This window comes from Quercus robur, chromosome 10, assembly GCF_932294415.1.
Source record: "Quercus robur chromosome 10, dhQueRobu3.1, whole genome shotgun sequence".
Lineage (NCBI taxonomy): Eukaryota > Viridiplantae > Streptophyta > Magnoliopsida > Fagales > Fagaceae > Quercus > Quercus robur.
This window is the reverse complement of record NC_065543.1, coordinates 2,566,453-2,822,014: the sequence shown is the minus strand read 5'-3', so window position 1 is coordinate 2,822,014 and position 255,562 is coordinate 2,566,453. Positions and strand designations below refer to the sequence as shown.

The window sequence follows — 255,562 nt, the reverse complement described above, 5'->3', positions numbered from 1 at the left end:
TGTTATTCTTCAAGTGCCAAAATCGACGAACCCAAATCTCCCTAACCTAGGAACAACAGAGGCAGCGGCGGTGAAACTCTAGGCGAAGGTTTATCTTCTTTGGGTCTTTGGTTTGATAAATTTTCGTGGTTTGATGATGTTTTTCTTCTCTGGGTTTGTTGATGAATTCGTTGTTTGATGATGTTTTTTCTTCTTTGGGTTCTTTGATGATGTTTTTTCTTTGGGTTCCTTGTCTGGAATTTGCTTTAGAATCTCATCATCCGAAAGTTGTGTCAAAAATGTTTTTGCCTAAGAAAATTGAGTCTTAGAGACTTGATTTTGATTTCATAGAACTTGAGTCCTTAAAACTCGAGATCTATGTGGCATTTTTTGGCATTTCCTGTCCAAGTCATCAAGTACAAAGCGAGTCTTTGAGACTCGAGTTTTAAGTAGAACTCGAGTTTTAGAAACTCAAGATACTAGTTTGCTAAAACATTTCAAATGTGTGTTAATTTACTATATTGCCCTCCCTTACTATGCTAGAAGCCAAATATCCCCGATGAAGCCTCTTTCATCTTAAATCATTGTGATTTGTGACAATTTCAACTTACCAAAAAGTAGACGAGAAAACATGAAAATAAAATAAAAGTTTTGTATAGAAAAATTACTTGCACTAGTTGCAAACTTGTGCGTTGCGCATGATAATTTTTTTAGGGTGGTCTCATTAAATATTTTATTAATACTATAATTTTAGTTATTAACCATTTGTTTTTAATTAGTTTTTAAGTTAATAAAACCTTAAATATTCCTTTTTTTTACCTTTACACACACACACACACACACACACACACACACACACACACACACACATATATAGTGAATCTTTACGCATACTTTTAAAAAAACTCTTTATACTCCACTTTTTTGGATGCATAAAATTATAGGCTACTACTCCATAATGAAAGTGACTAATTAATTTTATACATATTTTTTAGTGATCTCATTTCTAACACTTCTTACTATTATCATATATTTACTAACTGATGATTTGCATAACAAAGACGACAAATGAGAGGTAGCATTGTTCATTAGATTTTCGAAAGTAATAGTGTATGAAAATTACATATATATATTATAAATAAGGTTAAAGGAAATGTCAAAAAATGGATTTTTAAATTTTCTAACTTTATTTCTCATGTAATTTCTACTACTATCAGAGAACATCTCTTTTTTAGTTATGATTAATACCATAATTAGAGTTTGATTAGTTTTAAATTCAAATTTAGTACTATGATTGAACTTAATTGTCGATTATTGATTTAATTTCTTCAGTGAATTTAACGATTTATGTTAATACACTGTAAAATTTTTAATGTTCTCCACATGGTAATCTCTATTTTATTTTTTACTTCTTCTTACAACCTCTTTGTTTTCCAATCATCGATTACTAATTGACATTTGGTTTTTTTCCTTTATCTACTCTTTATTACTTTGTATTGATTTCTCTCTCTCTCTCTCTCTCTCTCTCTCTCTCTCCATTGGCAACCTATCGTTTTCCAAAAAAATTGATGATGATTCTATGACATTAAATATGCATTATTACTTTTTTTATTTTTTTATTTTAAATTTAGTGTTTCTAACTTGATTTGTTTTGTATTTCATTCTTCCTTTGATGCATTGGGTGTGAGAATGTGTGTTTCCCTAGCATTACTCCACTTAATGTGGACAATTGTTTTATTTAATTTAGGCTAAATATTATATTTTAAATTTTTTTAAATAAAAAAGGAGTGGAAATATAAATAATTTAATGATTTATATGGGGGATGTGGCTGAATTTAAATGTTAAATAAAATGATATGAGAAAAAAAATAAAAAATAAAATACATAACAATAAACACTAACTTGTCCAAATAATTCTATGTAATATAATAATAGTACATTCTTATATACTATTTTTAATTATTTATAATGCAATATGATAATATTTAACAATCAAAGTCATTAAAAAAAAAAAAAAAAAACTTAAAACACAAAACTAAATCCCATCAACCAAAATAGAATTCTAAAGAATGCAAAACTCTATCAAGCTAAAATAGAGATGCAAGAAAAATAAAAATAAAAATCCACCAAAAAATTGAGGGAGAAAGAGTGGGAAATAACCACTTTTTTGTGGGAGAAAATTATGTAAAGAATGGAAGAGTGAATGGCAAATTTATACCAAGATGATGATAATAAAAAGAAACAAAATAAAGGAAGATAAAATGAAAGAGGAAGAGTGATATCAAGGTAGAATGTCTGGGGAGATGAAAAGGTAAAGAGAAGGAGAAAAGTTGAAGAAAGTGTAAATGTTAAAAAAAAAAAAGAGTACAATTTGATGAGCACAATTTTCTTTTATTTGAATTTAAGTAAAATATTACATTTTTTATTTTTTAAAACAAAAAGAGAGAGAAAATATAAATAATTTAATGATAAGGAGGATGTGGTTTAATTTCAATATTGAGTAAAATAGAAGAGAAGAAAAAAAATAAGAAAAATTAAAAGATATAACAATAAACACTAAATTATCCAAATTATGCTAAGTAATGGAATACTATTTTATTTTTATCTACTATCTTTAATATTTTATAATGTAATTGAATAAAATTTAACAATCAAAGAGCAAAATAATAATATTAATAACTTGAAACACAAAACTAAATCGTATCAACTTAAATTAGAGTTCTTAAAAACACAAAAATTTATCAACCTAAAGCGAAGATACAATAAAAAATAAAAATCCACCAAAACATTGAGAGGCAGAGAACTTTTTTGTGAGAGAAAACTATGCAAAGAATGGAAAAGAGTAACAAATTTATAGTAAAAGGAAAGGGATAAGAAGAGACAAATAAAGGAAAATGAAGGGAAATATGAATAGCAATATTAAAGTAGAGGGTAATGAGAAGATGAAAAGGTAAGAGAAGAAGAAATGTTGAAGAAAGTGTAAATATTTAAAAAATAAGTGAATGTAAAAAAATTATAGGAAAATTGGAAATAAAAAAGAAATAAATAATAATTATGTGGCGAATGACGTTGTAATAAGGTGGTGTAACAGGAGCTTAGCTGCAATAAATGCTACTCTTCAGCTTTTAGTAATATATAGATTAGTCACTTTTTATAGTCCTTCATTTGAACGATTCGACTCAAAGATATAATGATAGATTTCAAAGTATTCAGGGTATGACTCAGGTATCCACTATCAAAGTTCTTAATGTGGTTCCTTGTGTCATTGACCACTCCAATACCTACAGGACTGTTCTTATTCAATTCCCTAGTTAATTATTAATTCAATGATCAAATTTTCTCACTTCTCATCAATTATCCTGTTTATCTAAAGTGACAATTTACCAATAGTTTCCTAGGAAATTTCTCTTTCATATTCTTCTTTGTATATATTATTAATGCAATGATTATGACAACCCGATCCCATATCAAAGATTATCCTTTTAATTTAATGGTATAAACTATATATTATTTTCTCAAGATTCGTCTTTGGGAGTGATTTTCAGGGGCATCCTTTTGATAGAGCTCCAATATTACCTTGCCCTGATCACTTTCCTTTTCTCTTTGGTTTAATTGTCAAGGTATGTACTATATATAACACACGGTACACTTAGCAATATTTGAAAGGATTCTGGGATCTGGACTTAGTCCCACTGCGGCAGAATGAGGCCGTTCCATTACCACTTCTTTTGGGTGCTTTAGCCTTTTAGGTCTTGAGCCCATTCTTGGGCCTTCTGCTCCTTTATTAAGGTTTCCAGGCTGCACCCATTCTTGGGCTGTTGCCTCACTTTTTTGGGGCTTTCCCTCTTTTCTTTACTGTTGGGCCCATAGCTCCTAGTTGTGGGCCATTTTGTCCAAGGGTTTCTTCTTTTGACCTGCAGGTCTTTTGTGCTTGTTCTAGCCCAAATTCACTTAGCCTGCGAAGTCTATTTTCTTCAAATTTTGCGTGTCTACAAATATACTAATAATTATCATTATGATATGTTCACCTTTTTTAAGTTTTTTATTTAACTAATTTATTTACTCACTTTTTTTTTTGAAATGAAATAAATGGGTATATAAGATTAAGTAATATACTAATTACGATACCTTAACTTTATAAAAGCTCATTTTTAGTATTTTTTTTTTTTAGAAGAAAACCTAAAGACTTTATTGAGAAGAAACGGCTATATTAACTGAAGTATGGAAGAAAAAATGGTTGGCACATCCTCTATCTAAACAGCATAATTCGAGATATTAAGGAAATGCCTAGCTAGACCATGGGCAAGTTTATTACCTTCTCTCCTTGTATGAGAGCAAAGTAATTGATTGAATTTGATCTTTAACTAATTAAATTTGATAAATTATTTTTTTAATTATGTAATATAAGAAAAAAAATAATTCTTATGTATTAGGGCAGGGAGGACTCTACATGTTAATCAAGGTGATCATGACTTTAATTTTTTTATATACCTTAACTATACCTTAACTAATTTAGTCACTTTTTTTTAGATGAAAAAATGGGTATATAAAATAGAGTAATATATTAATTATGATACCTTAACTTTATAAAAGCTCATCTTTAGCATTTTTTTTAGAAAAAAGGCTGAAGACTTTATTAACTGAAGTATGTAATAAAAAATAGATGGAACATTCTCCATCTAAATAGCATAATCTGAGATATAAAGAAAATGCCAAGCTAGACCATGGGGAAGTTTATTACCTTCTCTCCTAGTATGAGAGCAAAGTAATTGATTGAATTTGATCTTTAACTAATTAAATTTGATAAATCATTTTTTTAATTATATAATATAAGAAAAAAAAATTCTTATGTATCAACAATACCACCCATATTTGTGTTGCCATGGATGGGTGTCACTCAGAATCTGCACTCTAAGATATAGTGCTTGTTTCCAAATGCTTTGGAAAACCATAGATAGTATCAATCTAAGATTAGGTGAAAAACATAGTTTATAAGTTCATCTATGTTACTAACTAGCAACCTAACCTTTTTACAAAGCCACTCAATCTCAGATTAACAAGGTGGGCGGCGTAGTTTAAGAGTTACCTTATTTCAACTATCCCTACGGATCCCTATTTTCTACCTTTGACAAACCTTTTTATTTTTATATTTATTTATTGAATATACCTTTGACAAGATAAATTATGTGTTTTGTGACATAAGATAATATCATGAATCTAGTAATAATTAATAATTATGATTTGCTACATTTTTCAATTATAAAAATACCTATTAAATTTCAGACAGAGACACAAGGAAGAACCAATGACCTATATGAAGACTAACTTGAATTTGCCTTGTTATCCGTGTAGTTATATAATGTGTTCAATTGGTAATAGACTAGTAATATTGCGTCATTTAGTTACTAAAGTTGTTAAATAATCTAATTCATTGTGCATTTATTAATTTGTAGGATGGTGATGATGATTCGACTACGGATGTCCATTCTCCCAATGATCAACGCTTATCATCCAATGATAGGCATTAGGCAATGATGATGTAGATTGTGGGCCTTATTTATTTATTTTGATAGGAGTGGGCCTTATTTTGGAGTAGCTAGTTTGACATTTTGATATTTTTAGGAGTGTGCGCGGTTCGGTCGGCTCGTTTTTTTTTTCAAATTTGTTACTGAATCGATAGGGATCGGTTTTCTAATAATTAAAACCGATGCATACCGATTAGGGTTGGTTTTTCGACCTATAGCGGTGTGGTTTGATCAGCTCGATTTAATCAGTTTGGTTGGTTTGATTTGAAACATTAACAATCTATTTTTTGTATTTTTTTTAAAAAAAAAAATCTGTTCAACTGAAACTGTATATAAAAAAAAAAAAAAAAAATTGTTCACCCAAACAGTAATGATTCAAAGCGTGTGCAAAAAATCTGTTCACATAAAAAAAATCTATTCAACAAATTTGTTCACATAAAAAAAATTTGTTCAACAAATCTGTTCACATAAAAAAATATGTTCAACAAATCTATTCTCATAAAAAAAATCTATTCACATAAAAAAATTATGTTCAACAAATCTATTCACATAAAAAAAAAATATATGTTCACCCAAATAGTAATGATCCAAACTATCCAAATTTTTTTCATTTCATTCACCATGCAAAATATTTTGAAATTGTCTCAATAAGTGTTCAACTCCCAAAGTACTATCATGTAGCATATAATATCATTAGTGTCACTGTATGTGTCAATGTCAATAAGCGTTAATATATCCACTTAATAACGTATTACAAAACCATTTGTCACTATCCACAAATGCCAAAAGAAAGATATACCAATTAAATTAGCATTTAGGCAAAATAATGCTAATTGCTTGTATCCCCAATGATAATCCCATCCATGAATACCTAAATAACTACCATTAGTGAAAACTCTACTACCAATAACATGTACAAATATAATTAGCATATAGGCAAAAGAATGCTAATTCTTGTAAGTCTTTTGTCTAGTAAGTCTGTGCACCATGCATCATTCTAGAACTCCTACAAAATACTAAACAAAACAAAATAAACACGTATTAATAATAATAAAACGTTTATGAACAATAAAATATTTATAATTAACACAAACGAATGATAATAGCAAGTATACTTACATAATACTAACTACTAACTAACTCCAAGCAAATAGTAGCACATCACTCATTATCATCCAACACAACGGTGCTTGGATCCTCCTCCATAGGCATTAAGTTAACCGGTGCAATTTCTACAATCCTATTCAAAATAAAATGATTCGTAACCATTGAGCAAATAAATAAACAATTGATATATACAACAAACAAAATGAATATATATATATATATATATATTTACTAGTGTCAATCTCAAAACCATCCATATCCTCCCCATTATCTATGCTCTCCCGAACCTTAATTGATCTTTTTTTCTTTGCATCCTTCAACCAATTTTGGGTACAAATAAGGGATTCAACTGTATTAGGAGATAGTGAACTACAAAATGAATCCAAAACACCCCCCCCTGTACTAAGAACAGACTCAGATGCAATTGTAGAGATAGGAATAGCCAGCACATCACGAGCAATTTGGGAAAGGACTCGTTATCTAGAAGAATTCATTTTCCACCACATTAAGATGTCAAAATCTTCCACATCAGGGTCCTCAGAAGATTCCAACAAATACCTATCCAACTCAAATTTGCTTTCCACACTGTCCTTGTCCATCAAGTATTGCCTAAACCTATTATTATAATTTTTAATGTGATCAAACAATGAAGCATTACCAACGCTTGGCTTGGAGTCCCTAGACAATGAAGCACCACTAGAACTCGAAGCTCCATTTTAACCCACTCCCTCCATATACAATTTCTTCAATGCATCCCGAACTTTAGAGCTAATCACATCCCCCTTGTCCTTTCCATACCACTCCCTAAATCAAAACTTTACATACTTCAATCTATACCTTGGGTTAAGAACAACAGCAATAAAAAGTATCAAATTGATATTATCTATACTTCCCTAATACTTATCATATATATTTTTTTTTTCATCTCTACCGCCATACTCTTCAAAAATGGATCCCCATCAACACTACACAATTGTTGCAATTGATCTTCAATGCTAATTAGCTCATGGAAGTATGTATTAGAAGTGACAAATAAGGACCTAGAAAATCTAAGTGTCGCCTCATAAAATATACCAAGAAATTTCACAAAGGTCTTGATATTTTCCCAATCAAGATAGTTAGGAGGACCAATGGGCTTTTTCCCATTCCCATCCGCTTCACAAAAATAAAGTTTGTAATGCCTATCCTCCTCTTCCAACCTATCGAATGCTCTCACAAATTTCAAAACACAATCTAACATGAGATAAGTGGAATTCCACCTTGTTGGCATATCAAGGGACAACATACATTTGATTTTGATTTTCTCATTTTTAACACATCCTTGAAACTTCTCAAACCTTGCGGGAGAGGCTCTCACATATTGCACTGCATTCCTAACTTTGGCAATTGATTCATGAATATACTTCAACCCACTTTTCACTATCAAATTCAAGATATGCGCACAACAATGCATATGCATGAATTCACCACCCAATATGCTACTATCTCTTTCTTTTGTTTTCTTCTTCACATAATCAATTGCCACATCATTAGAACTAACATTGTCTGCGGTGATTGTAAACAACTTGTCTATACCATACTTCAACAAACATGACTCAACCGCTCTACATATGGTGTCCTTTTTGTGGTTAGCTATAGGGCAAAAGTTCAAGATTTTCTTTTGGTAAGTCCAATCCCTATCAATGAAGTGTGCGGTAACTACCATGTAGTTTAAGTTTTGTATGGATGTCTAGGTATCCTTTGTCACACAAACCCATTGCCCAACAAAAGCCCTTCTCATAATATCCACCTCACTAAAATAAATCTTCATACAAGCCCTTGCAATGGTAGTGTGATGGGGAATAGGAAACCTAGGCTCAACTATTTTCATAAAATTTTGAAAGTCTTGACGCTTCACAAATTTAAAAGGCAATTCATCAATGATGATCATCCTTGTCAACGCCAACCTTATCGTCTCTTCTCTCTTGGCTTGGAAAGACAAAGTTTTTTTCTTATCATCACGGGGAAAAGACCACTTCTTACACACCTTCATGTGTTACAACATGCCCTTGAAGTACCATTTTTCTTATCATGACATTTATATTGATTTTTACAATACTTGCATTTAGACCTAGGATTATTAGGATCAGAATCAGCCAACTTAATGAAGTGTTGCCATACTATAGACGGGTCCTTACCACCTTATTAAGGTGACAGTAGGGGAAGTGATGCACCAAGTCCAATTGGTGTTGCAAGTTCAGGTAGGTTAGGGTTAGCACTACCAAGACTAGGAGGAGGTGGGTTAGGGTCCCCAGGGGCACCAAATGTAGGTGAAGCATTGACATCCATCTAACAAAAAAATTTCCAACCAACAAAAAAGTAAAGTTTTCACAACAATATAAAATTATAATTTTTCCAGCAATACAATGTCAAATAGCTCACTCCCAATCAATGAATGTCACAACCAGATCAAATAATAGCAAAAACTAATCAGTTTAGTTACAACAAGGCAACAATAACAACTAACAAATTAACAATCATTAGTCATTACTCAACAATTCATGTCACTAATTTAACAAGGAATTTATTATATTGTTCTCAATATAAATATAAAATAAAAGCTAATTATATATATAAACTTAAAGCAGTTGTTACTAAGTACTAAAAATTCAAAATCAAAATATTGAATATAGTGAGTGATTAGTGATTACCTCTTCGTGAAGGATTGAAAGCGTGAACTCTCTCAATCTCTGTCCCCCTCAAAAATTAAAAAGCTTAAGAAAAAAAAAATTTAGTACTTAATAGATTGTGACAACTAACAATGAATTACTAAGTTTACAAAGTTTATAGTTTATACTGTTACTATAAACTTACTAAAGTAACAACTAACAATGTATTGCTAAGTTTACTAAGTTTATAGTTTATACTGTTACTACTTACTATATATCACATTTAAGTTGAAATTATCTTATCTCATGTCAGCTGAGAAAACCCAAACAGTATAAACTATTTTTTTTGGGTAAGTTTATAGTAAAACAGGGTATCACATTTTAACTGTTAACCAAAACCCAAACAATATAAACTGTTACTTCTTACTATATATCACATTTTAGTGGATACTATCATTTCATTAACTAATTAACTAAAAAACATAAAAAAATAGAGCATTTATAAACCAAATACAAATAGGTAACAGTAATAGGGGGGGAATGGAACTTAGTATAAACTATAAACTTAGTAACAGTATTAGTATTAGTCTTAGTATTAGTATAAATCAAATACAAATAGGTAACCCGTAACAGTGTTAGTAACTTAGTATAAAGTATAAACCAACTTAGTATAACTATAAACCAAATACAAAACAGTTTGTCCACGTTTTGTATAAACCAAATACAAAAGACTGAAACAGTATTAGTATAACTGTATAAACTTACAAAATACAATCTAGTTGGTTAAATGGTGGAAAGGGATAAACCTTACTGATGGTTTGCCTCAGTGAGCTGGTGACTGGCGAGCACCTACTTAGGCCAATGAGAAGCGAGAGGTGAAAAATTTGGAAACCTAGCAAAATACGACACCGTTTTGTACCTTTGTTTGTTTTGTTTTTTGTTTTTTGTTTTTACAACACCCAATACAACTTCGTTTTGTTAAAAAAAATTAAAAGACATACTTGGTGAAATGGCATTGTATGAAGAACGGACCAAACCTCTGAAAGACATGCAAATCGTATTGGTTTGGTTCGGCAGGGACTCGGTTTCGGGCTCTCTAATCCGATGAATGCAACACACTGACATCGGAAGTCCATTTTGAGCTCCGATCGCCGATATCGGCTCCGTTAGTTGGTGGCAGCGGTAGTGTAGGACGATTGGTGCCAGTCGGTTGGATCGGTGACGGCATCTTTGCGCTCATATATGTGTGTGTGTGTGTCGTAGTTGGAAACTTTATTATAACATTCTAGACAATTGAAATGTATTCTTTTGTGCATAACATTCTACACAGTTGGAATGTATTGTTTTGTTCATAACATTCTAAACATTTGGGATGTATTATTTTGTGCACAACATTCTAGACATTTGGGATGTATTATTTGGTATATATTTATTGATATAGTGTAATTAAATATATTTGGTTCGTTGGTTTAAAGTGGTATTGTATTTGGTATTGTATTTTTATTACATTACAAGTGCTTGGAAAATATGTATTACAGGTTTATTATAAGTGCCTAAAAAAAAAAAAAACCTATACTAGCGTTTTTTAAACCGTTGGAATAGGGTATTGTCTATTTCGTTGGTTACCCTGTAGTGGTAGTTTTGAAACTGCTGGTATAGGCTGGACCTATTACAGCATTTTAAAAACGCTAGTATAGGGCTTATTTTTATAATATTGAAATGACCTATACCGAAGGTTTTAAGCGCTAGTATAGGCAGTAGGTATTACAGCGGTTTAAAACCGCTAGTATATGATATATTTCTATTTCTCTAATTACCATATAGTGGCGTTTTTGAAAGCACTAATATAGGCAGGGCCTATTACGGTGTTTCCAAAACGCTGGTATATGGCTTATTTCTATATCTGAAATGACCAATACTAGCAGTTTTAAAAGCGCTGACATAGGCAGTACATATTACAGCGGTTTAAAGCTGCTATATTAACTGAACTATGGAATAAAAAATAGATGGAACGTCCTCCATCTAAACGGCATAATTCGAGATATTAGGAAAATGCATAGCTAGACCATAGGCAAATTTATTACCTTCTCTCCTAGTATGAGAGCAAAGTAATTGGTTGAATTTGATCTTAACAAATTAAATTTGATCAATTATTTTTTTTAATTATGTAATATAAGAAAAAAAAAATTAATTCTTATGTATCAGGCCAGGGAGGACTCTACATGTTAATCAAAGTGGTCATGACTTTAATTGTTTTTTATATACCTTAAAAATTTGAATTTTAAATTAATATGGGGTTGTTCCCACCCTAAAAAAAAATCTTGAACATCCTAAATAAAAAACTTGAGCCCATTAAAAATAAAATTTGATCCTTTCAAAATTTTGGTCCATTGAAGGTTAAACCAAAAAATTGCAAAAAAATACTATGTTCACAACATTTTCACAAATAAATCGTAAGTGACAAGTATAGGTCAAAGCTATACTATGCTATGCTTTTTTTAGGCCTTTTTTTTCTTGTAGTGAGTTGTTGGTCATGACATTATGGCATGTGGAGTTGTGTCTCAAAATGTTCAAAAAGAAGCTCAGGAAACTCAAAAGTCTATCAAAAAGCTTGAAAGTGGATCCAACTCAAGTGGTGCTAAGAAGAGAAAAATCACCTTAGCTTCAACATCAAAAATTAAAGACAAAATTGTCAAACAGGTGTTGATTTAGTCCCAACTCTATACATAGCTGTTTATTTCTAACAAAATCATACCTTTTAACTCTTTGCAAACATTTCATACTAATTTCTCTTTTGCATAGTGAGGAAGAATATATTGTTGAAATTATCCTCGATGATGATGGGGATAGACTAGTCACCAATGTAATTTCACTTGTCACTAAGCATTCCAATTTTGGGTGGGGTTTCAAGGACAAGGAGGAAGAGGAGCTAAAAAATCTTCTTTACACCTTATGCAAGATTCATGTCATGTTACATGATGCTCAGAAAAGGCAAGTAAGTGAAAAGCTTGTGAGGATCTAGTTAACAGAGCTTGGAGTTGTAGTTTATGATTTTGATAATGTGCTAGATCAGTTCAACTATGAGATTTTTGGGCAAAAAGTACAAATTCAAAACCAAATGATGAACCAGGTACCTGGCATTTCATTCTTTAATTTTGATAAAGTTAAGACCATCAAACATATGTTGGATAAATTTGTGAATAAAGTAGATGGCTTGGGGCTTAAAATTGTGAATTCAAACCCCAAGATTAGCCTACACAATATAGACTCCTCCCTCAATGATTCAGAAGTTATAGTAAGAGAATACACTGCCGTAAAAATTTGGGACTTGTTGGGTTGTGATGTTCTCTTTTTGAAATTAACGTCAAGATTTGATAGTCTTACAATAACATCTTTAAAATGATGTTTTGCATATTGTGCAATCTTCCTCAAAGATTATGACATTACAAAGGATGAACTAATTTAGTATTGGATGGCTCAAGGGTTTCTTGAACCATCTGAAGAAAGTATGGTGATGGAAGATATTGGTAACAAGTATTTAAAAATTTTGTTAGACAAATGCTTTTTACAAAATGCAAAAAAGGATGAGTATGGTAATATTATTAGGTGCAAAATGCATGATTTCGTATATGATTTTATGCTCTCAATTTCAAAATCAAAATCTTCAATTTCAGATAATTTCAGCTAGGTACGAAGTTTATTTGTTGGATTTGATGGCCGAACAACACCAGGAATTTCATTTAAAGGTGATGATTTCACAATATTGTACACACTAATTTTAGAGATTGTTGACTTTGGCAACATGCTAGTGGATGTCCCACGCAATGTGCGTGTTTGTTATTAGTTATTTTATATTACTCATATGTGTTATAATGTTTGGAAAATTAATTTCAATTATGTATCATACGTCACTAAAATAATGAATGAAAAAAAAATTGTAACACAATATATTTATAAGTAACCATAATTAATTAGACTCAAAAATGCCACTATATGCCCTTTTCTGTTTGATCAGGTATACATATATATTCAGTTCTTACATTTGGCCGTTTCCAATATAAAATTTTTTATTATTTCATTTTCTGTTTTTTTAGAAGTATTTTTTTTTTTAAAGAAAACATGTGAACTTTTGAAGGCTAAACATCTAAGATTTAAGGTTTATAATTTCTAATTCGCAAAACTAAATATACATGCCAAGAGATTAAAAATAAAACAATAATTGAATAGGGAAATATAAACTTATACTATTTCATATCTTACGTTTAATTTTACTTACATTTGAGTACCTTAATCACTTACAAAGTTTAAACACTTTCCAAACATATAAATAAAGACAAGAAACACATACCTTTTAGAAACCCCATATGTTGTCAAAGCATTGTATCAAGTTTTGATAGCGCTGTTAAGAAGTTTGGATCATATACACCTGAAACCAAAGCCAATTTCATTCTCTTTTTACATTAATTTCTCACTCTTTGTCTCTCTATCTCTCCAGTCCTATTCTTCTTTTGGCCTTTTGATATTTTCTGAAACTAGAATATATAAAAGAACATGAAATCTAACATTGAATGGAGAAAACCTTTCATTTTTTAAATTAATGAAATTAAAAGTGGAGGAGTTCAAGAACTTGGAAAAGGGAGTAGAACCAAATCTTTTAATTTTTTTGCATTTATGGCTTAACCTAATCATTGATAAGAAGATGGGAGGTGAAAGGCTAAATAAAAAAGTACTCATACAAAGCGCCACATGGCATAACCTCATGCACTTCCACATGGGGGATTCTAGCCTTTTACCCCTTTTTTAAAAAATATTTGGCAATATGCCCTTGTTTTGAAACTATATAGGTTCATGCCCCCGTTTCGAAACCCGATTTTATTAAAATTGAGTTTCAATGAAAAACTCGCTTGACTTAAAATTGAGTTATGCCCGATCAAACTAATGAAAAAAAATAAAAAAAATTGCATGGAACTTGAGTTCCATACCTATAGCAGTGTTCAGGAAAACCTATAGTGGCGTTTTCATGCAATTTTTTTATAAGTTTGATTATATACCAGGTTTAGGGAGACCTATAGCAGCATTTTAAAGCCCTATAGTGGCGTTTTCATACAATTTTTTTTATAAGTTTGATATACCAGGTTCAGGGAGCCCTGTAACGGTGTTTTAAGGCCCTATAGTGGCGTTTTAAAGCCCTATAGTGGCGTTCATGGAACTTGAGTTCCATACCTATAGCAGTGTTCAGGAAAACCTATAGTGGCGTTTTCATGCAATTTTTTTATAAGTTTGATTATATACCAGGTTTAGGGAGACCTATAGCAGCATTTTAAAGCCCTATAGTGGCGTTTTCATGCAATTTTTTTTATAAGTTTGATATACCAGGTTCAGGGAGCCCTGTAACGGTGTTTTAAGGCCCTATAGTGGCGTTTTAAAGCCCTATAGTGGCGTTCATGGAACTTGAGTTCCATATTTTTTTTTTTTAAATTTTGATTGGGCATAACTCGATTTTAAACCAAGCGAGTTTTTCATTGAAAATTGATTTTAATAAAATCGAGTTTCGAAATAGGGGCACGAACCTATATAGTTTCAAAACAGGGGCATATTGCCAAATATTTAAAAAAATGGGGGTAAAAGGCTAGAATCTCACTTCCACATGAGGTCTCTGCTTATATATATATATATATATATATTGATTATTAGAATTTAAAAGCTTAGGTGTTTTAAAGTTATATGTGTTGGAAAAATTGGTTTTGCATCTCATACAAAACCCGCAGTGGAACAAGACTTAAGAATACCTTCAATCTTCATCCCAATTCCACATGGTGCTCAAGATGAGTAGTCTCTCAATTAGTTCTTAATTATGTTGATTCTCCATAAGGAAGGTGTATTCAAAAGATACTTCAGAGAAAAACTATTTTTTCTTTTTTTTAATCATATGTACATATTAATTGCCTTGACAGTTACTTTATTTAATAACTTTTATTAAGTAAATAACTGATTATCTAATTAGGTTAGCCTTTTGGGCTAGCCCAATTGGGTTTAAGTGTGTGGCTTGGGATGGGACCAAAGGGATAATTAAGACTCTAGCTCCAATGGGTCTTAGGCTTATTTGTCAACTCTTGACAAGCCCAAAGTCATCATTAATTATATAACAAGTACCACTATAGAAATATAATTGCACTCTAGGCCTTATTAATAAATTATATCACAAGCCTCTAATATGATATTATTTGATCCCTCCATGAAATATCCATAGTGAACAAAGTCATAATAAACTGTCACTTTGTAAACAACTATTTTAGTCTTTGAGTCACTGGTTTAATCTTTTAGTTGTTCTTATTTATGAAATCTAATTTCATTGAATATAAGTTTTAGTAACTCCTTACTAAAGTGACCAACCCTGAATAACTAGTTCCTACTAAACTTATCTCAATGGGATATTTCATGTCTCTATGAAAGACATTATGGATTCCATCTTAAGAATAAGTGTTCCCTCAACACTTACCTAACATACTGAGATTTTGACCGTTAAATTAGATCTCGCTCCTGATATATTAAAGTAACCTACATTTCATGATTGGGTTCACTATCCTCTCAGGATTGAGAATCTATGAAATTAGAAGTTGTGAGATTAATTATTCAGGTGACAATTGTTAATTGTTATAATTAATTTCACAACGGTCTAGTTCAATATGTTTTACACACTTAGGACACATCAACTAGAAGTCTCCACTTCCATGATCAAGACAAAACATCTAAGTTGATGTGTTATAGTCTTTACAGATGAAATGCCCAATTTCATCACCGATTACGAATTACATTTTGAGTTTACAAGGAATTTGTGATTTATATTTTCTGTAACTAAATCACATAAATCACATATAATGCATCTCAAAGACTATGATAATGTACAATTAGTTCATATACAAATAGTTTCATATAATTAAACAATTTAATTATCATAAAATGCCAATAAATTGGATTCTAGGGCATAAACCCTATCAATATGGACACAAGTTGATAGAGTTACCAGAAACAATTGGTGTGTTAATACATCTGAGGCTTCTTCACATCTTAGACACTGAAATTAATTATTTACCAAATTCAATCACTAAGCTTTTCAATTTGCAAACTTTAAGAATCGAATGCCTTGATCTCATCAAGCTTCCAGAAGACCTAAGTGATTTGATTAATTTGAGACATATTCGCAATATTGATTGTGAAAGTGCAGCATCACCTAAAAATGTGGGGCGGTTGACTTGCCTTCAAACATTGCTAGATTTTTGTGTGGGTTGAGATGAAGGTTATCGAATCAAAGAATTGGGATCTTTAGGGTTTGTTTGGTTGGAGGAGTGGCAAAGTAGGAGGATAGAAAATGGTGGGAGGATGAAAAAGTAGGAAAATAGAAAAGATTTTAATTTCTCTCATTTTTGTTTGATTGGGAGTGGAAAAGTGGAGGAATTGAAAAAGTGAGTTTGTATAAATTGACTCATACACCCTTGTGAAAAAATGATGGCCAATTAATACAAAAAAAGTGACAAAAAAAAAAAAGCAATCACCCCATTTATTAAAAAATAAAAATCATGTCCCAAAAAAAATCATGTCTAATTAAAAAAAAAAAAAAAAAAAAAACAAAACAGAACAACTATCACACCCATAGCCCAAAAAGGAAAAAAAGAAAAAGGAAAAGGAAAAAGAAAAAGGCAACGTCCCAACAAAAAAAAAGAAAAGAAGAGAAAAGAAATGAACTGAACATGGACATTTTTGTCAATCAAGTAGCCACATTTTCTCCTTTTAGTTTTCTCTCCATTTTAAAAAGAAAACTTTTTAATGGGCTCGAAGAGAAAACAATTTTTTTCTTTTGAGAATACAAGAAGAAAACGCCTTATTCTCATCATTTATTTTCTTTTCTTCCTGTCCAAAAAAAGAAAAAAAAAAGAAAAAAAAAGAAAAAAAAAAGGGTTCCCTTTCCATTTTCTCCCAAAGTTTCCATTCTCCTGTTTCACCCCCTCCCGTTTTCTCCCCAAAGTTTCCATTCCCCTGTTTCACCCCTAAACAAACACATCCTTCAAAGAATCTCAGAGGAAAAATAAACATATACTGTCTAGAGAAAGTGGAAGATGAGGAAGAAGCCAAAAGTGCAAAATTAAAAGAAAAGGAAATATTCAACTTGGGACAGAGGGATCATTTTATCCATTCACCCCTTTCTCCAAAAGCTCAAATTGTGTGAGTCAGCCTACTCTCTCCTGCTCCTGGACCAAATTCAATACTTCATTGCCCTTAAAATTCTGCGGATGGAGGGATTATATGAGATGTTAGCTTTGCCAGAGTGGTTAGGCAATCTTTCCTCTCTTCAAAAGCTGTATATTATGGATTGCAATCGTTTGCTGCATCTGCCCACCGAGGAAGCCACGCGATGCCTCACCCAATTGAAAACGCTGGAGATTTATGATTGCCCCAATTTGGAAGACAATGAGCAGTCCAAGATCGACCATATTCCATTTGTTGTCATACAGGATAGAGGGTAAGTGGTTAAGTTTATTCATATTTAGGTGGTTGAAATAGCTGACTCTGTTACCAATATGTCTTGCTGCTATTCAATTTCTGTTTGCTAAGCTATTTTCTTTCTTTAATTTTTCTTAAAAATTGAAATTTTCTTTACATTGGGAAATTTGGAAAATTGGACTTAGCATTATTAGAACCTGCTTTATGTCCACATACTCAATTCTTTCTCTCTGTATTTCTTGTAACCTTCACGTTATTATACAGTAAGAGTTTATATATGGATCAGTTCTTTTGCTTAGGGCTGTCAAAAACTTAACAGTAGATTTTTTTGATTTGGACTGGGTCATAATTGCTCTGTTTATAAGGGTGAACTATTGTGGAAAAATGGAGTTTAGTTGCACAATAATGAGAAATTGGGTAGGTGAAGTTCTTGCTAATTTTTCATTTCATGTTTGGGTCGAGGGTCAGTTTTACTTGGGGGGCCATGAAATTATGCGATCCCCAGTCCTACTAGTAAATTAAAATTTCAGACAGCACTGAAGGTGTTGATGGTTCTAATATATCTATATATGGTTTTTACCTTTTGAAGGCAGCCAGATTGGTCTGATTTCGAAGACGAAGACTAAATCAGGAAGCTGGCAAGAAGTTTGCATTTGGGAAAATAATTGAGTTGATGACAACTGTTGCCAAGGCACTTCAGGTTTGCTTTCTCCTACCATTTTGGATATTTATACATATTTTACTTCATGAATGGTGATTTACAAAACCAAATTTAGTTTATATAGACAGCAAGTTCTGTCAATCATATAGATAGTTTGATTTGTAATTTACTGTTTTTCTTCTTTTTAATTTATAGTGGAAACTGAGGTTAATGAATTATAAATGATCACAAATGGGCTTCTGTTAACAACTCAATGCGTTCTTTCTATAGCATAACTTTTAACATCTTTACTACAATAATCTTAAATCTAAGAGTGATAAAGTAATAAATGTAAAATTTTCATGGCAACAAAAGAAAATTGCGAGTTTATACCTTAGCTTTCCCAGCCTTTGTGCATTTGGGGTGAAAGGAATTGCTGCATTTTCAAGGACAGAGAGTCCACTGCACCAAACTTCAAGTTTTTATTTCTGAAGACTCTTCATGAATGGGGATTGAAGTCCTCCACTCTCTCCACGTTTTCTTTGATGGATTTCCTAGATACTCTACCTTTGTGCCGTTAATTATATGGCTGGTTTCGTGTATTTTATTTTCTAGTCTTGTTTTGCTTTGCTGTTTTTCTTTATTTTGTATACCATTTTGATTTTTAATATATTGCAATTACCTATCAAAAAAAAAAAAAAAACTTTCCTAGTCATTGTGCACTTAAGAACTTAGATTCAAAGTTCGAACAGATTATCAATCTGAATGTGTTTTCATAATTAGGGCCAATACTCTTAATCAGATCTTGGTGCTCAAAATTGTAACATTTATCTCTACTTTTTTTGGTGTGGTGGGTGAAGATGACACATAATTAGCAGCAGCTGAAGTGGTTGAAATTGCATGCTGGCTTTTCTATGATTTTCCTGGCCTTTTGCTATCAATTTTAGGCCCAGCCACTGTAGCTTCACTCCTTTTCTATCACCTGCAAGGTTTCTCTGTAAATTATTCAGAATCCATAAGCGAATAACTAAAGATAACAACAAACTTTAAAAATAAAAATAAATAAAAAATGAAAGAAGAGAGAAATGAGATAGTGAATACATATTTGCCACACTTTGACCCCTTGAATAAATGACTATGAAACCTCCTTAAGTCCATTAATCCTCATAAAATTTATAAAAAATAAAAGAAAAAACAAAAGTTTTGTATTACTGAGTAGAGAAGGGGAGAATAGTCTTCCAAGATTATGTACTTGCTCTACTTCAATACTTTATTCAAAATAAACCTCAATTCTTCTCAGGTTCCCATCCTTATTTAGCAGAATTAATAAAACCTGGATCCACATTACTAATAGACCTAAAAGATTATTCAATCAGTTAAGAATTTTGCCTTGATGTGCAGGCATGAGGGACAACATATCTGTTGTGTTCAGCTGGATGAAAAATTACATTATGAAGTTTTCATTCACTCCCATGCCAACAGAAGTTTTAGCTGGTTTGTGTTCTCAATTTTCTAATCCCTTCTAGTATATAATGTATTGATTCAATCCAATAAGTGTATTATTCATGCCAATTGTCCCCTCCCTCCTCCCATTGTTCCAATAGCATTTTCTGAACTGTTACTTAGAAAATGAAAAAAAAAATTTGATAATCCATTATATTTTCAGGAAATTATTTTTGCATGATTGGTTTTGGTAGTAGCTTTTCAGTAAACTGAGGAAAGCCTTCTATGAAATTATTTTTGCCTGATTTGTGTTGGTGTAGTAGCTTTTCAGTCAATTGAGGAAAGCCTTCATGAAATCTTCTGCTCATTTTCCAACATTTGAGACCATTTCATTATGAAAGTGGAAAAGCTTATTTTAGTGGTTGGTTGCCACACCAACAATCATGTCAAAAGGAATAAGGTTCCCTACACCAACCTCAAACCAAATATGCTGACTGACCAAACATCTCCCCACCCATGGATAGATTAATGCTTCTGAATTAATTAATAGAAAATGATCTCACCAACCACACTAATTACTGGAAAATTGTGAATTATCTAAAACAATTATGAAAGTCATGATTCCAAATGAATTTTTTCAAAATCAAAATTTTTATGGCAATTTGGAATCAATATTGAAATGGTTGCTATTAGAGCTTGCTTTGATGCCCATTAATAAAAACATACACATTCTTTGTTTAAACATCTCTTTTAAAGTTCACTTATAGGTTGGCCTTTTTAATTTCTTGGGCTGAAACTGCAACAGTACAAAAATCATTTCTTGTGCTTAAAAGCTCTCTGACATTTGGCAATAGATTTTGTTGATTTGGGCTGGTTAATGATTGCTACGTTTATGTGTGAATTGGGTGGGAGAAGGTCTTGTTGATTTTTGTTTTCATATTTGGGTTGGGTAGTCAGTTTAAGTGGATCATATGCAGGGGCTAGTGAGTTAAGTGATCCCCAGTTCAACTAGTGCAAGCACAATTGAACTCACGTTCTTATAAAGTTTTAGACAACACTGAAGTTGTTGATGGTTATACTTCTAATATATTAATATATGGTTTTCACCTTTTGAAGCTAACAAGAATATTGCATCACAGAAAATAGCAAACTTGATGACAACTGATGCCAAGGCAATTCAGGTTTGCTCTCTTTACCATTTGGGATATGTATATATAATTTACTTTGTAATTTGTGCATTACAAGACTTTATTCAGTTTATGTATTTGCAGAGTCACTTTTTTATAGCCAATGTACATAACTACATAAACAAAACTTTTAGTCTATGTAAAGGTGTGCATGTCAACTCCACACATATGTTCATATATTGCCAAAACAACGTATATAGTTAGATTGAGTACAGCCAAATCACTGAATTGTGTTTTGACTCTTTTTGATATGAAAGTCATTTTGTGCATATGGTGTAATTGACCTTCTCAAGGTTTACTATCATATATACATATATATATATATATATTTTTTTTTTTGATAAGTAAGAATGTTATATATACGAATGGCTACTCTGCATGAAAAAACATAGAGCAAACCCAGAAAATACAAGAAGAAGAAAACTGGAAAAAAAAAAAAAAATTCAAACAACAGATTAATTACAAAAGAGAAAGAGAGCTAAGAAAAGAGGGGAGAGAATCACTAGTCGTGAGTCCCTATGAACACCTTGATTTGGTGTTAACTTTCAATTTTTATCTAATAGTCTATGTTAGTGTAAAAATTAACAGTCTAGTGGGAAACAAAACACTCCAAAATAGCATTTAAATCCCTTTAAATTAGCAATATATGTAGTAAAAACAAGTCCCAGAAAACCCATAATAATCTATGTTGTAAACCCAAAGACCCCATATGATAAGAAAACAAGACTCTAGCCAATAATTTGTGAAATTTACAACCCCTTGACAAAGTACAGCTACCAAATATAGTTAGACGCATCCATGGTTCAAGGAGCTCTTAAAAGCACTATGCTAGTAGTTGAAAGTATGTAATATACATAAGAAGCCTAATGAGTTTGTTTATAGATAAAAACTTCAACTAAACAACTCTTAAGATTTCCTATCATTATGAACCACTTGATTTTAATGCACATCATCATCTTCCACTCTTGCAGAAAACTAAACCTTAGCACCAAGCCAAGGAAGGGTGCTTACACATCTGCTGTGAGAGGAACCTCCTTGATTCTACACTACCTCTTTGATATGCTTGTCGCATCAACTGCTTTTCTAGCTGTTCCAGCTCCTGAATTTTTTTAATCATAGCAACAACCTCTATGGGAAAGTCAGAGAGTTGAAAGGTTAGGAGTACCCACACGTTTAATTAATTCAGAAGTCAAGCAAACACTTGACACCCATTCAAAAATTGATGAAACAAGAAATAACCTATTTTCTTTCTATAAATGATAAAAAGGTGAGATTAATCTCCATTACATTTGTAAAGAGGTAGAGTGCAATGAACAGTTTTTCAATTAAGACACAATATCCACTTTTGGCCTTTTGCAATACACAAGAATCTCAACAAAGAAAGGAAAACTTTTTAAAAAAATTACAGAATCAAAATGCATGGAAAACCTCATTTCTGACCATCTCACAATTCGTCTTTAGATAGGATAAGAAACTCAAGGGAGCCATCAATCTTTTCCACCTGCAATTTCTATAAAGATGTCAGTGACTAATTATCCACACAACTAAAACTGAGAAGTATGGAAAGAGACACTCTTAACCCAACTAAATGTATCAATTAGGAGAGCTCTCTTAAATAGGGACTTGTAATAATATTGGACTATTGTCAGTAAACAACATTCCTCTAGCAGAATGCCAATATAAAATTTACATTTTCAAATGAACATTGGTTGGTGGGATCTCTAAAATGGTTTAAAGCTGCTGATTCTAGTATTTTTTTTTTCCTAATTTCTTTTGGCTGGGATGGTAAAAAAAATAAAATAAAGGCACATTCAACTTTACTTAATTTTTTAAGAAATATATAACCATTCCATAAAACCAAATAGTGAGAATATCTTGTACAGTAACTTGAGGACCTATCATTCATTAATGAGCTATACATTTGCAAGAAGTCGCAATATCTGCTTAGGGTGAAGTGGCTCATTGCGTCACTAAATTACAAATACTAGTGATCTTTGATTGTCCCAATCAGAGGTCATGTAGTTTAGCCCAAAAGGGTCTAATATTGCCCATATTCTATTTATTGAGATAAACCTGTGATACATCCTATGTAATAAATAGGTCAAAATCATTTAAAAATGGTATGTTCTCTCTATTTCCTTCTGTTTAGTGTTTTGGTTTGAAGTTGACTAACTGTTCATGATTTGTTCTCCTCTCTGCTTCTTCTTCTTTTTTTTTTTTTTTTTTTTTTTTTTTTTTTCAGCTGTATATATGTTACCATATTCTTTGGTTAATGATATCCTAAGAGTTTTGTGACAAACCATTAATTCATATTTAACATATCTTACTGCATAGCTTCTGTGTATCTTCTACTTTTAGCTCTATTTTATCGTGGTTCTTTCATGATGGTTGAATTTCAATTAGCACATCAAATATTTCTCAGAAAATTCAGAAAGTCTTTTGTTTTTTATTTTAAGGATTTCATTTGAATTATCACTTCTTATTTTTTCATATTTTCTAATAATATTCTACACTTATCTACTCTTTACAATTGTGCTATCTTCGTTGAAAAAATTGCAAAACTAAAGTTGCTGTGTATGAGAGAGAAGAAGAGTTCAGAAATTTTTTCTACAAAACCAACTACTTTCAAGCCAAAATTGGAAGGTTGTTATAGTTCCTGATTTTGATGAAGTTTCAGTATATTTTTCTTAACGAACGAAGCCTCATGCATGTTGACTGGTGTTGTTGCTTGAAGTTCCTCTACGTTTTCTCAAATGCTGGCCAGTTGGTGAGATCTTTTCTTATTGTTACTGTAAGTATCCACTTCAATGCATAGCGTTATGAATAATTTTTGCTGTGTAAAAGCCAAAGGCTCTAAATCAGTACATCCGAGGAACCCACAATAAAAGGAAGCTATAACTAGTCGTACACTACTCCTTCGCTTTAGAGCTTATAAGGCAGAAAGTGGGGGAAGATTCTTTCAATGTGAGACTCCAAAGGATGCTGTGTAAAAGCCAAAGGCTCTAAATCAGTACATCCGAGGAACCCACATCTAGCATTTGCTCTTGAGAATATTGTTGTAAACCCATTTTCTATAGTGGAAGATTGTTGTAAACCGATTTTCTGGTTTTTCCCTTTTCATTGAAGGGTTTTCCATGTAAAAATTCGGGGTCTTGATTGTGGCTTGCTACTGAGATTTTTATATTTATATATTGGTTATTGTGCTTATCTAATTTATTTGAAATACCCATTTAATTTGCACAAAGAGGGGAAAATGAAATAAATTTGTTGTTTGTTATATTAATTGACTGTTTTTCCAACAAAGCCTGACCTTTGGATTAGGCAATGTTTGGTGTCTAATGCCAAAACTTCTTTTTCTGCTTATACAAATTAGATCTCTTCATAGAGGTCATGCCATTCTTAGAACTAAATCAAGTGACAACTCTAATCTTTGTGCTAAGCTTGATTTAATAACATACTCATGTATCTATGTGTTGGATGGATGCATATCAGACTTCTTCAATGCACCACATCACAATCACATACCTCAAAATATTGTCTTTTTTAAGAAGTTAATAACTACCATTTAATTTTTTTTTTCTTTCATTACTTAGGCTTTTCTTTACCTCTATTTCAAGGTCAATTCCTGTTTCATATGTTTTATTTAAGTTTAAATTAATAGGAATAGTTTAGAAAATTTATAGCCATTTATTTTTAAAACTAATGTATTAAATAATATCCCTTAAGAAGAACTTTTTGATTCCCTAAACAATTTTTAACCATATGCAATAGAGGAAATAATTTTTTCAATATGTTTAACTGCGTTCAAAGTCACCCCTCGATACCTTCATTTGAATTTAAGTTACAAGTTTGTATGTTTTTGAAAGATAGACTTATGAAACGATTATTAAACCTTTTTTACTTCCACGATTTAGGCAACTGAATAAGGACTCCTCTGTTCATATTGTATGCTTCTAGAACTTGGTGAAAGGGTTTTGAAAGGATCTATAATTCACTCAAATGTGCAAAGGACCTTAACTAATTGCAAAGGACAATTACAATAAACAAAGCCTTAATCCCAATATTTTGGGGTCAGCTTAATTAATTGAAGAAAGAAAATGTGAACCCAAGTGGAATCATCATTTAATTCAATTTCCATCTGAATAAAATGGCATACTTTGACTTCATTTTCGTTCCCTTATTCTCTATCTTCCCTTATTCCTTATCACTAGTAGTTAAGAAATGTCGGGGCAAAACACATTATAGACTTATATAGTATAGTAGCATTTTTCATAGTAAATATAGAACAGCACAGATGGGAGAAGAGACTCTCTACCAAGTACCAATCCAACCCCTCTACATAACCGAGTTGTTTATTGCCAAGTGCTAAAAATGCTATGGAGCTATTATGTTCAATGTCACCAAGCTTATGGCAACCCCTTGAGGACCAAAATGCTTTTCATAATTATTTCTCAAAAGTAAAAGAATGTTTTATTAGAGTTATGTTGACTCTGCAGAAACGTTGATGCTTCATAATTGTTTGGGAAAAAAAAGTGGTTGTAGCACTCCATATGACCCTTGAAACAAAGGTTTATAACGCCCTTGTTAATTAATGTAAACACTTAAATTTGAGAAATAGTAACAAATAGACAAATGCCACCCTTGATGTTAGTCACTATGCATAGAAACATTCATACTATAAGCATGTGGCTCAAATCAAGACCCAATTCCGTGCCAAAACACTAATAATTATTTTAGCAGTCACAATTTTTTTTGTTTATTTGCCAATTATCTTCTTAATGTTTACACAAATGGACAAGCATTCCTTATTGAAACAGCCCATAATATATTGAACCCTGAGAATTTACTGAAAGTTCAAATATGTGTATAAACAACTTTGAACGTTTAGACCCCCAATTTACAACTTAACCAATTCAAGCATTATGTCAAACAACTAGTATGCGGAAAATGAACATAAGCTATAATATAGAATTGGATAAACTATCTAAGCCAAATTAAAATCACAACCCACAGCAGATAATAAAAAGGCAAAGATAAAAGGGAAGGAAGATGCAAACACAAAGACAACACGCGATGTGTTATCGAAGAGGAAACCAAAGCCCTCGGCGTAAAACCTCTCCGCCGCCCTCCAAGCGGTAAACAATCCACTAGAAAATGTAGTTGGGATACATGGACAACAATAGACCCTCCAAGCCTAATCAACCCAGTGCATCTAAGCCCTCCAAAGCTTCTTGCTCCAACGAGGTTGCGCCGAACCTTTTTCTTTTCTAACTTCCCGGATTCCGCTACTAGACCATAGTATCAACTAATGAAAATTGGTTCCTTCCTAACTGCTTCCCAGAACACCAAACAACCCTCTCACAGTAATGGATATGGTGAGAACAAGGTTTTGGTAAAAAGCCTCTCAAGGGTTTGGCAATGGAGAGGAAGAGAGTTGAGGAATTTGAAGAGGCACTTATGTAAAGATTGTACATGAATCAATCTTGTTTTACTCTAGGGTTTCTCTCTCAAAATTCTCTCTGGAAGCTCTCTTATATTTGTGGGTAAAAGGGGTATTTATACTGGAGTGAGAGAGGAATGTGAAACGTCAGGTTTTACAAAACAGGGGTGGCTCGCGGCTTGACCTCGCGACTTGATTAAGTCGCGAGATCCAGTCGCGAGATAACCGTATGGCCAGTTGTCCTGTTTTGTCCTGTAGTGCTCCAGCTAGCATGACTGTTCACATTCCGGCATGCTTGGCACGTGTGCTGCGTCTGGTGGCTTGCAGCCGCGAGTCACCCGCGAGGCCAAGCTGCGAGTCTCTGTTTTCTTGCACACTCTTGAGCAAACTTCACTCTATCTCACTCACTACCCTTACAACAAGCCCACCTAAATACAGGGTTACTAAATGTTGAAATACAAGCAAATTTGGCACGGAATAAAGCCAATTAGATGGTTGAATAAATTCAACCTTACATTTACTTACCTAGTTACCATGGCTGTCAAGCAGCAATGGCTTTCACCATGGTAATGGGGAGAAACATTATATATGGTGCTGTATAAGTATTACACAGAAAAAAGAAAAAAAAAGTGTAAAATACATATGCTAAAGGAGGTAAAATGATCACTCCCGAGCAACTACAACTACTTGCTTTCCTACATTTTGGCCACTAAAAATTCCTACAATAGTTGAAGGGCCATTTTCAAGGCCTTCGGCTGTGTCTTCAACATATGCTATCTTTCCTTCTCTAATGTAAGGTAGCACAAGGTCTAAGAAGTTGGGAAAGAGGTGGTAGTAATCATACACTGTAAATCCTTCTATACGAAACCTCTTATATACCAAAGATAATAAATTTCTTATGCCTTCAGGTTGATCAAGATTGTATTGTGAGATCATTCCAGCTACTGCAATGTGACCATGGAATCTCATGTTAAGGAGAACTGCATCAAGCATTTTGCCTCCGACATTATCAAAGTAAATGTCAATGCCTTCAGGAAAACACCTAACATTATTACCAAAAAAAAAGTCAGTGCCTCTCAATTTTTTATAAAAGTTGCTCTTGCAGTTGTAATTAACAATTAGGCCTTGATATTGCTGTTGAGATATAGTTTCTGCCAAAGTTTATTCTTTAATGTTATGCAATTTGCAGTCACCATGAATAAATTAGTGAACGCAGTGCAATTTTGCCTCACAGCTAATAATAAGAAATTTTGCCTCATTAATTTCTTTTAGATTATTTATAAGCAAATTTTCCACTGACCTTTTTAGAGCTGCATCCAAGTCATGCTCTTCCTTATAATTGAAAGCCTCGTTGAATCCGAACTTGCTCTTAAGTATATCAACCTTGTTCAGATAAAAGCAGGACAAGTGTTGAAATTTCATTTAAAAAAAAAGATCATGTTTCTATCTCCCCTGCTTTAAAACAGAGATTAAGCATGCATAGCAGCTTAAAATTTTGGTCCAAATAATAAAATCATACAACAGGGTGAGGACTAGGAGAATTTGAATAAGATTTCAGAATATTATGCAAATTTGTGTTAAAATACTTTAAAGGTCTAACCAGAGACAAACAAATAACAGCTCATTCAAGGAGGAAAAAAGGAGATCAAACCTGCAAAATCAGTTCGAATTAAGAACAAAATATATACTATTGTTTCAAATTCATTCAAAATGGATGTTAGTAAAAGGTGATGATATAATCAGAAGATCAACTTACGTGTATGTTATTGTTGTCACAAATATCTAATTGAATTATTGAATAAAAACAATATTGTTGGTAGCACTGTCAGAACAATGCATACCTAGTACTTTTCTCCTTCAAATATTTTAAAGAAGATTCCAATTAAGGTTGATGTACCTTTTCTTTGCTTCCAGCACTTCCAACAACATAACAACCCATCAATTTGGCCAATTCCCCAACTAGTTGGCCAACTGCACCAAATGCTAATGAGACAAAAACATATTCTCCTTTCTTTGGTGAGCAAAGTTCATAGAAACCAGCATAAGCAGTCATACCAGGCATACCTATGTGCAAAAGTAAATCCAATTAGATGGAGCATTTACTATGTCAATGTTTTTTTTTTTTTAAAAGAAAATATCTATAGTTGCTAGTATGTAGAGAAGGAGATGGTGTAGAGGACATAAAAGAGTGACATGAACAAGAAAGATTATGTAGTATAATTACACTGCAAAGTATCAAATTCATCTTTAATCCAGAGTTCCACGAGTTGTATATTCCAATCACATAAAAGATTATGAAGTAAAATCCTTTTTATTTTGTTTCTTTATTTTTCTTGAAAATCAAATCCATCTTATAAACTTTTTTCCCAATTGATGAGCAAATTACTTACCAAGAAGTCCAGTATAGTAGGAAAGGGGCACATTAGTGTGCTGGATTTTAAAGAGGCTTTCAGTCATTGTGATGAGGTTGTATTCTTCCCATTTGGTTACCCCTAAATGAGATCTCCTTTCTTGAAGTCCGGGTGCCTAGATTCCAAAACTTTAGCCACTCCATACCCAACTATTGGCTACATGTTTCACCAAAAAAATAGGTTCATTTGTGAAAACAAAAACTATAATAACAATTCTCTTTATTTCAAATTGAACCATTTCATGGTTATTAAATACAGCAAATTTAAAGGTGTATCCATTGTCACAGCAAGCAAGAGAGTTATATAGCATATATGCAAGAGAAAGAGAGTGAGTCAGTGAACTATGAGCATGAACTTATTGAATGGGGTGCAAAGGAATAAAAAAGGCGATCTGGGATTTTAGCCTTAATGCCTTGCATGTAAGGATCACAGGACAAGTAAAGGTTCCTCACCAACACTTCTTTTGAACCCTCTGGCACCTTCAAGCTTATGCTACTTGTGCCAAAGTACATGTCTGTTTCATTGGGATTTCCATCTATGTAGTCTCTAGCTAGCACTTGTTTGTTTCTCACTTCTTCACCATCACCTGCCATTGCTAAAACCTTTCCCTCTCTCTTTTTTTTTTTTTTTTTTTTATAGCCTGTTGCACTACAAATAATAAAAGAGAGAAACAATTTATTATAGGCAAGATAGTGATCGTTATCAGGTTTGTAATGAGCTACAAATTTGACTACTATTCATCAAGAAAGAAACTTGGATATAGTGACAATCAGATATAGTTTAATAAGAATATTTAATGTGAAGTTCTAGGGGCTGTTTGATACCTAATTTTAAACACATGTTTTCAGTTTTTAAACAATATTACTTGTATTTTTACATACTTTTTACCCATACGTATTTCTAAAAAAAAAACTGAAAACTATTATTTAAACACACGTACCAAACGGGCCCTAACTTCTATGCATAATGTTCTTTTTGTACGAGACTCTCCAAATAGCATTAAATTGTTCAAAATTGACGGTTTGATTGTAAAAAAAAATTTTCCAAGTGCTTTCGTGTCAAAGCGGGATGATAGAATTGTACGCAGTGTATAGATATTCTAGGAACACAATAAGAGAAGGGATGTGCCAGTTCAAGGCCTTGACCCAAAGCCCACATTTTTTAATGGTTTTTTTTTTTAATGAAAATTTTAATGGCTTTACTCCTTTATATAAAGGCACAAAATTGTAGAATAATGCTAAAAATATTACAAATTTATGCATATAAAGCTCACAAATGAATTCATTTAAATTAACCTTCATTTGATTAGTATGAATTAAATTTGTTTAATTGATATTTAAATATTAAAGACCCCATTTATATTTATTGCCTTAACCTCGAATTATATGGTGTCAACCTTGGGGGAACTAGAAATCACCTAGCGATTACAGTTATGGAGCCATTGTTGTTGCATATAAATTTTTTTTTATATAAGATTGAAATTCTACTCTAACCTAATCTAAATATATATATGTGTGAAGTTCCCTCCTAAAAACTTGAATCCCAGCCCTTACCCCCCACACCTCACAAGCACTTAAACTTGTGGAGTGACCATTATACCAAGGGTGTATGGTGATATTTTAAGAGAAGTGGGGTTGGTTCCTGGTGAGTTATTAATAAATTTTAGTGTCTTTTTTTTTTTTTTTTGTCATTTTATTTAAGAAATAGCTTAAAACTTGAATTCTTTTCATCTGCTTTTCTTATCTATTTCATTGAGTGATCCACTACTCCCTTTTTTTTTTTTTTTTTTTTTTTTTTTTTTTGGGTTAGGTTTGTGATTTGTGTCCATGCATTGAGCACTACGGTGTTAGGCTTACTAAATAGACTTTCTGTGAGTATTGAAAATTAAGTAAGGATATATATGTGTGTGTGTGTGTGTGTGTGTGTGTGTGTGTGTGTGTGTGTGTGTGTGAGGGGGGGGGGGGGGGAATTCTTAGGTATTCCTAGAGCATGGAGAAATGATGCTCCCCTCCTCTCACATTCATAGTGAACCCCACCATAAATGTGAGGTAGGAACAAACCTAGGATTTTAAGCTAGCGGGAGCCGAAGTGTAAAGAAAAAAAAAAACTCAAAATCAGTGTTCATATAGTATTAAAAAATTATAAATGCTCAAATATGTTGTTTCTAAATATAATAAGATGCGATTACCAACAAAGAAAAAAACAAAAACAAAATATATATTTTTAATTTCCGCGTGTCTTATTGTAACAGGTTTGTCTAGAAATATACGTACCCATATTTTTCTGCCGCGGCGTACTTTTTGTGTCATTGCCTGCCACCCTGCTTCTATTTTTCTAGACGTGATCCACGCGAGTTCAAGTGTTGACTAGAAATTTATTTTATTTTATTTTATTTATTACTTCATTTAAAATAATATAAACAACTCATTAAAATAATAAAGGAAGAGTTAGAATTTGAGTTTTTTAATTGAAGGAAGAGATATAATCTTAATAAAATATTGTATTTTATTTTTAATAACTTGCTACAGTCAACTGGTATTTATACCAGTTTACTGTAGTTGCAAAAAATTTAACTTTGGCTTCTCCAATAACATATGATTTTTTGATTCTTTGGTGGTAAAATAGTTTTTTTTTTTTTTTTTTGGTGTGGCTAAAATACAATCACCATTGTGAATGTTTTTATTGTTTTTGTTAAGTTTTTAGGTTTGATAGTTGCTATTTTGATGATGTTAACTAGGCTTATTGAGGAGAAGGGGAGTTTTAAGGTTTTGTAAGGGAGTCCAACTACAAAATAAAATATCTAATAACTTAAAAAAAAAAAAAAATTTAGACCGAGGGGGGACTCGGACCCCCACCTGGGTCTATCCCTGGTGAGAGGAGGGTGCACCATCCTCCATACTGAGGGAGTATCATTCTCTATACTTTAGGAGTACCTATCAAACCAATAAGGAAGATTTATTCAATGTTAAGTACTGAGGTTGCACACTAGTTAACTTTAGCTGATTATCGATAACCACTCAAATGGTCTAATGGTACCTCTGGGTTAAAGGGGAGGGGATAGTTAATAGAGGCAGTATACTAAACACCCTAAATATATATATATATATATATATATATATATTGATCATTATCTTTTTTTTGAAAATAAGCTCATTATCTTACTGATAGTCTGATAAGGATCAGATAACATTTTCAATAACAAGACATTTACGAAAACGCCATTAGAATACCAGGAAATGATACAGCCGCCATTAGCTCATTATCTCTTTGCCGACCAATACCAGGAAATGATACAGCCGCCATTAGCTCATTATCTCTTTTCCGACCAATACCAGGAAATGATACAGTCGCCATTAGACGGAAAAACGATTGGTACAGCCGCCAGTGCCGCCACCGCCAGATCTTACCTCATCATATATGTAATCTTCAGGAAATTATTGAGTATATCCAGAAGATCAAAGTCAACAATGTTTAATACTCCCTCCAATAAATGTGAGACTCGTTTTCATATGTGGGTTTTTATTTTCATGATTCCATGGTTAAGGCTTAAGAAAAAAGAATTTTGTTTCATACTTATTGGATTTTGATACCGGTAATATAATATAATTTGATATCAAATACATTTTCCTACGATATGGGGATTTAAAGCATGGATGTATTTATCAGAAATAATTAGAGGTGTGAACTAGTTAAACTCCAAAGTTATTATTAGAATGTCTCTATTTTCATCACCCTACTATTTCTCAAACTCTATACTAGTAGGAATAGCTTCCATGCCCAAATTTGAGAAGGAAAAAACACAATTAAAAATAATACTCTGATTATATAATGTATTATAAACCTGATTTAAAATACTAGTATTACTATTTTCGTGTGCATTCTAATAAGTATTACTGTTTACTAAAAAAAATGATAGTCATTTGGATAATTTTTTTTTTAATTGAGTCATAATCATGTTACAACTCATCTAACTTTAACTAATGTTATATATGTAATAACTTTTTATTAAATTAATATTTTGAATACCTGTATTGGATTGCATGTTATCTACATTATTAATGCATATGCCAAATTTTGTATTAGTTGTATAATATATATATTATATTAAAGTTGAAACACAATTAGAATTCACTATAAATTCTAATTGTTATCTAATTTTGCGCCACTTGTCCAAATCATGATTCAAAACTTTTTTAAAATAACAAATACCTTAAGAATATTGGTATTTATTATACTCCAATCCTACTAACATATTACTATTATTAGAACCCATAACATTTAATATATTATAATCATTTATTTATGGGTCATGTTAACGGATGCTCTTATGAAAATCATTAATAAACTATAATCGAAAAGTTTTGACATTACTTTCATGGAAAAATATAAAAAGCTATTTACAACATTTATTATTTTATTATTCTCTCAATAAAATATTACTAAAAATAGTTTCTAAACTAATATTCTAAAGACATTGGTTAACATTTCCCTTTATTTATTTTCCTAGTCATGTTATATAAAGAAATATGATTGGTCAACTAAGTATAGCGCCAACCATCATCAATGGTTGGCGCTATACATAGTCATGTTATTTACCTAGTCATGTTACAATGACATTTTCCGCTTCAAAAAGTATAGCGCCAACCATCATCAATGATGTTTTTCATATATATTTTTTCTTTCAAACCATCAATAAGGCAGTGACTTATGTGACACAATGACATAAACATTTAGTTTTAATTAAAAAACGCACTCATACAGAATAAAACATTAAGAATATGTGTACTACAAATAGGACTTCTGTTCACAAATTTCAGTCTTTCACCACCATTACACAACCATTTCAGAGAGAAAAAAAAAATATCGAAACACAAACACACAGAGATATAGAGGCAATGGCTGCTAGTGTTGGAAAGGAAGTGAGCAACAAGCAGTTGATATTGAGGGACTATGTCACCGGTTCTCCCAAAGAATCAGACATGTACATGAAAACTAGTACTATCAAATTGGAGATCCCAAATGGATCGAAAGCAGTTCTGTTGAAGAACCTCTACTTATCATGCGATCCTTTTATGCGGATTCGCATGAATAGAGCTGAAGATTCGATCTTCACTTCCTGTACCCCTGGCTCGGTAAGCCTCTATTTTCGTGTACACATATACAGTAATACACAACAATTTTTACAATGGTTGAATTAGTAAGTTTTAATTTGTTCTTACTTGGGCCTATCACAATTTGACTCATCGACAATTGTGAATTATTTTTTGTGAATTGTTTTGTGACTCTCTATATATACTCTCTATATATATATATTGATCAATAAAAACTATTAATGCAAATTGATTGGTAATAAGTTTTGAGTTTTGAGCTAGCGATTATGAATTGGTGCAAACATGCAGGCATTATCTGGGCATGGAGTGGCTAAGGTTTTGGATTCCAGGCATCCAGACTACAAAGAAGGTGACTTTGTTTGGGGACCAGCAGTATGGGAAGAGTACAGCCTAGTCGAGGAACCTAACCTTACCAAAATTCACCATACAGATGTACCACTTTCCTATTACACTGGAATTCTTGGTCAGTTATTTGGTTTGATGGTCATTAATTTTGCCTCTCACAATATATATTTAACTTATCCAATCAACTATGGCTACAAAATCTTCCACAATATTCCATAATTTGGTGAGATAACAAATTGTTATTTTGGCAGCTTTTATAATTGCGAGTGCTCCTTTTTCTTTAGTGAGTGGTTTTCACTTTTCAGATCTTCATATGTGCTTGTATTTTTACTGTCACTTGTACTTATCAGGAGGATACTTTTTGAATTAAGGATCCTAATGATCAAGATTTAGATTAAATATTATAAATATAAGATATATCTGAACCATATATACACCCTTAAATATAAGAAATAAAATCTTATCCATATTATATTTTTCTTTTTCTTTTTCTTTAATCTGAAGATAATATATTTTTTTTTCATATAATATAAAAACGATTGACAAATAAGATTCATGTTGATTTTTTTTTTTTTTTTTTTTTTTTTTTTGGGGTTCCCCTCCATATTTTGAATGTGTTCATATATAGGTTATCCTGGTATAACAGCATATGCTGGTTTCTACGAAATTTGTTCTCCTAAGAAAGGAGAATATGTCTTCGTTTCATCTGCTTCCGGCGCAGTTGGTCAGCTCGTTGGACAATTCGCAAAGTTGACGGGTTGCTATGTGGTTGGAAGTGCAGGAAGTCAACGAAAGGTCTACTAACTCTTTTTTTTTTTTTTTTAATTAAAAAAGATCTAGTAACTTATTATATTGTATAGATAACATAAAATAAACTATGCAATCTCATGTTTCAATTATATATATATATATATATATTTTTTTTTTCTATATTTCTTTTGTGTTTTTAGAAATTAAATATCTCATCCTTTTTGTTTTGTTTTTATTTTTTATAACAATATTGGCATATATATTTTTAGTGATTAATTAATTCTAAAATCCTAATTCCTCAAAAAAAAAAAGAAAACAAAAAAAGAAGAAGCAATATCAGGATAATTCCTTTAGTTATATAATTTCTAGGGAATTTTTTGTTTCGTAGCTTCCTGGAAATTAGTACTGATCGATTGCTTTCCCTTTGACCACTGTATGCTTTTAAATTATTCATGGCATATACATGTGTAATAAATAACAAGTGATGTCAAGGTATTAGAATTTTATTATAAGAACATTATAAATTGAGATATATTAGTTTACAAATTCAAAGCAAACTATAGTTGAAAATTGACGTGACAGTGACAATTTAACTTGAGTACTAATGTATCACCATTTTAATTTGTCTTTTTACTTTTTAATAATTGTTTTTTGAAACCATTTACACTAGTCATCAAGTATTGAAACTTGTAATACTTTTATTATTTTTCATTTATCTATTGAACTAACATTATGAGAATTTAGAACTTTTTGAATTTCTGACTATTTATCGACTTTGTGTAATCACCATCTAACTTTTCATATCTAATTCTCTCTTTGAAAGCAAGTGGTATGAAATACCATGTCATGTCTATAGTGATGTTCTGGAAATAGTGCACATATGAAATAATTACTTTCCCTTTTTGTTTCTTGGTAAAGGAGAGATGGTGCTAATTGCATACATAACCTCTGTTAAATGAATACTTATTTATTGTCTTCAATCAGGTTGATTTATTGAAGAACAAGTTTGGGTTCGATGAGGCTTTCAATTATAAAGAGGAGCATGATTTGAATGCTGCTTTGAAAAGGTCGGTATTTGCTACCGTGTGTCACACGTGGTACCAATCTAACATGTCACCATAAGCTTTTAAAGCTCACTTTTTTCTACATGATATATATATATATATATATATATTCTAATTTTTCTCTTTAATGTTACAAAATAGGGTTAAACTATATAAAATCATAGTTGTTTGATACTAAAAAAAAATTATCTTCTCAGAAGTCATTTTCACAAATTATGTTATCTAAATTTTTATTTATTAATACAATACACGTTACTATTGGTTTTTATTTTGGCATGGCAGGTATTTCCCGAATGGTATTGACATTTACTTTGACAACGTAGGAGGGAAAATGCTTGATGCAGTTCTTCTAAACATGAGAGACCACGGGCGCATAGCTGGATGTGGAATGACCTCAACCTACAATCTTGATGAGCCTGAAGGGATTAAAAATTTGATGTTTATCATATACAAGCGAATTCGTATGGAAGGATTTTCAGCTATTGAATACTATCACCTCTATCCCAAGGTCTTAGACCACATATTGCCATACATTAGAGAATCAAAGATAGTATATGTGGAAGACTTAGCTGAAGGCCTTGAGAATGGTGCAGCTGCTTTCCTAAGACTCTTTAGTGGCCGCAATGTTGGAAAACAAGTACTTGTAGTTGCTCGTGAATAAGAGCAAGTTTGGTACAGTAAATGAATTGGAATAAAATCCTATGCACGTATTTGACAATTGGTTAATTTTGTATCACAATCTCATATATATACATTTAGAGAAGATTAATAAATGAGATGTTATCTTTTAAGGATTTTTTATTTTTATAATTATATGCAAAGAGGGGTTTGTATTTATTGAGATATATTAATTCTTAATATTATTCTACATATATTAAGGAATAGTTATTGTTATTCTCTTGGAGAGATATAACTATTCATTGGTTTAATAGCATTCACACTAGCTCCAAAGGAGTTTTTTGACTGAAATAATGATAGAAGTATATTAATCAAAAGAAAATACAAAAGAAAGCCTGGCCCAGGAGTTTTACAGTACTGAAATTGGCCCAAAGAACAATGGACCTATTACTCCAGAAGCACCGAAACTTAAAAAAAAAAAAAAAAACAAAACAAAAACAAAACAAAACAGGGTATATTCGTAAACATATATTTCATCTGTGGGGGAGGGACTTGGCAAGTCTCTGATATTCTTTGAGCAAGGAGTCTGCTTGCTTAAAAATCTCATTCGGATGGGTTTGAACATGCTTAAACTGGAAGCGGCTATGAGAGTTCCACAAAGACCACAACGTTATAGCCCACAGCTCGAGTTCCTTTCTGTCAAGCCTCTATATCATATGACGTGCAAGCATGAAGAAATTCTTGGCCAAGGAACTGCTCTTTTGCAGCTTACCCCGAACCAAAGCCCAGACGTTACGGGCAAACGGGCACTCCCATAGAATATGCTTTGTTGTTTCATCCTGTTGGCTACAAAAGAAGCACTTAGGGTCAATCTGCACTTTCCGCCAAGCAAGGTTGGATTTTGTAGGTGTTAGAGATATATGGTATAAGTAGGACTGGGCTTGGGCCTATTACATTAGGCTAATATATGTCTAATATATATCTCTAACAGTAGCTACAACATTGCAGCAAGCTCTCCACATAAATGTTCGAACCTTCAGAGGGACATTTAGGGACCATAATCTCTTCAACAGGCTCAAATCTTATGCAGCGAAGGAGTGCCCCTCAGAGGGAGGATGGCTGAGCCGGTGAGCCATTTGATATGCAGTCTTCATCGTAAACTCCTGGGGCTTATTTTCCTTCCACGTCAACTTATCTCTTGTGTTCAATGTGCCCACCTTAATCCTCAAAATATCTTCCACTGTGGCTTGAGTGAAGGTGGCAGTGAGGATGCTTCAATCCCACTGATGGGTCACCTGGCTGATCAAGTTGTAGACTCTCAAATCTTTGTCTGCCCCATCACGAAAACGTGGGGGGGTGTGGTAGCCACTTATGAGAGTTGATACTAATGGATCTCCCATCGCCCACTCCCATATGGACCCTTCCATGTTAGGGCATATGTGGAACTTGTTAGAACATATGTTATGTAAATTGGCTAATCCTTTGACAAAATGAACTTTACTTGTAATTGGGTAGATTTAGGATGGGTTAAGACTTCAAGAAACATGTTGTTTAAGTTAAGTGTTAAAGCCATAAAGATTAGACCAAAAAACAAGTAAAGAAAAATTGTTTATTAAAGCTGGATAGAAGCTAAACAGAATCTGGACAGATTCTCGATAAAAGCTCGACAGAAACATAACTATTAAGATCTAGTGAACAAAGCTCGACAGAATCTCGACAGATCAAGAATCTATCGAGACTTACAAGATCAGAATTTCTAGATCTGATTTTCAACCCATGCTGAAATATTTGTGTAGGGTTTTTTTTCTCACAACCTTAGACATATATAAGGCTTCTTTTAAAGGCCGTCACAGAGGATATGCACATAGAGAACATATGAAAAAAGTGACCGAGTGCCTTATTCTCTTTGTAAGAAGTTACTGCGTCTTTTGTGCCTTAGGGTTTTGTAACCAAGTACTTCTTGATCTTCATTGTTGATGAAGTGAAGAACTTTGCAGCCAACATCTTCTTCAAGTTGGTGGAGTTAGTCACGTACTGGGATCCGTGCATCATTGGTTAGTCACGTACTAGGATTCGTGCAAAATAGTGGCGTTCATATATTGAAGAGTTCAGAGATTCTGAAACGATAGAAGGTTTCTGCTGTAAGTTCATCTACGGGGATTGTAGAGTCTAGGGACAAAAGTTTTATACTAGATCTGAAACTTCTCTTTACTATAGTGGATTGCTTTTTGGGAAGGATTCCCTCTAGGTTTTTTACTGTGAAACTAATTTGTTTCATTAGTTTTCCTAGGTCATCATATCTTGTTTTATTTACTATTCCGCCATGCATGATATTGACATGATATTGATGTTAGTTTGTTTTAACAAGGTTTATTCATAATAAATCTAATTAACAACTTGGGTTTAAAACTTGTTAATTATATCAACCAGGGTCTAAATTTCCCAACATTCCATAATCACGTCATGAGCTTGCAACAGGCTCCCCCAAACAAAAGATGGATTCGAGCCTAGCTTAGCCTCCATAAAAGAGCAATGGAGGAAGTACCTTGCCTTATACACCCAGTAGAATAGTGAAAGTGTCTGCTTAATAAGCCATCACGCTTGTTTGGTCAAAAGCGTGGATATCTCAAAAGCCCATTCCTCCTTTCTTCTTTGAGCCACACAACTTACCTCAATTAATCCAATGAATCTACTTCTCATTCCGAGTTTTACTAAATTGAAACTCTACCTTTTCTATTTTAAATAACTTATTATGCAAATGCAAGACTATTTATTTATTTCTTTAATATATACATATATATATATATAATATTATTTTTTTTTCTCTTCAAACATATATAAATAAACATTTTAATCTACTCTCCACCTTACCTTTCACAACAATAACACCTTCTTCCTCGCAATAACACCTTTAACTTGAGCTAATGGGAAAGTGGAAACCATGAAAATGTTCTAATTTAATTGTTTACAAGTTTCTTTTAAAGGAAAATATTTTTTACAAAATAAACTAGCTAATATTAATTTAAAAAAAAAAACAAAAAAAGATAATAGAAAGAAAAAGATGACTTGATTCAAAGTGTTAGTGAGCCTAGAAAGGAAAGAAAAGAGAAAAGTAAGAGACTTTTTTTTTAGATAGAGTTTCAACTTATGACATCCGCTTCTGATAATAGCTCTTTATTATCAGGCCAAGATACCAATCAGTTTTTGGTGTAAGTCGGGATTGAACCCCAGATCTCTTATTCAACCATTGGAGACTTTACCAATTAAACTAACTAGGACCCAAAGACACACATGATTTAAAGAAATTTAATTTGACATGTGGGCTCTTATTCTTGATCCCAAGAGAGGAAAAACCTAATTTAGCCCTTTTACAATGCAAATGGACGCAATCTTATTTGATCACGCAAATACTTATTTGATATGTACAAAAATCATATATATATATATGTGTGTGTGTGTGTGTGTGTGTGTGTGTGTGTGTGTGTAATAAAAATTGGGCTTAGAAGTCATGGTTGAGCCAAGTGGCTTATCAATTTTTCTTTAGATAAAATGTGTTTTTACCAAAACAAGCCACATGCATTTAAGTTTTAGCTGATAGAAACAACAACTTATTTATTATTATCTATTTCTTTAGATAAAATAGGAATAAATGTTTTAACAAAACATGCAACATATGCATTTTAGATAAGATATTAATGAGTGTTTTAACAAAACATACAACATGCATTTAAGTTTCAATTGATAGAAACAACAACTTATTTGTTTTTATCAATTTCTTTTGATAAAGCAACATTAAGTGTTTGAACAAAACATGCAACATGCATGTTTGGAGTTGTAGAATAATAGCAGTTTGGAGTCTTTGAACCCTAAATCTCTGGTACCAAAAAAAAAAAAAAAAAAAAAAGGTAAATTGCAAATTACACCCCTAAAGTTTGGGGGTGTTTGGAATATTGTATATCCTAAAGTTTTAGAATTTAGAATTTACCCTCTGAAGTTTAGCGTATTTGGATTTACACCCTGATATTTTAGAATTTGGATTTTACTCCCTAAAGTTTGAGGGTGTTTGGATTTTACACCCTAAAATTTTAGAATTTGGGAGTGTAAGATTCAAACACTTCCAAACTTAAGGAAGTAAAATCCAAATTCTAAAACGTTAGGGTATAAAATCCAAAGAGTGTAAAATCTAAACATCCCCAAACTTTAGGGAGTAAAATCCAAATACACCTAAAAGTTAGGGTGTAAAATCCAAATTATGAAATATTAGGATGTAAAATCCAAATACTCCCAAACTCTAGATGGTAAATTTCAAATTTTGAAATTTTAGAGTGTAAAAATTAAAATCCAAACATTCCCAAATTTTAGAGGTAGAATTTTTAATTTACTCAAAAAAAAAAAAAAATCAGTTGTACTATATTCATGTATATAATCTATATTTTAACGTTACAATTAGAACCCATATCTATTTGTAAATGACGTAAATTTGTTGTAGTGGAGAACTTCAAGTCCATGGTGTACAAGTGTTGATTCTGTTTACTATTCGTAGTTTAGAGCAACTAGTCGCTAACCCGTGCGATGCACAGGATAGTTAAACAAAATTTATATACATTCACTTTTATTGGTACAATCATTTGAAAATAATTCTAACTAATACCCAAATGTAAGAGACACATTGACTTACTATTTAAAGTTGCCTTCTAAAGTATTTATACATATTGTGCAATTGAGCCTTAATTTCTCATCTACGGTTAGAAATATAAACTGCAAATATATAAATAAAGACCATGACTTGAGAAGGACGCATTAAACTTCAAATTAGAGTAGTAAGGTTACTTTCTCAATCTTTGATCAATTGTAATAATAATATAGAGGAAATTCAAAACATGGAAAGAAAATAAAAATTAAAACAATTAATTCGATTATCTTTCATGCTATACTTTGTAATTGTACGGAATTAAGTCAACTCAATTTAAGTAGTTGTAATAAAATTGGCTTCTACTATTCTCTATTCTATAGAGATATAAACATATTGGATTTCTCAAACAATTACCAGTATTGCAATAAAATGATTTATTATTGAAAATAAGAAACAAATAAAATCTCTCTATAGCTTAAGAAACACAATATACTAAAATTAAAGAGAGAAAATTTTCGGAGGACAAAATATTATAGATAATTTAAAAGAATTTTGGTTTAATTCCTGAACACTGTAACTCCATAAAATTCATACTAATAATAATATTTTATGATAGCGCGGTTAGAATTTTGGTTTAATTCTTGAACACTGAATTAGAAATTGATTATATGAGTATTCAATGGTGAACAAAAATGAAGTTAAAATTTGAGCATTGTAACAACTTCTTCACACATTATTCTATGGGTAGCAACGAATTTAATTTGATTGTGTTACTATATAATCCAAACTTATTAATATATCAGGACTATGAATTAGCTCAATAAAACTATCAAAGCCTTTCCACTACAAGAATATGTGAAGAATTTGTTAATTTGAGCAAACTTAAACCCCTCCATCCACTTAAATTTTAGAAACAGATTATACACTTAAAATGGTTAGTAATTTATAGCACTTACGTACCCCCCACTATTACTATACAGACACCAAGTGCGGTCATCGTAACCCTTTGAAAGAACCTTCCCCAATTGGACCCTATCAAAAAAAAAAAAAAAAAAAAAAACACCCAATTAACAAAATTGATCCAAAAGGGTCTAAAAAGCACACAAAATCAATTCAAAAAACAAAAATATGAGACAAAGTAATTACTTTCCGCTGCCAATGAAATCGTCTTCTGTATTGCTGTTCCAAACTGCAACACTTATCTCTCTAAGGCCTTCAATTAACGAAAACACAAACTTCTCTTGGAATATCGAAGTATTATGACCATCTATACACATACACAAAAAAAACAAAATCAACATAACTCACTATAACTCTATAGAAGCCTCAAAAATATAAAGAGAAATTAAAGGGGTTGAATTTGATATTTATATTTGGAGAGAGAGAGTTTGCAGAAACCGTGGCTTTATATTTCTTAACTTGAGAGAGGGGTAAGGTTGCTAGGGTTTTGAGGAGTTATAATGTTTTTATTTTTATTTTTTAAATATTATGCTAACGTGGAAAATTGTGGTGCCAGCAGAGGCTTCGGTTATATATATATATATATATATATATAGATTAATAAACAAAGAAGCATGACACCATAAGAGAAAATATAAGATAACATATAGTGCATATACCTTACTCCATAGCTGTGATAAAATATCCACACAAAAGGAATTGAAAACTTGTACAACAAATGCAATAAGCTACTTCTGATGTGAGACAACCTAACATATGTCTCCATAAGGCAAAGCTTAAGGTTATATAATCTAAAATAATATAGAATATAGCATCTTTGAACCACACAAAAAGTTAGCAAACTTACCACAATACTTGTAGTTATACTATATATTGTAAAGTACTACTCCATCGCCAATGAAAGTCATGTAAAATCTCATGGGGTCTGGAAGAATAGACAGCCGCAAGATCACCTCCACCAAACACAAAACAAAAGCAAAAAAAACTTATTCACAAAAAAGAGAAAAAGCAATAGCAAGCGTACCAAAGAAATTGAAGCTTAGAGTTTTCTCTCTTAGTGGAGACAGACAGAGGAGATTGCTTTAGGGTTTTCAAAGATTTTGTCTCTTTTATATATATATATATATATATATATATATATAAGAGACTCCTGTTAGGACTCTTTCACTATTTAGTTTTAAAAATTAAAATATTAAAATGATAATGTGGAAAATTGTGGGAGTTTCAAAGGCTTCAGTTTTATACATAGGTCTCCATAAGGTAAAGCTTAAGGTTATATAATCTAAAATAATATAGAATATAGCATCTTTGAACCACACAAAAAGTTAGCAAACTTACCACAATACTTGTAGTTATACTATATATTGTAAAGTACTACTCTATCGCTAATGAAAGTCATGTAAAATCTCATAGGGCCTGGAAGAATAGACAGCCGCAAGATCACCTCCACCAGACACAAAACAAAAGCAAAAAAAAACTTATTCACAAAAAAAAGAAAAAGCAATAGCAAGCGTACCAAAAAAATTGAAATTTAGGGTTTTCTCTCTTAGTGGAGACGGACAGAAGAGATTGCTTTAGGGTTTTCAAAGATTTTGTCTCTTTTATATATATATATATATATATATATATATAAGAGACTCCTGTTAGGACTCTCTCACTATTTAGTTTTAAAAATTAAAATATTAAAATGATGATGTGAAAAATTGTGGGAGTCTCAAAGGCTTCGGTTTTATATATATATATATATATATATAGATTATAGCGTAAGCAATTACGTGCAGCTGTGAATACTATATATATTTGCTTTGCACCACTGACACGTCAGCCGTGAAGTATGGAACTCAATTTGGAAATTATTTCATTTCTCCCTTCCAAATGTGCTCTATAAATAGAACTTTGTGGTCCGTAGAGAAGAACCATTACACATAAGATTATTGAGACAAAAAGTTTTACATTAAATTCTTGAAGAGGATAAAGAGAGAGAGAGAGAGAGAGAGAGAGAGAGAGAGAATAGCAATGGTGAGAGTTGGAGATGAAGTGAGCAACAAACAGGTGATATTCAGAGACTATGTCATTGGTTCTCCTAAAGAATCAGACATGTCACATGTACCTGACCACTGGAACCATTAAGTTAAAGGTTCCGGAAGGTTCAAATGCAGTTTTGGTGAAGAACCTATATTTGTCCTGCGATCCTCTCATGCAATTCTTTATGAGGAAAGCTGAAGGTCCCAACGGATATATTTACTACACCCCTGGCTCCGTAAGTCAATCTCAAGAATTGTCGTTTAGTTTGGTTTTTTTAGTTACACTTGCTAGGAATATTATAACTTTTACTTTACCCTTGCTCTGTAATATGTTGTTGAAGTATGACGAATCCATTGTCATGTTTGTAAACACTTAATACTAAATTTTGTACTAATTGTAGAACTTGTTTCATACTATGCTGTATGCATGTGATAGTGAGCTTGTAATTTGTTTTCTAATTTTAATGAAAACATATATATATGCAGGCAATTTTCGGGTACGGTGTAGCAAAAGTGTTGGATTCCGGACATCCAGAATTTAAGGCAGGGGACTTGGTTTGGGGGATCACAGGATGGGAAGAGTACAGTCTAATCACTAAAACAATTGATACTCTCATTAAAATCCAGCATACTGACGTACCTCTTTCTTATTATACTGGAATTCTCGGTAAGGTCTATTGTTAATGAAGCTAAAATTGATGTAAGATTTGAAATAAATTGATTTCGGTACACTTATACTAATATGCTTGCCCATATACATCATATATTGTTAATTGCTCTAGCTTGATGGCGTGAGAGAATCTTTATTTCAGAGATGAGGCTCCTTTGTAATACTTTTCTGAGTTTCTCCAATTTTACTGTAAACTTCAGAAAATCAAGTTGAAATCTGTATAGTTATTAAAAATTTGAAGCATAAACTTAATTTAAGTAGTATAAATTAATTTTATAATGTTAAAATCTGTGGGTCAGAGGTGGTTTAGTCGCACTTGGGAAATTGCAATAGTAGAAAAAAAAAAAAAAAAATTAAACATTAACCAAATTTGGGGTGAGCCATTCCCATGTTGCTTTACTCTTTTTCATTATTTTTTCTCGGTCATGTCAATTCACTTCATAATTAAATCCAATGCTCTATCTAAATATGAGGATTTTTTTTTCTCCATTTATAGGGAAGCCTGGCATGACATGAGGTTGGAACTCCTAAGAAAGGAGAATATGTATTTGTTTCAGCAGCTTCTGGTGCAGTTGGTCAGCTTATTGGACAAATCGCAAAGTTGGAGGGTTGTTATGTGGTTGGAAGTGCTGGTAGTAAAGAAAAGGTATAGCACACTATGGTTGCTATTTGAAATGTGCCATATAACATATAGTTTCTTTTTATATACTATATGTTACAATAATTCTGTTTCTATTTTCATTTATTGATTCTTTCTTTCCTTTTTGTTACTTTGTGAATTGAAGGGGCTATCCCTTAAATGAACACTTACTTTTTCTTCTGCATCAGGTTGATCTATTGAAGAATCAGCTTGGGTTCGATGAAGCTTTTAATTACAAAGAAGAGCAGGACTTGAATGCAGCTTTGAAAAGGTAAGTAACATGCAACAAAATTTTGCAGAGGATTTTCCCAGTTGAGCTTCATTCATCAAAATGTGAAAAAAAAAATTGACCATGTCATTCAACATTCACTACTCCCAATTCCCCCAAGAGATAGCACCTCTTTAGCTAATTTCCTCATGATTAGCACTACTAATCCAAATGCAACCTAAGCAATAATATTTGAGCTTGGTAGGTTATGATTATGTTAAGAGACCAGGTGGACTCATATTTCAAGCACTGAAAACATGCATCACTTAGTTAATTTGTTTGTCACCTCCAGGTATTTCCCTGAAGGCATTGATGTTTACTTTGAGCATGTTGGGGGCAAAATGCTTGATGCTGTGCTCCTCAACATGAGACACCATGGTCGCATTGCTGTGTGTGGAATGATCTCACAATACAATCTTGATGAGCCTGAAGGTATCAAAAATTTGTTGCATATTGGATTCAAGTGGATCCAAATGAAAGGATATACACATCGCAATTATTATCACCTATACCCCAAGTTCTTAGACCTTGTTCTGCCTTACATTAGAGAAAAGAAGATGGTGTATGTGGAAGACATAATTGAAGGCCTTGAGAGTGGTCCAGCGGCCTTTGTTGGACTTTTTAGTGGTCGCAACTTTGGAAAACAGTAGTTGTAGTTGCTCATGAATGATTCAATCATACATTGTATGAATGTAGTATGTACCATTGTGTCAGATTACCATTCTAGTCTAACTTATGGAAGGCTTTTTTTGAGGCCAAGAGATCAGGTTAGTTTATTGGGTTGTGGCTAGTGCCTATGGGCTAAAAGAATAATTATGTATCTTATATGTATACGATGAAAATAAAGAGAAATTACATTGTCCTTAATAAATGCTATTATATGCACGCATGTGCATGTAATTTTACAACTTTTGAATTGGAATTCATTTACAATTGTATTAAAAAATTAATACCGATTGCTTATTGGCCAATAGCCATATGATCGATTGGTATTCTTCTCCCTTCAATCATTGAGCTTAAATCTAGGGTCGAATTCCTTTAACTTATATTTAGGGCCAGTTTGGATGAAGGGGTAATAAAGGAAAGCAGAGTAGAATGATCAGAAATTAGTCTAATTTTTTACTAACTCTATTTTAGTCTCCTCTACTACCCACTTCTCCCTCTCATCCAAAGGGCAATAATCAACACAATGTATTCTTATCATTTGCCAAGCAGAGGAGAGTGAAACAACAGGGCATAAGCCAAAGATTTGTGATGTCATGAGCAATATCCTCCCGGTTATTTTAGCATTGAATCAAACAAATTAATGGTAATACTGCTTGGTTATAGGCCATTGGCCATATGATCTAATGGCATTCTTCTCCGTTCAATCTATGAGGTTAAATCTAGGGTCGAATTCTTCAACTTACATTTAGAGTGGGAAAATGCCATAGATCTTACTTGTTTTAATCTGGTCCGTTTATTTAATTTTATTAAGATACCTGCTACCGATCATCTAGGTTTTGTATAAAACCCAAAAAACAAAATAAAGTTCTTCTTTTGACAAGGAGTTTGAGAGAGATCACGGGTTCTTCTGTGATTCTGTCTAGCCGCCTTTCTCAAACCTTCATGGCTCCTCTGTTTGGTATTCAAATCAGGATTTTGATTTTTAATCATTTTCCTCTCTATTGGTTGAAGTCACTGGGACCTAGAAAGATCAAATCCTACACCTACATGACCTTCATTGAGTCGTGAAGAATGGTTAGATATTTTTTCTTTTACTTAATCATTTTAATTTAATTTTTGGGTTTGTTTTGTACTCTTCCCTGATCTGTTATTTGTTAAGTGGCACAATATGGTTTATATTAATTGTCAAACAAACTTGGTTTTTGTGGGTCATATTACTCATAATGGAAGATTTGGATTTTTGGAAAACGTCAATCTTTTTCTTTTCTTTCTTATTTTCGGTCCAAACGTTACAATACAAACATTTTTTCTTTTTGGGTAAGAGAGTGCAAACCGGAAGTTTTAGAGACCAAAACTGTGAAAATTTCTACCGATTTCTAAGAAAAATCTGCATTGTTTTACGTGTATATATAGAAGATCTTCTTTCTTTCATATAGGCGATCACCCAAATTGTAATTAGTCCCTCAATTATTAGCAAAATGGCAACTAATTTTCAATTTAATAAAGCTTGGTGATTATGTGGCTTCTTCCACAAGACTTAATTTTAATTTTAATATTGCAGGAGGAAGTTCTTTTGGAGCAATTTAAGAAGTCCAAAACATAGGTAAACTAAATATTCTCTTTAATTTTTTTTTTCTTGTCTTTTGGTTGCTTTTATGAATGAGCATCTTGATTAGGATCAATAAAAAAAAGGGGTCTCAACAGTTAGAAAGAATTTCTTTCTACAAAATTAAAGGTTGTTTATGATTGACCCTTTGAGTTATAGAACACAAAGTTTTCACCTATTAACTTGGTAGGTCACTAACATGGTCCAACCAGCAATGGCCCAAAAAGAGGGTGCCTTTGAATGTTTCCCTTTGGTATGAAAAAGTAAAATAAATTTATAACATTTTTAGTAAGATCTGTTTTTGGGTTATGTCATATATCAATCTGGAGATTTATTTTTAAAAATCATTCTTTTGGTGTTTGAGAATTCAATTGGGATTCGGGAATAGTAATTAGTATAGCTTCTATATTGGTTCCACCTAAGCACACTTAAAGTTTGCTCCCATGTGGTGATGGTGAACATATAGGCTGAACTGAAATCACATAAAAGAAAATATGAAATTCCGGTTTGAAATAATTTGACCAAAGTTGGAAAGATGAAATTTTTTTAAAGAATTCATACGGTTTTCTTGGGGGTGGGGGGGCAATTTGGCATAGCATTTACTAGGGAATTAGTAAGTAAATGATATCTTCTACTGAAGTGCCCATGGTTGTATTATCATAGAAAGCAAGAAACAGACTCAGGCTAATGAAAATAGTAGTGTAGAACCCAATGAGCATGCTTCATTGGATTACCATTCCATTTTTAAATATATAACTTTGGTATGTCTTTTATCTTCTTTTTGGCTTTATTTACCTTCAGGAACCAAAGGCCCTACTAGAGAATGAGGCTCTAAGCAAATAGGTGAGATCAAAACCATTTCTTCTATACAATAATTTTTGCATACAACAAAATCTATTGCCTCATTTTTCATGTTCAAATCATAAAAAGCTTGATGAAATACGGTGAACTTGCAAGTCACCTTTCCTTGAATTCAACCCTTTGGAGAGGAAGTTTTTACTCTCAGGCTCAAAAGTTGTTTCTACCTTTGCATCTGAGGAAAATGAACATTCAGACACTTCTTTGCATTTGGGGTATGCATCAATTTTGCATGAGTTCAGTTATTCCTAGCATTCTTAGATGTCTCTTTTCAATTTTTTGTCCAATGTTTTCCTACTTTCTTGGATATGGAGTAAGGATTTAGGTAAGTTTTATCCTAATATAAAAACTGTCAAGAAAATGGGAAAAGTTTCATATATGCGCATTGTTCTCAACTTGTTGGTAATGACACTTCCATCTGACTCATTTTAGTGAGCTATGTAGAAAAGGTGCAATGTTACTTGATCAAGAAATGAATGTTGCTGCAAGTTACCTAGACCTTGCAGCAACAACCAAATGTAGAAGCATAGCATTTGTTTTCTTTGTCATGAGCTAGTGCTTGACAATTGGACTTGTTTAAGGATGTCAATTCTAATATATATTAACAGCTTTAATAAAATCTAGAAATATTTTTAATCAAAATTCAATGTAAAATTGGTTCTGACTCTTAATTTGATCTTTTCTTATTTTTCTTTGACATTTGTTTCTCAGATTGTCCACAGATGTTTGTCGCAAGAGAAAATCACATAAGATCGATCACACATGCAATGACTCAGGGAGTCAAATGGCTCTGGAGTGATATATTTGTTAAGAAGTTATTGTCTTGTAGTTAGAAGCTTTATCTCGTTAGTTTCAACTATAAAATAGTTAATTTTCTTCTTTTGACAAATAGGGGTAGATGTCCTAAACTAAGCTGAGGTGTTTTTGGATTTCTGTAAATGCTAAGGCTAATAAGGCATTTCAACAAAATTTTCAGTTCATTTGATTCGCTAGGGTAGTAATGCAAAACACAAATTACCTTGAAATAATGTGGAGAACTGAAAGATTAATAAAAAAGAAAAAGAAATTGCCTTGAATTTTGATATGAAAAATGACTAATTATAAAGCTCTTTCCACCTTTGTGTTGCAACAATACTTATGTAAAAGACACCCTTAGCATTAGCATTAGTGGTGCCAAAAATTTAGCAATTTAGTACCACAAAAAGCTATTTTATTTATTTTACTATCTCATTTTACAAACCACCCAACATTAGTGGTTTTATTTTAGTATTTAACACAATAAAATAATATATTAACTACAATAAACAACAACCACCACCAACACAATAAAATAATATATCTCTTAATAAAAATATTGTTTTTTTTTTCCTTAAGCATTTGAGCTACAGTGCACATGCAAAGAAAGATGTGCACCATAGCTCTAAAGCCAAAAAATTTGGCTTTGCTTCCACTAATGCATGAGCATTTTTTTTATGTTTGGTTAGTAAATTTAGCATTTTAGAAATTTGCCTCCATCAATACTAATGCTCTATTATGTAAATTTATTCAATATGTGGTCAAACAAGGAAGACTATAAGAGGTGGAAACAAAACCACCTTATTTTTGTATCTCCGATTCTCCATCTCTAAGAAAAAGATCAAAGTTCTTTTATGAATCATCTAAGCATAACTCATCACACTTGAATATTCCGGTTATTTTTTAGGTTTTAGGGTCATTTGGTATTTTTTACGTTCTAAGGGTATTTTGATAAGCTTTTAGGTTCTAAGGATATTTCGGTAATTTTTTAGATTCCAAGGGTATTTTGGTCATTTTTTAGGTTTCAAGGGTATTTTAATCATTTTTTAGGTTTCAAAGCCATTTCAATCATTTTTTAGGTTTCAAGGGTATTTTAGTAATTTTTTAGGTTTCAAGTGCGTTAAGGTCTTTTTTAGGTACCAAGGGTATTTCAATCACTTTTTAGGTTACAAGGTCATTTTAGTCATTTTTTAGGTTTCATTCGGGTCATTTTTTAGGTTCTAAGGGTATTTCGGTCAATTTTTAGGTTTTAGGGTCATTTCGGTCATTTTCAAGGTTCTATGGGTATTTTGGTAATTTTCTTAGATTTCAAGTGCATTACTGTCGTTTTTTAGGTTCTAAAGGTATTTTAGTTATTTTTTAGGTTACAAGATCATTTCGGTCATTTTTAGGTTTCAGGGTTATTTATGTTACAAAATCATAAGGTCAAAGAATTGTCACATGTGACAAAAGAATTGTCACAAGTGATGTTGAAATTGTACAATGTGAGGATGGAACAGTCAAATGTGAAAAAAAAAAAAGGAACCACCAAATGTGACAAAAGAACTGTCCCATGTGATGTTGGAACTACAAAATTTGAGAATAGAACCGTCAAATGTGAGAAAAAAGTAGGGAAACCACCAAATGTGAGAAAAGAACTGTTACATGTGATGTTGGAACATCACAATGTGAGGATGGAATCGTCAAGTGTGAGAAAAAAGTAAGGGAACCACCTAATGTGATAAAAGAACTGTCACATGTGATGTTAGAACTGCACAATGTGAGGATAGAACCGTCAAATGTGAGAAAAAAAGTAAGGGAACCACCAAATGTGAGAAAAAAACTGTCACATGTGATATTGGAACTGCACAACGTAAGGATGAAATCGTCAAATGTGAGAAAAAAAAAATAAGAGAACCACCAAATGTGAGAAAAGAACTGTCACATGTGATGCTGGAACTGCACAATGTAAGGATTAAACCATCAAGTGTGAAAAAAAAGTAATGGAATCGCCCAATGTGACAAAATAACTGTTATATGTAATGTTGGAATCGCACAATGTGAGGATGAAATCGTCAAATGTGAGAAAAAAAAAGTAAGAGAACCACCAAATGTGACAAAAGAATTGTCACATGTGATGTTGGAACTGCACAATGTGAGAATGGAATAGTCAAGTGTGAGAAAAAAGTAAGGGAATCACTCAATGTGACAAAATAACTGTCATATGTGATGTTGGAATCGCATAATGTGAGGATAAAATCATCAAATGTGAGAAAAAAAGTAAGGGAACCACCAAATGTGAGAAAAGAATTGTTACATGTGATGTTAGAACTGCATAATGTGATGATGAAACTGTCAAGTGTGAGAAAAAAGTAAGAGAATCACCTAATGTGACAAAATAACTATTATATGTGATGTTGGAACCGCACAATATGAGGATGAAATCGTCAAATGTGAGGAAAAAAAGTAAGGAACCACCAAATGTGAGAAAAAAATGTCCCATGTGATGTTAGAACTGCATAATGTGAGGATAAAATCGTTAAGTGTGAGAAAAAAGTAAGGAAACCACCCAATGTGACAAAAGAATTGTCATATGTGATGTTGGAACCACACAAAGTGAGGATGGAACTGTCAAATGTGAGAAAAAAAGTAAGGAAACCACCAAATGTGAGAAAAAAACTGTCACATGTGATGTTGGAACTGCATAATGTGAGAATGAAACTGTCAAATGTGAGAAAAAATGTAAGGGAACCACCAAATGTGAGAAAAGAACTGTCACATGTGATGTTGGAACTACATAATATGAGGATGGAACCGTCAAATGTGAGAAAAAAATAACCTGGTGTAGCAAGTTACCTACTAGTGGGTACCGTACCTTCCTTTTTTTGAGTGTACCATAGAATTTCTCTCTCTCTCTCTCTCTCTATATATATATATATATATATATATTTATATATTTATATAAAAGGAATTTAAATTAGCTTATTGTTTTTATTTTGTAAAGAAAAGAAAAAGATAATAGAAAGATAAAGATGACTTGGTTCAAAGTCTTTGTGGGCTCCCATTCTTTACTCCGAGAAAGTACAAAACTAATTTAGTTTTACAATGCAAAGAGATGCAGTCTTATTCGATCACGCAAATACTTATTTGATATGTACAAAGGCCTGCATGATTAAAAGAAATTTAATTTGATTTGTGGGCCCCCATTCTTGACTCCGAGAAAGTACAAACCTAATTTAATTTTACAATGCAAAGAGCTGCAGTCTTATTCGATCACGCAAATACTTATTTGATATGTACAAAAATATAAGACTAATTTTCAAGCGGCAATTGTACCGTATATACTAACTTGTAACAGGTGCAATTATAAAAAGCAATCAATATCTTGATATAATGATAATGAGTAATTATCAGAATAGAGAGATACGGGTTAAAAACTCTCTCCAAAAAAAAAAAAAAAAAAACTTGGATCAAGTGACGTAGACTGATCCAATAATTGATTAGAATCATAGCATTTTGAACCCAAAATCTTTGGTAAAAAAAAAAAAAAAAAAAACCTTTAACGTTTTATATATATATATATATATATGTATGTAATCTACATTTTTAAAGTTGTAATTAGAACCCATATCAATTTGTAAATGATCTAAAATTGTAGTAGTGGTGAACTTCTCAGTCTTCAAGTTCATGGTACAAAGTGCTGACTATTCGAAGTTTAGAGCATTTATAGCGTAAGCAATTACGTGCACCTAAGAATACTATGTATTTGCTTTGCATCCCGGACACGTCAGCCGTCATGCGTGGAACTCAATCTGAAACATATTTCATTTCTCTCTTCCAAATGTGCTCTATAAATAGAACTTTGTGGTCCGTAGAGAAGAACCATTACACATAAAAAAACATTGACACAAAAAGTTTTATATTAAATTCTTGAAGAGGATATATAGAGTGAGAGAGAGACAGAGAGTAGCAATGGTGAGAGTTGGAGATGAAGTGAGCAACAAACAAGTGATATTCAGAGATTATGTCATTGGTTCTCCTAAAGAATCAGACATGTACCTGACCACTGGAACCATTAAGTTAAAGGTTCCTGAAAATTCAAATGCAGTTTTGGTGAAGAACCTATATCTGTCCTGCGATCCTGTCATGCATTTCTTTATGAGGAAAACTACAGGTCTCTCTAGATCTGGATATATTTTCTACACCCCTGGCTCTGTAAGTCAATCTGAAGAATACTATAAATTTTTTTTTTTGGAATACTATAAATTTTACTACATAACTGAATGAGATGTGTCACAAATTAGTGAGACATTTATTATATGTTGAAGTTTGACAAATTCATTATCATGTACTTTTTATACTAAAATTTGTAGCTTTAGCATTTGTTATATACCATGGTGTATACATGTGATACTAAGCTTGTAATTTGTTTTCTAATTTTGGTGAAACCATATACACATGCAGCCAGTTCTCGGGTATGGTGTGGCGAAAGTATTGGATTCTGGGCATCCAGAATTTAAGGCAGGGGACTTGGTTTGGGGGATCACAGGATGGGAAGAATACACTCTAATCACTAAAACTGAAACACTCATTAAAATCCAACATACTGATGTACCTCTTTCTTATTATACTGGAATTCTCGGTAAGCTTTGTTTATAAAGTTCAAATTCATTTCAGATAACATACATATACAAATGTGCAAGCTCAAATACATCATAGATTCTTAATTGCTTTAGCTTTAGAGGTGAGATCTCCTACTGATACTTTTCTCCAAACCTACTACAAATTTCAGCAAATCAAGTTGAAATCTGTATACTCATATTATAGATACTTGACCCATAAAGTTAATTACAGTAGTATAAATCAATGCTTAATTGCTTTAGTTTATATTTTTTTCTTGGTTATGTTACTTCACTTTTGAATTAATTTCAATGTTCCATCTGAATTTGAGGATTTTTTTTTATTCCACAGGTATGGCTGGTATGACTGCATATGCTGGTTTCTATGAGGTTGGGGCCCCTAAGAAAGGAGAATATGTCTATGTTTCAGCAGCATCTGGTGCAGTTGGTCAGCTTATTGGCCAATTTGCAAAGTTGGAGGGTTGTTATGTTGTTGGAAGTGCTGGAAGTAAAGAAAAGGTATAGCACTCAATGGCTGCTATTTTAGATGTGTCGTATAATATCTAGTTTCATTTTATATACTATATATGTTGCAATAATTCTAATTCTTTTTTCATTCATTGATTCCTTCTTTCTTTTCTATTACTTTGTGAATTGAAGAGTCTATCCTTCAAATGAATTCTTTTTTCTTCCGCACAGGTTGATCTTTTGAAGAATAAGCTTGGGTTCGATGAAGCTTTCAATTACAAAGAAGAGCATGACTTGAACGCAGCTTTGAAAAGGTAACTAACATACAACATAATTTGCATTGGATTTTTCAAGTTGAGCTTGCTAATCTACAGTAATTTATTATCCAGTTGATTGGTTCAGCGAACAGACCAAAATGTGCCACATTAGTTGAAAAATTCAAAAACTCAAAATTTGACTATGCCATTCAACATTCATACACCCAATTCCTCAACAGATATTATCTCTTTAGTTAATCTCCAGTGACTGGGTGGACACATTTCAAACAGTGAAAAAATGCATCACTAACTTTGTGGTTTTGTTTGCCACCAGGTATTTCCCTGAAGGCATTGATGTTTACTTTGAACATGTTGGGGGCAAAATGCTTGAAGCTGTGCTCCTCAACATGAGACACCATGGTCGCATTGCTATGTGCGGAATGATCTCACAATACAATCTTGATGAGCCTGAAGGTATCAAAAATTTGATACAGGTCTTATACAAGTGGATCCAAATAAAAGGCTATACACATCGCAATTATTATCACCTATATCCCAAGTTCTTAGACGTTGTGCTGCCTTACATTAGAGAAAAGAAGTTGGTGTATGTGGAAGACATAGTTGAAGGCCTTGAGAGTGGTCCAGCTGCCCTTGTTGGACTATTTAGTGGTCGCAACTTTGGAAAACAAGTGGTTGTTGTTGCTCGTGAATGATTCACTCATACATTGTATGAAGGTAGCATGAGCACTGTGTCTAGTTTGTTGTGTTATGGCTAGTGCCTATGGAGAATAATTATGTCCTATATGTATATATAGGGTGAAAATAAAGAGAAATTGTCCAGTGCTTAATAAATGCTATCATATGCGAGTGCATGTATTTTTTGCATATTTTGAATTGAAAATCATTTACAATTGCACTAAAAATTAATGGAAATACTGCTTGGTTATTGGCCATTGGCCATTGGCCATGTGATATAATGGCATTCTTCTCCATTCAATCTGTGAGGTTAAATCCGGGGTTGAATTCCTTCAACTTACATTTAAAGGGAAAAAATAAGGAGGAGGTCTTGACCAATGAACTTGAAAACCATGTTCTTTACTCTTCCTTGCAGCTACACCACTGATAAAATCATAGCTTCAATTATCACCATGGTAAATCAGACATGAATAGTCATTTGAATCATCAAATGGTGGGTTGGATGAAGTTTCTTTCAAACTAATTTGGAGGTAAACTCTATCTAATGAAAGAAAAGCCTCATATCTTATACCTCAATAGTATGTCATGTTAGGTAAATCCTTAATGAATAAGAAATTTAAAAAATTACCCTTTTCTGTTTAAGGCCCATAAGAAGAACAAGCATGCTTGGTAAACATCAAGCAGAAGAAAGTGAATCTTTCAACCACTTGTCTGGAACTCAAAACAAGGGATGACTTGGAGAGACAGACAATAATGCAACTAGAATATACATTTTTTTTACTCCCAGCACTTCCAACTACATAACAACCCAACAATTTTGCAAATTGTCTAACAAGCTGGGCAACAAAACCAGATGCTTCTGAAAAGAAGACATATTCTCCTTCCTTAGGATAACAAACTTCCTAGAAACCAGCATAAGCGGTCATACCAGGGATACCTTTTTTAAAACAAAATGGCAAAGTTAGAAGATTAGTGCACAGTTACAGGGAGAATCGAACAAGATGCCCACAAAATCAAAAGGAGATCTTAAATTAATGAAACTACTCTATGAGACATGCATATGAAAATGGAATGTTTGTCTAAATCTCAAGTCAATCCAAACTTTATAGAATAAGCAAACAACATACCCAGAAGTCCTGTATAGTAGGAAAGGGGTACATCACTGCGCATGATATTTCTGAGGCCTTTGGTTTCCGTGATTAGGCTATACTCTTCCCATCTAGCAGAACCCAAACTAAGTCACCTGTCTTGAAGTCTGGATGCCCAGAATCCAAAACTTTAGCCACTCCATACTCGTTTATTGGCTGCAAGTTTCCGCAAAGAAAAGTTCACAGTTGCAAGCTCAAAATTGTACACAACATCATTTTGAACAAGCAGTCACTTATATATATATATATATATATATATATTATGCTATCTCATTAATCTCTTTTAGTCATAAAAAGAATTAGTTAATCTTTCAGTGGTCTCCAAATTTTTTAACAAGGTTATTCCTCTTCAAGCATTCTGCTTTCTTCCTTTTGTCATTTATAACTCCACAAGTTCCAAAGACATAATCTGTGCATTTCTCATCAACTATACTTTATCATTTTATCTACCAGTAAAAGATTCTTTATTGTGATTCCAACTACACATATTCTAATGTCATTAAATTTCTAAATTCGATTTCCAAATTGGACAATTTTCCATAAATCACAATGAAAAATATATATCTCTTAAGTTATCATTTCATTTGCCAAAAATAAAATATAAAGATTCTTAATTGAGATTCCACTACACATATTCTATCGTATTTTAATTTCTAAATTCAAATATCTAATTTTTAAACTAGGAATCACCACGAACAATGTATAAATTCATAAGTTGGAACCCAAGAATTCAAATTTCCAATTCGGAAGAGAAAAAGAACTCAAAAATTCATCTTGCTATGCAATCATATTATGGGCAGTCTCCAAATTTGAAAGAACCCCACTTCAAATAAGTAAAAAACAGTAACAATTATGAGAAGATTCAGAACCCATATAATAATTTCTGGGGAACCAGACAGAAAAACTCATAGAACCAGCGGGTGTAATTGGAGAATCCTTTAGGAATAACTCGTTGCATTAGGATATGCATGACAAGGTCACAGGACAAGTAGAGATTCTTCAAAAGAACACCATTATTTGGAGCCCTCTGGTACCTTCAATTTGATGGTACTTGTGGTCGCGTACATATCAATAGTCCTTGAATATCACTTGCTTGTTGCTCACTTCCTGAATTTTTTTTCCCAAATAACATTAAATATAAAAAAATTTAGTTAGTTGTCACGTTGCAAAGCAATGTTGGAAACTAGCATCACGAGTTCTAAGATAAAAATTGAGTTTTTAAGTCCCGATTTGTAAGGAGTGGTGGCTGATGTGGATAAAAATCCACGTGGAACTCGAGTTTTAAAGACTCGAGTTTCATCGTTTTCAGACCTAGCTTTCTTCATCTCTATTCTTCGTCATCAGATCGTTCTTCGTTTTGGGTTTCTTCATCTTCGTCAGATCGTTTTTCCTTCTTCTTCTTCTTCTTCGTTCTTCGACGGCAGATCTAAAGACCTTCGTTCTTCAACGGCAAATTTTAAGACCAGATCATGCCTCTTCAAATCGTCTCTTCATTCTTCCTCTTCAGATTAGATCATTCCTCTTCAGCCTCTTCAAATCATTCTTCCTTTGTTCTTCTTCAGATTTGATGTTCTTCAAGTAAAAAATCTAGTCTTTAAAACTCGAGATCTATGTGGCATCATACTGCTAACTCACCAAGTGGGAATTGAGTCTTTAACCCTCGAGTTTTAGATTGAACTCAACTCTATGAAACTCGAGATACTAGTTTGCAACTTTCTTTCAAACACATCTTAACTTACGATATGCTTCCTCTTCACTATGCTAGTTTGCACATTCCCTCCTCACTTGCCATCGCTGCTGTTACAAACTAGTCTCTCTCTCTCTCTCTCTGTCTCTCTCTCTCTCGCTCTCTCTCTCGCTCTCTCTCTCTCTCTCTCTCTGTGTTTGCTTGTGTCGCATTTGCGTGGAACATGTGAGGTTGTATTTATAGTTTGTAGTTCACAACACACCGTCCTAGGACTACATGTAATTGTTTACGTGGCAATATATTAGTGTGTGTACCATTATATCTTTTTGAGAAATGATATATCCACAATATTTTCACAATATTTTTACAACAAATCTTAAATGGCAAGTTGTTATTGGCTGTTATTGTTGGGGAAAAAAGTAATCATAGTGTTAAGTTCAAATTTGAACTAATAACAACTAACCACCTGTGATTTGTTGTAAAAATATTATGGACATAGCATCTCTCTATCTTTTTCACTTTCTTCTATTATTTTGACATTCGATAGCCCTGGTAAGAGATTTTTAGTAACGTTGTTTGAGTGTTTTAGAAATACATATTGTGGTGTTTAAATACTAAAAACTGTTGTTTAAACAACAATACTAAATGAGCCCTGAACTTTCCTAATCCTCCATGTCGATGTTGTTTATGTAGGAATCTTTTTAGAGTAGAAGTAGAATATAATTTTTTTTTTAATCTTAATCCTGTCCTTTTTAAGAAGAAACTAAACAAATGTTTTATTGATAATTATTCCACATCTAAAGTTGTAAATGAATTTTTAAGGTATTAACGGCATCAATTTGATTTCACATTTATATCAAAAAAAAAAAAATTGATTTCACATTTATTAATGGTATTAATTTAGTTTCTCAACATTTAAATCAACCTACTCTGATATGAAATTGATTTCCAAGTGAATTAGGCACGTTGAAATATTAAAGTGGTAGGTTAGGTTGGGTGGCAAGTTGAGTTTTTTATAAAACCACCAAAACCTGACTCAACCCCCCTTTATATGTATATATAATGTCTTTTAAATCTTTTCTCATATTATTATTAATTTTTTTTTTTGGGGTTAACTTTATGATTTACAAATGTTGATATGAAAAATAAATAATTTCTTCATCGTACGAGAAAAACATGTGAGCTTTGACCAGTGAGAAAATTGGTCAATTACTACGATTTCTTCAGTAGTTTACAGGATTGGAGGAAATACAACTTAAATTTATCTATAAAGTATAAAAAATAAAATAAAATTTAGTGCATAACACTTGCTAAAATTAACTTGCTTAACCCACCTAATTTTAAATGAAATTTTGAATATACTACACATCTAAAATTTTAAATGAAATTTTAAGGTTACAATATTAGTAATTTAGTTTGCCAACCTTTTCAATTAAATTAACTAGGCATTAACTGGCTCTCTGTGAGGGTGCTTTCTATTTCTTTTGTTTTTTTGGAGAGGATTTTAATATTAATTATTTGATACTATAGTTTTTTTTTTTTGGTGGGATATTTGATACTATAGTTAATTTATAAAGATAATTGAAACTGCAAAAGAATGGCTATATATTAAAATAATTTACTATAAAACATTACTATTTCCATTTGTAATTTTTTTTTTTAGATTTCATTATAAATTTCTTACCTTTTTAGAGTAATAGAAATTGTGACTAATAAAAAATAACAATGTAAATAACTGATAACTTGAGTTTTAAAGGGAGGATCAATCTAAAACTTATATGTAATTAATTTATAACTTAAAATCAAATAAACAAAATGTATATATTATTGTCTCCTTTTCAGAAGGCCTAAACAGTAATATTGTCGAAGTATAATATAACTATCAATTTTTTCTATGCATAATTGAATTGGTATAGCGAATTAGTTAATTAAATTATATATGATTATCTAGAAGTAAAATAAAGCAAATTTTACATGAAGAGACATTAAAAGCGGAAAAAGGGAGGACAATGAAATGAATTTTGTGCCATCCTACATCTACTTCCCCAAGCAAATAGTAATATTGACTAATATTGCAGGATGCCAGTGATGAATTTGTGGGGTTAGTGGAGACGAGTTTGCTATGAGATCATGTGGCTAAAGGTACAGGTTAAAGCCTAATGAAGGAAAAGGTATGCAACTTCTTTTCAGTCTCCAATCCTGTTGTATTCTACTGCAATATGGCAAACAAAATTAATCCTTTTGTTAATCACTGGATAGAATTAAAGATAATTTTATTGGCTTTGGACTTAGAATGGAGTTTGTGAATTTAATAGTTGAGATTAGTCTAGATAGGGAGATAAACTCCTTTATGATTTGAAAGTTGTATGAAAGGCAGATGATGTTTTAAAACTGTAAACTTGCTAATGAGTGTAAATAGCATGGTTTTATAAATCAGTATGATCAAAGAACTATTTTTGCTCCCGGTTCTTGATTTTGACCAATTTGGGGGGTTTTTACTAAATTGAATTCGTGCTTTGGTTCAAGGTTATACCAGTCGGTCAGTTTTGGTCCAGTTTTTAGAACTATACTAAGCCGTCAACAATTTTGGAAAGACTTAAACAAATCTAGTGTATCAATATAATCATTGACAAGCACAGATGCATTTTTATGTACTGTACTGACATGGCTACATGGCATAACGAAAAAAAAAAAAAAATTCTACAATCACTAAATATTTCGGTACTAAAAGGACTTTAATTCCCAAGCGTCATTTTCTCTTATCTTAGTGCTGTTTCTCTCCTTGTAATTATCGTGGTTCTAATGTTTGGTATAAAAAATTAAAAAAAAAAAAAATTATAGTTATGGTATTTAAACAGATTTGGATTTTTGTGGATTGTTTTTACAGCATGTGACAGATATGTGATTTAAGTGCTATATCTAATAGTTTCTAGTGTGTTGTTGGCAATGGAAGTACTTTTGTTCGTGTCCTGGTTAACATAGAGATTGCTATATCTACAAAGTTCCATGGACTGATGGACTTATGTATGTCCTTGTGTGCAGGGTGCCATTTTAGATATGCTCTTGAGATTAACACAATTTATATTAAACCTTTATTAAAACCTTAGGTGAATACAACAAAATGGCTGAAGAAAGGTTTTTATTTTTTTATTTGTTATTAAATAAGGCTATTATTAAGTCCAAAACCCAAGCCCATGAGTCCATGACACAAATTCTAACCATGGTTTACTTTTGAGAGAAAGACATGGTTTACTAAGTTAAGAGTTGGTCTTAGCTTGATTGATCAGAAAAAGGGAGTGTTTCTGTTTGGGCAAGCTTATGTGTCACTTGGGCCTTTTGATTTGGGTTTGACTCAATATGACCCTTCAAACAGAGGTGCATAAAGCCCTTGTTAATTCATGTAAATACTTGGTTTGAGAAACAGTATCAAATAGACAGATACACACTTGATGTAGTCACAATGCATAGAAACATCCACTGTAATTAGCAATGTCTCAAATCAGGCCCAATTCCTTGCCAAAACACTGTGCTGAAATTGTTTGAGTAGTCACCAATTTTTTCCCTTATTTGCCAGTTAGACCATATCCCTCATATTGTTTACATATATGGATAAGAATTCCTCATATAATGTCATTGGGAGCAGGCCTGAGAAGTGTAGTTTGATGCTAGTTGGTAACAGACTCTTGGTGGAAGAAAGAAAGTATGCAAGATTAGCATCCACCTCAAACATGTTCATTTTATGGACTTGGCTTGGCTGACTGAGTAGTACCTTTGTCTTAGCCCCTGCTGTTTAGGTTGGGTTGCCATTAAATGTTCAGTCAAGTAGGTGCTAACTGGCTTTTCAGTTTTGCTGTTTTCTAAATGAACTACAAAAATGCATTGACAATATGGGCCAGTTATGCTGGGCCTTTTCCCCATTATTTAAGTTGATCTCTTTCCTGCTTCCATGCATTATTATGGGCTGTAAACCACTTTAACTATACTTGTATTGTTCATTAAATTTTAAATATGGTCGTAACATTGGGTTTTTCTTTTTTGGATAAGGTTGTAGCATCCATTTTTACCTTTGAGATAATCTGATCTAACTTTCTTGATAAAGATTTGGTTTTTTTTAGCAGGATATTTGTTGTGATCCTTGGTACTACGTGGTATCTGTTTGGATAGAGGCCACGTCCAGTGTTTTTTGTGGGTCCCGTGCACTGTTCACGAGACCCATAAGTACTTTTTTTTTTTTTTTTTTTTTTAGAAAAACAACTTTAAAATTAGGTCTCATGGTACTATTTACATATTTAAAAATTATTTTGCTATAATATTTTCAGTTTTCAGTTTTTAGCAATAAGCAGTATCCAAACCGATCCTTGGTTCAAATTTGTTGTATATGCACTTCAAACATTTGCAACGTCATTTGACATTTGACACAATTAACCATTGTAGATAAAAGGATCATATTGAACAATTCCAAACTATAAGGTGGAAAATTTTAAATTTAAGCAATCAATGAAAATTAATAAAGAATCTAAATTTTGAGGAACCAAATTATGGGGTTTTTTTAAAAAAAAAAAAAAAACCAAATATGCGAAAATAAGAAATAAAATTTTAAAAATAAATAAAAGTAATTACAAGTTGGGAAACAAAGAATAAAACCAACGGCCCTTTTTTAATGAAAAAGAAAAAGAAGCTAAAAGTATAAAGTTGATTAGAAACTTATTCAAGTGGATGGTGAGCAGGGATAGCCATACGCATTGAATAATGGATATCCAACCCTCTTGATCCAAATATTCCAGGCACTACCAAGTTCTTCATGGTTAGAATGTAATCAGGTAGGATTTGGATACTACCCATTTACCCATTATTAGCTATACATACATGCATACATATATATATATATATGTGTGTGTGTGTGTGTGTGTGTGTGGATGTATATTAATAGGCAAAACTTAGAGAAAATTAAATTAGATTTTACAATTGAAGTTCAACTTTGCACCATGTGTCCTAAATTATTTATTATTAGAGAAAGTTCTATTTCTTAACTAGTGTTATGCCCGTGCAATTAATGCACGGTTTAACTGAAAATCATATGTAACTTAAATAAAAGATAACGACATATATACCAATTTGGTAACTTTTAATTTCATGTATGTTTTCTTCCTAAAAAAAAAAATCATGTAGGCCTACAAGGGTTACATATATACTGATTTGGTAATAATGGAAGCTTCATCTTTGAGATAAAGAACTGATGTAATGTTCAAGGAAGCTACCTGAAAAGATCAAAAGAATCAATAGAGTATAGAAGAAGTGATCAAGAAGAAAAAGAAGATATATTATGCTCATAATATGCACGACTTCTAATTTAATTGGGAAAATATAAACAAATAAAAAATTTTGACACTAAGAAAATATAAACTTAGCTATCAAAAATAATTAATTTTAAACTTGTACAATTGTACTAACATTTTTCTTAAATTTTAGACCCTTACACCTTTGAAGAGTTGTAGAAGACAACCATATATAGTTTATCTATGACATTCAAACATTAATTGTCTACCTTTAGAAGTTTATAGACATATAATGTTATTACTATAAAAAATAGAAAATAAAAAAAATAAAAAAGCATACCATATATTTCAAAAGAAAGAATTGCATACTCGTATATTATATATAACATATATTTCTAATAATGGCCTCCACAAATATATCCAAAAAAAATATATTTTCTCCCTCTCGCATAAAAATTTTTGTTGATCAATTAATTAAAATATTATCTCTTGATATAATGTGTCAAATCTAAATAATATATTAATCAATATTAGGTTTGCCCATTTTTTTCCCACCACCTCTATATTTTAGTGTATTGGCTTCAATAATTTTTGTTAGTTATGAAGATAGTAATGTATTATGTAGAATCAAATTTTTTGTGTTAGTTATGAAAATAGCAATGTATTATGTAGAATCAAAATTACCTATTAGGTCTTTTTTTTGTCAGCAAGATAGTCCAACTCGTGGACATTGAAGTACCTTTCTTATATGAAAAAAAGAAAAGAAAGAGAAATACATACCTCTAACATTGAATACGTGGACAGAGGTAGGCTATAAGACAAAAGCCTTCATGTCATATTCAGTCAGAGCTGGGCAAGTTGGAGTGATTTGGCTGCTACTCATGCTGGTAATAACATCACTTTGGGCGCCATTGCTGGAGTTATTTTTACAATTGCGTAGTGCCATAATGAGAATCAGGAGGCTAACCATTGCCACAGTGAGTTTGACCCACAAAAGCACTTGTTCTTCCCTGTACGTTACAAAAAGATCAATGACGTTATATCAAATATTCAACACTTAAAAATAAATTTTTTTTTCAAAAAAAAGTACATAATGCATGAATAATTATACGTATTGTTTTGCTCCCTGTTTAGAGGGTGAGGAGGGTTTTCAAAAGTGAAGGGGTTGAGAGGAGGAGAGGAATGTATAAAATTTTCTATTTAGGAATTATAAGAGAATGATGATTAATGGTGGAGAGAGTTGATACGAAGATACAAAGGTGAAGTTTAAAGTTTATATATATTAAAAGAAAGTTGAAGTAGCCGTGTGACTGTGAAAATAAATAAGAAGTTGATAGATTTCAGTAGATGAACCTTCTATCCATCTATCAAAAAAACCTTCTATCCTTTACTAAAAAAAAGCATAATAAATTAACCAAAATGGGAGGAAAAGTGAAGAGAAAAATGAAAAGAAAATTATTAGAAACGAAAAAATGTGAAGGAAAAAATTGTTACAGAAAAATATTAGAAACGGATTTTTTTTTTTTTAATCTTCAATATAATTGATTAGTTGTAATACACTATTAGGCATTTGTGTCTATCCAAAGTGTTATTTTCCCTTAAGAGAAGTCTATCCAAAGAAGAGATTGATATATTATTAAATTATTAACTTTTTGTGTTCATCAAATTTTATCCAAAGAGGTGATAAAGTAGTAGACAAAATTCTGATAATAACAAATAATTTGCCCAAGATGCACACTTTAAATAAAAATCATATGTAACTTAAACAAAAGATAACAATAATTAAGTTTTTGTATTTATCTAAAAAATTGATAGAGATGTATATTATATATATTTTTAAAAATCTAATAAAATTTCTACAATTTAATGAAACCACATGGTGCAACTATGGTTTCTAAGCCCAACTTTTATTATATACTAGTTAAAGACTTGTGTGTTGCATGGTTTTATCATAAACTTATAGAATATATATTTTTTCATATATAGGAAGTGTGTTTCAAAAAAAAAATTATAGCTAAATGATAATTTCTTGAGATTTGGGGGAAGGGGTAGCACATATCTTTAGGGTAGGGTGCATCCAATGGAACTTTGATCGTAAAACATTGAGTACCTGTAATATAAGTATGCAATTTGTAACAATTCTCAAAGCTTAAAAAAAGTACTATTATTAAAATTTAATGATATACAAAATAATAGAAAATTTAATGATTGATAAAAGTCATCAAATTTAATGAACAATTTATCATCAAATTTATATTAATATATGCTTAATAATAAGCTAAAAAGAAGAGTGTTCTGTAAATCAAAATTGCGAGGATGAAAGTAACATTTCACCATTGAACCCGTGTCATAACACACACACAAAAAACATGTCTAAGCATATTTAATGATTGATTCTCAAATTACAACCATATAAATTGGATAAAACTTTAAAAAAATAAGGTTAAACAAAAGACAAAAAATACACAAAACCTATTCAATTTCATGGAAAAAAAATTGGAGTAAACAAATGATTCACTCATCCAAATTTGTTCTTTTAAAAGTATTAATTAAGAAAATGTTACTATTTTAAGTCTTAAATTATACTTAAAACATCATTTTTTTTCATGAGTAATAAACTTTATTAGTAATGTAGATTATTAATAACTAAACGAAATACAAAAAATAATGGACGAAATGGAAGTGATTCAATAAAATCTATAAAGAGTGTTGCTATTTGTAAGACCCCACACAATGAGACCTATATCATGAACCATACATATATGACACAGACACAACTATACATCAATTCTTAAACACACATTTTTATCAATTAATGGCTTAAATACATGATTAGTCAGTAAAGTTTAGAGTGATTATGTTTAAGCCCTCAGATGATGTGGTCAAACTAAAAATGCTCCATAGGGACTAAAAATAAATCGTAATTAATATCAATCACTTTTTAAGTTTTTTAGGAACTGAAAACAATAGCTTTAAACTTTAGTGAAGTACTAAAATCATTTTAGACCTAAATAAAAAAGATACTTTTAAAAGTATAAAGAAAATAAATAAATAAATGAAGCCTAGGCAATCACACTCTTATTGAATGCAATATATTTGAATTTTGACAGAACAACAAATAAATAAAACATTCATCAATCACTTTCTTTTTTCCTTTTTTGGATTAAAAAAAAAAAAAAAGACTGAGAATAAAGATTAAGAAATTAAATATGAAAATAAAAATAAGAAATTTAGTGTGAAGGACGAAAATTACAATATATTGACAATTTTGTGTCTAATAGTAGGCGTAAGTTGAGCTCTCCAATCATCGTTCAATGGTGCGGTGGGTTCAGTTTTGATAGTTTGTTTGTGACCAATATTCTCCTCCATTTTTCTAAACCACCAAAAAACAACCTTAGCTATTTTAAACTTTTAAGGGAAGAGTTTTCAAAACAGAAAATGAAAAACCAAAATAGTAATAAAGACCTAATGTGTTATTGAAGAATCCAAAAGCAGCCAAGGAAAGAACAGAAGCCTTGCTTACAGCTTTCTTTAGATTTTCGCCCTGTAATTTTTCTTCTGTGCTTCTTCTTGTTGTTGTTCGGGGAAGAGAGAGAGAGAGAGGAAGTCGAAGAGTTCACGGTATTGGAATATGATTATAAAACGCTATTTGAATGTTTTGAGGTTTGGCACTTTGCTTTTGTGCCGAAACTGGAAATGTGTGCTTTTATAACCTTAGCTATTGTTGCACAAAGTTGAATTGCACACGGCCCGTGTATTGCATATCCATCCCATGCACATTGTAATTCTCACTAATCCAAACTTCAAGTACATAAGTAGCGTAAGCAAGATTGTTATTAGATTTTTTTTTTTTTTTTGGTTTATGTTAAAGTTAACGTGAAGATTTTTTTTTTTTTTTTTTTTTTTTTTGAGATAAACTACTTAATGATAAGAATGAATTAGAGTCATGGTAGTATACCCTCACTTTTATATTAGATAATTTTAAGTTGTGAAGAAGTTGATAACTTGATATGAACAAAAAGAAAATGGAGTTTACCCAATCAAGAAGTTTAGGTATATTTTATCCCAAAAAAATAGTGAATGTTATTAGCTAGATTGTTGTTAGATTATTTATTTATTTTGTTTACGTTTAAGTTAATACAAAAAAGAAGAAGTAGTTTTTTTTTCCCCTTAGATAAATGACTTAATGATAATTACGTGAAGCAGGTGATAGTTTTTTTTTTCCTTTAGATAAACTACTTAATGGTAGTTTTTTTTTTTTTTTTTTTTTTTTTGAGATAAACTACTTAATGATAAGAATGAATTAGAGTCCTGCTAGTATAGTATTCCTTCTTAGTTCTTTGAAATTCTAAAAATTTAATAAAATTTCTGCAATTTGGTGAAATCACTTGGCACAACCAGGGCGTCTAAGCCCAACTTTTATTATATATAATATGATATAATATGATATGATATAATATAATATGATTTTGAAGTCGAACGTGAAACTATCATAAATATCCATCTAAGTGAGTTATTGCATACAAAAATTAAAGAGTCTAGAATTAATAGGTAGAAGGTAATCGAGTAGGGTTTGGATATTACCCATATATATATATATATATATATATTAGGCAAAGTTTAGTGAAAATTCAATTAGATTTTACAATTGAAGTCTAATTTTGCACCATATGTCTTAAATTATTTATTTTTAGAGAAAATTTATTTCTTAATTTTAGAGTCAAATATGGGACCACATTATAAATATCCATCCAAGTGAGTTATTACCTACAAAAGTCAAAAAGTCTAGAATTAATGAATAGAAAACAAAATTTAAAAAAAAAAGAAAATTTTACATTTTGCCCCTAATAATATTCTTACAAGACTTTTTCAAGATTAAAAAAATTGTGGAGGCTATGGCCCAAAGTAATGAGTTGGGCCTTGGGCCTGTCCGAGGATGCTAGCAAATCCGAGAGGAGACAACGTGGCTTAGATGATCTACGTTATAAGCCTTATCATGGGAGACAAATAAAGAAGGTCCGAGGAGGAATTCCTCCTCGGACACTGAAAATCCAGAGCAAATGTATGTTCAAACCACTGAAGTAGACCCTCTAAACATGTGAAAAGGAAGAAAACTCAAAATATCTAAGTAAAAGTTGCCATCATCACATTAAATGCATTGAAGCTACTTTTCTGGCTGCATTAACATGGAGAAGACCCCTGAACAGTGTTACCTTGGCTGCCGCAACTCACAAAGGACTGAAAGGTGTGTCTGATGGGATGAGTGCTCAAGTGAGTGTTCAAATGATCAATAAGTGTAAAGCTCAAATGAACAAGAATAGCCTATATGATGTAGAGAAGCCCCCATGAGAGAGGGGCGAGGAAAAGAAGGAGTGGATACTGTAGCATGCAAAAAAACCCTAATGTAATCTGTATTCATAAATAAACTTCGAAGTCTCCTCGGACAGAAGGTCCTTTGATCATAATAGTTTCTATTCTTGTATGTGTGTTCCTCAATCCCATGCAAGCCACTGCTCAACTCATCTTAACCTAGTTCTTTGACCCTTACTCTACAAAATTCATTGTATTGGGCTTTTTGGACCAAGATTTCATACGGTGTGGGCTTGGGCTCCAAACTTTGTCCCTATAATTGGCGCCGTCTGTGGGGAGAACTTGAGTGTTAGTGAGTACAACGGTTAAGCATGGCAGGATCAGGTCCACACCAAGAAAATCCATGCCAAGCCGATCCTCAGCGGACAGAACCTATTGGGCCTCAGCGGCAAAATAATCCTCCTGACCCTGAGCCAAATCTGGGCAATGGAAGGAACCGAGAGGAAAGCGTACATACTACTCAGACAAGCCAAAGCCACTCCCAAGTCAGTAGTCACATATCCCAAAGGCGAAACAACTATCAAACCATGCAGCGAGAGATAGACGACCTGAAAAAGAGGTTGCACTGTGCACAGCAAAGGCGATCCCCTTCCAGCTCCGACATATCCTTTAATGAGGAAGAGGACGTCAGTTACAGGCGGAGATCAAGAACTCCCCCAAGTGAAACCTTTTCCTATGAAAAGAAGTAGCATCATGAATAGAGACATAAGAGCCCATCTAGTAAGGGTCTGGGTAATGATGACATGAACAAAGCTCTGGATCAAATCTCTAGGTCACCCTTCACGCACAGGATAGAAGGGGCTAGACTGCCACGGCATTTCCATCGACCTACATTTACCATTTACAATGGCCGAATAGACCCTGTGGAGCATGTGAGCCAATTTAACCAAAGAATGGCTATCCATTCTCGAAATAAGGCTTTGATGTGCAAAGTTTTTCCGTCCAACCTGGGACCCATAGCGATGAGATGGTTCAACAGCTTGAAGACGAACTCCATAGATTCCTATAAGCAACTCATCCAAGTTTTTTGCTCTTGTTTTATTACGAACAGCAAGGTTCCTCGGCCCCTAAGTTCGTTATTATCATTATCCATGCACGAAGGGGAAACCTTAAAGGTGTATTCGGATAGGTATTGGGAGATGTACAACGAGATGGATGAAAACCACGACGACATTGCCATCAGCACGTTTAAAAGTGGTCTCCCCACTAAGCATGGTTTAAGGAAGTCTCTAACTGGTAAACCCGTTACCAGGGTTCGTCAACTGATGGACAAGATTGACAAATACAAAAGGGTGGAAGAGGATCAGCTACAAAGAAAAGGAAAGGAAAAGATCATCCCTCACAAGGGGAATGATTACAAGTCGGAATGGTACAACAGTAACCAGCCGAGAAGAGATTTTGCGAGACAAGCTGGACAAACCAACATGCAAGCGATTAATGCCATATTCAGAGAGCCGATGCAACAAGTTTTGGAGAAAGTAAAAAACGAGCCTTTCTTCAAATGGCCGAATAAAATGGCCGGAGACTCCTCAAAGCGCAACTAGTCTATATTGGCAATACCACCAAGACCACGAACATACCACTGAGGACTGTAGGAATCTATGGAACTACCTAAATCAGTTGGTCCGAGAAGGAAAATTGCGGCACCTTTTACACCTCTCTAGTGGTCATCTAGGTCAGGCAGTCCAAGAACTCCAGAAAGACATATCTCTGAGGCCTCCCATGAGTACGATACATGTCATCCTCGCCGCTCTGGGGAGGACCACCTCTTTTCCCTCCAAGGTAATGTCTATGGCTCGGCTTTCCACCGAGGACGGTGAGAGGGAGTCCAAAAGGTCTAAGAAGGGGAACTCACCTATGCTGGGATTCTCTGATGAGGATAAGATTGGAACCATCCAACCTCATGACGATGCTTTGGTAGTTATGCTTAGGATTGGAGGGTTCGACGTGAAGAGAGTACTAGTAGACCCGGGCAGTGCTGTGGAGGTGATGTACCCTGATCTATACAAGGTGCTGAACCTAAAGCCCTAGGACCTAGTGGCATACGATTCCCCTCTTGTAAGTTTCAAAGGAAGACTATCATACTAAAAGGGTAGATCAGACTACCCATACAGACTGGATCAGAGGTGGTGGAGGTGGATTTTATTGTGGTCGACGCCTACTCACCATACACGGCCATAGTAGCTAGACCTTAGCTCTACGCCTTGGAATCCGTTTCTTCTATACTTCATCAGAAGGTAAAATACCCGTCAGAGGGCCAAGTGGAGGAGATTGGGGGAGATCAAGCCATGACTAGGCAATGCATGGTGGTTGCCATCTCACGCCTTTCCAATACAGAACCCTTGGCGTCTGTGAAAGAGGACTTATAGCAATCAGCCACCTCGGCAATACCCATTGGTGAACCAGCCGAGGAGATAAAATGTGAAAGTCTAGAAAGGGTTATTGTTGACGACGACTTGGAGAGATTCTTTTAAGTCGGCTCGGAACTACCTCTCCAAGAGAGAGGAGAATTGATTGGGTTTTTGAGAAGAAATGTTGACGAATTTGCATGGAATGCCTACGATGCCTCGGGGTTTGATCCAAATCTCATTTGTCACTACCTAAACATTAACCCATCTTCTATTCCCAAAAAGCAGCCCCCCTGGCACCCATCGAAAGAGCATACCGACGCTGCTAGGGATGAAGTGATGAAGCTGAAAAAGGCAGGGGCTATCAAAGAAGTATTTTACTCCGAGTGGTTGGCAAATATAGTGGTGGTAAAAATAAAAAAATAAAAAAATAAAAAAAAACCAAGAAGTGGTGAGTCTACGTGGACTTCACAGACTTGAACAAGGCGTGCCCGAGAGACTCGTTCTCATTGCCTCGGATAGACCGATTGGTGGATGCAATTGTAGACCACCCCCGAATGAGCTTCCTGGACGCCTTCCAGGGTTATCATCAAATACCATTGGCCCTAGAAGATCAAGAGAAAACAGCATGCATGACACCCGTAAAAAACTACCACTATAAGGTGATGCCTTTCGGTTTAAAGAATGCAGGGTCTATCTACCAAAGGATGATGACCAGAATGGTCAAATCACAACTAGGCAAGAGTATTGAAGTCCACGTAGACGATATGATAGTAAAAAGTAAAATGGTATCTAAGCATGTGAGAGATCTTGAAGTCATTTTGGCAAATTAAGAGAGCACAAGCTACACCTTAATGCTTCTAAATGCTCATTTGGTGTCGGGTCCAGCAAATTTCTGAGCTATATGGTAACTCAAAGGGGAATAGAGGTGAGCCTGGACCAAATCAAAGTAATTCATAACCTACAAGCTCCTCGGAACCCAAAAGAAGTCCAGAAGCTCACTGGAATGATCGCGGCATTAAATCGGTTTATTTCCCGATCTGCAGACCGATGTCGACCTTTCTACCTCTTGATGAACAAGTGGAAAGGATTTGAATGGTCCGAGGACTATCCCTTAGCTTTCCAGCAACTTAAAGAATACCTGTCACGACCACCCATCATTTCTAGCCCTGAGGCCTACGAAGTTCTGTTTGCCTACATAGCAGTGGCCCCTTACGCTGTGAGCTTGGTATTAATATGGGTTGATAACGGCATACAACGGCCAGTGTACTATGTAAGTAAATCGTTACATGAGGTTGAGGTGTGTTACTTACCACTAGAAAAGGCAATTCTTGCAGTAGTGCATGCCACACGGAAACTCCCCCATTACTTCTAGGCACACACGGTCATTGTCCTGACTCAACTTCCCCTCAGGTCGGTGCTCTGGAGTGCCGATTACACAGGAAGAGTCACCATGTGGAGTACGCTCCTAGGGGCTTTCAATATTAAGTACATGCTTCGGACCTCTGTCAAGGGCCAAGTCTTCACTGATTTAATTGCCGAATTTACTGAAACCCCAGTAGAAGTAGTAGCAGAGGAGGAAAACATGGATGAAAAATCAGTTGGCACAATCTCTGCACAAGGAGCCTCACGATGGAAAGTCTACATTGATGGCGTGGCAAACCAAAGGGGATCTTGGGTAGGGCTGGTTCTAATATCGCCCGAGAAGATTACCATTAAAAAATCATTAAGACTTGGGTTCTCAGCTACAAACAACGAAGCCGAGTATGAGGCTTTGCTACAAGGAATGGTCATGGTGCAAAAAATGGGCGGGAAGGCGATAGAAGCATTCTCTAACTCCAAACTGGTCGTAGGCCAGGTAAGGGGCGAGTTAGAGGCTAGGGATGTGAGAAAGCAAAAATACCTTGGTCAAGTCAAACGCTTGCAATTAGACTTTGAATTTTTCAACTCGATACATGTCTCTAGAAGCGGGAACACACATGTGGATTCATTGGCCACTCTTGCCACGTCCTCGGCGCAGGATCTACCACGAATTATCCTTGTCAAGGATTTATGCAAGACAGATGCAATCAAAAAGGATATAGCTCGAATCCATCAGGTCAGAGTGAGTCCGAGCTGGATGAATCCCATAGTGAGTTTTCTCAAAGATGATGTATTGCCTAAAGAGAAATTGGAAGCCGAGAGGGTACGAAGGAAGGCTCCTTGGTTCTGGTTGTCAGAGGACCACAAGCTATACAAGTGCTCCTATTCTGGGCCATATTTATTATGCGTACACCTAAAAGCATCAGAGATATTGCTCGAAGAACTGCATAAAGGAATTTGGGAGAGCCACACGGGAGGAAGATCGCTAGCACACAGAGCCCTCACTCAAGGGTACTGGTGGCCGGACATACAGAAAGAAGCCCAAGAATATGTAAAGAAATGCGACCAATGCCAAAGATTTGCCCCAAATATCCACCAATCGGGAGGAGTCCTTAACCCCGTTTCCAGTCCTTGGCCGTTCGCTCAATGGGGTCTAGATATTGTCGGCCCTTTCCCGAAAGCAGCAGGGAACAAGCGATACTTGATGGTCGGCACAGATTACTTCACCAAATGGGTTGAAGTTGAGCTTTAGCCAACATCAGGGACACGGATGCAAAGAAATTCATCTGGAAAAACATCATTACATGCTTCGGAACTCCTCACACCCTCATCTCAGACAACAGCCTTCAGTTTGATAGTAAAACCTTCAGGAAATACTACTGCGACTTTGGAATCACAAATCGATATTCCACTCTAGCCTATCCTCAAGGAAATGGGCAAGTCGAGATTGTAAATAAGGTCATAATCAACGGGCTGGAAAAGAGACATGATGATGCAAAGGGAAGATGGGTGGAAGAACTATCACACGTCCTATGGACCTATCGAACCACGCCATGACGGTCAACGGGAGAAACTCCTTTTTCGATGACTTACGGGGCCGAGGCTGTGCTCCCCCTGGAAACTACCTTCCCAACGTTAAAATCCAGCACTTTTACCCCAAGTAATAACGACGAGTTGCTAGGGAGAAGTCTAGACTTAGCCGAGGATAAAAGAGAAAAGGCAATGATCCAATTGGCCTATTACCACCAAAAGCTAAAGCAGAGGTACGATACTAATGTAAAACTAAGGCCACTAAGGCCAGGTGACCTCGTGATGAGAAAAATTTTGGGTAGCGCCAAGAACCCATCTTGGGGAAAGCTGGGACCCAATTGGGAAGACCCATATCACGTCACTTCAGTGGCAGGAATAGGTGCATATTATCTAAAAGACCTAGACGAGAAAGCTGTACCTCGCCCATAGAATGTAAATAACCTAAGAAGGTATTATTATTAATGAAAGCAGCTTTGCCTATATTATATCTTATGATCACTGCGTGTCTTTCGGCTCATTTCTATCTATCCAAGTTTTAAATAGAACTTAAGTCTTGCATGGCTCCTCGAACCACAGACTTAGGCTATGTTTGGTTTATGTAAAATATTTTCCGGAAATACTATTTTTGGGAAAGGAAAATATTTTCAAGTGTTTGGTTGCATTCTGAAAAAATGCTTTGGAAAATATTTTCTAATGTTTGGTTGTGTTGTTGAAAATAATATAGAAAACACATTTTCTTCTTGTTCCTCACATTTTCTCAGCTTCCAAACAAATATATAATCCCATTTCTCAATAGATAAACACATAAACAAAAAAATTCATCAAATCCAGTCAAATTCGGTCAAATTCATCAAAACCCAACCATTTCTCAATTGCGATCTCAATGAGATCGGTGCTGTCTCGGTACGATCCTAGGGTGCAATCTCGGTGAAGTCGAATGCGTGATCTAGGCTCTGTGTTTGCCGGTGAAGTCGAAGGGTGTGATCTGGGTGCGATTCGAAGTCGAAGTTGAACGGCGAAGTCGAAGGGCTCTGGGTTCGCCGGCAAAGTCGAAGGTTGCGATTTGGGTGTGATTCAAAGTCGAAGTTGAATGGCGAAGTCGAAGGGTGCGATTCGAAGTCGAAGTCGAAGGGCTCTAGGCTCTGGGTTCGATCTCTCTCTGGGTGCGATCTCTCTGGCCAGAGCTTGGCTGGTCGGAGGGGTGTGCTCTCTCCCTCTCTCTTCTTCCTCTATCTTATTCTCACTCAGCTTTCTCTCTGTTTTTCGGAAAATGGTATTTGAAGGTAAAATAAAAACGGAAATAATTTTACACCCCAACACACGGTCAACTGAAAACCATTTCCGAAAAATTTATTTTCCATGAGCAACCAAACACCCACATTTACGGAAAAGCATTTCCGGCAGTGATTTTTACCCAAAACAAACATAGCCTTAGGGGACATTAACAACTTATAACATCTATCCAAGTTTTAAACAGAACCTAAATGCATAGCTCCTCGGATCACAGACTTAGGGGAAATTAACAACTTACGACATCTATCTAAGTTTTAAACAAAACCTAAGTCCTGCATGTCTCCTCGGACCACAGGCTTAGGGGAAATTAACAATTTACGACATCTATCCAAGTTTTAAACAGAACTTAAGTCCTGCATGGCTCCTCGGACCACAGATTTAGGGGAAATTAACAACTTATAGCATCTATCCAAATTTTAAATAGAACCTAAGTCCTGCATGGCTCCTCGGGCCATAGGCTTAGGGGAAATTAACAACTTATGACATTTATCTAAGTTTTAAATAGAACCTAAGTACTGCATGGCTCCTGACATCTATCCAAGTTTTAAACAGAATTTAAGTCTTGCATGGCTCCTTGGACCACAGACTTAGGGGAAATTAACAACTTAGGGCATCTATCCAAGTTTTAAATAGAACCCAAATCCTGCATGATTCATTGGACCATAGGCTTAGAAGAAATTAACAACTTATGGCATCTATCCAAGTTTTAAAACATGTCCAGAATCTTGCATGATAGCCTTTATTGCTTAAAGTTCATTGCACAGTTGTATTCTTCTCATTTGGTCATATTGGCAGAGTGTTGTTGCAAACATCAACTAAAAAAAAATAGTCACATTGACTTGAAACAATACAATAAAATTCCATCAACATCAATCATAAAGTTAAAAAATGAGAGAAAGAACATTTGTATTAATAAACCAAGAATAATACAATGCTTTTAAATGAGAAGTCTTTGAAAAGGAACAAAAATGTAATACAACTTCCGTCCAAAAAAAAAAAAAAAAAAAAAAAAAAAGATAAGAGCCCTAGGAGCTAAGCCTTAGTAGGGGGATCTTCTTTTTGCTCTGGCTGAGGAGGTGGAATATCCTTGACTTTGGGACCGGCCCCATGACCCTTGACCTTGGTGATTGTTTCCTTAGAGAGATCCTTGTCCTTGGAGGAGGGCTTTTTCCCCTTACCCTTGCCTTTACCTTTCTCTTCCTCCGCATCCTCAACTTGGACAGTGACCTGACCAAAGCCCCCGGTAATTTCAACTAAGGGGATGGCATTAGGGATAGTCGCAAGCTGCTCGGAAGCTTCAGGGGCATTGGCAGGGACCTCCCGAATCTCTAGAGGGAAGAAAACATTCTCGGGCAACCTCATCGCAGAATCTACAGGGACCCCTGCAGCATTAAGAGCTTGAGCCCATGAAATACTTCAGTAGTCCCTGCATACTTCTGGCAACTCTTCGGTAAGCCTCACCTCTGTCTCCTTCGCTTCAAGTTGATAGGTAGCCCTCTTCTCTACCTCGGCTGCTTCCTTGGCTAGCTGGACCTCATCCTTGGCTTTCTGCAACGCGGTTTTGAGATCCAGAAAGGCTTGCTTTTTAGTAGCAAGGTTGATCTTAGTCATGTGTAGTAGCTGGTGTTGGTCTTCAGCTTGTTTCTCGGCGGTCTTCAAGCCAGCCTCAGCATTCCTACAGTCTGTCTCTGCCTCCTTTAGCTTTTCAGCTAGCTCATGATGCTCCTGCTTGAGGGCTCCTAGAGCCTTCTTTACCTCGGCATGAGAGAGGGCTTCGACGTCAACCAACTTGTGGTTGTCATGACACCACTCCTCGGCCACAAAGACCTGCTGAGTAATCTGCCCAAGAATGACAAGATGACATAAGTTAAAATATGATATGACCCAATGATCTTGCGATTGAGAGGATGAATTGTCTTACCATTGTAGGATCCTTCTTCAAGGATAGGAAGAGTTCACCCTGTGAAAATCGTTGTAAGCCTCTATGTCCTTGGGAAGGAGCATGGGCTGCTCTAGGGCTTCAGTAATGTACCCTACTCGGCCCCTGTTGTACTCTCGGACTGAAGCGTTATAAGGAATTGCCGCTCCATCCACTTCAAGTCGGGGGCTCCAAGTGCGTGGAGGCATGCACACTTCAGCCTATTCTAGCTCTTCTCGGCTCTCCATAGATGGAGCCCTTTTATCCTGATGCTCTTGGGTCACCTTTTATTGTTTGGTGCCCTGGCGAGGACTCACCTCGCCTTCCTCGAGGGACTCAACCGGCCTCTTCTTTTTTAGGTCGGGATTAACTTTCAAGCCGAGATCAGCAGGGATCTGTGGAAGAGCAGGAGGAAGGTCGGAGGGGGTTTGGGACTTGGTGGGCGCCTTCGAGAATTGCCCCTTACCTCGGGTAGCTATTAGCTCTCACAAACTTTTTCCTTTGTTAGAAGCCATATTGTCCACCTCTTCGTCGGAAGAATCATCCGAACAGGCAATAACAAGAGGAGGGGCGCTGATCACAGAGTTTCTATTCGGCTCACCCTTATTGTTTGAGAGCTCAATTAAAGGAGCTTTTGGAATATCCTCCTCAAAGTAGAACTCATCTATCTCCTCCTCTAGAGAAAGACAAGATGATTCGGTCTCCTCTTCAACAAGCGCTGCAACTCCAGGATTATCTTGTGGAGGTGGCTGTGCAGCTGGTTGAGGATTCTGAATGATAGGCAAAACAACCGACTGAAGATCCCTTTGAGCCAAAAATCTCAGCTTTAACACGTCGATCCTAGCCAACCTTAGACTACGGACTCTTATGGATTGGCCGACGTCTAGGAAAACGCGGGACAAGGGTTCATAACCCAAGATCAAATGAGCAACATGCAGTTGCCCGTCCTCGTTAATGAAGATCTCTGACCTCAAGAGATAGTTCAAGGCCTAAACGTTTGTATGGCTCAGCCGAGGAGCAACATGTGCTCTATCTGCAAAACAACCAAAAAGGAAATTGTAGTTAAATTACAAAAATTTTGAATCTTTAAGTGAAGGAAATAAAACTAAAGGGTTAAACCCCTTTCCCAAGGGATTAATCCTTGTAAGGTTGAATTTATTCAACCATCTAATTGGCTTTATTCCGTGCCAAATTTGCTTGTAAATCAGCATTTAGTAACCCTGTATTTAGGTGGGATTGTTGTAAGGGTAGTGAGTGAGATAGTGTGAAGATTGCTCAAGAGTGTGCAAGAAAACAGAGTGTCGCGGCTGGGACTCGCGGGTGGACTCGCGGCTTCAACCCGCCAGACGATGCACACGTGCCACGCATGCTGGAAGATGAACAGTCATGCTAGCTGGAGCACTACAGGACAAAACAGGACAACTGGCCATACGGTTAACTCGCGACTGGAACTCGCGACTTATTCAAGCCGCGAGGTCAAGCCGCGAGCCACCCCTGTTTTGGAAAAACCTGACGTTTCGCATTCCTCTTCACTCCAGTATAAATACCCTTTTAACCCACGATTGAAAGAGAGCTTCCAGAGAGAATTTTGAAAGAGAAACCCTAAAGAAAAAACCAGATTGTTTCACCCACAATCTCTACCTTAGAGTCTCATCAAAATCCCTCACTCTCTTCCTCTCCATTGTCAAATCCTTGAGAGGCATTATACCAAACCTGGTTCTCACCATTATCATCTCTGTGAGACAGACGTTTGGATTTCTGGGAAGCAGTTAGGAAGGAGCCAATATTCATTGGTTGATGCTACGGTGTAGTAGCGGAATCCAGAAAGCTAGAAAAGAAAAAGGTTCGGCGCAACCTCGTTGGAGCAAGAAGCTTGGAGGGCTTAGGTGCATTGGGTAGATTAGGCTTGGAGGGTCTATTGCTGTCCTTGTATCCCAACTGTATTTTCTAGTGGATTGATTACCGCTTGGAGGGCGGCGGAGAGGTTTTTCTCCGAGGTCTTCGGTTTCCTCTTCGATAACATATCTGGTGTTATCTCTATGTTTGCATCTTCCTTCCTCTCTATCTCTGCCTTTACATTATCTGCTGTGGTTTATTTTGTTATGGCTTAGATAGTTGTTTAACCAATTCCATATTATAGCATATGTTAAGTTTCCGCACACTAGTTGTTTGACATATTGCTTGTGTTGGTTAAGTTGGTTTTTGGGGGTCTAAACGTTCAAAAGTGTTTTTGTACACGTTTTTGAACTTTCAATCCTAAAGGTACCGCACCTGGATCTCCTACCCGAGTTGGACAATGAAGACCGTCGCTCCACTCCCCCAAGGCAATAAGGAAGTCATCCTTCATACTCTTATTGGACTTAGGAAGATAGGAAATTAGCCTAATGATCTCGAACTAAGATTTAAGGTAGTACCTTGCTTTGGTAAGATGGTGGCACTCGTACATGTGAACTACGTCGTGCCATGTAAGACCTAAACTCATCTGCTCGTTCAGAACATCTATGCTGCCCAAGACCCTAAATAGATTAGGAGTGCACTGATGTGGTGTCAACCTATGGTTAAGCAAATAATCTCGGGTAATCCTACGCATGGGAAGCGTCATTCCTCCCTCTATAAAAGTGATCATGGAAATGATGACTTGACCCACGTCCCTATTGGTCAGCACTTGTTCTGGAGGACAATACTCCAAAACCACCCCTTACGGGATGCGGTACTTTGCCCTAAAGGCCTCCATGGCGGCCAGAGTATCTACTAAATACTTGAATCTACCTATCTAGACGAACTAGCGGGCTGAGAACGAAGGCTGAGGTGAAAATTGGGGTTATGAAGAGGAAGGAGAACTTACGGGTATCCTTACAACAATCTCTGAAGCTTTCAGAGATCTCCTCAGAGAAAGACTTCTCATGGAAATAACTACAGAAATTCGAAGGCCTAGAACGTTTATGAAGAACTGGGTGCTGGAGTTCTCTGGAGTTCTTGTATGCTAGTAGAAAAGAAAAGCAGAAAGAGTTTCCTCAAGGTTTTATATAGCAAGAGAGGAAAGGGAAGGTTATTCCAGCTCAAAATTCTAGGAGGAATGTCAGTCGTTGGATCTGCGCTTCGCCACTGGATGTGGGGAACACAAAGCCGCCAGGAGTCATTAATAGCGCCTCGTAACTTACACCGCGTCAGAAGCAACCGTTCCTACACGTGTGAACCAAAAATTAGTTGGTCTTATCCCTTAAAAAGTCAAAACCCCGCTTTTCTCCTCGGATGGAGATAAAAACTGGAGTTTTGAGGGGCTATTGTGGGGACTATGGCCCAAAGTAACGAGTTGGGCCTTGGGCTTGTCCGAGGACGCTAGCAAGGTCGAGGAGACAACGTGGTTTAGATGATCTACATTATAAGCCTTATCATGGGAGACAAAGAAAGAAGGTCCGAAGAGGAATTCCTTTCTAGACATTGACAATCCGGAGCAAATGTATGTTCAAATTGTTGAAGCATACGCCCTAAACACGTGACAAAGAAGAAAACTCAAAATATCTAAGTAAAAGCTGCCACCACCATATTAAATACACTGCAGCTACTTTTCTGACAACATTAATGTGGAGAAGACCCCTGAATAGTGTTACCTTGGCTAACGCAACTCACAAAGGATTGAAAGGGGTGTCTGATGAGATAGGTGCTTAAGTGGGGGTTCAAATGATCAACAAGTGTAAAGCCCAGATGATCAGGAATAGCCTATATGATGTAGAAAAGCCCCCATGAGAGGGGGGTAAGGAAAAGAAGGAGAGGATACTGTAGCATGCAAAAGAACCCTAATGTAATCTATATTCATAAATAAACTTCTAAGTCACCTCGGACAGAAGGTCCTTTGATCATAATAGCTTTTGTTCTTGTCTGTGTGTTCCCCAATCCCATGCAAGCCATTGCTCAACTTATCTAAACCTAATTCTTTGACCCATACTCTACAAAATTCATTGTATTGGGCTTTTTGGACCAAGATTCCATACAGTGTGGGCTTGGGCTCCAAACATTGTCCCTACAAAAATATATAAGAATGACTATCAATAATATTTAAATTATATATGTAAAAATTATATTATGCATCTTAATGTATATCTTTTAAGTAAATTTATGCATATGCATAGGTTACAAACTAGTTTAACTAATTACTTATAACTTAACCTCAGTTCAACTCAATTATTATGGATAAACGCCAATCCACCTAATTGCCCATAAAACTTGAAAATTACCAAAGTACTCCTAAAATCCTCTAAAATTGTTGAAATACACCTTAAACTTAAAAAATGACCAAAATTTAAATAGACTTCAGGTAAGATTTTTATTTTTATTTTGGTTTTGTTATTTATTTATTTATTTGTTTACATGATTGAGTTTGGGTTTGACATGGTGAAGAGGACCAAAATTTAGACATCAAGTAAGATTTGATTTTTTTCTCTTCTTCTTACGTGATTGAATTTGTGTTTCACCTAAAATTGATTAGGGTCAAGATTGGATTGAATTAAAACTACCTCAAAAAAAAAAAAAAAAAACAAAACAAAACAAAAAAAAGAAGGAGGAAAAACTACCTCAATCAAAAGGAGTTACTATTTTAAACACGTATAACAGGAGTTTAGTTTCGATCAACATTAGCCCATAAGTTTTTTTTTTTTAACCTTAAACATTAAAGAGAAATTAATCAAAGTTTTAAAAATATTTCAAAAATCAATATTTTAAGAGAATTTTTAAATTTTTTTTCCATTTAAAAATGTTTAAAAGGTGAAATATTGCTCCACAGAGTGGCATTCAGTCTTTAGAGAAGTCCGCCAAACGAGCAATTTCCTTGTAGATGAGAAGAAATAAAGGAGAAAGTGACTCATGCACAGTGTACTATCAAAGAGACTTTGAAATGGAAGCCAATTTGTAACAATGAAGGTGAAATCGGTGAAAGCCAATCAATCAATATATATATATATATATATATATATCGGTGAAAGCCAATCAATCAATATATATATATATATATATATATATAAAAGTAGAGACCTTGTGCGGGAGTGCATGAGATCTTGCCAAGTAACGCTCTGATTTTGTATTTAATCTTTTTTTTACCTCTTTCATTAAGGTTTTTTATATCAATATGAGCTGTGATGGTCCCACACATTTTCACTTTTCAATTTTCTATTAAAAAGTGAGAATACACAATGTGATCGATTCGCCAATATTTCATACTTTTTTTTTTTTTTTTTGATGAAGTTTCATACTTTTCTCACAACTCATAATTTTGAGTCAAGTTTGTGTTTTAGAATTTTGCTTAACACAATCCTTTAGACGGTCCTATTATTTTTTCAAAGAATACCTTTCTTTCGAAGAAATTGTATTAATACAATCCTTCTATGTACAACTCTCTCTTCTTCCCTTTCCCTTCCCTTACTTTTTCCTCCCTTCCTTCCTTTTCTATCATCTCCCTTACAACTAAACAAGATATTCGTTTCCAAATTCAGCTAATTAAAAAAAAAAAAAGTGTTTAGAGGATATTAATAAAAAGAGTCCGAATTTGGTGAGAATGGGGTGTAAAATCCATGTTTTATACCATCCAATAAGAGATTATCACATCAACTTTTTACTTAAAACTCAGTACATCATACCACAATGAATAACATCTTAATAAACTCCCATTTTGGTTGAATTTTCAAATGAGTATTATAATTAATAGTGTGGTTGTGCTTATTCTTTAATATATAATAAGACGATGTAGTATGTTGGGTTTTAAACTACATCTTTATAGAATTTAATCTTTAATAAAAAAAATGTTAAAAAAAAAAATTGTTTAATTATCATTTTAGTCTTCAAAACTTGATGTGTCAAAATGGTTTTTGACATATTAAACGTGTCAATTTTATTTCTAAACTTTAGTTATTGTGTCAAAATAATCCTTATTAATAAGTGGTACATGAAAAAAATCGATGTATCTAACATTAATATCAAAATAGTATTTTTATGCCATCTAAGCTATCCTTTGAATTATCACGTGTCCTTAATTATAAAATAGAATAAAATATTTGAAAATATATTATTCGCATCTCCATAAGTAAATGAGACGTCATTTTATTAGCAGAAATTGAAAATTTCTTTCTTTTCTTTTCCTTTGCTTTCTCGGCAACCAAACATGGTTTAATTCTTGACTTTTTAGTTAAGGTGCTCATGAACATCATTTGAAAAACATACTATTTACCTAATTTTAAAATAGAAATTTTTAAAAAACAAAAATCCAAATGTCCATTTTTAACATGATCATTTTTTTAAGAACTTAAAGTTATTACCAATTATTTTATAAAAAATCTTGTAAACTAACATGGTACTGAATAGAATTAGTGTCATGTCGACAAGGTAATAAATCAATTTCCAAATTATTTTCTATTTTGTGTTTAAAAATTGATACATCCACTTAATAAAATTAGTGTGTAACTACATGTATATGTACAAGTACATTTAAAAACAATCACAATTACAATTATATATATATATATATATATATAATTGTATAATTTAACCAGTGGATTCAAATTAGAAAAATTAAATAGTTAATTCTTTTTTTCAACATTTGTTGTCCTTATGTATGGCTCAAACCTTTAATAATCATTAATTAACAAAAAAAAAAAAAATAGAAGACTTTCTTATTCTTTTTCAAATGAAGTTTGACACATAAAAGAAACAATAATCTATTAATTATGATATAAATAAGAATAATAATTACATAAATAATCCCTAAAAATGAAGGAAACAAAAATAAAATAAAATAAAACTTTATAAGATGGGTAAAGTGGGGTGTTGTGGGGGACTAATTTATTATAAACTTTACATTTGTGATAATATAAAATCTTTCAGGGTGAGTTGGTAGGGAAAAACCAAGAATCTCATGAGGCTTTTTAAAACAAAGAAGGGCCATGGTAATTAGTTGGAACTCTTCTAAAATTTCCAAGATAAGAACCAAATTAACCTTTGAACTCCTATCCCAAAAAAAAAAAAAAAAAAAAAAAAAAAAAAAAAAAAAAAAAAAACCATTGAGTCAAAAAATAAAAGGCATGTATATAAGGTTGAAAAACAATATTAAAAACAGCCAAAAAAATTTTTATTTTATTTTTAAATATGGCATGGCATTGGTGGATTGCTAATCTAGGGTGGAAGTGGAATTAATTTAAGGTGAAAATACATTTTTGATTCCCATCTTTTGGACTAATTGTCATTTTGGTCACTATTTTGATTTTGTTACTATTTCAGTGCCTAAAAATAGAAAATCAATTTTATTTTGATCTTTGTTACTAACAGAAAAATCATACATAGCAAACAGAGTGCATGGGTGGCCAACATTAAAATGACATGGTTATTAAAATAATATTTTAAAAAACTTATTTGTCATTTAAAAAATTTCACATAAACATATTAATAATTAAAAAAGCCACGTGAGAAAAATAAAAAATAGACCTACAATCTAATAAAATAAAATTATTAAATTAAAAAATTGGGATAATTACACAGAACCCACCTGTGGTTTGGGCGAAAATCACTTTGTCTACCCGTAGTTTGAAAAGTGTCACTTAACCTACCTGAGGTATGTTTCCGTCAATCTCCGTAACCCACCTCGGTCTCTGCCGTTACAAAAACACCTTTTAACCCCAAAACAGAACATAACACGAATCAAAATACCTAAAAATCAAAAACTTTTCGAGAGAGGGACCTGAGGTGAGATCAGCTTGTTCTTCGTGGTTTGGAGCATTTGGAGGAGAAGAAAACACTTATTTTGCATCATCGAAACTAGGCAAGGTATGTGTGACTGCTATTCATCGCAACCCACCCACGTAATTAGAGTTTTCTCAAAATTTTACCATCTTTGATGAAGTGGGTCTTGGGGTTGGATTCGTTATAGAGGCGCTACACCAAGGGAAGATGGTACTACTTAAAGGAGGGTGATCTGGGGAGATCAAGAAAATCAAGGGTGGGTAGAGAACGAAGAGCTTGTGCATTAGTGGCAGGCCACAAGTTGTAAAGTACAGAAGCCAAAAAGGCAGAAAGAAGAGGGGAAAGCAGAGTAGTCAGAGGAGGAGAAGCGATGGGAGAAGAGAGACCAAGTGAGGTACATGGTGGTGGCGGTGAGGGCTCCATAGCCAATGCCGAAGAGGAGAGTGACGACGACACTCAAGATGTCCTTGGTGCGGTCACAGAAGGAGCTGAAGTCATAGGAGTGACGACGACACTCAAGATGTCCTGGGTTTTATTTTGATTTATAGCTCCTGTTTTGATGTTTTTTGTTGGTATTGGCTGCTTTTTGTAAAGAGTTTGAGTTTTATTTGAACTGGGTTTCGAAAATTTTGTTCATTTTGATTCATAGAAATGGTATGGGATGTGTTTGATTTAAATCTTCTGTGCCGTGTGAGTATTGAAGAGATTTTGAGGTTTCTTGAACTGGGTTTTGATTGTTATTGTGAATGATGATGTTTATTTGGGTTTACTCAGGCACATTGGGGCTTGGTACTGTCGAAGAAAGAAGTATACTTCAGTGCAATATAGGAAACAAGAGTCCTATTTTGAAGGGAAATATTGTATAGTTTGGTTATTTGTGTAGGTTGATCTGGGTTTTATTTTTTTGGATATGTTCTTCATGTTCAAGATTTATGTGAATTAAGAGAGATCAATACCACTTTTTGATCTTGTTTCTCTTATATTTTTGTGCTATTTTTTGTTTTGGGAGGAGAGAGACATAAAATTTGAGCAAAAATATCTATTTACCCCTGATTTTAACAGAGGTGGGTTACGGAAAACAAACGGATCATACCTCAGGTGGGTTAAGTGATACTTTTCAAACCACGGGTAGGCAAAGTGATTTTCGCCCAAACCACAGGTGGGTTTAGTGTAATTATCCCTAAAAAATTTATTTTCATTCTTTTCTCTCTCGCTTTGCCGATTTTCATTCTCCCTCTCTTTGATCTCTCTCTCCCAGCGATTGAATGCTCTGTGGGGCTTGGTCTCAATCAAGTTCTCAAGCTCAACCATGAAGTTTTATGGATCCGTGGAGGCGAAGGATCAGTTTGGGGTGGTGGGTCAGTTTGGATTCGTGGGTTATGAATTTGTGGTTGTGTTGTGTTGTTGTGAAACCCCAAATCGGTGGTGGTAGTGGTTGTGAGCTATGGATTGGTGGGTTGCTATGTTGCTGTGAAGCCCAAATCGGTGGTGGTTGTATTGTTGTGAAGCCTAGATCGGCGGTTGTGCTGTGCTTTTGTGAAGCCTAGATTGGTGGTGGTGGTGGTGGTCGGTCCCCACAGCAAAGCCTCAAGTAGCGGCTCTCAAACCTGGCATAAGGGTACGATACCCCAACATTGTTGACCAAAACCCCAACAGTTAAACCTTCAATAGCTTCACTAACCCTCTTAATCCCCTCAGACAAATCACCAGAGAAATCCACAACAACATTCTTGATCTGGGTTTTGCCGTACTTGGCTTGAATAGAATCCAAGACATCTTTGAGCTTGTCTGGATTCTGACTCACCAAGACAAGTTTTAGACCCGAGAGAGAACCTAAAGTGAAAAGCACGAGAATCCAGAAAGGTTGAGTCTTGAGCTCATCTAGAACACAGGTATGCATGATTTTTGTGGATTTGGAAGTTTTTAGCTTATGATTTTTGTGGATTTGATGATAAGGCTTTGCTGGTTGCTGGGAAATTGATGAAGAAATTTGTTTGATTAAAATTCTGTGTATTTGGTTGGAAATCTATGTTATGAGAAATATTGTATTAGGATAATAATTTTGGTTGAATGTATAATTGATTTTTGTGGAACAATTTGGGCACAAATTTTGGAATATTATGGGTTTTTATTCTTATGATTAAATATTCTAGGTTTGTTGTTCTTACGTGTTCAAGATGAACACAGTCAAATAGATCTCAAGTAATGTGTTTTTTGGTTTTTAATTTTGTTTTTCTCTTTTTTATTTGATTAAAATTGATAATTAAAAAAAAAAATTAGAAACTAAGGTAGAGTTGACATGGCATTAATTTTTTAAAAATCAAATAAAATTTATTATTATTATCATTTTATTAGTCACGTCAACATCTAACATGCCACTAATACTCTCCGTTTGCTGCATATGAGTTTTTGTCAGTGAATTGACTGTAAAGACCAAATTAAATAGAATTGATTTTTTGTTTGTAGGGAGTAGAATAGTAACAAAATTAAAATATGAACCAAAATGAAAATTAGCTCAAAATATAAAGGCTAAAAATGTATTTTGGCCATTAATTTATAAATGTGTCCTGAAATTTGTGATGATGGAAATGCATTTTGTCTGGCTGATCAAGTGATGAGTTAGAGCATCTCCAACAAGCTTACTAAACCCAAAATTTAGAGAATAAACCCATAAAATGGTGCTCCAATAGTCTCTCTAAATTATTGTTTATTAGAAAAAAATTGTTTGCTAATGAACAATCACTCTCTTGGTCACTCTCATAGTTTGATAACCTACTGTTCATGAGCAAAACAATTAGATGTAATAAAAAATTCAAACCACCAAATAAAGAGAAGTTAGGGTGCACGGCTGCACCAAGAAGTGCAGCCCATATATAATGAATCCTATTTCAACATGAAATAGGTGAAGACTTCTATACTATTAGGAATAGAAGTGTAGGCGACAGAGCTTTAATATAAAGCATTGATGTATGTGGTTTCGCGTATATACATATAGAGAGAGAATCAGAGAGAAACTGAAATGCAGCCTATATATAATGACTCCTATTTCAACATGAAATAGGTGAACTTGGTGTAAAGACTTCTATTCAATTAGGAATAGGAGTGTAGGAGTGTAGGCGACAGAGCTTTAATATAAAGCATTGATGTATGTGGTTTCGCGTAGATACATATAGAGAGAATCAGAGAGAAACTGAAGTGCAGCCTATATATAATGACTCCTATTTCAACATGAAATAGGTGAACTTGGTGTAAAGACTTCTATTCAATTAGGAATAGGAATGTAGGCGGCAGAGCTTTAATATAAAACATTGATGTATGTTGTTTCACGTAGATACATATAGAGAGAGAATCAGAGAGAAACTGAAGAGTGAAACACAGTTTTGAAGCCGACTAAAGAAAGAAGATTAGTACTTTGTGTGACACTAAGGGAAAAAAGAAAAGGTGAATTTTCTTTTGCTCGAAACACACAAGGAAGATAAATTGAGATTTTTTTCTATGACGATTATTTGAGTGCTACAATCACAGAGAGTTGACGTATTTAGAGTGGAAATTCTTGCTACCAAGTTTTGTGGTGAGGTTGTATTTGTTCCTAGAGATATTATTGTATTTTCCCACTTTATTGTGAACTCAAGTTTTGGATATAACTTAAGTGTTGTAGTCTCTATTTTATTATAGTAGATTAATCGGATTTGCTCTGTAGTTTTTTTCTCTACACTGGAGGGTTTTCCACGTAATTTCTCATTTTTCTTGTTAGTTGATTTTTTTATTACTTCCATTGATTTCTATTTTCTTTATTGCTTGGCTTATATTTAATTTAATTCACACATAAACAACGATTTATCCCAACAAGAGAAAGAAAGAAAGAGCTAGAGGTATGTCCAGAGGTAGAAACAAAAAATGAAAATGAAGATAGAGATAAGAAGTATACGTGCGTGGAGGACAAAATAAGAGGGGAAAAAAATGAAAAAGAAAGAAAAGATGAGAAAATAAGAGAAAAAAAAGAAAAGAAAAAAGAAAAAAAGAAAGAAAAGTATGAATGAAAAAAAAAAGTATAGAGATAAGGGGAAAATAAAATAAAAAAAGAAGTAATTAAAATTGAGAAATGCTACTATAATATTTTTACAATAAATTTTTAAGTGGTAAGTTATTATTAGCTAATATTAGTAAGAAAAAAAATAAAATTTTTAGAAAAAGAAAAAGATAATTTTAATAGTAGGTTTTAATTAAAATCAGTATCAACTTAACTTATTACAAATAATTTTTTGTGAAGGTGTTCTAAAAATATTAAGAAGGTAGTTTTAAGAATGAATGAAGGAAAATTGATAGGAAAATATAAATTTTTTAAAACAAAGCTGTATTTAAAGGGTCTGCGATTAAGGCTTTCAATGCTTTGATGTTTGCACAAGAGATTCCCTGTTGGCCGGTAGATGATATGATTATATTTGCACAGGAATTCCATCTGCCAATAGGGATGGCAATTTTTGCCCGACTCGCAGGTATCTGGCCTGGCCCGACCCTAATGGGTTGGATTTTACCCAGTCCAATTAGGAATAGGGTCGGGTATGGGTTTTAAAAAAAAAACCCGAAGCGGGTCCGGGTTTTATCAAAAAAATCCGAGATCCGACTCGAAACCTGGCCCGGTTAAAAACCCGACACCTAAAATTACAAAAATACCCTATATATATATATTCCTATATTCTAACCCTAATCCCTCATTTCTTCACTCTTTAGCAGTCGACACTCACACTCCCTCAATCCTCACTCCTCACCTCAGTCTGACAATCGCTCATTTCAGCTCAGTCTGACACTCCCTCTCCCTCACTCATGCAGTCAGCCAGTCCAACACTCCCTCACTCCCTCAATCACGCCTCCCTCGCCTCCTCACCCTCACTCTGAATAGAGAAAGAGACACCCTCCACCGTGACGCCTCATTCCGCCACATCGGCGGCCACCACACCTATAAGTTTTACTTCTTCTTTTTATTTTAGTTTGTTTCTAAATTTTGGATTTGATTGGTTAGAAAAATGTAACCAAAAACGAAAATGAATTCTCAACTTCTGATTCCAGTTTTACTTGTAAGTTTCTTTCTTTGTACGCATTTCTCTTTTGTTGTTTCTATTTTTTTTTTTTTTTTTGGGGGGTAGAAATAGAATTGTTTGATTCCTTAAGTTCTGTTTGGTTCTCTCAATAAAAAGTTCTGTTTTTGGTTTGCTAAAAGTTGTTTTTTTAAACATCTCCAATGATTTGGTTGGTGATTTTTTGTATGATGGAATTTGCTGATTTTTATGGGTTATATTTTTTTACTATTTTTTGAATTTGAATCATGCTCTTGGCTGGTTTTTGTTTTAAAATTTTGGAATATTTTTTTCAGTGTTTCATTAAAATTTGTTTGGAGGTTTTGATAGGTTTTCAATTTTTTAGTTGTGGGTTAGTTTTAAGGTTCGAAAATGATTTTGTATGTATTTCCTTTTACTTAAATGAATGGTTCTATATTTTGATAGTTTTGAACAATTAATGGTGTTTAAACATTTCTCTTGCAAATTCCTACAACTTGTCCTCTAGGTAACAAATATTGAGCTGTTGTATTCTGTGAGAGAGAATATTTTAACTCTTTTTAAAAAAATTTAATTTTAATCATAAATTAACTCTGTTTGAAATTTATCTTCAATTAATAGGAGAACCGGGAAGACTGATTCGCGAACGTTATAGAACAACTTCTCAAGTGGTCCAGAACCAAGTTAGAAGCTTTGCACTTTCACTGTTGATATATGTATTGGACTGATTTGGCATTTGACATTTGGGCCACGTTATCTAGGCTTGAATTGGAATATGCAGGCTTGAATGTAGGCAAAAATAAATTTGAGCTTAAATTTATTTATTTATTTACTTTTTTTGGTTGGCATTGGGCCCAATCCCTAAACGGGGCCCGTGGGGCCCAGCTGGGGCGGGTCTGGGCCCCGGGAAAAAACTCGGTACCCTAAACGGGCTGAGTCCGGGCCATGGGTCTTGCCTCGCGGGTCGGGTCCGGGTATGGAAAAATCCGGCCCGAACCCAACCCGTTGCCATTCCTATTTGCCGACACATCGAATCCATTTTTTTCCTGCACAATGGTTAATTGGTGGGCCTACTTGTTCTACTAATTGAGATAAGGAAGGAAACTTTAGCAAAGGTTCAAAAACGCATTTGACCATTATGTCTTTCTCTTCTCTTCCTCTTTATTCTTCTCAAACTATTTCTATCTCTCTTTCTCTTTTTTTTTTTTTTTTTTTTTTTTTTTTTTTTTTTTTTTTTTTTTTTGAGAAACTCCTTCTCTCTCTCTTACTCTTTCCTGACGTCCATTGACTGCATTTACCTATTTGCAAGCTACTACAGTAAGTGCACCCTGACATGTCTTTCATGCTATTCAATTTTATTATTATTATAAATTGGCTGAATATATAGTTTTACTAATCATTCATCATTTTAATCCATATATTAAATAGGAAAAAAAAATCAAATCTACTTTGTTCAAGTTATTTAAACTAGAAGATAAAATCCAAATCTTTATTATTATTTTTTTGGGGTAAATTGCACATATCTGGTATATTCTTAAAATATGCAACTAATATATGATTTATTTTTGAGATTGGTTTACTTTCAGTACTTTTTTTAATTAGAAAATTTTTTTTTTTTGGCTTTATGTTAAGTTATCATTTTTCTCATAATATTAGTGTTGACTTATTCCATGACAAAAAATATTGTAATTGCTTTAATTTGTTTCCTTGTATTTTTGTGGGATTTATTTGTAATGAGTTTAGTATTAAGTGGTGGAGATTTGATCAAGACAGCTAGAAGTTACACTAGGAGCACATGATAGAAGCTGAAGAGTCATGTCAGATTGTTGTTTTCGCGAGTGTTTCACGGATAAGGTCTTCCCACAAGGTACTCGTGAAACATTTTACTTAGAGGATTTTTAAGTGTGACTTTCTTACCCTTCACTCATACTATATGTACCTTCATTACCCACAAATGTATGTGAGGCCATTCAGAGAGAAAAACCATAGATAAGTTTTTTACAACACATACATCCATCTTTTAGAGAGAGAGAGCTACTCATCCTTAGTAAGAAATCATTCTAGCTTCTTCTCTTTCCCTCTCCCATTGTCATACCTTGAGAAGAGATTTGTATCTAAACATAGCCCACACATTTTGAGAGTGTAGAGAATGTTTTGAAGGTTAGGAAGTTTTGGAAATTTGCCAAAAGAAGCTGGTCAGGCTTGGGGAATGTAATTGGCATATTGCGAGATCCAGAAAACTAGAGAACACATGACTCTGAGAAGTCCGTTGGTAGCAGGAGCTTAGAGGGCTCAAGTATATTGGGTAGACTAAGTTTGGAGGGTCTTTTGTTATTCATATACTTCAACTTTATTCTCTAGTGGATCGATTTACCACTTGGAGGGTGGCGGAGAGGTTTTTCGCTGAGTTCTTTGGTTTCCTCTTCAATAACACGTCTTGGTGTTATCTTGTGGTTGCATCTTTCTTCACTTATTCTTGTACTTTATTTTTATTGTTTGTTGCTCATGTTTATGCACTAGAGTAGTATCGGTTCATTGCACACATTTACTCTTATTTCCACACTTAGATTAAGTAAGAGTAAAAGCAATCTAGCCGTAATTTTTAATTGGGGGTCTAAACAAGCTTTTGTATTCTCACAAATCTGAGCTTTCAATTTAAATAAACAATGACAAGTGGTAGTGGGTTTAATCTCCACATTTTATTTAGTTAGTAAATAATGTGGTAATTTCTCATTAAAACAAAAAGAAGATTTCATTTAAAAAAGTATTAGAATCATTTTTTATTTCACTTTGGGACTTAATTCTTTTGTGATTTTTTTTTTGGTTAAATGCCTCTTTTACGATTTGTTTCATGAAGTATACAGACCATTTTTATCTAAGTCATGTCTATTTGTTTCTGTAGGGTCGGTTTTTGGGGCCCAGGCCCAACAAATGAGTGGTTCTGGCCCAAAGGACTCTAGACAATGAATTTATAGAGAGCGGGTTACAGAACTAGGGCTGGACGAAGTGAACGTAAGTTAAGTGTATGCCATGCAACAATTTGAACGTACAATCTGAACGTAAGAATATCTTGTTTTTGTCCACAGGATATATGGTCCGAGGAGACATATAAGTGCACCTCTTGTAATGTTTAAAGACTACCAAGTTCTTTTCTTTCTCTCTTGCTTTTTCTTCTCTAAACTCCCGATCCCTTCTTCAGGGGAGTGGGCCAAGAAGGCTCGCGAGGACCTACATAACGAGGCTAAGTCCCGCCTTGCTGCTGAGACGGTTGCCGGTGACCTTAGGCAGGAAAAGGATTGCCTAAGCACCGAGGTGAAGGAGGCGCAGAAGGCTCGTGCGAGCGCTGAGGCTGGACATAAAAACATCACCAAGCAGGCTGAGGAACTGCGCAAGCAGCTGCAACAGTCTGAGGCAAACCTCACGACAAAGAAGCAGGCGGTCTCAGATCTTAGGGCCGAGCTTGCAAAGGTCAAGGAAGTTGCTCGCGTGGCCAGAGAGGTGGCTGAGAAAGCGGTGTCGGCCTCATATGATCGTGGTGTAAGGGACACCGAGATGAGGCTGACTGAAGAGGTGGCCGCCGTATGCAGGGATTACATCACAATGTCTTGGGGTGTAGCCTTGGATAGGACGGCAGTCCTAGCGGACTCTGATCTCCGGAAAGCTGAGAATATCTTTTTCCCGGAAGATATTCGTGAGATTCCAGAGTCGGCTGCTCCTGAGGAACCTCTTCCTTTGAAGGACCTAATCTCGGATTTCCATGTGCCCGAGGCTGAAAGGACTCAGCCAGCTGCGAAGGATAAATCGCCCGAGGACAGTCTCTCCATTAGGGAGGTTGTTGCGCAAGCCAAAGAGGCTGTTCCGGGGCCTCAGGCGGGAGACGATCATCCTGAGCCTTCTTAGGGTTAGGATTTAGAAAAATAGTGTAGGGTCCTATCTGTAACTGTTTTTCTTTAATCTTTACATTTTGTACTGTTTTTTTGAATGTGAAAAGAACGCTTTTTGGATTTCAATGAATGTTGTCATTTTCCTCTAAATTTTATTGCGCTAATACTTTTCTGCTTTCATTATAAAGGAATATTTATTCTACCACTAACTGTTGAGAACCAAGCATGAATGGGTGAACTTGTAAAAGAAAATGATAGTCAATGTGTAACACTTTGTGTAAAATGAGTGAATTGTTAATTTCCCCCAAGTCTGTGGTCCGAGGAGCCAGGCAGGACTTGGGTTCTGTTTAACACTAAGCGAAAATGAGTGAATTGTTAATTTCCCCCAAGTTTGTGGTCCGAGGAGCCAGGCAGGACTTGGGTTCTGTTTAACACTTAGCGAAAATGAGTGAATTGCTGTGGGGCGCCAAGAATTACATCATTCATTAATAACAGTACCTTTTTAGGTTATTTAAATTCCAAGGGCGGGGCACTACATGTTCATCCAAATCTTCCAAAAAGTAGGCTCCTATGCCGGTTATGGAGGTAATACGGTATGGGCCTTCCCAGTTTGGTCTGAGTTTTTCCCAGGACCTTCCTCAGTACCAGATCCCCGGGTGCCAATGGCCTTGACTTCACCTTGGCGTCGTACTCCTGCTTGAGCTTTTGCTGATTGTATGCCAGGTGGACCATTGCACTTTCCCTTTTTTCTTCAATGAGATCCAAGCTTTTTTCCAGAAGTTGGTTATTAGCAATGGGGCAGAAGGCAGTAGTCCTTTGTGTTGGGAAGTTTATCTCCAGTGGAATGACAGCTTCAGCTCCGTAGTTCATTGAGAAGGGGGTTTCTCCCGTGGACCTGGGAGGTGTGGTGCGGTATGTCCATAAGACATGGGCTAATTCTTCAACCCATCTTCCTTTCGCGTCATCTAACCTCTTTTTCAGCTCATTCACTATGGTTTTATTGATGGTTTCCGCCTGTCCATTCCCCTACGGGTAAGCCGATGTGGAGTATTGGTTGATAATTCCCAACTCATTGCAGTATCTTCTGAAGGCTTTGCTATCAAACTGGAGCCCGTTGTCCGAGATCAGGGTGTGTGGGGTCCCGAACCTAGTGATGATATTTTTCCAAACAAACTTCTTGACATCGACGTCTCTAATGTTTGCCAGTGCCTCAGCTTCTACCCACTTTGTGAAGTAATCGGTGCCGACGAGAAGAAATTTCTTGTTCCCTGCCGCTTTGGGGAACGGTCCTAGTATGTCTAGGCCCCATTGTGCGAATGGCCAAGGGCTGGAGAGTGGGTTAAGTTCTCCGCCTGGCTGGTGTATGTTCGGGGCGAACCTTTGGCATTGGTCGCACTTCTTCACATATTCCAGAGCCTCTTTATGCATGCTCGGCCACCAGTAACCCAACGTTATGGCCCTATGGGACAGGGACCTACCTCCCGTATGACTTCCGCAAATTCCTTCATGTAACTCCTCCAGGATGAGTTCAGTAGCCTCTAGGTGCACACACAGCAGGTATGGCCCTGAGAACGAGTGTATGTAAAGTTTGGAGTCCTCGGACAACCAGAATTGAGAAGCTTTCCTCCTGATTTTGTCGGCCTCAACCTTATCGTCTGGCAAGGTGTCGTGCTTTAAGAACAGCATTAAAGGATCCATCCAGCTCGGTCCTGCCCTGATGTTGTGTACCCGAATTCCGTTGGCCTTCTCCGTTGTTGGACAGAAGAGATCTTCCACTAAAATAACCCGAGGAAGGGGCTGAGCTGAGGAGGTGGCCAGCGTCGCGAGAGAATCAGCATGAGTGTTCCCACTCCTGGGTACATGCGTCAAACGGAAGTGATATAAATGGGTCTGCAGGTGCTTAACCCGGACCAGATACTCTTGCATTCTTTCATCCTTTGCCTCCAAGTCTTCATTTACTTGTCCCACGATGAGTCTCGAATCCGAGAACATGTTCACGAATTTTCCACCCATTTTCTGGATCATTGACATTCCCTCCAATAGCGCCTCATACTCGACTTCGTTATTCGTGGCTGAGAATCCGAGCCTCAACGACTTTTCTATGGTTATCCCTTCGGGTGAGAACAGAACGAGTCCTACCCCTGAGCCCCTTTGGTTCGCTGCACCGTCAAAGTGTGCTTTCCACCAATTGTGTTCATGCTGAGAGATTGTGCTGATCAGTTTCTCATTAGTACTTAGTAATCCCGACACTTCCTTTCCTTCTAGTGTGGGCTTCGCAAATTCTACTACTAGATCGGCGAGGACTTGGCCTTTTACAGCGGTGCGAGGCATGTATCTAATGTGGAAGGCGCCCAGAATCGTTCCCCATTTTGCAATTCTGCCTGTGTAGTCGGTGCTGCGGAGGACGGACCTCAACGAAAGTTGAGTCAGCACAACTACAGTATGTGCTTGAAAATAGTGGGGGAGCTTTCGTGTGGCTTGTACGATGGCCAAGATAGCCTTTTCGAGGGGGAGCTTGCAGTGATTTGCTCATGTAATAGACTGGTCACTGCGTGCTGTTTTCTTCTCGGATTAGCATTAAGCTCACTGCATGAGAGGCTACCGCGATGTAGGCGAACAACACCTCGTCGGCATCGGGACTGGACATAATTGGCGGTCGAGCGAGGTATTCCTTGAGCTGTTGGAAAGCTAAAGCACACTCCTCAGTCCACTCGAAACCCTTCCACTTGTGTAACAGGAGGAAAAATGGCTTGCATTTGTCCGCTGAGCGTGAGATGAAACGGTTTAAAGCAGCTATCATGCCGGTGAGCTTCTGGACCTCTTTGGGATTCAGAGGAGACTGCAGGCTATGAATGGCTCTTATTTGGTCAGGGTTAACTTCTATGCCTCTGTGGGTCACCATATAACCCAAGAATTTTCCTGATCCCACCAACTTTCTCAGAATTTGAAAGATGTCGCCGAGGTCTCTGATGTGGTCGGCCACCAATTTGTTTTTTACCACCATGTCATCTATATACACTTCAACGCTCTTACCCATCTGCTGTTCAAACATCCTGGTCTTCATCCTTTGATAGGTCGACCCGGCATTCTTCAAGCCGAAGGGCATCACCTTATAATGATAGTTTCCGATTAGGGTGACAAAGGCAGTTTTTTCTTGGTCTTCGGCAGCCAGGGGTATCTCATGGTAGCCCTGGAAGGCGTCCAAAAAACTCATTCGGGGGTGTCCGACAGTCGAATCTACCAATCGGTCTATCCGTGGCATAGGGAAAGGATCCTTGGGGCAGGCCTTGTTTAGGTCCGTGAAGTCTACGCAGACTCGCCATTTCCCGTTCTTCTTTTTTACCACGACTGTGTTGGCTAACCATTTAGGGTAGAACACCTCCTTGATAGCCCCTGCTTTCTTCAATTTTGCGACCTCTTCTCTCACAGCGTCGGTATGTTCTTTCGACGGTCGCCGAGGAGCCTGCTTCTTAGGCGTTATAGCCGGGTTAACATTAAGGTGATGGCAGATGAAATCTGAGTCAACCCCGGGGGCCTCATAGGGATCCCAGGCGAATACGTCCACATTCTGTCGGAGAAAATCAATTAGTGTTGACTTCTCCTGGGGTGGTAATTCTGAGCCGACCTGAAAAAACCTCTCAGGGTCTGATCCGACGAGTACCTTACTAGATCCTTACAACTCACCTCCATGGTTGGTCCTCCGCCACCCGCAGTTGGGACCGGGGTCATTAATTGCTATAAGCCGTTCTCGGCTGAGGTGGAAGGTTCACTATTTGGTCGTCATGAGATTGCCGACACCATGCATTGCCTAGCCATTCCTTGGTTCCCAACGACTTCTTTCACTCGCCCTCCTGATGGATACTTCACTTTTTGGTGTAAAGTCGATGACATAGCCCCTAGTGCATGAAGCCATGGTCGGGCCACGATGGCCGTGTAGGGGGAATACGCATCGACTACAATGAAGTCTACCTCCACCACGTCTGAATCTGTTTGTACAAGCAGCCTAATCATGCCTTTGGGGATGACGGTTTTTCCTTCAAAACTGACCAAAGGGGAGTCGTATGCCGACAAGTCCTCTGGCTTCAAGTTCAATCCTTTATACAAGTCAGGATACATTACTTCCACGGCGCTGCCTTGATCAACCAACACTCTTTTTACGTCATAACCTCCAATTCTGAGCGTGACAACTAGGGCATCATCGTGGGGTTGTAGGGTTCCTTGTTTGTCCTCATCCGAGAACCCGATTAAAGGCGAGGCAGTTACTTTGGCTCTCTTAGACTCCCTATCGTCCGGCTCGGTCGGGAATCTGCCCACTGACATTACTCTGGAGGGGCTAGAATCGGTCCTTCCAGGTGCGGCGAGAATGACATTTATGGTGCCCAGGGGTGGCCTCAATGTACTTTGTCTGGTTTCAATGTTTGACTGTTTCTGCCATCCTTCAGGACGATGCAACAGATGCCTTAACTTCCCTTCCCGAACGAGCCGGTTCAAATGGTTTCTTAGATTCCTGCAATCATTGGTGGTGTGACCTGGCTCTTGGTGGTACGCGTAATATAGACTCTGATTACGTCTCGAGGGGTCACCTGCCATCCTATTCGGCCATTGAAAGAACGGTTCGCCCTTCACCATTTCTAGGATCTTGTGTAGTGGCTCTCAGAATATAGCATGGACCGCTATTGCCCCCGTGGAATCGGACTGTTCCAAGTAATCTCTTCTTGGCCTATTATTGTTGATAATGCGGTCCGACCTGAAGTCCCTCCTCTCCTGAAGGACAACTTTAGCTTTGCCCTTCCCCATCTGCTGGTCTTCCTCGACCCTTTTGTACTTATCAATTCTATCCATAAGTTGGCGTACGCTGGTGACTGGCTTCCCAGTGAGGGATTTTCTCAAGCCATGCTTTGTCGGCAGGCCCCTCTTGAATGTACTAATGGCGACGTCATCGTAATTTCCTTTTATCTCATTATACATTTCCCAGTATCTGTCAGAGTAGGCCTTCAATGTCTCCCCTTCCCGCATGGACAATGATAGGAGAGAGTCTAGAGGCCGAGGGACTCTGCTGCTGGTAATGAAACGAGAACCAAAAGCCTGTGTTAGCTGTTTAAAGGAATCTATGGAATTTGGCTTGAGAGCGTCAAACCATCTCATCGCCATGGGTCCCAAGCTAGACGGGAACACCTTGCACATTAACGCCTCGTCCCTGGAATGGACGGCCATCCTCTGATTAAACTGGTTCACATGCTCTATTGGGTCTGTCCAACCATTGTATATAGCAAAGGTTGGTTGATGGAATCGCCGAGGAAGCTCTGCCCTTTCTATTCTACGCGTGAAAGGCGATTGGGAGATGCGATCCAGGGCCTTGCTTATAGCATCGTTAGCCAGGCCTTGATATGATGTGCTTTTGCGACCGCGTTTGCGAGGTTGTTCTTTCTCATAGGAGAAAGTCTCGCTGGGAGGGGTGCTTGATCGCCGCCTATACTCATTATCCTCCTCACTGCTAGTGTCCGAGTCGGGTGAAGGACGTTTTCGCTTTGCTCGGCTCAGCTTTTTCTTTAAGTCATCAATTTCTCGCTGTAAGGCTTTGCAATCGTCTCGCTTATGGGACACATGATCTTTTCCTTTCGAGTGACTTCTACTCGTGTGGGTGGTGTTCACACTGCCCTCTCGCTGTATGTCCTGATTTTTCTCCCGTTGGAGATTCAGGAAGTTGTCTTGGCGTTGGGAATCTGCACGTCTGGTTTGACGCGGACCTGATCCTTCCATCTCTTACAGTTTCACTTGTCGAGACACAAGTTCTTCCCACAGACGGCGCCAATTGTAGGGTCGGTTTTGGGGCCCAGGCCCAACAAATGAGTGGTTCTGGCCCAAAGGACTCTAGACAATGAATTTATAGAGAGCAGGTTACAGAACTAGGGTTGGACGAAGTGAACGTAAGTTAAGTGTATGCCATGCAACAATCTGAACGTAAGAATATCTTTTTTTTGTCCACAGGATATATGGTCCGAGGAGACATATAAGTGCACCTCTTGTAATGTTTAAAGACTACCAAGTTCTTTTCTTTCTCTCTTGCTTTTTCTTCTCTAAACTCCCGATCCCTTCTTCAGGGGGATCTTCTTCTCTTATATAGCCCCCTTAAATTAATCAGAACCTTACACTTGTTTTCCATCCGGACCTTCACTTGAGTGCCTGTCCTATCGGACATTCACCTTATCTTTCTGTGAGTTGTATTGGCTAATGTAACACTGTTCGCCTGTCTTCTCTATATTAGTGCGGCTGGAAAAGTAGCTTCCTTGCACTTAATGCGGCAGTTGTGGTTGCCCCTTGGACGTCTAACATTTTCTTCCCTCTTCCTGCTTTGTGAGGCTTACCATGCCACCCACCTTCGCTTGGGATGGTTCCTCACTGTGGATAGGGCGCACATTAGACCCGCGTTTGGTGTGTTCGAGGAGACATTCCTCCTCGGATGTCCTTTAAATAAATTGGGCCCAACGGGATTGGGCTGGAAGTCTTTTGATCCCATTTTCTCTTTTTGTCATGGCTGGACTCCGTGCGGGGCTCAAGGCCCATTGTTGACTTGTGAATTTTACCCCCATAGTTTCAATGAAAAACCTTCTATAAAGATATTTTTTTTCAGTGTTTGGTAACATAAGAAAAAATAGGCCAAATGAAAACTATTTTTGGTCAACAGAAAAAGTATGACTTATTTTTTGAAATTGTTTTCCATTAAATGTTTTTAGAAAATAGTTTTATCTCATAGTAAACAAAATAAGGGAAGTTTGGAGATTGTTTTTCAACTTATTTAAGGTTGCTATCAACATTAAAAAATGAGATAGTTTTATAGAAAATACTTTTAATAAAATGACTCATTTTCTAGAAAATATTATCGTCGAAACTTGAAACAAACAGAGCAAATTGAAATTAGAAAACCTAGAATCTAAACTTGCTTTTTAACATATCAACCTGGTCAATCAAGAGCAAGACTAGGGGTGAAGCCAAAGCAACTCTCATATGCATACATAATTTAACAACTAATGTGAATATATATACTTGAAACATTATAGTCAACTTCAAAAAAATATTAAATTTTGACCACTCTTATAATTTTTATTTGTACACAAATTTATGTGAAAAAGAATAAATTATTACATGAATTTGTGATTCTTAATTTTTTTAAGTGATCGCTCTCAAAAGTTAATAATAATGTTCTTTTTCTCATTTAAAAAAAAAAAAAAAAAAACTTTTAGTTCTTTTTTTCAACTTTTTTTTGGCTTGGTTTAAACCATTAACAATCTTTGATAAAATAAAAAGAATTCTTATTCTTTTTCAAATGAAATTTGACATTTAAGGAAATAGTAATCTATTAATTATGATATAAATAAAAAAGAATTGCATATATAATCCATAAAAAATGAAGGAAAACTAATAAAAAAAAAAAAAACTGCAAGATGGGTAAAGTATATAAACTCATTCCGGGTGATGATTGATGAATTGGTTGAGGGGAAAAGCCAAGAATCTCATTCCTTTAATTAATATATATATATATATATATATATATGAAGAAGAGAATCTCATGAGGCTTTTTGAAACAAAGCTGTATATAAAAAGGGCCTGTGTTTCGACCCATAGAAGTAAACATCTGTTATATATGTTTGTGCTGTAATTCCCATTTTGGTAACAAGTCTTAATTTGCAGGCTGACATAGTAATTATTAGTTGGAACTCTTCTAAAATTTCCAACAACATAGGAACCAAATTTACCTTAGAATCCAAAACAGAAAGTCATGTACTGTAAAACATGTTAAGCTCAACGTCTATGGCATTTCTCTAAGTTGCCATGTTATGTACACATCGAATCCAAAATCATCTTCTTTCGGCAGAGTGTTAGTCCTACTACCTGTTCTAATCATTTGAGTCTTTCCGCCAGTGATATAAAACACGTTATAATAAATTGCTATACGATTACTTTTTTTTCTTCATTTGAGTCTCAAACTTTACCTCTTCTCTTTCTCTTGGCGTCCATTTGCGGCATCTACCTGTTTGTAAACTAATAGAGTAAGTTCACTCTGACATGTCTTTCATGCTATGGATTTTATATTTTCTTGGCTAAATATTATATATAGTTTATTAACACAGTAAACAAAGTAAGATGAAAAGTTTGATGGAAGTGTTTCAAGGATTAGATTTATTGATCGTGATATTGCCATTTGTAGAAAGGTTCCTAAAAATACACGAATTCCAAGCTTATCTAGCCATTAGAGGGCTTAGCAAAAAACTACTTGAAGGTGATTTTGATAGGCATAAAATAATTATATAATATTTTTAAAGAAATATAACAAGCTTATTTTTATTATTCTATAGATCTATATTATTTAAATTAATTTTATTACTCTACAGATCCATTTTTACTATCAATTTTGTTATATTCTAATATTAAACTCTTTATATATCTGTTATAAGGGAAAAGAAATATGGTTCGAAAGAAAGATCGATTTTGAGAGTGTGTTGAAAAACAAGATAATGGTCGTCATTTCAAATGTAAGTTTTGCGAATGTATTTTTGCTAGGGGTGCTACAAGGATTAAATATCACTTGGTTGGAGCTAAAGGTCACGATATTAATATTTGTAAAAAAGTGCCTAAAGAAGTCCAAGAGGAAGCTTCTCTAACAATTGGTGAACCTAACAAAAAACTTAAGGGTGCATCAACTTCAAACAAGGATAAGGAGAGGGAAATCAGCTCAACTTCAATATCAAAGGATGACAAGTTAAGCAGAGTGTTCGAAAAGGTAAGGAAAGATGTAAATATTTTATATTTAGAATATATTCCATCATAATCTTAGCAGTGAACTTGTGATAACATTTTTAGTTATTGATTTTAATTGTTTGAATCAAGTAAAATATTACAATAAATTTCTATATTATTTAGTGAATTTTTTTCATTGCAACAAGTAGGGAAGGGGAGTTTGAACTCATGTTCTCTTCCATTGGAGAAGTGTAATGTCAGCAAACTACAAAATTCTAAGCATTATTATTATTTTATTTATATATATATATATATATATAATTTGATAGTTATAACATAGGGAAGAGGGGATGAGTGTGTTTATTTCTGAAATTTAAGGGGGCGGGGTAAAAGGTGGAGAATAATGTGGAACATAAAAAATGGACAAAAGATTGTATTCAATACTAATCTATATAAAATATCTAAAAGTTGAAGTGTAGCATTTATTATTGTTATATTTTTATTGAACCACGTCGATAGCCAAGTCATCATTTTCTTTCCATCATTTCTTCAAAAAATATGTATATAAATATTAATGTATGCAATAATACATTATACCTTTACTCAATCTCAAAACTAATTATAACTTATCAATCATGATATGACCATCACTTTACACGTTCTTGAACCTAAATGTAACTTATAATAGAAAATATATGTAATACAAACATCTTGGATGGAGACACCATTTATTTATTTATGGTTTAAACTCACCTAAAAAAAATCTCATTCCACCACTATATGCATATCCATATGCTAATGTAGTATTTAAGGTTAAGTTGAAGGGTCCAATTCTGCTCCTTTTTTTTTTTTTTTTTTTTTTTTTTATGATAACCTTCAATGTTGAGTTCAATTCTGCTCCTACATAGAGAACTATATGTCATTTTCATCAACGTCAAAAGATAGAAGTAATAAAGCTCTTAACAAAGTCTCTCCCCCTCCTCCCCCCTCCCTTTTTCCTTTTTCTTTTTGTATAAAATATTTCATGTAAGTGGTTTTTTATTTTTTTATTTTTATTTTTTATTTTTTTATGGTGTACATAGTACCAAATTTAATTTGAATAAAACTTCAACAGGCACATAGAATCACAAGTGCATGCATAATAATTCAGTTAAAAATATTAATTTGATAACAAATTTGATTGATATTACTTTTAAAACAAACCATTTCCATCACATTGGTATACATCACTTATCACAGATAATGGTTTTACATCACTTTATTATTAATTTTTTGAGTTATGTTTACTAATTATGATTCAGCATTTGGTCCATTACAGTCCACTTTGATCTATTACAGTCCAGTTTGGTCCAATTCATTCCAGTTCAGTCCATAATGGTCCACTTTAATCCATTTTGGTGTACTTACCTAAAATAGGAAAAAAAAAAAAAAAAGAAAAGGTTTGGGTTGGGAGTACTATATTACTATTCAATTATTTGAGTAATATTCATTGTAACTCTATGATCAATTTTGATTATCATGAAAATCTTCTTAAGAGAATAAAAAAAATTGGATAATATATTTGAAACTTAAAAATTTTAGTTATACAAAAAGAAATTAGGAAAATATAATGTATAATAACAATAGTTAGAAAAAGATGGACAACTTAAAAAAATAATATCAATAAAAAACACAATAAATGATAAAATTATATATTTGTAAAAATAGAGAAATATAAATTACTCCTTCCGTCCCACTTTGTTTGTCCTGTTTGAAAAGTTAAACTTTTTAAGGGAACATCATTTATTATCTTGTTTACTTTTTAAAAATGTATGAGTTTCCAAAACTACTCTTAAATAAATTTATCAAAAAATTGAATTAGTAAATTAATAGGGGTATAATAGGAACATTAGTAAATTAATAACTTTTATTTTTAGAAACAGGACAATATTTTGAGACATCTCAAAATGGAATAAAAGACAAATAAAGTGGGACGGAGGTAGTACTTTTAGAGTTTGTTTAACTTTTAGGAAGAACAAATTATTTACAATAAAATTTAGATAATAAGTTATATATTATACCACATTTAAAAATAATTATATATTTCCAAATATCGCGTGTGTTTGTGACTAGTTATTATAAAACTCCAAAAGAAAAAAAAACTATTACTTATTGTATAAAAATTAAAAAGATAAAAAAACATATTATAAGTTTTTATATTTCCAATATATAAATATATCTGGACCCACCTTGTTTATTTTTAATAGAATTGTACTCTACTCTCCACAAACATTTTCATACTATTGTCTCTTATGCAGAGTAAGGCAGAATACATAGCTGAAATTTTAATTGGTGTTTTTGTGGAGGGACTTCTAGCCAAGTTGAGATCAATTGTTATAGAGCAACATACTAGTTTTGAGTTGGGTTTCAAGGAAGGGCTAATAGACCTTCTTATCTTGTTAACCCAAATTCAACTTGTGTTAAATGATGTTGAGAAAAGGCAAGCAAGTGATGATTTTGTGAGGAGTTGGTTAGCAGAGCTTAGACGTGTTGCTTATGACATTGATGATTTGCTAGACGAGTTTGGCTATAACATTCTTCAGCAAAAGGTGCTAAACTACTCTTCAGCTTCTAATGACATTATCAATATGGCAAACAAAATTAAGACCATCGACAAATCATTAAATAGACTTAAAAGGTGACATTGCTAGTTATGATCTTCGAGCAAAGTTGGAGAATTCAATCCCTGAGATTAGCTTCAACATGGAGATAGACTCCTTCCTTGATGATTCAAAAGTTAATCGAAATGTTGGAAATAACATTGTTGAAGCAACCTATTGTGATAGTGTAATAGAAATCACGAAGACTCTTCCCCAAAATGAATTAACAGAATATGATTGTTGGTCCATATTCAAGGAAAGAGCATTTGCAAATAAAAGACCTTTACCTCTAGATTTGAAGAAAATTGGAAAGGAGATTGTTAAAAAATGTAAAAGGGTTCCATGGGCTGCAAGATTTTTAGGGGGAATAATGTACCTTATACGTGATAATGGTGAATGGCTATCGATTCAAAATAATAAAATTTGGGATTTATCGGACGATGATAATAATGGAGTCTTTCACATATTAAAGTTAGGCTATGATCATCTTCAAAAACCATCTTTGAAACGATGTTTCGCATACTGTGCAGTTTTCCGTAAAGATTATGACATGGAAAAGGACGAAGTAATTCAGCATTGGATAGCTGAAGGGTTCCTTGAACCATCTAAAGAAGCTAATATGGTGATGGAGGATATTGGTAACATGTATTTCAATATTTTATTGGCCACTTTCTTTTTTCAAAATGCTACAAAGGATGCCTATGGTGATATTATTAATTGCAAAATGCATGATTTGGTGCATGATTTTGCCTTCTCAATTTCAAAACCTGAAATTCTGATTTTGGAGAGAGATTTTGTGGATAATATTAGTAAAGTACAACCTTTATTTGTCCGATCTAATGGCGAAACAACACCAAGAACTTCATTTAGTGGAGATGGTTTCATAAGAATGCGCACATTAATTTCAGAAAATCTAGACTTTGATGACATGTTATCAAATTTTAAATACTTACGTATTTTAAAATTATCCGGGCATAGTACAATAGGGTTGCCAAATTCAATTGAGCAATTGATACATTTGAGGCTTCTTCACATCTTGCACACTAAAATTGTGGAATTACCAAAATCCATTACTAAACTCTACAATTTGCAAACTTTAAGAATTGAAGAATGCCCTTTACTCAGGAAGTTTCCAGAAGACCTAAGCAATTTGATTAATTTGAGACTTATTAATATTGGTTGTTTGAAAAGGTTATGATACATATATAAACCACTCAAAAATATGGGACAGTTGACTTGCCTTCAAACATTGCCATTTTTTGTTTGTGGGTCAAGAAGAAGGTTATTGGATTAAAGAAATGGGACCTTTAAAGAATATCAGAGGAGAAATAAGCATATACAATCTAGAGGTGGTGGAAGATGAGGAAGAAGCCAAAAGTCCAAAATTAAAAGAAAAGGAAATATTCAAGTTGGGATTATACTGGAAAGATAGAGATGGTCATTGTTATAATTTTAGAGCAGCAGAGTCCAACTATGATAAAGATGAAAGGGTGTTGGAAGGCCTCCAGCCTCACTCAAATTTGAAAAGCATGGGAATCGAATTTTATGGAGGAAAGAAATTCCCATCATGGGTTGGTTTGTCGCTATATCACAATTTGATTGAGATCAAGTTGAGTTCGTCCCATAAATGTGAAGAAGTTCCCACTCTGGGGCATTTACCCTGTCTTAGAGTTCTTGAAATGAGAGGAATGAGGAAGGTAAGAAGTATAGGAAGTGAGTTTTACAGTGATGGGAGTTACAGAAATAATACTACATTATTTCCGGCATTGAGAATACTCAAATTGGGAAACAATCTTTGAAGAGTGGAAGGATGCAAAGGAGTTGACAAATGCAGGTGAGGTGTTGGTGTTTCCTTGCCTTGAGGAGTTGACCATAATTTACTGTGATAAACTGAGAGATTTGCCAGACTCACTGCACACCTGCATTTCCCTTCAGAAATTGGTAGTTGAAAGTTGTCTAGACCTGAGTTCTTTGCCAGGTGTCCTATCACCTATTCAACAATTGGAGATAAAGAACTGTAGTACTGAAGAACTACCCAGAGGGATACAATTCTGTACATCTCTTCAATATTTGGAGATTGGGCGCTGTTCGAATTTGAAATCAATTCCAGAATCACTGCAATCCTGCGTTTCCCTTCAGAAGTTTGAAGTACGATATTGTCGTCATGTGAGGTATTTGCCAGGTGTCCCATCAGTTATTCAACATTTGGAGATAATAGGGTGTGGTATTGATGAACTACCCAGTGGGCTACAATTCTGCACATCTCTTCTATTTTTGAAGATTGGGGACTGTCCGAATCTGAAATCAATTCCAGATTTAGGAGAAGTATTTCATTCTCTTATTCATTTAAAACTTAGCAACTGTCCTGATCTAAGACTGAAGCTTTCACGGCGAGAGGGCCACTTAAAAGACTTTGATAATCGGTGGGTTTATTGAAGAGTTGGATGCTTTCCCGAGTCTGCATTATCCTTTCATTCTGAAGACTTTTACGACTCTGACTTTGACGTCTCTGAAGATGACTAGTAAGTTTACTTATACCTGGACTACAAGTATATCCCATTTCCTACTAGCCCCCAACTTATTTATGTAATTTTTTATTTTTAAAAGGGCTATTCTTAAATTTCACATCTCAACATTTTAGATTAATTATTAAAAAAAAAAAAAATAGATTAATGCTTCTTGAATTAATTAATAGAAATTTAACTCACCAACCACTCTGAATAGTGGAATGTTGCAAAAAATTTGATCTCAGCCAATTCTCATAAAATTTGTTAGATTAATCCATTCATGATAACATACATACTCATTCCGTTTCTCAGCATTTCTTTTAACCTTCACTTATTGGTGTCAAATTGATTATGACCCTGCAGCCCAAATTAACAAAATCTATTTCCAACTTTTACAAAGACCTAAAAACAAGAACTGCTCCATGTATTATCAGAATTATTTGATTGAATTTATTGTGAGAATGTGGAGTTGGGTTGCACAAGGATGAGATGAGACATTGGGTGGGAGAAGGTTTTGTGGATTTTTGTTTTCATGTTTGGGCTGGAAGGTCAATTTTACTGGTCCATGAAGTTATGTGATCCCCAGTTTTACTAGTGGAAGCAAAACTTAACTTTCTTGTAAAGTTTTAGACAGCACTGAAGGAAGGTGTTGATGATTCTAATATATTTATATATCATTTTTGACTTTTGAAGGTTGCTAACACATTTAAAATTTTTCAGCTAACTCATGAAGCTTGCAAGAAGATTCCATCTTGGAAAATAACCAACTCAATGACAACTGATGCCAAGGTACTTCAGGTCTGCTTTCTCATTACCATTTTAGATATGTGTATATAACTTACTTCTTAATTGGTTCTTTGCGAGATCCAATTCAGTTTATATATATTTGTACAGCCACTGGGTTCTGTACACATTGTGTGCATAGCTACATAAAATTGTAAGTCTATGTAAAGGTGTGCATGTCAACTCCATATGTGTTCATGTCACCAAGACAATGTATAGAGTTAGATTGAGTAGTCAGATCGCAGAATTATGGTTTGACAGTCATTCTGTACTCGTTGACATGAAAGTCATTCTGTACTCGTTGACATGACTGTACTTGTTACTTAGCATCTATTCATCTTGATATTCTGATATATATGTAGTTTTCATGTGTTGATGTCATTGTATTAGTGTTGTAAGAGCCACCAGAAAATTTCTCATTTATCAGAGGATATTTTTTCCAATGTCAAGGATACTTCACATAGCACCCATTTCTGCCAGCTTTGACACCTATTTCTTTGTTGTTGTTGTGATGAAAATTATTATAATCAGTCAAACAATTTTCCAAAAATGGGTGAAGAAAGTAGCAGTGTGTACCTCAATACTTTCATGTAATGATGTAAGGACCTGAAACAAAACAAAAACAAAAAACAAAAAACAAAAAAAAGCAGCAAAGAGAAGAGAGTGTTAGTTCAATAAGCCCTAATCATAATCATAAATTTAGGTGCAAAAAGAAGAAGGGATAGATGTATGGTACCTGGAGAAATAGGCGGTGGAGATGTTGTTGCTCCTCGGTACTGAAATTTGGAAAGGCACTGCAGAATCCCTACACCAACACGAGTTTACTATCCCAGCTTTGACACCTGTTACTGCCACCAGTAATTTCTTTTTTATCAGCGGATACTTTTCCAATGTCAAGTATGCTTCACGATTGTTTGGTGCTAGGGTAATTTTTTTTTATCTCTCTTTCCATGGAAAACTAAATGAAGAACTGAAGCTTGAATTGGTTCCAAATTTCCAATCTAATTGTTTCATTGAAATTTGTGAGTTGTTGCATTCTCTTCTTCTTTTCATTTGATGTCTCTCTTCCGACGAAACCTAATATGATTCCTTTTGATTCTTTTTTCTTCTTTCAATTTCATATATTATTATTATTAAATTTTTTGTTTGTATACTATTTACAGATTTTGGCCACCCTTCTTATCCCTATTAGAAGCCATGCACTTCAGCACGGACTAGCCTTAGATTTGCCCTATTCCAAATATCTGGATAAACATCTAATTCCTATTCTAAACTCAAAATAATCTTAATTCATATTTCCTCTTAAAGGTCCTTTTTTCGAACATTTCATTTTGGAATAAACTAGTTCTTTTTATAATTAATTTACCATCTTTCTTATCCTCTTATTTTAAGGCTACTTCCCTTCAATTTTTGTGTCAAACTTGTATCTCTATGTCCTGCAACAAATTCTTCTGCATAGCATATGTAAACCTCCAAATTTCTGTTTCAAACAATTCCCTCAAATTTTTTGGATTTATTTTACATTGGAAATTCTGGTCTACTTGTTACTATTGCTTGTCTTCGCTATAATGTTTTGACTTTTCAGTTTTCTAATAATAATGGCTCTTATCGAATATTAAGCAACAGCATTTTGTGTCATAATCTGATTTCATTTCTATATGTCCACAATCTAGCTATCACATCTGCTGCGTCTGTTTATTTGAGGACTCAATATGCCAGCTAATTGCAGCCAGGAAACAGCTATGAAGTTCATATATATGATTATGTGCACAAATTCATGTATTCTAGAACCATGCAAGATCCCATAAGCCAATGCTTGAGCATCGTTCATATCTCTTAAATTTCTCTCTGTTATAGGAGATAAAAGAAGCAACAAAACCAACATAAATTTGAAGGCATAAATACACTATGACAATGGCTCTACTTGATGCAAAGATATGGTGACAACACTAAAATTCCTAGCTGCCCTCTTCGAAGCTTCTCCAAGGGAATTCCAACCATGCCATCTTGGTTTAAGCATCCTACATAAACTCGTGTCTTGGTCCTAGTGGTAGAGAGGCTTCCGGTACATACTCTAACTATCACTTTTAAACCATATATAGCATTTTCAGCTTGGTATATTTGTTAAAGGTTTCATTTAATCTTGAATGAAAATTCCATGACTTGAACACACTTTTTATAAGGTTCAAAGTGGTTGGCCTACGTCCTCATCTCCATTTGGAAAGGATCATGACCTAGAAGAAGGAATATGTTCACCATTACAAGAAAAGAGTTCCCACAAAATTGAAGGACAAGGTCAAGGATTTGAGACATACTCTCAGCATGAAGAAACATAATCAGGATGTTAGCACCACACCCATCTTGGGATGTCAGGTTGGATGATGATAAAGTTGAAGAAGATGCTGTTTTCTTTGGAGCCCCAAGTAACATCATTACAACCTTATTTTTCTTAATACATTTGTTCCCATGTTGTCTTTCATTATTCTTTTACTGCTTTTGTGAGGTAAAATGCAAACACTCCAATGTGGCTTCCTAATTCATAATGCCCTTTATCATATGATTTTCAGCATTGAATCAAAGCTGGCTCCTGAGGGGTTCAAGGAAAACCACCATACATAATCCAAGAGCAATACATAAGAATTTCGGGAAGCATGTTTTGTCAATCACTATCATTCTTAGTGTTAAAAAGAAAAACAGATGCCTACAAGTCTTAGAGGACATTAACTGTAACTGCAACTGCAACTGAAAATTTGGCATCAGCTTTTGCTGTGGTATCAGAAATTCAGAGTGCTATTCACAAACTTATTATATGCCAGACTCACTGCATACCGACGTTTTCCTTCAGAATTTGGCAGTAAAGGACTGTCCTGATCTGAGGTCTTTGCCAGGTGTCCCATCCATAATAAGGTGTGGTATTGAAGAACCACCCAATGGGATACAGTGTTATACCTCTCTTCTTCAATATATGGAGAATGGGAATTGTGTGGGTTCTACTTCCATTCAACACTACCACCCCTTCCTCCAAAAGCTCAAATTGTGTGGGTCGTCTATGCAGGCTATAGTCCACTCTCTCCTGGTCCTGGACCAAATTCAATACTTCATTGCCCTTAAAATTCTGTGGATGGAGAATTTTCATGAAATGGTAGCTTTGCCAGAGTGGTTGGGCAATCTTTCCTCTCTTCAAAAGCTGTATATTGTGGATTGCGAGAAGCTGATGTATCTGCCCACTGAGCAAGCCATGCAATGCCTCACCGAATTGGAAAAGCTGATGATTTATGATTTCCCCAAACTAAAAAATGAGCAGTCCAAGATTAACCACATTCCACTGGTTCAAATAAATACTCAGTAAGTCTACTCATACTACTATTCTCTTATATTCGTAATGGGTGAGAGTGTTCCTTGTATGAATACTTAATTGGACACAACTAAGAAAATTTATAAATGCTACAATTTGAGTCAATGATTCTTGATATAAATAGTAGAAATTAATATCACCACTACTCTGGAAATACTTGAAATATTCAATTTATGAAATTACTATTTTCAATCATTTGAAATAAGTCTATAAAAGCAGAGTATAATTAAAATTTTTGTGATTGATGCCAATTGACAGGTACTATTCAAATTTTTGTCTCTGCAAATCGTCACGAGACTTAAGAAGTTGCTAAAAGTATTGTTTACTTGTATAATTTAGGTTGACCACATTCCAGTTGTTGAAATAGCTGAATCTGTTACCAATTTGTCTTGCTTCTATTCAATTTCAGTTTGCTAAGCTATTTTCTTTCTGAAATTTTTTCAAAATTGAAATTTTCTGGACATTGGGAAATTTGGAATATTGGATTCATCATTGGTAGAGCTTGTTTTATGTCCACATGCTCATTCTTTCTCTCGGGATTTTTTACCCTAATGTGGGGAAAAAAAAGACGAGAAAATTGATATAACACCTTATTTTTTGCTTTTAATGTGTTGTGAGTTATGACAAAATTGATATAACACTTTGGTAATGGTATTATTTTCATTTCCTACCATAATCTAGGATCAAAGTATGACAGATGTATAAACACATATTTCATGAATACATGTCTTTTTTCCTTTCATTTTATTTTTTTATATTTTGGGGAGAGTTGGTGGGAAGATTCTTTACCTTTATGCTATATTGTTGTAAGACCTACAACACATTTCCTTAGTTTTTCAAACAATTTAAATAGTGTAAAAGAGATTTAAAAAAAAAAAAAAAATTCTTAACAAGTGCACTAAACTCCTACTTTTGCATGCTCTTGGGAAGGTCATGGTAAACAATTTTATGTCTAATTTATTGTTAAGCACACTAAGGGTCAGTTTGTTGTGGGTGAAATTATAGAGGGGGAGAGAAAAGGGGAAAGGAGGGTGTTAGGTTTGGGGGAGAAATATGGGTGGGGAGTTTAGAGAAAATGAGAGAGGATGGTGTTTGGTTTGGGAGGAGAGGGGGGTGAAGATAGGGGCGGAGAAGTTTTCTCCCTAGGCCCACCATTTAAGAGGAAAAAGTTTTCTCTCCAGTTTGAAGATAAAACTAGAGAGAAAAGTGAGGAGAGAGTGGTTTTGATGTGAAATTACCCATCTACCTTCCCCTTATTTATTAATGTTGTTTTTTTTTGTTTTTTTTTTTTTTTGGGGGGGGGGGGGGAATGTTACAACTAATATTGCCTCTTTCTTCTTCTTCTTCTTCCATTTTTTTTTTTTTTTTTTTTGTGGCCTTTGGTTGGCTCTTTTTCTTTCTTTTTTTTCAAATCAAAATCAAATTTTTTTTCATTATTAGTTTTTTTTTTGCTAGATGTTTTATTAATTATGTTAGTTTGTTGTAATTTAAAAAAATTAATTTTTATAAACTATTAAAAAAATATTTTTATGTACTAGGGGCATGAGAATAAATTTATACAAACTATATTTTCTATCCTCCCATTTTTTTACTCAACCAAACAATAATTTTTTCCATTTCTATACTTTTCCACTTTCTCATCCAAACAAACAGAGGATGGTGAAAGAGGAATGAAAAATAGAAGAGAAAATGGGTGAGAGGACTGTTTGGTTGGTAGTAGAACTGAGAGGGGAGTGAGAAAAATGATGGATTATGATAGTGGACGCCCAGTATTTGGTGAGCTAAAAAGAAGCAAAATCAAAAAAGTGAAGAGTAATTGCAAAAACATCATATTAAATAGGATGAAACATAAACAGAAGAATCACACACTTACTTCATTGCATGAACTAATACAATTAGTTTGCATAATATAAATCATATGAAAAAGTATGTTTCGATGAATTCCAAAGGACTCGTGAGCAGGTTCAATAATGTCTCTAAAAGGATAAGCTCTCGCAATTATAAAGGATTTGGATTGCATCTTCAACTTCAAAAAAAGAGTAGCTCAACAATGCTTTGGAAAATGGCCCTTGAGAGAGATCTGAAAGAAGCTTTGGATTTTGATGGAGTGGTTGTTGTTGTTGTTGTTGGGTTTTGATCTTCTAATAAGTGTTGGGCTTATTGTATGGGCTTTGTATGTGGGTTTTAAGATTTTGACACCAGAGTTGGGATTTCGTTTGCTTGAGTTTGAGTGATTTATTTATCATGGGCTGGGCTTCTTTAGATTGGCCCTTGTTTAGTGGTTAGCGTGTCAAATGCGAAAAATTTTAAGTGAGTCTTTTTATTTTATTTTTTATATTTAAATGTTAATTAAATAATATTTATTTAATTAAGACTTTGCACTATTTTCTTCTAAATCTTTTCAATGAATTTTTTGTTCATTTGTTATATTTTTACCGAAATTTTTTGTTGTGTCTTGTCTAATATTAATAACAAAATTAACTATAGATGCCTCTTGAGATTCAATTTTTTTTTCAAGTTTTCTCTTCTTTCATTTTTTAACTTTTTCCTATCTAGATGAATATTTTGTAGTAGATATTTATAATTAAATAAATGAAACATGATTTATAATATAAAATTATAATTTAACTAAAATAAAATTTAAAATATAGAACAAAATGCCTAATTTATCAAAAGTAAGATTGCAACTTTACTTAATGATATAGTCACTTTATACTTTAAACTTGCGCAAATAAAAATTTATTTATCATATAATTGAATAAAATAGTACTAAATTACTAATACAAAAAGTTGATTATTCTTAAAGGATAATTTATAAAAATATACTTAAACAATACAAATTAAATAAATTACTTGAAATATTAAAAAAAATTGGTACTAATAGAAATGGGGAAAATCAAACTAATTAAAGTATAAACAGCTTTATATAAGGTAAAAAATGGGTTGATGGGTAGTTGATGTGACACATCAACCCCACACGAGCTATCTATTGTTTTTTTTTTTTTTTTTTTTTTTTTTTTTTTTTTTTTTTTTTTTAAGTACAAACTAGTTGTTGATGTTTTGGATTTTTAATATACAATGCATTCTATTAGCTAATAAAAGTGGCCTTAAATTATTATTTTTTATCTAGGTAAAAGACTAAATAAGTCTTAATAAAAATATAATATAATATTAGTTAAAAGAGGAAGCTTTCTATTATTTGTAGCAGTGGAGCTAAATAGCTATATAGCTATTTTAGCTATAGCTATAGCTATTTAGCTTCACCAAAACACAAAAAAGACCCATACAGTAGTGGAGCTAAATCTATTTTTTTTTTAGCTTCATTGCTATAGTACACATTTATCTATAGATGTACATTATAGCTTGGAGCTAAAAAAAAAAAAAAAACAGTTTTTTATTCCAGCTCGGGATTAAAATAATCCTTTTATTCTCACACCATGCCTCTCTCTTCAGTCACTCTCATCTATCTGAAGCTCTCTCTCAAAACTCTCTCCTCAAGCTCACTCTCTCAACGTCACTCTCTCAAGCTCACTCTTTCACCGCCACTGGCCTGACTCATCCTCAACGTCACTGCCACTGAAACTCGATGTCATCGACCCACCAACCATCCCAAGCTGCTGATCAGACCCACTTCTCTTCCATCGATCAAACCCATCCACTGATCAGACCAAGCTGACCCAAGCCCCAAATCGCCGATCCACACCTTCGATCCACGCCTCCACCCAATCCTCCATCTCAACGCTCACCCAACACTGATAAGCCTGAGTTTCTCTGGATTTCGTGGGTTTAATCGTTGATCCAAGCTCTGGGTTTCATTGTCAAAGCCGCCACTACCTTTCTCAGCCCATTGCTTTGGTTTTTCGTTGATCCAAGCTTTGGGTTTTTTTTTTTTTTTTTTTTTTTTTTTGCATTGCGTGAATTTGATTGTCGTGGTGTGGGTGTCGGCTAGTGGGTCGAGTGGGTGTGGACTTGGTTGACTTTTTTTTTCTTTGTTATGGCCTGTGGTGGTGGTGGTGGTGGTGGTGGTGGTGGTTGTGATTGTTGTTTATTGTAAATGATATATTATTTTATTGTAGTGGATATATTATTTTATTGTGATTTTATATTATTTTATTGTGTTGAAAGCTAAAATAGATCGACTGCTGTAGCATGTGTGTAGGTAAAATAGATAAAGTAACCTTTTATGATGCCAAATAACTAAATTTTTAGGTCTACTATTGTGGATGTTCTTAGTCATCTATATGCTAGAGCTGGCTCTGGGCATGTATGTATGCACACACCATATATGATGTGAAGACTGATGGTATTCCAAATCAAGTATAATATTCCACAAAAGGCATCTATATATAAACAATCATAATGCACTAAAATGAGAAACACGGCCTCTTTAAATGCATGCAATGTCATTTTACTTTTACACTATTTTTTTCTTTTTCTTGATTTTTCTAATGGCATAGGAAAAAAAAAGGCATGCATTTCCAATTGCTCTCCAGTGTTTTTCACCTCTAAAGTGAGGTACATTTTTGCGCTTTTCCATTAAGCTTGATGCACACTTTTTGTGCTTTTTTATAAAAAAAAAAAAAAAAAAACCTAAATTAAATTGTAGGCATAGGATCTTAACATTATTGATATAAAACCATTGATTTGGCATATAAAATTCAATAAACTAATAAAATAGTTTTATTTCAAATGGATCCACTTCATGAGTCAAAATCTATCTAGTGCCACATCAAGAATTACACACGTGGGAGAGAAACAGAGCTTGAACATGAATAAAAAAAGGCTCACAGGAGTGGCATGTAAAGATTCTTCACAAACACATCATTTGAGCCCTCTGGCACCTTCAAGCTTATGGTACTTGTGTTTAAGTATATATATACATGTCTGTTTCTTTGGCATTTCCATCTACGTAGTCTCCAGCCAGCACCTGTTTGCTTCTCATTTCTTCACCATCACCTGCATTTCTATAAGCCTATAACCTCTCCCTCTCTCTTTTTCGATAACCTGTTGCGTGCAATGCAATAATAAAAGAGAGGAACTCTTTTTGTCGGCAATACAGTGATCGTTATCAGGTTTGTAAATTGTAATGAGATACAAATTCGACTATTACTCATCAAGAAAGGAACACAAATATTGTGACAATCAATCTTATTAAGTTTAGTAAGATTTGGCGCAAACTTTTGCACGAAAATGATGTTCTTTTTGTACAAGAATCTCCAAATATAGCATTAAATTGTTCAAAATTGACAGTTTGACTGCAAAACGAATTTTTCCTACTGATTTCGTGTCATGATAGACGATACTGGTATAGAGGCTTATGGGCACATCAAAACTAAATAAAATGAAAAAGAACATTTTTCACTTTCAAAAACAGATCGAGATGGTAACAAAGTCCTTGTACGTAGGATGCCATATGTATATAGTAGGAACCCTTCTAAAATTTTTAAGAAGCATTATGGATATGCTTAGTGCATCAAGATCGAGGTGTGCAAGAAATAATAGTTCTCCCTGTGAACCGCCAAGTACTTCGTGCATGTAGAACTGTGGAAGTACTATATATCCTGTCTACAATCCGAACAAACTGAACCTAGTTTAGCAGAATAATAAATTAGCATAGCTAAATACAATTTATTACATAAAGAATAGCCTATACGACTAGCAGCTTAGCTTTGTCAAATACTAAACGACAGGTAGTGCAGCTAAAGAGGTTGTAGATCTTGTGTACATGCCGTATAGCGTGATCACTATAAGGGGAAGCACGACTTCCCGTATTGATTATTGCAGTATTCACTATTCATGCATGATTTAAGTTCATCTCTTTTCTGCTTTTGTGCAATAGCAAGTAACTTCTCTCAGAAGTAACATATCACAAATTTGAGTTCAAAAATTAGCTTGTCTAGAAAAATTGGGGGTAAAGTTATCTACCATATATAACCTCTACCATGTTGGGTCACAATCTAGCCTAATGTGAATTAAGAAAATCAATTAACAATTTTCATCAATTACCAACAAATTTATCACCAAAATTACTAAGCCAAAATATCAATCACAAGTAAAAATAAAAAGAGTTATGTGGAGAACATTTTTTCTTGAAAGGAAAAAAAATAAAAAAATAAACACTGGACAAACTCCTGATCAATCAATTATTATAAAATCAATTATAATATCTCTCTCAAGTGTATGTTTTACAACTAAAGAAAATCTTTTTGTTTTCTTTGCTCTCATACATATTAGTTTTCTTCTCGCTAAGCTCACATTTTCTTTTTCTTCAGGCTGTACACTCTTGGCTACTCTCTCTTTTTCTTTTGTATGATTTTTTCCTCTCCTTATAGAGGGCCCTTGGGCCATAGCCATCAAAGTTTTTGTAACACCATTTTTAATACTCAATTTCCTATTTCTTTGTGGATAATGAATACATTACTTCTTTAATAAAGAATAGACTTTCCTTTCACTCCAAAAAAATAACATTTTCTTCCACACCAAATAAACAATAATTAATTAAATTAATTTTTTTTTCTTCTTCAACAAGGAAACTCAATTAGCTTTCTTAGTCACAATAGGAAATTTGAGGCAAATTCTCAACATCCCAAACCACACAAAAGTGGGAACTTTATGTACTGAGTACAACATTTTTTTTTTTTTAGTTTCTTCCTTCCATTTTGGGCTGAAACCACTCAACAATACTTGTATGGTTTACCAAATGTCCTAAACATTACTCTTTACAATTACAGCTCTTATCGCAAAAAATTTACAAGTAAAGCTTTGAGCAAAGGGAAAGTCGTGATCAAATCTCAACATAAGAAAGAGGATGGAAAAGATTTGAAAGAAATGGTATTTGAGAGAAAAGAGAAACCATTAGGAATCCCATAGAATGAGGCAAGCATATTTTGTCTTTAGATTTTTTTTTTTTTTTTTTTTAATTGCTCGCCAACATGCGTCAGCATGGCATAAAGCATTTGAATGAGATGTAAAATGAAAACGGTTAATTTTAGAATTTCTTTTGAATAATAAATGCTAGCTTCTGAATTTGGTCATGGCACATGAAAGCGGATACAACTTATCCACGGTATACATTGCGAACGTAAAGATGTGGAAACACTATGAATAGAAACATTTATAGTATAAGCAGTCACGAAAATTTTATTTTTTTACCAATTAGACTACTACCCTCTTAATGTTTACATATATGAAAAACCATACCTTATTAAAACAGCCCATAGTATATTAAACCCTGAGAATTTACTTACTATGGCTGTCAAGCAGCAATGACTTTCGCCATGGTAATGGGGAGAGACACTATATATGGTGGTGTATAAGTAAATTCTCAGGGTTCAATACATATGCAAAAGGAGGTAAAATGATCACTCCCGAGCAACTACAACTACTTGCTTTCCGACATTGTGGCCACTAAAAATTCCTACAAGAGCTGCAGGGCCATTTTCGAGGCCTTCAGCAATGTCTTCCACATATGCTATCTTTCCTTCTCTAATGTAAGGCAGCACAAGGTCTAAGAAGTTGGGAAAGAGGTGATAGTAATCCTTCTTTACGAATCCTTTTATACACCACAGACAATAAATTTCTTATGCCTTCAGGTTGATCAAGATTGTATTGTGAGATAATTCCAGCTACTGCAATGCAACCGTGGATTCTCATGTTAAGGAGCACTGCATCTTGCATTTTGCCTTCCTACATTTTCAAAGTATATGTCAACGCCTTCAGGAAAACACCTAACAGCATGACCCAAAAAAAAAAAAACTAATGCCTCTCAGTTTTTGATAAAACTTGCTCTGGCAATTAACAATTGGTCCTTGATATTGTTATTGTGATATTTATCAAACAGTAGTTTTACTCATTTTTATTCTTTAGTGTTATGCAATTCGCAGTCACCTTCATTATATTAGTGAAAGCAGTGCAATTACCAATGGAAACAAGTTTAACCCCTCCTTAATTATATTCTTTTAGATTATTTAATTGCACGTTGTCCACAGACCTTTTTAAAGTTGCAAGTCATGCTCTTTCTTATAACTGAAAGCGTGATTGAAACCAAACTTGCTCTTCAGCATATCAACCTTGTTCAGATAAAAGCAGGACATACATGGAGATTTCATAAAAAAATAAAATTTTAAATATATATATAAACAAGCTTGTTTCCATATTCCCTGCTTTAAAACAGAGATTCAAACATTCTTACCAGCTAAAAACGTGAGTTCAGTAATTAAAATCATACAACAGGGGTGAGGACAAGGAGAATTTGAAATTTAGTATTTCAGAATATAATGTAAATTTGTTTTTAAAATAGTTTGAATGTCTAACCAGAGGCAAGGAAATAATAGAACATTCAGGGAGAAAAAAATGATCAAACCTGCAAAATCCGTTTGAAATAAGAACAAGATATATAGTATTGCTTAGAATTCATTCAAAATGGATATTAGGAAAAGATGATCATTAAGTTATACGTGCATTATTGTTGCCACAAATATCTAATCAAAAGCACCTGACAGAACAAGGCATAGCTAGTACTCTTTTTTTTTTTTTTTTCCCATATACATTAGAGAAGATTCTAATGAAGGTTGAAATTCAACGGTGCAACAAGTGGAAAAATACAATATTGGTGAGCTAAATAGAGGCGGAAAAAAAAAAAAAAAAAACGAAGAGTGATTGCAAAAACATCATCTTACATAAGATGGAGCAGAAACAGAAGAATCACACACTTACTGCATTATATGAAATAATATAATTTTTTCGAGGTGAAGGCTGAAGGAAGCTTTGCTTTTGATGGAGTACCTGTTGTTGGGTTTAGATCTTCCTGCAAGTGTTGGGTTTATTGTATGGGTTTTAGGATTTGGACCAAAGAGTTGAGGTTCGGTTTAGTTGAGTGTAAGTGAAGGTTTATTTATTTATTATGGGCTGGGCTTTTTCACATTGGCCCTTATTTAGTGGTTAGGACTTTGCGTGTCAGGATACCTTATGGTGGGGGATGCATGTTCTAACCTTCGCACTTCATGCATTTTGAATTTTTACCAATCAAAATGGCATTCTATGAACAGCGGAACCGCCGGTTCCGCCTTGGGATGGAAGAAAACCCTGGGTTAATACATTTGCCTTTGTTTGCCTCTTGAAAGGCTATTGAGTTTTCCATCCATATATGCAACCACAAAAACAGAACAAAGAAATGCAAGACTTGAAAATTGGTTAAATGTGACATGTGGGTTTGGATTAGGCCCATTAATCAATTGAATTGAATTATGAATTTATATCAATAGAACAAGTAAATGATGACCCTTAGGTAAAAATTCTCCCATTGAATTGAATTATGAATCTATATGAATAAAACAAGTAAATGATGGTGTGCATGTGTACACACCATCTATGATGTGAAGGCTCTGGGGATTCCAAGCTTCAAACAACCCTCATGACACAAAGGTAGTGATGGGGTGTGAAGGAGTTGATCTCCTCTCAAGAATTTGGCTATGGTAAAAGAGAGAAAGTAGAGAGAAAGACAAGGTGTTTGGCTACTTAGGGTAAAGTCTAGAACAAGAGAAGAGTTTATAATAGAATTCTCTTCTATTCTTATAATTTTGGTCAACCAAGGGTTGGGCGAGTATTAGGTGAAATTGTCGCCAACTTAATTTCAAATGTCAAACATGTGTCAAACTCATGGGACCAAGATGGAAATCACTCGACCAATGTTCTTTCAGCAATTCCAATTTTTAGCACTTGAACTAGCTCAATACAAATCAACCCACTAAAACAAAATACAAAGTAATTAAATGATAATTACAAGAAAATTTTGACATGGAATATGCTAACACAAAATAAATAACAATTAAAAGGGATTGAGGGAGGTGGATCTGCTGATTAAAATTTTATCAAGTAGGTGACATTTCTGACTAATACATATATTTGTTTAGGGAATTGTAGGTTAGGTGGACTAGAAGACTAAGCCAAAGGAAAAAAAAAAAAAAAAAAATTGTTAAGCCATCAAATAGAGTGCAATTCTAATTTTTATCTTCAAATTTTCATCATATCAGATGGTACATACTAACAGAAAAATAAAATAATTTACTTTAGATAGGAAATGCTTATCTTTAGAGTTTTGTCTTTTTGATTGATTATTTTGATTATGGCTTGTGAAAGAGTGGATGATGAAAAATTATTTAGCCGTGATGGATTCGTAGTTGACATAAATTAAGATTTAGAAAAATGCTACGTTGACAACATTTTCACAACACATTCACAACAAATTATAGATGATTAGTTGTTATTGATTCCAATTTGAACTTACTATTAAAATTTGTTTTTGCCTTATCAAAATGCAAGTCATGCTCTTCCTTATAACTGAAAGCGTGATTGAATCCAAACTTGCTCTTCAGCATATCAACCTTGTTCAGATAAAAGCAGGACATACATGTAGATTTCATAAAAAAAAAAAAATTTAAATTAAAAAAAAAGGAAAATAGTGTTTCAAAATATAATGTAAATTTGTTTTTAAAAAGGAATAGTTTGAATATCTAACCAAATGCAAAGAAATAACAGAACATTAAGGGGGAAAAAATTATCAAACCTGCAAAATCAGTATGAACTTAGAACAAGATATATAGTATTGCTTAGAATTCGTTCAAAATGGATGTTAGGAAAATATGATTATATAACGAAAGGATCAAGTTATACATGCATTATTGTTGTCACAAATATCTAATCAAATTATTGAATAAAAACTGTACATTTTTAGATCCATGTAAACTAGATTGTTTAACCTAATTAATTAACCAAGTGATTACTTAGATAAATTATTCAGATATAGGTTGAAACAATAACAATCATATCATGTAAATAATGCGGAAATATAAAGAACACAACGATATGATAACCTAGGAAACCTAACCGGTAAAAAACCTGGGAAGGATTTAACTTAGCTATCCTCAAGGTAAAATAGATCCACTATGAAAGAATTGAAGTTTGTACAATAGAACTTAGACCACTAACATTCTATTACTACCTTGAGTAGAAAACTTACTACCACGACTCCATGATAGCTCCGAGCCCACAAATTACTTCTTTCTTTGATCTATAGCAACCATAAGCTTTCCTACTTGTGACTTTGAGACTCCATTCAAAGGTTTTTAGATCTTCTTGAAAGTTCTTAATGAAGCAACTAAAACCACCATCAAGTTCTTGATGCAAATCTTGATCTTGATAGCTCTATGTGCGTGTATAAAGGTAAACACCTCTCAGATCTTACAAAAGATTCAACACACAACTCAACAAAGACCTTAGAGAGCTTTTGGGTAAAAAACCCGAGATCTACAAAAGAGGCACAAGACGCACTCTAATCTCTCTCTTCAAAGCCTTTTAAAAATGTGCTTAGGGTTTTCTTTATATACTAGGAGAAGTAGATCTGAAACCCTAATCCTTAATGGGCTTGAACTGCTCTTTGGGCTTAATTCAAATTCTGCAAATATGATTCTCGATCGATTGAGCCTTACTTTTGATCAATCGTGCTTTGCAATTTTGCACAGTAAGTTTCTACATTTAGCTCAATTCAAGCTATAACAAATAAACTTTGAGCAAGCCTAAACCTAGACTCATTGTTTTGATCATGGTTTGCCAACATATACAAAGTGAAGTTCTAATACATTTAGTTCCTAAAGTCTTAGAACCTAACAAAAACATTGTTTGTAGCACCTGACAGAACAAGGCATAGCTAATACTTTTTTTCTTTTCCATATATATTAGAGAAGATTCCAATTAAGGTTGAAATTCAATGGTGCAACAAGTGGAAAGATACAATATTGGTGAGCTAAATAGAGGCAAAAAAGGAAAAGAAAAAGAAGAAGAAGAAGTGAAGAGTGATTGCAAATACTTCATCTTAAATAAGATGGAGCATAAACAGAAGAATCACACAATTATTGTGTGCTTAAAGGCTCTTCTATTTTTTTGAATAAAGGTTAATAATTTACATCTATTAGAATTTGGAATTTTTTTTTTTTTAAATTTTTCAAACAAATAAAAAGGATAAATTTAGAGATAAGTAGTAAATGTATATTTTTTTTTTGACATGTGAAGGGAAAAAAATCCTAAATTTTAAGAATTCTCTTTTTGAATTCAAAATGAAATTTGTTATTTGACATTTATGACCCTATTTCTAAATATAGTCACCCTTCATTAATGAGGGTATTTTTGAACTATATAAAAGTTTAGTTGAAAGAGGTGAATCCTCTTATATATATAGAGTAGAGATAGGGTCTATTTGGGATTTGCTTATTTTGCTGAAACTGAATTTTTTTTGCTGGAAGTACTGTAGATAAAGTTAAAAGTTAGCTGAAATAGTACAGTGAAACCTATGAATAGTATCAAAAAGTGCAGTGGAGCCCATAAATAGTAACAAAAATAAGCTGAATAGTAAAATAAGCTGGAAAAATTAAGGGTCTATTTGGATACCGCTTATTGCTAAAAACTGAAAACTTATTGTTGAAAACACTGTAGCAAAATAATTTTTAAACTATGAATAGTGCCCGCAGGACCCAGTTTTAAAGTTATTGCTGTGTTTTTCAGTACTTGCTAGTCTGTGAACAGTGCACAGGACCTAGAAAAAAAAGCAAAATGCGCATGCTTGCCGCTACGCAAACGCACACTAATCATGCCAAACAAACACATAATATAATTTTTTCGAGCTGAAGGCTGAAGCAAGCTCTGCTTTGCTTTTGATGGAGTTCTTGTTGTTGGGTTTAGATCTTCCTACAAGTGTTGGGTATATTGTATGGGTTTTCAAATTTGGACCAAAGAGTTGGGGTTCGGTTTGATTGAGTTTAAGTCAAGGTTTTATTTATTTATTATAGGCTAGGCTTTCTTAGATTAGCCCTTATTTAGTGGTTAGGACTTTTTTTTTTTTTTAGAATAATAATTTTTTTAACACACACACACAAGGGGAGAGGGAAAAAAGTTTTAAAGAAACTAACAGTGCTGTATATCCAAAAGGGCCTAACTATTGGATACACAACATAGGCTTTAGCTTGTCAGGATACTGACATTTTTTTATGACCCAAAGAAACCATATAATAATCTTAGTTCTCTCGCTACAAGCAGAAACCACTTTGCCTTCTTATATGAGTGAGCTTCAAAAATTGATTCCTCTTCAATTTCAAGTCATCATTTTAATTGTCTTTTAGGCTGGTGCAAACGTAAAATTGTGTAAATCAGTTTGTGTGTAATAAATAGGGCAAAGTCTGACGACAAACTTGGTTGTAGTCAATAGATACAACTCTATTTATTTTTTTTTTAGTGGATGGAAATTTTGATAAATTCACTATTAGATTACATTTTCTTCTTATATCCTAATTCTTACAAAATTTTCAAAAGATCCTAATACTTGCAACATTTTCTTCTTAAATTTCAAGATTTTGTAATCTAAAATTTTGCATTAAAAATAAGTTTACGTAATGAATAGTGAATAATATTTGATTGACACAAAATTTGATATGCATATTAAGAAAATAAAAAACTATGTACTCCGATGACTAGATTTTCAAAACATATAGCCATGTCAATATTTTCAGTGGGCCTAAATCCAAAGTTTATCCCAACTTAAAATTGTAAGGACACGATTTAGTAACGAACCTAAACAGTATTGGGTTCGCACGTAAAAGGCCCAGACAATATGATTTGTAGAGCGTGGGTGTAAAGAACTAGGTTAACTGTGGTCTCTCCTCAAAAGATTTACTCTCAAGAACGTTCAAGGTTTTAAAGTTGGTACAATGAATGTTTTCTCTCTAGTGACTAGCGCAACTCCTCTTCTCTTTTCTCACTTTCTTCTTTCTTGTTTACGTCTGTTTTTTCTCTTTCTTTTTCTGTTCCGATCCCCTCTTTCATGCTCTTCTTTTAGTTTATATACTCCTCTTTGCGCCCCATCCTTACCGCACAAGTGTAGGTTGGGTCCGGAGGATTTCTCTCTGTCCCATCTCGCACCTCTTGGAACTCCCTATGGGCAGCTGTAAGGCTGCTTCCTTACTGTTCAGGTATCACCTCCACATTAATGCAGCCAGAGAGTTGGTTGAGAGGTCATTAATGCGGAGGCAGCTGTAGTTACAGATATTTGTTTGCCTTATCTCTTTCATCCGTAGTCGGTTACTCTTATCCTTTATGGTGACCTAATTCTAAGATCTGATCACAGTAAGACCACGTCCCAATCGTCCTCGGACGCGATTGTCCTCGGACGCATATTGCCGAGGAGTATGGCGTCCTCGGACGGGTACACGTCCTTGAATGGGCCACGGGCCCCACAACCCTGAATCAATTCTGAACCCTATGGGCCCATTAATCAACCGGTCCCCACAAAAATGAATAGAAATAGGGTCTTTATGGTAATTTGAATACCCTCTCCCCCTTAAAATGAATTGAAAAAGGGTATTTATGGCAATTTATCAAACTTTTCTTATAGAAGTCACGTAGCACCAATAATTATCAATATATATATATATATATATATATAAAAGCAGAGACCTCATGCAGGAGTGCATGAGGTCTTGCCAAGTGGCGCTCTAATTTTGCATTTAGCATTTTTTTTTTCCTCTTTCATTAACTTTTTTTTACTACTATCCAAAAGTTCACATTAACTTATTTTATTATTATCTCATTAATGTCTCATTAATTGACTAAGCTTACGCCACACCTTTCTCTATTCTTCTTTCTTCATGTCTTTTAGCATACCCACTGTTTTAGAATTTAAAAACAAAAAAACAAAAATAATTAAGGACTAATAGTAATAACTAACTAGATAAGACCCTAAAAAGAAATAGAGAGACAACGATAACTTCATCATGTTCGACAATTTCTAAAGAAGAACTGAGAGTGATTGACCTCACGGCACACATGCTATATGTTCATGCCAAAAAAGGCGAGATTTTCGATTCTTTTCACTATATATTACCAAAATAAAAGACTTGAGACTAACAAAACATTTGAAAGTGATAAAGAGGAATCTAAGGGGTCACTACCTCTGTTATATAGGTCTCCCACTACCATTAAGATGCCAAAACTCCTACAAGTAATTTTTTTATTTTAAAATGAGGGGCTTAAATATGATTTAGGTTTGGGTAATTTGGTTGGGTAGTTTTTGTTTTGGGTATATAAGTAGAGAGAATATTTGGTGTGCAATGTAAAGTCATATTCTATCATGGTTTAATTTTAAATCATCTATAAGATATATGCACACACACTTGCCCATATCATGTTTAAATGTCACACTATTGATGAGTAAAAGACGGTGATAGAGTTAGACATACTTTCATTTCATGGTATGAAATATGTGAACACAATACAAATTAGTTGATTTTCATGGTCCCGTTACTCTTTTGCATTTATCTCTGGTTTCATGATTTAAAAAAAAATTAATCTTACCTTGAGATGGCTACAAATATGCAGTGAAACTACTAAACTAATTTTTAGTATCTCAAAATGTATATATTTCTTTACTTTAATTTAGTTTACTTTTTCTTATAATATATGTAAAACATTATCCAAAGCCCTCTTACGTAAAATATCAAGAACCTCATGTTGGAGAGTATGAGGCTATGCCATGTGGCGCATTCCTTGAACTTCTCTTTATTTAGTTTTCCACTTCAACAAAGTTTGCATTTATATTAAAGTATTAGTTCATTGAATTAACCAATGGAGTAAATGCATATCTATAAGATATATGCACACACACACTTGCCCATATCATGTTTTAATGTTACACTATCAATAAGTAAAAGACGGTGAGAGAGTTGGATATACTTTCATTTTATGGTACAAAATATGTAAAAATAACACAAATTAGTTAATTTTCATGATCCTATTACTCTTTTGCATTTATCTTTGGTTTCATGTTTTTTTGCAATAGAGTAAATGCATATATTAATTATCTATTTTTGTGCATTAATTATTTATATTAAATGAATTTATATGATTATTTTTATAAATTCTATATAGAAAATAATTTTTAGCTTTTTTTTTTTTAAGTTTCAACCTATGACGTCGAAAATAAATTTTAGTTGGAATAATAATAATAAATTTAGAATATGACATTCTTACTCATGTTTAGTTGCTTTGACAACAATTGTCACAAAAGCCATAAAAAATAAATAAATATTTGTGAATTAATCTTAATCCTTTAAATTTCCTAACTCCTGTGTGTGTGTGTAGAACTAACACTATAATATGTATTCTATGTAATTAAAAAGATTACTAGTATAATAAATATGTTTATTTTGTTATATTAATTATTTTAAACATAATGAAATTTTAATATCATTTTTCTAAGATTTATATGAGAAACAATTTTTTTTTTTTTTTTTTTTTTATGTGAGAAACAATTGATTTGAAATTTGGCATTTTTACTCAAATTTAGTTGTTTTTGCAACAATTGAAACCATGTCCAACAAAAAGGGGGAAAAAATTTTAGTAACACACATGCAATCAAGAATATAAAAAATAATAATAAAAATAATAATTGAAAGATAGATGCATTATTTAGTAGGCATGAAACTTGCCTATCTATATTAGTTACCATATCATGCAATTTTCAATTTGTAAACACATATATATAGTATGATCAAATCATTATACTACTCTTAGTGTATTTCTATTTTGTTTATATATAAAATAATTAAAGATTACAATTTTTTACAATGAAATTTATTGAAATATCTTTTTAATACATCGATAGTTGAGAGTCGGGATATGAATTCTAAATGTTTCTATTGGAAATTGAGATGTCAATCAATTAAGTTATAAGATTTTTGGTAAAACTTATTGAAATATTAGAGAAAACTAATAATAAGTTACATCGCACATCGTGCAGAAACTCAACCAGTTGTTATAAAAGAACTGGGAATTTCTCCATCATGGCCCATGAAAGAGTTTTCTGGCTGCCACGAACAAAAAGAAAATACAGTCTCCTAATCATCATTGAAAGAGAGATACTGTGCCGCCTACATTCTTGTCGGCACCGGTAAGTTTCAGTGATATCTTGTGACTAATTATTACATCCTTGTTCTTTTCCTTTGATGACTTCTTTTTCCATTTCGATTTAGGTAATGAGTTAGTGATTGTCTTTTTATTATTATTATTATTATTATTATTATTTAAAATCATTTTTAGGTTTAGAATTTTTTAGATCAACTTTGACATCCACTGCTGTTATTGTTAATCCACCAATCGTACGTGGCCTATTTCTTCTTCAATCTGTTTTTCTCTGACTCTAATTCCCAACGTCCATTGGCTGAGTCTACGTACCTTTTTGTGAGCTATTATAGTTAGTTTTCTCTCTCTGTGATAATATAGTAAGTGCTCTCTAATTATGTGTTTCACGCTATTTTTCTTTTATTTTCCCTTGAATAAATAGTTTCTTGAGAATCTGAGATGGACGGAGATAGATACTATTAATACCCAATTATACCCATTAAAAAAAAAAAAAAAAAAAAAAAAAAAAAACCCGATTATAAGCATAATAAAGCCCATTTAATTTCCTAAAAAGTGTATCAGAAAGTACTGGATCTATCACGTTTAGGCTATAATCTAATAACCATAAGAGTCGTGCTCCTTAGTTTTACTCAAAGGGGATCTCTTGCAAACTCTTTTGATTATTTATTATCCAAGCTCCGGAGTCACAATAAATATCGTGAATGTTGATACAACGAGTGGGGAAATAGGGTTATATATATAAAATAAACTTATTTTTATATTTTATAAATGTATTTTAATTATATTAATTTATAATTTGGTTATGAAATTTTATTCTTTATGTATTTATTGTCAGGGGAAAAAAAATATGGGTCAGAGGAGAGATCGATTTTGAGATTATGATGAGGAACTAACTTTGACCAAGATTAATTAAGTTTGGAAAACAAGTTAAAATCAGAGAAGAAATACATTTTGTTATCAAATAATGCCAATAAAAACATGGACTTAACAACTGTATATCTATATCATATCATTAGGTGAAGCCTCTGACTCTCTAATATTTTTAAAGAAATAGAATAGACTTACTTTTATCTCTTATAAATATATTTTATTTTATATTTGGTTTTGAAATTTTATTCTTTATGTATTTATTGTCAGCAAAAAGTGAAACATAGGTCGAAAAAAAAATCAATTTTGGGATTATGCTGAGGAACAAGGTAGTCATTTCAGATGTAAATTTTGTGAACGTGTTTTTCCTAGAGGTGCAACAAGGATTAAAGCACACTTGGCTGGATTCACTACAAGAAAAAAGAAAAACAACAAAAATAATTGGGGTGATATATATACTATTGCATTTGTGGGTTTTGTTGTTGTTGTTGTTGTTGTTGTTGTTGTTGTAATAGTAACTTAAATTTATTACATCAATTAAGATTGTTGCAAGAATTACCTTACATTTAAATGTGTTATTGTAATAACTAAACCTTATTTTATTTTGAAATATGTTGTTGCAATAAGTAACCACATATTTCACAACAATATATATTGTTGTAATAGGTGAAAAAAAAACTTGTTACATGTGTTTGATCGTAATCTCAACATGTTATGTATATATTTGTGTTTTTGGACATATTAATTTGATGAAGTACTTTGACATTTGCATTTTTTAATTTGTTATTGTAGTTCCTCAATATAATATTTATATTGTCTTATAATGTGTATATTGTAAGACACTGTAATAGACAAATTAATAATAAATAAATAAACTCAACTTATTGCAATAAGGTTGTTTGTTGTAATAAACTATGACATTTTTCACATATCACAACAAAACTTTTGAAGTAGTAAACTATTGCCACAAAGTTATTTTTTGTAATAATAAAGTTATTGCATCAACCTGTTTGTTGCAATATGTAGAATTTATTGCAACAAGATCTTTTCGTTGCTTAAACCTATTGCCTCGGAGTTTATTACAATGGCTCGCAACAAATTTTTTGACGTTGCAATAACACCTTATTGCAATGACTTTGTAGTTATTGCAATGATTTTTCCCGTTATAACAAACCTTTTTTCTTGTAGTGAGTTGTAGGCCATGACATTATGGCATGTGGAGCAGTGTCTCAAAATGTTCAAAAAGAAGCTCAGGAAACTCAAAAGTCTAACAAAAAGCTTGAAAGTGCATCCATATCAAGCGGTGCTGAGAAGAGAAAAATCACCTTAGCTTCAACATAAAAAATTAAGGTCAAAATTGTCAAACAAGTGTTGATTTAGTCCCGACTCTATACATAACTGTTTATTTCTAATAAAACCATACCTTTTAACACTTTGCAAACTTCTTATACTAATTTTTCTTTTGCAGACCGAGGAAGAATATATCATTGAAATTATCCTCGATGATGTTGTGGATAGACTAGTCACCAATGTAATTTCACTTGTCACTAAGCATACCAATTTTGGGCGGGGTTTCAAGGACAAGGAGGAGCTGAAAAATCTTCTTTACACCTTATGCAAGATTCATGTCATGTTACATGATGCTCAGAAAAGGCAAGTGATGAGTCTATGAGGATCTGGTTAACATAGCTTAGAGATGTAGTTTATAATGTTGATAATGTGCTAGATAAGTTCAACTATGAGATTTTTGGGCAAAATGTACAGATTCAAAACCAAATGATGAATTAGGTACCTAGCATTTCATTCTGTAATTTGGATAAAGTTAAGACCATCAAAGATATGTTGGATAAATTTGTGAATGAAGTAGATGGCTTGGGGCTTAAAATTGTGAATTCAAACCCCAAGATTAGCCTACACAATATAGACTCCTCCCTTAATGATTCAGAAGTTATAGGAAGAGAATACGGTGTCGTAAAAATTCAAGATTTGTTGGGTGGTGAAGATCTCTTTCTAAAATTAAGGTCAAGATTTGATAGTCTTACAATAACATCTTTAAAACGATGTTTTGCATATTGTGCAATCTTCCCCAAAGATTATGACATTACAAAGGATGAACTAATTCAGTATTGGATGGCTCAAGGGTTTCTTGATCCATCTGAAGAAAGTATGGTTATTGGTAACAAGCATTTAAAAATTTTGTTAGACAAATCCTTTTTACAAAATGCAAAAAAGGATGAGTATGGTAATATTATCGGGAGCAAAATGCATGATTTCGTACATGATTTTGTGCTCTCAATTTCAAAATCAAAATCTTCAATTTCAGATAATTTCAACCAGGAACGAAGTTTATTTGTTGGATTTGATGGCCAAACAACACAAGGAATTTCATTTAAAGGTGATGGTTTCACAAAATTGTGCACATTATTTTAGAGAATGCTGACTTTGGCAACATATTATTAGAATTTAAAAGCTTACGGGTTTTAGTGTTAATACATCTGAGGCTTCTTCACATCTTAGACATTGAAATTAATTTTTTACCAAATTCAATTACTAAGCTTTTCAATTTGCAAACTTTAAGAATCGAATGCCCTAATCTCATCAAACTTTAACATATTTGCATTATTGATTGTGAAAATGCAGCAGCACCTAAAAATATGGGGCGGTTGACTTGCCTTCAAACATTTCCAGATTTTTCTATGGGTCGAGATGAAGGTTATTGGATGAAAGAATTGGGACCTTTAAAGAATCTCAGGGGGGAGTTAAACATATATTGTCTAGAAAAGGTGGAAGATGAGGAAGAACCCAAAAGCGCAAAATTAAAAGAAAAGGAAATATTCAAGTTGGGATTACACTAGAGTTATGATAGAGAAGAGGACATGTATTATGATAAAGATGAAAAGGTGTTGGAAGGCCTCTAGCCTGACCCAAATTTGAAAAGCTTAACAATCGAATTCTACGAAGGAAAGAAATTCCCATCATGGGTTGGTTTGTCTTCACTATATCACAATTTGATTGAGATCAATTTGAAATATTGTATGGAATGTGAAGAAGTTCCCACTCTGGGGCAATTATCCAGTCTTAGGGTTCTTGAAATAGATTATATGGTGAAGGTAAGAAGTATAGGAAGTGAGTTTTACAGTTATAGTGATGGGAGTTATAGAAATACTAGTACATTATTTTTGGCATTGAGAATACTTAAATTGCAGTACATGTTTGCCTTAGAAGAGTGAAAGGATGCAAAGGAGTTGAGAAGATCAAGTAAGGTGTTGGTGTTTCCTTGCCTTGAGGAGTTGACCCTATTTTCTATTGGAAACTGAGAGATTTGCCAAACTCACTGCACACCTATGTTTCCCTTCAGAAATTGGAAGTATGGGAATGCTGTGAGTTGAGGTATCTGGCAGGTGTCCCATCCATAATAAGGAGTGGGTTACAGTGTGTTGACTATATGGAGAATGTGGATTGTCATCTACCTTCTTCTTTTACTTCCTCCATTCACCCCTCTCTCCAAAAGCTCATATTGTGTGAGTCAACCTAATCTCTCTTGGTCCTGGACCAAATTCAATACTTCATTGCCCTTAAAATTTTCTAGATAGAGGGATTTAATGAGATGGTAGCTTTGCCAGAGTGGCTCGGCAATCTTTCCTCTCCTCAAAAGCTGTATATTATGGATTACAATTGCTTGGTGCATCTGCCCACTGAGGAAGCCATGCGACACCTCACCCAGTTGAAAACGTTGGAGATTTATTATTGCGCCAATTTGGAAGACAATGAGTGGTCCAAGATTGACCATATTCCATTTGTTGACATATAGGATAGTGGGTAAGTGGTTAAGTTTATTCAAAAAAAAAAAAAAAAAATCTGCAAATCATCACAAGACTTCAAAAGTTGCTAAAAGCATAGTTTACTAGTACTATTAGAAAATAGAGAAGAATATGAAATTGATGAATTCTTTGTATATTGAATTGAATAAAAAAATGGTTACAGTGCTCTATATATACACACAGGTAAAGGGAAAAGAGGGAACTAAAAGAACTAACTAACTAACTAACTAACTAATTACCCTCCAAAACTAACTAACAGAGCTAACAACCTGTCACGCTGTCACGTGCTGATTACATGCCAAGTACTAAAACTATATACAATAATACAAAGCTACATGTTGTATAGAACTAACTCTGCTCACTATGTAGCATTTTGACACTCTGCAACTGATCTTGATTTGCTTTCTTTACACTCCCCCTCAAGAGGAAGTGGGGAATGCACATTCAACACATTCATCTTGGATAGTAGATTGTGAAACTGATGTGCACTAAGTGCCTTTGTCAGCATATCAGCAAGCTATGATTGAGTCCTAATGTGCAACAACCTTATTACTCCTTGAACCATTTTGTCTCTCACAACATGGCAGTCAATCTCTATGTGTTTTACGCGCTCATGGAACACTGGATTGGCTACAATGTGGAGAGCAAACTGACTATCATTGAATAGTAAAGCAGCCTTAGAGTGATCAACTTGTATATCTCTTAGCAAACTAAGAATCCACACAATCTCACACACTGCTACTACCATAGAATGATACTTAGCTTCTACAGATGACCTACTTACTGTGTTATGTTTTTTAGACTTCCAAGAAACTAATGAATCTCCCAAGAACATGCAGTAACCAGTTACTGACCTCCTTGTATTAGGGCAAGCAACCCAATCTGAATCAGGAAAGCCTTTAAGATGTAATTCAGATGCACTTGAGAATAATAACCCTTGTCTGGACTACCTTTGAGGTACTGCAACACCCTATTTGCTACAACTTGATGTGGTTTCCGAGGCTTTGACATAAATTGACTCAATTTATGAACAACAAAGGTTATGTCAGGTCTTGTGATAGTAAGATACAAGAGCTTGCCCACCAATCTTATATAAGAGCTTGGATTTGTCAACAATTCACCTTGGTACTTAACTTCAAATTGTGTTCTATGGGGATTTTGGCTGGTTTACAACCCAGCAGACTTGCATCATTTATCAATTCCAGAGTATATTTTCTTTGACACAAATGGATGCCTTTCTGTGATCTAGCTATCTCAAGCCTAAGGAAAAACTTCAAATCTCCAAGGTCTTTTAGTTTAAACTACTGATCTAGAAGAATCTTCAGTTCTGCCACAGAATTAGGATTATCACTTGCAATCAAAATGTCATCTACATATACCAATAAAGCAATGAAAGACCCTGGTGTTTTCTTGGTGAACAAAGAATAATCTGCCTTAGATTGTCTAAATCCCAACCTTAATAAAGTAGTAGAAACTTTGCAAACCATTGTCGTGAGGCTTGCTTAAGGCCATAGAGAGACTTTTGTAATTTGCAAACTACCTCCCCCTTGCTGTGGAAGCCAGGTGGTAAAGTCATAAACACTTCCTCATGCAAGTCACCATGCAGGAAAGCATTATTGACATCAAGTTGGGAAAGAGACCACCCTTTCACAGCAGCAACAGCCAACAAACACGTCTTAGAGACAAGCTTTGCAACAGGAGAAAAGTTTTCTATATAATCAAGGCCCTCCTTTTGAGTATAACCCTTGGCAACCAACCTAGCTTTGAATCTCTCCACAGTACCATCAGCTTTATACTTCACCTTATACACCCATTTACAGCCTATGGCCCTTTTACCAGGGGGCAAAGGCTGAAGGGACCAAGTATTATTAGCCTCTAAGGCCTTAATCTCACTAGCCATAGCCTCCCTCCATTGAGGATCAAGAACAACCTAATCATAATGTTTTGGTTCAACTATAGAAGAAATGGCATTGTAAAAATGTCTATGGTGGGAAGAAAGGTTAGCATAGGACAAATAGGAAGAAAGATGGTAGGGGGTACCTGAGGAAGAAGATGAAGCAGGTGGAGCTATAGTAGATACCTGATTGCAGTGATAAGCCTGTAAATAAGTTAGTTTGGAAGAAGTCCTAGTGGATTTCCTAATAGGATTTCTAAGAAGAGGAGCTGGCACAACTGGCTCAGCATTAGACACAGCAACAGGCACAATTGTTGGCTCAACAATAGGCTTAGGATTTGACTGAATAGCTGGCTCAACAAATACAAGAGCTGAAGGAACATCAGTAGCTGAAGCTGATGCAGGCATGACAGGAGAATGAGGGTGACCAGAACCAATAAAAGAACAAGGCTTAAAAAGGAAAGGATTAGTGGTAGGAGGAGACTGAGATGGAATAGAAGGAGAAGAAGATTTAGAAAGGAAAGGAAAAGTAAACTCATGAAAAATGATATCTCTAGAGATGAAAATGCATCTAGACTTCAAATCTAGAAGTTTATACCCTTTGATGTTATAAGGGTAACCAATAAAAACACATTCTCTAGCTCTAGGATCAAACTTGGATCTATGGGCAACAATGGTTGAAGCAAAGCACAGACAGCCAAAAGACCTAAGAAAAGAGTAAGATGGAGGTTTGTGATAGAGAAGCTCAAAGGGGGTTTTATTATGTAAAATAGAAGAGGGAAGCCTATTGATTAAGAAAACTGCAGTTAAAATGCATTCACCCCAATATGATATAGGCAAATTAGACTGAATCTTTAAAGCTCTAGCAATTGAAAGTATATGTTGATGCTTTCTCTCCACAATAGAATTTTGTTGTGGAGTATAAGCACAACTCCTTTGATGCAAAATTCCATGAGCAGAAAAGAAATCAAGCATATTAAATTCAGGGGCATTGTTTGATCTTCTGATCTTGATACAAGCATAAAACTGAGTCTTAATCATTACATGAAAAGAAAGAAGGATTGGTATGACATCAGATTTAGATTTTAGAAGAAATACCCAAGTAGAACGAGTGGCATCATCAACAATGGTTAAAAAATATCTATAACCATCATGAGTAACAACAGAATAGGGACCCCATACATCAATATGAATAAAATCAAAAGGAAACTTGGAAATTTCATTATGAGTAGGAAATGGTAATCTTTTCTGTTATGCCACAACTTTGACATATCAACAACAGAATTGACAATAGGAATAGATTTGATAGGAGACAAATACTAAGACAATGAAGGGTGCTTGGATGAAGAAGAACTCAGCTTTCTCTGCAACAAATACAAACCATGATGCATCTCACCCACTCTAATCGTCCTCCAGCAGGTAAGGTCCTGAATGAAACAGAATTGAGATAGAAAAACAAGACAAAAAGGAAGGTGTTTTGTGAGTTTGCTGACATACAGAAGGTTAAAAGTAAAACTAGGAACACAAAGAACATTGTGAAGAGTAAATTGAGCAGAAAGTTGTATTGTACCAACATGTGTGACAGTAGCAGATTCATCATTTGGAAATTTAACAACACAATGAGAGATAGAAGTGATTGAGGCCAATATGGAAACTGAACAAACTATATGGTCTGAAGCACCAGTGTCAATGACCCAAACATGACTCTCAAAAGCCGTCCTATTTATGACCTTAGCAGAAAAAATTGAATGCTTGGAATCAAACACATCATGAGGCAAACTGTCAATACCTGACAAAGGTGTAGTGGCTTGAGAATCAAAAGAAACATTGTTAGCCATAGCAATTGAATTCTGAGATTCTTGAGGTAAAGCCCCAATCATAGCAAGAATCTTTTGATATTGATTTGAAGTGAAAGGAAATTGAGTCTGTGGTTGTGCATGAAGAAGTGAATCTTGAGAATCAAAGTGAGCAGAGAATTGATTAACCAAAGAAGCTTTGCCTTTGGCTTTGTAACCAAGAGGATATTCGTGGAGTTTGTAACACTTCTCCACAGTGTGACCTTGCAAACCACAGTGACTACAGATAGGCCTTTCCTTGCCTTTACCCTTGGTGTTCTTGGAACCAATGCTAGTACCCTTAGCTGCAAGAGCAGTAGAGTCCACAAAAGGACCATTGTTGCTGCCTTGCCCAACTGATCTTTGCTTCTCATCTAGAATCAATAAAGAGAACACTTTCTCAACAGATGGAATAGGATCCATCAACAAAATCTGCCCTCAAATGTGAGAGAAAGAATCATTGAGACCTATCAAAAACTGCATAACAACTTCTCTGCGATGAATTTTAGAGATCTTCTCATTCACATTACACACACACTTCTCACAAGAATAGGTAGGAAGTGGTTCATAATTCTATAATTCATCCCACAGAATTGAAAGATTGGTGAAATAGTCAATCATAGAGAGCTCACCTTGAGAAAAACTTGCTAAATCCTTCTGCAATTGATAGACCCTAGGTCCATTACCCTGGGAAAACATGCTCTGAAGCTTATTCCAAACTTCCTTAGCAGTTTTACGATACACCATACTTATGGAAATCTTGGGAGAAACACAATTGATGATCCAAGAAACCACAATATCATTGCATCGTGCCCAGCTTTGAACCAAGATAGGAACTTTCTCCATAGCTGAAGTAAGAGAAACTGATCCATCAATCAACTAGAATTTGCTCTTGATCCTGAAAGCTCTCTCCATAGATCGTGCCCATGTAGGTTACTTCTCACCCCCAATCAATGGTTGTGAAACTAATATCACACCAGGATTCTCAGCATGATGGAGAAAGAAATGATGCGATTCATCAATGGTGATGCTTGTAGAAGCTTGACCAGAGGAAGCCATTGAGACTTTGATGAAGAAAGCCCTAACTTTTGAAGAAGAAGAAATTGAAATGAAGAAATTAGGCGGAAGCAAGAAACAATTGCTTAGAATCAAAGAAAACAAGAAAACGTCTCAAAATCAAAGAAACGAGAAATGATTTCTCAGAATCAAAGAGGAAGGGGAAAATTTTCTTGAGAAATTTTGATTTGGAAAGAAAAGAAAAGCTAGGAAATCAGTGAAACTGTGCTAGTTGCTCTGATACCATATTAGAAAACAGAGAAGAATATGAAATTGATGAATTCTTTGTATATTGAATTGAATAAAACAATGGTTACAGTGCTCTATATATACACACGGGTAAAGGGAAAAGAGTGAACTAAAAGAACTAACTAACTAACTAATTACCCTCCAAAACTAACTAACAGAGCTAACAACCTGTCACGCTGTCACGTGCTGATTACATGCCAGGTACTAAAACTATATACAAAAATACAAAGCTACATGTCATATAGAACTAACTCTGCTCACTGTGTAGCATTTTGACACTCTGCAACTGATCTTGATTTACTTTCTTTACAGTACAATTTAGGTTGACCACATTCCAATGGTTGATATAGTTGACTTTGTTACCAATATGTCAATTTCTATTTGCTAAGCTATTTTCTTTCTTTAATTTTTTTCAATATTGAAATATTCTCAACATTGGGAAATTTTTAATGTTGGATTTAGCATTATTAGAACTTGCTTTATGTCCACATAATTCTCTCTCTGTATTTCTTGTAACCTTCACATTATTATACGATAAGAGTTTATATATGGATAAGTTCTTTTGCTTAGGGCTGTCTAAAACTTAACAGTAGATTTTTATGATTTGTACTGGGTCATAATTGCTCTGTTTATGAGGGTGAACTATTGTGGAAAAATGGAGTTTAGTTGCACAATAATGAGAAATTGGGTAGGTGAAGTTCTTGTTGATTTTTCATTTCATGTTTGGGTTGGGGGTCAGTTTTACTTGGTGGGCCATGAAGTTATGCGATTCCCAGTCCTACTAGTAAATTAAATTTTCAAACAGCACTGAAGGTATTGATGGTTCTAATATATCCATATATGGTTTTTACCTTTTGAAGGCGGCCAGATTGCTCTGATTTCGAAGACGAAGACTAACTCAGGAAGCTAGCAAGAAGTTTGCATTTGGGAAAATAATTCAGTTGATGACAATGTTGCCAAGGCACTTCAAGTTTTCTTTCTACTACCATTTTGGATATTTATACATAATTTACTTCATAAATGTTGATTTAAAAAACCAAATTTAGTTTATATATATTTGTAGAGTCACAGTGTCTGTAGCCAATATGCATATCTACAATGTATAGAGATGTTGAGTGCAGTCAAATCACTGAATTGTGGTTTCACAATTACATATAAAATGATGATCTCCTAAGTCTTTTATGGCTGTTGGGTATGTGAGCCGTTGCATTGTTTTCATATGAGATGGTTATTCAGAATCGCCATTGTATTGTATAAAACTTTGTTTATTGTTGTTAAAATTTTGTTTAGCAATTAAAAGTACTTTTATATGTTACTAATGGCCCTAATGATCTGCTCTTGTAGAAGACTGGCAATTTTCTTCAAGAGCTGCATATAGTACTTATGATTGCAGAACTGATCCATCTACTCCTACACATTGCCTTACGCATTTTGGGATCTACAAATTTTTCATTTTACCTAAAAGGAAGGATGTGCTGAAGGAAATGGCCCCTAGAGGTCCAAGAGTGTCCATTACAAATTGATAGCTAGATCATTCAACTATGTTAGGGACATTTTTATGTAATTGGCTAATCTTTTGACAAATAACACTTTACTTGTAATTGGGTAGATCTAGGATGAGTTTAGTACTTCAAGAAACAAGTGTTCAAGTTTAGTATTGAAGCCATGCAAGTCTAACCAAGAAACAAGTGAAGAAGTGTTGTTCATTAAAGCTTAACAAATATCTCAACAGAATCTTTTTTATCGAGATTTAATGTTGAAGCTTGACAGAAGCTAAACCTGTCGAGAATTACGAAATTAGAATTTCCAGATCTAATTTCACGCATATCCATGAGTATTTGTGTAGGGTTTCTTTTCTCACAACCCTAGACATATATAAAGATTATTTTAAAGGCCGTCTTGAGTGATACAAAGGTTGTTGCAATTGTTGTTACATGCATATTGTGATCAGAGACAAAATTGCCCTAGTTCATCATATTCTTTCTAGAAACTATTGCATCTTTGCACCAAGGGTTTTGTGACCAAGGCGCTTCCTAATCTTCATTGTTGGATGAATAGAAGAACTTTGTAGCCAACATCTTTCTCAAGTTGGTGTGTTAGCCACGTACTGAGATTCGTGCATTATTGGTCAGTCACGTATTGGGATTCGTGCATTGAATGGAGAGATTGCCGTTACATCACAAGTCCAATTGGGTATTGGGGTAAGGGTTCAACTGTAGGTTGGTATTAGGTACTAGGATTCTTTTACTTATAACCGCTTGTTTTGATAATAGTGGATTCTCGAGAGTGGTGACCTTAAATTCACCCGGTGGGGTTTGCCTTGATGGTTTTCCCCATTCATAAACAAATCACCTAAGTCAAATTTATTTTCCGCTGCATTTAGCTTAGTTGGTGATTTTTTTGTGCTACCACGTTTATTGCATGTAATTGAATCTAATTAATTCACTTGGATAATTAATTGATTAATTTACTAAAGGGGTCAATACATTTTTTTGGCCTATCAAACTGGTAGCATCTGAAATTTATGTGATGCCATAGAAAGCCAATAGTATGTCCGTGTTTAATAGAATTACTACTTTTTTCTCTTCTCCAACTATTATTTTTATTTATTTTTAATTATTATAGCATCAAATACCATTTCTTCATAATTTTCTCATTTTCTTCAACTTATTCACAAAATTTGGGCATGATATGTCTGTAGGATTATTTGTTACTTGTTTTATTTTTTGGGAGAATTTTGAAGTACTTGAACTAATGTACCAATAAGTTCAAGTACTTCAACTCTCTTTCTTGTGAAGGCTTTTCCCCTCTTTCACCAACCTAACATAATGCTTTAGAATTGTATTGTTTTCCATTTTTAATTCTAATGCTTGCTTAAGTGTGCTGGAAAAAGTTATACTATGCAATTGCTTGATATTTTAAAATTTACAAATATTATATTATTTTAGGGCATTCACTAATAATCAGTTTTTTTTTTTTTTTTTTGAGGTGGGGGGGGGGGGGGGGGTGGGGGTGGACAACTAAATTGATAATCACTGAATTTTCTGGAAATATAACTTTTTTGTTGCATTTTAAAACCCTAGCATTATACTCACTTATCAAGAAAAATAAAATCCTAGCATTATATTTATAGTTGTTAGTTCATTCTTAGAAGTTAACAAAGCCTAAGCTAAAATGAAATCGAAAATTAAAAATCACTAACTATCAAAAACCTATGTTGCTTTCTCGATAACCACCATTACTAGCTCTTCTTGATCAATCATAAGACGGGGAAACAAAGAGTACGATATTGCTGAACATAAAGTAAGGCTAAGAAAAAATCTCTTCTTCTTTTCCTATACTAATAACAAATTCCAAGACCTGCACAATTATATGGTGAGTTTGTAATTAGTTTAGAAATCATTGTCTACATCAATTAATGCCACGTATACATTTAAAAATACCGAACTATTGTGACTTTTCATTTTTCAATAGGCACCTTTTTGGTCAATAGACACATTTTCATTCAATAAGCACATTTTCGATTAATAGACACATTTTCATTCAATAGACACTTTTTCGGTTGATAGGCACCTTAGACTTACAAACTAATTTATGTAGCCAATGATTTCATATTTTTAATTTCTTTCATTACTTAGGCTTTTCTTTACCTCTATTTCAATGTCAATACCTGTTTCATTTGTTTTATATAAGTTTAAATTAATAGGAATGGTTTAGAAAATTTATAGCCTTTTATTTTAAAACTAATGTATTAAATAATATCCCTTAACAATTTTTAACCATGTTTAATTGCGTTCAAAGTCACCCCTTGAAGGCCTCGATACCTTCATTTGAATTCAAGTTACCAGTTTGTATGTTTTTGAAAGATTATTAAACCTTTTTGACTTCCACGATTTAGGCAACTGAATAAGGACTCCTGTGTTATCATATTGTATACTTCTAGAACTTGGTGAAAGGGTTTTGAAAGGATCTATATATAATTCACTCAAATGTGCAAAGGACCTTAACAAATTGCAAAGGACAACTACAATAAGCAAAGCCTTAATCCCAATATTTTGGGGTCAACTTTGTTAGGTTTTAAGACTTTAGGAACTAATGTATTAGAACTTCACTTTGTATATGTTGGCAAACCATGATCAAAACATTTAGTTTAAGTTTAGACTTGCTCAAAGTTTGGTTTAATGTAAGTTTGGAATCGAGTAATTGCAGGAAATTACTATTCAATGTAGGTTTAGACTTGCTCAAAGTGGAGTCTCAAAGTCACAAGTAGGAGAACTTGTGGTTGCTGCAGATCAAGGAAAGAAGTAGTCCATGGACTCGGAGCTGTTATGTGGTCGTGGTAGTAAGTTTTCTACATGAGGTAGCAATAGGATGTTAGTGGTCGAAGTCTTATTGTACAAACTTCAATTCTTTCATAGTAAATCTGTTTTTTACCTTGAGGATAGCTAGTTAAATCCTTCCTAGGTTTTTTACCGGTTTGGTTTTCCTGGGTGATAAGATCTGTGTATTCTTTATTTTCTGCATTATATTTGCTTTACACATATTTGTTTAACCTAGATTTAATTAACAAACTTGTTAATCAACTTGGCTTAATATTAGGTTAAACATATTGTGTTAAGGGGTCTAAAACCTAACAAGCTTAATTAATTGCAGTAATTAGAAAATGTGAACCCAAGTGGAATCATCATTTAATTAAATTCAATTTGTTTATCAAAAAAAAAAACAAAAAAAAAATCATTTAATTCAATTTCCATCTGAATAAAATAGCATACTTTGACTTCATTTTCGTTCCCTTATTCTCTATCTTCCCTTATTCCTTATAGCTAGCAGTAAAGAAATGTTGGGGCAAAACACATGTTACAGTACAGTACCATTCTTCCTAGTAGATATAGATCAACACAGTAGGGAGAAAAGAGTCTCTACCAAGTACCAATCCAATCCCTCTACACAACCGAGTTGTTTATTATGTTCAGTCACCAAGCTTATGGCAGTCAAGGTAAAGAGGTTTAAACCCCTTGAGGATGAAAATGCTTTCCATTATTATTTCTCAAAAGCAAAAGAAAGTTTTGTTAGTGTTATGTTGACTCTGCAGAAATGTTGATGTTTCACAGTTGTTTGGGAAAAAAAAGTGGTTGTTGTACTCAATATGACCCTTGAAACACAGGTTTATAACGCCCTTGTTAATTAATGTAAACACTGAAATTTGAGAAATAGTAACAAATAGACAAATACCACCCTTGATGTTAGTCACCACGCATAGAAGCATTCATACTATAAGCATGTGGCTCAAATCAAGACCCAATTCCTTGCCAAAACACTGTAATAATTATTTTTGCAGTCACAAAATTTTTTTTTTATTTGCCAATTAGACTATTATCTTCTTAATGTTTACATATATGGACTAGCATTCCTTATTGAAACAGCCCATAATATATTGAACCCTGAGAATTTACTTTCCAAGTTACATAGCTGTCAAGCAGCAATGGCTTTCACCATGGTAATGGGGAGAAGCACTATATATGGTGCTGTATAAGTTAACACAGAAAAAAGGGGAAAAAAAAAGTGTAAAATACATATGCAAAAGGAGGTAAAATGATCACTCCCGAGCAACTACAACTACTTGCTTTCCGACATTGTGACCACTAAAAATCCCTACAAGAGCTGCTGGGCCATTTTCGAGGCCTTCAGCTATGTCTTCAACATATACCCTCTTTCCTTCCCTAATGTAAGGTAGCACAAGGTCTAAGAAGTTGGGAAAGAGGTGATAGTAATCATACACTGTAAATCCTTCTATACGAATCCTCTTATATACCAAAGATAATAAATTTCTTATGCCTTCAGGTTGATCAAGATTGTATTGTGAGATCATTCCAGCTACTGCAATACGACCGTGGAATCTCATGTTAAGGAGAACTGCATCAAGCATTTTGCCTCCGACATTATCACAGTAAATGTCAATGCCTTCAGGAAAACACCTAGTATCATTACCCAAAAAAAAAAGTCAGTGCCTCTCAGTTTTTTATAAAAGTTGCTCTTGCAGTTGTAAGTAACAATTAAGCCTTGATATTGCTGTTGAGATATTTATCAAACGTTAGTTTCTGCCAACGTTTATTCTTTAATGGTTTGCAATTTGCAGTCACTATGAATAAATTAGTGAATGCCGTGCAATTTTGCCTCACAGCTAATAATGAAAAATTTTGCTTCATTAATTTCTTTTAGTATATGCAAATTTTCCACTGACCTTTTTAGAGCTGCATCCAAGTCATGCTCTTCCTTATAATTGAAAGCCTCATCGAATCCAAACTTGCTCTTTAGTATATCAACCTTGTTCAGATAAAAGCAGGACAAGTGTTGAAATTTCATTTTAAAAAAGAGCATGTTTCTATATCCCCTGCTCTAAAATAGAGATTAAGCATGCATAGCAGCTTAAAATTTTGGTCCAAATAATAAAATCATACAACAGGGTGAGGACTAGGAGAATTTGAATAACATTTCAGAATATTATGCAATTTTGTGTTAAAATACTTTAAATGTCTAACTAGAGACAAATAAATAACAACTCATTCAAGGAGGAAAACAAAAAAGATCAAACCTACAAAATCAGTTCAAATTAAGAACAAAATATATACTATTTTTTCAAATTCATTCAAAATGGATGTTAGTAAAAGGTGATGATATAATCAGAAGATCAACTTATGTGTACTTTATTGTTGTCACAAATATCTAATTAAATTATTGAATAAAAATGATATTGTTGGTAGCACCTGTCAGAACAATGCATACCTAGTACTTTTCTTCTTCAAATATTTTAAAGAAGATTCCAATTAAGGTTGATGTACCTTTTCTTTGCTTCCAGCACTTCCAACAACATAACAACCCATCAATTTGGCCAATTGCCCAACTAGTTGGCCAACTGCACCAAATGCTGATGAGACAAAAACATATTCTCCTTTCTTTGGTGAACAAAGCTCATAGAAACCAGCATAAGCAGTCATACCAGGCATACCTATGTGCAAAAGTAAATCCAACTAGATGGAGCATTTACTATGTCAATGTTTTTTTTAAAAAAAAGAAAATATCTATAGTTGCTAGTATGTAGAGGAGGAGATGGTGTAGAGGACAGAAAAGACTGACATGAACAAGATAGATTATGTAGTATAAATGAATAACTACACTGCAAAGTATCAAATTCATCTTTAATCCAGAGTTCCATGAATTGTATATTCCAATCATATAAAAGATTATGAAGTAAAATCCTTTTTATTTTGTTTCTTTAATTTTCTTGAAAATCAAATTCATCTTATAAACTTTTTTCCCAATTGATGAGCAAATTACTTACCAAGAAGTCCAGTATAGTAGGAAAGGGGCACATCAGTGTGCTGGATTTTAAAGAGGCTTTCAGTCATTGTGATGAGGCTGTATTCTTCCCATTTGGTTACACCCCAAACGAAATCTCCTTTCTTGAAGTCCGGGTGCCCAGATTCCAAAACTTTAGCCACTCCATACCCAACTATTGGCTACATGTTTCACCAAAAAAATAGGTTCATTTGTGAAAGCAAAAACTATGATAACAATTCTCTTTATTTCAAAGTCTAGATTAAAAAATGCAAATTTAAAGGTGTATCCATTGCCATGTCAAGCAAGAGAGTTATACAGCATATATGCAAGAGAAAGAGAGTGAGTCAGTGAGCTATGAGCATGAGCTTACTGAATGGGGAGCAAAGGAATAAAAAAGGCGATCTGGGATTTTGGCCTTAATGCCTCGCATGTAAGGATCACAGGATAAGTATAGGTTCTTCACCAACACTTCTTTTGAACCCTCTGGCACCTTCAAGCTTAAGCTACTTGTGTAAAAGTACATGTCCGTTTCTTTGGGATTGCCATCTATGTAGTCTCTAGCTAGCACCTGTTTGTTTCTCACTTCTTCACCATCACCTGCCATTGCTAAAACCTTTCCCTCTCTCTTTTTCTATGGCCTGTTGCACTGCAAATAATAAAAGAGAGAAACTCTTTTTTATAGGCAAGATAGTGATCGTTATCAGGTTTGTAATGAGCTACAAATTTGACTACGATTCATCTAGAAAGAAACATAGATATAGTGACAATCATATTTAGTTTAATAAGAATGTTTGATGTGAAGTTCTAACTTCTACACATGATGTTCTTTTCGTACAAGACTCTCTAAATAGCATTGAATTGTTCAAATTATCAAAAAAAGCTTTAAATTGTTCAAAATTGACGGTTTGATAGTAAAACAAAATTTTCCAAGTGCTTTCGAGTCAAAGTGGGATGAGAATTGTATGCAGTGTATAGAGATTCTAGGAACACAATAAGAGAAGGGAGGCGCCATATGAGAAAGCGCCTTAGATATAGAATTAGATGGTGAAGCTCCATGGTGGGTGGAGCACAAATATTGGATCAAAACTCCAATGAGAAGTCAGCGAAAATATATAGCACAGAGCAAAAAATGTATAGCACAGACCCAATTTCTCAAAAAACTTCTTTTTCATTAACACGCTACACATTAAGTAATCTACCAGCAATTAAAATAAAATAAAATAAAAAAATCTACCAGCAAAATACCAAGACAAATTAAAGACGTAATCTGCCAGCAAGAAAAAAAAAACTTCAAAAACGTAATCTGCCAGCAATAAGCTGCAAATCTTCAAAAATCTTCAAAAAAAAAAACTTCAAAATAAATCAAGATTGCAGTAGAAATCTGCCAGCAATTAAAAAAAAAAAAATCTACCAGCAATTTTTGATCGGGCTGAGATGAGAGTTTTAAGTTTTTATCTCGATGGAGTGGATTGCAATCTGGAATGGGGAGTGTACATGTACAGGGAATTTATTTTTTTTATTTTTTTTTCTCTTCTTAAAGGAAAGAGTTTTGATTCAATTGCTATTGTTTTTTTTTTTTTTTTGAGTGAATTGGTGTTAGAGTAACGGCATGGGTAGTGGTGGGTAACATTTTGCTAACACATCAGAGCACGTGTAGACAAAGTGTAATTTTTTTTTTTTACTTCAAGTGTATAAAGTGATTTTTAGGCAAGCCACATGTTTACAAAGTGTAATTTCCCCTAAATTTTAAGAGTAGTGGGGCTAGTTGATGGTGAGTCAATAATAAATTTTAGTGTTTTTTTTTTTCTTTTCTTTTTTTTTTTTGTCTTTTTTATTTAAGAAATAGCTTAAAACATGAATTCTTTTCATCCACTTTTTCTTATCTATTTCATTGAGTGGTCCACTACTTTTTTTTTTGGTTAGGTTTGTGATTTGTGTGTGTGAGCACTATGGCGTTAGGCTTACTAAATAGACTTTCTCATATGGATATTATTCTATTATATTTTAGTTTTGGATTTTTTCTTATCTTGTTTTCTTTTTTACTTTGTAATAATAATTATTCTTATACTTAAAAAATATTATTGGACATATAACATTAAAAAAAAAAAAAAATCATTGGTAAAAGAGAATGCAATTTATTTGACTGTGTGGGTTAGTGGAAAATAAAGTCAATAACTTAGATTTTTGAGGCAATGTTAGCTGATGTTCTAAGGATGTTTGTTAATTAACCATATTTAGAAATATTTTATAAAAAAAGAAAAATAATTGAATTATTTGATAGTTTTTTTTTTTTTTTTATTTCTCATAAAAGTAATATTAAAATTTTCTTAAAATAATTAATTAACTAATATCTTAAGGACATTTATTAAGGAGACCTTTCCTTTAATTATTATTATTTTTTTATTTTCAATAACAAGACATTTACGAAAACGCCATTAGCTCATTTTCTTTTTGCCGACCAATACCAGGAAATGATAACATTGTATTGAATATTGATTGTTACAACCAACTTTGGCAAAAAACGATTGGCACAGGCGCACAGCCGCCAGTGCCACTAATAATTTGTTCAAACCCGTCAGATCTTACCTCATCATATATGTAATCTTCAGGCAATTATTGAGCATATCCAGAGGATCGAAGTCATCGATGTTTAATCCTCCTCCCACCAATAAACGTGAGACTCATATTCACATGTGCGTTTTTATTTTTATGATTCCATAATTAAGGCCAAAGCTTTGAGGATTTAAAGCATGAATGTAGGTAAAAATGGTCATATATCATTGTTTGGGAAAATATGTATAGATTTACCACCGTTTATAAAATATTTAGCAATTTATCATATTTTTAAAACTTGAATTTGCAAAACTTGAGTTACAAACTCAAGTTTGCTGTGTAAAACTCGAGTTCTTTGAAAAAATAGCTTTCAAATTTGCTGTGTTATTTTTTATGAAACTTGAGTTACATACCCAAACTCGAGTTCTCAATTATTGGTAGATCCTCACATATTTTAAAAACAGTGGTAGATTGTAGAATATTTTCAAAAACAGTGGTATTTGGCCATTTTGGCCCATGAATGTCTCTATTTTTTGACCAAAGAACAATAAATGTCTCTATTGGAAATACTTGGAGCTATGAACTAGTTAAACTACAAAGCTATTAGAATGTCTCTATTCTTCTCAAACTCGGCACCAGCGATGGAAAGAATAGCTTCCATGCCCAAATTTGAAAAGCAAAAAAGACAATTAAAAAAGGTAGTCATTTGGATAATTTTTATTTTTTTTTATTAATTGAGTCATCATCATGTTATATCTCATATAACTGTAACTATTGTTATAATATGCAATAATTATTAAATTAATATTTTGAATATCTATATTGGATTGCATGTTATCTACATTCTTAATATATATGTCAAAATTCGTGTTAATTGTATAATATATATTATATAAAAGTCAAAACGCAATTAGAATTCACTATAAGTTTTAATCATTAAATCTAATTTTGCACCATATGTACAAATCATGATTCAAAACTTTTTTAAAATAACAAATATCTTAAGGATATCAATATTTAATATAACTCAATTCTACTAACATATTACTATTATTGGAAGTGGAACTTGGAACACATCACATTTAACATATTATAATAATTTATTTCTTTACTTAGTCATGCTAGCAAAACAAGGTTGGCAGTTATTGCAGGATAAAAATATCTTTTGTATAGTTGTTTCAAAGCAAAATATTTTTCGAGGTGTGATTTCCTTGAGGTGAAGGATTGTCAAAATAGTTTCTATATATGGAAGAGTTTGATAACGGCTCAACCACTTTTGAAGAAAGGATGTTATTGGAGAGTGGGTAATGGGGCTTCCATTCGGGTTTTAAAGGATTACTGGTTGCCTAATCAACGAACAAAAAAAAAATTCTTTTTCAACCAAAGGAGGAGATTTGGGAGTGGAGGGTCTCAAATTTAATTGATTGGTTGAATCACCAATGGGACAAAGAACGTATCACTACCATGTTCCATCCATTTGATGCAGAAGCTATTCTCCAAGTTCCTTTTAAGTAGGCGGGTGGTGCAAGATGTGAGGGTGTGGTCTTGTTCAAAGAAGGGCAATTATATAGTGAAGTTCGGGTATTATGTGGCAAAGTAGCTATGGATGGAAGAGAGCAACTTTGGCGAGACATCGATGCAAAGAATGAATGGGGCACTCTAGTCACGTATCTGGAAGGCCAACGTTCCTAACAAGATTAAAAATTTTTCATGGCGCACGTCTTAACATTTTGTCTACATAAGAAAATCTGGCCCTCAGAAGGGTAGTGGAGGAGGCACGGTGCTGTTTCTGTCAGAATGAGGTTGAATCAATTTTGCATGTGTTGTGGGGCTATGGGGCAGCACAGGATGTTTGGGTTGGGAGTTTAAGTCGACTTCAAAATCAGGTACTGCGTAGGTTGATTTTCTGCAGCTGGTTACAGGTTTAATGCCAAAGCTTTCAGGGGAGGAATGGGATATGTTTTGGGTCACTTGTTGGCAGATATGGAATCAGTGCAATACAGCCATGCATGGGGGTGTATTCCAGCATCCTTCAAGGTCGTCTCAGCAAGCATTGGATTATTTGAGGGAGTATACAGAAGCATAAGATCAATTGAGTGTGCCAGCTCCAATTCAGTCTCCACCGCAACAGACATGGCAGCCTCCATAGGAAAATTTATTCAAATTGAATTTTGATGGCACTTGCTTTGATGAGGGAGCTGCTTCAGGCTATGGGGCTGTGATTAGGAATGAAAAAGGCGAAGTAATGGTTGCTCTTGCTGTGAAGGGTGATGCTATAAGGGATAGTGAAGAGGTGGAAGTGATGGCATGTCGTAAAGCCCTCAAGTTTGCAATAGACCCTAGCTTCATGGAGATAATTTTGGAAGGTGATAGTGCATTGGTGATGCAGACGGTTTCCCAAGCTCAACTGAATCTTTCACAGCTTGGATTAATTTATGAGAATATTTGGTGCTTGGCTATAGGCTTTAGATCCATTTCGACTAATTGTGTTAGGCGCAATTCTAATAGTGTTGCTCATGCTTTGGCTAGATTCGCTAGATTAATTGATGATGACATTGTTTGGTTGGAGGAGGATCCTCCACCTATGGTGGATGCCTTGTATTTGGATGCTAGTTCTCTAAATTAATGAAAATTGGTTGATTCGGGCTTCAAAAAAAAAAAAATGATAATAATAATAAAAGATTAAAAAATAAAAAATAAAAAATAAAAAACCTGCGAATTATAGCACTCTTTGTAGACTTGTTAAACAATGTCGTCTAAACACTAAAATATCACAAAAAGTATAGCGCCAACCATCATCAATGGCGTTTTTCATTTTTTTTTTTCTTTCAAACCACCAATGAGACAATGACTCGTAATTATGTGACATAATAACATAAACATTTATTGTTAATTAAAAAATGTACTTACAGAATAAAACATTAAGAATATGTGTACTACAAATAGGACCTCTGTTCACATATTTCAGTCTTTCACCACCATTACACAACCATTTTAGAGAGAGAGAGAGAGAGAGAGAGAGAGAGAGAGAGAGAGAGAGAGAGAGAGAGAGAGAGAGAGAGAGAGAGAGAGAGAGAGAGAAAACATATCGAAACACACACACACAGATAAAGGCAATGGCTAGTGTTGGAAAGGAAGTTGTTAGGTTTTAGATCCCTGTCAACTAGATTGTTTAACCTAATTAATTAACCAAGTTGATTATTAGGTTTATTATTTAGATCTAGTTTAACACAATAAAATCATATCATGTAAAGCAGCGAAAAAATAAATAACACAACAATATAATGACCTAGGAAAACTAAACCGGTAAAAAACCTGGGGAGGATTTAACCTAACTATCCTCAAGGTAAAAAGCAAATCCACTAAAAAGAATTGAAGTTTATAATAAGACTTAGACCACTAACATCCTATTACTACTACACATAGAACTTACTACCACGACCCCATGATAGCTCTAAATCCACGGACTACTTCTTTCTTTGGCCTTTGCAACACAAGTACCCACACTTGTGACTTTGAAACTCCACTCAAAGGTTTATCAACACAAACTCTCCTGTTTGCTACTCCAATACCACCTTTGAAGGTTTAGATCATCAGCACCTTAATTTGATGACTAGAGAAGGCAGTAACTTCTACAACACCAAATCTTGAGATTCTTCAAGGAATAACACTAGTAGAAGATATGAGAGAGCTTTTTGGGTACAAAACCCTAGATACAAAAGAGGCACACTCTTCTTTCTTTGAAAAGCCTTATAAAAACGTGCTTAGGGTTTCCTTTATATACTAGAAGAAGTAGGTCTGAAACCCTAGTCCTTTTTAGGCTTGAATTACTGTTGGTCGAACTTAAAATTCTGCAGATACATGTTTTGATCGGTCAAACCTATCTTTCAATCAATTGAATTAGGCAGATTTCAAATTCTTCTTTCTATAGCTTGTATGTTCTTGAATCTTGACTTGCATCACTTTGAGCATTGTCTAATAATACCTATAGACTCTAGGATCTATATCTAGACAAGTTTGTGTTCACGGTTTGCCAATTGTTCTAAACTTTTAAAACCTAACAAAAGTAAGCAACAAGCAGCTGATATTAAGGGACTATCTCACCGGTTCTCCCAACAAATCAACATATACGTGAAAACTAGTACTATCAAATTGGAGATCCCAAATGGATCAAAAGCAATTCTGTTGAAGAACCTCTACTTATCATGCGATCCCGTTATGCGGATTCACATGAATAGAGCTGAAGATTCGATCTTCACTTCCTATACTCCTGGCTCGGTAAGTCTCTATCTTCGTGTACACATATACAATAATACACATAACAATTTTTACAACAATTGAATTAGAAAATTTTTATTCATTCTTACTTGGGCCTATCACAATTTGACTCATCGATAGTTGTGAATTATTTTTTGTGACATGTTTTGTGACTCTCTCTCTCTCTCTCTCTCTCTCTCTCTCTCTCTCTCTCTCTCTCTCTCTCTCTCTCTCTCTCTCTCTCTCTCTCTCTCTCTCTCTATATATATATATATCCCTAGCCCGGTAAGTCTCTACTTTCGTGTACACATATACAGTAATACACAAAACAATTTTTACAACAATTGAATTAGTAAATTTTTATTCGTTCTTACTTGGGCCTATCACATTTTGACTCATCGACAATTGTGAGTTATTTTTTGTGAAATGTTTTGTGACTCTCTAGATTATATATATTGATCATTTTGTATTATGATGTAGTTATGACTATTAATGCAAATTGATTGGTAATAAGTTTTGAGTTTCAAGCTAGCGATTTTGAATCGGTGCAAACATGCAGGCATTATCTGGGCATGGAGTGGCTAGGGTTTTGGATTCCATCCAAACTAAAAAGAAGGTGACTTTGTTTGCGGACCAGCAGTATGGGAAGAGTACAACCTAGTCGAGGAACCCAACCTTACCAAAATTCACCATACAGATGTACCACTTTCCTATTACACTGGAATTCTTGGTCAGTTATTTGGTTTGGTGGTCAGTAGTTTGCTTCTCACTATATATATTTAACTTTTCCATTCAACTCTATATGGCTATAAAATCTTCACAATATTCCATAATTTGGTGAGATAACAAATTGTAATTTTGGCAGCTTTTATAATTGCGAGTGCTCCTTTTTCTTTAGTGAGTGATTTTCACTTTTCAGATCATCATATGTGCTCGTACTTTTATTGTCACTTGTATTCATCAGGAGGATACGTTTTGAATTAAGGATCCTAATGATCAAGATTTAGATTAAATATTATAAATATTAGATATATCTGAACCATATATATACCCTTAAACATAAGAAATAAAATCTTATTGTATTATATTTTTCTTTTTCTTTGATCTGAAGATAATATAAATTTTTTTTTCATATAATATAAAAACGATTGACAAATTAGATTCATGCTGATTTTTTTTTGGTTGGGTTCCCCTCCATATTTTGAATGTGTTCATATATAGGTTATCCTTGTATAACAGCATATGCTGGTTTCTACGAAATTTGTTCTCCTAAGAAAGGAGAATATGTCTTCGTTTCATCTGCTTTTGGCGCAATTGATCAGCTTGTTGGACAATTCGCAAAGTTGACAGGTTGCTATGTGGTTGGAAGTGCAGAAAGTCAACAAAAGGTCTTTTAACTCTTTTTTATTTTTTATTAAAAGATCTAGTAACTTATTATATTGTATAGATAACATATAATAAACTATGCAATCTCACGTTTCAATTATATATTTTTTTCTATATTTCTTTTGTGCTTTCAGAAATTAAATATCTCATCCAATTTGTTTTGTCTTGTTTTTATTTTTATAACAATATTGGCATATATTATTTTAGTGATTAATTAATTTTAAAATCCTAATTCTTCAGGAAAAAAAAAAAAAAAAAAAAAAACGAAAAAAGAAGAAGAAGAAGAAGAAAGTAATATCAGGATAATTCCTTTAGTTATATAATTTCTAGGGAATCTTTTTGTTGCGTAGCTTCCTGGAAATTAGTACTGATCGATTGCTTTCCCTTTGACCACTGTATGCTTTTAAATTGTTCATAGCATATACATGTGTAATAAATAACAAGTGATGTCAACGTATTAGAATTATTTTATTATAAGAACATTATAAATTGATATATTAGTTTATAAATTCAAAGCAAACTATAATTGAAAATTGACGTGACAGTGACAATTTAATTACTAAGTTACTAATGTATCACCATTTTCATTTGTCTTTTTTTTTTTTTTTTTTTTTTGATAATTTGTATTTTTTGAAACCATTTACACTAGTCATCAATTATTAAAACTTGTAATAATTTTACCATTTTTCATTTATATATTTTACCATAGTGACAGTGACAATTTAATTACTAAGTTACTAATGTATCACCATTTTCATTTGTCTTTTTTTTTTTCCTTTTTTTTTTTTAATTTGTATTTTTTGAAACCATTTACACTACTCATCAAGTATTAAAACTTGTAATACTTTTACCATTTTTCATTTATATATTTTACCATATGAGTGTTTATAACTTTTCAAATTTCTAACTATTTGTCGACTCTATGCAGTCACCATCTCATTTTTTATATATAATTCTCTTTGACAGCAAGTAGCATGAAATACGTTGCCATGTCTCTACTGATTTTCTGGAAGGGTAATTATTGAGTACTCCCAGGATACCATAAATAGGTACTCCCTCCTCTCACATAATTGTAAATCATACTAATTAAATTTATGGTAGGACCCACAATTTATGTGAGAGGAAAGAGTACACATTTATGGTACTCCCGAAATATTTAAATAATTTTCCATTCTGGAAATAGTGTACATATTAAATAATTACTTTCCTTTTTAGTTTCTTCGTAAAGGAGAAATGGTGCTAATTGCATATATAACCTCTATTAAATGAATACTTATTTTTTCTCTTTAATGTTACAAAATAGGGTTAAACTATATAAAATCATAGTTGTTTGGTATAAAGTGGTCCAATACTAAACAAATTTTATCTTCTCTAAATAAATTTTATTTAAATTAGGTAAATTATTCTTCACAGATTGAGTAATCGAACTTTTTAGTTATTGAAGGGGTAAAAATTGGCATGACGGACTTTCATTATGTTGGGCCTGACGGATCCTAGCCCATGGGCCGACAGTGGGTAAGCCCAAGGCATGGCAGAAACCCTGACTTGAAATACTTGCTACACACGCCTGAATCCTCGTAGAATCCCAAAGGAAATAAGAATCCTAGCACAAGAAGAATTCCAGAAGATACGCGCGTTAATGAAGACCTTCTCTACAAGGAAAAGTCTTGTCTATCACGTTTGGGATTATTCAAGAGGATTTCTATAAGGAAAAGACTTCTACATCAAGGAAGAGAGGTCAACCTTCTACTGCTATAAAAGCCCCAATACCCTCACAAATCAAGGTATGTGTAATTTGCCCCTCTCTAGCACTCTAGAGTTGAGAATAGTTCTAACTTGACCTTCGGAGGGTATTTGGCCGGTACCATACCGATGCTCTCTGTTAGATCACTTCTTTCTTCTTGCAGGTCGTTATTTCAAGCGTGCAAGGATCGTGTAGCTCACTAATGATTTTCACGGCATCATCAGTTGGTGCCGTATGTGGGAAAGATCGAGTTTAGCCAAACTATCACTTCCCAGACATAAGAGTTGCATGGTACTCACTCGCTTGATGGCCACCACCAACAACGTTCAAGGAGACGAGCCGCCCCAACCCACTGCGTTGGAGAGGCAGGTCCAAACTCTTATGGCAACGGTAGAACGTCTCACGAAACAGAACCACGATCTAGAGGAACAGCTACTTCAAAGGGACGCAGGACACGATGTTCAAGAGGAAAACCAAGAAGGTACCAGTGTTGAAAGAAGGGACCAAGAGAGGCCAGAGGGCAGTAATGCCCCAAGCAGACCGGAGCGGCAGAACCTGAGCCTTCCATCTCTCATGGAAACGGCCCCACCACCTATTGTCGCAGAGATGCAGGCAATGAAGGAACAGATGGAGGTCATGATGAATGTCCTCAAAGAACAAGTGTCCAATGATCTTGATGAACTAGTAAACAGAACCGACTCACCGTTCACCATCTCCGTCAACTCCTTCCCCCTGCCACAGAAATTTTGCATGCCCTAGATTGAAAGCTACAACGGGGTCAAGGATCCTCTCGAACACCTAGAGACTTTCAAGACCCTGATGCACCTTCAAGGAGTACTAGACGAGATCATGTGTAGGGCCTTTCCTACGATGCTGAAAGGTCCTGTGAGAATTTGGTTCAGTAGATTAACGCCGAACTTCATCAATACTTTCAAGGAGTTAAGCGCCCAGTTCACCTCGCACTTTATTGGGGGACATAGGTACAAGAGGTCTACCGCATACTTAATGAGTATCAAGCAGTGAGAAGACGAGATGCTGCGGTCCTACATAACTCGTTTCAACAAGAAGGCCCTTTCAATTGACGAAGCGAATGATAAGATACTTGTAGCAGCATTCACCAACGGGTTATTGAAGGGTAAGTTTTTGTTTTCTTTATACAAGAACGACCCAAAAACCATGTTGGACGTGCTCTATAGAGCCACCAAGTACATGAACGCGGAAGATTCATTGCTGGCCCGCAAAGAGAAGCCTAGAAAGAGGGAAAGGCAGGAGGACACACGACAGGATAGGGGGCGAAAGATGGCTAGAACCGGAGATCAACGAGATGAAAGGCGCTCTAGACCCTTCACTAGGAAGTTCACGAGCTTCACCCCATTAACCGCCCTGATAGATCAAGTCTTAATACATATAAAAAATGAAGGAGCACTAACGTTCCCTGGTAAGCTAAAGGGAGATCCCAACAAGAGGCCAAGGGACAAGTATTGCCGCTTCCACCGTGACCACGGGCATGACACAGCCAACTGCTACGATTTGAAACAGCAGATTGAGGCTTTTATTAGACAAGGAAAGTTACAAAGGTTCGTCAACAAGGAAAGAACCGATCCGCCCCAGGGGAAAGCCCCACAGCGGGAGAACAAGTGCCCTAGACCACTTATAGGGGATATAAGAATGATCGTAGGGGGCACAACCGCTGCTGGATCTTCCAAAAAAACCCGCAAAACCTACCTTAGAATGGTCGATAGTGTCCAACTTACAGGATCCGTACCTAAGATGCCACGAATGGATAACCCCATCATCGGATTTTCAGAAGATGATGCTCGAAGACTTCACCATCCGCATGACAACGCACTTGTGGTCAGCTTGCAAATAAGAGATTATAACATGCATCAGGTCCTTGTCAACAACGGCAGCTCAACGGATATCCTATACTACCTAGCATTCCAGCAAATGAGGATTGACAGGGAACGGTTAACCCCAACGAATGCCCCACTCGTGGGATTTGGAGGACCGAAGGTGTTCCCTTTGGGCGCAATCACACTATTTGTGACGGTAGGTGACTATCCTCAGCAGATCACTAGGGAGGTAATGTTTCTCGTAGTCGACTGCTCGTCCGCCTACAATGCCATTCTCGGATGGCCTACTCTCAATTCCTGGAAGGCGGTGACTTCAACATACCACTTGATGATTAAATTCTCGACGGATTACGGGGTAGGAGAACTGCGAGGAAATCAAGTGGCAGTGCGGGAATGCTATATTGCCATGTTAGAAATGGAGGATCAACAGCAAACGATGTGTATTGGAGAACAACGAGCACTACCAGAGCCAGTGGAGGAACTGGAAAAGGTGAACCTTGATAACTCACGGCCGAAACGGACGACTAGGATTGGCACACTAGCTAGTTGGCCGGTACGCCAAGCACTCATGACTTTCCTCAGAGATAACCAAGATGTGTTCGCCTGGAGTCATGAAGACATGCCAAGAATTGACCCATCGGTCATAGTTCACAAGTTAAATGTATCACCCTCATTCCCTCCAATCCGGCAAAAGAAACGAGTGTTCGCCCAGGAGCAGGACAAGGCCATAATGGAGGAAGTTTGAAAATTACTAGACGTAGATTTCATCTGAGAAGTATACTACCTCGACTGGTTGGCCAACGCCGTCATGGTTAAAAAGGCCAATGGAAATTGGAGGATGTGCGTAGATTTCACGGACCTCAACAAAGCTTGTCCTAAAGACAACTACCCGCTCCCACGGATAGATACCTTGGTAGATTCAACTGCAAGACACCAGCTCCTAAGTTTCATGGACGCTTTCTCGGGCTAAAACCAGATCAAGATGGAAGAATTTGATCAAGAGAAGACCTCCTTTGTTACAAGCCAGGGACTATTCTGCTACAAGGTGATGCCTCTCAGACTTAAAAATGCCGAGCAACATACCAAAGGTTAATGAACAAAATGTTTGCGCACTAGATTGGCAGGAACGTACAAGTTTATGTTGACGACATGTTAGTAAAGAATCTGCGTGAAGATGATCACCTAGACGACCTCAGGGAGACCTTTGAAACACTCCGATTGTTCAATATGAAACTGAATCCAAACAAGTGCGCGTTCGGAGTGACGGTGGGGAAATTCTTAGGCTTCATGGTGTCCCAAAGAGGTATAGAGATCAACTCGGAGAAAATACGGGCCATAATGGAGTTAGAACTACCAAGGACAGTTAAAGAGGTCCAGAGTTTGAATGGAAAAATCGCGGCCCTAAATAGGTTCGTCTCGAGAGCGACGGATAGATGCCTACCTTTCTTCCATACTCTAAGAAAATCATTTGAGTGGACGGACGAATGCCAGATGGCATTTGACAATTTAAAGGCATATCTTTCCTCTCCACCGTTGCTCAGTCCATCCAAGCCAGGAGAAGAGCTTTACCTGTATTTAGCTGTTTCACACGCCGCTGTAAGCATAGCTTTGATGAGAGAGGAAGACGGATCGTAGAGACCAATCTACTTTACTAGCCGAGCGCTCCGAGGGGCAGAAGAGAGGTACCCTTAGATGGAGAAGTTAGCTTTCGTGTTGATAATCGCAGCATGAAAACTCAAACTGTACTTCCAAGCACACACCATCGTTGTCTTGATGGACAAGCCCTTGAGAAAAGCCATGAGTAGTCCAGAGGCAGCAAGAAGAATGGCTTTGTGGGCAGCAGAGCTCAGCGAGTTTGACATACAGTACCGTTTGCAAACGGCTGTGAAAGGGCAGGTAGTGGCTGACTTTATCGTCGAATTCACCCTCGGAGACGGCCAGGGGGCAGAGGAGAAAAGACAGTGGAATATCTATACAGACGAATCTTCAAATAGAAGAGCTGGAGGAGCTAGTGTGGTGATCCAAACCCTGGAGGGAGATAAGATTCGTTGTATGATCCGACTAGATTTCCCCATAACCAACAACGAAGTAGAATATGAAGCCTTGGTGGTAGGGCTAGACCTCGCAAAAGCTGCAGGTGCGGAAAACGTAGTCGTACATTGCGACTCACAGGTAGTAACGAGTCAGATTAATGGCGGCTACGAATGTAAGAATGAAAGGATGAAGAGGTATCTAGAAGAAGTGAAGTACCGAATCGGCGACCTCGAAGTCAAATTCAATCAAATCCCAAGGGAAGAAAATGAGTGTGCTGACCATCTAGCAAAAGTTGCCTCAGCCAAATTCATGCTTGTCCCCGAACAGGTATTATCATTCATTCAAATCTCCTCACTTATTGATGATGGAACAAATGTGCAGGTAGTAGATGCTCAATACAATTAGACTACGCCCTTGGTATCATATCTGAGAACTGGCGTGTTACTGGACGGGAAGGACGCTGCTAGAAAGTTGAAGGTCCAGGCATCACGATTTGTGCTGATAAAAGATGTCTTATACAAAAGAGGGTTCTCTCGACCATACCTGAGGTGTTTAGGCCATGAGGAAGCAGATTACCTAATGAGAGAAATCCATGAAGGTATTTGCGAAAACCACTCGGGGGCACGGTTATTAGTACACAAGATGATCCAAGCAGGATACTATTGGCTTACAATGCTAAAGGACGTGCAAGCTTATGTCAAATCCTGCGATAAGTGTCAGAGGTTCAGCAATTTCATCAGGCAACCATCCGAAGAGCTGACCACAATGACGGCACCCTGGCCATTCGCTCAATGGGGACTAGATATCATGGGCCCATTCCCGACAGCAGTCAGGTAGCTAAAATTTCTGGTAGTTGGGATCGACTACTTCACTAAGTGGGTGGAAGCAGAGGCCTTAGCCACTATCACAGAGAAAAATATCCGAAGTTTTGTTTGGAGAAATATCATATGCAGGTATGGGATACCTAGAGTGTTGGTCTCTGACAACGGTAAGCAATTCAACAACAGCGCATTCAGAGGTTTCTGCTCAGAACTAGGGATCAAAAATCACTACTCATCGCTCACACACCCACAGGCAAATGGGCAAGTTGAAGTCACAAACCGGTCTTTGCTCAAGATAATCAAGACCCGGCTTGAGGAGGCAAAGGGTATTTGGCTGGACGAACTACCAAGCGTTCTGTGGGCATACTGGACTACAGCAAGAACACCAACTGGAGAAACGCCATTTCGACTAGCATACAGAAGTGAAGCTGTCATTCCCGTTGAAGTGGGGCTCACAAGCTATCGGGTGGAAAACTACGATAAGGATAAGAACGAAGAGGCCATGCGCCTCCAGTTCGACCTAGTAGACGAAGTCAGAGCAGCAGCAGAGCAAAGGTTGGCGCGTTATCAGAATCTCATGGCAAAGCACTACAACTCCAACGTCAGGCATAGAGACTTTCAGGTCGGTGATCTTGTACTACGGAAGGTAATAGGCGCCACTAGAGATCCTTCGTAAGGAAAGCTCGGCCCCAACTGGGAAGGACCCTACAGGATCGCGTCATGGCAGAGGAAGGGCACCTACCACCTCGAGACGCTAGACGGACAAAAGCTGCAACACTCATGGAACATAGACCATCTAATAAAATACTACCAGTAGAGATGATATGAAGAACAGCGACAATCCCTAATTTCCCAGTTTATTTAATTTTAGCTACAATTACTAGTTTTTCTTTGACAATATTTGCTACAATATTTTGTGCCTTTTTAAGCCCAAGGGGGCAGGTACTTTTTCCTACAAACATATTTTTATTTTTAAAGAGGAATATTCAGACACAACTGTGTTTTTCTACTTGAATTCTTACAAAAGTTCATAAGCAAACTAGAGAAAACAACGTCCAAAAAGCGGACGTATCAAGTCCACAAAATGGACGGATCACCCATAGGGTGAATTCATTATCAAGTCCACAAAGTGGACAGATCACCCATAGGGTGAATTCATTATCAAGTCATCAAAGTGGACAGACCACCCATAGGGAGAATTTATTATCAAGTCCATAAAGTGGACGGACCACCTATAGGGTGAATTCATTATCAAGTCCACAAAGTGGACGGATCACCCATAGGGTGAATTCACTAGCAAGTCCATAAAGTGGACGAATCACCTATATGGTGAATTCATTACAAAGTCCACAAAGTGGACGGACCATTCTAGATGGGTGATATTTGAAATCCACAAAAAATGAACTAATAACAGATAAAGTCCACTAGACGGACGATAAAGTTAGACGGTTAACACAGAATCCACAAGATGGACAAATCATCTCAGATTGATGAAACTCCTTAAATGGACGGATAACAAGTCCTTTAAGATTCACATAAATAGGCGAATACAAGCCCACCAATTACCTAGATAAACAGCCTAGAATGTACAAAGATGAACGGTTCTCCATAAAGTGGACAACTGGAGAAGACGGAGATTTATACATCTCATTCAAATGATAAAAATAGATAAGGCAGGCATAAAGTTGTGAAATAAAGCAAGTAACATTGACGGATAAAACCCTCAAGGGGCAATTGTTCAATACACAAAATTACTGATGGGTTGTTCTCAAATAAATAAAAAATAAAAAAAGAACTATCTACTCTTTAGGGTCGGCATCTTGAACATTTTTTGCTGGAGTTGACTCTCCGTTGCCTTGAGCTGCTTCCTTAGCGAAAAGGTCATCTGTGTTCTCTGAGGTGACGGGCATAGCAGACGTCTGGGCTTGATCGTCAACATTTATCATAGACACATCCAGGGAAGGGTAGGCTTTCTTAACTTGATGGAGCGCATCATCAAAACCTTGTAGGAATGAGTCTCCTAGCTCGGCCAATAAGGCGTCGAAGTCACGATATTCTCGGACCGCTACCTCCTTAGCTTGACGGAGCTTTTCCTTCAGGTCTTGGATCTCCTTACCTTTGACCTCTAAGGCCTTCCTCGCCTCATCCGTCTTCTGCTCAAGATCCTTCCTCACTTGCTCTGAAAGGTCAAACTTCTTCTCCATAGTGGACTTCCACTTGTTAAGTTGACCCAGCTCTTCCTCCGTCTGCTCTGCCTTTGTTCGCACATGATCCAGGGCCGTCTCACGGTTAAGGCACTGATCCATTAGGCCCTTCATCATAATCAGGGACTGAAACAAAAAAGTTAGAAAAGAGTTAGACAAAAACTAGGTGGAGTGGACAAACGTAAGTCGACGGACAAGGATTACCTATGCTATAGCAAAGAGACCCGTCTCCCTCATGGCCTCTGTCGAGTGATTGCCCAAATCCTCGTAGTCCTCCGACATGACGATAGATGAAAGTTTCTCCAAGGCATATTTGGAGTCATCACAGAGGAGGGGAGGTGGCTTCTCTTGGCTAGTAGACGGGGCCTTCATTAAGCCCTTGCCTGACCCATGCTTTGCTGGGGTGACGGTCTTCACACCCTCAGCCATCAACCCTACTATGGGTTCCAGAGGGACTTTTTGTTGCTTATGGGGACGGTCCCCTTTGGACGGTTGCTGCTTCCTTTTAATGGACGGAACCGTCCCCTTAGGAACCACATCGCTGGACTCCTTTCTTTTTGTAGCCTGTGTTTTGATCAACGCCCTCCTCTTAGCATTGTCCATCTCTATAAAAAAGGACGAATGAAGTTATAAACTAAAAGTTAGAGCCATTTATGCAAAATAAAGGTTAACGGACTTACGCCTATGAATTTTGGCATTATATCTGACGGCTTCCGGCGTGGGTTCAGGACCGTTACAATACCAGTAGATGGTATCTGGATTCACTCACTTTGCCAAGTCCTTTCTTCCAGCTTGGTCTTTGAAAAAATCTTCTCAAGAAAACTAAATTCCTCAATACTAACTCTGGATTCACTCACTTTGCCAAGTCCTTTCTTCCAGCTTGGTCTTTGAAAAAATCTTCTCAAGAAAACTAAATTCCTCAGTACTAACTTGTGGACGACGTCTAACTACAAAAGAAATGGACGGTTAAAAAGAGATGAAGAAACTGCAACTAAACGAATGTAAAAAGAATCAAAAACTAGGACGGATGCGTACTGGATGGATTTAGTACTCCCTAGGTCGTGTCGAAGGGCATATATTCCGTCTCCCCTGGATGACCCATCCACTCGTCACCCTCTAGGAAGAAGTAACGACTTTTCCAGTCTCTATTTGAGTCGGGGGTTTCAAATATGACCTTCAACAATAGACTCCTACTAGCAAAACTATACATCCACCTTGACCTGTCTATTTCATTTGGACGGTAGCAGTGAAGGAATTCCCGCACCGTTAGCCTCCTAATGCCATCTGTCATAGCTCCATAAAGAATCTCCATCACTATGCAGACCCTCCAGGCATTCGAGGATATTTAGGTGACGAACAGACCTAAATGCTTGAGAAGTTCTCGATGAAGGGTACTTAGTGGAAATCTAAGTCCCCCCTTCAGCATCTGTTCGTATACTCCGACACCTTCTACCCCCTTGTAATAACATTTCTCTATTTCATAGGGTAGATGGATTGGAATATTATCTGGGATTTGAAAATTAGCCCTAAAAGTATTGAAGTGTTTCTCCTTGATGACGAATGTGAAGTTATGGACCGTCCAGTCTGGTAGCATGATGAACTCCCTAAGTCCATCAGCACCAATGATGGATCTTACTAGTTGTTCCTCGCTGTCCTCAGAAATATCTTTTGGTTCAGCCATCTCCATATCCTCATTTGTTAAGGACGAGGAAAAGGCGAACAAACTCCTCTCTTCGCCTGGACTCTCTTGGTCTTTATGACCGGACGGGTATACTTCCTTGTAATCCGCCCTGTCACGAACGACTGACTAATTACTTGACGCACTAGACATTTCCTACACGTGACGACAAAACCTAAGACTGACGGATCTAGAAGTGATGACGGGTGTGTAAAAAAGGTCTAAGAAAATAAAATATGCATTTGCAAGACTTATGAAAAGAAAATACTCACCAAGTCGGAATAAGTGAAGGTCGACGGTTGTACAGATGATAGGTACAGCTATTTGACAGATCGCTCTCTGACAAGGTTGACGATGGCGCTCTGACAATATGTTTTAGTTGAAAAGTGGAGAAATGAAAGAGGAGAAGTGTGATATATATATATATATATATATATATATATGAAATGCACGGAAGACGAAGCGACGTTTCGATCCGGGGGAAAATCCAATCAAAAAGCGACATGTGTCGTACCTTATAAATGCTTAACATCTTGTTAACAATGATCGCAGTTCGCGTCGTCCTCTTTGAAAATCATCAACTCCAAGAACCTTAAACTGTCAACCCCAAGAATATTGAACCGTTACCCTATTGGTCCGTCCACTCAAGCATGACAGACCATAGGGTGAAGGGGGCAACTAAAGGGGTAAAAATTGGCATGACGGACCTTCGTTATGTTGGGCCTGACGAATCCTAGCCCATGGGTCGACAGTGGGTAAGCCCAGGGCACAGCAGAAACCCTGACTTGAAATACTTGCTACACACGCCTGAATCCTCGTAGAATCCCAAAGAAAATAGGAATCCTAGCACAAGAAGAATTCCGGAAGATACGCGCGTTAATGAAGACCTTCTCTACAAGGAAAAGTCTTGTCCATCACGTTTGGGATTATTCAAAAGGATTCTTATAAGGAAAAGACTTCTACATCAAGGAAGAAAGGCCAACCTTCTACTACTATAAAAACCCCAATACCCTCACAAATCAAGGTATGTGTAATTTGCCCCTCTCTAGCACTCTAGAGTTGAGAATAGTTCTAACTTGACATTCGGAGGGTATTTGGCTGGCACCACACCGATGCTCTCTGTTAGGTCACTTCTTTCTTCTTGCAGGTCGCTATTTCAAGTATGCGAGGATCGTGTAGCTCATTAGTGATTTTCATGGCATCATCAGTTATTAATACAATACGCATTACTATTGGTTTCTCTTTTGGCATGGCAGGTATTTCCCGAATCGTATTGACATTTACTTTGTGAACGTAGGAGGGAAAATGCTTGATGCAGTTCTTCTAAACATGAGAGACCATGGGTGCATAGCTGGATGTGGAATGACCTCAACCTACAATCTTGATGAACCTGAAGGGATTAAAAATTTGATGTTTATCATATACAAGCGAATTCGTATGGAAGGATTTTCAGCTATTGAATACTATCACCTCTATCCCAAGTTCTTAGACCACATATTGCCATACATCAGAGGGACAAAATTGGCCTTTGCCCCTTTCTATCAGACAATCTGGCATTTTGCCCCCTTTCCCAAACTAATTAGGAAAATGCCTCTCTTTTGAAACTCGATTTTCTCAAAATCAAGTTAAGCCCTATAGTGGCATTTTAAGGAGCCTATAGTGGCGTTTTGGAACTCGAGCTCCATAAACTCGAGTTATAGGTAAAAGGAAAAAAAAAAAAAAAAACTTGCATGCAACTTAAGTTCATGAAGCTAGAGTTCCAAAAAGCTACTATAGGTCCTTAAAACGTCATTATAGGCTTCTTAAAACGCCACTATAGGACTCTAGAATTTTTTTTTTTTAACTCGATTTTAAGAAAATCGAGTTTCAAAAGAGGGGCATTTCCCTAATTAGTTTTGGAAAGGGGGGAAAATGCTAGATTTTTTTTTTTTTTTTTTTTTTTTTTTTTTTTTTATAAAAAAAAGGACAAAAGCCCATTTTCTCCTACATCAAAGAATCAAAGATAGTTTATGTGGACGACATAGTTGAAGGCCTTAAGAATTGGGCAGCAGCTCTCCTAGGACTCTTTAGTGACCGCAATGTTGGAAAACAAGTACTCGCAGTCGCTCATGAATAAGAGCACGTTTGGTACAGTAAACGAATTGGAATTCTACACCTGTATTTGACAATTGGTTCATTTTGTATCCCAATTTCATATATATATATATATATATATATTTCTATATATACACACACATTTAGCTATAGAAGATTAATAAATGAAATTTTATTTTTTAAGGATTTTTATTTATTTTTATAATTATTATATGCAAAGAGGGGTTTGTATTTATTGAGATATATTAATTCTTAATATTATTGTACATATATTAAGGAATAGTTATTGTTATTCTCTTGGAGAGATATAATTATTCATTGGTTTAATAGCATTCATACAAGCCCAAGGGAGTTTTATTAAATTGAAACTCTACCTTTTCTATTTTAACTAACTTATTATTCAAATGCAAGACTATTTATTTATTTCTTTAATATATATATATATATATATATATATAATATTTTTTCTCTCTCTTCAAACATAAATAAATAAACATTTTAATCTACTCTCCACCTTACCTTTCACAACAATAACACCTTCTTCCTCGCAATAACACCATTAACTTGAGCTACTTGGAAAGTGGAAAACATGAAAATGTTCTAATTTAATTGTTTACAAGTTTATTTTAAAGGAAAATATTTTTTACAAAATAAACTAGCTAATTTTAATTAAAAGAAAAAAGAAAAAAAGATAATAGAAAGACAAAGATGACTTGATTCAAAATGTTAGTAAGCCTGAAAAGGAAAGAAAAGAGAAAAGAAAGAGACACATTTTTTTTAGAGAGAGTTTCAACCTATGGCATCAGCTCCTAATGATAGTTCTTTATCATCAGGTCAAGATATCAATTAATTATTGGTTTAGGCGCGGGGATTGAACCCTAGATCTCTTATCAATCATTGGAGACTTTACTAGTTGAGTTAACTAGGACCCACAGACACACAAGATTTAAAGAAATTTAATTTGACATGGGCTCTTATTCTTGACCCGAAGAGAGGAAAAACCTAATTTAGCCCTTTTACAATGCAAAGGGACACAATCTTATTTCATCACGTGAATACTTATTTGATATGTACAAAAATCTCTCTCTCTCTCTCTCTCTCTCTCTCTCTCTCACACACACACACACACATAATAAAAATTGGCTTAGAAGTTATGGTTATGTCAAGTGGTTTCACTAAATTACATTAGTATTTTGGATAAAAACAATTTTTTAGATAGAGATAACAACTTATTTGTTCTTATCAATTTCTTTAGATAAAATAACAATAAGTGATTTACCAAAACAAGCAACATGCATCTACAAAACATGTAATATATGCATTTTAGACAAAATAACAATGAGTGTTTGAACAAAACATGCAACATGCATCTAAGTTTCAGTTGATAAAGAGAACAACTTATTTGTTTTTATCAATTTTTTTAGATAAAATAACTGTAAGTGTTTGAACAAAACATCCAACATGCATGTTTGGAGTTGTAGAATAATAGCAGTTTGGAGTCTTTGGACCATAAATCTCTAGTACAAAAAAAATCAGGTAAATTGCAAATTACACCCCTAAAGTTTGGAGGTGTTGGGATTTTATATCCTAAAGTTTTAGAATTTGGAATTTACCTCTAGAAGTTTAGGGGTATTTGGATTTACACCCTGATATTTCAGAATTTATATTTTACTCCCTAAAGTTTTGGGGTGTTTGGATTTTACACCCTGACATTTCGGAATTTGGATTTTACTCTCTTAAGTTTGGGAGTGTTTGGATTTTACACTTCCAAATTCTAAAACTTTAAGGTGTAAAATCTAAACACCCCCAAACTTTAGAGTGTAAAATCCAAACACACCTAAAAGTTAGGGATTAAATCTAAGTTCGGAAATGTTAGGATATAAAATCCAAACACTCTCAAACTTCAAATGGTAAATTTCAAATTCTGAAACTTTAGGGTGTAAAAATTAAAATCCAAACATCCCAAACTTTAAAAGGGTAATTTATAATTTACGAAAAAAAAAAAAAAAACAATTGTACCATATTCATGTATATAATCTGCATTTTAACGTTGTAACTAGAACCCATATCAATTTGTAAATGATGAAAATTGTAGTAGTGGAGAACTTCAAGTCCATGGTGTACAAGTGTAGAGTCTGTTTACTATTCGTAGTTTTTTTTTTTTTTTTTTTTTTTTTTTTTTTTTTTGGAGGGGATACTATTCGTAGTTTAGAGCAATTATAGCGTAAGCAATTACGTGCAGCTGTGAATATTATGCGAATTTTTTTTTAAAATAACAATAAATATTAAACAATTTAGTTAATTGTCATATTTCAAAACAATTTTGAAAAATAACATCTCGAGTATCTAAAACTCGAGTTCCATATGGAACTCGAGTTTTTAAGTCTCGATTTGGAGAAAAAAAATTGCGCTGAAAATCGAGTTTTAGAGACTCGATTTCCATAAATTGCAAAAAACGCCGCTATATGGCTTTAAAACGTCACTATAGTGATTAAAAACGCCACTATAGGACGCCCTAAACCTGGTACTTACAAAATTTTTTTGCAGGAAAACGCCGCTATAGGAATTTAAAACGTCACTGTAAGGCTTAAAAACGCCACTATAGGTGAAATTTTTTGCATAAAACTCGAGTCTTAAAGACTCGAGATCTATGTGTCATTTTCCCACTCAGAACGCGAGTCTTTGAAAGTCGAGTTTTTTAAGTGGATCTCGATTTTTTGAAACTCGAGATGCTATTTTCCAAAATTATTTCAAACGTTGTCTAACTTACAAAATAGAAAGGCTGAAGAATGTTAGTCTGCTCAAAACCTCATATTATGCATTTGCTTTGCACCCCGGACACGTCAGCCGTGAAGTATGGAACTCAGTTTGGAAACTATTTCACTTCTCCCTTCCAAATGTGCTCTACGTATAGAGCTTTGGCCTTTGTGGTCCGTAGAGAAGAAATATTGACACACAAAAAAGACATGATTGGGACACTTCTATACACGTGTCCAAGCTGTGTCCTTTTTAAATTATTATTATTATTTTTGAAAAATTGTGTGACACGACTCAAACACGGGAGGGACACAAATCTGTCACCGAGATATATATATATATATATATATATATATAGAGAGAGAGAGAGAGAGAGAGAGAGAGCATTATATTTGGATATTTTCTATGCTTACAAAATTTCAAAGTGATCAAAGATTAATAGTCATGCCATTAATCAATTGTTTAAATTAAAATTTTTGTAGTTTAAAATAATGGATAAAAGATAAGTTTATAGATCGAATGATAAATAACATATAATTGACATGAAAATTGGCATGAGTATTAAGAACATATAGAACATGTAATTCAACAGTAAGATTTTCAAAATATAAATTTTATAACAAGTTATTGAGTGATATAACATTGTTTAAAGTTACACCATATGTAATTTAAACCTAACTCATATATATATATATATAGAGAGAGAGAGAGAGAGAGAGAGAGAGAGAGAGAGAGAGAGAGAGAGAGAGAGAGAGAGAGAGAGAGAGAGAGAGAGAGAGAGAGAGAGAGAGAGAGATTATTTTTTCTAATTTTTTGTAATTATTATATCCAAAGAGAGGTTTGAGTTTTTTTTTTTTTTTAAATATATTAATTCTTTATATTATGGCATATATTAAGGAATAACTATTATTGTTCTCTTGGAGGTATATAATTATTAATTGGTTTAGTAGCAATCACACCGGCCTCAATGGAGTTTAACTAAATTGAAACTTTACCTTTCCTATTTTAACTGACTTATTATTTAAATGCACAACCTCTCTTAAAAGTTACCATAATTTTTTAGTGGAGTTGTGGTGTGCCTTTGTGTTAAAACACATTTCTTTCTCCCTTGTGTGCGTGTGTTTGTTTCTAAAAAAATAAATAAATAAATAAATTAAATGCACAACATCAGACCCTTTATTATTATTATTATACAAACATAATTAACAAACATTGTTATCTTCTCTCAGCCTTATCTTTAACAGCAACAATATCTCTTCTTCTTCCCAATAACACCATTAACTTGAGCTAATTGAAAACCACGGAAATGTTCTAGTTTAATTGTATACAAGTTTCTCTTAAAGAAAAATATCATAAAAAAAGAAAAAGCAAGAAATTAAAGTCACTTATTGTTAAAAAAAAAAAAAAAAAAAAAAAAAAAAAAAAAAAAAAAAAAAAAGTAAGAAAGAAAGAAAAAGATAATAGAAAGACAAAGATGACTTGATTTAAAGTCTTGGCGAGCCTAAAAAGGAATGTAAGATAAATGAAATTCACACATGATTAAAAGAAGTTTAATTTGATTTGAGGGCTCCCATTCTTTACTCCAAGAGAGTAATTAAAAACCTAATTTTGTTCTTTTAGTTTTACCATGCAAAGAGACAGTCTTATTCAATCACACAAATACTTATTTGATATAAAATTAAATATAAGACTAATTTTAAAAAATTAGTCTTATATCTACAATTTAACCAATGCTAAATTGTAACAAGTGCAATTATAAAAAATAATAGATATTATGGTCTGATGATAAAGAGTAATCATTAAAAGCGGAGACTATAAATTTAAAAATTTTTTTTTAAAATAAAATAAAATAACTTGCAAAAAGTGATGTAGAATGATCCAATAATTGATTAGAATCATAACATTCTGGACCCAAAATCTGTGGTACCCCAAAAAAAAAAAAAGAAAAAAACAATTTAGCGTTAGATAATGCCATATTCATGTATATAATCTACATTTTTTTTTTTTTTTTTGAATATGATATAATCTACATTTTTAAAGTTGTAATTAGAACCCCTAAAACTGTAGTAGTGGTGAACTTCTCACTTCTCAGGCTTCAAGTCCCTGGTACATAGTGTTGACTATTCAAAGTTCAGAGCATTTATAGCGTAAGCAATTACGTGCACCTAAGAATATTATGCATTTTCTTTGCATCCCGGACACGTCAGCCGTGATGCATGGAACTCTATCTGAAACATATTTCATTTCTCTCTTCCAAATGTGCTCTATAAATAGAACTTTGTGGTCCATAGAGAAGGACCATAACACATAATGTTAATGCACGTGAGGCGCGTGACGGCGCGTGTAGGCGCGTGACGGCGCGTGGTCTGCGCGTGAAACGAAGTTGTGGCTCGTGGTGGCGCGTGTGGCGCGTGATCGGCGGGACAGCAACTTTGATCGGCGCGTGGGGGCGCGTGCAGTCTCCGATGGCAACGAGGCTTCCACGAGTGTGTAGATCGGCGCTGGACGATCTCAGTGGTGCCTTCAAAAACGTAATCGGAGCAATAATTGCAGCGGCGATGCAAAGAGCAGTGGTCTGTGCAATGTGAAACTCCTTAACGACGGCGGCTGCAGGTCCGGAACTCAAGGACGACGGCTGGATGACGTCGGAGGTTCAACGGCGAGAGGTTGCGGCGGCAATGTGATAGCTGAAGCGTTGTTAAAAAGAAAGCCACACTAATAAAGACAAGACTGCAAAATGTCAGAGCAGTTGCTCTGATACCATGTTAGAAATACAGAATGATTGTATTGTATTTCTTGAATAAAAGAATATACATCAGTGCCTTTATATAGGAGGCATATGTGTGCGGTACAAGTAAAGTGTACTATACAAGTAACCTAACTGGGCCTAAAGCCCATTAACATAATATACATTAACACATAAAAAACATTGACACAAAAAGTTCTACATTTGATTCTTGAAGAGGATAGAGTGAGAGAGTGACCGAAAGTAGCAATGATGAAGGTTGGAGATGAAGTGAGCAACAAACAAGTGATATTCAGAGACTATGTCATTGGTTCTCCTAAAGAATCAGACATGTACCTGACCACTGGGACCATTAAGTTAAAGGTTCCTGAAGGTTCAAATGCAGTTTTGGTGAAGAACCTCTATTTGTCCTGTGATCCTACCATGCAATTCGATATGAGGAAAGCTATGGGTCCCTCCAGAAATCCTTACTACACCCCTGGCTCCGTAAGTCACTCTGAAGAATACTATAATTTGTTTTTTAAGGAATACTATAAATTTTACTATATGACTGTATAAGATATGTCATGAATTAGTAAGACAATTATAATATGTTGACGTCTGAGTCTCTGACAAATTCATTGTCTCGTCTTGTTGTAAACTTTTTATACTAAAATTTGTACCAGCTTTGGTAATTGTTTCATACCATGGTGTATACATGTGATACTGAACTTGTAATTTGTTTTTTAATTTTGGTGAAACTATATACACATGCAGCAAGTTTTCGGATATGGTGTGGCGAAAGTATTGGATTCTGGGCATCCAGAATTAAAGGCATGGGACTTGGTTTGGGGGATCACAAGATGGGAAGAGTACAGTCTACTCACTAAAACAACTGATAATCTCATTAAAATCCAGCATACTGATGTACCTCTTTCTTATTATACTGGAATTCTCGGTAAGGTCTATTGTTAATGAAGCTAAAATTGATGTAAGAATTGGAATAAATTGATTGCGGTACACATATAGTAATGTGCATGCCCATATACATCATATATTGTTAATTGCTTTAGTTTTAGAGATGTAACCTCTTACTGATAATTTTCTCCAAAACTACTACAAATTTCAGCAAATCAAGTTGAAATCTGTGTGGTCAATTATAGATACTTGAACCATAAAGTTAATTAAAGGAGTATGAATCAATGTTTAATTTCTTTGGTTTAATTTTTTTTTCTTGGTCATGTTACTTCACTTTTGAATGAATTTCAATGCTCCATCTGAATTGAGGATTTTTTTTTTTCTCCACAGGTATGCCGGGTATGACTGCATATGCTGGTTTCTATGAGGTTGGGACACCTAAGAAAGGAGAATATGTATTTGTTTCAGCAGCTTCTGGTGCAGTTGGCCAGCTTATTGGACAGTTCGCAAAGTTGGAGGGTTGTTATGTGGTTGGAAGTGCTGGAAGTAAAGAAAAGGTATAGCACACAATCATTGCTATTTGAGATGTGTCGTATAGTATCTAGTTTCATTTTATATACTATATGTTACAATAATTCTGATTCTTTTCTCATTCTTTGATTCTTTCTTTCTTTTTTTGTTATTTTGTGAATTGAAGAGTCTATCCTTCAAATGAACTCTTACTTTTTCTTCTGCATCAGGTTGATCTATTGAAGAATAAGCTTGGGTTCGATGAAGCTTTCAATTACAAAGAAGAGCATGACTTGAACGCAGCTTTGAAAAGGTAACTAACATACAACATAATTTGCATAGGATTTTTCAAGTTGAGCCTGGTTCATCCACAGTAATTCATTATCCAGTTGATTGGTTCAGTGAATGAACCAAAATGTGCCACATTAGTTGAAAAATCAAAAAACTCAAAATTTGGCCATGCCATTCAACATTCATACTCCCAATTCCTCCAACAGATATTATCTCTTTAGTTAATCTCCAGTGACTGGGTGGACACATTTCAAACAGTGAAAAAATGCATCACTAACTTTATTGTTTTGTTTGCCATCTCTAGGTATTTCCCTGAAGGCATTGATGTTTACTTTGAGCATGTTGGGGGCAAAATGCTTGATGCTGTGCTCCTCAACATGAGACACCATGGTCGCATTGCTGTGTGCGGAATGATCTCACAATACAATCTTGAGGAGCCTGAAGGAATCAAAAATTTGTTGCATATCGGATTCAAGTGGATCCAAATGAAAGGATATACACATCGCAATTATTATCACCTATACCCCAAGTTCTTAGACCTTGTGCTGCCTTACATTAGAGAAAAGAAGATGGTGTATGTGGAAGACATAGTTGAAGGCCTTGAGAGTGGTCCAGCGGCCCTTGTTGGACTTTTTAGTGGTCGTAACTTTGGAAACAAGTAGTTGTAGTTGCTCATGAATGATTCTGTAAGAACCAAGTATGAGATTGTTGGGCCTTAAATTACTTGGGCTCACAACTTATTTGTAGTGGGTTTGAGGATTTCCTACTTTGGGTCGTTCTCGACAGAGAGACTCAAAGCAACACTCTTTATTCTTTCTCACTTGATTGTTTTCTCTCAATTTTTCTGAACCCCTTCTTCTCCCCAATTTCTTCTATTTATAGCCAAGGTTAGTGGGGAGATTATGATTACAGCCACCGTTAGTGCTACTAAGGGTCCAATATTATCTGGTTAAAGTGGATGTTTAGGTGAGAGGGCGGTGCAGCATTTATGACCTTGGAACTTGGTTCCTGCTTGATGGATTATGTTCGGCAACTCAGTTTCCCGTGCATATCATGAGTTTCCCGTGCATGTCATGACTTTCCCGGACACGGCCAATTCATTTGCTCGGGAAAGTTAAATTGATCGTTTGTTGGAACTCAGCCCCCAAAACTTGTTTTCACGTTAAGGCAGTTTCAAGAAGGACGTAGGGTAACTGGACCTTTCTGCTGGACCTGCATCCAAAACCGGTATGGGCTTGGGCCCAAGACCTGTATGGGCTTTGGGGTCTCGGTGCCATACATTAGCCCCCCCCTTGATTCATACTCGGTCGTCAAGAAAAATCAAGGAGTTGTCTGGGACTTTTGACCTCGGGAATCTTATAGCCTAGGACTCGTGACTACGGCTTCTCATTAATGTTCATCTCAAAAGATGCGCCGTTTCGCGGCGCCAGATGCAGTCGCCATTATTGCCTGTCGGTTCGCGAACCGAAGCGGCGTGCGAATCACTTACGTTTGGCATTCGATGGGCCGCTCGTAAATCGTGCCCATTTATTGCTTGATTAAACGTTTCTTCTCCCGACCTTCCTTTTGGCTCTATAAATAGTCCCCCTCTGAACATCATTTCATTTTTTCTTCGCCTCTGATTTCTTGCGCTTACTCTCTGCCGACCAAATCACTGTGCACTTACTTGCTTGCCCAGTGTTCCTTTCCTCCTTAGAACCCAAAGTAAGTTTTTCTTCCCCTTCCTGTTCCTTCAGCTTTATTTCTTCAAGTTCCCCTTCTGTAGTTTTAGTCACTGTAGATGGGTTACTCTTACCTTCTAGAATCCCCGGCTGCTTTAGCCACCTTTAGGAGTAAATTTAATGTTCCCGATGACGTGGATGTGGCCTACTGCCATGAGAGTGATATTGAACTCCACCGAGGGCGGGGCACAGCCTTTTTCCCTTTGATGTAAATTTTAGAAGGAGGGGTTAGGTTCCCCGTGGATCCCCTCTTGATAAACGCACTCACATACTATGGGCTGTGTCCCGACCAGCTTCTCCCCAACTTTTACCGGGTAGTTAGCTGTGTCAGTAAGTTGAACCATACCTTTAACTTACAGTTAAACCATCATGACATTAACCACATGTATAGCCTCTGTGGGAACAAATCCACCAACTATTACTTAAAGACAAGAGATAATCGGGTACGGCTGATATCATGCCTACCTGACTCGAACAGGAACTCCGTCGGGGAGTTTGTAAGGGTGCGCGACAATTAGTTTGCCGGGGATGTCCCTTGCCCCCTTTCACGGCGTGAAGTGGGTTCGTACTATTCCCTTGATTTAATTGCTTTCCTCTGCTTCTCTTTTTCTTCTTATTGTTAGATACTAATGCGATACTTGCTCTTTTGCAGACGGCAAGGTGTTCGTTCCGGACCTCAGACCCATCCACGTCAAGGATCTGAACTTCGTCCTCCGTTCCGAGATATACGTGCATTGGGACGGACAACTCTGGGCCTCGCACTTGATCCTCGGGGTAGAGCCAGTTTACTCTACTTGGCAGACCTTCAAGCAGGCACTACTAGTTGACAGCCCCCTGCTGTCATATATAGACGTCCGGTACGTAAACTTTTTGCCTCCGAAACTTACAACCGGGGAGGCAAGGGAATTTGGTCGGCGGTTCACTGCCTCGGACGAACTAGCTCCCTTGCGAGACGAGTCCGCGGAACGGGTATCTCAGCGCCTTAGAGAGATAGCCCACGAAGCCATACAGCAAGGAGACCAAGCCCAAGAGCAGCCCAATCTCGAGAATCCACCCGCCGAGCCTCAACAGCAAGTGATAGAAGCGGCTGCCTTGCTAGCTGAAGCTATCCAACCCGGTGCAAGGATGGTGGCAAGGAGAGTCATGACCATCGACCGGTTTGTGCCCGGTGCCCGGCAGCCCAATCAGCCCCCGCCTACTCAGGGTCGGGGTCAAGTGTCTCAGCCTCCCCCCCCTTCGCAGTCCGGACGGGCCCGTAAGAAGCAGAAAGTGACCGATCAACCTTCCACGGGTCCGAGGGATGCCGCAGTCCAGACTCCTCCCCAACCAACAGGAGGAATTGTTATCCGTGAGCCACCGACCCAAGCTGGCACGGGGGTTGCGTCCTCCTCTCAGGTGGCTCTAACATGGAAGCCAAAGTTTCTGTTGGACGGCAAACTACTGCCCTCAACCGCCTGTGTTCGGATGTGGGAGAAGGGAGAGGGTAGCCGTATTGCCCAAACTTTGGCCGAAGGTCTCCTTCTTCCCGAGGACGTGCATGCCTTTGAGGAGGGATCCGAGGAGTCTGTGGGGCGCCGGTTAGAGTGGCACGCCATTGCGGTAATTACTTAGCTTCTTCGTTTTCTTTCCATGCATCCTTTTCTGTCCCTTTATTAATTTTTGGGTTTGCCAGGCTGCTCAACTAGCTCACATAGTAGCCAGCCGGACACGGGATCTGGCCGAGGAAGTAGAGCGCGAGAAGGGTGCGCGGGAGTCGGCAGCCAAAACGGCGAAGGAAAAGCTTAAAGTTGCCGAGTCTGCCGAGAAGAAGGCTGCTGCTGCTGAGAAGAATCGGGCATTGGCCGAGAAGAGGTGTGCGGAGATCCTGGTGAAGCAGAATGAGACGGAGGTCAAGTTGGCCGAAGCCATCAGCCTTAATACCGCCAACGCCGATGAGATAGCCGACCTCAGGGCAGCCTTGGAGGCCACGGAGCAAAAGTGGTACAACGAGGGCTTCGCTGATGCCGAGAATTCAGCAGAGCCGGTAGTGGCTCGGGCTCGGCATATGGGTTTTGAGGCCGGGTGGTTCGCTGCTCTCTAAGCAATGGGTGCTCCTGAAGATTCGCATCTGAGGGACCCCGGCCAAATTCCGTTTCCGAGCCCTGCCCCTGCCGTCCAGGAAGCTCCGACCGCTATTGACGAGGTGGAAACGGTCAGCATGAGGGAACTAGTTGAACAAATTGATGCTCACGCCGAGCCCGAGGAAGTGGAAGTCACCAGCATCCCGACTGTGCAGGAGCTTCTTGGTGAAGACCCGCCTTTCCCCCTAACCGTCCAAGCAGAAGTGACTGATCCTGCCCGACCTTCCAACTGATTTCCTTTGTAGCCTTGTTGTATTTTTCCTTTGTTTTTATTAATTTTCTAATTTCAAAGGTTTATTTGCCTACGGCACCGGGATGTGGTGCATGAACAGTTACTTTTATCTATTTGACGAGCAACATGCTTTCTGTTTGACTTTTATTTTAATCAGTTGCATGAATTTTTGTCAATTGGTTTGTTTCACGGGGATTATGCCAGTGCTTTGGGTCATTTAGCTTAACCGAGAGTCATGTTTTTGTCCTTTGTGTTTTTAGTTATAAGGTCTAAACTCGTTCATCGGTTCTAATCGAGCCGAGTACCAGGTCTTTGTCCTTAAAGATTTTAGCTGTAAGGTTTCCACCTGCTCGGCGACTTCGACCGAGCCAAGGGTCAGGCTTCTGACCTTAGAGATTTATTTGTAAGGTTTCCACTTGCTCGGCGACTATGATCGAGCCGAGAGTCAGGCTTCTGTCCTTAAGATTTATTTGTAAGGTTTCCACCTGATCGGCGAATTTTATCGAGCCGAGGGTCAGGTTTCTGTCCTTAGAGATTTATTTGTAAGGTTTCCACCTGCTCGGTGACTATGATCGAGCCGAGGGTCAGGTTTCTGTCCTTAAGATTTATTTGTAAGGTTTCCACCTGATCGGTAAATTTTATCGAGCCGAGGGTCAGGTTTCTGTCCTTAAGATTTATTTGTAAGGTTTCCACCTGATCGACGAATTTTATCGAGCCGAGGGTCAGGTTTCTGTCCTTAGAGATTTATTTGTAAGGTTTCCACCTGCTCGGCGACTATGATCGAGCCGAGGGTCAGGTTTCTGTCCTTAGAGATTTATTTGTAAGGTTTCCACCTGCTCGGCGACTATGATCGAGCCGAGGGTCAGGTTTCTGTCCTTAGAGATTTATTTGCAATTCTCCTAGTACATAGTCGCGAAAACGGCATATACAAATAAGTTCATCATAATCTTGATTTTAACGAAATACAAGTTGTGGCTTACACGGGTAATTATGCGTAGAATTTCTTTAAGTTGTTGGCGTTCCATGGCCGGGGAAGCGGCCTCTCGTCGAGGTCTTCCAAGTAGTAGGCCCCTGCACCCGCAATGGCTATAACTCTGTATGGTCCCTCCCAGGTCTGAGCAAGCTTCCCTGCAGCTATATCTCGCATGTTTCCCACAACCTTTCTTAGTACTAGCTCCCCGGCGCTGAATTCCCTCCCCTTTACATTTCGGTTGTACCTTTGAGCCAGTTTCTGCTGATACTCGGCGAGCCGTATGGATGCGGCCTCTCTACATTCTTCTAACCAATCCAAACGCTCCATCATCAGGTCGGCGTTCTGGACGGGGTCAAACCCGGCGACCCTTGCACTGCATAAGCTCACCTCGGTCGGTATCACCGCTTCCGCTCCGTACGTCAGAGAAAATGGGGTTTCCCCCGTGGATCTCCTGGGGGTCGTGCGGTAAGCCCACAATACACTGGGTAGTTCATCTGCCCATCTTCCTTTCGCCCCGTCCAACCTCCTCTTGAGCCCATTCAGAATTTTCTTGTTTACTGCCTCAGCTTGACCGTTGCTTTGTGGGTAAGCCGGGGTTGAATATTTGTTCCTGATGCCGAGTTCGCTGCAGAAGGTCCGAAAGGCTTTGCTGTCGAACTGTAGCCCGTTGTCCGTTACTAGCGCATCTGGCACCCCAAACCTTGTAATAATGTTTTTCCATACGAACTTTTTCACGTCAGTATCCCGGATATTGGCCAGGGCCTCGGCTTCCGCCCACTTCGTGAAGTAATCTACTGCCACCAATACAAAACGGCGGTTCCCCGTTGCTCGGGGGAACGATCCGAGAATGTCAAGCCCCCACTGTGCGAACGGCCAAGGGCTGCTGACAGGATTCAGACGCCCTACAGGCTGATGGATCAAAGGGGCGTGCTTTTGACACTGTTCGCAGCTCCGAACATATTCAGCGGCATCTTTCTGCATCTGAGGCCACCAAAACCCTTGGGTCATTGCTCTATGCGCCAAAGATCGTCCCCCAACGTGTCCGCCACACACCCCCTCATGTAGCTCAGCCAGAAGCTCCCTGACTTTCTCGGGATGCAAGCACAAAAGGTAAGGGCCAGCAAAGGACCTTCGGTACAATTTGCGTTCCGAGTACAGCCAGTACCGGGGAGCAACCCGACGAATCTTCTTGGCCTCTTCCTCATCCTCCGGAACTATATCCTCTGCAAGAAAATCTATGATCGGCTTCATCCAACACGGATTAGTTACTGCTGCCTGCGCAACCTCTACTTTGGCTTGGCCGGGGACACTCTTCACACTGATACTTGGCTCCCTTATAAGTTCTATTGTGACTAACCGAGGCGTGTCCTCCGTAGCCGATGAGGCTAACGTGGCAAGGGAATCGGCGTGCTTATTTTGTGACTTTGCTACTTGGGATACTTTTACTGTTCCGAATTGGCTAATGATCTGCTTGGCCGTACTCAGATAAGCCTTCATTCGAGAGTCCCGAGCCTCGAAGTCTCCTGTGATCTGATAAACAACCAGCCTAGAGTCCGAGTAAATTTCTACATCTTTTGCACCCAGATGCAATATGGCCCTTAAGCCGGCCAGTAAGGCCTCATACTCGGTTTCATTGTTTGAGGCTTTGAATCCCAACCTGAAGGAGTGTTCCAACCGTATGCCCTCAGGGGTAATTATGACAATGCCAGCTCCGGCCCCCATAGCATTTGAGGCGCCGTCCACAAATACCCTCCACGGGCGAATTTCTGCACTACAGATTACTTTGCCATCGTTCTTAGGTGTGAATTCTATGATGAAATCTGCGAGGACTTGTCCCTTCACCGAGCTTCTAGGTCGGTATCTTATGTCAAACGATCCCAACCGAGTCCCCTATTTGGCAATTCGGCCCGTGAAATCCGATCTCTTCAACAGCAACTGTAAAGGATACTCGGTGAGAACGAACACCGTGTGAGCCTGGAAGTAATGTGGCAACTTCCTCGTGGCGTGCACCAGGGCCAAAACTAACTTCTCCAGAGGCAAGTACCTTGTCTCAGCATCTACCAAGGTTTTGCTTACGTAATACACTGGCATTTGTACTCCTTGGTCCCTTAGCAACACAGCATTTACGGCATGCTTGGTAACTGAGAGGTACATAAACAAATCCTCTCTGGGCTCTGGGGCTGTCAACCTCGGCGCCTTTGCCAAGTATTCCTTCAGCTCTCGGAAAGCCTCATCACATCCTTCGTCCCAACGAAACCCCTTCCACTTCTTCAGAAGTTGATAGAATGGCCGGCAGCGATCGGCAAACTTGGAGATGAATCAGTTCAGGGCGGCTAACATCCCAGTGAGCACTTGCACCTCCTTAGGATTGCTCGGTGGTTTGAGGCGATTGACGGCCTCTATTTGGTCGGGGTTAGCCTTTATTCCCCTAGTGGAGATCAGATAACCCAGGAACTTGCCAGCCCCCACTCCGAAAGTGCACTTTTCGACATTTAGGCGTAATTTGTGCCGTCGTAGTATCTCGAATACTCCCCGAAGGTCTTCAGTATGCTGCGACTCTTTTCTACTTTTTACCACCATGTCGTCGATATAAACTTCAACCGTGCATCCAATTTTTTCTCGGAACATCCTTGTCATCATACGCTGGTAGGTGGCCCCAGCATTCTTCAATCCAAACAGCATGACCTCGTAGTGATAGTTTGCGTTCGGGGATATAAATGCTGTCTTTTCTCGGTCCTCGGGCGCCAAGGCAATCTGGTGGTAGCCTTGGAAGGCGTCGAGGAAGCTCATCCTCGGGTGCCCGTACGTGGCATCTACTAGCTGATCAATCTTGGGCATCGGGAATGGGTCCTTGGGACACGCTCTGTTTAAATCTGTGAAGTCCACACAAACTCTCCATTTACCATTCTTTTTCTTCACTACAACAGTGTTTGCTAGCCATCTCGGGAAGAATATTTCTTTTATGACCCCGGCTTCCTTCAGCCGCTGGACCTCCAGGTTTACTGCATCGACGTGTTCTTTTGATGCTCTTCTCGGTTTCTACTTCTTCGGGGGAAATGATGGGTCCACGTTGAGTTTGTGGACAATGAACTCGAGGTCTACGCCGGGCACTTCGTACGGGTTCCACGCGAAAACATCTACATTCTGCAAAAGGAACAACAACATCTCCACCCTTTCTTGGTCATTCATGCTTGTGCCTATCTGAAAATACTTGTCAGTATCTGGAAGAATCCTAACCTTCAATACCTCTTCGGCCACGTCCGGCCCCGCTTCCCCTCGGGGCCTCTGTAATTGCTATGAAGTCTCTTTATCGGCCTACTCAACTTGTCCGGGTTGTTCACTTTTCCATGTGGCAGCGGTGATAAGGCACTGCCTCGCCACTTGTTGGTTCCCCCTCACCTCGGCAATTCCATGCTCGGTAGGAAATTTAACTTTCATGTGGAGGGTGGATGGGACAGCCTCCATGGCGTGAATCCACGGCCTCCCCAAGATTGCGGTGTACGGCGAGAATGATCGGACTACTATAAAGGTAACTATAACCCCCTTGCCTTCCATATCCACCGGGAGAGAGATTTGTCCCTCGGGAATTACGACTCTCCCATCAAATGAGACCAGCGGCGTGTCATACTTCGCCAAATCTTGGGTCCTTAATCCGAGCCCTTCGAAGAGGTCTGGGTACATGACGTCAGCCCCGTTCCCCTGATCAATCATTACCCTCTTCACCAGGAACTCGCCTATCCGGGCCGTGACCACCAAAGCGTCGTCATGTGGTTGGACCGTTCCCTCCAAATCGTCTTCCCCGAACGATATGTTAAGCTGTCCAACTTTCTTCTTCTTCTCGGCTGATCCTCCTCCCGTGCAAGCCACTGTCAATACCCTTTTTGTTGCTGCTGTTCCTTTTGGTGCAACGTGGATGACTTCGATTACCCCCAGTGGAGGCAGGAGGGGGTTCCTTTTTTGTTGGACGCCCCGTTCGGCTTTTTGGTGAGTGGCGTCTGCAATGAACTCTTTCAGGTACCCTGCCTTTACCAGCTGCCCGAGGTGATCCTTTAGTACCCGACACTGCTCGGTGGTGTGCCCCTTGTCTCTGTAGTAGGTGCAATACAGGTTTTGGTTCCTCCGAGATGGGTCGCCCCCCATTTTGTTTGGCCATCTGAAAAATGACTCGTTCTTGATCCGCTCCAAGATTTTGTGTACGGGCTCCTTAAATGCCACATTTACCCCTTCGATATGTACCTCTGGTTCTTGCATTCTGAAGTCTTTCTTTGGTTTTGTCGGCAAAACGCCTTGCCGAGATCTCCCAATTAATGGGGCTTTCCTCCTACTCTGCAGCCGGTCGTCCTCCAGGCGTTTGTACTCCTCTATGCGCCTCATCAATTGCCTCATATCCTCGAGGGGTCTTTTCGTCAACGACTCCCGTAACTTAGAGTCTTCGGGGAGCCCCATCCTGAAGGTGCTCGCCGCAATTTTCTCATTCCCTCCACCAATCTCGTTGTAGAGTTCCCAGTATCGGCTAGCATAACTCCGAAGGGTTTCCTCGACCCTCATCTTCATGGAAAGTAGCGCGTCTACCGGCTGTTGCACTCGGCTACATGTCACAAATCTACTGCCGAATTCTTGAATCAGCTCGGCAAAGCAGTGTATGGAGCCCTTCCGTAACCCATTAAACCATCTCAGGGCCGTTGAGCCGAGGCTAGAGGGGAATACTTTACACATCAGTGCATCATTGTGCGCATGCAAAGACATTATGTGGATGTAGTGACTGACATGCTCCACGGGGTCTGTCCTCCCCTCATAGGAATTGAATGGTGGTCGCGTGAATCTGCTCGGCATGGGGGCCCGTTCAATCTCATCGGAGAATGGAGACCGGGCTGCCATCCGCAAGGCTCTGCTCATGGCGTCCATTGCGGCGTTGTGGTGCCGCCGCTCCTCTGGCGACTCTGATCCTCGGTCATCATATCCATGCGATCGGGAACGGTCCCGTCGATGACGCGTCTCCCAGGAGTGTCGATGTGACTCTTGAGAGCGTGATCGGTCTCGGTATTGTTGCGTAATAGATCGGCTGGAACCCTCCTCGCCCCGGTTTCTCCTTGGTTGGGGGTTGCGGTTCCTTTCGTGGCGTCGACCCCTTGCTTCCAGCTCCAAGTCCATTACCAATCTGCGTAACCGCTCTAGCTCTCGGTCTCTATCATCATATTGCCGATGTGCTGAGACGCCTGAAATCGTCCGGTGTGTCTGGGCCGATCCTTCTCCCAATCCGGACCTTTCCTCTCCTCTTGGATGCTCCCTATCCTCCCACCGTTTCTGCCTTCTCTCCCTCCACGTCGATCCCCGAGAAGATCCTATGGAATTGCTCGGAGCATGCCCTCCTGAACGCTCCTCAGACATTTCCCTTGTTTGAGTCTCAATCGAACCACAGCTTCGTAGGAGAGCCCCACGGTGGGCGCCAATTGTAAGAACCAAGTACGAGACTGTTGGGCCTTAAATTACTTGGGCTCACAACTTATTTGTAGTGGGTTTGAGGATTTCCTACTTTGGGTCGTTCTCGGCAGAGAGACTCAAAGCAACACTCTTTATTCTTTCTCACTTGATTGTTTTCTCTCAATTTTTCTGAACCCCTTCTTCTCCCCAATTTCTTCTATTTATAGCCAAGGTTAGTGGGGAGATTATGATTACAGCCACCGTTAGTGCTACTAAGGGTCCAATATTATCTGGTTAAAGTGGATGTTTAGGTGAGAGGGCGGTGCAGCATTTATGACCTTGGAACTTGGTTCCTGCTTGATGGATTATGTTCGGCAACTCAGTTTCCCGTGCATATCATGAGTTTCCCGTGCATGTCATGACTTTCCCGGACACAGCCAATTCATTTGCCCGGGAAAGTTAAACTGATCGTTTGTTGGAACTCAGCCCCCAAAACTTGTTTTCACGTTAAGGCAGTTTCAAGAAGGACGTAGGGTAACTGGACCTTTCCGCTGGGCCTGCATCCAAAACCGGTATGGGCCTGGGCCCAAGACCTGTATGGGCTTTGGGGTCTCGGTGCCGTACAGATTCAATCATACATTGTATGAATGTAGTATGTACCATTGTGTCAGATTACCATCCTACTCTAACATATGGAAGGTTTTTTTTTAGGGTCAAGATCAGGTTAGTTTGTTGGGTTGTGGCTAGTGCTTATGGAGAATAATTATTTCCTATATATATATAGGATGAAAATAAAGAGAAATTGTCCATTGCTTAATAAATGCCAACATATGCGTGTATGTACTTTTTACATCTCTTGAATTTAAAATCATTTACAATTGTACTAAAAATTAATGGAAATACTGCTTGGTTATGGCATTCTTCTCCGTTCAATCTGTGAGGTTAAATTCGGGGTTGAATTCCTTGAATTCCTTCAACTTACATTTAAAGGGAAAAAATAAGGAGGTCTTGGCCAAGGAACTTGAGAACCATGTTCTTCATTCTTCCTTGCAGCTACAACACTGATAAAATCATAGCTTCAGCTATCACCATAGTAAAACAGACATGAATAGTCATTTGAATCATCACATGGTGGGTTGGATGAAGTTTCTTCCAAACTGATTTGGAGGTAAACTCTATCCAATGAAAGAAAAGCCTCATATCTTATATCTCAATAATATGTCATGTTAGCTAAATCCTAAATGAATAAGAAATTGCAGAAATTATCCTTTTCTGTTTAAGGCCCATAAGAAGAAGAAGCATGCTTGGTAAACTTCAAGCAGAAGAAAATGAATCTTTCAACCACTCGTCTGGAACTCAAAACAAGGGATGACTTAGAGAGAGAGAGAGAGAGAGAGAGGACCTAAATTAAGGAGATCATCAGAACTCCATATGTTTATATGAACCTGAAGATATATGACCACATATAAGGCTTAAGCAAAAGGCATAAGCATCTACTTAGAGATATGGAACAACCTGAATGATGCTAATTCTTACTCAATGACAACGGTAAGCCAAATGCGTTGTCTTCTCCTCTTTACATCAATAAACATAAAAGTTACGGGGACAAAGACACCAAAGCATTTAATGCCACACCACAAATTCTCTTCCTTTCCATCTATTCAAAGGAGTATACACTCATCACATACAGGATTTACACAACACTATTATTCTTTTGAACCCAATAAGCCATTTGAGCCAACTTCAAACACTTCTTTGCAACCTAGAAGGCACTGCACACAAGTAATACTATGCAGATAACTCAGTCCAACAACAGTAGAAGCAGATACAAAACACAAGGCAGAATTATTCACGAGCAATTACAACTACTTGTTTTCCGATGTTGCGACCACTAAAGAGTCCAACCAAGGCAGCTGGACCACTCTCAAGGCCTTCAGCTATGTCTTCTACGTATGCTATCTTCCCCTCTTTGATGTAAGGCAGCACAGTGTCTAAGAACTTGGGATAAAGGTGATAGTAATCGCGAACTGTAAATCCTGTCATATGGATGCGTTTGTATATGAGACACATCAAATTTTTTATGCCTTCTGGTTGATCAAGATTATACTGTGAGATCATCCCACATACAGCAATGCGACCATGGACTCTCATGTTTAGGAGCACTGCATCAAGTGTTTCACCCCCAACATTCTCAAAGTAAATATCAATGCCCTCTGGGAAATACCTGAGGATGGACACAAACCAATAATGTGTTTCAAAGATCAAAATACTGATGTATGTTTCAAAGAATGAAGATAATATCACCAAGGCTCTAATGGATGGGTATCAATTACAGATTGATAGTTTTTTATTAGACAGATACTAGATAATTTTTAAATGTTGGTCACTATATTTCATATTCACAAACTAAAATCAGGTTTGTGGGCAGCACAAAGAAAAACCATGTCAAATGAGCAAGATTATCTGTACCAAACATTTTAAAATATAAGTCATCTAAATCACTAGATTCACTTCATTGCCTACATCACAAAGAATTGATAGTGATTCCATCATGATGAATAGCTATTAAAAAGATTGAGGACCAACTACCACAATTAATGTTACAAAATAAAATGACGTACTTGAAACCCTTCCATCTTTCTTTATTTTCACTTGCTTGATACTTCTATATTTAAGCCTTAGACCATACACCAAGGATTAACCCAACCTTAAAGCTGCTACGGGCAAGGCCTAGAAGTTTCAATAAGCCAGTTGTTGATAATATATGTGGTGTCATATCAAGTAATGGCCCTTCCAGTTTGTTAAAATAATGCTAAAAAAGAACAACCTAATCTGCCAAGGAAACTGTATTTGCTTCAAGCTTCAGATTACAATTTTAAACTCCTATTATGCAAATGACATACTGACCTTTTCAAAGCAGCATCCAAGTCATGCTCTTCCTTATAATTGAAAGCATCATCAAATCCAAACTTATTTTTCAATAGATCAACCTAAAGTCATCACAGAAGAAAGTTGAGTTTTTCATACTTAAAAATAGTTTTTTTATTTTATTTTATTTTTTTTATGTGAATGGTACATTCATCCCACCAGCCACACTCCACAATCACAGAAGGAGAAAAGGAATGTTTTTAGGAAAGGTTTGTGGGGAAGGAAGATTCCATACTGTCCAAATTACTCACTGTGGAATTCAGATAAAGAGCAGCTTGTAGATAAAGAAGGGCCAGTGAGTACTAAAAAGTATATATCCAAATAGAATATACCTTTTCTTTACTTCCAGCACTTCCAACTACATAACAACCCAACAATTTTGCAAATTGTCCAACAAGCTGGCCAACAGCACCGGATGCGGCTGAAACGAAGACATATTCTCCTTTCTTAGGGGAACAAACTTCATGGAAACCAGCATAGGCGGTCATACCAGGCATACCTTTTTTAAAATGAAAAGGCAAAGTTAGAAGATTAGTGCACATTTACAGGGATAATTGATCAAGATGTCCACAAAATCAAAGGAGATCTTAAATTAATGAAACTACTCTTTGAGACATGCATATCAAAAGGGTATGTAGCATAATCACCTTTGTCTAAATCTCAAGTCAATCCAAACTTTATAGAATAAGCAAACAACATACCAAGAAGTCCTGTATAGTAGGAAAGGGGTACATCACTGTGAGTGATCTTTCTGAGGCCTTCGGTTGCTGTGATTAGGCTATACTCTTCCCATCTAGCAGACCCCCAAACTAAGTCACCTGCCTTGAAGTCTGGATGCCCAGAATCCAAAACTTTAGCCACTCCATACCCATTTATCGGCTGCAAGTTTTCACAAAGAAAAGTTCACAACTGCAAGCTCAAACTTGTACACAACATAATTTTTAACAAGCAGTCACTCATGCGCATGTATATATATACATATATGTATGTATGTATGTATATCATTAATCTCTTTTAGTCGTACAAGGAGTTAGTTAATCTTTTAGTAGTATCTAAAATGTTTAACAAGGTTATTCTTCTTCAAGCATTCTGCTTTCTTTCTTTTCTGTCATTCACCTCCACGAGTACCAAAAACATTCTCTGCATTCATCGTCAACTATATCTTATGATTTTATTTACCAATAAAAGATTCTTTATTGTGATTCCAACTACACATATTCTAATACCATTAATTTCTAAATTAAATTTCCAAATTGAACAATTTTCCATGAATCACGATGAACAATCTATATCTCTCATCATTTCATTTGCAAAAAAAAAAAAAGAAAAAAGATTCTTAATTGAGATTCCGCTACACACATTCTATTGTATTTTAATTTCTACACCCAATTGCGAAATTGAACAATTACCTAATTTTTCAACCATGAATCACCATGGACAATATATAAATTCTTAAGTTGGAACCCAAGATTTCCAATTCCCAAATAGGAAAAGACAAAGAACTCAAAATACCATCTTGCTATACTATCATATTATGGGCAATCTCCAAATTTGAAAGAACCCCACTTCAAATTAGTCAAAAACAGTAAAAATTATTAGAACCCCATATCCCATATAGTAATTTTATGGGGAACCAAACAGAAAAACTTACAGAACCAGGGGTGTAATTGGAGAATCCATTAGGAACAACTCGTTGCATCAGGATACGCATGACAGGGTCACAGGACAAGTAGAGATTCTTCAAAAGAACACCATTGGAACCCTCTGGAACCTTCAATTTTATGGTACTTGTGGTCAAGTACATGTCTGATTCCTTGGGAAAACCAGTGAAATAGTCCTTGAATATCACTTGCTTGTTGCTCACTTCCTCTCCAACAACACTCGCCATTGCCACTATCTCAAACTGCAATCACTCTCTCTTTTTGTTTTTGTGTGGGTGTGTGTGACATTCGTGAGGAAGATATGAATTTGGGAAAATGATTAGGTAGTCCGAAGCATCAGCCTATTTCTCCCTCTCACATGAACGTGCAACCTATTATGAATTTAATTAATAAGATTTATTATTTATGTGAGAGGTAAAAATACGTATTTATAGAATTTCGAATTACATAATAATTTTCCATTAATTTGTACTAGGACTACGTGTAATTGGTTACGTGGCAAGATGTTACTGTATTCGTACCATTGTTAATTACGTTACTGATGATTATTGGGTGAGAGTCAGCAGTGACGATTCACGTTGGGGGACTTTAGGAAAATGTCAGTGATATAAAAAATTTCATAATTATTGTCACAATTTGCTACTTGATAAATTGTGAATGGTGAAAGTCAAATAGTAGGTCTATGCATTCCCTACTCATAATTCGCGGCATGATAAATTGTGATAAAATTTGTAAAAATTTTTATGTCCGGGACTTTACTATGATGAAAACTGAACTTTCCTAGTCCTCCCAAGTCAATGTTGTTTATGTAAGAATCTTTTCAGACCAGAAGTACAATATATATATATATATATTTTAATCTTAATCCTGTCATTTTTAAAGAAACAAGAAATTAAGGCTAGTTTGTTATGATTATTTAAATAATAATTTTTAGTATTTAAATAATGTATTTTTATATATATTTTTTATTTATACATAGTTTCAAAAAATACAAATAATATTGTTAGAATAACATTACTAAATGGACCCTAAATAATTGTTTTATTGTTAATTATACCACATCTAAAATTGTAAATGACATTTTAAGGTATTAAAGTAATAAATGTATCAATTTGATACTACTTAGATATGAAACTGATCAGAGACGGACCCACTATTTGAAAATTTTAAATAGTATATAGGATGACTCATATTATAGAGTTTGAGTGTGAAATTGTTATAATCGGCCCTCTCAAATTTTTGGATTGGTCCATATAGCGTAAAAGAAACTAATCACTTGAGCCTTTCTTTGGGTCCATGGACCCTCCATAGTCCAAATACAGCACAACAAAAAATCCTCAAATCACCAATATCATAATTCAATAATTCATAATAAAAAAAAAATCTCATAGAAAAAAAAATTCCTTTACGAGGGTTACAACAATTTATATGACTTTTTAAATATATTTATAAATTATGGAAAAGTGAATTACAATATTTAATTTTTTTTTCAAAAGATAATATGCAAAATTTTTTTAGAAGCCAATATTGATGATATAGCATTGCCAACTCTTAATATTAATATCCCAATTTTTTAAAACTATTGAACAAAATTTTGAAAAACTTCATTAGTGTGATTTTCAATTGCATCCAAAAGTATGAGATTATCATATTGATGAGTTGGTCGACGTGATAAAAATCAACATATTAATTCCAATTAACCAAAATCGGAGATCCAAAGTCCTCTTCTTCTTCTAAAAAGGTTAGAATATCATGTTGTAAATTTCAACTTTTTGGTTCATATTATTTCCTTCTTGACTTAAATATTTAGGTAATAAAGTGCTTTGCCCCACCCCCCCCACCCCCGTCGAAGGTTCAAATCCTGGTTCCGTCCCTGAAACTGATATATAATTAAATTAGTTTACACTACCCTGCTTAGATATGAAACTGATATACAGTTAAATTAGGTGTGTTGAAATATTAAAATGGCAAGTTGAGTTTTTCTAAAACTGTCAAAACCTGATCCAATCCATCTATATATATGTATACGTATATACAATCTTTTTAAAATATTTTTCTCATATTAAATTTAATTATTTTTTAAAACTCTTTGATTTACAAATGTTAATATGAAAAATACACGTTTTTTTTTTTCTTTCAATTTTTCAAAATATTCGTAAATATATATCGTTACATGGATGTTGTTCTTATAGCCCCCCCCCCTTTTTTTTTTCTTTTTCTTTTTTTTGTAGAAAATGGTTAGAATTTGCTTATAGGTTGATACATATGTACTTATTTATTTATTTATTTATTTTATGCAAAATAGAATTTCTACTCTAGCCTAATCTAAGTGTATATGTGTGTGAAGCTCTCTCCTAGAGACTTGAACCCTAGTCCTTACTCCTCACAAGTATTTATACTTGTAAAATGACCACCGCACCAAGGATGCACGGTGAATTACATATGTACTTTGACCTATGAGAAAATTGGTCAATTATTATGATATTTTCAATGGTTTATAGGATTTGGAGGAAATAAAACTTTTTTAAATTTAAATGTAAGTTGTAAAATAGATTTAAAGTTTAATATACAACACATGCTAAAATTAACTTGCTTAACCCACCTAATTTGCAGAATTGAAATAATCAAATTTTTAATGACTGCTCCATTTTTGGATGTTGGTGGGACAATGGTTTAGAAAGTTTTGCCTTGTAGTTATTGCAACCATGGCATAGCAAATTAGTTGAAAATGACAACTAAGCGTGCGTTTGGATTGGGCATTTTGCCCAATTTGCACGTTTTGCATTTTTTTAGTGAGTCTTATAGGTACTGTTTACTTTTCCACCAAACTCAGCAAAACAAAGATTTATAGGAAAATTTAGGACCCACCGCATTATTCACACCTTTAAAAATTATTTTACTACAGTGTTTTCAGCAATAAGTTTTCAGTTTTCAACAAATAAGCAATATCCAAACACACCCCAAACTTTTCTTAATCCTGTCCTTTTTAAAGGAAACTGAAAAAGTAAATAAATGTTTTATTGTTAATTATAATACACATCTAAAACTGTAAATGAAATTTTAAGGTTACCTTATCAATTTGATTTCACATTTATTAATGGTATTAATTTTTCTTAGCAGAATTAAGGTTATTAATTTAGTTTGCCAAAATTTTCAAAACTAGGCATTAACTGGCACTTTGTGAGGGTGCTTTATATTTCTTTTTCTTTTTTTTGGGTAAGGATTTAAAATTTAAATATTAAAGATTTTATTCATACTATAGTTAATTTATATAGATAACTGAAACCGTAAATCATGGCTATATATTAAAATAATTTACTATAAAACATTAATTATTTCCATTTGTAAAATTTTTATAAATGGAATTTTAAATTTATTACCTCTTAGGGTAACAGAAATTTTGACTATTAAAAAAAAAACAATATAAATTACTGATAGCTTGATTTTTAAAGGGAGTATCAATGTAAAACTAATATTTAATTAAATTATAACTTATAAATAAAATAAACAAAAAATATGTATTATTCTCTTTTTCAGAAAGCTTAAATGGTAGTATTGTTGAAGTATTATACTACTATCAAATTTTTTTTCTATTATTATTATTATTATTATTTTGAGAAAGTTTTCTGTGCATAATTGAATCATAATAGCAAATTAGTCCATTAAATTATATATGATTACCATTTTTCTTAGAAGAAAATTATATATAATTACCTAGAAGGTAAAATAAAGCAAATTTACATGAAGAGACATTAAAAGTGGAAAAAGGAGGACAATGAAATGAAATTTTGTGCCACCCTACCTCTACCTTCCAAAACAAATAATAAAACCAAAATAAATGAAAGTTTGAGTAGAACTAAGTATTAGTATTGTCTGACATTTTTCTTTTATATAGATACAATAAAATTTCAATTTATAGTATTCACTCCATGATGATTCTTCATTATCATTGAGCTAAGATATCAACCAATATTTTATATAGGTGGGGTAAATTTGAACGTTGAATCTTTTATTTGATGACAATAGACTTTATCAGTTATGTTAACGGAACTCACATCTACTTAGAGATATGGGACAACCCAAATGATGCTAATAATTTTTGCTTATTGACAACAGTAAGTCAATTTCAAGTGTCTTCTCCTCTTCACAACATTAAAACAAAAGACACAAGGGCAAATACCCCAAAGCATTTTCTGCAACGCCACAAAATCTCTTTCCTTCTATCTATTCCAAGGAGATTACACTCATCACAAACAGGAATTACAATCAATCATCAATATTTATATATAAAAGCAAAAATCTCATGTGGAAAAGTATGAAGTTCTGCCAAGTGGAACCTTCCTTTGGAATAGTCTTTCTATCTTCCACATTAAAATTTATCAATAAGTGCATTCAGCCAAAACAAAAAACAAAAAACTCTATCTTTAAGTGAGACGTTATCTGTCAAGTGGCACCTTCCTTTGGAATAGTCTCTCCATCTTCCACATTAAACTCTATCAATAAGTGCATTCAGCCAAAACAAAAAACAAAAAACTCTATCATTAAGTGAAACATTACTAATCCACTTCTGTTTTCCCTTCATGTCTGTAACGCCCCAAAATCATAAATAATAAAAATCTATTCAATCAAAATAATCCATAAAAAATATTAAATAAGTGCAACCAACAACCAAAAATTTCATCACAATTATCAGAGCTCTAATCCCATCAAAGATAAAATATCCTTAAAATAATTTTCCAATACAATATTTAATACCATAAAAATAATAATGAAATCCTCAGTTTCACAATATAATTTGTAACTGTTGTCTTCCAAGAACCACTACTCCAATGATCTCTTTAATGTATCTGTAAGGGGGAATAAAAGGGGGTGAGATAACTCAATAAGTGGAATTCACTAACATTGGGGTGTGGAAACAAACCTTTTAAATGAATATTCCATACAAAAAAGTTAAAAGTTGCAAATCTAATTGTACTTTAACATCAAATATTTCATATAAAAATATCATTATATTGTGAGCCATCATAATGGACCAATGCCATCATGTAAACAATTTTCCTAGGCTTTTTTCATGGTCAACATTTATGCCCCGTTGACAGGATTGTGCTATCCCTTTTTAGGACTGGAACCTCCTTTTCATCCCTTTTCTTAAGGATGGCTCCTTTGGAACCTAAAGGTGCACTTCCTTGCTAAGGAGCTCCCTCTTCGGATTCTTAATGGTACACTCCCTTGCTAAGGAGCTATCAAATGTGCACTGTCCCATTTTCTAAGACTGTCCTTTGCTAAGGACTAGTTACAATATGATTGTCCCTTACTAAGGACTAAATACAACACTGAGCTTTTAATAATGACTTACTATAGAATTCAAAACAAATTTCAAGATGCTCACAACAAATAATCCAGTCATAATACTCAAAAATACAAAGATTTCTCCACACATACAAATTTAAATAAGTTTAGGTTGTCCCACAAGTTTTTCATATAACAAATAGTTAATGTTTCCATACAATGTGCACATCAAACATTTATAGGATATCAATATATTTATAGAATATCAACATTTCTTTGATATAAGGATAATTTGATAATCGAAATTGTTTTGGGAAAATCCCCAAAAGTTAGTAAACACCAGTTACCTCTAATTTGCAAAAATGAAATCAATCACCCTTGAGTCACAATAAATTAGTAGAATTAAAAGCTAGCAACACCAAAAATAGGTCATCAATACTAGGGATGGCAATTTTTGCCCGACCCGCGGGTATCCGGCCCGGTCCGACCCTAATGGGTCGGGTTTTACCCGGTCTGATTAGAAATAGGGTCGGGTTCGGGTTTTATTAAAAAAATTCGAGACCCGACCCGAAACCCGGCCCGGATAAAAACCCGGTACTGTATATTACAAAAATACCCCTCCTATATATATACCCCTATACTCTAACCCTAAATCTAATCTCTCATTTCTTCTGTTCTTCAGCACCAACTCAAAGTCAGAACCCACGCCTCCCTCCCTCCCTCAATCCTCACCCTCACTCCGACTATGCTTACAATAGCCAACTCTCTCACCGCCGGTCCAACTCTAGCCACCGTCCCAAGCTCTCTGTCAGTGTCACCGGTCCCAAGCGCTCTAATATATCTCAACTCCGTTTCATCCTTGCCGTCGCCGATCTCACACTATCGAACAGTCCTCTGCCCCTCTCATCTCATCTTCCTCGCCCATGGCCACAAGCGAGACACGGCCTCACTCCACCTCGTTCTCCAAATTTTTTTTTTCTGGGTTCAGTTCGCCTCAATCGTGTGAGTTTGTGTTTGTATTTGTGTTTGTGTTTATGATTTCTGAAAGGGAAAAATGAAAATCATCGTTCTCCATTTTTATTTTTTTCTGGGTTCAGTTTGCCTCAATTGTGTGAGTTTGTGTTTGTGTTTATGATTTCTGAAAGGGAAAAATGAAAATCATAGATCTGAAATTTGTGTTTGGTTTGTAATTTTGAAAGTGAAAATCATAGATCTGATTAGGCCAAAGAGGATTCTTTAAAAATGAGTTTAAAACTATATTCTATAAATTTTATTATTTACTCATCTCCATAATTTATATTTTGTGTACTAAAAAGAAAAAAATGCGCAGAGAAATGGGCAATGGCCATTCAAATTTTTCTTTTTGGTTGGGCTGCGGATTGGGCCCAAATCTAGTCGGGCTTAACGGGGCCCGCAGGGCCCGCGAGACCCGGCGGAGGCGGGTCCGGGCCCCGGGAAAAAAACCCGGTTAGTAAACGGGCCGGGTTCGGGCTTCGGGCCAAGACCCGCAGGTTGGGTCCGGGTATGAAAAAACCCGGCCCGAACCCGACCTGTTGCCATCCCTAATCAATACACAAATTTCCCACTTAAAACTCTGTTTTCACACTCAAATAGTTTTATCTATCAATATTAAAGCCTATGGAAATGTTAGATTCTTTGAGATACACTTCAGCTGTGTTAGATTTTTGGGCTTACAGATATTTCTGCATAATTAGATTTTTGGCTCTGCCTAATTAGATTTTTGGCTTAAAAATATTGCTGCCCAATAAGATTTTTTCCCATTAATTTAATCATAGATATTCATGAAACTCCAATATAGTTGAATCTTGAATGATGGATATCTGATCAATCTAATATATAGTTGAAGCTAATATTATATCTTAATTTTATCAATCCCTTAGCTAGCCCTTTATTCCCCTGATGCTGCTAGATTAATGATAAAGCTAGACAAGTTTTTGAACATTGGCAGGTGCTTGAATGACAAATTGTGAACTTAGATAGATGGTGCAATAATATAGTAAGCCATAAGCAGCTTTTTCTCATTAGCATGGTGACAAACTAATTTCCTAAGTCCAAACCTAACCACCTATGATCTGTGCAGCACAAAGACTAATATACATAAACATTCTCTATCTTAGGTGTGTGAGATATCAATAGCCCTTAAGCTATATAGACACTTGCTAGGTATCACATAAATAAAAGAACCCAAGAATTGAGGAGGGCTGACCTGATTCTCCCACACACGACCGCAGAGAAGACTGAAAACAAGAAGATTGCTTAGTGCCACTAAAAGAGGGGAGATCTCCTATTTATATATATACACACATATAACTCAGATAAAAGGCAAGGGTTCTTTTTTTTTATTATTTATTTATTTATTTTTAACTTATCAAGGCCCATATATTTACCTATGACATCTCACTTGGGCCTCTTATACCACAATAATTATTTGATTTAAATATCTTAGACCCAAATCAATTAAATCCATTTAATTGTGGGCTTCCTTTTTAATTTATGTATAAGAAAGAAATAAGTAATAAAATAATGGGGTGTTACAATGTCTTATAGCATACCTGGTGCAATTACACAATAACATAAACCCATGTCTCCTTTCACCTCTTGCTATTCTCTTACTTGTGTCTCTTCTCTTTCCCATACATTTGGTCATGTCGTGCATGTGGTTTTGTCTCAACCTTAAGAAATGAGTGCAGAAGATGAAAAGCCCTTAAATCCACCACACGGACATGCTCTCCACGCTTACAAAACTTATCTTTCACTCTCAAGCTTTGTTAATTTCTTCTCTCTTTGGATACTGTAAGTGCTTCACTCGTGCCTATTTTTTCTTTAATTTTTAATGTATTTAATCTGATGGTATGCCAAATTGTGAGAAGCATAGATGGAGTTCTAGAATTATATAAATATTATATTATTGTTGTTTAAGCGTGTGTCTTTGCCTCCTTGGCTTCATTTGTGTAGTGATGTTTGTCTCTCCAATTCTTATTGTTTTTATACTAAAGGTTTATTTTTGGTTTTATATGTTTTTGGGTGTGTCTAATAAAAAACCAAAAAAAATCACTATTTCAAATGTTTGACATGAAAACAAACTTCTTTTACAGATTAGAAGCCCCAATTTGGTCTTTAAATGCTTCTTTAGCAACTTGAGAAAAATGCTATGGCTATGGCTTAGTGAAATAGCGGATGAAAACCAACGTCAAGATCATTGAAACTAGGTAGTTTTTTTTTTTTTTTTTTTGCTCATATAATTCAAATTCTTCAATTTTTTAGACATAATTTTTTGTAGTTTTATTGTTTGATCGTAACTTCATAAGGTTAAAGTATGTTTTTATGTATAGCTTCAATTGCTATTGATTTTATGATTTGACTATAGAAGAAAAAAAATCCTTTGCTTGGCTGATGAGGAAGTTTGAGGAATAAGAATTGAAGCTTTTTCCTTTTTCTATTGTGTATTCCTTATGGTATTGATCAACCAAATTGGACATATAATTGTAAACAATTAAAATTTATTAGATTTTAAAACTATATTTTCTTTCATATTCCCCTATATTTCTCATATAGAATAATGAGAAACTTGTGAAATTTATATAAGAAGATACTAATTTTAATCATTCATTTGCCCAAATATTTACATAGAAAGTAACACCTGGGCCTTCTACCTCAATGATCTGTTAGATTCTACCAGCATATGTTCTTAAACCAAAATGAAGGGCAGTATGTATCAAAAGCGTATGGCTTGGAAGCATATAAATAATACACATGTTTGAGACACATACCTTATTTTGAAGAGTTCTTATCTCTAGTGTGGCACTTGAGGAAGTCTTAAAATTATGAACCGAACAAAATAAAGAGTTCATATCTTTTAAATTTTAATTAGTTTTTATCTCTAATATGACACTTGAGGAAGTCCGAAAACAAATGATAACAAGTCGTTCATTGCAGCATTGAGTTGTAAAGGGAGAGCAATTTGAATTTGGAGAAAGCAAAACTAACAATGATTGTCTATGCTATTAATTTTGAAATTGAGATATGCTGTAAGATATATCATCTTAGAGGGAGATTTAGGTTATGTTATTGACAAGTTTTGATCTAAGGAGGAAGATAATTCACGGTTGGGAGCAATGGTAGAGGCAACAATATTAAGAATAAATATTATGCATAGTCATAAAGATAATTTTATATAAAAAGATATAGTTTTTAATAAAATATTTTAAAGTAAATTTATACTGTACCCGTGCATCGCATGAGATATCAGCTAGTTACCTACAATGCTTTTATTCTTTTCAACCCAATAAACCATTTGGATTGTGCCAACCCTCAAAATACATGCTTTGCAAGCAACACTAGGAAGACACTGCACATTAGTAGAGACTAAAGTAGAGGATGAATTATTCTCGAGCTACTACAACTACTTGTTTCCCTATGTTGCGACCCTTAAAGAGTCCAACCAGGGCAGCTGGACCACTTTCAAGGCCTTCAGCAATGTCTTCCATATACACTATCTTCCCCTCTTTGATATAATGCATCACAGTTTCTAAGAACTTAGGATAGAGGTGATGGAAATCGTGAAATGAAAATCCTTTAACATGGATGCGCTTGAACATGATGTGCATCATATTTTTTATGCCTTTGGGTTGATCAAGATTATACTGTGAGATCATTCCACATACAGCTACACGACCATGGGTTCTCATGTTTAGGAGCACTGCATCAAGTGTTTCACCCCCAACATTATCAAAGTAGATATCGATTCCCTCTGGGAAATGCCTGATGATGGACAAAAACCAAAATCAAGGAAATATTGTGTAAGGCTTGGATATGAAAATTTAATGTATATATTAATTATTTTTATTTTTATTTTTTATTTTTTGGGTGGAGCTAGGGGAGCTCTTTTTTAGATTAAGTAAAAAATTTCACAGTCATACACAATTGAATCTGCGAGCTCCTAATTTCCTTTTCTTTATCAAATAAATTTCTTAATGTTGGTCACAATATATCATATCTCAGAGGCATTTGTATTCAAATTATGCAAATGACATACTGTACTTGTATGGAATAAACCCGAAATCCCAACCTATGAGAAACAAAAAAAATAGAGAAAAGACATGCCAAAGAAAACAATCACTCGCATAAGACAATATTTATGTGGTTCGGCAATTTGCCTACATCCATGGAGTTGCAGGGATTTCACTATTATCAGGGAAAAAATACAAAATGCGGCTACAGTGTTTTAAATCTCTTAAGAATGACAACAACCAAACCCTAATCACCAAAAACGGTTTCTATATCCTACGCATAGGATTCACAACGGTTTCTAAGCCTCAGTAAATCTCCCATTAAAAACCACGCAACATTATTCAGGTCAGGTCGTCAACCGGATCAAACACAACTAGACTCCACAAGCCCAACAAATCTTCCACTTGGAGACTAGTTCAATCACCAACATCCACCGCAATCCTCCAAAAACAATCCCTCATCCCTGTAACTCATCCTCCTATCCTCAAGCTAGAAGGTCAACTGAAGCTGTGCAGCTTCAACTTCAGCTTCTCAATAGTGACACCCTTAGTCAACATGTCTACAGGGTTCTTAGATCCACAAATCTTCTCAAGTATTACCATCTTATCTTCATTAAGGTAACGGATAAAGTGATATTTTGTCTGTATATGTTTCGACTTTGAATGAAAAGCAGAATTTTTGGCAAGAAAGATTGCACTCTGACTATCACTGTGTAGATAAGAATTGTCAAAAGACTTAACATAGCAATAGTGATCAGCTTCACATCTCTTGAACCCAATTCTATGCATAAAATTGTCAAATTCTTGTACCACTGTCGATGAGCTTGTTTTAGGCCATACAAGCTCTTTCTCAGTTTGCAAACTAGATTCTCTTGTCCCTAAACAATGAACCCTTCTGGCTAAATCATGTAAAGGTCTTCCTCCAAGTCACCATGAAGAAATGCCGTCTTCACATCTAACTGCTCAAGATGTAAATTTTCTACAGCCATCATTCCTAGTACCAGTCTAATTGTTGACATCTTCACAATTGGAGTAAATATCTCTGTGTAGTCAATGCCCTCCTTCTGTTGGAACCCTTTAACAACTAATCTGGCCTTGTAACGTTTGCTACCATCATGCTCGTTCTTTATTCTGTATACCCACTTGTTGTGCAAAGCCTTCTTTCCTACTGGCAATTCGGTCAGTTCCCATGTCTGATTCCCCAATAAGGAATCCATCTCATCCTTCATGGCTAACACCCACTTGCTTGAATTCTTATCTTGCAAGGCTTCATCATAACATTCTGGCTCACCACCATTAGTCAACAGGAGATAATTTAGAGTGGGTGAATAACGCTGTGGAGGTCTAATGTTCCTAGAAGATCTGCGGACTTTAGCTACAGGTGTACTCAAATCTACCTGTGAATTTACATTCTCCTTATCTTCTTCACCCCTTTTCTGGACAGTACTTTTCAGTCAATTCATCTAAGTTGACAAACTCAAATTTCTTTTGATCTATCTCTATAACATCTGACACTACAGTTGACTTGTCCTTGTATATAACCTGTTCATTAAATATCACATTTCTACCTCTGATGATTTTCCTGTTTTATTCATCCCAAAACCTATAGCCAAATTTCTCATCACCATAGCCAATGAAAAAATATATTTTAGACTTTGCATCAAATTTACTACAAGTATCAGAATCAATATGAACATAAGAAATACAACAAAAAACTTTTAAATGTAAAAACTTTACCTCTTTACCGTTTCAAACCTCCTCAGGACGTTTGAACTCCATAGGAACTGATGGTCCTTGGTTTATTAGGTAAGCTGCAATGCCAACAGCATCAGCCCAAAAAGTTTTTGGTAGTCCAACATGCAGCCTCATACTCTTAGCACGCTCATTGAGAGTTCTATTCATGTGCTTAGCCACACCATTCTGCTGTGGTGTCCTAGGAATGGTCTTCTCCATCCTAATTCCTTGTGTAGCACAATACTCACTGAACCCTCCATCTATGTACTCTCTTCCATTATCTGACCTCAAACATTTTATTTTCAAACATGTTCCTGTCTCAACTATGGCCTTCCACTTTTTAAAAGTTTCAAATACATTAGATTTATTTTTCAAAAAATAAACTCATACCTTTCTGCTTGAGTCATCAATAAAAGTGATGTAGTACCTTGAACTTCTAAGGGGTGCAACCGGAGAAGGCCCCACAAATCAGCGTGTACTAATTCCAAATTTTCAGCCTTCGGTGTCTTGCTAGTTTTCAAGAAGCTCACATTTTTCTGCTTTCCTAAGATGCAACTTTCATACATGTCAAAATCAATGGACTTCAATTCTGGTAGGTTTCCTTTTAACAGCAGCATATTCATCCCTTTCTCATTCATGTGACCAAGTCTGCGGTACCATAGGCTTGTATCAGTACTTGCATCAACAACTGCAATTGTGTCTTTGGAACTTGAGGTCATATATAGAGTACCAGTCTTTTTTCCACGAGCCAATACCCTAGCTCCCTTTGTAACCTTGCAAGTACCACCAATAAATAGTATTGCATGTCCTTCATCATCAAGTTGTCCAACAGAAATTAGATTCCTCCTTAGGTTAGGAATATGTCGAATCTTCTCCAGTAACCAAACAGATCCATTGGGCAACAATATCCGGACATCTCCCATACCTATAACATCCAAGGCTGACCCATCAGCCAAATACACCTTACCAAAATTACCTGCAACATAATTCTATATGATTTCTTAGTGTGGAGTGGTATGAAACGAAGCTCTTGAGTCTAAAACTCAATCATCAAGTGGATTGTCTACTAAAAAAAGTAATGCATCTTATACCTCTTCTATTACAGCATTTGCAGAATCATCTTCATTCTTTTTCTTAGGACTTTTGCATTGCCTCCTAAAGTGACCTGTTTTTCCACAGTTCTAGCATTGTACTTGTTGGCCTGATCTAGATTTACTTCTGTTCCGATTAGAATTTCTGGATTTTGATCTGCCCCAATTTGAATTTCTGTCATTACCTCTACCACTTGTCTCAAGGTTTAGGGCAGAACCAGATCTTGAGGTTTCGCATGCATCTCTTCTGTGAATCTCCTCAATCAGAATTAAATCTCGTATATCATTGTACTTGAGCTTTTCCTTTCTTGTAAAATTGGTTACTACCATCCTCATTACCTCCAAACTGTTTGGCAAAGAAGTCAAAACAATCAATGCACAGTTCTCATCATCAAAATCAATTTTTACAGGCAACAATTGATTTGTGATAGTGTTAAATTCGTTCAGATGTTGTGCTACTGATGCATTCTCTATCATCTTCAAATTAAACAGTTTCTTCATCAGATGCACCTTGTTGTTTGCTGACGGCTTTTCATACATACCGGACAAAGCCTTCATTGGATTTGTTTTGGTCTTCTCCTTTACAACATTGTGTACAACAAACCTAGACAAAGTTAACCTGATAACTCCCAGTACCTGTCTGTCAAGAAGAGCCCATTCCTCAACCTTCATAGTCTCAGGTGTTGTCCCCAAAAGAGGTAGATGCAATTTCCTCCCATAGAGATAATCTTCAATCTGCATCCTCCAATATGCGAAGTCTGTGATATCAAACTTTTCTATTCCAGACGCCTTTCTTGCTTCCTTTGCCATTGCTTCCACTCAAACCTAACCCTAGGCTCTGATACTAGTTTTGGGGAATAAACCCAAAATTTCCAACCTGTGAGAAACAAAAAAAAACAAAAAAAAAAAAAAAAAAAAAAAAAAAAGAAAGAAAGAAAGAGAAAAGACACGCCAAAGAAAACAATCACACGTACAAGACAATATTTACGTGGTTTGGCAATTTGCCTATGTCCACGGAGTTGCAGGGATTTCACTATTATCAGAGAAAAAAATACAAAGTGCGGCTACAGTGTTTTCAATATCTCAAGAACGACAACAACCAAACCCTAATCATCGAAAACGGTTTCTATATCCACAACAGAAGAAATATAAGTTTTTCATACTTAAAAAAGAAAAAAAAAAATCATGTGAATTTAAAGTCCATCCCACCAGGTGCCATTCACAAACAATGAAGCAGCATTCAAATAAAGAAATAGTGGTGAACTAAAAAGTACATATATCCTAATATAATATACCTTTTCTTTACTTCCAGCACTTCCAACAAGATAACAACCAAACAATTTTGCAAATTGTCCAACAAGTTGACCAACTGCACCAGATGCTACTGAAACGAAGACATATTCTCCTTTGTTAGGAGAACAAACTTCATGGAAACCAGCATAAGCAATCATACCAGGCATACCTATTTTTTAAACAAAAGAAAAAAGTCAGAAGATTCAAACTCATTTATAGGGAAAATTGACATGATGCGCCCCCACACACAATCACAAGAATCCTTAAATTAATTATGAAACTACTCTTGGAGACACGCATACATCAAAAGGGAATTAGTATAATATAATGATCTTCTGTTAAATGCAAATCTATTCAAAACTTATAGAATGAGTAAAGAACTTATACCAAGAAGGCCTGTATAGTAGTAAAGGGATACATTGCTATGCTTTATCTTTTTTAAGCTTTTAGTTTCCGTGATTACACTATACTCTTCCCATCTTGTAATAGGTCCCCAAACTAAGTCACCTACCTTGAAGTCTGGGTGCCTAGAATCCAAAACTTTAGCTACTCCATAACCGATTAGTGGCTGCAAGTTTTTACCAACAGAATTTTACAATTGCAAGGTCAATATAGTATACAACATCAATTTAAACATGAAAGCATTCATGCATATGTATAAAATTCTGTCTCAATAATCTCTTTTTATCCTACAAACAATTAGTTAATCTATTAGTAATCTCTAAAATGTTTAACAAGGATATTCCTCTTCAAGAATTTTGCTTTCTTTCTTTTCTGTCATTTAAGGATACTCTGCATTTCTCTTTCTCCTTCATAAACATTTTTTTGCCAGTAAAAGATTCTACCATCTTTTTGAATTTCTAAAATCCAATTGTCAAATTGAACGACTCTCTTAACTTTTCAAACATAAATCACCATGAACAACATAAAACTCTTAACTTGGAACCCAAGATTTCCAATTTCAATTATGAAGGAAAAAGAATTCAAAATGTCATCTTGCTATGCTATCATATTATGGGCACTCTCCAAATTTGAAACAACCCCACTTCAAATTAGTCTAAAACAATAATAATTATCAGAACCCCGTATCCCATATGGTAATTTTCTGGGGAACTAAACACAAAAACTCACAGAGCTAGGTGTGTAATTGGAGAGCCCATTAGGAACAACTCGCTACATTAGGATACGCATATAAGGGTCACAGGACAAGTACAAATTCTTCAAAAGAACAGCATTGGAGCCCTTTGGAACCTTCAATTTTATGGTACTTGTGGTCACATACATGTCTGATTCCTTGGGAAAACCAGTGAAATAGTCCTTGAATATCACTTGCTTCTTGCTCACTTCCTCTCCAACGACACTCGCCATTGCCACTATTACAAACAACAATCTCTCTCTCTCTCTCTCTCTTCGTTTGTGTGGTTTACATTTGTGTAGAACATGTGAGGTTGTAATTGTACTTTGCAGTACACTACACACCAATGACACCTTCCTAGTACTACGTGTAATTGCTTGCGTGGCAAGACGTTATTGTGCATGCCATTATATATGCAAAAATTCTAAGACTACGTATAAACTACAACTCTTGCCACAACTTTTTATGTGACAAATTGTAAGCCATAGAGAAAAGTAGTAAGTCCATGTGAAAGTGACATGCAATTAATTACAGTCTATTACGTAAGATAACTGTGGCTAAATTTGTTACTTTTAATATGGTATTATAATTACTCTCATATATTACTCACTCATGATAGTCAGATGTGAGAGTTAGGAGTAACGATTCATAGTATCAATTTGATTTCACATTTATTAATGGTATTAATTTAGTTTCTCAACATTTACAATTAGGTTTGTGCAACAAGCTATTCAAACCATCTAATCTGCTCTGCACCACCCTACTCATGTATGAAACTAATTTCCAAACAAATTGACCGCATTGAACTATGAAAATGGCGAGTTAAGTTGGGTGGTGGGTTGAGTTTTTCTAAAACCACCAAGACCTGATACAACCCCCTTATATATGTATCTATAATCTCTTTTATATCTTTTTCTCATATTAAATTAAAATTTTTTTGTTAACTTTATGATTTACAAATGTTAATATGAAAAATAAATGATATTTTCAACATATTCGTAAGCATATATAGTGGGTAGTGACATGGATGTTGCACTAACAACTCCCCCCCCCCCCCCCCCCCACCTTTTTTTAGGAAAATGTTAGAATGTATTGATAGTTCAAAACATGTGTACTTTGACTTATGAGAAAATTGGTCAATTACTATGATTTCTTCAATGGTTTATAGGATTTGGAGAAAATACAATCTAAATTTATCTGTAAATTGTAAAATAAATTTAAAATTTAGAATATAACACGTACTAAAACTAACTCGCATAATCCACCCATTCCCTAAATTGAAACAGCCAAATTTTCAATGACACGCCATTTTTGATGTTAGTGGGATGACAACAGTTTGGAAAGTTGCCTTGTAAATTTTTTAATCTTGACATAGCAAATTAGTTGAAAATGACAACTAAACTTTCTTAATCTCTTCTGTCTATATTATCTCAAAAAAATAAAAAAATAAAAAGAAAAGAAAGAAAGATAAGTGGTCTAAAGTACCATATCAGTCAGTTAGTAAATGAGTTTTCAGTTTATAAGTCTTGCTAGAACTTACAAAGGTTTGGTCCTTTTGTAAGTGTCAGTGTTGTAAATCTTGTCTTCACACTCACTCCTTCCCTATACCCTGTGTCTTTTGTCTATCTTATCTCAAAAAAAAAAAAAATTCTTAATCTTGTCCTTTTTAAAGGAAACAAAAAAGTAAATGGGTGTAAATGACAACTAAAATTTTTGTGTCCCTTTTAATGGAAACAAGGCGTCCAAGACATAAATTTATTTTAGGTGTCCACATGGATAAAACCCAAATCTCTTATTTAATTATTAATAATTTTATCAATTGAGTAACTAGAAGTCTGGAACTCACGTTTGCCAACCAATTCAATTAAATTAACTGGGCATTAACCGGCACTCTGTGAAGGTGCTTTCTATTTCTTTTTCTTCTTTTTTTTTTTTGGGTAAGGATTTTAATATTAATGATTTGATACTATAGTTAATTTATATAGATAACTGAAACTATAAAGCAAGGCTATATATTAAAATATTTTACTATAAAAAGTTAATTATTTCCATTTTTTTTATTTATTTATTTTTAGATTTGAATTATAAATATCTTACCATTTAGAGTAATAGAAATTGTGACTTTTAAAAAAATAACAATATAAATTACTGATAACTTGAGTTTTAAAGGGAGGATCAATTTAAAACTAATATTTAATTAATTTATAACTTAAAATCAAATAAACAAAATGTACATATTATTGTCTCCTTTTCAGAAAGCCTAAATAGTAATATTGTTGAAGTATAATATACCAATCAATTTTTTCTATGCATAAATGAATCGGTATAGCGAATTAGTCAATTAAATTATATATGATTACCTAGAAGTAAAATAGAGCAAATATATATATACACATGCACACATACACAAAACTGAGAGAAAATTCAATTAGATTTTAATGGGATTCTCAATTTTATGCCATATGTCCTATTTAATTTCTAATTTTGTGCTAAGTAAATTATTGAGTGTAAAAATCGAAGAGTCAAAATCTAATTAGTAACTAAATTTGATTTCAATTGAAATCCAATTTTTGGCCACGTGTCTATCTAAGTTTTTTATTTTTGTGGCAAGTGAATTATTGGGTGTAAAAACTGAAGAGTCTAAAACGAATTAAATTCTATATCATATATATGATATATATATATATATATATGATTTAATATAATATGAGAAGCCATTACATATTTTAGAAATGTGTGATTTAAAAAAAATATAAATTAATACCATGTATAATTTGAACTTCTTCTAAAATTTTTAATTATACCCGTGCATATGCATTGGGCTACACACTAGTTTTACATAAAGAGACATTAAGAGCGGAAAAAGGAGGACAATGAAATGAATTTTGTGCCAACTTACCTCTACTTCCCCAAACAAATAATAAAACCATAATAAATGAAAGCTCTGGACTAATTATTAGTATTGTCATCATTTGTTTTTTTTAATAAATACAATAGAACTTCAAGTTATGATGTGCTTTCTCCAAAAAAAAAAAAAAAAAAATTATGACGTGCACTCTATGATGATTAAACCTCAAATCTCAACCAACTTTTTATGTAAGTGGAGTTTGAACCTCAAATCTCTTATTCAATGACAACAAATTTTATCAGTTAAGGTAACTGCAACCCGTGTCTAGTTAGAGATATGGAGCAACCTGAATGATGCTAATAATTATTTCCTCAAGGACAACAGTAAGTAAATTGCAGTGTCTTCTCCTCTTCACAACCATAAAACAAAAGTTACAAGGAAATACATACACCAAAGCATTACTGCCACACTACAAATTCTCTTCCCTTTCATCTATTCCAGGGAGTATACACTCATAACAAACGGGAATTACAATTACCTACAATGTTTTTATTCTTTTCAACCCAACAAACCATTGAGTTTGGACCAATTAAACCTCAAAACACTTACTTTGCAACCTATACTAGGAAGACACTGCACATAAGTATATATAAAAGACTAGGCTGAATTATTCTCGAGCAACTACAACTACTTGTTTCCCTTTGTTGCGACCCTTAAAGAGTCCAACCAGGGCAGCTGGACCACTTTCAAGGCCTTCGGCAATGTCTTCCACATACACTATCTTCCCCTCTTTGATATAAGGCAGCACAGTATCTAATAACTTGGGATAGAGGTGATAGTAATCAAGAGCTGAAAATCCTGTAACATGGATGCGCTTGAATATGAGGTGCATCAAATTTTTCACGCCTTCAGTTTGATCAAGATTATACTGTGAGATCATTCCACATACAGCAACACGACCATGGTTTCTCATGTTTAGGAGCACTGCATCAAGCATCTTACCCCCAACATTCTCAAAGTAGATATCAATGCCCTCTGCGAAATACCTGATGATGGACAGAAACCAATAATACTGTATTTTAAAAATCAAGGTATTACTAAGGCTCTAATAGATGGATTTTAATAGTTGGATATGAAAATTTAATTTCTACATTAATAAATTCTTTTTTTTCCTTTTTTCTGGGGTTGGGGGGGGGGGGGGGGGGTGTGGAGGAGGGTGTTCTTTTTTGAAAGTGAGTAAAACAATTCATGCTGTCATACACGATTGAATCTGTGACCTCACAATTTCCTTTTCTTTATCAAATAAATTTCCTAATGTTGGTCACAATATATCATATCTCAGACAAATTTGTATTCATATTATGCAAATAACACTCTGTACTGACCTTTTCAAAGCTGCATCCAAGTCATGCTCTTCATTATAATTGAAAGCATCATCAAAACCAAACTTATTCTTCAGTAGATCAACCTAATTTACAACAGAAGAAACATAAGTTTTACACACTAAAAAAGGTAAGAAAAATTAAAATTAAATTAAATAAAGAGTAGAAGATTTTTTTCATGTGAATGGTAAGTTCATCCCACCAGGTGCAGTCCACAATCAATGAAGTAGCATTCAAATAAAGAAGTAATGGTGAACTAAAAAGTACACATATACCTTTTCTTTGCTTCCAGCACTTCCAACAACATAACAACCAAACAATTTTGCAAATTGTCCAACAAGCTGGCCAACTGCACCAGATGCTGCTGAAACGAAGACATATTCTCCTTTCTTAGGAGAACAAACTTCATGGAAACCAGCATAAGCAGTCACACCAGGCATACCTATTTTGTAAACAAAAGAAAAAAAGTCAAAAGATTCAAGCACATTTATAGGGAAATTTGACATGAAGCCCAATACACAATCACAAGAATCCTTAAACTACTCTTGGAGACACGCATACATCCAAAGGGAATTAGCATAATATAGTTATCTTCTGTTAAATGGAAATCAATTCAAAACTTATAGAATGAGTAAGGAACTTACCAAGAAGGCCCGTATAGTAGGAAAGGGGTACATCGGTATGCTTGATCTTTTTTAGTCTTTCGGTTGCCGTGGTTAGGCTGTACTCTTCCCATCTAGTATTAGCTCCCCAAACTAAATCACCTACCTTGAAGTCTGGGTGCCCAGAATCCAAAACTTTAGCCACCCCATACCCGTTTAACGGCTGCAAGTGTTTACCAACAGAAGTTCACAATTGCAAGGTCAATATTGTTTATACAACATCAATATAAACAAGCAAGCACTATATATATATATTATTTAAAATGTAATGGGATTTAGACTTTTCAGTTTTTGCATCTAATAATTTACTTGCCACAAAAATTAAAAAATTAGATGAGACATGTAACGCAAAATTAGACCATAATTTAGAATTCAATTAGATTTTCTCTTAGTTTTGCCTATTAATATATATATATATATATATAGAATGCTATCTCATTAATCTCTTTTTATCTTACAAAGAATTAGTTAATCTATTAGTAATCTCTAAAATGTCTAACAAGGATATTCCTCTTCAAAAATTTTGCTTTCCTTCTTCTGTCAATGAAGGATACTCTGCATTTCTCTCTCCTTCCTCATCATTTTTTTTTTTTTTTTTTGCCAGTAAAAGATTCTATCATCTTTTTGAATTTCTAAAATCCAATTGTCAAATTGAACAATTGTCTTAAGTTTTCAAAAATAAATCACCATGAACAACATAAAACTCTATAGTTGAAACCCAAAATTTCCAATTTCCAACTATAAAAGAATAAGAATTAAAAATATCATCTTGCTATGCTATCATATTATGGACACACTCCAAATTTAATTAAAACAACCCCAATTCAAATAAGTCAAAAACAGTAACAATTATCAGTATTCCATATCCCATAAAATTTTCTGGGGAATCAAACAGAGAACTCACAGAGCCCGGGGTGTAACTGGAGAAATCGCTAGGAACAACTGGTTGCATTAGGATACGCATTATGGGATCGCAGGACAAGTAAAGGTTCTTCAAAAGAACAGCATTGGAACCCTCTGGAACCTTCAATTTTATGGTACTTGTGATCACGTACATGTCTGATTCCTCTGGAAAACCAGTGACATAGTCCTTGAATATCACTTGCTTGTTACTCACTTCCTCCCCAACATTTGCCATTGCCACTAGTACAATCTTTGTTGTTTCACTTTCACTGTCTGTGTTTTGTGTTTTGCCTGAAACGGTTCTATATATATATATTTTTTTTTGAGATAAGAGATAGAGAACGGATTCTATTTATACTTATAGGTGTTGTGTGACTGCTTTTACATGACAATATTTTAATGTGTGTTCTGACTTCTGAGTACCATGATACGTCACTGATGATTTTTTTTTAATGGGTGTAATGTCAAATGTGTACCATGGTACGTCACTCATGATGATTGTTAGCTGTGACTCTGAGAATCAGCAGTGACGATTCCCGTTGGTTGAATTCTTTTTCATTTTCTCTTTATCATGGTCACTTCGAAACTACTAAGTTATTCTTGTCCTCCATTGTAGGAAACATTTCAGAACTAGGGGATTTATTTATAAATCTTATTTTGTCATTTTTAAACAAAACAAAGTTAGAAAAAAATTGTGAATAAGTATTTTATCTATCTATATATATTATTATATATCTAAAAACCGATACGTAGAATTTAATGTTAATATACTACTCTTAAGCCACTTCATCAGCCATACTTTAAAAAAAAAAAAAATTCTTTTATGATTTTTCTATTCTATTTTATATAAAATAATTAAATTTAATTCATGGACAAACCTATTATTGCACTCCATTACTATTCAATATATTACTATTCATTTGTTTTAAATGCAAATATTTGACTGTTCAGCTATCCAAATTGATTTCAACTTTTCATTTTCTTCTTTTTAATTTCAAGTAATTGTTAAAATTGAATAATTCATTATTATTATTATTTTTTGTAGATATATGCACATGTTTGACTATTTATTACAAAATATTATTGATGTTTCTTGGAAAATCAGTAGGTTGGATGACATGGATTCCAATGATTCCAATGATGTGTCGGACCTGAAAAAGAATTGATAAAAGTTAGAGGAGACCGAGGTAACCGGCCACAAATCCTCCGATGATAAAGTTAGTTTCTTTCTTCAGGAAATCTGAAATTTCAAGATTCTAGGAGTAATGTCTAGAATGAACTTACCCTTCTTCATGGGAATAAAAGTGTTTATATAGGTCAATGTAAGCGGTTATTCATCTCATAACTCCCCCTATTATTAAGGAGTTCGTAGGATTTGGAGTTAACTCCTGTAACTGCCGTGGGAGTTATGTTTCTTGACTTTATTTTCCATAATGAATCGTTGGAAACGATTTGTGACAAAGAGGCCTAATTTCCTTTGTTCAAGTGTAGAGCTCGTCTGTCCAAATGCTTCTAAGGATGGATGAGCTTTTTAAGGAAGTTCGTCCGTCCAAATTCTTCTAAGGACGGACGAGCCTTTTAAGGAAGCTTTGGACGAACGATACACTTGGTTTGCCCTTGTTGGTCTTTCCTTGGATGGCCCTTTGTTGGTCTTTCCTTGGACGGCCCTAATAGATGATTATGGAGTTAATTTTCTGACACCATCAGTTGCCCCCTAATCCATAGGCCGTCTAAGGAAATGTATGTTCTTAGATCACTTTTTGATCAAACACATTTATGTTAGTGACTGGACGTGCCACGCGTTATAATTCTGATGGCTATTGGTTGCGTCGATTTATTTTTTTAGGAGTATGCCATGTATTATCTTCTGATTGGTTTGTGTCGTTTCAAGTGCCCTATTGGGCTGTCTATAAATAGTGGAATTCCTCCCCTACCCTTTCACATTTTTTGAAATTTCATTCTTGACATTTCTTGTCTAGAGCCTCGTCTAAAAGCCCCTCTGCGTCTTGAGTCCTCTTCCGTCTAGAGCCAAGTATTCTCCTTTTTCCTGTCTTTAGGTTTTAAGTTTCAAAAAAATGTCTGAGACGATTCTATCTTCGTCTAGTAATATTATAGAGAAAGCTATAGACGAGTATCACAACACCACCAGTTATAGTGGTTCTAGTGATAGTAGTTATAGCAGTGAGGGGAGTTCTACAGATGAGGGGTACACTTCTAGTGTGCCTGGGTTCCCTATAGAAGTTATCCAGGAACAACTTAAAAAGGCTTCTGGTTCTCAAGCCGGTTCCCCATCTAGTGTCCCTCCATTTGATTCTATAGACGAGGTGGAGACTGTTTATAGTTGTGCAGTAGGTGTTCATTCTAAGACGAGTGAACAAAGGCTTAACAATCTTAAAATTTGGTACCAAATCCCGGACGAGTTTAACCCTAGGTTGCTCATCCGTGGAGAATGGTGCTGCAATCCTCGTTTTGGAATAGGCATCTATGAGGCTTATTTCTTAGGTGGTCTTAGGTTGCCATTAAATGCATTCGCTAGAGAGTTGTTAGTTAGACTAGGTTTAGGTGTGTGTCAGTTTAATCCCAATGCGTGGAAATTAGTTGTCTCTATGCAAATTTTGTGGAGGGAAGTGTTTGGTGGGGATCATCCTCTTATTGTGGACGAGTTCCTTTATTGTTATAAACTCTCTGAAATAAATCAATCCAATGGTTTTTACCAATTCACAACTAGGGGTAATGATTATAGGTTAATCAAATCCCTAGCCTCATCTGACAGAAATTGGAAGACGGAGTTTATCTTCGTCTCTGGTTTTTGGGCAGGGAACCCTGTGGACGTTGGCAGGGATCCTTTTGCTTTTTACACTGGAGACTTAGGGAACCTTTGTCCTGAAGGTACGTCCCTCCCCTTTTTACTTCTCTTTTTATTTTATTTCTTGTTTGCATTTCTAAACTTCGTTTACTTATTGTTTTACAGTTGTTAGACATCCGTCTTTAAGAAAGTTCCACCGTGACCGCATCCACAGGGCTCGTCTACACGTTGACAGGAGTTTTCACTCTCTAGTCACCCTTCGACGTCTTGCCAAGTGGGGGCTTGGTCCTGAGCCGTCAGACGAGGCTATTGCTCACAAGGTCACTGTATGCAAAAGTAAGTTTCTACTTATTGGCTATTTGAATATTCTATGTTGTATATTTCTGACCTATTTACTATTTTACTTATTGTGACAACTATTATTTGTTTTAGGAATGTCAACAATGAAGGAAAATAAAGGGAAAGAAGTTATGGGTGAAGGGAGTCGTCTTGAGGTTCAGTCTCAAATTCGTCCGTCGACTGGGGACAAAAGGAAAACCTTACCAAATAACTTTGATTTGGGAAGCCTTCCTAGTCGTCGAGGCAAAAAGTCCAAACATGGGTCATCCCAAGTAGTGAAGTCCAGCCTCCCTTCGTCCTAGCCATCCGTCCAGATTTTCAATGTGGACTGTCCACACCAATTGAGACCAATACGTCTAAAACTCCTCCATCCAAGACAACTGTGCCTGCCTCATCCCAGCCTTATGAGAAGACCCCTACAAATATCATTGAAAATGAAGATTTAGCTTGGGAGCGTTTTCAAATGGCTATTTTGGACGAGGACATAAACACTTGCAATAACATGTCCTTAAAGGAGTTTGAACATTCTGGCGTTCATGACCTCTTTAAGGTATGTTTGTATCTCTACTTTGTCTTCGCGTTTAAACAATTTTTCCTCGTCTAACCATCCTTTCTTTTTTACCATTTTATAGGCCATGTTAAAATTTATTGCGGCGTCCAGGCAGGCCACAGGACTGGATAAGACGAGGATCTTGTTAGAGACGAGGATTCAAGAGGTGAAGGTTGACTGTAAAAAATGGGCTAATGTAGCTGCTAAAGCTAAGGAGGAAGCAACTAAGCATCAAAATTTGATCGAGGAGCTGAAAGCTAATGTAGTGGAGAAAGATACTCGTCTTGATCATTTTCAAAAAAAGAATGACGAGTTGAGTACTCTTCTCTCCCAGGCCAAAGAAGATGCTATGGCTGAATTCAAGGCGTCCAAAGAATTTACGGACTTGATGGATCGTAATTATGCAGCAGGCTTTGAGGATTTTCGAGTGGACGCTATAGACAACTTCCCTAAGGTTGACTTTAGCTTTATCAAACTCAACCTGGCTGTAGCTACCAGCTCTCTTGTTCAAACTGGCTCCGAGGACATCAATATTGAGGACGATGCTTCTACTCAGCTACCCCAAGTCGATCCGAACACTAATGCCCCTTCTGTTTGAGGACGAGATTTCAATCTTTTAGTGATCCTTGTATTTTTCTTTTTCTTTTTTGGTTTTCATTAGGTCCTTAGTTTTGGGACCTTTTCATGTAACCCAAATGCATTAGCCTCATCCATGGTTTTAGGATGGGGTGTTAAACAATCATTTTAGTTTGCTTGAATTAAGAGCTTTTGGACGTAGGTTGTCTACCCTTTAGTTAATGAATGAAAGTTTATTTTCTATTATTGTGTGGACGAATGCTGTTATCTATATTAATTCCAGCTTTGGCTCATCCATAGTGAAATTTTTTTTTGTCACATGTAACTCGTCTTTGTGGATGGTAGTATTTTTCCCTTAGCTTCATTCGTCCTAAGACTTGCAAGCTGGTCTTACATTCTATCCAGTTTCTTTTGCCTAACTTTTCACTCGTCCAAAGATTGGATTGTTTCAATTGGCTTTTTTTTTATTCTCGTCCTTAATTTGGACGAAAATGCTTTATAAGGCTTTCCCTCGTTCATGACTTGGACGAGTATGCCTAACTTTTCCTTGTTTTACTCAGGAAAAATTATAGACGTTACATCTTTGCGTCTAGAGAATTTATTCGTTTTGAACTTTTAGCCCCCCTTGTGGGTTAGCTTGAACGAAAATAGTATGCAGATTTGGAATTCACACAACATTTTGTACATAACATAAATATTATTTACAGATAAGGCACATACTTACAAGCTAATGCCTTTTAGGGAATTTAATAAGTACAAACTCCATAACTTCGTCCATAACCACAACATAAATAACCATAACATAAATAATAAAGTAGCAGCATTAAACATAAGCAACATCAAACATAAGTAGAATGTAAGTAGACAAACAAGCTCCAAGCTCGTCCATTGTAATACTTGTCCAGGCTATCACTTTTACTGATAGTATTTCCTCAGGTGCTCAACATTCCAAGGATGCTCCAATTTTCTCTCGTTCAGGGCTTCTAAGTATTAGGATCCTTGCCTTTTACAGTTGATAACTCTATAGGGTCCTTTCCAATTAGGCCCCAATTTCCCATGAGCTGGGTTCTTGGTTGCCAAAGAGACCTTTTTCAGGATGAGATTTCCTATGTTGAATCGCCTTGGCTTCATCATTGCATCATACTGCCTAGCCATTAGGTTTTTGTACCTGGCCGTCCTATGTTCTGCGTCCGTCCTCACCTCGTGTATTAGATCGAGGTTTCGACGAAGTTGCTCCTCGTTATCCTTACCCTGATACATCGTCACCCTATGATTGGCCATGTGCACTTCTGCGGGTATGACTACTTCGCTTCCATAGGCTAACTTGAAAGGAGTTTCTCTTGTAGGGGTTCTCACCGTCGTTCTGTACGCCCATAGAACACCTGGTAACTCGTCTGGCCATACTCCCATTTCCCCTTCAAGCCGAGTCTTGATGATTTTCAACAAGGATTGGTTTGCAACTTTGGCTTGACCATTTGCTTGGGGATGGACGGGTGAGGAATAATGATTTTGAATTCCAAAATGTTTACAAAAGTCCCTGAAAAGTACATTATCAAAGTGTTGTCTGTTGTCAGACACTAATACTCTGGGTACCCCAAACCTGCACACAATGTTCTTCCAAATGAAGTTCTTGACATTTTGTTGTGTGATACTTGCCAAGGGTTTTGCTTCTACCCACTTGGTGAAATAATCGATACCTACTATCAGAAATTTCATTTGTCTCATCCCAAGTGGAAAAGGACCTAAGATGTCTAGTTCCCATTGTGCAAAAAGCCATGGGGCCATCATCGGGGTGAGATATTCTAATGGTTGTCTGAGGACATTACTAAATCGTTGGCATTGATCGCAGACCTTGACATATGCCTTGACATCAGCTTGAATGTTTGGCCAATAGTAGTTGGTGCGGATGACTTTGTGGACAAGTGATCTGGCTTCGGAGTGGTTGCCACATGCTCCTTCATGAACTTCTCTCAATACATAGTTGGCCTCGTCCGGAGCTAAACATCTCAAATACGGTTGTGAAAAACCTCTTTTGTATAGCACCTCGTTCATGAGGACGTATCTAGCTGATCTAACTCTGAGCTTCCTGGCCTCGTCTTTTTCTTCTGGAAGCTTTCCGTTCTTCAAGTATGATACTATTGGAGTCATCCAATTTTCTTCACCCTCTATTTGATGCACTTCTGGAAAGTCTATACTGGGCAGGTATTGAATTTCATCAATCTTGTCCATTACTTCGCTCGCTGAGGCTTCTTTCGCTAATGTATCTGCTTCAATATTTTCTTCTCTTGGAAGCTAAATGAAATCGGCTTCCTTAAACTTCTTGACAAGGCGTATTACCTTATTTAGGTACTTCTTCATTCGTTCTTCTTTGGCTTCACATGTCCCATTCACTTGGCCTATGACTAGTTGTGAGTCTCCCAGGACGAGTATCGATTCTGCTTCCACAGACTTAGCCAACTCCAACCCTTTAAGAATTGCTTCATATTTAGCTTCATTGTTGGTTGTTTGATACTGCAGACGAACCTTGTGCTTCAGTTTATCTCCCTCAGGGGATAGTAAAACAACTCCAATTCCTCCTGCATGCTGCGTTGATGACCTATCTACATGGACGATCCATTTCTTTTTATCTTCCACCTCGCTTAAGTCTTCACAACTTGGAGTGAACTCTGCAATGAAATCTGCCAGAGTTTGAGCTTTTATTGGATGCCTTGGTTGATATCTGATGTCAAATTCACTAAGTTCGATTGCCCACTGGATTAGTCGTCCTACGGCTTCCAACTTGCTCATTGCCTTCTTGAGCAGATGATTTATCATGACATTGATAACATGAGCTTGGAAGTAGTGCCTCAGTTTCCTAGAAGCTGTTATTAATGCAAAAGCCAGCTTCTCCATTTGCGGATATCGTCCTTCCGCTCCTCTTAGCGCTCTGCTTGTGTAGAATACAGGTTTTTGTACCTTTCCTTCTTCCTTCACCAATGCTGAACTTATGACATGTGGAGTCACTGCTAAGTACAAGTATAACTCCCTTGCTAGCACGGAGGGACTTAGCAAAGGAGCAGTAGTGAGGTACATCTTCAGATCTTGGAAGGCTTTTTGACAGTCGTTCGTCCATTCAAACGCCTTTTTAAGTACCTTAAAAAATGGAAAACATTTATCAGTGGCTTTAGAGACAAACCTGTCAAGGGCAACAACTCATCCGGTGAGAGATTGGAATTCTTTGATATTTCACGGGGGCTCCATATTTATGATTGCTTGGATCTTGTCTGGATTTGCTTTGATTCCCCTATGCGAAACCATGAATCCAAGGAACTTTCTTGACGACACTCCAAAAGCACACTTGTTGGGGTTCAATTTCATGTTGTATCGCCTAAGTGCATCAAAAGTCTCCTGCAGGTGGTCCAAGTGCCCTTCTTCGTCGAGTCTTTTCACCAACATGTCATCTACATAAACTTCTACATTTCATCCAATCTGAGGACAAAACATGTGGTTGACCAACCATTGGTACGTTGCCCCTACGTTCTTCAAACCAAAGGGCATCACTTTATAATAGAATAATCCCTGACTGGTGACAAATGATGTCTTCTCTTGATCTGCTTCGTCCATTCCTCCAAACTAGTTTATGTTATGATCTTCTTGCCTTGGCATCCAACAGATCTGAGCATTAGCGGCTTCGTCTTCGAACAACCTTCTTGAGTCGGCACTAAGTCCAGAGTGAGTCATCGTGCACTGCTCTTCCTCTAGCCTCCAATGGATTACCCTTGTTGCCCTCGTTCCACAACCATAGGTGTATAGCTTTGTTTGCGCATCCATCGTCTCCACCTCGCAGCTATTGGCGCAGGAGCATAGAGATAGCCACATATGGATTCAAGCAACCAATTATCATTTCTTGGAGGCGATACTGTAGTGAGGTCTCTGTTTCATCTCTGAATTACGCTCTTCTTCTTTCAACGCCTTGTAGATTGAAGTACTAGCAGCTTCAACTTAGACCTTGTTGCAGTCGCCCTCTATTGTGAGTCGATGTCTTTTGCACCGTGGTCCAGAACGAGTTATGGGATTCTAATCTTCGACTTAGCATTCAAGGGATTCAAGCATCGACGGTCCTCTCACTATCTCTGAGAGCTTCATTGGTGTAGCCATCTCACTGCCTTCATCTTGTGGCCATCGACTTGTAAGCTAGCCGTCCCATTGCTTTCATCTTGTGACTATCGGTGTAGGTTCCTTCGTGTGTTTCACTCTTCATCTCGCAGTTGTTGACTGTTGTTGCCGGAGCATAGAGGTAGCATAGTTCGGATACAAACTCTAATTGCAAGCTCTTGGAGGCACTACCATAGTGAGATCTCCGCCTCGTCTCCGAACCTCCTTCACGCATCAACGCTAAGAAGCAAGCTGAATTGTTCAGTTATTCTTCTATAATGTCGGGTTCAAGAACCAGTCGCTTTTGCCCGCATTAACATCAGACTACCTTGGTTCCCCGACTATCTGTGTGAGCTTTGTTTGCCTATCCTTATTCCTTACCCATGCCAAAGAGTAAAGGTCGTCTAAAGCTCTTTACTATTCCACATTGTGAGTTTGTAATGCACTGCATTTGATTTTGGGCGCTCCAACCTTTTCCCTGTGAGTCGCATGTTTTCATGTTGATTCTTTGCATATGTAGTGTTAAAGGAGGAGTTGTGTTGTCCTTGAAGCTCCAAAAGCAATCGACTTTTGTTGATTCAAATTCACCCAAGGTGGACACCATGTAAGAAGAAGCATTGGCTTGTTAATTGTCTCTTTTTGCTTCTACATGACTATAGCGCTCTAGCCTTCATCTTCATGTGACAACTAAGGTGCACATTAAATACATGCCTAAAGCTTCCATGCCCCACGCGAACACATGGCTTCCTTGTAGCCTTGAATTTCAACGCCAAGCCTAGTAACTAATAAGCCGTGAACATGGTTTTCAAATTTGGATAGTGTGCATGCAAACCTCCACGTGTCTTTCTTGTGGTTGCTACTTACAATGCTCCTCTTAGCGCTCTGCTTGTGTAGTATACAGGTTTTTGTACCTTTCCTTCTTTCCTCACCAATGCTGAACTTACGGCTTGTGAAGTCACCGCTAAGTACAAGTATAACTCCTCTCCTAGCACGGAAGGACTTAGCAAAGGAGCGGTAGTGAGGTACATCTTTAGATCTTGGAAGGCTTTTTGACAGTCATTCCATTCAAACGCCTTTTTAAGTACCTTAAAAAATGGCAAACATTTATCAGTGGCTTTAGAGACAAACCTGTTGAGGGCAACAACTCGTCCGGTGAGAGATTGGACTTTTTTGATATTTCGCGGGGGCTCCATATTTATGATTCCTTGGATCTTGTCTGGATTTGCTTCGATTCCCCTATGCGAAACCATGAATCCAAGGAACTTTCTTGACGACACTCCAAAAGCACACTTGCTGGGGTTTAATTTCATGTTGTATCGCCTAAGTGCATCAAAAGTCTCCTGCAGGTTGTCCAGGTGCCCTTCTTCGTTGAGGCTTTTCACCAACATGTCATCTACATAAACTTTTACATTTCGTCTAATCTAAGGACAAAACATGTGGTTGACCAACCGTTGGTATGTTGCCCCTATGTTCTTTAAACCGAAAGGCATCACTTTATAACAGAATAATCCCTGGCTGGTGACAAATGATGTCTTCTCTTGATCTGCTTCATCCATCCTTATCTGATTGTAGCCCGAAAAAGCATCCATGAAACTAAGCAACTTGTGACCCGCAGTAGAATCCACTAACTGGTCAATGCGTGGTAACGGGTAACTATCCTTGGGGCAAGTCTTGTTTAGATCCGTGAAATCTACACACATTCTTCACTTGCCATTTGCCTTCTTGACCATGACCACATTAGCTAACCAATCCGGGTAATATACTTCTCGGATGAACTTTGCTACACTCAGCTTCTGCACCTCTTCTCTAATGGCAGGGGCAAACACTTTCTTCTTCTGTCGTATATGCTTAGAAGAAGGATATACATTTAGACAATTGGTGATGACCTTATGGTCTATACCCGGCATGTCCTCATGACACCAAGCAAATACATCAATGCTTTTCTTTAGAAAGCGGATAAGGTCCTTCTTAATCTTTTCTTCTAAATCTGCCCTTACTCTTGTGCACCTTTCAGGTCTATCCTCATCTAATGAAATGTCTTCCAATGCTTCGGTGGGCTCCGCCACAAGTTTTCTTTCTTCAATGTTCATTGTTTGAACCTGTTCGTCCATGGTTAGCATGGCCAGGTAGCACTCTCTAGCTGCTAGTTGGTCTCCTTGCACTTGTCCTACTCCATGTTCTATTGGGAACTTAACCGACAAGTGGTAAGTGGACGTGACCGCCTTCCAACTATTTAGAGTTTGTCTTCCAATTATGGCATTGTAGGACGATGAACAGTCAACCACTAGGAAATTCACGTCCTTAGTTACTTGCTGCGGATATGCCCCCACCACTATAGGCAACGTGATGGTACCCACAGACTGCATTTTCATTCCTCCAAACTTTATCAATGGCGAGTACATTGGACGAAGTTGATCTCGTCCAAGCCTCATCTGTTGGAAGGCAAGGTAGTACAATATGTCTGTTGAACTTCCGTTATCCACCAACACTCTCCTGGTTGTATAATCTGCAATGAGTAAAGTGATGACAATGGCATCGTCATGTGCATGATGGATCCTTTCAGCTTCTCCGTCGGTGAATGAGATAGTTGACTCGTCGATCCCTTTCGTCTTTGGTGATCGTCCAGAGAGTTGGACATTTTGCACCACTTTGAGATACATCTTCTTTGATTTGGAAGATTGTCCTACTAAAGTCCCTCATAATATAACCCTTATCTCTCCAAGTGGGGGCCGTGATGATTCTTCCATTTTTCCCTTCAATTTCTCATCTTTATGATCTCTTCCAACGAAATGCCTCAACTTTCCTTGCCTAATAAGATTCTCAATCTGCTGCTTCAAGTCATAACACTCGACCATGTCATGGCCATGATCCCTATGGAAGCGATAGTATTTATTCTTATTGCGCTTGTAAGGATCGCCTTTCATCTTCTCTGGCCACTTCAAGGAAGGATCATATCCTTGATCTGCATGAGCACTTGGTTGAGTGGGGCATTTAAGGGTGTATAATTTTGATTCCTTGCTGGGGGGCCTGTCTTCCTATTATCTCGGTCCTTTTTATCGTTCGTCTGTCCCTTCTTTGGATGGGGACCTTGTTCAAAGTGGCAATTCACTTCCATTTTCTCAGTTCTCTTCCTCTTCTTGGCTATGATTGCATCTTCTGCATTCATAAAGTTCTGAGCAAAATGGACGAGTTTAACCATAGTCTGAGGCTCTTACTTGTAAAGCTTGTGGATGAACAAATCTGAATTAAGTCCGTTATGGAAAGCTGCCAATAGCAACTTATCGTCCATCTCGTCCACCGACAAGGCTTCCCTATTAAAACGGGTGATGAAGGACCGCAAGCTTTCATTTTCTCCCTGTTCTATAGTCAACAGGCTGGACGAAGAACGTTTTGTGTCTCTGTCCTCTGATGAAGTTATTGACAAACAACTTACTTAATTCTTCAAAAGAACTTACTGAATTCAAGGGTATTTTGCCGAACCACACTCGTGCTGGGCCTTTGAGGGTGGTAGGGAAAGTTCTACACATTATTTCATTGGGAACCCCTTGAAGATGCATAGTGGTCTTAAAGGTGGCAATGTGATCAAAAGGGTCTCATGTGCCATCATACGAATCCAGAGAAGACAATTTGAACTTTGGTGGTAGAGGGTGACCGTTGATGGAAGCCGTAAAAGGAGAATCAGTTATGTGGACCAAATCTTCTACAGGATTCGCCCTTCTCATGCTCTCTTTCATTTCTTCCATGGCTTTCTTCATTTGGTCCATCTCTTGTTTCAAGTGTGGCACCATTCGTGAAGTGGTACCTCTTAACTGACTTCCAATTTCAGCGTTTTCTCTATCATCTTGACTTTGTGTTTGTCCTCCTCCTTCGCGCTCTTCATGTATCTGTCTTCTCAGATTAATCTCCCTTCTTAATTCTTGGTTTTGGCAAGTTAACTCCGCCATTGCAGCCGCCATAGATTGCACATGTTAGACAGATGATGTCTGCATGACTGGTGCAAACTGGCGATCGCAATGAGGGTTGCTTGAAGCGTCTCTGCTTCCCTGATGGCTTGGGCTAGTAGCCCTTGATCTGGTTCGAACCATTCAACCCTTTGTCACGGAAAGAAAAAAAATTGCAAAATATATATATATATTTTTTTTGTAGATATATGCACATGTTTGACTATTTATTACAAAATATTACTGTTGTTTCTTGGAAAATCAGTAGGTTGGATGATATGGACTCCAATGATTCCAATGATGTGTCGGACCTGAAAAGGAATTGATAAAAGTTAGAGGAGACCGGGGTAACTGGCCACAAATCCTCCGATGATAAAGTTAGTTTCTTTCTTCAGGAAATCTGAAATTTCAAGATTGTAGGAGTATTGTCTAAAATGAACTTACCCTTCTTCATGGGAATAAAAGTGTTTATATAGGTCGATGTAAGCGGTTATTCATCTCATAACTCCCCCTATTATTAAGGAGCCCGTAGGATTTGGAGTTAACTCCTGTAACTACCGTGGGAGTTATGTTTCTTGACTTTATTTTCCATAATGAAGCGTTGGAAATGATTTGTGACAAAGAGGCCTAATTTCCTTTGTTCAAGTGTAGAGCTCATCTGTCTAAATGCTTCTAAGGATGGACGAGCTTTTTAACGAAGTCCGTCCGTCAAAATGCTTCTAAGGACGAACGATCCTTTTAAGGAAGCTTTGGACGAACGATACACTTGGTTCGCCCTTGTTGGTCTTTCCTTGGACGGCACTAGTGGATGATTATGGAGTTAATTTTTCTGACACCATCAATTACTATTCATTAAATGCAAATGTTTGACTATATTCAGTTACCCAAATTGATTTTAACTTCTCGTTTTCTTCTTTCTAATTTCAAGTTTTCTTCTTTCTAATTTCAAGTAATTTTTTAATTTGAATATTTAAACTTTTCATCTTCCTATTCTTAAAAATAATAATAATAATAATAATAATAAAAATTCTCTTCCTCCATCCTTTCCCCTCCCTCTTTGTCTTTTTATCTCTAGACTACTCTTTACTTTATTGTTAAACTTCCTTCATCATTTTATCTTTCTTATATTTTAACTCTTTTTCTCCCCATCTTATTTTGTATAAATTTGAAATCATTTATTCCAATTAATCCATATTTTTTCCACACAAAAACTATGAGTACTCTCTCTCTAGCATTTGATTTTTGTTCTTTCTTACAACTCTAATTTAGGTTCATTTTTTTTTTAAATTTTTTTAGTGTTGTATTTTTTTAAATTTCCCATCACAAATCTCTCTTTTAGCTTTGGTTGAATTTTGGTTTGGGTTAATATGTTGTTTTAAAAAAAAGGGACCGGCTCACCTCCGGTTAAGAATCCTCCCATTACCTCCGGTTTTTAAATAGATTTGAAACACCTGTCAAATAATAAATCTAATGGTCAAAAATAAAACCACGTCAACCCCACTTTATTTATCACACATTCTCCTCTGTTTTGTCTCAACCTTCCTCTCTCTGCAACAACAACCACGTGGACAGAAGAAAGCTTCAGTTTGCTGGCGGAGACATAGGTCCACAAGGCCATGATGCAAAGTACAAGAACCTTTCTCTCTCTCTTTTGATGGAGAATGGATTTACTAAATTTTAATGATTCAAAAAAGTCAAATCTATAAACAACATGAGCCAAATTTTATTTCAAATTCAACAAAACCCAAACATTAATAAAATTCTAGCAAACCTATGAAAGTGAAGCTAATAAAACAAGATTGGGATCAAAGATCTTTGGGTCAAGTTCCATCTGTTAGCTTCTAGGTTTTTTAAGGAGAGGTAAATGGCAATGGAAAGATCTCCACCAAATCGTGTCTCCTTAAGCTCTTTGCCGTGCAAGGGTCCCCTTTCCGGTGATGGTGCGGCAACACTGATGTTACAAAGGGAGAAAGTTTGAGACAAAAAAAAAAAAAAAATAGTAGATGTGTAATAAATAAGGTGGGGTGACGTGGTTTTGTTTTTGACCATTGGATTTATCATTTGACAGGTGTCTCAAATCTATTTAAAAGCAGGAGGTAATGGGAGGGTTCTTAAGAGGAGGTGAGCCAGTCCCTAAAAAAAAAATAGAAATTTGAGTTTATATCAAAACAAAATATATATGGCTACAAATTTGAATGTCTACAAATGGACTTCCATCGAACATAGATGTAATCACAATGTTTTTAACTTCATATACTTCTGTGGTAATGTGAATTGGAGAAAGAGAAAAGGGTAGGTAAAGGATGTATGGTCTTTTATAATCCCCTATGTCTTGAAAACAGTGGAGGGCCTATTATTCTCCTTTCTACTGAAATTTTGTTTAGAAAATCTTTTGCTATAAGTTCCTTGACTTTTTGTTATTTTATAATGAAATGGAACTGAAAGTTCTCCTCTACCTGACCAAGCAGCTAGAAACAGATATACAAATACTTTTGGAGAAGACTGATATGACTCTTAAAAAGTACAAGATGCATATGGTTATGGAAAATGAGCTTTTAACTCGCAAAGACGAGGTTGTAGTTGTTACAAGTAATGAAAAGATATCAGTTTGCCGTTACAAGACTCAAGTTGGTGATGTTGTGGAGAATCCCCTTATTAGATTTATTGCGGAGAGACATTCAGTTTATTTTGAGAAAACGAATCTATGATATTTAAACCTAAAATTTCATCAAATGTTTGATATAATAGACATTTACCAAATTGCTCTATGGTAGCAAGTCCATATGATAATAATTTGGATTTTCTAGTAGGCTAACTTGCCTTTGGGCAAAAAATATAAAAGAAATAAAAAGCATATTTTGATTTCAATCAAAGTGCTTATAAAAGAACCTCTAAGGGGGGAGATTATAATAAACATTGTAATCACTCTATAGCCTATACTGTGACAAAAAGTGAATAAAGTTGTTTTATTTGTAGAGTATCAAAAAAGTTAAAAAATATTCAGTGTAGTAATTTTGTATTGTTGCATCTTATGTGTTTTTCTCAAATCTATTTGTTATTTTTATTTTGGTCATTTTATGACATATAATTAGCATCTCCGCCATCAAAATTTTATATAATTTGAACTTTCTTGGTAAACTTTTACTTTACTTAGTTAATCATCTTTACTGAAAATGCCAAAAAGAGAATAAAATAAAATATAATTTACTCCAAAGCGTCATTATGCTATTAATGTTTTTATGTATAGATACTTAAGAAAATTTTTCTTTTTGCATTTTATTTTATTTTATATTTCTACTTTATGATATATGATTTATTGACAATGATCTATTGTATAGTTATCTTTATTTACTTTGTCACTTAGTTTCAATTGTGAGGAAGAAAGAGATCGATGTGGATCTATGTATAGAGGAAAAATATACCTATAAGAGCTAAATCACATACATTTGTATAGTAATAAACAAAGTATACATAGTTACACTTGGTCTAATAGTTCTCACACAATCAATTTTTTTTCTTCTAATATTGCATTGTGCTTGCATGCATAGCTTACTATATATAATACCTAATTACAAAATATATTTTGCTACACTACAAAAAAACTTCTAATTTAAAACACAATTTCAAATAACAACTATTGAATATTTAAAAATATACAATCTAATATATTAATTTAATAATTATCTAATAAAAAATAATCATATCAAATTTTCCTGCGCATCGCGTGAGTCTGTAACTAGTTTTTAATTATATTACATCTAATTTTGTACTCCAAATGATATTATGAGGTTAAATTCCACAATTATAAATGATTATTAATTTAGATAACCTTTAAAATTAGGCCAATGTCATTATTGAAAGTGGGAAATTATAGAAAAATGTTGAGGTCCAAAAAATCATGAAACCAAGACCCAAAGAAATAGCACAATGGGCCAACCCCATGACAAGTAATCATAAAAGGGATGAATTCACCACAAAGAAGAAAGGATGGTAAGCCCAAAAGATTTGAAGCCCAAAATCCGCGAAAGGAAAAGCTTAGCCTGCCAAGATCAAGGGATTGAGGGGAGTTCAGCAGGAAAGGCTGGGCTGGGATCCCCAGAGGCTGCCAAAGGCTCGAGATCCCTTGGATGCGCAGCACAGCTGAGGCAAGATTGAGACATCTCAAAGGAAGTACCAAAAGGTAGAAGGAACGAAGGACAGATATGTCCTTCTCAAGCACCCAGTGATACAACAAGGAATCAGAAGGCATAAAGTAACCATTCGTGAACAAAGGGGGTGACACTTCAGGGAACCCAAAATGAAGAACTATAAAAGGGGAAGTGACTGGAAAACCTTCAACCCAGTAGGAAAGGATTCTAACCACTTGGGAAAATGACAAGAAAAGGGGACAACCAAAAAAAGCTAAAAAAGTAAGGAGCCAAAAGCTGAGGTCATCTATCTAAGGGCATCTCGAAATGGAAAGTCAGCAAGGGACGTTTAGGGAGACAACACCAAAAAGAGAAAATTATGAGGAATAAGAAAAGGACCAGCCCTCTAAGTAATTGACATAGCACGAGCTCTAGCTCAAGCTCTGGTACCTGAGGGAGCAAAAGAGAAGACTTAGTGGTTCCCCGGAACCCTACCATGGCACTATAAAAGGGGAAGACAACCAACATTGAAGGGGCAATTCAGCAGTAGTGAATCATAATAGAATCATTGAGAAAATTCTATCAAAACTTAGAGAAAGTAGTAAAAGAAAGAGAAATACAGTATCCCAACACAGCCACTATAGAATATACTCGAATTCAAAGAGATTCAAACTTTGCAAGTCATGGAAGCTTGAATAGCCATTGAAGTCTGTGATTTTTGAGTTTATTTGGACCTTGTAACATGTCTTAGTGAGCACATTGTAATCCAAAATTAAGAAAATAATCAAATATTTCATATTGACTTAAGGATCCTTGACAGTTATTGTGTGCTTTTCCTTATTACATTGTTTTCCTTTTGCTGTTTTTCTTGCTGTTCAATACATATATTCTTGCTTGCTAGTGTATACGTGTTGTAGGATTCCTTGCTCTGTGCACCACTTGGTTTGTAAACAACCCATTTAGTTACGGTGAACCAAGCCCAGTCCACCAAACAATAAGTATTTGGCCCAGGATCCTTGGGCTTGTGTGCTAAGAAAAAAAAGGCACCCTCACAAAAAATAAATGTGACTTTCAACTTATGGACCAGAATGAACCCACTGGACTGAATGGAACCACTGGACCGCATAGACCAAAGGGACCTAGTGGACTGAATGGACCAAATTAGATCAAATTGTTCCAAATGGACTAAAGTGGAAAGAGAATGAAAATCTAACACAAAGGCACATCACAAACTCCATTCAAAAGCCATGAAAAATGAGTTAGCAAATCAAATTTATCTAGTAGTCCAAAAACCATATTATTAATTTACCCGATTTATAAAAAATATTATATTTTTACTTTTTATTTATTTATTTATCATTGATATTATTATTTTAAAACCATAAAATTCATCTATTGTGTGGGAGAGAATAGTTTCCTTTAAATTATTATTATTATTATTTTAAAGTTTTACATTGACATTTGAAAATTTTCTTTTTCAAACAAAGTTGTAAGTTTTAATGGGTAAGCAAAGACAAGGCTGCTCATTACAATTTGGGGTATAAAATGATAATTTTATATATAATTAGAACTTTTACATTTTAATATAGTATTGAAATGCTTCTCATTTCTTGAGATGCAAGATTATTATTATTATTATTATTATTATTATTATTTTGTTTTTATTTTTATTTATTTTTTTTGTATTTAGATTTTGAGGGGCCTTAAGGCAATGCCTAAGTGACTTTGTCTTGAACCGACCCTGTGCATGGTTGCATATGATTAAGGCCATCAATCTCTCAACCTGAAACAGATATTTCACAGAGCTGCTTGTTTATTCCAAGAAATGATAATGGCTTCTTTGACAGTACCTTTGGCTCAAATTGCATTGTGCACCAAACAGAGCTACTCTCAAGTTTTCGTTGTACACCAGAATGAATAATACATGTTCCTGCAAATCAGATTCCTAAAAGTATCAATTCACATTCTCTAGAGATGGAGCCAGCCACCAGGTTTTTCTATCTTACAGACCTCAAAGCTTACCAAACATAGTTTCCATAATGAGATATAACATACCATCCATGACTAAGTTATAGCTTGAAAACCATATAATGTGGTTTGTAAATGTTCAAAGTTCCTTCTCATAGATTTCCTGTACTAAAACACCAAACCATAAACCAGACAGAGCTTTGTTAAACTACTACAAGGTGGACCTCTAACATCAAAGAATTTGACATAAAACTCAACATAATAGCAAATCGATATACAAAACATGGCTAAATCACTCCCGAGCAATCAAAACAACTTGTTTTCCAACATTGCGGCCACTATAAAGTCCTACCAAAGCGGCAGGGCCGCTCTCAAGGCCTTCAGCAATGTCCTCCACATACTTTATCTTCCCTTCTCTGATGTAAGGCAGCACTACATCCAATAACTTGGGATAAACATTATAGTAATCAAAGAAAGCAAATCCGTCCATGTGAATCCTTTTAAAAATAAGACACATCAAATTCTGAACACCTTCAGGCTGAGCAAGATTGTATTGTGAGACCATTCCACATACTGCAATCCTGCCATGGTCTCTCATATTGAGAAGCACAGCATCAAGCATTTTCCCCCCAACATTCTCAAAGTAGATATCAATGCCCTCAGGGAAGTACCTGGTGACATCGGAAATAGAGAAGACTGTATTTAGTGCCTGAGAGAACATTTCAATAGCTCATAATTAACAGCTGTGGGCTGAAACTTAAATTGGGAGAATATGCACCTTTGATTTAAAAAATAAATAAATAATTTCCTATCCTCCCCTTCCCCTTATTCTGCCTCTCTTTTTTTTTTTTTTTTTTTTTTTTTTTTTTTTTTCAGACAGGCCTGGGCATGTTAGTGGATGCAGTATAACCTTTATTTTAAAAAAGGATTTGGAAATGCATAATCAATACTGCAATAATGTAATCTTATGAATTTCCATTACCATCTTAATCCTTTCTTGTTAATAGGATTTTCCATTAATGTGCTATCACCATGCATCTACCTACATAGAAAAATCAAATATAAAATCTGCAATTGAAGAATGTACACTTTCATGTGCAAAGTCATTTACATGCTGTAAGACATGGTTTCATTGTGATGAATGGTTACATCAAGGATAAAGAAGGGAAAATTATTATACAAATTGATGAAATGGTGCATTCTTTATTCTAACAATCTCTTTTTTTGGATATTTTATAGAAAGGCCTCAACCCATTGGCCATGCATCCAATGCAATGATTAAGCTGCTAGTAACGTAAACCATGGAACTCACCCGAAGCTAGTAATTTCTAATATCATTAGGATGATCAAGACCGTGTCATGTATGTTATCCTTAATAGTATAAAAATATAGACACACACACATATATAGATGATAAGAAAGATAGAAGGAACAACTTTATATCCATCTGATGTCCAATGATTAATTAAAGCTACAGAGCAAGAAATGTGTTAGGAAATATTTATAGATACTGACCTCTTCAAAGCTCCGTCCAAGTCAGTTTCTTCCTTATAATTGAAAGCCTCATCAAACCCAAACTTGTTCCGTAGTAGATCAACCTGCATTACATCAAAGCACAGAAAGAGGATAGAAATTTTTTGTTGAGTATTGACTGGCCTGCTTATTCCCTTCTAGAGCAGAGAAGGGAAGGAGAAAGAAAGATATTGCATGGCTAACAACTCTAGCAAGAAAGATATTACATGTGATGAGATCAGGTTAGCAATGCTTAATCATGGTCATTGCATGTAATTGAATCATATTATGAAAAGATAACCCAAAAAAAAAAAAAAAAAAAAAAGAGTTCAATGCAGGCAGTGGATAAAGAATAGATAGGGCCCAACTTTGAAGTGTGCCAAATAGAAATAGCTCACCTTTTCTTTACTTCCAGCACAACCAACTACATAGCAACCCATCAACTTTGCAAATTGCCCAACAAGCTGACCAACTGCACCTGATGCAGCAGAAATGAAGACATACTCTCCTTTCTTAGGAGAACAAACTTCATAAAAACCGGCATAAGCAGTCAAACCAGGCATACCTAGAATAAAATCCAAATGTTCAGCCAATTATAGGGCGGATATTAGTTGATGGAAAGGTAAAATGACAGAAATCTCACCTAATCTTGTCAAATATTCATTTAATAACATTTACTGTTGCAATGTTGCTAAACGTCCATATTAAAATGCACACTGTTGGTATGTGATTTATTTAAACAGAATGTACATAGCAAACTTAGTCGAAAACCTAGAATTATCTAACCAACTAGACTACTAAACTCAACACATAATTTCAATCAAGAATACATACATTGTTCAGAATCAACTACATCTACCAATTATATCTGATCTAAAGCCACAATCATAAACAGTTATAATTACAAAATCTGTTCCAGTAAACTACAGAGCCAGCTCACTGAATTGATCAAGGACCCAACTGTACCACACTAGCTCGAAATTTCAACACAAGAAAAGAATTGAATTCATGCTTCTCAGGATCAAAGTTAAAGGATATGGATTATCCGTGCAAGTTTTGATTCAAACTTTTGAGGGTTATAATTACAATGTAAGGGTCATCACCATGGAATAACTATAAACCGTCATTGTTTTTAACTATGACAACTAACTAGTAAGAGAAAAATAGACAAATAGAAGTAAGAAACTATGAAACTCACATAGTTTTATGGTGCATTTGCATATATAGCGCATCTGAAAATATGAAGTAATCACCTTCAAATAAGAATTTTACAAGCTAACACATGCATATCCAATTCATACATACAAACACACACCCAAGCAGACATGCATCATGCAGGCGCATGCAGAAGCAGCAATCATTGTAATGTAATAGCTAATTCAATCTAGAATATTTCATTGAATGAGTAGATGACTAAGTTACCAAGGATTCCAGTATAGTAGGAAAGGGGTACATCAATGTGCTCAATTTTAAAGAGTCCTTCCAGTTCTGTGATGAGGCTGTATTCTTCCCATGAAGTTGTGCCCCAAATCAAGTCACCTTTCTTGAAGTTCGGGTGTCCTGAATCCAAAACTTTGGCCACGCCAAACCCAGTTAATGGCTGCCTCATGTTATCATCAGAAAAAGAAATTAGAATTGCACTCATAGAACAAGATACAAGCTGAGTTATCTTACAAAGCCCATTCAACATATATATATATTGCAAGAGGTGGAAATTTTTAAATTTAGATAATGCTTACAACATACAAAGAATTTGACCATTTAGTTAATTGCCATTTAATTATGATTATCTATCTAAAAATTTCAACAATATAATTTTCCACCCTATATGTTACATACTAATATATATTGTGATGATTTGAATTGGCAAATATCCATGACAATGTAATTTGTATTGAGTGTGAAATTGTTGGTCTAATAAATTCCCTAATGAGAGAAGCTCAGAGTTTTGCAATTTGAAAAATCTCGCTCGAGCGCAATTTTATCAGAGGGTGTTTTCTAATCAGGATTTTGTCTTGCTCAAATTAGAACCTGCTCGATCAAGTAGCTAACACTGCTCATACGAGCAACTTAAGAAAACAGGCAAGCACCAAACAATTGAGGACTTCAGTTTCCATGCTCTATGAGCCGAAAAGAAGACATCATAGTTGAGAATTGAGCTTTAGGGAGCCAGAGACCCTTAGAAAAATCTGTGTGGCTTTCATCGTTGGAGCTACTAATTCGTTAGGAGCATATGCTTAAAGAACTTAGTTTTCTTACACTGGCTTTTTTTTTTTTTTTTGGCTCGCACTGGTGGATTGAACTCATGACCTGTTGCTCTGATACCATATCAAATTATCGATTCTCTTAAAAGGAGATAGATAATTTATTCATTTATTATAACAACAACAATTATTATCCATATGCCTACAGTGGTTCCTAACATAGAGGAAGCAAAACCATGAAAGCAGAGAGAGAGAGAGAGAGAGAGCTTACAGAGCCAGGAGTATAGGAGGTAAGCACGTTAGGACCCTCAACCCTTGTCATCCGGATACGCATGTAAGGATCACAGGACAAGTAAAGGTTCTTCACTACTATTCCATGGGACCCCTCTTGTAGCTTAAGTTTCATGGTTCCATTGATCACTTGCATGTCCGACTCTTTAGGAAAACCAGTCACGTAGTCCTTCAATATTACTTGCTTGTTCCTCACTTCTTCACCAACAACACTACTAGCCATTGTTAGTCTTTCTAAGAGCTTCTGGTGTTTCAGTGTTTCTCTCCGTCAATCTATGCTGTATTTTCAGTTTCAACTATTGTTGCTTTTATAATATGAAGTTTGTGGACCGAGGACATGACACGTGTGTGTGCGCCAAACACTTGAGAAATCCACTACTGCAATGCATGTTATCCATTTGATTATGTCTTGATCGTCATTAAAATATTGCCTACTTTAAAAAAAGTTAGATACACACAATTTTTCATTACCATTTTTAACTAATTTGTACTACTTTATCGAAATTTTAATAATATTTTTTTGGCAAAACATTATTTCTGAATTTAAATTAAAAATGAGAATTTTAATAGGACAGTTTCAAACTATAATATAGTGGCACCGACACAATACGAGAGGTACAAAATTATATGCATTACGATACAACACAACATTTTTTGAAAAATTAAGATATGACACAGAAGGAATAAAAAATTAATTGATTAAATTAATATTTATTTTTGAATATATATTATTTAGTTTAACCTATAATTTAGGTTTAAAAATAATTACCAACAATCAAAATTTTAAAAAATATATATATCGAAAATTAATTTAAAAGTAATAATATATCACAAATAAGTACATTAATACCCCTTAAATGATGTTCAAATAACAAAGAAACATTTTAAATAATTCAATTTAGTAATATAAATTGAAATAATTTAAGCAAATAACCTACACACTACAAATTATTATTTTTAAATGAAAAAGCAAAATTTATTATACCAAATAATAAATAAATAAAAATACACAAATTGATAGAGAAAAAACCTAGTCACTACCTTGCAATAGAAAACAAAAAATGTGATGTGGGTTCCAGTTAACTCAACTGGTAAAATCTCTACTGGTTGAATAAGAGATTATTAGGAGCAAATACCATGTGTTAAAATTTTCTCAAAAAAAAAAAAACAAAAACAAAAAGAAAACAAAAAGGGTGTAGGTACAAGCAACTTTGTTTTGTTCTTTTTCTCTTTGTACAAATTAGTCACAACCGTGTTCGGGACATATTCCTATTAAGTAAATAATTCTTTTTCTCATGACACCTATTAAATAAATAATTATTATGTCTCAAACTAGCCAATGTGATTAGCTCTGATTGTGTGATGCATGAAACCTCTTAACTGCCATGGAAGTACCGTCCGGAAGCATTGCCTTGTAGACAGTCCCCATTTTTCCCGATGTAATGACATTGTTTGCACGAAAATTGTAGGTTGCTTTTTCTGAGCTTCTTCAAACTTATTTTTGTAGCCATCTTCTCTAATAATGAAATCTGTGGATCAAATCACTATACAGGAGTACTTAAAAAAGAAAAAAAAAAAATTTTTGATCATAGAGCTTAAATGGATTTGGAGAATTCAAGAGTATGTCAAGATAACAAAGTGTAACTTTTCAATAATTAAATTTAAAACTAGTAATTGGGAAATTTTGCCTGATATATGATATCACATACGGAAAATTATTGTGTACTCTTAGAGTACCATAAATACGTACTCTCTCCTCTCACATAAATGGTGGATCCTACTAATTAAATTCATGGTGAGACTCACCATTCATATGAGAGGAGGGAGTACGCATTTATAATACTTCAGGAATACTTAATAATTTTCCATCACATACAATTTTTTTATTCCTTTTCCATTTGAATGAAGATTTTTCTACTTCCAAAGTTAAAGCAAGGGAACCGTGTCCGAAGAACCTTTAGGGGACCACCAAAAAAAAAAAAAAAAAAAAAAAAAAAAAAAAAAAAAAAAAACCCTTTTCATCCAAATGACCTTGAATTTTTCAAATTTCTTTTCTAAATATGTTGATTTTTTACTTGTTTTTTTATCCAATTTTGTTCAACTTTTATTCTGTGTTCAATATGGTTCTTCCATCCACCAATTGGACTACGGTTAAAGCTTTCAAAACATTGTCATTTTAATTTTTTGAGGTTACATTCCATAATTATAAATGCTTTTAATTTAGACATCTTTAATATTAGGTCAATGCCATTTTCGAGAGTAGGAAATTATAGAAAGATAAATTTGACTTTAACTTAAGGACTGAAATGGATTGAAGTAAAGTGAATGGGCTGAAGTGGACCAAAATAGACTGAATGGACCCATTTGACCGAATTGGACCGCAATGGACTGAAGTGTACCAAATAGACTGAAAGGACCGATTAGGCTAAATGGACCAGAATGGGCTAAATGGACCGAATGGACAAAAGTGGTAGTGGACCAAAATGAACTAAATGGATAGAAGTGGACCAAAGGGATGAAATAGAATGAAGTGGAGCAAATGGATGAAGTGGACCGTATTGGACCGAGTCAAATTGAAGTTTAGGTAATGGTCCAAATAGGCCAAAGTGGACCGAATGTACTGAAGTAGACCAAAATGGAGAGAGAAGGGGTTCTAACCCAGAGACACACCACAATCTCCATATAAAAGTTATGATAATGAGTTAGCAAATCAAACTTTAACTAGTAGTCCAAAAACCATGTTAGTAATTTACCCTCTTTAAAAAAAATCATTATATTTTTACTTTTATTTTTATTTTTATTAAATAATAGTATTATTTTAAAAACCACAAAACACATCTATTGTAAGAGAGAATAGTTTCCTTTAAATAATTATTATTATTTATTTTAAGTTTTACATTGACATTTTAAAATTTTTCATTTTCAAACAAAGTAGTAAATTTTAATTGATATGCAAAGACAAGGCCGCTCATTACAATTTGAGGAATAAGACGATAATTTTATATATAATTAGTATTTTTCTTTCATTTTAATATAGTATTTAAATGCTTCTCGTCTCTTGATATGAAAGATGCTTAAGTATTATGTTTATTTATATTTGTGTTTTTTTTTTTTTTTTTTGGGGGGTGTGGGGGCGGGCTTCAGCTAATGCCTACGGCTACGTGGCTTTGTCTTGAGCTGTTCCTTTGCGTTGTCGCATATGATTAAGGTCATCAATCACTCAACCTGAAACAGATATTTCTCAAAGCTACTTTTTTAATTGCAAGAAATGATAATGACTTATTTGACAATACCTCTGTGGCTCAAATTGCATTGCACACTAAACTAAGCTACTCTCAAGTTTTCATTGCACACTAGAATGAATAATACACATGCCTGCAAATCAGATTCTTAAAAATATCAATTCACATTCTTTAGAGATGGAGCCAGTTTTTTTTTTTTATTATCTTACAGGTCTCAAAGCTTACTAAACATAGTTTCCTTAATAAGATATGACATATCATTCATGACTAAGTTAAAGGTTTAAACTCATATAATGTGGTTTTGTAAATTGTCAAAGTTCCTTCTTGTAGATTTATTGTACTCAACACCAAACCATAAACCTTTCCCTGGCTGCAGACAGGGCTTTATTAAACTACCACAAGGTGGACCTCTAACATCGAAGAATTTGACATAAAACTCAACATAATAGCAAATGGATACATAAATCATGGCCAAATCACTCCCGAGCAATCAAAACAACTTGTTTCCCAACATTGCGGCCACTATAAAGTCCTGCCAGAGCAGCAGGGCCACTCTCAAGGCCTTCAGCTATGTCCTCCACATACATTATCTTCCCTTCTCTGATGTAAGGCAGCATTACATCCAAGAACTTGGGATAAATGTTATAGTAATCAGTGACAACAAATCCTTTCATGTGAATTCTTTTATAAATGTAAGGTTGAATTTATTCAACCATCTAATTGGCTTTATTCCGTGCCAAATTTGCTTGTAATTCAGCTTTTAGTAACCCTGTATTTAGGTGGGATTGTTGTAAGGGTAGTGAGTGAGATAGAGTGAAGATTGCTCAAGAGTGTGCAAGAAAACAGAGTGTCGCGGCTGGGACTCGCGGGTGGACTCGCGGCTTCAACCCGCCAGAAGATGCACACGTGTCAAGCATGCTGGAAGATGAACAGTCATGCTAGCTGGAGCACTACAGGACAAAACAGGACAACTGGCCATACGGTTAACTCGCGACTTAGTCAAGCCGCGAGGTCAAGCCGCGAGCCACCCCTGTTTTGGAAAAACCTGACGTTTCACATTCCTCTTCACTCCAGTATAAATACCCTTTTAACCCACGATTGAAAGAGAGCTTCCAGAGAGAATTTTGAGAGAGAAACCCTAAAGAAAAACCAGATTGTTTTACCCACAATCTCTACCTTAGAGTCTCATCAAAATCCCTCACTCTCTTCCTCTCCATTGTCAAATCCTTGAGAGGCATTATATCAAACCTGGTTCTCACCATTATCATCTCGGTGAGACAGTCGTTTGGATTTCTGGGAAGCAGTTAGGAAGGAGCCAATCTTCATTGGTTGATGCTACGGTGTAGTAGCGGAATCCGGAAAGCTAGAAAAGAAAAAGGTTCGGCGCAACCTCGTTGGAGCAAGAAGCTTGGAGGGCTTAGGTGCATTGGGTAGATTAGGCTTGGAGGGTCTATTGCTGTCCTTGTATCCCAACTGTATTTTCTAGTGGATTGATTACCGCTTGGAGGGCGGCGGAGAGGTTTTTCGCCGAGGTCTTCGGTTTCCTCTTCGATAACATATCTGGTGTTATCCCTGTGTTTGCATCTTCCTTCCTCTCTATCTCTGCCTTTACATTATCTGTTGTGGTTTATTTTGTTATGGCTTAGATAGTTGTTTAACCAATTTCATATTATTGCATATGTTAAGTTTCCGCACACTTGTTGTTTGACATATTGCTTGTGTTGGTTAAGTTGGTTTTTGGGGGTCTAAACGTTCAAAAGTGTTTTTGTACACGTTTTTGAACTTTCAATTGGTATCAGAGCGGGTACACTTGTTGTGGTTTAAATACCTAAGTGTGATCCTTGACCCCTTGTGTTTATTTGCCATGGATTGTGCTTTGTATGACTCTTTGCATGATTTGGTTGGTGATGAATGTAACATGCCACGTGTTTGTGAAAATGCCTCTATGAGTGTTAATCCTCATAAGTGTGATGACATGTTATTTGAATCTATAGGTGTTGTTGACAAACTCTTCAAGAAAAATGCTAAGAAGTTTCAAAAGAATTTGAGCAAGTTATTTTGTGAAAAGGATGATTTGATTGCTAAGCTCAATGAATCCAACAAATTGGTTGAGAAATATAAAAAACTTGTTGAAATTTCTTTTGAAAAGCTGAAAGAGTTTGAATGTTTGAATATGGACTTGGATGCTAAACTTGTTTTGTCTAACAAACTTGTTGATGATCTTAAATGTGAAAATGAATCTCTTAAGATGCATGCCAAGTGTTTGATTGCTGAACCTATTGTTAAAAAGGATGATAATGTTTGTTGCAATCATGTTGTGGTACCCGATTTTGTGTCTAGTGTGTGTTCTACCTTAAAGGACAAATCGGTGTACATTCCTCCACATAAAAGAAATCAAAAGGTGGAGAGAAAGGCTGTTAAGTCAAAGCCTTCGTTTAGGTCTCAACCTAAGACTTTGGATGGATCTAAGTTTGTTCCAACTTGCCACCATTGTGGTGTGATTGGTCATATAAGACCTCAATGTCATAAGTTGAAGAGGGAACAAAACCATGTTGCTAGATCCATTCCCAAAAAGCCTAGTGGACCTAAACACATTATTTGTCACCATTGTGGTGCCTTTGGTCATCTAAGACCTCATTGCTCTAAGTTTCAAGCTCTTAAGAGAATCAAAAGAAAAGAGAAACTTGAGATTTTTGGAAGTTGTGCTAAAAAGAGTAAACTGGATTTGAGTGAAAATAACATGTTGTTAAAGAAAATGTTTAATGCTCTTAACTCCTTGACTATGTGCATCTCCGGTTCTCATTCTTCCAACCCTCGTCTCGCTTCTCTTGAGACACTCATTCCAAACAATCGTTCCGTTTGGATGAGGAAGGGTTCCTATGGTTGAGCTTTTGCTCTTTTGGTCCTTGATCTAATTCTTTCGATCTTTGTAGGACCCTTCATGCATTAAATGTCATATCTTCATGCATTTTGTGCATCTTGCATTTATTTGTATGCATTGTTTCGTTTTTTTATCTTACTTTTATGTTTCTATTTTTGTGTGAGTAAAAATCCAAAACCACATAAAAAGTGAAAAATTCAAAAAGTTTGATCGTATATGTTTGAGCACATATCACATGTGAGTTTGGCCTTGTACCTTTGTACAAATGGCTTTGTGCATTTTCGAGCTTAGCTTGTTATTTTTCCACTTATATCTTTGTGGGAAAAATCTTGACATCTTTGTGTGATTGTTGTAAATCGATCTTCAAGCTTGTCATGAATGATTTGTCAATAGTCATGTTGGTTTTGATACATGCGTAGACTTGTGCTTATATCTCTTCCCACTCTTTTATCTTTATTGTTTAAAGAGCTCAATAAATGTAAATCTCAAAATGAAAAGAGATAATGAGCTGCAAAAGCCGTCGCACATACTAGTATTCGACTAGGAAAAAGGGAAAGCGACTTATATGAAAATGTATGATGCCCAAAAAGCCATAGGCTTGTTCATCAAATTGAAATATCAAAAATTTCAGGCATCAATCTCAAAAATGAGATGTATTGCTCAAAATGAGTTGTATTGATTCAAAATGATCAAATGATATGAATTGTAAGAAGCCAAATGAAAAGCTTCAATCTTATGTAATCATTTTCTTGTGGGAGGTCATATATGTTCATTTCTATAATTGAGATAGACCACTTGACTTAGCACTAGTTGTGTATGACTTGATTGAATTGATCATTGAAGCTTCACTCTAGACTAAGGACTATTCCACATTTGATACACACACACAACACACATGCCTAATGTTCAATGAATGTCTCATTCATTTGTTAGATTGTACTTGTCTAAATGTGATGTGTGTGTGCTCAATCATATATGGTTCAATCCAAAAATATTTTTGATCATTTTATATGTTTTTGGAAGTGATTTTTATCATTTTTTGTGTTTATGTTTAGTGCTTACTTTGTTTTTCAATGTTTAAACATGTTCTGGTTTGAAAAACAAGTGTCAGATTTTTTGGCCACTCATTTTGGCTGGTCGCGTGAGCTGCCAACAAGCTGCCAGTTTTGGCTGGTCGGTTTGGCGGCTTGCAAGCCGCGAGTCTAAGCCGCGAGCTCAGACAGAGAGGTTTCGCGGCTCACTCGCGACTTGGCTCGCGACTCGCCAGTTGCGAGTCGCCCAGAATCAGCTTTTTAAAGAGCTTTTTCGTGGGAAACTTGTTTTAAACCTCTCCCATCCTCTCTAAAACCCCTCTTTCAATATTTTTACATCAAAACCCAACCAATTTGAATGGTTTTTCAATCCATTAACATCTCTAAGGTAATTATAAACTCTTTTCATTGATTTTGATCCTTAGATTATGTTTTGGAGAGTTTTGTGCTCTTGGTTGGGATTTTCATCATAGGGGTTGGGAAAACTTATTTTTTTGTCAATTTTCTTCATGGGATTGGTTTCTTTTGTTGATATGCATTGGATGTTGGCCCCTTGTGGCAGTAAGAACATGTATTAAGGGTGGTTTTCATGATGTTCATGCATTGTTTCACATTTTTGTTTATAGTGTGCATGCTAGGTGTTTGATAAAATGCCTCTTCGACATTTTCTCGCTTGTTTGGACTCCGATGAGTACCAAAATTTGGGGTTTCTCATGTTTCCTCATTAGGAACATGTTTGGTTCATTGGTTGTGTATTTTAACACACTTTGCCCCACATGTGCATTTTTCATGCATTGATCATGCATTGCACTTAGCCACCTCTTGCACACACCTTTGCTACCCTTGTCATGCATTGGTCTTTACTTTATTTCTTCATCCTAGCATGTCATGGTTACCTTATGCTTTGTAGCATGTTATTTTGTCTTAGGTTTGAGCTTCATTTTCTCATTCATCTTGCACCCCTCATGCATCATTAGCATTGTTCATACCTTCATCTCTTGCCCTCGTTTCTTCTTGACCCTTTGTCTATTCCTGACAAAAAGGGGGAGAGTATACTCTAGAGAATGTTTCGGAGTATTTTGTCATTTCTATATGACTCTTGTGCACATCCTTTGGGGGAGAAATTCTATTTCTCACATGCACATTTGTGGGGGGAGAGATATTCCATAGGGGAGATGCATATACCAAGGGGGAGAAGACATTGTGTTAACTAGAGAACTTTGCTATGTTTGTTTTCTTGTTGGCTTTATGGTGCTTTGAGTTATGCTTTGTTGTTCTCATTGCATCATGTTTGTGCTTTGGACATGCATACTTCCTTATGCTATTGTGCTTCATTAAATGCATGTTCGGATGATCAATTGCTTTGCTATGTGTTCATTGTAGTCATTTCTATATGACTGTTTTGGTGTTTGATCAAGTTGCTCATATGTTTTACATCATGTTTACTTGATCGCAATTTGCTTGTTACATTATACTTGTCCTTTTATTTCTTGCCTTACCTTGAGGGTCTAATGTGTTTTGTGCAAGTGTTTCAGGTTACAAGTATATATGTCCCAAGTGCATCACAGCTTCTCATCACCTTGAAGGGGATAAACTTTATGCACTTTTAGTTTATATTGTTTAAGTTTTTATTCAATATAATGTGTTTGTACCCATATGCTTATGTAAGCTTTCAGGGTTATTGTTTTTATGCATAGTTTGTAGGCTTTATGGTATGTACCATGCTTAAGTGCAGCCTTTATGCTATGGTTGAAATCAGTACCTTAATCTAAATGTTCTGCATTGTGGTTAATGTACTGTCACTCTTGTGCCCTTGTAGGATTGTTCCTAGATGCATATGCCTTGTGTGCTATGCATTGGTTGAGTGTTGAGCATACAAGTGTCTTGCCTTGTGCTTGTTAACTTGTATGTCCTTGTGTTCATTCCAAGTGTGAATGAGCACTGTGATCACTACCTTGTGGTGTTCACTTGGTTGATCAAGCCATGGTTTGTTTATTAACTCCATCTTTGCTTGATCTCATATTGCCTGTTTCATATGCATTTATAATTTTCTGCTTACAATGATCATGGTGTATTGTTGTGTTTCAGGAGTTTATGTTCATATGATTCAAGTGCTTCACAGCTTCTAGAGTTAGGTGTGAGTGAGTTTTGTTCAACTGTTCCCAACTCACATGTTAAGTCTAGAGTCTGTTTTAGGGTTTTGTCACGGAATAGCCAAAGGGGGAGATTGTAAGGTTGAATTTATTCAACCATCTAATTGGCTTTATTCCGTGCCAAATTTGCTTGTAATTCAGCTTTTAGTAACCCTGTATTTAGGTGGGATTGTTGTAAGGGTAGTGAGTGAGATAGAGTGAAGATTGCTCAAGAGTGTGCAAGAAAACAGAGTGTCGCGGCTGGGACTCGCGGGTGGACTCGCGGCTTCAACCCGCCAGAAGATGCACACGTGTCAAGCATGCTGGAAGATGAACAGTCATGCTAGCTGGAGCACTACAGGACAAAACAGGACAACTGGCCATACGGTTAACTCGCGACTTAGTCAAGCCGCGAGGTCAAGCCGCGAGCCACCCCTGTTTTGGAAAAACCTGACGTTTCACATTCCTCTTCACTCCAGTATAAATACCCTTTTAACCCACGATTGAAAGAGAGCTTCCAGAGAGAATTTTGAGAGAGAAACCCTAAAGAAAAACCAGATTGTTTTACCCACAATCTCTACCTTAGAGTCTCATCAAAATCCCTCACTCTCTTCCTCTCTATTGTCAAATCCTTGAGAGGCATTATATCAAACCTGGTTCTCACCATTATCATCTCGGTGAGACAGTCGTTTGGATTTCTGGGAAGCAGTTAGGAAGGAGCCAATCTTCATTGGTTGATGCTACGGTGTAGTAGCGGAATCCGGAAAGCTAGAAAAGAAAAAGGTTCGGCGCAACCTCGTTGGAGCAAGAAGCTTGGAGGGCTTAGGTGCATTGGGTAGATTAGGCTTGGAGGGTCTATTGCTGTCCTTGTATCCCAACTGTATTTTCTAGTGGATTGATTACCGCTTGGAGGGCGGCGGAGAGGTTTTTCGCCGAGGTCTTCGGTTTCCTCTTCGATAACATATCTGGTGTTATCCCTGTGTTTGCATCTTCCTTCCTCTCTATCTCTGCCTTTACATTATCTGCTGTGGTTTATTTTGTTATGGCTTAGATAGTTGTTTAACCAATTTCATATTATTGCATATGTTAAGTTTCCGCACACTTGTTGTTTGACATATTGCTTGTGTTGGTTAAGTTGGTTTTTGGGGGTCTAAACGTTCAAAAGTGTTTTTGTACACGTTTTTGAACTTTCAATAAATAAGACACATCAAGTTCTGAACACCTTCAGGCTGATCAAGATTGTATTGTGAAACCAGTCCACATACAGAAATCCTGCCATGGTCTTTCATATTGAGAAGCACAGCATCAAGCATCTTTCCCCCTACGTTCTCAAAGTAGATATCAATGCCCTCAGGGAAGTACCTGGTGACACTCAGAAATAGTGAAGGCTGTATTTAGTGTCTGACATAAAATTTCTTCAACTCATAATTAACATCTGTGGGCTGAATATTTTTATTCAAGAATATGCTCCACTTTGAATAGAAGAAATTTTATTTCATGTCCCCTCACTCTCACATATTCTGCCTCAACTTAGCATTTTTTTTTTTCTTTTTACATGTAATCTTAATCTTAACCTGTCAATAGGATTTTCCATGAATGTGCTATCACCATGTACCTACCTACTTAGAAAAACCAATTATAAAACTACAGTTGAAAGAATGTACATGTTTCATGGGCAAAGTCATCTAATCTGTCTGTATTGCTATTCATAAGAAGACAAAATTCCATCATGATTAATAGTTATATCAAAGATAAAGGAGCTAACATTAGAAGAGAATTAGTAAAATTATTGTACAAATTGATGAAATAGTGCATTTTACATTCCAACTTTCTCCAGTTTACAGATATTTTATAGCAAAACCTCAACTCATTGGCCATGATTCCAACTGAACAATTAAGCTGCTAGTAACACAAACCAAGGAACTCACCCAAAAGCTAGTAATATTTAGTATCATTATGATAATCAAGACCATGTTTGTTATCCTTAATAGTGATGAAAATATAGACACACACACAAATGTAAATAATATGTAGCACAGATGCAACAACTTTATCTTCATCTGATATCCTGTTGTTAACTAAAGCTTCAGAGCAAGAAATTTCATTAAGCAATATGTATAGATACCGACCTTTTCAACGCAGCGTCCAAGTCAGTTTCTTCCTTATAATTGAAAGCATCATCAAACCCAAACTTCCTCTTTAGGAGATCAACCTGCATGATGTTAAAGCAAACAAAGTGAACAAAAATATTCTAATTTCTTGTTTAGTATTGATCAGTCTGAATACTCCCATCTAAAACAGAGAGGGGAAAGAAAAAGAAAGATATGCATTGCTAACAACTCTAGCAAGAACTCCATCCTTTCAAAAGCTTGCAAAGACTGCTTCCTATAAAGTAACTATTTATGCATATGAATGAGTTTATCTAAAACAAAGGCCTTCAATATACCTTTTGTTTCCCATCTGAACATTTCATGAAGAAAACCAGGTATGCATAGTGGTCAAAAGATTGTGGTCCCTGAACTATAGAGCCACTCGATGGGAAGAGAAAATTGGGATTAATGAATTAGATATAATTATTATGAATTCTATGAATTTTGAAATATTATTGTGGAAATTGTGGTATGTCATAGAAAAAGAAAGATGCTGTAAGTACAAAATTAGTAAGATTCATGTTAGAAACAAATATATTCTATTATTCTTAAGTCCACATATTGGCTTGGATTTACTATAAATTTTCAAAGAAACCAAATGATACATGGCAAGATCAGGTTAACCACGCTTAATCATGGTCATTGTGTAACCAAATCATTTTATAAAAAGAGGGGGAAAAAAAAAATCAAAGCATTCATTGGACAAAGAATAGATAGCGCTTAATTTTGAAGTATGCCAGATAGAAATTACTCACCTTTTCTTTACTTCCAGCACTTCCAACAACATAGCAACCCATCAACTTTGCAAATTGCCCAACAAGCTGACCAACTGCACCTGATGCCGCAGAAATAAACACATATTCTCCTTTCTTAGGAGAACAAACTTCATAAAAACCGACATATGCTGACAAACCAGGCATACCTAGAATAAAATTCAAACACAGCCAATTATAGGGCAGACATTATATGATGGAAAGGGAAAGCAAATGAAAATCTCACCTAATTTTGTAAATTTTTCATTTAATAACACTGGCAGTTTCATAATTGCTAAATATCCATAACTAAATTTTCTCACATTGTTGGTATCAAATTTATTCAAACAGTATGCAGATAGAAAACTTACTTGAAACCAAGAAGTATCAAACTCACTAGACTACTCAACTGAACACATAATCCTAACTAAGAACACATTCTTTTTTATCAGAATCAACTCCATTGAAATAGTGTATATACCAATTATATCTGATCTAGAACCACAATTATAAACAGCTGTATTTTTACCAAATCTATTCCAGCAAACTACTGAACCAACTCACTGAATTGGTCAAGGATCCAACTGTACCACACTATCTAGCTACAAATTTGAACAAGAGAAAAGAATCGAATTCATGCTAATCAGGATCAGAAAATGTGGGATATGGATTAATCATGCAAGTTTTGATTCAATCTTTTGAGGTTCTTAATGAAAGGGTCATCACAATGATTTAACTATTCGCCACCAAGTGTTTTTAACCATGACGATTAAATAATAAGAGAAAACTCCACAAATGGCAGCAAGAAACTATGAATCTCACATATAGTTTTATGGTGCATTTGCATATACAGAGCATAGAGTATTGCATTCGAATAAGAATTTCACAAGCTAACACATAGATATCCAAACCCCACACACACATAAGCAGCAAAATACCAAGAATTCCAGTATAGTAGGAAAGGGGGACATCAGTGTGCTGGATTTTAAAAAGTCCTTCCAGTTCTGTGATGACACTATATTCTTCCCATCCGGTTATGCCCCAAATCAAGTCACCTTTCTTGAAGTTCGGGTGTCTTGAATCCAATACTTTAGCCACCCCAAAACCAGTTAATGGCTGCATTGTACAAGCTGAGTTATTTTACAAATCCCAATCTATATATATATATATATATATATATTGCAAGAGGTTTACTATTTTTATTTTCCATATCTCATCAATAATAATAATTATAAATAAAAAAAATCCATAAAAAGACAAGGAAAAAAAACCCAAGAAAGTACTTGAAATTGAAATTCCATATTCAAAATAAATAAATAAAACCCAGAATCCAAACGAATTTAGCTATGGGTTAATAATTCTTGCGCCCCCACAGACCCATCTCTCTAAACTTATAACCGGGATGACAATACCACTACAGTACTAGTCTATCACTACTACTACTAGTAGTACTTTTACTAGTGCTATGCCATCCACACCTTCCACCAGATTGCTTAGCACCGAACAACAAACTCCACGAAATCAATGTATGTTTGCTTCGAAGATGAAGTGCAACCCCAGGTTGAAGTCACTCTCCGGTCCTGGCCTCATCCTTTTTCGTCAGATTGCCGTTAATAAGTTAGGTGGGGCCTTTGCATTTTCACAATATTTACGGAATTGCCACTGTATTTGCCTTCTTTTTTTTATGAAAATGAAAAATTTGAAAATATGTTTTCATTTTTCGTATTCAAATTCAACTTTTAGGATATAAAAAATGAAAATTGAGTAAGAGTTCTTAAACCAAAGAAGTTTTTGTGATGGGTCCCACTAAAAATTGAAAATGAAAATAAAAGACGCTACTTTTTTTTGCTAACCAAACAGCCTCTAGGCTTTTTCTCTTAGTTTGAGAAATGGGGAAAAAAAAAAAAAAAAAAAAAACGTGTCATTTTTATTTTTAAGAGTTTCAACTTATAGATTACATTTTTGATGATTGTGCTCTTTATCGTCATATTTAAATATCAATCGATTTTTTGTGTAGATAGGAATTGAACTTCAAATCTCTTATTCAACTATTAGTTGAACTAACTGAAATCTACATAGAATGAAGCAAATTTTGTGAGACAGAAGATTTTAACCTAGAACTAGGTTATCTCTACATAGGTTTACAAAAGACTTGGACCCAGTAGCAGAGTCAGGATTTCAATTTAGAGAGGGCAAAATTATAGGGAACTTTGGAAACACAATCGTTCATCTATTGATCTTCCACTCAATTTTTTAATTAATTTTTAACACTTCATTGCTAAAAAGCCTCAAAGTTCATTACCAAAACATAGAATTTGAAACAATGAAAGAGTCAAAGAGATTGAGGGGAAAAAAAGATTAGTGGAAAGATGTAAGCAATAGAGATTTAGTGTCATGAAAAAATAAGACATAATTTGAAAGTATGGATCCACTACTTAGAGTTGGAGCCATGAAATATTTTAAACACAATTTAGTAGACGATTTTGATTTAAACTTAAAAAAGTGTGATGAAAATTGAATTTCAATTGGTGTAAAAGATTAAGTGTTGTGTATCTCCCATTAAAAAAAAAAAATTAGTAAGTGTCAATGTGTCCAATTTAGTATTATCTCTTTGTATCTTTTTCCTCTAGTATGATATTTAGTATAACTTTGTTGATAAAGGTACAAGTGTGTAGCACATCTCATGACAGCACAGCAAGTTCTAGCATGTACTGCCAGAGAATAACAAGCCACCTCATAAGTCACTAACTCTCACAAACATTCATGATATTAGATCAATAAAATGTAAAATCTCAATTACTTGAACTTTAGATATTTGACAGAAGCATATTAAGCAGCTCTTTGTATTGGAACACTGTGGTAGCCAACTCTAATTTTGCAGGTGTCTCAAACGCTGTTAAACAGATCCTTGTTTTCGTTTTAAGCTATATAACATATTGTATACTCTTCTCTTTGTTGGGGGGAATTAATTTCGGCATCTAACTATCAAATTTGTATCATTTGCATAGTTAACTGAAATTATGGGTTAGAATTTGATGTTAATTGGGGGGCAATACCTAACATATTTAGCATGCACAACCCACAATATGTTTTAACACAAGGAAACTTTTTTTTGCAAGAGCAGATGAAAGTTGTAATTTTAAGTTTTAATCAAGTTTGTAGCTAAATTTTTGTATAAAAAAATAATTAAATTTTTTTGAAAACTTTTTATAATCTATTAAAAAATACTTTAATTTCGCAGGTGTTTCGGCATCAAACTATCAAAGTAATCCAGAAATCCTATACTAAAGGGGTTTGGGAGGAAGGTTGTAATTTTAAGTTTTAATCAAGTTTGTAGCTAAATTTTGTATAAAAAAAACAATTAAATTTTTTTGAAAACTTTTTATAATCTATTAAAAAATACTTTAAAGATGCTCATAATTTTGAGAGGGATAACATCACTTTCAAAGGTATGAAAATTTTTGAATAGCTAAATTTATTCTTTTCACAAACCGGGCAATCGAATTTTACCTATCATATTAGGATTAGAAGAAAAATCAAGAAAGCTGAGAGCTAGAAGAGAGAAACAAAGAGAGAGTGGTAGGCTTACAGAGCTAGGAGTGAAAGAAGTAAAAAGGTTAGGACCCTCAGCTCTTGTCATCCGGTTACGCATGTAAGGATCACAGGACAAGTAAAGGTTCTTCACTACTATTCCATTGGAGCCCTCTGGAAGCTTCAGTTTCAGGGTTCCATTGATCACTTGCATGTCTGACTCTTTGAGAAAACCAGACACGTAGTCCTTCAATATTACTTGCTTGTTCCTCATCACTTCCTCACCGACAACAACAACACTAGTAGCCATTGTTAGTCTTTCTGAGAGCTTTGTGTGTTTCTCTCTCCGTCGGTGTGTTCAGTTTCAACTTTCAATTACTCGAACGTGGTTCTATGGGTAGCAATTATTTGTTGCTTTTATATAGGGAATGAAGTTTGTGAACTAAGGAGATAACACGTGTGTTCGCTACACTATGAGAAATCAGCTACTGCAATGGGTAAACAGAAGGATTAACCATTTGATCTTTGTCTATCTTGATCCTCCTTAAAATATTGTCTACTTTAAAAAGTTCGGTACACACCAATTTTTCATAACTATTTTTAACTAATTTGTACTTTATTTAAAAATGATGAATATACCATTTTGGTCTATATGTTTTGGAGTCAGTTAATTTGATCTTTACATTTAGGTATGTAGTAGTCAATTTAATCTATGTTATTTTCAGCTTACAATTAATTTGGTCCTTACCTTTAACTTACTAAATGAAAATGCAGAACAACCGGTTTTCTTTCTCCAATTGTTCCTCTCTTCAAAAAAATCAAAGATCAGATCAAAAGGAAAAAAATTGATTCCAAACTGAAATTTCATTCAATTCAAAGATGAGAGTACGTCAATTAAAAAGTCAAAGAAGCTACAGATTGCGGAACACTAATTAGTCTTCACAATGTTTTAAAATTCTAATATATTTATATAAAAAATACACTGAAACACAAAGAGATTGTGCAGAACTGCAAGAGTATATGCATAATATTAGTATTTCATTTACAACATATACATGATATAAACATGATTCATGGTCAATTGGTTTTAATATAACTATTTTATGTATCAGATTGTGACTGACTGTCCTGTTACTTTCACATAAACCAACCGTTTTTTCTCAATCACTCACAATGGCACAAATTTAACCATTTTAGAAATTTTCTTTCTCATCATCTACCTATTTATGTGTGTTTTGATTGTTTTCGGTTTCAATTTTCAACTGCATGTGGTTTTAGGTATGAATTATTGCTCCAATAGTAGTTTGTGGATTGAGGAGATGACACGTGCGACTAATACTTTGGCATTTGCTTGTCCAAATTGGCCACATGTGGTGTGGACCTACTGAAATGCATGGGCAAAATCACCGTGAGGCTCTTGTTCATGAATCCTCTATGTAAAAGAGGGATACATGCACCTGATGCACAGTAAATTTTTTTATTTTTTTTAATTTGAATTTCTCTTTATTACCATAAAAAGTTCCGACACACGCAATTTTCATAACTATTTTTAACTATATAATTTGTACTTTATTGAAAATTCAATAATATTTTTTCACTTATACTATCTAAATTTAATTAAAAATGAGAATTTTGGAATGGAGAATTAATTTTTAGCTATGGTACACGAGTATCGACACGATTTGAGGTACAACATTATATGCACTATAATGACAGATCATTTTCTGAAAAATTAAGATATGAGACAATAGATATACGTAAATTAATAATTAATAATTAATTTTATGCATATATTATTTCTTTTTAGGTAAAATTTAGGTTTATTTTAGGTTTAAAAAATAAGTACCAACAGTCAATTTTTAAAAAATATATCCAAAATTAATTTAAAAGTAATAATAGATTGCAAAAAAGTAATATTGATAACCCTTCAATGATGTTCAAATTACAAAGGAATAGTTTAAATAATTCAATTTAATAAATAAATTGAAATAGTGTACGTAAATAACTTACACACCACACAAAAAAACAGAAAGAAAAGTAATACACTAAAAATTAATTATATTAATAAATAAATAAATACAAATACATAAATCAACAAGGAGAAAACCTAGTCACTACCTAGCAATAAAAAAAAAAAAAACAAAAGAAATATTATGAGTTCACATGTAAAGTGTAATATTGTAGGCAAAATGATTGTACACTTTCTCCCAATGTGGCAAATATTAGCCACATTTTTGCTCACAATATACAGTTTACATGGTACTATTCATGTAAATTAATCAATGCTTCAAAAAATTAGGGAGTACATTGCAAGTGAGAAAAGAAAAAAGCCAATTATTGGTCGCTTGTCTCGATGAGTTGAGAAGGATCATTAGTTGCTGTAGGGCCAGGGAACTTATGATCCGGCCCACGCTCTACTAGGGCCCGGGGCCCGTACCGAGGAGGGTATTTGCCAAGGACGAATACGGAAAGGCTGAAGTGTCGGGGGGAACAGCCGAGGATGACCCTGTCCTCGGCACTCCAAGACTTCAAAGGGAAGAGCAACATCCTGTTAAAGGCTGCCCCCAAAAAGCCCCCTGAAGAAAAGGCGAGTAGAATGGGACCCACGTGGGGGTACGGTGCAAAACTGGTTCAAGGCAAATACGTCCCCTCCGCATTAAATGCACCCGCCAACGTCCTAACCATATTAATGGGAAAAGATGCCTAGACAGGGTGATTTCGATCATCGCAACTAACAAAAAGTAAGGGGGGACAACTGATGGGATGGGTACTAAAGTAGGCACCTGCCTGATCAACAAGTGGAAGGCTAAGATCAACCAAGAAGGGTTATATAATGTGAAGGTTGATGCGACTAAAAAGGGGGCTGGGAAAAATGGCCAAGAACCAGAGCCTCCCAGTCCGCCTCCAAGAGAAATACTGCTCAAGCGAACACGATTTAATTCTGTATAAACACCACGACAAACCACCGTCCGGTGACCAAGGCCTAGCCTTTCAAACCCACGCTCTACAAATGATATTGTTTGGGCCCTCTTTACGTACGAACCCAATATTATTTTTGGGTCGTTACAAATCGAGTCCCTACAATTTATGCCGTTTGTGGGGAAGGCTTGTGTCTTGGCACAGGTGGTGGGTTGAGACAATCCCCCACATCATTTCCAACAATCAGATGTAGTGTTCTAGCGTAAAGTTCCACTAGGGGCTACGTTCCTTCACTAGGGGCTGCGCTTCATAGCGTCAGCAGCACGGATGGTTCTAGGGGCTTGGCCGAGGAGCTAACCCCTCTAAACCAAGGTCCCACGCCATAGCCAAGGGGTTAATTCCCCCAACTACTTAAAAATCAAAGTTTTGGACAGAACGAAGGTATTGCATGGTTCTCGGACTCAAACCTATGGGGAAACCAACTACTTAAAAACTGAGTTTTGGACAGAACCAAGGTATTGCATGGTCCTCGGACTCAAACCTATGGGGAAACCAACTACTTAAAAGCTGAGTTTTGGACAGAACCAAGGTATTGCATGGTCCTCGGACTCAAACCTATGGGGAAACCAACTACTTAAAAACTGAGTTTTGGACAGAACCAAGGTATTGCATGGTCCTCGGACTCAATCCTATGGGGAAACCAACTACTTAAAAGCTGAGTTTTGGACAGAACCAAGGTATTGCATGGTCCTCGGACTCAAACCTATGGGGAAACCAACTACTTAAAAACTGATTTTTGGACAGAACCAAGGTATTGCATGGTCCTTGGACTCAATCCTATGGGGAAACCAACTACTTAAAAGCTGAGTTTTGGACAGAACCAAGGTATTGCATGGTCCTCGGACTCAAACATATGGGGAAACCAACTACTTAAAAGCTGAGTTTTTGACAGAACCAAGGTATTGCATGGTCCTCGGACTCAATCCTATGGGGAAATCAACTACTTAAAAGCTGAGTTTTGGACAGAACCAAGGTATTGCATGGTCCTCGGACTCAATCCTATGGGGAAACCAACTACTTAAAAGCTGAGTTTTGGACAGAACCAATGTATTGCATGGTCCTCGGACTCAAACTTATGGGGAAACCAACTACTTAAAAACTGAGTTTTGAATACAACCAAGGTATTGCATGGTCCTCAGACTCAAACCTATGGGGAAACCAACTATTTAAAAGCTGAGTTTTGGACAGAACCAAGGTATTGCATGGTCCTCGGACTCAAACCTATGGGGAAACCAACTATTTAAAAGCTGAGTTTTGGACAGAACCAAGGTATTGCATGGTCCTCGGACTCAAACCTATGGGGAAACCAACTACTTAAAAACTGAGTTTTGGACAGAACCAAGGTATTGCATGGTCCTCGGACTCAAACCTATGGGGAAACCAACTACTTAAAAGCTGAGTTTTGGACAGAACCAAGGTATTGCATGATCCTCGGACTCAAACCTATGGGGAAACCAACTATTTAAAAACTGAGTTTTGGACAGAACCAAGGTATTGCATGGTCCTCGGACTCAATCCTATGGGGAAGCCAACTACTTCAAGGAAATCTGGATACTAAGTAAGACCTAACAGTGCACGTGACATCTCAGATGATGCCTATATCTCCATTGAATGAGGTTCAGACATGAGTTCAAGGCTCTATAGGTGCGGGTAAGCTAACGTTCTGAAACATGATTCTAAATATATCGCATGCACAACCATTCATACGTGTTAAGATAATTAGTTCAAAAATCATAAACAATAGTAAGTATCGACAAGGGCAACTAACAAGTAACCAAAAGGAAAGAGGAAGAAAAGAATTTCATATAGGCGTTCAACAAGTTCAAACTACCAGCAGATTACAAAGTTTTCAAAATAAAAAAGAAACTAGTTAGTCATTAAACTAGAAACAAATTCGGAGGCTGGCTGGGGTTTCTACTTCTTTAATTCTGTGTCGGCCACATCCTGGGAAGGCAGAACAGGAGCAGCTTCGACGCCCTGGAGGACAGTCCCTTCTGGGGAAGACTGAGTAGGGTCGGTGTTGGTACTCTTGGGGATCACAGCGAGGGGAATTGCCTGCAGGGGCTGGGCAAGTATGGCTGGCTCTTCGGCATCAGGGATCTGAGCGCCGACCACAGGCTCGGCATCCTCTTTGGGTACCTCGGGATCCATACGCTCAGGGGCTTCTTTCACATCCTGAAGCTCTCCCCCTTTTAGTGGCTCGCCAGGAGAGGCGCCGACCTGTAAAGCTTCCGTTTGAGTGACCCCTCCCTCATGTTGGTCACTCACAGCCTCAGAGCTGGTGGAGGCGGCCTCACGGATGGCTGTAGGGTAGAATATGTTCTCCGCTTTCCACAATTCAGACGAAGCATCCACCCCAGCTCGCTTTAAGGCCTCTTCCCAAACCTGGGAGCAGTATAGCCTGCATACTCCAGGAATTTGGGCTTTAAAGGAGGCTTGGGTTTCAGCTACCCCCGCGTTGTAACCCTCATCCTCAGCCGCTTCCTTGGCAGCCTCAACCTCGTTTCTGGCAAACTCAGCCTCCCGCTTGGCCCTCATGGCTTCGTCCCGGGCATACTCCGCCACACCTTTATCATTCTCTGCCAAGATCAGTCTTTTCTTTAAATCACTGATCTGCTCCTTGGCTATTCGCAACTGATCCTCGGCTTCGAGTAGACGTTTTGTCTGTTCCTCAGCCTGTTTTTAGGCGCCATCTAAACCTGCCGAGGCACTATCCCTATCTCGGATAGCTTTCTTTAAGGCAACCTTGGCCTTGGCGAGGTCGTCCTCGGAAGTTTTGAGAGTCCAAGTGGCCTCTAGGGGCTTGGAGCGTTCATTCTCGGCCGCCTTACTCTGCTTGTTCACTTCCTCCTCCATCCTATAGGTGGCCTGGAGAGCCTGTCAAGTGAGATAAATACATCGTGAATGAAAAACCGGGAGCAAGAGTTAATAATGTTTTAGGTTTCAAGAGCCTTACCATGCACAAGTACCTCTTCGCACTGAGGAAAACCTCCTGCATCCTCATTTTCTTCAACTCATCCACGTCGTTGGGAAGTAGCATGGTTCTCCCTAATGCGTCTGCCACATAACCACCCTCGCCATCTCCAAGGTCCCTCATGGACACGGTTTCCAACAGTGGCCCCCCATGGAGCATTGGGGCGGGAAGCCAGGCGCTTGGCAAGGATTAGGTATCGATCCCCTTTCCTTTGCTTTGGGCAGATTGGGCTTCGGTCTCTTTATCCTTGCTTTGGTGCCCAATCTTCAATTGTTTCACACGTGGGGCTTCCTCCCTCTCCTTAGAAGGTTGAGATTTTCCCCCATCCATGGTTTCCTTGCCCTTGGGACTCCTCTTTCTCTTTGAGTCAGTGTTCTCCGACCGAGGAGGCAGAGCGGGTTGGGGAGGAGCAGGAAGTTTGGGGTGGGGAGATTGTGGCTGTGACTTTATGGAGAATGACCTAGTCTGGATAGTTTGGGGCTGAGGTGGTGGGGACGGAGCGCTGGACTGCGGTGTTCCCTGCGCACCCTTCCCCGATTGACCCTTGAGGAGGTTGAATAAGCTGGTCGGGGGTTTTCTTTTAAGTCCCATCCCGGTTTGGGAAGATGTGCCTACTGATGACAATTCCGCCTCGGACAAGGCCGGGTCACCTAT

At 35.6% G+C, this 255,562-nt stretch overlaps 15 protein-coding genes, 2 long non-coding RNA genes and 3 pseudogenes across 25 annotated transcripts; 11 read left to right on the top strand and 9 right to left on the bottom strand.

The window, feature by feature from the left end:
• Nucleotides 1-26,984: 26,984 nt before the first annotated feature.
• On the bottom strand, nt 26,985-29,496 carry LOC126704473 (2-alkenal reductase (NADP(+)-dependent)-like; annotated as a pseudogene).
• On the bottom strand, nt 26,985-148,048 carry LOC126704468 (2-alkenal reductase (NADP(+)-dependent)-like). The gene is made up of 8 exons (XM_050403508.1): nt 147,952-148,048; nt 146,911-147,186; nt 146,542-146,719; nt 146,042-146,208; nt 145,444-145,526; nt 144,964-145,177; nt 119,871-120,044; nt 26,985-27,122 (listed from the first exon to the last, which is right to left on the bottom strand). Exons 2-7 carry the CDS (start codon nt 147,142-147,144, stop codon nt 119,880-119,882), a joined length of 1,041 nt encoding a protein of 346 aa, XP_050259465.1. The 5' UTR covers nt 147,145-147,186; nt 147,952-148,048; the 3' UTR covers nt 26,985-27,122; nt 119,871-119,879.
• Nucleotides 33,658-36,943, top strand: LOC126704463 (2-alkenal reductase (NADP(+)-dependent)-like). 3 transcript variants are annotated; one of them, XM_050403503.1, is made up of 5 exons: nt 33,658-34,011; nt 34,279-34,453; nt 34,964-35,130; nt 36,070-36,152; nt 36,473-36,670. In XM_050403503.1, the coding sequence occupies exons 1-5, from the start codon at nt 33,658-33,660 to the stop codon at nt 36,486-36,488; spliced, it is 795 nt and encodes a 264-aa protein (XP_050259460.1). In that variant the 3' UTR covers nt 36,489-36,670. The 3 variants fall into 3 exon arrangements, with proteins under 3 accessions (XP_050259460.1, XP_050259458.1, XP_050259459.1); XM_050403501.1 differs by having other exon boundaries at nt 33,659-34,011; nt 36,070-36,182; nt 36,432-36,943; XM_050403502.1 differs by having other exon boundaries at nt 33,663-34,011; nt 36,432-36,943.
• On the top strand, nt 44,293-46,870 carry LOC126704474 (2-alkenal reductase (NADP(+)-dependent)-like; annotated as a pseudogene).
• On the top strand, nt 48,238-50,183 carry LOC126704476 (uncharacterized). Its single transcript, XR_007648191.1, has 2 exons — nt 48,238-49,077; nt 49,804-50,183. It is a non-coding gene; the product is annotated as an uncharacterized LOC126704476 (long non-coding RNA).
• On the top strand, nt 53,739-56,095 carry LOC126704465 (2-alkenal reductase (NADP(+)-dependent)-like). Its single transcript, XM_050403505.1, has 5 exons — nt 53,739-54,081; nt 54,331-54,508; nt 54,838-55,004; nt 55,185-55,267; nt 55,545-56,095. The coding sequence occupies exons 1-5, from the start codon at nt 53,839-53,841 to the stop codon at nt 55,921-55,923; spliced, it is 1,050 nt and encodes a 349-aa protein (XP_050259462.1). The 5' UTR covers nt 53,739-53,838; the 3' UTR covers nt 55,924-56,095.
• LOC126702935 (uncharacterized) lies at nt 70,479-70,931 on the top strand. The gene has a single exon (XM_050401804.1). It carries the CDS (start codon nt 70,479-70,481, stop codon nt 70,929-70,931), a length of 453 nt encoding a protein of 150 aa, XP_050257761.1.
• On the top strand, nt 73,189-74,349 carry LOC126702933 (uncharacterized). Its single transcript, XM_050401800.1, has one exon. It carries the CDS (start codon nt 73,189-73,191, stop codon nt 74,347-74,349), a length of 1,161 nt encoding a protein of 386 aa, XP_050257757.1.
• Nucleotides 98,279-99,088, bottom strand: LOC126702927 (uncharacterized). The gene has a single exon (XM_050401793.1). It carries the CDS (start codon nt 99,086-99,088, stop codon nt 98,279-98,281), a length of 810 nt encoding a protein of 269 aa, XP_050257750.1.
• On the top strand, nt 101,941-105,930 carry LOC126702924 (uncharacterized). Its single transcript, XM_050401789.1, has 3 exons — nt 101,941-101,949; nt 102,993-103,277; nt 105,532-105,930. Exons 1-3 carry the CDS (start codon nt 101,941-101,943, stop codon nt 105,913-105,915), a joined length of 678 nt encoding a protein of 225 aa, XP_050257746.1. The 3' UTR covers nt 105,916-105,930.
• LOC126702921 (disease resistance protein RGA2-like) lies at nt 105,977-108,309 on the top strand. The gene is made up of 3 exons (XM_050401785.1): nt 105,977-106,511; nt 107,149-107,570; nt 107,677-108,309. Exons 1-3 carry the CDS (start codon nt 105,977-105,979, stop codon nt 108,307-108,309), a joined length of 1,590 nt encoding a protein of 529 aa, XP_050257742.1.
• Nucleotides 108,372-113,125, top strand: LOC126704475 (uncharacterized). 6 transcript variants are annotated; one of them, XR_007648188.1, is made up of 6 exons: nt 108,372-108,395; nt 109,101-109,169; nt 111,021-111,228; nt 111,347-111,586; nt 111,731-112,508; nt 112,777-113,125. It is a non-coding gene; the product is annotated as an uncharacterized LOC126704475 (long non-coding RNA). The 6 variants fall into 6 exon arrangements; XR_007648189.1 differs by lacking the exon at nt 108,372-108,395 and adding an exon at nt 109,867-110,088 and having other exon boundaries at nt 108,734-109,169; XR_007648190.1 differs by lacking the exon at nt 108,372-108,395 and adding an exon at nt 109,867-110,088 and having other exon boundaries at nt 108,734-109,178.
• A 9,608-nt stretch (nt 148,049-157,656) lies between the features above and the next one.
• Nucleotides 157,657-159,078, top strand: LOC126702920 (uncharacterized). The gene has a single exon (XM_050401784.1). It carries the CDS (start codon nt 157,657-157,659, stop codon nt 159,076-159,078), a length of 1,422 nt encoding a protein of 473 aa, XP_050257741.1.
• Nucleotides 159,079-172,840: 13,762 nt separating this feature from the next.
• On the top strand, nt 172,841-175,044 carry LOC126704469 (2-alkenal reductase (NADP(+)-dependent)-like). The gene is made up of 5 exons (XM_050403509.1): nt 172,841-173,153; nt 173,424-173,604; nt 173,955-174,121; nt 174,305-174,387; nt 174,670-175,044. The coding sequence occupies exons 1-5, from the start codon at nt 172,917-172,919 to the stop codon at nt 175,025-175,027; spliced, it is 1,026 nt and encodes a 341-aa protein (XP_050259466.1). The 5' UTR covers nt 172,841-172,916; the 3' UTR covers nt 175,028-175,044.
• A 7,682-nt stretch (nt 175,045-182,726) lies between these two features.
• On the bottom strand, nt 182,727-183,857 carry LOC126702911 (uncharacterized). Its single transcript, XM_050401771.1, has one exon. The coding sequence runs from the start codon at nt 183,855-183,857 to the stop codon at nt 182,727-182,729; it is 1,131 nt and encodes a 376-aa protein (XP_050257728.1).
• Nucleotides 183,858-186,336: 2,479 nt separating this feature from the next.
• On the bottom strand, nt 186,337-189,765 carry LOC126704466 (2-alkenal reductase (NADP(+)-dependent)-like). The gene is made up of 5 exons (XM_050403506.1): nt 189,412-189,765; nt 188,462-188,639; nt 188,093-188,259; nt 187,740-187,822; nt 186,337-187,056 (listed from the first exon to the last, which is right to left on the bottom strand). The coding sequence occupies exons 1-5, from the start codon at nt 189,646-189,648 to the stop codon at nt 186,678-186,680; spliced, it is 1,044 nt and encodes a 347-aa protein (XP_050259463.1). The 5' UTR covers nt 189,649-189,765; the 3' UTR covers nt 186,337-186,677.
• A 9,220-nt stretch (nt 189,766-198,985) lies between these two features.
• On the bottom strand, nt 198,986-205,246 carry LOC126704470 (2-alkenal reductase (NADP(+)-dependent)-like; annotated as a pseudogene).
• Nucleotides 205,247-208,178: 2,932 nt separating this feature from the next.
• LOC126704467 (2-alkenal reductase (NADP(+)-dependent)-like) lies at nt 208,179-211,106 on the bottom strand. Its single transcript, XM_050403507.1, has 5 exons — nt 210,790-211,106; nt 209,868-210,048; nt 209,499-209,665; nt 209,227-209,309; nt 208,179-208,887 (listed from the first exon to the last, which is right to left on the bottom strand). Exons 1-5 carry the CDS (start codon nt 211,021-211,023, stop codon nt 208,509-208,511), a joined length of 1,044 nt encoding a protein of 347 aa, XP_050259464.1. The 5' UTR covers nt 211,024-211,106; the 3' UTR covers nt 208,179-208,508.
• An 18,069-nt stretch (nt 211,107-229,175) lies between these two features.
• Nucleotides 229,176-249,318, bottom strand: LOC126704471 (2-alkenal reductase (NADP(+)-dependent)-like). 2 transcript variants are annotated; one of them, XM_050403510.1, is made up of 7 exons: nt 249,014-249,318; nt 246,363-246,540; nt 245,428-245,594; nt 244,652-244,734; nt 243,711-243,884; nt 236,887-237,159; nt 229,176-229,453 (listed from the first exon to the last, which is right to left on the bottom strand). In XM_050403510.1, the coding sequence occupies exons 1-5, from the start codon at nt 249,263-249,265 to the stop codon at nt 243,713-243,715; spliced, it is 852 nt and encodes a 283-aa protein (XP_050259467.1). In that variant the 5' UTR covers nt 249,266-249,318; the 3' UTR covers nt 229,176-229,453; nt 236,887-237,159; nt 243,711-243,712. The 2 variants fall into 2 exon arrangements, with proteins under 2 accessions (XP_050259467.1, XP_050259468.1); XM_050403511.1 differs by having other exon boundaries at nt 245,428-245,507.
• LOC126704464 (2-alkenal reductase (NADP(+)-dependent)-like) lies at nt 229,323-233,529 on the bottom strand. The gene is made up of 5 exons (XM_050403504.1): nt 233,217-233,529; nt 232,164-232,341; nt 231,140-231,306; nt 230,745-230,827; nt 229,323-229,900 (listed from the first exon to the last, which is right to left on the bottom strand). The coding sequence occupies exons 1-5, from the start codon at nt 233,457-233,459 to the stop codon at nt 229,522-229,524; spliced, it is 1,050 nt and encodes a 349-aa protein (XP_050259461.1). The 5' UTR covers nt 233,460-233,529; the 3' UTR covers nt 229,323-229,521.
• Nucleotides 249,319-255,562: the final 6,244 nt, after the last annotated feature.

What these genes read in the sequence shown, in the direction of transcription:
- LOC126704468 (XM_050403508.1), bottom strand. Translation starts at nt 147,144, where the DNA reads ATGGCAGGTGATGGTGAAGAAGTGAGAAACAAACAGGTGCTAGCTAGA. An exon ending in GTGCTGGAAGCAAAGAAAAG is followed by an intron (nt 145,527 to 146,041) that starts GTACATCAACCT and finishes TATCTGAACAAG; the next exon opens with GTTGATATACTAAAGAGCAA. An exon ending in CAGTGTATGATTACTATCAC is followed by an intron (nt 120,045 to 144,963) that starts CTCTTTCCCAAC and finishes GATTACTATCAC; the next exon opens with CTCTTTCCCAACTTCTTAGA.
- LOC126702927 (XM_050401793.1), bottom strand. Translation starts at nt 99,088, where the DNA reads ATGGCAGGTGACCCCTCGAGACGTAATCAGAGTCTATATTACGCGTAC.
- LOC126702935 (XM_050401804.1), top strand. Translation starts at nt 70,479, where the DNA reads ATGCACGAAGGGGAAACCTTAAAGGTGTATTCGGATAGGTATTGGGAG.
- LOC126702924 (XM_050401789.1), top strand. An exon ending in TAAGCAGAGTGTTCGAAAAG is followed by an intron (nt 103,278 to 105,531) that starts GTAAGGAAAGAT and finishes TCTCTTATGCAG; the next exon opens with AGTAAGGCAGAATACATAGC.
- LOC126702921 (XM_050401785.1), top strand. Translation starts at nt 105,977, where the DNA reads ATGGAGATAGACTCCTTCCTTGATGATTCAAAAGTTAATCGAAATGTT. An exon ending in TATGGTGATGGAGGATATTG is followed by an intron (nt 106,512 to 107,148) that starts GTAACATGTATT and finishes TTGTGGGTCAAG; the next exon opens with AAGAAGGTTATTGGATTAAA. An exon ending in AAATGAGAGGAATGAGGAAG is followed by an intron (nt 107,571 to 107,676) that starts GTAAGAAGTATA and finishes ATCTTTGAAGAG; the next exon opens with TGGAAGGATGCAAAGGAGTT.
- LOC126704471 (XM_050403510.1), bottom strand. Translation starts at nt 249,265, where the DNA reads ATGGCTACTAGTGTTGTTGTTGTCGGTGAGGAAGTGATGAGGAACAAG. An exon ending in CTACTATACTGGAATTCTTG is followed by an intron (nt 245,595 to 246,362) that starts GTATTTTGCTGC and finishes ATTTTATTCTAG; the next exon opens with GTATGCCTGGTTTGTCAGCA. An exon ending in GTGCTGGAAGTAAAGAAAAG is followed by an intron (nt 244,735 to 245,427) that starts GTGAGTAATTTC and finishes AACATCATGCAG; the next exon opens with GTTGATCTCCTAAAGAGGAA.
- LOC126704467 (XM_050403507.1), bottom strand. Translation starts at nt 211,023, where the DNA reads ATGGCAAATGTTGGGGAGGAAGTGAGTAACAAGCAAGTGATATTCAAG. An exon ending in CTACTATACGGGCCTTCTTG is followed by an intron (nt 209,666 to 209,867) that starts GTAAGTTCCTTA and finishes TTTACAAAATAG; the next exon opens with GTATGCCTGGTGTGACTGCT. An exon ending in GTGCTGGAAGCAAAGAAAAG is followed by an intron (nt 209,310 to 209,498) that starts GTATATGTGTAC and finishes GTTGTAAATTAG; the next exon opens with GTTGATCTACTGAAGAATAA.
- LOC126704466 (XM_050403506.1), bottom strand. Translation starts at nt 189,648, where the DNA reads ATGGCGAGTGTTGTTGGAGAGGAAGTGAGCAACAAGCAAGTGATATTC. An exon ending in CCAATTACACCCCTGGTTCT is followed by an intron (nt 188,640 to 189,411) that starts GTAAGTTTTTCT and finishes GAAAACTTGCAG; the next exon opens with CCGATAAATGGGTATGGAGT. An exon ending in GTGCTGGAAGTAAAGAAAAG is followed by an intron (nt 187,823 to 188,092) that starts GTATATTCTATT and finishes TGATGACTTTAG; the next exon opens with GTTGATCTATTGAAAAATAA.
- LOC126704463 (XM_050403501.1), top strand. Translation starts at nt 33,775, where the DNA reads ATGGCTGCTAGTGTTGGAAAGGAAGTGAGCAACAAGCAGTTGATATTG. An exon ending in CTTCCTGTACCCCTGGCTCG is followed by an intron (nt 34,012 to 34,278) that starts GTAAGCCTCTAT and finishes GCAAACATGCAG; the next exon opens with GCATTATCTGGGCATGGAGT. An exon ending in GTGCAGGAAGTCAACGAAAG is followed by an intron (nt 35,131 to 36,069) that starts GTCTACTAACTC and finishes GTCTTCAATCAG; the next exon opens with GTTGATTTATTGAAGAACAA.
- LOC126702911 (XM_050401771.1), bottom strand. Translation starts at nt 183,857, where the DNA reads ATGGGGCTCCCCGAAGACTCTAAGTTACGGGAGTCGTTGACGAAAAGA.
- LOC126704464 (XM_050403504.1), bottom strand. Translation starts at nt 233,459, where the DNA reads ATGGCTAGTAGTGTTGTTGGTGAAGAAGTGAGGAACAAGCAAGTAATA. An exon ending in CCTCCTATACTCCTGGCTCT is followed by an intron (nt 232,342 to 233,216) that starts GTAAGCTCTCTC and finishes AACATGAGGCAG; the next exon opens with CCATTAACTGGGTTTGGCGT. An exon ending in GTGCTGGAAGTAAAGAAAAG is followed by an intron (nt 230,828 to 231,139) that starts GTGAGCTATTTC and finishes GATGTAATGCAG; the next exon opens with GTTGATCTACTACGGAACAA.
- LOC126704469 (XM_050403509.1), top strand. Translation starts at nt 172,917, where the DNA reads ATGATGAAGGTTGGAGATGAAGTGAGCAACAAACAAGTGATATTCAGA. An exon ending in TTATTATACTGGAATTCTCG is followed by an intron (nt 173,605 to 173,954) that starts GTAAGGTCTATT and finishes TTTTCTCCACAG; the next exon opens with GTATGCCGGGTATGACTGCA. An exon ending in GTGCTGGAAGTAAAGAAAAG is followed by an intron (nt 174,122 to 174,304) that starts GTATAGCACACA and finishes CTTCTGCATCAG; the next exon opens with GTTGATCTATTGAAGAATAA.
- LOC126702933 (XM_050401800.1), top strand. Translation starts at nt 73,189, where the DNA reads ATGTGGAGTACGCTCCTAGGGGCTTTCAATATTAAGTACATGCTTCGG.
- LOC126704465 (XM_050403505.1), top strand. Translation starts at nt 53,839, where the DNA reads ATGGTGAGAGTTGGAGATGAAGTGAGCAACAAACAAGTGATATTCAGA. An exon ending in TTATTATACTGGAATTCTCG is followed by an intron (nt 54,509 to 54,837) that starts GTAAGCTTTGTT and finishes TTTATTCCACAG; the next exon opens with GTATGGCTGGTATGACTGCA. An exon ending in GTGCTGGAAGTAAAGAAAAG is followed by an intron (nt 55,005 to 55,184) that starts GTATAGCACTCA and finishes TCTTCCGCACAG; the next exon opens with GTTGATCTTTTGAAGAATAA.
- LOC126702920 (XM_050401784.1), top strand. Translation starts at nt 157,657, where the DNA reads ATGTTGGACGTGCTCTATAGAGCCACCAAGTACATGAACGCGGAAGAT.